We start from the raw sequence: 288,358 nt of genomic DNA, 5'->3' as shown, positions 1-288,358 counted from the left end.
CTCATAGCACCGCTACTGCTTCAAAAATGGCTCTGTGCACTATGGGACTTAACTGCAGTGGTCATCAGTCCCCTAGAACTCAGAACTACTTAAACCTAACTAACCTAACGACATCACACACATCCATGCCCGAGGCAGGATTTTCACCTGCGACCGTAGCGGTCGCGCGCTTCCAGACTCTAGCGCCTAGAACCGCTCGGCCACTCCGGCCGGCGCTACTGCTTCAATTAAAGACGTACACCAATTTCCTTTCCTCATGGTTTACTACTGCTCTGTTTGAGTCTTACACGCCCTGTTAGATAGCAAATCACGAGCATTCTCGCATCTGTTCTGGGATGCTGGAAAGTGAACTAAAGCCTTGGTCCCAGCAACACCTTATGAAAAGCACTACAAGGAACACGTCGTGTTCAGACTTTTCGTTAATTCTTCTGTGTAAAATCTCCCTACGATTTCTTCATCGTCACTGTCCTTTAAGATTTAAGTTCCCTGGTTTGTCCTCTGTACTTTGGACACTTTAAATACCTCCATTGACCAGTTAGGAACGTAAGAGTTCTCAAGCGCCGTATTTCCAAATATACCTACATTGAACCATTTTAATAAAACTGTATGCAGTAGTTAGAAGGCCATTGTCAAGTGTATCGATAGGTCTACTTCTACATACATACTCCACAGACCACTACTAGTCACGCCCTTTCTTATTCGACTCAAAAAGAGAGTGAGGAAAAAATAGCTATCTACACTCCTGGAAATTGAAATAAGAACACCGTGAATTCATTGTCCCAGGAAGGGGAAACTTTATTGACACATTCCTGGGGTCAGATACATCACATGATCACACTGACAGAACCACAGGCACATAGACACAGGCAACAGAGCATGCACAATGTCGGCACTAGTACAGTGTATATCCACCTTTCGCAGCAATGCAGGCTGCTATTCTCCCATGGAGACGATCGTAGAGATGCTGGATGTAGTCCTGTGGAACGGCTTGCCATGCCATTTCCACCTGGCGCCTCAGTTGGACCAGCGTTCGTGCTGGACGTGCAGACCGCGTGAGACGACGCTTCATTCAGTCCCAAACATGCTCAATGGGGGACAGATCCGGAGATCTTGCTGGCCAGGGTAGTTGACTTACACCTTCTAGAGCACGTTGGGTGGCACGGGATACATGCGGACGTGCATTGTCCTGTTGGAACAGCAAGTTCCCTTGCCGGTCTAGGAATGGTAGAACGATGGGTTCGATGACGGTTTGGATGTACCATGCACTATTCAGTGTCCCCTCGACGATCACCAGTGGTGTACGGCCAGTGTAGGAGATCGCTCCCCACACCATGATGCCGGGTGTCGGCCCTGTGTGCTTCGGTCGTATGCAGTCCTGATTGTGGCGCTCACCTGCACGGCGCCAAACACGCATACGACCATCATTGGCACCAAGGCAGAAGCGACTCTCATCGCTAAAGACGACATGTCTCCATTCGTCCCTCCATTCACGCCTGTCGCGACACCACTGGAGGCGGGCTGCACGATGTTGGGGCGTGAGCGGAAGACGGCCTAACGGTGTGCGGGACCGTAGCCCAGCTTCATGGAGACGGTTGCGAATGGTCCTCGCCGATACCCCAGGAGCAACAGTGTCCCTAATTTGCTGGGAAGTGGCGGTGCGGTCCCCTACGGCACTGCGTAGGATCCTACGGTCTTGGCGTGCATCCGTGCGTCGCTGCGGTCCGGTCCCAGGTCGACGGGCACGTGCACCTTCCGCCGACCACTGGCGACAACATCGATGTACTGTAGAGACCTCACGCCCCACGTGTTGAGCAATTCGGCGGTACGTCCACCCGGCCTCCCGCATGCCCACTATACGCCCTCGCTCAAAGTCCGTCAACTGCACATACGGTTCACGTCCACGCTGTCGCGGCATGCTACCAGTGTTAAAGACTGCGATGGAGCTCCGTATGCCACGGCAAACTGGCTGACACTGACGGCGGCGGTGCACAAATGCTGCGCAGCTAGCGCCATTCGACGGCCAACACCGCGGTTCCTGGTGTGTCCGCTGTGCCGTGCGTGTGATCATTGCTTGTACAGCCCTCTCGCAGTGTCCGGAGCAAGTATGGTGGGTCTGACACACCGGTGTCAATGTGTTCTTTTTTCCATTTCCAGGAGTGTATATTCCTCTGTATGAGCCCTAATTTCTCGTATCTTACCTTCGTGGTCCTTACGCAATATGTATGTTGACGGCAGTAGAATATTTCTGCAGTCAACTTCAAATGCTTGTTCTCTAAATTTTCTCAGTAGTGTTCCTGGAAAAGAATGTCGTGTTCTCACCAGGGATTACCTTTTGGGTTCTTGAAGCTCCTCCGTAATTCTTGCATTCTAACCCATTGGTAATAAATCTACCAGCCCGCACAAAAATTTCTTCGATATCTTCCTACAGTCCGATCTGGTACGGATCGCAAACAGTCGAGCAGTACTCAAGAATAAGTCGCACTAGCGTCCTATACGCGGTATCATTTGTAGGTGAACCACACTTTCCCAAAATTCTCCAAATAACGCGAAGTGGACTGAAATGCTTGGGCTAGCAGGACTGAGTGGATTAGGTTGTGAGGTTGTTGAAAGGGGTCAAAATGAGTTCCTGTCAGTTGCACTCAACATGCAAACTTTATTTATCAACACACAATATTACAACAAGGATGCAAAACACTCAGAACTTTAATCGACCTCCTTTGATTAACTTTAGATCGGCTGAAGGCCACATTCAAAATGCAAAACACAAGGCTTAAGCAAAATTTAGAAAATATGCCTGGGTGAAACCTCCAGAAGAAACTTGTACTTCAATCTTCAATCTAATCGGCTGAAGGCTTTAGCAGTTCAATTTTAATGGAACTACGCTGGAGGTTGCATATTAAGCAATAAGAGGAGTTTGAATCAAAAGGTAGAAGGCCTTATCTTAAAACCTTTCATGCAAATTGGGCTGAAGGTCCCATTCAAAAGCGTAACAATCTTATGCCTTAAGAGCAAGAGAAGAAGATTAATGTAAGATATATTAAAACTCGGCTGAAGGCCGCTCACCAACAAATAATTTAACGGCTTAAGCCCTAGAAAGAGAAGTTTCAGTTTTAAAGGGCAGAAGGCCGTATCTTAAAACATTTCATATAAAATAAAGAATAACAACCTCACGCGTTAAGGGAAAGACAAGGAAATTAATTTAAGAGATATAAATACTCGGCTGAAGGTCACATACCAAAAAAATATGTTTAACGGCTTAAGGCCTAGAAAGAGTTTCAATCTAAAAGGCAGAAGGCCTTATCTTGAAATCTCTCCAGTAAAATTCGGCTGAAGGCCCCATATAAAAATATAACAATCTCATGCCTTAAGGGCAAGACAAAAACATTAATTTAAGAGATACTGATACTCGGCTGATAGCCACACATCAACCAAATAACTAAAATCCAAACAGAGAAATTACTACATAACACACAAGGAACGGCACTCAGAAGTTTCCAAGGGTTGGCCTGCGATTGTAACACTAACGCCCATTTAGGTGAGACAGCCTGTCCAACGACTTCTTAATCTGGAGACAACCCAACCGACAGACAGGCGTCCGACAAATCAACGAAATTAGGTCCGCTCCACGCAACCAGCAAAACGACCACAAGATTTCAATACACGGCACACAGAGTATTGGCGCCCACAACGACCAACACCTCAGCTGTCGAATAACACGCTGCACTGGACAGCAACAACACGACGAGGAAAATACACTACCTAAAATTACCTCAACGACCAGGGCAGGTAACTGGAACGTCAATGGCCAGAAGGCAGAAAATAACGCTGGTGAACTTCTATAACAGGGAATAATTTAAGTTAAATTTCATAGGAAGACGACTGAAATCTTAGCCGACTTAAATACACACACGTTGTTGCTCGCAAGAATGTCCCAAAGGCGACAACCAGGATCAAACAAGGAAATGTAAACAGTTGAGACTCGATTGTAAGTTAAGTGAGGACTCAACTTTCATGTCCAAGATCTGTGGACGACGAACTTCATAGCACTCGCAAACACCACCTCACATTCCAACCGTGTGTGCACGCCGCCGGCGGCTCCAGCCCGACTCTGAGGTCGGGGCCTGTTTGCTGCTTCACGCCAACCGACCGACTGGACTGCTGGTCCGTCCGCTACTGATGCTCCGTCGAGACTGCACTGCTGGTGCGTCTCCCACTCACTCGCTACCCGACACACGACGACCCGGAAATACTATCAGTCGCTCCAGAGATGGTACGACAGTGAATTTATCGATATGCTCTGCTGCTGCCACTCACGAGCAAGTAAAGAAGGAAGTTAGTGACGCCAGTTCAAATGGTTCAAATGGCTCTGAGCACTATGGGACTTAACATCTATGGTCATCAGTCCCCTAGAACTTAGAACAACTTAAACATAACTAAACTAAGAACACCACACAACACCCAGTCATCACGAGGCAGAGAAAATCCCTGACCCCGCCGGGAATCGAACCCGGGAACCCGGTCGTGGGAAGCGAGAATGCTACCGCACCACCACGAGATGCGGGCAGTGACGCCAGTAAATGGAATAAGAAAACGAGGCGGCACTACCATAGTAATGGCTCTGAGCACTATGGGACTTAACATCTATGGTCATCAGTCCCCTAGAACTTAGAACTACTTAAACCAAACTAACCTAAGGACATCACACAACACCCAGGCCACTACCATAGCAGAAGATGATAAACAATTAATGGGATGAACACGAGCCGTACATGGCTCATCGACATTTCGCCTTCCCTTCCACAATCCTCAAATACTCATTTCATTTCGTATCATTCTGCAACGTTACATGCAGATTTTTAAACGACATGCCTGTGTCAAGTTGTTGTTGTTGTGGTCTTCAGTCCTGAGACTGGTTTGATGCAGCTCTCCATGCTACTCTATCCTGTGCAAGCTTCTTCATCTCCCAGTACCTACTGCAGCCTACATCCTTCTGAATCTGCTTAGTGTATTCATCTCTTGGTCTCCCTCTTCGATTTTTGCCCTCCACGCTGCCCTCCAATACTAAATTGGTGATCCCTCGATGTCTCAGAACATGTCCTACCAACCGATCCCGTCTTCTAGTCAAGTTGTGCCACAAGCTCCTCTTCTCCCCAATTCTATTCAATACCTCCTCATTAGTTATGTGATCTACGCATCTAATCTTCAGCATTCTTCTGTAGCACCACAATTGGAAAGCTTCTATTCTCTTCTTGTCTAAACTATTTACCGTCCACGTTTCACTTCCATACATGGCTACACTCCATACAAATACTTTCAGAAACGACTTCCTGACATTTAAATCTATACTCTATGTTAACAAATTTTTCTTCTTCAGAAACGCTTTCCTTGCCATTGACAGTCTACCTTTTATATCCTCTCTACTTCGACCATCATCAGTTTTTTGCTCCCCAAATAGCAAAACTCCTTTACTACTTTAAGTGTCTCATTTCCTAATCTAATTCCCTCAGCATCACCCGACTTAATTCGACTACATTCCATTATCCTCGTTTTGCTTTTGTTGATGTTCATCTTATACCCTCCTTTCAAGACACTGTCCATTCCGTTCAACTGCTCTGCCAAGACCTTTGCTGTCTCTGACAGAATTACAATGTCATCGGCGAACCTCAAATTTTTTATTTCTTTTCCATGGATTTTAATACTACTCCGAACTTTTCTTTTGTTTCCTTTATTGCTTGTTCAATATACACATTGAATAACATTGGGGATAGGCTACAACCTTCTCTCACTCCCTTCCCAACCACTGCTTCCCTTTCATGTTCCTCGACTCTTATAACTGCCATCTGCTTTCTGTACAAATTGTAAACAGCCTTTCGCTGCCTGTATTTTACCCCTGCCACCTTCAGAATTTGAAAGTTCGTTAATCTTTCTTCTAAGATAAGACGTAGGGTCAGTATTGCCTCACGTGTTCCAACATTTCTACGGAATCCAAACTGATCATCCCCGAGGTCGGCTTCTATCAGTTCTTCCATTCGTCTGTAAAGAATTCGCGTTAGTATCTTGCAGCTGCGACTTATTAAACTGATAGTTCGGCAATTTTCACATCTGTCGACACCTGCCTTCTTTGGGATTGGAATTATTATATTCTTCTTGAAGTCTGAGGGAATTTCGCCTGTCTCATACATCTTGCTCACCAGATGATAGAGTTTTGTCAGGACTGGCTCTCCCAAGGCTGTCAGTAGTTCTAATGGAATGTTGTCTACTCCGGGGGCCTTGTTTCGACTCAGGTCTTTCAGTGCTCTGTCAAACTCTTCACGCAGTATCATATCTCCCATTTCATCTTCATCTACATCCTCTTCCGTTTCTATAATAGTGTCCTCAAGTACATCGCCCTTGTATAGACCCTCTATATACTCCTTCCACCTTTCTGCTTTCCCTTCTTTGCTTAGAACTGGGTTTCTATCAAAGCTCTTGATATTCATGCAAGTGGTTCTGCTTTCTCTAAAGGTCTCTTTAATTTTCCTGTAGGCAGTATCTATCTTACCCCTAGTGAGATAAGCCTCTACATCCTTACATTTGACCTCTAGCCATCCCTGCTTAGCCATTTTGCACTTCCTGTCAATATCATTTTTGAGACGTTTGTATACCTTTTTGCCTGCTTCATTTACTGCATTTTTATGTTTCCTCCTTTCATCAATTGAATTCAATATTTCTTCTGTTACCCAAGTGTTTCTACTAGCCCTCGTTTTTTTACCTATTTGATCCTCTGCTGCCTTCACTATTTCATCCCTCTAAGCTACCCATTCTTCTTCTACTGTATTTCTTTCCCCCATTCCTGTCAATTGTTCCCTTATGTCAAGTAGGCACTACTAATGCTGCATCCGCATATTGTGAGTTTGTTTGTCCTTCTCATTTGAATTAAGTCACTTTTTCTACATTTAGAGCCAGCTGCCATTAATCATACGAACTAGAAATTTTGTCTTAGTCATCTTACATCCTCCTCAACTTCGATACTTTCCCGTAAACCAAAGCATAATCATCAAACAACGTTAGACTACTGCACACCCCATCTGCCGGATCATTTATGTATGTAGAAAGTAATGGCCGTCCTATTACACTTCCCTGGAGCACCCCTGACCATACCCTATCGATAAGAACGTACAGGGTTCTATTACTTAATAAGTCTTCGAGCCACTCACATAACTGGGAAGCTAAGGTCGACCTTCATCAACAGTCCGATGCTTTTCGGAAATCTATAAATTTAGAATCTGCCTGTTGCCCTTCATCCATAGTTTGCAGGTCTCATCTTGGTCATACGACGTTCAGTTCTATTATGCTTGCCAATAATATGCGGCGCAATGTAATTGTGCATACTTAATGCTATTGAATGTCAGATAAAAATAGAATTCTACCTTCCTGCTTCTTTTCTCCACAGTTATACCACAGTGCACTCACAAACACCTTTCGTATTTATAGCACCATTAGAAAAGTGCTGTACACACGCTCATTCGGCCTGAAGATTTCAAATCGTAACCTAAATCGTCAACATTGTTGAACACTCAGTGAAACTGTACCCACTTTCCTGTCTCTGAACGAAAACTGTCAGCAATATTTGGTGCAGGTGTAGACTATCGGCCTATGAGTAAAGGATGTAGATGATTAAAGGATGGGCATATGAAGTGGAATTTGTCTCTGCGATCAGTAAAGTTCTGAAAAACTGTTAGGTGTCTCTTCTCAGCTGGAATACTTGATTTCGGAAACAAGCATAAAGTTTTGGGCCAGAGGTAATACTTTTTACTAGTGGAATTACCGATTGAGGTACGTAAGTGTTATACTTAAGAATCATTCCGTACTTTCAAGACACCAGTACACCTCACAGACTGAACTCCATTGAAATGCTCCGAAGAACAACAAACAAGTGATCAGATATCTTTTACCTGGGCTTGACGCCATCGTATTGAGAGTAGTACTCTGCACAACGTAAGTAAATGATCGCCTCCCATTGCGACATAGAAGTTTGAAATTTGGCTCCAAGGTGCCTACAACCTTCGTCTGTAATGGTGCAAATGCGTGGCTCCCTGCGAAGTCACATGTGTGTTCGGCGACGCTTCAAACAACAAGTTGTCGATCATCCAAAAACCCCGAGGCTGAAAAGTTCGTGTGAGGTGCGAGGGTTTCTCATTGGCACCAGACTTCAAGACCATTCTCCGCAACGCCACTGTGGACGTGTCAGGCGATGGGATGTTCGGCACAGCATCACCTCTGCTTTCGACGCCTCTGCGCTGGAGGTTAGAACTTCGATGACCAGCTTTGAAATCACGCGGTTTTCTTATTGGTGGCAGAAGAAAATATTTCAGACATACAGCCGCTCAGAATCGACTTGAAAATGTCTTAAGGGGTGGCATAAAGTCCTTCAATGAAACAATCCCTTCCCTTGTGGCGTTGATTCCCACATATTTTGCTGTCGAAAAGGACAGTTGGCAGTGTGATGAGCAACAAGACGACTGTCTTTGACACTACTGACACCCCCTGGACGATTCAACCCTTCTCCAAGTACATCGTGGGCCAACAATCCCAATGAACTTGATCGCACTCCTTTGGAGTCATGTGCGATTGCAGTTTTTCTCTCTATACTGGGTGGTACTATTAGGGACCTTTCAAAACTATTCTACGAAATTGAGGCAGAAAATGGTGCTTATACTTTTTCAGCACTCCTGCCTCACAACCTCCTGTGACGGGATCAGAGGGGAGTATGACATTGACATGTGCATGACAGTCTCTCTCAGACTCCCCCCCCCCCCCCCCCCCAGTTTGGCAACACGTTCTGTGCCAACCGCCCACCTAAGCTGAGCACTTCGAAAATGTTGTAAGTAGGCTGTTTAGGTTTTTTATTGGTAACGCCACCTCTGTATGACAATCACTGGCTGTGCTGTGGGCAGTCTGTGTCTGCTTTGCATTGTTGTAATACTCGCCATTGTAGTGTTAGGCAGCTGGCTGTGAACAGCGCGTAGCGTTGCGCAGTTGGAGGTGAGCCGCCAGCAGTGGTGGATGTGGGGAGAGAGATGGCGGAGTTTTGTAATTTTTCATGAACTGCTATATTTATATATGATGATATCAAGGTAAATACATTGTTTGTTCTCTATTAATATCTTTCATTTGCTAACTATCCCTATCAGTAGTTAGTGCCTTCCATAGTTTGAATCTTTTATTTAGCTGGCAGTAGTGGCGCTCGCTGTATTGCAGTAGCTTGAGCAGCGAAGATTTTTGTGAGGTAAGTGATTTGTGAAAGGTATAGTTTAATGTTAGTCAGGGCCATTCTTTTGTAGGGAATTTTGAAAGTCAGATTGCGTTGCGCTAACAAAATATTGTGTGTCAGGTTAAGGACAGTCGTGTATAATTGTTAAAAAGGGGACGTTGCAATGTGCCTATACAGAGACAAACTGTGGTGAGAGTCCTAGGCGCCTGAAGGCAGGCAACCTCTTGACGCACATCGGAATATGCACACCTATTAGCAGGTGCAAGAGCAGTTGCGTAGCCTGCCTGCAAGCGCCTAGGACACTTGTCACAGTTTATACGGCTACATTTTTAACGTACTCGACGAAGGTGGACGGGTGGGTACCAAAGGTGTTGTCGAGTGTGGGGAGGAGGGGGGGGGGGGTTGTCTCAGAGGGATCATTTGCCATTTTATTGACATATGTGACAATGTCCCACCCCTCTGTGATTGGGTCACAGGAGAGGCGAAATAGTAGGGCTTGAAAATCATAAGCAAACTACGGCCACAGAGACCCAAATGCAGTCCTGGCTGTCGTTTTCGACCGCGAAATTTATGTGAAACAACAATCCACGGAAACGTGTGCTTCCAGTGACACCCTTTATGTCACCCATTAAGGTCATTTCATATCGAATCCGAGTGGCGGTGTGTGTGAAATGTTTTCCTTGACCACTGATAAAAAACCGCATAATTTCAATATTGAGCGTCACAGTTCTGACTTCCATCGCAGATGAGTCAAAGGACGGGGTGAAATGTGGGTAAAAGGCGGTGTGACGACCTTCCTATCGAGTGACACGTTCACGGTGTCGTTGGGCAGAATTGTGGTGAAATTTGGTGCCAATGTGCCATCATTACACCAATTGACACCTCACATGAACTACTCAGCTTTGGCCTTCTTTCGTATTTTTCGACACCTCCCTGTATGAAACATCGCCGACTCCGAGAGTGATGTCGCAGGCTTCCAAGCTCTTGCACCATTGCGAAGGTAGGGTGTAGGTACCTTTGCGCACAACGTAAGACTTCCGCGTCGCAGTGGGAGGCAATTAAGGCGTATCGAAGAAGAGATCCTTTATTTGTGATACACTGTTTATAAATAATCGCCTGCGGTGACATTCCTGATTCGGAGCCACTGCTTTGAAGTGCGGAGATAACTGATTCAAGTCCGTTGGTTCGAGCCTCGCCTGTCTGGTTCAGATGGTTTAAATGGCTCTAAGCACTATGGGACTTACCGTCTGAGGTCATCATTCCCCTAGACTTAGAACTACTTAAACTTAACTAACCTAAGGACATCACACACATCCATGCCCAAGGCAGGATTCGAACCTCCGACCGTAGCAGCAGCACGGTTCCGGACTGAAGTGCCTAGAACCGCTCGGCCACAGCGGCCGGCGCCTGTCTGGTATGTGCTGTTTCTGTGTGTCCCTTCAGAGACCGTGCACACTGTGTGTGTATGTCTCAAAGCTAGAGAGAGAGAGGGAGGGGGGGGGGGGGAGGGAGGTCTGTCTATCTCTCTCTATAATGAACTGATTCCCCGCTTAAAAGTCACATTAACGTTGGTCATATTCTCAAATTCTAAAAAATCCTGCAAATCCACGCAGTTGGACACCGCATAGTTGCAGGTGGTATAAGCAAGTATTCATTTAGTATTCATTTAGATTATAAATGTCAGTGTCTAGGTCTAATGCTCCTTTATTGAAAATGATACCAATTTCAGCTCTGGAGCTACCATTAGATCTCGAATTTAAAGCAGCGACATCATTAACTAGCTATGCGCCTGCGTGTCACTTCTGTAATTTTTCGACTTGTCGATGTCTACAAAGACAAACTAAGTGTTATCTATTTTAATGAAATAGGATGTGACCAAACCACTGAGTTTGATAATGTAATCCGATACAAAGGGTCACCTGTCTCTTCAGCAGGTCGAAACTGTCTCATTTCGCTAAGTAACCATACTCCATCATTCCTCATATTACACAGGAAGAATGTGTAGCTGAGTGGCAGTAGTTTCGTAGCCACAAACAGAGGTCGGCATGTGTGAAGGCAAATACACGGATTGAAATGTTGTGTCCGGCATGTAAGGACAATATTTGGCCAGCCATTGGCGCTGCGCCTGGGAAAACACACCTGCTACCAGACGCAGGTGCAACTAACAGCTGCGCATTTCCAACTTCGGTATTCGCAGAGAACGAGACACTGTTAACATCTTGTACCTGGGTATTAACATTAAACTGCGTAACTAAAGGAAAATTATAAAACAATCATAGCTCAGAAAAGAGTCAAGATGATTCTTCGGCCGAGTGTAGAGGATAAAACTTGACATTAATAAAACCTAGAAATTTTTGCAAAGTAAAAACATAATATGCAAGTTTAGCATACCACCTTGATGGTGCTATGCTAAACTTGCATATTAGGTTTTTACTTTCATTGCGATTAACAGCACTGCGACACCTGCTCCTACTTAAATTACGTCTAGGAGCTCTATGGGATAAGAATCCAGTCCTTTTTGGAATCCACTTTATGCGTGAGACGATATGAACTGAGAATCCCAAACAGCAACACACATCTTGAGAACATAAATGACATTGGTTGTCCTCTCGCGGAACGACATCCTTGTCTCATTCACCGGCTTATGGACGTACATACACCCCAGGTACCTCCACTCTGTAACAATGTTCACTCAGAGTCACACGAGGAAAGACATTTTGAATCTGTTTGTTAACCTAAATGTACACCACAAAACAATTACATACCGTTCCATTTGAAGGCGTTGCCTGGGTCTTTGGTGCCAAGAAACGAGTTAGAGCTAATCTCCTCTCTACTGCAAGCGAAGCCAGTATTCACTGACAAAGGGAACTACGTTCCAATGATCACTAAGGAAAGATGCTCCGCTGCTTCACCTTCTAGTTCACCTTCATAAGTACCCTCTGTAAACGCTCCCTCCTGTAACGAAAAAAATCATTGGACTCAGATTCTTACCACTTCCGTGGTGCCTCTTGTGCTCAGTACTCAGTGATATCACCCCTCCGGTTATCCCAGCTAGGCCAGACCGTAGTTGGCACAGAATCCTAGTCCCATACTGAGAGTTTAGCAGCAAATAACGGCCCACGATAAGTGTCACACTTATTGACATCCTTGGCTGACACTTCTACTTACCGAGTTTGTAGATATTAACTACAGGAGGACGAATGCTTAACCACCTGGCCACATCTGATTCGCACGATAAATGTCGCCTTGACGTTATTCTGCTCGGTTGGCTTTATCATCTATCCGACAGAGTTAAATGCTGTCCAGACTCCATCATGCAGGTGTCTGTTGTGTACACCTGATGGAAAGGGATAGTTCACTTGTTTCTTCGTGTTTACCGACCGATATGATGCAGTGCTTAAGACAATAGACTCGCATTATGGGAGAGTGGATTCAAACGCCTTCCAGTCATACATACTTAGGTTTTCCGTGGTTTTCATAAGTCAGTTAATTAAATTACTGGACTGGTTGTTTCGAAAAGAACACTGCCGAATTCCTTCCCAGTCTTTGTCCTGTCCGAACTTGTGCTCTGTTCCTACCGACGTCGACAGCATAATGCTAATCTCTATCGTTCCTTCGCTTCTTATAAGTATGAGCTATGTTTGTGCAACACTGCGGTGTTTAGCAAACATCCACTGTGCTATCAGTTGCCTTAAGTTTTCTGGATATTTGCTGTTTCCTATGAATTAAATCTAAGTTAAAGAAACAAACAACAAGAAACATTCAACACAACAACTAACATTACAACAGAGTTTTATTGTAGTACAGTGTCATATTACAAGAGTAAAGAAGAATATGTCAGACGAAGGAAGAAGACGCTTGTAATTAACCAACACTGAAGAAAGTAAGAGTTCAACTATATGTACCAAAGGCGATGCTCATACTCTACTGAGAATGAGAAGGAACTTTCGCAGTTCTTGGAAAATTCAACAATACACGAGTCATGTGTAGCTAGCCAATAGCCTCGATATAGTGAGAAAATGTGTCCGTTTTTACATCTTGCATTTTCGGTCAGGACTTCTGTCCAAATGTCATATTTGTTGAGCATTTGCTTCCCAAACTATGAGAAGTTGATCTTAGAGGTCACATCGTGGTTAGTGTAGGCGAAGATGTTTATTGGTACAAGTAGAGTTTAGACGTACCTGTAGGGAAAAAAGTATCAGCGCATAAATCATTGGCTCTCAGTGCTTGGAAAGACCTACAAGAATGTGATTTTTACCTTGATATTCAGCTACACGACAGGCACCTAAGTCCACGGATTTTAAGAGTGGGATAGGCTTACATTTAGACGAAAGGAAAGATGTGTGATTTTGCGATTTACTGAATGTTTCCATAGCACTTGGTAAAAGCGTTCGTGGTTACATGTCGTATAGCATTATTAATAATAACACATCAAACTATAAATAATTAAATTACAGCGAGAGACATAAGAGATTATTGACAGTAACTTACGTAAATCCGAATTGGCCATGGTTCATACCCAACACACAGTTATCTTGCGGTTCACGATCTAAGCTACTTCTGTGGTTGGTCATAAACGTGCCATACCAACCAGTAGCTTGTACCACAGTCACTTGCATCAGAGGTCGTCTCTAGACACATCTTCGTTGGTCATCAGGACTGAGTTCCAAGCGTAATTCACCACTGAAGACAATTCCCCTCCAGTCAATGAGTTTCCACGCCGAAGACGTGTCTGGAGACTTCCCAGACAGCGATGGGGTGCAAAGCCGACTGTCGCCCGCCATACGGCCTAAAAACTAGAGCTGATAGTCCGGGTGCTATTTCATTTCAAAGCTGTCATCTGTGCCTCCCTCTCGTCATAACGGTATGTAGATGATATCCTATGCTCTATTTTGCTGCCCTTCGTGGCAAGCCATCCTTGGCTTACATTTCAGCCCAACAATACCCGCCCACACACGGTGAGAGTGACTACTGCTTGTCTTCATGCTTGTCAAACCGTACCTTGGCTAGCAGGTTCGTCTGATCTGCCCCAGCTGAGAACGTATGGAGTATTACAGACAAGGCCCTCCAACCAGCTCGGGATTTTGAAGCTCCAACGCTCCATTTCGACAGAATTCTGCACGATATTCCTCGCGAGGTCATCTAAAAACTGTATCAATCAATGTCAAGCCGAATAAGTGTTTGCATAAGGATCAGAGGTGGACAAACATGTTATTGACTTGGTCAATTTGCGATGCTCTTACTCTTGAGCAAATCATCCAATTTTTTCTGAAATTTTACCAATTTGTTTGTCTGTACATGTAAATCACATCTACCGATTTCCGTCCTGAAACTTCCTGGCAGATTAAAACTGTGTGCCGGACCGAGACTCGAACTCGGGAACTTTGCCTTTCGCGGGCAAGTGCTCTGGCACAGTTTTAATCTGCCAGGAAGTTTCATATCAGCGCACACTCCGCTGCAGAGTGAAAATCTCATTCTGGAAACATCCCCCAGGCTGTGGCTAAGCCATGTCTCCGCAGTATCCTTCTTCCAGGAGTGCTAGTTCTGCAAGGTTCGCAGGAGAGCTTCCGAAAAGTTTGGAAGGTAGGAGATGAGGTACTGGCAGAAGTAAAGCTGTGAGGATGGGCCGTGAGACGTGTTTGGGTAACTCAGTTGGTAGAGCACTAGCCCGCGAAAGGCAAAGGTCTGAGTTCGAGTCTCGGTACAGCACACATTTTTAATCTGCCAGGAAGTTTCATATCAGCGCACACTCCTTTGCAGAGTGAAAATCTCATTCTGGATTTCCGTCTTATTCGGAAAATTCATCCATAGAGCGTCGTTTTCTTTGCCCTAGAGAGTATATTGTGTACGATGGCAACTGCTGATTCCGGTATCTGTGAATGATCATATTTCGTCCTGCTTATTTTGGCTTTGGTGTCCTCAAGAAAGTTTGTTGCCTAAGTGCTACAGATATTGTTGGTGTTGATATTATTTAGTGAACATAGATATTATTTAGTGAACAATGTGATGTTACATATTGTTTGACAGTAACTCATCAAACTTGGTGTAACATCCACACTATCTTGTAGTGAAACTACCTCAAAAATCATTTTGAGGTTAAAGTATGTAATGCATGCAACAGGGAAAAGAAAACAACCTGCTAAAACTTTTTACGATTTCATGGACCTTCCTCCAGCTGCCAGAAAACTAACCAAGTACATAAAAATACTTTCAGGTGCCTCAGTGGCTGTGCTGCAACTGATGGGACATGACAGTGTCGAGGTCGTCGTTCCTTAAATGGTGTATAGGGGTCTCGTCCCAGACTCCTATAACCGTCAGGAGAGAAATAGGTGGGATGCAGCGCTGAGGCCCAAATTACAGTCGAGAGCGCCAAGAAAACATAATTGGCAATTACACATTTATTAGGCAGAAATACAGAATTGTCTTCCGAAGCGCCACGCCTCAGAGGAACCGGCGTGCGATCGACTCGCAGTATCGCCGGTGCAGCGAAGCGTCGGGAGGCAGCTGTGACGTTACGGGTGGCAGCCGACTCGCCGAGTCCAGCGGCTTCCAGCCCTGCATATCGGTCTCAAAAGTGCTCTCATGGACGTCGATGATTTGCACTCAGAAATTTCGACCCAGGTCCACCTGAATTATTCACTGGTTCGCAGGGTTCAGCACTCAGCGCCCATTTAGGGAACAGGAACGGAATGAGCAGCAGCTGCATTCAAACACTTGAAGGCGGATAACCGACAGTGTCCAGGTCACGCAGATCAAGCCTCCAACAGGTCTTCCGAGAGATGGCGGCCTCTGCGCCCCATCAGTGTTGTTTCGGAAGTTGGTAGCCCAGCTGGCAGCAGCAGCGTGCCGGCCGCTGTGCCCGAGCGGTTCTAGGCGCTTCAGTCCGGAAACGCGCTGCTGCTACAATCGAAGGTTCGAATCCTGCCTCTGGCATAGATGTGCGTGATGTCCTTAGGTTAGTTAGGTTTAAGTAGTTCTAAGTCTAAGTGAATGATGACCTCAGATATTAGGTCCCATAGTGCTCAGAGCCATTTGATTTGAGCAGCAGCGTGGCTCCATATACGATCGAAGACACCTAGGTGTGCCAAGGGTTGACCTCTATAGCCTCCCCTCATACAAGATAGCTGCAACTGACACGAGGGCTGAGACTACGGACTGGGCATTCGGCGATCAGCACTCAGGAATCAGACATTTGTTAAGAAGGGTGGAGTATTTATGTTGGCGCTTCCCGTGCTTTCTGTGGCGTTGGGGATGGTTATGACATCATGTGTCCTGGTTTTCTTTGCTGTCAGCTCTCCTAGTGACTTCAGACTTTGGCAACTTCGCGTTTCAGAGTCCGTTTGTTGCTGGCTCAACACCTGAGTACTTACCCAGTCTTTCTTACAAAACTCTACTTTGTCACTAGTGTGGTAGTATCTCTCGGCTTCCATGATATCATTATGCTTCGCTCGCAGACTGGGTGTTTGTTCGTTCCCCCATGTTGCGATTGCCTCTGTGTTTGCAGCAACTCGCTCAGCATTTCCACCTGGCAGTCTACTGGTCACTGACGCAGGCGGTTCGCCTTCCGTGAGCTGCCAAGGTAGAACTTGGACACATTTTTAGTACCCGCTAGGGATACTATCTCTGGGCGTAACATCTACCCCTTCCTTCAGAAAATTCGTTTCGAAATTGTGTTTTCCAAGGACTTGGATGAGCGTGTACAACGGTTGGAGAAGTTATTCAATGAAAACTACAAGACAGCAGAATACAGCCAAATGCTTAAGCACATTGTCTTGTATCAACAGATACAGATCCATACTTCAAAGTACTTGGACTCAATCAGCAAAGAGGAGTGTGAAAATTAGAATGTTTATGAACAGCTTTAACAAAGATACAGGATATACACTTATCAGTGCAAGGAAGTGATCACTTGTTGCAGAGGAACTTCTTGGGACTATGCCGTGTATTATATATCGTGATTGAAACACAGGCTCTGCAGATGAGGTTTAATCGTTGGCGCCATTGTTATCTTGGTCGGAATAAGCAGTCATGGAGGTGTAATAAGGGGAGGTGGTGCTACAGACTTATGCTATACGTTGCTAGTTGCTTTTAGGCTGGCGTCGCCATGATAGGTGCCCTAAAAATACCGAATTACTGTTTACGATTGCTTCGAGTGTTCGTAGTTCCTGTCTGTGCACGTAACAGTTGTTTAAAATAGTAAACGTTGTAGAGCTTTGGGGATTACACAGTGTCAGGAAGGCATTTGCAGTTTTTCCGCCTAGCACATACGTTGGATTCAGCACTTGGCCTCGTTAACGTAACTTTCTTTTCGCTGTACTTTTAGAATAAACAGGACGAGAAGTACGTGATATGAAAAGGCTACTTTAGTAATACTTTTCCTTAACACGGACTTACTGAAGTGATCGGTCTACCTCCTCTTCCCGAAGATTCTGGGAACACATTTTGCTATGTTTTGTCAGTTTCCAATCTTTCCTTCTCACAGAGTTCATCCAGAGAGTTTAAATGATAGGAAATTTAAAGTAAAATGGCAGAATAAAACCACTACAGGAAAAATAAACAGTGCAACCAAAATTCATGTGTGTAAAAGAAAATCCATTTACGAATGAAAAATAGTTCCTTTACACTTGAGACTACAATTGGAACGATTAGTACATCTGTAAATGACGCAAGCTGTTGTTGTTGCTCAAAAAAGTCCCACGAGAAGCTAATGTTGGGGGGCAACTAATGTGGCGGGCAAAGGCTTCAAGTTTGTGACGTCATGACAACTCCTCTTATTTTACCTCGTTGGCACTAGTAGAATAATTACGTTTTTGACAGTCAATTGCTTTCCTGACGACGAAACTGCTGGATATTGTCGGCATCTCAGATTTCTATGGAGAATTAACGCGGCAACTCCACCGAGAACATTTAATATAATAATTTCGTCGCAAAATACTTCGTGATCATTCTTGCCAAGAGGTATCGTTATGTTAAGTTTTGTACTCTAGCTGCTACCTGAGAAAAAACAGTGGTACGACTCTGACTGAACAGTGGGGTACCAGCTGCCTCATTCTACCTTCCTCAGCATATTTAAAAATATTTCCAAAACTTTTGGCACGCGAACAGATTCGCGCTCTTTTTAACGAGCAACTTACATCTGACCACCAGGAGCTTCACTAAATATAACTCGCCCCCTACGGATCCATTGCTGTAAGTCGCTCACACCCATCCATTCCCACTTGCCCTTTCTCACTGACACAGTCAGCCCAACTCATTGTCATTTCTTTGTGTCTCTCTGTCAGTGTCTCTTATCTCACAGCTGTAGCCTTCTTCGTTCTGTCGTACTACTAGTCTTACTGCTACTATCTCATTTAAGCCTTCCCACTGCTGGTGTCCTTGTTGTCAGTATCTTTCTCGTCCTCGTTGTCATTGTCTTTGACCCTATCTCTCATTATCGCTCGCTCTCATCCACTTTCACTTCTCCTTCCCTTTGTTCCTGCTCCACTGTTACTGTCTCCTTCACTCTTTTCCAAGCGCTGTTCTGTCACTGTCAACTATGTTCCACTGCCACTGGGTCGCTCTCTTTCTCTGACACTTCCATTGTCTCTTTCGCACTTTTTATACCACATTGTCCACCATCTTTCAGAGTTTATTGCTTTTCCAGCTCTTCCCCACTGCCATTGTCCCCTCCTTTCTCAGCGTAAAAAGCACGATTATGTTCGCATGGCAACATTTCTGGGAAAATGTTTAAAGGTGCTGAGGAATGTAGAACGAGGCAACTAGTACCACAGTTTTCAGTCAGTCTTTTAAATACGATCATATTCGCTTTTTTTGTGCTCCGATAGGAACATTTTTGCGTTGATTCCATTCTTTCTCCTCTTACAACGGCGCATGTCACTCATAGGAAAAGAACTTTATGGATCATACAATTTTGATAGTTTAGTTATGTGAAACTGAAATAATGCACTCCGTCATCAGGCCACAAGTGGCCCACCGGGACCATCCGACCGCCGTGTCATCCTCAGATGAAGATGCGGATAGGAGGGGCGTGCGGTCAGTACACCGCTCTCCCGGTCGTTGCGATGGTTTTCTGTGACCGGAGCCGCTACTATTCGGTCGAGTAGCTCCTCAGTTGGCATCACGAGGCTGAGTGCACCCCGAAAAATGGCAACAGCGCATGGCGGCCCGGATGGTCGCCCATCGAAGTGCCGGCCACGCCCAACAGCGCTTAACTTCGGTAATCTGACGGGAACCGGTGTATCCACTGCGGCTAGGCCGTTGCCGAAACTGAAATAAAGCAAAAATAATTTTACACCTGAGAATGGTTTTTAGGTGAAACAAAAATTACATGTGCTTCAGTACTACAACATGGAGTTCCTAGAACGTTATGGTGGTAATGAAGACACTTTACAGAATATTTATCCGTGCTACGTCGCTTTATAAAATACTTTTTCTTCTCATACCGGATTTTACGTGTAAAAGTGGGGTAACATTGAACCTCTATATTCAGAAATAAAGATATCGAGAAAACTTTCGAGGTTGTTCTAGATCGGGATTTTAGGAATATACTGTAAAAATTTCAGCCATCTGCTGTGGAGAGCCGTCTCGGGATCCGCGGTTCCGGTTTGCTACCCAAAAATCGTGTTTTTCGGGTTCTCTCGGGAACCGCCTGTGAATTAAATGGTGTCCTCATAAGTTTCTTAAGGCGCACTGTAGACTACATGAAATGCTAAAAAAGCATTTGTTCCGCTTGACTAAACTGGGGGAAGCGTGTAATATTCAAACAGGAACCTGTTGTGTAGGATAGTCACAGTAAAACGATCCTTCTGTTGGGTATATAAATGGTCCTTAGCCCAAGGGATATCCAAAACACTTGACTCGTCACCAATAGAACCCGAGGTGCGAGGCTCGGAAACATTTTTTTTTTTTTTTATGTACGGAGTTTCGGAACATATTAGGTAGCGCATGGTGTCGCATGCGTACCGGCTCAGTCATTTTTTTCCCCTCTGTAAGAGTTTAATGAGGATTTGTCTGACACTAACATGCTGTTCATCCGAGGTTCAGGCTCCACGTCTTTTTTTCTAGTAGAAGGCGTTTCCCGCTAAAAACTTTGACGCCACTCACTTCATAGTCCATCTACAAGCCTCTTTCTTGTTGTATCTGTTGCAGGTAACCGCATTGGTTAGGATTACTTTTAGCGTTGCGTGACGGGACTAATGGCATGAGATTCGGAATAGGGCAGCGGCCCCATTATTCAGCGGCAGCCACAGAACAAGCCCCAATTTGTAGCGGTTGGCGGCTCGGATTCCCGTTCATACATTAATTCATCGGCTGGCCATTGAGGCGGCGCCCGCGCAGTCGGCAATAAGACGAGCGGCGCCGCGAATGGCCAGCCGGCGGCAGCCGGCGTGGCGATCGTCCCCGTGCCAGCCGCGGACGGAACTCCTTATCTTGTTACCCACGATGCGAGCAACGCACGACTCGCTCGTGATTACCGCTGCACACTGTACGGTCTCATTACCGAGAACGAGGCCCCACTTTTCGCGTCGGCACGGCAGAATCCAGCTAGCAGGAGGAGCACATAAACGTTTTAGGACCCACTACAGGCACATAGGGGGCGTTCGAGTAATGCTGTGTAGTTAAGGAAAAAATATAGCTACCTACTTAATCTTCTATCTATAACTCCACGAACCTTGCATGTCTCCGAGGTGGAGTTGCTTCCATGCTTCAGTGATACAGAAAGCCCCGTACCGTGGTTGAAACAACAATGGAGGTGTGTCTGTGGAGAGAGCAGATTACGCCACGGTTCCCGTAGATGGACAGCAGCCTTTTCAGTAGTTGCAGCGGCAACAGTCTGGGTGACTGACTGATCTGGCCTCGTAATGTTAGCCAACATGCCATGGCTGTACTGGTAATGTGTACAGCTGGAAGCAAGGGGAATTACAGCCGTGACATTTCTTTCACGATGGCGCTGTTGTGTGGCAGGCCACGCGGGATTAGCCGAGCGGTCTGGGGCGCTGCAGTCATGGACTGTGCGGCTGGTCCCGGCGGAGGTTCTAGTCCTCCCTCGGGCGTGGGTGTGAGTGTTTGTTCTTAGGTTAATTTAGGTTAAGTAGTGTGTAAGCTTAGGGACTGATGACCTTAGCAGTTAAGTCCCATAAGATTTCACACACATTTGAACATTTGTTACGTGGCAGCTTTTCCCCAAAACTATCGCGCGACATATTTCGTGATATTATATACTCAACCGCTTTAGTCAATGTAGTCGATGTCTTGCGCTGCCTCATAACTGCAGACGATATTCAGTACTACCGATGAGTGCTAAATACTTCTTCTCTACCCTTCTTTTATTACTGCGATGGCCTAGTTATGTTTCTGGAGATAGGAAAGCTTCCAAGCAGGATGGGGTGACTTAGAAGTTTACTTAAAGGTGCCAGGAAAGGCCATAACGTGTTCAGTGCTGAGGGCTGACTTTCAGAACAAGTAGTCGAAATTGGAATTTGCTTTACCCACCGCCCCCACTCCGGGCAATTCAGAGTGCCGCCTGTATGCCTAAAAACAGTATATTTCAAGACAATGGGACGTATCCTTTTAGGAAAGATAAAAATATAAGCCATGTGCATCATTTCAGAGATGGTGTGGCGTGAGGATGGCAGTTTGTCTCGGCACATTTCCATGGAGACAAGTTCGTTTTAAATCTTTGTAAGAGGCTTTCCAATTGGATCACAGTATTTATTTCTGTAGAGCAAGAACGTTCTCATGTGTATCTACAAGCCTTTCAATTTATCAGCCTGAGAATCACGCCATGGAGTGGGAGATATTCCTGGCTTCCTCCTCACAGGGCAGCAGTGTGGAGGAAGTAGGAATTTGTTTGACATATTTGCAAACTTACTCCTGGACGGAACTTTCAAGTCTGCTGCTACTGGTCGGTGAGATTCCTACTCTGGCAGAAATAACCAAGTTTCAGAGTGTTAAGACAGAGAATACTTGCTACTGGGGGATAGAAGAGGAAATATACTTGCGAGCTGGCAATCAAACAGTAAAGACATACTGTGAGACGAGACTTGGCATCGTATGGAAGGGTGTCTTCAGCTTAGTACTGAGTACATAGGGCGAGCTGCACTGAGAATTCACAGCCATTACTGCCGCCGCATTCCACTTTCAGTGTGGTAAGGTTTGGCTGGCATTGCAATTATCAGTTTAGTAGTGGTGTGATATTGTAATTAATTTCTATCAGGGGCTAACTGCACAGTTTTAAAAGCTAGTTGCTTCCATCATGTACTTTCACTATCTTTTTGGCGCTTCTACGTGTTTTTCCGGGTTCCTTCTTTAATCCACAAACCATTCTTGCAGTCATTGGCCGTATCAGCTATTTATTCTCGTAATTATGGATTTATCGTCCTCAAACATGCGTATGAGGATTAGATTTCACATTCATAATTCCTTGTCCACTTATTAAATGTTCAATTTCTTATCTCAGTGTGCAACTGGAATGTTGATAGTTTATGATAATGAACCTGATTGTTATAAAGACCATTTGTTTCTGCTGTAGATATATGTACATCTACACTACAAACATACTCCGTAAGCCACCATACGCTGAGTTGCGGGGGGTTCCATGTACCACTAATAGCTATTTCCTTTCCTGTTCCACTCCAAATGGAGCGAGGGAAAAACGACTGTCTGTATGCCTCTGTATAAGCTCTTTCTCGTATCTTATCTTCGTGGTCCTTACGCGGAACGTAAGTTGGCAGTAGTAGAATTATTCTGCAGTCAGCTTCAACATTTAAAATTTCTCGATAGTGTTCCTCGAAATGAGCGTCACCTTCCCTCCTGGGGCTTTTGCGTTCCCGAAGCATTTCCACAACACACGCATTTTGTTCAAACCTACCGGTGACGAATCTAGCAACCCGCCTCTGAATTGCTACAATGTCGTCCTTCAATCCGACCTGGTGCAGATCCCAAACACTAGAGCAGTATTACAGAACTGGTCATACTACCGTCCCATATACAGTCTCCTTTACAGAGGATCCCTCCTCTCATTTTCTCTGCCTCGTGATGGCTGGGTGTTGTGTGCTGTCCTTAGGTTAGTTAGGTTTAAGTAGTTCTAAGTTCTAGGGGACTGATGACCATAGATGTTAAGTCCCATAGTGCTCGGAGCCATTCCTCTCATTACTATACCTTTTTATGGTGTGGTACCCATATTTTCATGCTTGATTGCGCCACCCACATTAATTATCATTCAATGGGGTGTTTCAGTTTGTGTGATATTGTGATTTCTTAAAAATTTTAACGATCTGATGGTGAGCTTTTCCTCTGTGCAGGTCACCAGAGATTGGGCTACAGCGTCTTCGGGCTATGCTAAACAGCTCAACCAGCAGCCCATAGCATGCAGCACTGCTATATGGCATAATGATGATACTACCCTCTAGGGTGAAATATTCCAGAGATAGTGTCCGCTTCTGATCTCCAGGCAGGGCTACTCGGTGGGACATCATCATAAAAAAAGGTCTGGAATTCCATAGTCGGCGCATGGATTGTTAGGTCCCTTATTGAGGGAAAATAGGTTGGAGAATTCAGAAATGGAGATAGATATTTTGATGTTAAATGTAGTCGGAAATAGTGAAGTGTGGTAGTCGAAAGAACAAGCCTTGTGTTCAGGACAGTACAAGATTGTGAACCCAAGGTCAAATAAGGAGAATGTAGGAGTACTCCTAATTATAAATAAGAAAACAGGAATGTGGGTAAGCTATTACGAAGAGCATAGTGGAGGCATTATTGCAGACAAGAGAAACTAAGTCAACACTCATCACAGTATTACAAGTTTATATCTGGATTAGATCCACAGGGGACGGAGAAGTGACGAGAGAAAGCGTATTATACACTTAGTTAAGGGTGACGATAATTTAATTTTGAACGCTGGGTGGGCGAAAGTAGCAAAAGGAAGAGAATGAAAAATATTAGGATAATGTGAACAGGTGACAAGAAATTAGAGAGAAATCTGACTGGTCGAATTTTGCACATAGCGTAATTTAATCAAGGCTGACACTTCGTTGAAGATTGATGAAATGCGCGAAAGAGAACTGGAAACACTGGAAGGTTTCAGACTGATTATATACACTCCTGGAAATGGAAAAAAGAACACATTGACACCGGTGTGTCAGACCCACCGTACTTGCTCCGGACACTGCGAGAGGGCTGTACAAGCAATGATCACACGCACGGCACAGCGGACACACCAGGAACCGCGGTGTTGGGCGTCGAATGGCGCTAGCTGCGCAGCATTTGTGCACCGCCGCCGTCAGTGTCAGCCAGTTTGCCGTGGCATACGGAGCTCCATCGCAGTCTTTAACACTGGTAGCATGCCGCAACAGCGTGGACGTGAACCGTATGTGCAGTTGACGGACTTTGAGCGAGGGCGTATAGTGGGCATGCGGGAGGCCGGGTGGACGTACCGCCGAATTGCTCAACACGTGGGGCGTGAGGTCTCCACAGTACATCGATGTTGTCGCCAGTGGTCGGCGGAAGGTGCACGTGCCCGTCGACCTGGGACCGGACCGCAGCGACGCACGGATGCACGCCAAGACCGTAGGATCCTACGCAGTGCCGTAGGGGACCGCACCGCCACTTCCCAGCAAATTAGGGACACTGTTGCTCCTGGGGTAACGCCGAGGACCATTCGCAACCGTCTCCATGAAGCTGGGCTACGGTCCCGCACACCGTTAGGCCGTCTTCCGCTCACGCCCCAACATCGTGCAGCCCGCCTCCAGTGGTGTCGCGACAGGCGTGAATGGAGGGACGAATGGAGACGTGTCGTCTTCAGCGATGAGAGTCGCTTCTGCCTTGGTGCCAATGATGGTCGTATGCGTGTTTGGCGCCGTGCAGGTGAGCGCCACAATCAGGACTGCATACGACCGAGGCACACAGGGCCAACACCCGGCATCATGGTGTGGAGGACGATCTCCTACACTGACCGTACACCACTGGTGATCGTCGAGGGGACACTGAATAGTGCACGGTACATCCAAACCGTCATCGAACCCATCGTTCTACCATTCCTAGACCGGCAAGGGAACTTGCTGTTCCAACAGGACAATGCACGTCCGCATGTATCCCGTGCCACCCAACGTGCTCTAGAAGGTGTAAGTCAACTATCCTGGCCAGCAAGATCTCCGGATCTGTCCCCCATTGAGCATGTTTGGGACTGGATGAAGCGTCGTCTCACGCGGTCTGCACGTCCAGCACAAACGCTGGTCCAACTGAGGCGTCAGGTGGAAATGGCATGGCAAGCCGTTCCACAGGACTACATCCAGCATCTCTACGATCGTCTCCATGGGAGAATAGCAGCCTGCATTGCTGCGAAAGGTGGATATACACTGTACTAGTGTCGACATTGTGCATGCTCTGTTGCCTGTGTCTATGTGCCTGTGGTTCTGTCAGTGTGATCATGTGATGTATCTGACCCCAGGAATGTGCCAATAAAGTTTCCCCTTCCTGGAACAATGAATTCACGGTGTTCTTATTTCAATTTCCAGGAGTGTAAAACTAAGACAGAAATTAAGAAACGAAGTTTTATACTGTATCAAGGGGCAAATGTGGACTCTGACCATACTTTATTGATTAAGACATTGCCAAAAGGTAGGAAATTAAGCAGATGGGATCTAGGTACTGAAGGAATCAGAGGTTCTTGAGGGTTTCAGACTGAGCATTATGAAAAATTGAAATGAAACACGTGAAAAGAATACAGCAGAAGATGAATGGGTAGCTTTGAGAGATGAAATATGGAAAGCAGCAGACGGATACACGTGAAAAGACAAAATCCAGTAGAAGCCTTTGGATAACAGGAGAGAAAATTAATTTAATTGATGATGGCAGAAAGTGTCAAGTGACTTAGCAGTAATGGCTAGAGAACAAATGCAAGGCTGTAAAGGCATGTATAACTTGGAGAGACAAAGAAGCCACTCACAGGAAAATTAAAGAGATCTTTGTAGAAAAGAGAAACAATGGTAATGAATACGAAAAACTTAGATAGCAAGCTAAAACTAAGCAAAGAAGGGAAAGGTGAAAGATTGGATTTATACAGGGTGACGACAGTTTGTGTCTTGAAGAACAAATAGAAGATAGGAAACCACACCTGCCACTAGTCCACCACTAGGCAGCAAACGTGATTTTGTACGCGGAACGTCTCGCAATGTTGGTCGTTATTCAACGATCGCGACTGATTGTCACGGCCACCTGTGGAAAAGATGGAGCTAGCTGCTGCTATGAATGCGATGCTCTGTTGCCTAGGTGGATGACAGTTTCGAACAGGGGTAGCCATCCTCAGTTTATTTTTTCTCCTGGAACCATCTAAAATGTTCAATGTTTTTCGGTGTATAGATGAAAAATAAACTGCAGATGGAAATCCGTGTCTAAAACTGTCAACCACCAGCCAACTTAACGTAGCATTCATAGGAGACAAGGCATTTATACGCAGCAGCGAAGTCCATCTTTCCCAGTGGCGATAATGGCAATCAGTCGTGATCTCTGGATAACAAACAACATTGCGAGACCTTCCGCTTACGGACCGTCAGCGCACGAAATCAAGTTTTCTGCCAAAGGGAGTGGTCCAGTGGCAGGCGCCAACTCCTCTAACTTCATCGCTCTGTGGAGTCTTTGGATGACGTTTCTCGACTCAGGTTTCTATCCTCCATTTATTCCTCAATGCACCGTCTACAAACCCCTAGAATTTTTTCGCAGTATTTCTAGGACACTTGTGTAAGGGAAACACACTTGAGGACAGTACTATAGAAAGACAACAGGAAGTACGTAAAGCTGAAATGAGAGAACTGATATTATGAGACGAATTTGATTTTTTTTCGACTCATTAGCCTTCTGACTGGTTTGATGTGGTCTGCCACGAATTCCTCTCCTGCCAACCTTTTCATCTCAGAGTAGCATTTGAAACCTACGTCTTCAATTATTTGCTGGATTGATTCCTGTCTCTGTATTCCTCTACAGTTTTTACTATCTACAGCTCCTTCTAACAACACGTAAGTTCTTCGCTTAAATGAATGATGAGTGGTGAGTCATGAAAAAGAGTTAGTTCATTCCAGTGAGTGAACGGTTTTGTTACGATCCCTGAAAAGAACGGTTTTGCCAATCTCTACTGTAGGTGTCCTGAACACATTGTGCGATACTGACGATAAAAAATGCAACTATCACGCCACCAGACGTCAACCATCATGAAAGTTATAATCAATCCAGTCAAGTGTAGACAATTACAGTCGAGCTATGGGACAAAGCCCATCGTTGTACATTGGACGAGGTCGTTCCCCAACACGCCGCAACCAGTCTACGTCGCCGTACAGAGATACCAGCTGCTACTGTGAGTGTGATAAGTCTAAGCCGTCCTCTCATCGGACGTGAAAACACACGTGGACGAGCAGCTGGTGGCGTTAACAGTGTGGCATTCCACGTTCCACTGTACTGTGAAGAGTGAAATGAAGAATCTAGCATAGCAGATCTTTGCCTTGTGCAGAGGAACATGGCCAGTGAGATGCGACATCTTTTTTACATTACAAGCAGACCTTATGAGCCGTCATGTTGTATGGAATTAAACTTCGTGTTTAGTAGGTAATTTTCATAGAGTATGTGGTAAGAATATAAGCTGTAGCAAAGTATCAAAAAATTGAGACTCTCTCGAAAACACGGTGTTTTAGGTACAGCAAACTACATGTTGGTAGTTAAAGGCCTCATGTATTTAATGTTTTTAGTGTCATAACTTGAGTGCTTTGAAAGCATACCGTTACAATGCTTCTGCACAATGATGATATATCCAAAGCGCGTGATCTTGGAACGATTTGTCATAGTTAAATACCAAATTATGACATTTGTAAATACAATCTTTAAACAGTGTGTACCATATATGGAGGCCCGACTTTTATATTGAAGCAGTAGTGTTGTTATTGGCATCGTAAGCCGTGAAGAGAGAGGTACCACGTTTGCGTCCACCTCCTGCGAATTTATTTTTTTGAATTATAGGTTTTTTAAAAGATTTTGGGTCTTTCTTATTAATTTAATACAAGCATTATCTGCATAGTCGAATTTATCTCTTATAAATAATGTAATTGCTGCAATTCCTGTTTTACAGGCGACTTCAATATTCCGCCAGTGGCAAGAAGTCTTAAAACACAAGTTACACACTGGAAGTTTTTGCTGTTAGGAACATTTGTGTAAAATATGGACTGTTTCGTGTTTTCATTTAGCGGGTAAATATGTTTTTCAGTGATGGTGGGCAACCTCGGAAGAGACCTCTTCTTCCATTCAAATGAAAATACGAAACAAAACTCGATCTTGAAATCTATGTGATGAAGTACGTGACTTCACAGTGTGGTAGTCAATGTAACATAACCGTAGATGGGATGAAGATTCAATTGAGTTCCTGAATAACTTCCAATAACAGGCTATGTATCTTAGACCATCGTAGAACATTATGTAGTGTTTATCTACCAGCAACTCGCTGTTCAAGAAGTCGACGACTCCAGAATCTTTTTCGCGATTTTCAGCGTTCTTTTTCGTCAATCAGCGCAGCCATTTTACGCATGTCTATTTTGGTAAGGAAACTGTGTGATTTACGCGCCAGGGCACTGCCGCTGAAGAGCGCTGAGGACGTAAAATCACGATGAGGAGCACGTTTCGCGAGGTGTAGCAGGTCGCTGCTGAGCGTGCAGCAACCATCACAGACACCACATCTGGCGTGCTCCGCTAAGAGAAACATGTCCCATTTGAGGACGGTTAGTGAGCGCTGGAGAAATTTCCACGTAGGTGTGAATTCGCCATTCGCACAAAAGATTACAATAAACCAGAAGACACCTATCGATAATTTCAATACTGACTGTGTGTACTTTCAAAGTGAGTACAGAATATAGGGTTAAGGCACAACCCATCCAAAACCCAAACAGTACTGGTCGGTCATTCTAGGCTAATTAGCCCGAAATCTCTGTAATCCTAAATGGAACAAATATCAACTTCTTACCCTCAGCATGGAGTCAAAGAGTAATAATCGAAAATTCAAACTGGACTGAGCACATAACTGTAATGTGCATGAAAGCATCAGCATTTCCTCATGTCCTACAAAAATATAAAAAGCTGTTCCCTCTTGTCCTGAAAAAGAAACTTGTACAAACACTTTTTGATTACAGCAAGACCTTTCTCAGGAAAGCTCGAGGCGCCTGGAACTGGTTATGAATGCCTGTGTTCGTTACGTCTGTGATATTCGAGCGTTTGATCATGTTTCACCATCATATGCACAGCTACCCTGGTTGCGTGCAGGGAAGCGCAGAGAAGGGCAGAGACCACCAGGCGTAAAGGCGGCCATGTACACAACCATCGCTCAACTTCCATACCCCAATGGGGTTTCGCTTCACCTCCTTCTACAGCTGGTAGGGTGTGAGGGAGGACTGTATTACGCCAGTTGCAAAAGATCCTGTCGATGATCAGGTCCATGCATTTGACTGAGGTTCATTTGGAGTGCTGCTACGTACGTGAGAGGTTTAGATGTTAGGGTGGTGGATGGCACCAGTTCTGTAGGTCGAAGATGGGCAGTCCGTTACTGCTGACGCTCTGAGTGAATATGGTCCTCTTTTTCGCAGTCTGAGCAGGTCTTCGGCTGGCCGTCCTATATGATGGCCACTCTCCATCTGCCGATGTAGAGGTAGGATGGAACATGCTTCTGAGTTCAATGCATACCTGCTGCACTCCTGGTTAATTGTGCCCATTTCTCCACAATGTGGCTGTGAATCGTTCCATAGGGCCTCAGTGCAACCACCACATCTTCTGCTGGCACCTCTCGAATGGGAGTTCGAATATGTGGGTCGTCCTGAGTCCGAGACATGCACGATTCATAATCACTGGAGCTATGTTGCTGTCCAAAAATCGGAAGTTGAGCTTATCCCTCGTCTTCTCTAAAATCGTGACTCATGTAGCATTTTCAAATTTAACGTACATCGTGCTATTTAAAGTTCAGAGATGGATTCCAACATCAGTACAGGGGATCTTCACATCATCAGAAAGAAATCGTTCTACTTTCAGCGCTTTGGGATGTGCATATTCATTTGAGAAGCTGAATTTCAGCTTCCATTTTCGATTTGAACTGGCTATTTACTTCCAAAGACATGCACTTGCATGAAAGCCGCTGTAGCACGTAAACACCTCAGAAGCATGCACCACGCTAGGAAGTAAATAGCCCCGTCAGCACCACTCTGTCGACGAAGGCAGACTCACTTTAACCGCTCCACTACCCAAGACTACTTCAAAATTAGAATTATATATTAATACCTTCAGCTGCTGACGGGGGTTGATGTGTATCAACTGGGACAGGTGAAAATGTGTGCCCCGACTGGGACTCGAACCTGGGATCTCCTACTTACATGGAAGACACTATCCATCTGAGCCACCAAGGGCACAGAGGATATTGCGACTGCAGGGACTATCTCGCGCACACCTCCCGCGAGACCCCACATTCTCACCTTACATGTCCATACACTACATTCGTAGTGACCATACTCAACACGCTCATTACTCGTGGAAGACATTCTTACCAAGTTCGGGTAATGTGTGTACATCCGCACAGAAGAAGAAGGTAATGGTCGGTATTGCCAGAACTAGACACTTATATGGATAGGGTGTCTCTTCTTTCGGACATGTCCGAAAGAACAGACACGATTGATGACATGCAGCCGTCTAGAATGAAATTAGAATTATATATTAATACCTTCAGCTGCTGACAGGAATTTATATATACCAATGGGGACAGGTGAAAATGTGTGCCCCGACCGGGACTCGAACCCGGGATCTCCTGCTTACATGGCAGACGCTCTATCCATCTAGTTCTGGCAATACCTGCCACGTCCTTCTTCTTCTGTGCGGATGCACACGTATTACCCGAACTCTTTCGGGACTTCGTAAGAATGTCTTTCACGAGTAATGTCCGAAAGATCAGACACCATATCCATATAAGTATCAAGACTACTTCATGCGCAACCCAAACTCCCAACTTTAACCATACTGCTGACATAGTGCCACCTGTCCACCATGCTCACTGTATCACACTGATTGACTTCAAGAGTTCAGGAAAGAGAGTGCATCCACAATGAAATGATTGTGATGGCCATCAAGTAGTATATATTTACATATGTGTGTTGTCTGTTCTTTCAGACATGTCTGTATCAAAGCAATGTTGTAGTTGTCGATACCAGTATTATTTTTCGAATTTTGGACAGGTCAGTATTACCTCTGTTGCTTTTCTGAAAACTTTCATATAACTTTATACACAGTACGTTATATTTCAAACTAAAATTAATGGAAAGGAATTACTTTTGTAACCTCCCCACAGAACAATTGTTAATTTATTAATATGAATAATGAATGTTATTCTAACTTAGTGTAACCACAGAACAAATCTGGTTCCCATTTAATTTTTACCCACAAAATTCTTTTCTCATTTAATGTAAGCACGAAACAGAAAAATTCCTAAACCTCATAATAAAAAAAAATAAATTCAGTAACCTGGTAAATTTTAGGACAACAGCAGTGCTGCGTCATGGCCATGTAAGATCATTCTGAATAAAAAAGCAAAAATTCTTACCTCAATAAAAACTGCAAATATATCTGCTCTTACCTAAAAATTTTTTTTGGCACAGCTCCGTACAATGCTGGCCTATACATTTGTGATTTGTGAAAGGAAGCAACTGATTTTTTTGAAATGAATGCTTTTTTTAAAAAAAAATTACTTTATATAACCAAAATTATTATTAGGACATTTTTTTTTAAACATTTGGATGACAGTTCAGATACATTACTAGATATGCGCGACGCTGCATCTTTACCTTATACAATAATACTCCATCTCCAGATTCCCGACCAGAGCAGACTGCAGACAAATGCAGACTACCTCAGACAAGCGACTAGCCACAACTAACTGCTACAGTTACACAGTTCATACTGCAGTCAACACTGCTCTCTGGTCAGCGATTCTATATTGCAGGCAGCGCGTACCTCTTACATAACCCTCCACTGGCGGGCAAAAATTTGGCAGCGATGGTGAGTCAATTGGACTCGCCATGAGCAACAAATTTTTCTTAATTAACTAAGTTTACAGTCACAGAATATATACATATACACTCCTGGAAATGGAAAAAAGAACACATTGACACCGGTGTGTCAGACCCACCATACTTGCTCCGGACACTGCGAGAGGGCTGTACAAGCAATGATCACACGCACGGCACAGCGGACACACCAGGAACCGCGGTGTTGGCCGTCGAATGGCGCTAGCTGCGTAGTATTTGTGCACCGCCGCCGTCAGTGTCAGCCAGTTTGCCGTGGCATACGGAGCTCCATCGCAGTCTTTAACACTGGTAGCAAGCCGCGACAGCGTGGACGTGAACCGTATGTGCAGTTGACGGACTTTGAGCGAGGGCGTATAGTGGGCATGCGGGAGGCCGGGTGGACGTACCGCCGAATTGCTCAACACGTGGGGCGTGAGGTCTCCACAGTACATCGATGTTGTCGCCAGTGGTCGGCGGAAGGTGCACGTGCCCGTCGACCTGGGACCGGACCGCAGCGACGCACGGATGCACGCCAAGACCGTAGGATCCTACGCAGTGCCGTAGGGGACCGCACCGCCACTTCCCAGCAAATTAGGGACACTGTTGCTCCTGGGGTATCGCCGAGGACCATTCGCAACCGTCTCCATGAAGCTGGGCTACGGTCCCGCACACCGTTAGGCCGTCTTCCGCTCACGCCCCAAGATCGTGCACCCCGCCTCCAGTGGTGTCGCGACAGGCGTGAATGGAGGGACAAATGGAGACGTGTCGTCTTCAGCGATGAGAGTCGCTTCTGCCTTGGTGCCAATGATGGTGTTTGGCGCCGTGCAGGTGAGCGCCACAATCAGGACTGCATACGACCGAGGCACACAGGGCCAACACCCGGCATCATGGTGTGGGGAGCGATCTCCTACACTGGCCGTACACCACTGGTGATCGTCGAGGGGGCACTGAATAGTGCACGGTACATCCAAACCGTCATCGAACCCATCGTTCTACCATTCCTAGACCGGCAAGGGAACTTGCTGTTCCAACAGGACAATGCACGTCCGCATGTATCCCGTGCCACCCAACGTGCTCTAGAAGGTGTAAGTCAACCACCCTGGCCAGCAAGATCTCCGGATCTATCCCCCATTAGCATGTTTGGGACTGGATGAAGCGTCGTCTCACGCGGTCTGCACGTCCAGCACGAACGCTGGTCCAACTGAGGCGCCAGGTGGAAATGGCATGGCAAGCCGTTCCACAGGACCACATCCAGCATCTCTACGATCGTCTCCATGGGAGAATAGCAGCCTGCATTGCTGCGAAAGGTGGATATACACTGTACTAGTGCCGACATTGTGCATGCTCTGTTGCCTGTGTCTATGTGCCTGTGGTTCTGTCAGTGTGATCATGTGATGTATCTGACCCCAGGAATGTGTCAATAAAGTTTCCCCTTCCTGGGACAATGAATTCACGGTGTTCTTATTTCAATTTCCAGGAGTGTATATATAAGTGCAGAACATGAAATAAAATATAGTGCACATGCACTGAGTACAGAACACATCAAGCAATGACAAAATGTATGCGCAATGAGTACAAGACATATTAACAAATGACATAAAGTACACACGCACTGTAGTGCAGAACATATCAAGAAATCATAAAATGTATACGCAATGAGTACAAATCATATTAGCAAATGACCTAAAGTGCACACGCACTGTAGTACAGAACATATCAGGCAGTGACAAAATGTACACGCAATGAGTACAAAACAGATTAACAAATGACATAAAGTACACACGCACTGTAGTACAGAACATAGCAAGAAATCATAAAATTTATACGCAATGAGTACAAATCATATTAGCAAATGACCTAAAGTGCACACACACTGTAGTACAGAACATATCAGGTAATGACAAAATGTATATGCAATGAGTACAAATCGTATTAGCAAATGACATAAAGTGCATACGCACTGTAGTATTTTTTTTACCATTTTACAAGAACTAGGATAGGAAAGGGAAGGATTGCATCATGGTTGTAGCACAGTAGGTTGCACGTAGCTCCATATCTTTTTACAGAAGCACAACACCAAGTGAGACAATCTGAAGTTCTCTTCCCTGAAGTATTAATCAGTGTAGCCAAGACACTGAAATGTCGTATTAATATTCAATGTTATCAATTTGGTAGTACATTAGGTACACCAAACAGTGGGACCATAATAACATCTCCATCGCTCAAGGTGGTGGACAGCATGTCGTGTCAACACCACGTTCTTGTAAGGTACACCAACGTAGAATTAGTGCAAAAACCAAATATAGTGCTCCATGATTATGAGGATAGACAGGACAAACGGATATTGCAGTAATTCCTGGTAATTATGTCAGAAGGTGAAGGACATTAAGTCTTATGCCAGTCATCATTGAGAATTACACTAGTCTATCAACTGATTTGAGTAAATGGTGGCATTCATCGCCTAGTTACTGAACATTTCTGTACTATGTATGAAGTATTACAGAATAATGTTCATAAGTCATCTGATTATAGTGAACATTGGCACTCATTGCCCAGTTACAAACCATTTTATGCATTATTCAAAAGTGACATTCAACAATAGTTAATTAATGGCATACTATTTACATAATTCAGCTAGTTATAGTAATCATTGGCACTCATTGGCCAGTTACAAGCCATCAGAAGTCATCCTTCAAAACAGGAGCTAATGGGTGTAGCATCAAGCTACTAGTATTCATATATATAGCATGTAAGTGACATAATACAAATATAAGAAACAGTGGCATTCATTGGCCAGTTACTAAACATATAGCAAGTATTGAATATTACAAAACATTTTTCATCATTCAAGTGACATATGACATATTTAAAATAATTATTGGCACTCGTTGGCCAGTTACAAAACATCAGAAGTCATCATACAAACGGGAGCTAATGAGTGTAGAGCATGTATGCATTATTACAAAATGTCATTCACTATTACACAGAACTCATCATTCAAGTGACATATGACATATTTAAAATGTAACACACTGTAACTATTACTCAAGGTCTGCGATTAGAAAAACATCATTCACTATTACTCAGAACTCTCTTAAACTGGTAGCATTATTTGGGACTGTTTATACTTTTTTTTATTATACTAGCAATGCATTGCATTGGGATCGATAATTAATTGCTGGGGCATAACAATATTTACTCTTGACTTATTGCTGCAAATGAGGATAGGTAACGTCATTCGTCATGAGTCAGCTGTAGCAAGGTTATGAAACAAATAGAGTATATGTGATCACATTCATGAATAACACACACAAATGGGTAAAAAAAATGCAAGTACTAGAACAGGTTTAATGACCAACTGCTTATAGCACATTAATTTCATGAATAGCTTCTCCTGGAAAAAAAAATACAAAATGGACTATTAAGCTGAAAGAAGAAACGCATATTATGCTGAAAAGTAGTGAACTTCGAATTAACAGGTAATGAAATGTGTATTAAATATATATGTTCTCTAGCTGTCCTTTCCAAAACCTTCAGTCATCATACCATGCGACATAAGACATACTGTCAAAACGAACTGCAACAAATACTTAAATAACTACATAGCATTTCTTAACTAACAGTAAGTATATAAACTTCATCATTATCCTCATCTGCAAAGAAAAACTTAAAAGTGGTGCGTTTAGTGGCCATACAAAGTTTATCACTATCAACACCTGTAAACAAAAACTTCATTATTTATATCACCATAACTTCATTATTATCATCACCTGTAAAGAAAAACTTCATTATTCATATTACCATATTCTTCATCACTATTCATCACCATTCATTATCATCTGCAAAAAGACACTTCATTATTCATTATTCATATTACCATTTACTTCATACAACTATTCATAGTATAGAGTTCCTTATTTCTAGCATATTTCATCACTAAAACTAAGATGTGTAGTTCTGTTTGACAGCCTGCATCAATCGCCTCGTATTCTGAAAGAAAAAATTAGTTAAGACCGCTACCATACGATGTGTATAGTATATTCTTGTTAATGCTTATTAATTCTGATCCATTTACTCTTCGTGATGAGGTATTGCATCTTCTTTCATTCATTCCGAAGGTGAAATTCCCATTTCATAGTAATCCACTGTGGTTTGTTTAATTTATTTCTTTTACACGTTATTGCTTTCTGAAAATGATATAATTGAGCATACAGCATAGCATGACAGAAAACGTAATATGTCAAAAACATAGACAGTGTGCAGGTGCAAAAAAATGTACACAGAGTATCACAATGTAGCAGCAAAAAAAATGTAAAATAGTCACGAATGGAAAATGTGCACGGTCTGATGTGTAACGACAAGAAATGCCTTTCTGCTAACCTTACCTTGCCGGGCACTTGCCAAGAAGAAATACGATAATCATCAGTAAGTGTTCATATAAATATAATTGCACAAGTAGTCATAAAATATGTAAGTTTATCTAGAAAAATGTGCACTGTCTGATGTGTAACGACAAGAAAAGCGACCTGCTAACCTTACCTTGCCGGGCACTTCCCAAGAAAAAATATGATAATCATCAGTAAGTAGTCACCTAAATGTAATTGCACCATTGGTCATATAAAAATCAGGAAATGGCATTACAGTGTGATAAATCATACAGTATATTCATTTAATAAAGGGTTTAATATTGGAGACATGGTGATTGCCTTTACTTTTTCTGGTTCTCAAAGTTTCGACGTGTACTACATTGGGGTGAGGAATGCTGCGAATTCGATATGGACCTGCGTATAGAAGCTCAAATTTACTACACCTATTCTTTCCTCAGTTGGATAAATAATGTGTGCGTACCAATATCTTCTGTCCAATGTGAAAGTTACGGCGTGTACAAACCTGTATTTGCTGTCTTCTCCAGCGCTCTGCGGCACGTTTGATGTTGTTCAGCGTAATGTCAATTACTTCATGGTGTCGTAGTCGACGAGATGTAGGAAAGGTTACTAATTCTTTAATTTTGTTAGGTGGTTCAACATTTTTCAGTATAACAGTCGGAGATAGCATAGTAGATTCATTTGGTATGGAATTAATTACATCCTGGAATGAGAGTATGTATGTGTCCCAATCAATATGTTTTTTATGGCAGTACATTCTACATAGTTTACCAATTTCTTTCATTAGTCGTTCACAAGGGTTCGAAGAAGCATGGTACCTGGATACATAGATCGGAGAAATGTTTCTAGCTCGTAACATACGTGTCCATATAGCAGATCGAAACTATGATCCATTATCGGAAATTACTTTCAATACATGCCCTACATGGAATAGAAAATGTTTTACAAATGCTTTCGAAACAGTTTTAGCAGTAGCTTTGCGTAACGGAGTGAAGGTAACAAATTTCGAAGTGAGTTCAACAGCGACAAAGATGTAGCAAAAACCCCTATTAGTTCTGGGAATCAGACCAAAAATATCTACAGCGGCCATGTGTCTTAATTTAACAGGTACAATGGGATGAAATGGAGGAATATGTGAAGTCGTGTCTGATTTTGCTTTCTGGCAGATTTTACATGACGCTAAAACTCGTCGAATACGTTTCTCCATGTTGGTAAAATAACAGTTCTGTCTCAGTATAAAAAAAACATTTTCTGGCTCCGTAATGTGCGTAACTTAAATGAGTATACCAAATTAATTTGTTAACAAGCTCGTCAGGAATACATAATAACCAGTTGTTGCTGTCAGGGTGAGAGCGGCGAAACATAATATTATTCCGTACAATGTAATGGTTTCTAATGGTAACATTATTCCTATCTTGCCAAAGGTGTTTAATTTCTTTCCGTACGTTGTCTTTACTCTGCTCTTGTGCTATGTCTTCTAATGACGACGAAATGAAATTTTCAAATGCAACTTGTTGAATGTACATGACGCTGAAATTTGCTTTGCAGAAGTTGGTTGCGATGTCTTGCTGATTTTTGCTGAGAGAACGGGATAGTCCGTCTGCTACAATATTTTGTGTGCCGGGAATGTGAACAATTGTAAAATTAAATTCCTGTAAATAAAGTTTCCATCAGCTTAATCTGTCGTGTGTAAATTTAGCGGAAAGTAAAAACTGTATAGCTCTATGATCTGTGTAATCGGTAGTGTGTCTTCCACAAAGAAAATGCCGAAATCTCGTAAATGCCCATACAACACATAATGTTTCAAGTTCTGTAACAGAATAATTACGTTCAGCAGGTGACAGAATGCGACTCGCAAAGACGATGTTTTTAATTACTGTAGTACCATCTTCTTCAATTTCCTGAAAAATGTGTGCGCCTAAAGCGGTGATAGAACTGTCTGTGGCAATGGAAAAATTTCTAGTAAGATCTGGGTGTGATAAAAGTGGTGCGTTCAAAAATGGTTCATATGGCTCTGAGCACTATGGGACTCAACTGCTGTGGTCATAAGTCCCCTAGAACTTAGAAGTACTTAAACCTAACTAACCTAAGGACATCACACACATCCATGCCCGAGGCAGGATTCGAACCTGCGACCGTAGCGGTCGTGCGGATCCAGACTGTAGCGCCTTTAACCGCTCGACCACTCCGGCAGGCGGTGCGTTCAACAAAGCTTCTTTCAGGTTCACAAATTCAGAATGTGCTTGGCTATCCCAAGACCAAATAGTGTTTTGTCAATTGACATAATCTAGGGGTGTCTAAAGCAGAGTAATGAATAAATTTACGAAAAAAGTTGATTAAACCCAAAAAGCTGCGTAGTTGTTTCTTCGTCGTAGGAACAGTAATGTCACGTAAAGCTTGAAGTTTTTCCGGGTCAGGTGCAATGCCTTCTGCTGAAATTACATGTCCAAGAAATTTTATAGAAGTTTTGCCAAAGTGCGATTTACTGAGATTAACTGTGAGTCCTTGTGCATGAAAAGTTTGCAACAGTTGGTCAAGAATCAGATTGTGTTCAGACCAGTTAGCTTCTGCAATAAGAATGTCGTCTACGTACGTTGTGATTCTGTCTTTAAGTTCTGTCGGAAGTATAGTATTCAAACCGCGAATAAATGCTGCTGAAGAAATAGTTAAACCGAACGGTAATTTACAAAATTGATAACAGTCACCAAAACAGAGAAGAGCCGTGTACTTTCTGCAGTTCGGATGGAGTTGAATTTGCCAAAATCCCGATTTCAGATCTAATGTAGAATAAACAGCAGTACCATGAAATTTCTGTAGAAGGTCTTCTAGTGTCTGTGGGCGATCTGTTTCATTAATAATAATGTCGTTGATGTGACGCGAATCAAGTACGAGGCGAAGTGAACCATCCTTTTTCTTAACAATATGGAGCGGGTTTATGTACGGACTAAATGCCGGTTCAATAATTCCTTGGTCAAGCATAGCTTGCAATTCTTTCTTAACTTGTTCTCTGTGAATATACAGACTGGGATAATGTTTGGCTTTAAGTGTGTCGTGCTGTTTAACTTGAAATTCATACATAAAACCGGACATAGTACCAGGAACGTTGCCAAAAACTGGAGCTTGCTGTAAGAGAATTTTGCGTAGTTGCGTGCGTTCATCGTCTGTATATGCACTGCTCTGTTTAACTTTATCAGAAATCATTTGCATAACGTCATAGTCAGCTTCGTCTGGAGTATTATAGTTGTGTACTTACGTATCTGTGAACAATGTGGAATGACAGTCTATGTCACGTGAACTGGAAATGACCTCTGTACAATTAATTGTTTGTTATTCTGCAGATAAAGAGTGCTCAAATTCTAAAGCCAGTTGAACATTTTCATCCTTTAACATTAAATAGGAGTTTTGAAAGTCAATAATTGCGTCGTGTTGTACCAGAAAATTCGTACCTAAAATAACGTCTGTCGTCAATAAGGGAACAATCCAAAAATTTGAGTCAAATGTATGACCTGCAATACAAAATGATAAATGTGTCTGTAATTTTACATCTACTCCTTTACCAGATACTGCTCCTTTTACTTTAGTTTTGCCTAATGGTAACGTAGGATAGGTATTCTCTTTGTTACATTCGTTGAAAGTTTCCTCATTTATAACTGACATAGGTGATCCAGAATCGATTACTGCTGAAAATTTGGATGATCCAATCTTTACTTCAATGACAGGGTGTGAAATGGTTTTTTGAATAATTGGTCTTTCCTGCAAAAGAGTGTCTCGGATGTCGTCAAAAGTAATAACATTTTCGTGAACAAGATTCTGCGTGTCAAAAGCATTGCTTGCGTTACTGTAAGATGCAACCTGTACTGTATCTAGTCAAATTCTATCTGACGTCCTATTATTTTCGGGAGGATGCTGTGGCATTTCCACTATTTGTACTGTTTTGTTATTTCTTCCTGACGTATTACGTTCGGGATGATATCTACTGTCTGGTTCATTCATGATAATTTGTTGTTGCGGATGATTCTGCTGCTGGTAAAACCGACTGTTATTAAACGTACGCTGAAAATTGTGCTCATTACTTTTACATCTGTCATGATAGTCATTTCTATACGGTGCATTGCGATAGGAATTGAAATGGTGTGTTTTCTGTACGTACTGATTTCCTTGTTGCTGTGCGTTACTATTTGTTGGAGCTGACGCTATACGTGTAGGCGGCGAAACATTAAAGCTTGGTTGACCTTGTACATTACATTGTTGGTTAGGTATGCTAACCGGCTGGTTTTGTTGCTGTTGTTGGGAAAAACCTCTATTGTTACCAAAATGCGGTTGCTGATAATTTTGACGATTGCTGAAAATGTTGTACATACTGATGATTACAATTTTATCTGTTATTAAAATTACGGCGGTAGTTGTCATTTCGGGAGTGTCTATAGAGAACTGTCAGTTTCGGTAAAATTTTGCCGGCCGAAGTGGCCGTGCGGTTAAAGGCGCTGCAGTCTGGAACCGCTAGACCGCTACGGTCGCAGGTTCGAATCCTGCCTCGGGCATGGATGTTTGTGATGTCCTTAGGTTAGTTAGGTTTAACTAGTTCTAAGTTCTAGGGGACTAATGACCTCAGCAGTTGAGTCCCATAGTGCTCAGAGCCATTTGAACCATTTTTTTCGGTAAAATTTGTCATATCAGGTTTTCTTTACTCATTTCTAAATCCTAGATATATCGATAGTTGAAGAGTTGTTTTGATAGATATAAAGGATAGTAGAAGAGAAGGCAGCAGTGCAGAAAACTAAAGATGAAATAGCACTACTACGGCTCGGGGCCCTGTGCATGCTACGGCACATATTCATCGAAGTGTAATGAATCCCCTGAGGTCTATCACGCGCTGCAAATAAATTTTAGTTTCTGCGTTACAGGCAATGCTGATGAAAATAGAAAAGCAAATTGTCGTATCCAGTCCAAAACGTGTATCTGTGTTCTGTCATTATTCCAAAACGTGTATCTGTGTTCTGTCATTATTTAGCACTTCAAATTTTCTCACTGATAGAAAATGCTTGTAATCAAAATTATCGTCTCTGTATGTCTGAACAGGTTCAGGATTGTATGAGAATCTATTTGCCTGTGACTGTTCGGAATCTAACTCACGTACTGTCTGTAAATTACCTAAATTATACTGGCTGTGTGAGTCTGACAAATGTTCGCAAAGTGGCGTATGCTGTGATGTGTTAAAGGCTGAAAAATTTTTCATTTCTTTCATTTCTTGCTGTAAAATTGACAATTTTCTACGCAATGTATTATTGGACGAACCTATCTCACTGATTGTCTGCTGTAAATTTTGGAATTCGGGTGTTTGATTAAACGAAACTGGTGAAGTATCGTCCGATTTGGTGTCATTATTATTCTCGATAACATCAATATGACTGGCCAATTCATCATATTTTTCAGTCAGTATTTTTACCTGATCATCGATTTTAGTCTCGCAAGCATTAATTTGTTCTTGTATTTTACGTGTGGTTTTGTTCAACTTTTTAACGTCTGCTTTGATGGCATCGGGACCCTGAATTAGTTCTAATTATTCAAGTCTGTCGGTCACTGTCTGAAAGTCTATTGTGTGTGTGTCTGTTTTTGCTTAAAGATCGGAGATTTCATAATGCAATTCGGTGTTCAACTGTCTGATAGTATCAATTTCGTCTGATACTGTAGCAATATTGTTGTCTACGTATGTTTTTGCTTCCGTAAACAATTTACGCTTATCTTCCTGTCTCTGTGCAGTAATTGTTTCCATAACTTGTCGCTTTACTTTATTCTGTTCCTGTATAAATTTTCGGTAACGCGTTTCACTATTTTGTAGGTGGTGATTAAAACGTTCGTCAATTTGGCTGTTCTGTTGGTCAAACTTCGCGTCTACTTTTGCATCCAGCGTGCGTGAAAGTTCTGCTGACATTAATTTAAACTCGTCGCGTAACTGTGTTGCGTTTTCAGAACATTGTTTAGCGACTGCACTAATTTCCTCTCTAAGTAATTTAGTAGTGGCTGCATGTGTATTATTTAATTCTTGTGCCACAGATCTAATTTCTTCACTACTGTTCCTAGCACAAGCCTTAATTTCGTCACGTAATTGTTCTTTAGTATCATGACATTGCGCGGCAACCGCTGTAATCTGTTCACTAAGTTGTTTGGAATTGTTGTCTAGTTTTTCATTAATTTCATTAATTTGTTGTTTGAGATTTTCACTAAGTTGTTTGTGATTGTTGTCTTGCTTATCATTCGACTGTTTAAGACTTTCATGAATTTGTTTGTTCGATTCATTGAGTCTTTTGTAATTGTCGTCCTGTTTTTTATTGTTTTCATTAATTTGTAGCAATAATGTCATAATTTGATCCAAGCCAAAATTAGCGACTCTTTTCTCTGAGCTATGTGGTGGTGTATCTGAATTTGTCACGTTTTGTGTAACCATTTGGTCATTTTCTGATTCTTGAAAAGGTTCGCCAATTGGATGTGCACTGTTGGTCACTACCTCGGAATCAAATAAATCTGACGTATTTTGAATACATTGTTCATCTTCGTGAGAAAAATTTATCTGTTCACTATGCAAATTTTGCAAACTGGGTGTGTCAAACTGAGCAGCATTCATTGTATCGGAACATGCCGCGTCATCAGTTGTTACATTTACTCTGGACATAATTGGATTTGTTTGCTCATCATTAGGATCAAAATCAATGTTAGTGATCGGTACACACTGATTGTCTATAACTGGAGGATTATCATTATTACACTGAGTGTCGCAAGTATTATCGGTGAAATTATTCGAGTCGGCTATCTCACTCATTGCACATCGCGATGTACTGTTAACAGTTTTTCGTAGCATTTTTCACAAATCAAAATTAAGCACAAAATGAAACAAAGACAAAGCAAAAAAAATGGAACAAACACAATTACAACAAAGAGCGATAAATTGCCGATGATCTGTGAAAGAAAGAGTGACAAATTAGTAAATGCGTTGCGCCAGATGCAAACTACATTTAAGTAAATAAGAGCAGATATATGACTACTTCTCAGAGATACACAAAGAAATACGATCCTGGCAAGGTCGCCAAGTGTAACCTCCCCACAGAACAATTTTTAATTTATTAATATGAATAATGAATGTTATTCTAACTTAATGTAACCTCAGAACAAAACTGGTTCCCATTTAATGTACCCACAAAATTCTTTTCTCATTTAATTTAAGCACGAAACAGAAAAATTCTTAAACCTCATAATAAAAAATAAATAAATTCGGTAACCTGGTAAATTTTAGGACAACAGCAGTGCTGCGTCATGGCCCTGTAAGATCATTCTGAATAAAAAAGCGAAAAATTCTTACCTCAATAAAAACTGCGAATATATCTGCTCTTACCTAAAAATTTTTTTTGGTACAGCTTCGTGCAATGCTGGCCTATACATTTGTGATTTATGAAAGGAAGCAACTGATTTTTTTGAAATGAATGCTTTTTTTTAAATTACTTTATATTACCAAAATTATTATTAGGACATTTTTTAAAAAGGTTTCGATGACAGTTCAGATTCATTACTAGATATGCGCGACGCTGCTTCTTTACCTTATACAATAATACTCCATCTCCAGATTACCGACCAGAGCAGACTGCAGACAAACGCAGACTACCTCAGACAAGCGACTAGCCACAACTAACTGCTACAGTTACACAGTTCATACTGCAGTCAACACTGCCCTCTGGTCAGTGATTCTATATCGCAGGCAGCGCATACCTCTTACACTTTATAAAATATTTTAGTTGCGATATTATGATCTATTAGTACCAATTCTGAATATACTAATGAAATTATTTTTTTCGAAACGTTTCAAATTACGAATTACTGGCACACTTAAAATTTCTATTTTTATTTGCGGAATCCTGGCTGTTTACTGTGTTTACTTCTGGATTTATTTATTAAATAATAATCGAAATTGATAATGTAACCGAAACTAGGATAAATTCATCTGTTAAGAAAAATTGTAAACTCTTTGGAATATTGTTATTCGCGCAAAGTGTGGGAGTCGTAAGATTGTCTCTGATGTGATCGGACATATTTTTGTACGAACAACGTAATTTCGACTTTGTTAATGTGGAAAATCAAAATACTGTATAATATACCAAAACATGAGAAAATACATTTCCGTAAAAAAAATGCTGCAATAACGATCTTCAGATTTACTTAGTTCAAACCAACCGTGAGGACCTAATGCAAAATTTTCAGCTTCGAGAGTCAGGCCCTTAGACAAGAAGAACTGAAGCCACCTCAATGTGACAGCTGAGTAAACAAGGAAGTTAATTGTAATCTTCGCTCTTCTCAAATCTTCATAACAGACTTTGCTCATTGATTGCTTTGATTAGACATTGTTTAATGTGGACAATAGATGGAAGTAGGAAGGAGAGGGGGATATTACAATTTCTACAAAACTTTCGATTATTTATTTTGTGTTTGTAAGAAGTTTTACTCTTTGTCTAGCGGCTCGTAGCGTCCCTTATTTAGAATGGCTGGTAGTGTAACAGAGGAGAGCATTAGTCCAAGTTCGTCATTAAGCATTTCTAATTAAATCTGCGGATCAGTACGTCGTGTAATTGGCCGTGGCAGTAAGTCGCGACCATCGAGTAACAAACAAAATTGCGAGACGTTCCGCCTGCAGTTCTACACTTCGACGCACCGTAGGGTCGCTGGATAATGTTTGTGGACGCGGCTTCCTGTCCTCAACTCGTTCCTCAAGACTTCCTCTACAAACTCTTGAAGTTTGTCGCAACATTTCTGGGATACCTTGTAGATGTGATTGGTTTAGCAGATATATCTGATGATGGAGTATGTACTGCGGAGTCGACCATTTATGTTGTAGGAATAATCAACATCAACACTGTGCAACCTGAGGAAGTCTGTATAATGTTTCACATAACATTTTATAATTCATTGACGTCACCGATTTCGAAATGGTAGTTCAAATTTAGGTGCCTGCAGCACATGTATTAGCGTGGAAGACCGAGAGCTCATCTCAGCAGCCCCCTCCCCTCCACTCCCGGGCAGCAGCGGTCCATCCCACTGCCACGCCGATTTAGGCGGCGCAGGTGGTGGAAGAGGCGAGACGCGCCGATGGCCCATTGTGAGCGGCTCGGCGCCGCGAATCGATTTCACAGCCACTTAGGAAACTACAGCGCCTCTGGTCTGAAATCAGTCTGCGCTCTCCCTGACATTTACTGCTGTTTGACGACTCTATCCTCTCAAACACGACTGACTCGCCAGCTAAAATTGCTTGTGGACACTTACTCAGTTCGCGAAGATTTTATTTTGAATAAGAAAATATGAATTTACCGTCCCGTTGACGACGATCTGAGGACCTCCTCAAACTGGGGAAGACAGGGAGTTTTTGAAACAAGTGTCCCGGCATTCGCCTTAACTTATTTAAGGACACGACGAAAATTCTACATCTGAATCGCAGAACAGGAACTTGAAGCTCATTTGGAGATTTACAGAGAGTCACTCTTCCCACAGTCCATTCGTATATGTAACAGGAAAGGAGATAATAGTATTGGAGACCGTGAATTACCCTAAGCCACACTTCATATGTGGGCCTGCTGAATATACATGTAGATGAACCACGTTTCGGTAGAGTAAACGTCCCAATCTTGTATGGGGTTCATTACCGACGGGGTTGTCAAAGTACACCGCCATTAGCCTCTGTGTAATTAATTCATTTCACCTGATTTTGCCACATCGTCTGGCAGGAAAGCATGAAGTTTTTCATAAGATCATTCCGATATACGCAGCACGAAATGTCGTCCGAGTACATCAGATTTTTTATAGGTACGCTGCTGTGGTGTCAAAATTCACATTGTGCGTGCCACGCGATAAGTTAAAAGATAGTTCCTCATCTTCGAGTGGAAAGCATTGTTAAACTTTTGAAGTATCGGTGGTATTTTTACAACGTATCTACGATATGTTGCCTGGTCCGCAGGCCGGTGTGGCCGAGCGGTTCTAGGCGCTTCAGTCTGGAACCGCGTGACCGCTACAGTCGCAGGTTCGAATCCTGCCTCGGGCATGGATGTGTGTGATGTCCTTAGGTTAGTTAGGTTCAAGTAGTTCTAAGTTATAGGGGACTGATGACCTCAGATGTTAAGTCCCATAATGCTCAGAGCCATTTGAATCATTTTTGCCTGGTCCTTGAACTATTTATCTTCTCCCAACGAGGCAGACTAAAAGAACCATAGAAAAATCAGAGTAAATCATGGTTATCATTGTTGGATAACGCTGCTCGATTTCTGAAATGTTGCGTTGGAGCCATTATCAGTGCACATATGTGACTTTAAGAACTATCGAGAAACGTGTTAACCATTAGAGGATACTGACTGCCTTCATATTAATTCGCCATTGATCTTGAGTAATTCATAAAATAAGTGGAACGCCATTTCATGTAGTTTTCCGCAGAAATGGAGAAGATCTATTCAAATTAGGTCCAAAGAAGAATGATCACCTCAGAAAGAGTAGTTTAAAATACTGTACATTTCTGAAGATAGAACTGGTTACGAAATATTTGATAACATTTTAATTCACTCGATCAGTTTTGGTGCACACATTGCTTTATATGACACAAAATTTTGTCTGTCCTAGGTTCCTAAACATAGATTATAATTCACATAATTCAAATTTGGTGAGTTTATAAAGCTGGAGGTTATGGTTTAACAATATTTGTTTAAAACTAAATTTCTTCCAACTTGTAGATAATCCAACCTAATGTTCGTACAGCATATGCCCAACCTATGCGCCTTGAGTCTTTTGCAGCTCGTGGTCAGTATGTAACAAGACTGCTCTGTCTCAGTTAGACAGATTTAACTGCACATAAATGCTCCTCTGGTCGATGTCCTAAAATCGTTTTGATGTGACGAACAATTGACGAAAGAATTACACATAATAAATCCCTTTACAAACTTGGGAATAAATACATGAAAATTCATTATCTAGCAAAGAGTAATTTCATTTTCAATGCTCAATGCAATTTCATTCCCCTTTTCCCCTTCTCTCAATTTCCGTAGCCACGGCCACTGACGGACGCCTATGTGGTGGCGCCTGACTCGGAGGCAAGCTGGTTCGAATCCTGTTTGTTGAAAGATCTCACTGCCAGTATCTGACCGGCAAGGAGAGTAGAGGTGTTGGCGTAAAGTTCTTGATCATTAAATTAAATTTCAATTCTCGCTAGAGTCTCGTAAAGTGAAGGCCTGCGACACTGTTGATGGTGATCCGTCTGTCGGATGAGGGCGTTATGCTCGGCGGCCCCCTGGTGCTATTCGAAAAGATAGGCTATTTGCCGTCGCCGAGGTTTACACTCTCCCTTAGATTCATCCGTAAAAACACAGAGCCAGCCCTGTCCTGTGCAGCCACTCACCACAGTCTTCCACGCGACACAGACGCACGCTTGACACTTCTCAACAGGTCAGAGGAAGGCAACGCCAAACCGCCTCCACTAAGACCTCTTCTGGAACGGCGATGCAAAACCCCTGAGTATGGGACTTGACTTTTTTCCCATCCACTTTTTTCTTTACAGTTTTTCGGAACAAGTAAGATCATATCCTACCTTTAAAATTTCTGTCTCAGAAAACGGTTTGCAGCAAACGCAAGGGTGGTAAATTTATAAGGAACATGGCCAGCTATGTTCCGCACCTTACGCCAAACCGAGGTTGTGCTGCGTTCATTAATTTGCACCTAACATACACAGCCAAGTCTAAACCTTGTGCACACTGTTCACCGCGAGATTGAATAACATTATAGCGAAGATACAGGCCGCAAATACGGAAATCAACTCATGCAAGCGACTTCGACAAATGGCAGATTGTTCTGGCCGGAGCGTGGGTAGTAGCCTGTTGGAAGCTGGTCAGCTGGTCGCGTGCCACGAAAATGGCTTGAAGGGCAGCATAGGCAGCTATCTGTGGTAGATCTGACGACAGATTTCAATGCCGGTGCAGGCACAAGTGTTTCGGAGCACCCTGATCAACTTATAGGGGGCTCCGCAGCACATGGCCCTTACACGTTCCATTACTGACACAACGACGTCGTGAATCACAATTGCAATCGGCAGAGTGTAATTGGAGAGTGGATCAATGAAAGTTGCGTGGGATGAATCAAGCGTTTTTCTTGCAAAAGGTCATTCGTCGAGGCTGGATACGTCGTCATCCAGGAAAAGGGTTGCTCGAAATTAGAATTGTACCAGGGATACTGGTTGCTGGGAGTATTATTATGTTATGGAGGACATTCACCTGGGCTTTGATGTGCCTTGCAGTAGTGACCGAAGGCACCAAAAAAGCTGTGGACTACGTGAGCATTATTGCTTCATGCTTGATATCTTCCCCGATGGAAATTTCATCTTCCAACGCGGTAATTGTTCGTGTCACGAGGTCAGAATCGAGAAAAACAGTGACGTCATCCCGATGGTGACCACCAAATTCGTCTGATCTGAACCCGACAGAATACATCTGGGGCGATCTGTACATAGACTTCTATTTGCAACGTTACCCGTGCTTAGACGAGCTAATCGGCCACCCAGTGCTGGTACGAGACAAGGCTAATTTGTTGTGCCGCTGGACGCTGGCGGGCCCAGGTCTCAGGACGTGTCGCAGTGGTTCTGGCTTCCGGTTAGGTGACCGATACGAGAGAGTCCAGGTACAACGATTAGTGGCGTCGCCGGAAAAAGCGAACGTTCCAGTATGGAGAATTTTGACGACTGTCGGTCGCTCGTATGGCCTTTGTGCAGAAAAAAATGCTCCAATACATGGCAATCCTAAAAATGTGATAAAATGGAACACCTATAGTCGACTTTACGATTTTATTTATTATATAACTACCAGTTTCGGTGCTTCAGTACACCATCTTCAGGTCTTAACTGACACTGAGGGGGTTAACTCCAATTGTACACACGACTCATCAATGGCTAATGTCTGTGAACTGATTTTGTAAGTAGGCTGTTTATGTTTTCTTATTGGCAACGTTACGTAGCGCTCAATATAAAAAATCACTGGCTGTGCTGTGTGCAGTCTGTGGCTAGTTTGCATTGTTGTCTGCCATTGTAGTGTTGGGCAGCGGCAGCTGGATGTGAACAGCGCGTAGCGTTGCGCAGTTGGAGGTGAGCCGCCAGCAGTGGTGGATGTGGGGAGAGAGATGGCGGAGTTTTGTAATTTTTCATGAACTGATATATTTATATATGATGATATCAAGGTAAATACATTGTTTGTTCTCTATTAATATCTTTCATTTGCTAACTATCCCTATCAGTAGTTAGTGCCTTCAGTAGTTTGAATCTTCTATTTAGCTGGCAGTAGTGGCGCTCGCTGTATTGCAGTAGCTTGAGCAGCGAAGATTTTTGTGAGGTAAGTGATTTGTGAAAGGTATAGTTTAATGTTTGTCAGGGCCATTCTTTAGTAGGAAATTTTGAAAGTCAGATTGCGTTGCGCTAACAAAATTTTATGTCAGTTTAAGCACAGTCATGTAAAAATTGTTCTAAGGGAACGTTTCATATGTCGACCCTTAGCCTAGGATACCTCACTGGAATCTTCTGATTTTTCTTGTAGTTTGTGTAATTAGTGTAGCTATTGTTTATTGCTAGCGCGTACTTATAGAGAGAATTTCCTTTGTAGTTGTAGTTTTCATTGTTGTACAGTAAAACAGTTGTGGCATGCATGTAGATTTGCACCAAGTATTTCGCAGCTGCGCTGGCAATTAAGTAGACATTATTTCCATTGCTATGTTATTTTATTTTTGCTCTTCAAATTGTGCTTTTCTGTGTTGTCGTGTGAAATATTGTGACAATAATGGCGTGTGAAAAACGTAATACTAGGCTCCAAAGTAAACTGAGAAATGACAGTGAAGACGAAAGCAGTGTGTTAGCGCCGCAGAGTAATGAATTAACAGACATTCAAAGTAGTAATTTGGTAACTGTGCATAGGGAAATGGAGCGGGCTGCAAACAATGGTGCAGACAGTGAAACAGGTAGTGAACAGGGAAGCATTATCGATCGATCGGTCGGCAACAGCTCGCCTCAGGAATCCGAAATGACAGGACACAATTTCGCAAATACTGTAGATTCAGGTTTTGGGTCATCACCGTTTTCTCAAATAAGTCAAGACACATTTTCTGCTTGTCAAAATGTGAATGTTGCCGGTGCAAATGCACTGCCGAAAAGCGTAGAGAAACAGATTCCAGACACTAATACATTATTATTGCAATTAATGCAACAAATGGAACAAAATCAGAGACAAACACAGCAAAAGCTTGAAAAGTTAGACACAATGGAACAACACCAGAGACAAACACAGCAACAGTTAGACACAATGGAACAAAATCAGATACAAACACAGCAACAGCTTCAAAAGTTAGACTCATTGGAACAAACTCTTGAACAAACGCGTGAAGATTTAACTACTGAGTTACATAACATTGAATCGAAATGTCAAAAAGTCTGTAATGACGTAAAAACACAAATTTGTGAGCATTTTCAACCTATTTTTTCGCGGCATGAAAATGCATTACAGAATCACGAAGCAGCCATAAAAGAACTGCAAGCCATTGTTCATGAAAATCATGAGACCTTGTGGGCTAAAATTGACTCAGTTGCATCTACCGATTCGGTTACGCAACTTGCAATAACTCAGGAAAACTTAAAGGACACAGTAGATACGATTTCAACACAAATGGACACTCTGAAACTTGGTTCAGAAAAACACACTGAGGAAATGTGTTCACTATCGGAGAAAGTAGCCGAACTTTCGGATCAGGTCACTAACTTATCTACAAAGGTAGATGATGATCTGAATGACACAAGACCTGTAGCCTTCACTGACACTGAAGAGTGCGAACAAATTAGGAAATTCAAACAAAATCAGAATCAAATTAATACACAACACCAAAGAGAAATCCGGGACGTACAAGATCAGCTGACACAGGTAATACAACAATTACGTATTTCAGAGGACACTGGCGCTCCAACACGGGAAGAGGGACTTAGAAATACGGAACAGCCGCAAAATAATAACACAGGGCATTTCGGAAGTTATGAAAGAAATTGGCAATGTGCACCGAATTTTGAGATGGAACGGCAGACACGACCTAACAATGACCGATATGCGACTCGCCGACATGATGATTTTGACTATAAGCTGTTCATTACTACACGTAAATTCAAAACATTTAAGAATTCTGGCAACGACATTCATCCACAAGCATGGCTCCATCAATTCTCTCATTGTTTTCCTCCCAACTGGTCGTTAGAACACAGATTAGAATTTATGTGTGGCTACTTGGAGAATGAACCAGCTGTAAGAATGCGATCGGTAATTCACGATTGCCACAGTGAAGGAGAGTTTTACCATGCCTTCCTCTCAGCATATTGGTCTCAAGCCACACAAGACCGTGTAAAACATAGCATCATAATGATGAAACGTTTCGAACAATCTGAATTTTCCAGTCTTATGAAATATTTTGAAGACATGTTGCATAAGAATCAGTATCTTTCAAACCCATACAGCCCCTCAGAACTCATCCGCATTTGCTTACTCAAATTGCCTGAACATTTACGACATATTATTTTAGCAGGACGTTGCAAAGACGACATTGAAGCTTTTCAGGGACTTCTACAAGAATTAGAAATTGACACAGACAGTCGCCGGATGCGAAAACAGGAAAACAATCACTTCAGGTCACATACGTCACAATTCCGTGATGACAGAAACAATAACTGGACACGAAAAGGCTATTCTTACAACGCAAATCGTGACCAAAACAGACACCACCCATGTGACAACCGTTGGCAGAGTAATAATAGTTACAGAGAAAGATCGCATTTCCGTAGTAATGACTATCACAGAGACAATCAGAGAAACAGACAATATGGGAACCAAAATAATTATTATCAAGGGAGACAGAATAACTTCAGACGCAACGGTCCAGCGCGCAGTTACGATTCAGGGAGAAATTCTCCACCACGTGACCGACAAGAAAGATACTATCAAATCTACCGACATGACGACAGACGATATGATCGTAACGACAGACCTGAATTGCATCAGAACTGGCGGGATTCAAACAGAGCAGGGCCCTCTCGTCACGGTGAATTTGTAGAATTTAGGCCTCCTAATCCCAATAACGACGCGCGCCAACAAAGAGACAGACAATGACTCGCACAGCAGGCAGCTGCGTGCGGCCGCTGGCTCAGGGAAAAATAACAAAGACGCTAGCCTTGAGAAAAGATTTAGCATTCTTTACCGGTGTAAACAACATGATAATTGCTTTGAAGTTGAAAGTCTGCGTACTAGGAAGAGTAAAGGATTGCACCACACTTCACATGTAAAACCGCTTACTGAAAGATAATCTGCTTTTTAACTTAGTCTTTGTCACAAAATTTTTCGCTTCACATTACTGGTACTCTTTGTCAGACTTAGAATCTGTTAACATACAACAATGTTTGAAGTTAAATATCCAATCAAGAACCAAGAGAACTTATTTAAACAGAAATGATGAATGCATTGTTATAGTGAACAGACGTCACAGTGTTATTGTGTGTGTACATTCTTGCTTGTTTGTTGCACGATTACGTAACGACTATAAGGCTCACATACTTAGAACATTTACCAGTACTGCTAATGAGATTTTAATGCAACATTTTGGTTTACTTGAAAATACATTCCGAATTTAATGTGCTTTCTGAGAGATACCAGATGACACAGAGGTTAGTTTATGTGACAGCTACACGATTTTTATCACGACACTACTAATGAGTGACAATTTACAATGTTGCTCTTGCAGTGTATCTGTTTTATATCTGCACAGTTTTCTGAATTCTTCTAGGAAGAAAAACATGTTTTAGTAGTAACTTTTGTGGTATAGCAACAATGAGACAGCCTTTTTCGTGGCACAACATTACGTTACTGTACAGTACTTTCTTCATCACGCCAATAAGCATTATAACTACGATATCTATACGCAAAGCATTTCACTTTTGTTTATCATGAGGTAAGCACATTGGCTTCTGCAGAACTTAGCTTTCGGAGGAAAATAATTACGACACTTCCACAGAGATTATCTTACAACAAGATGCACATTTAGCGCTACAGGACACGCATTTGAGTGATTAATCTTATACTTAAAACATTTATTTTTAAAGATTTTTGAATTACAAGGAAAGTTTTCCGTGATATATTTCATTTCATTGGTGTAATCTGTAACACCTGAGGGTATAATTACATTAATCCTCAGGGGGGTACACGTTTACTTTGTGTACCATGTGTGTGGCAACCACAAGGAACCCTAGCTAATATGGTATTTGCTTATACAACTTTACACATCGGTACCATATTTCTCTAACACACAAATTACACAGCTATCCGATCATTTAACTGAGAGAGACAAACATTTATTTTTACTATATCAGTGACAGAGGTTTACGCAATTACACAGTTGGGTAACTTCAAACTTATGAAATTGTATTTTGTCTGTACTGTGTGAACTCTTCATATTTTTTTGGAACCATTGTGATACTATGAGAGCTTTGAATGATGTATTTGGTATGGATTCATGATTTTTAAAGTACGTTTGAGGCAGATGACACTTTTGACATGAGCAGAGAATTTTTTAGGGTTTGAAATTATTGCAGAAAGCTACGACGTTTTTGAGATTTGACTGAGGTGTAATGATGTTATTTTTACGACGACGATGTGCACTATGCTGTTGAGGTATGTTTATGGTCACTAAGCTGATGTTATATGAGGAATCTGATTATGCTATGTAGTTATTATGTGTTGATGAATACGAATATGTATATGTGTAATAAGGTAAGGAATAATGAGTAGTGATTAGGGACTCTGATTTGTGGAAAAGGTTGTTGGAAACCAAGAATCGTACTTTAAGAGTTATGAAATGTGTGACTGTATCACAATGCTGACGAATATTTTTTTTGGACACTTATATTTATAGGATTTTGTTTCTACAGATTTGCAGCGCTAATTCTTGACCTGTGAATTATGTGAGACTGTTACCGTAGCGGAAGCTGGTGTCGTAAATATTTCCGTAAGAAAGTTAAGTGACCACCTGCACATAATGCGTCGCGGGCACCCACCTGGGCGACAGCCGCCCGAAAAAAAAAAGCCATTAGCCTTTCCGGAAGCACAGGTAGAAAAAAAAAAAAAAAAGGGAAGGCCATTATCCTCGGTATTGACATTTCCTTGTTGAAAGTATAATGTGGAGCTCGTAATTTATGATATTTACTGAAATGCCTCATGAAATGACGAGAAATATTCGTACATCTGCACACCTGATTACGACAAGCGTCTTTCTACGAGAGTTGAGAGAATTTCTACTAACTTATGAAATGTCACATGACTATTGAATGATATTTTTATGCTTTGGTTTGCGTAATTGCTTATTTCATTTGATACCTGTTTTTCAGCTGTGTTGCAGCATTGCTTTTATAAAATGAAATGCATTTGCTAATGTGAACACTTTCTGTCAACAGATCTATTAAATAATTATTTTATGATCCACATTCTTTAAAAAAAGGAGCACTTGGAAAGGAAAGAACAATAAGAAGGAACTAGTAACTGCATTCATAATTTTCTTTTCAAGTAATTGGTAACTTTTTGGTAGAATAACTTCTTGTGGTGCACCACTTTAATTACTTAGACATTAAGATGTGATTATACATTTCCCTTATCTGCATTGTTGTTTTTACTGTAATATCTTTTTTGCTTGAGCTATGTCATGTTTTGATATAAGTTATTACATTTGCTGCTGCTAGCTTTGCCAATCTGTATTTCTTGTCATTGCTGCTTATATTAATTGTTTTATGTGCTGCTGCATTGCCTCGTCCCTTAGTTTAGCATCTGAGCTCAGTAGATTTAAGTTAGCTTAAGAGGGGGTAGACTATATAAGAAACTGACTATGGAGAATAGGTAAAGAAATGCATTGAGAAAACAGGTTTAGGTAGGATTTTCTTGGAAATAAATGTTGAGGTAAGAAATGTATGAACATATAAATACAGAAAGCATGCTTAGATAGAATTTTTTGGGTGGAAACAAAGGATGAAATAAGAGGAAAGATATATGAAGTTTTGGGTTGGACTGCAGTACCACATGTTACACTGAAAACGAACCCTATCCTTTCCCTTTTGTGTTATCCCACTATGTGTTTGTGTACCCTTGAGTATTTGTTTTCTTCCTGTCTCTGTGTACTGTTTCATAGAATTTTTTTCTCTTCTAATACTAAGCTATATTCACTATGAGGAGGAATACTGTTATCCTCAAATATAAGTTGCATTCATAATATGTTATTTTCTTTGTAAAGTTGTTTACAATTCTGTTCTGTTTCAATGTTCATGTGTGAAATTAATGTTTCGAAAACTATTCTCATTATTTTATGTATGTACTTATGTCACTATTTTTGTAACACTGATGTATATGTTTATTTCTATTCTTTTGTAAAGCCTGTACTACAAATGTTATCTGTATTATTATGTTTTTAATGATGTATTTTGTACCTTTGTAATTGTATTCTTATGTTATAAAATTGTAATTGTCACCAGTTCATGACATTATTAACTTGTTAGTTACATTTCACTGCACACGTTTCTGTTGGTCATAGTATGTGGACAATATGTGAGAAGTAGGGACTGATAGTGTTTGCATGTGTATTAATGATTCAGCAAGGGACTGGATAACAGCATTGCTCGTTCTAAGGACAATTCCAAAAACTTTGTGAGTGCACAAGTGGTGGTTTATGGACTTGCTATATTCTCCGCAAGACTCTTCGATGGTGAATGTGCACCTGCACAGTCACAACAGATGGCTGCTGGCCATCTCTTCAAGGACTACAGTGGGTCTACATCTTTGATGATCCATCAATACCATTATTTCTACAAGGACTGCAGTGGGTCTGCACCTCTGGTGGCCCACCAATACCACAATCTCTACCAGGACTACAGTGGGTCTGCTCTGTGATGACCTACCTACCAATATTCATCAAAACTTCGACTGACTCTGCTGTGGGTTTGCTCCATTGTGGCCCATTACCCGTCAGCATGTCGAGAGTCAGCACTGTCTTTCCACTGGAAGGACAACACTACTTCTTCAAGACTGCATGGAAATCCACTACTTCCGTGTGCATTTTCTTTTACTGCTTGGACTTTGAGAAAAACTCTGCATTTTTACTGTGATGAACAATGTGGACTATCTTTATGGACTGTGAGAAATTTTGATCTTTTGACCAACATAATATTAATAAGTGTGTGCATTTTATATCTTTGTTACTGTAATTGTGAAAAATTTTTGTCAAATCTGTATTGGCCAGTGCCCAACACCATTTGTAAAAAATTTTTGTGGGGAGCATGGGGGCTATGTAAGTAGGCTGTTTATGTTTTCTTATTGGCAACGTTACGTAGCGCTCAATATAAAAAATCACTGGCTGTGCTGTGTGCAGTCTGTGGCTAGTTTGCATTGTTGTCTGCCATTGTAGTGTTGGGCAGCGGCAGCTGGATGTGAACAGCGCGTAGCGTTGCGCAGTTGGAGGTGAGCCGCCAGCAGTGGTGGATGTGGGGAGAGAGATGGCGGAGTTTTGTAATTTTTCATGAACTGATATATTTATATATGATGATATCAAGGTAAATACATTGTTTGTTCTCTATTAATATCTTTCATTTGCTAACTATCCCTATCAGTAGTTAGTGCCTTCAGTAGTTTGAATCTTCTATTTAGCTGGCAGTAGTGGCGCTCGCTGTATTGCAGTAGCTTGAGCAGCGAAGATTTTTGTGAGGTAAGTGATTTGTGAAAGGTATAGTTTAATGTTTGTCAGGGCCATTCTTTAGTAGGAAATTTTGAAAGTCAGATTGCGTTGCGCTAACAAAATTTTATGTCAGTTTAAGCACAGTCATGTAGAATTGTTCAAAGGGGAAGTTTCAATTTTCGCAGACTACATGCAACAACGACGCTCTGTCTCCAACCATCAACTAGGTTTGAATTGGTAGTTGGTGATTGGAGACACAATATCGTTGTTACAAGTAGTCTGAGAAAACAAGTTTATAGATGTGGGGCAACTGATGAACCGTGTTTACGATTAGGGTTAGCCCCCTCAGCGTCAGTTAAAGCTTGAACATGGTGTACTTAAACACCGGAACTGGTAGCCATATAATAAATAACATAGTAACGTTGGCTGTAAGTGTTCCATTTTATTACATACGTGAACGGCCGAAGTCCCTCAAACCTCCAATCAGAAGGATTGACGTACAAATTCTTGAAGATGGCTAAGTTACAGTTCTTTAAGATTCGACAATGGCTCACAGTCAAATAGTAATGCAAATCTGAATACATCGGCGACCTCAAATAAATGAGGCGCATCCAATGGCACAAACAGCGAATAAACATTTTCACAATGAACCTCTGAATTACCTACTTCTAAACGCTTCATACGATTTCAATATGGGGTGTCTCATAGGAGAAACTTCCCATCGCATCCCTCTCAGTTTTAGTGGTAAGGTTGTTCAGTGTCTAGCACGTCGAACTGAACAGATCAAGCAATAAAACAGGAAGAAGGGGTACTGAACTGGGAGAAAAGTAGCAGATTAGAAACAGTGAACGGTCCAACCTAAATATGTGCCGTAGCGAGCGAATTTGACTAGACAGGGCGTCGTGGTTGCATGGTCACGGTGTTGGAGCGTTGGAGTCTGCCTAGTCTCTCATTTGTTTTTCTTTTATTACAGAATTATGAACTTCCATTCCGGTCATTGACGTTCTGTTTGCTGTATTCAAATTTGTGTCTGCGTCGTGGTGTTAAGTCCATCAACAACAGCGAGGTATAACAAAGGGAGCTCGACACGTATATACTTCCTATTTGTTCTATGTACGTAAGTACCACATGTTATGACCCTTGCATTCCGCTTTGAAAGTTTGCCTCTAGAATTCATTTGTTGCATCATAGTTCACATGTTTATTTGTTGTGTTCATTACTATGAGAGTCCGCAGCTCGTGGTCGTGCGGTAGCGTTCTCGCTTCCAACGCCCGGGTTCCCGGGTTCGATTCCCGGCGGGGCAGGGTTTTCTCTGCCTCGTGATGGCTGGGTGTTGTGTACTGTCCTTAGGTTAGTTAGGTTTAAGTAGTTCTAGGGGACTGATGACCATAGCTGTTAAGTCCCATAGTGCTCAGAGCCATTTGAACCATTTGAGCCATTACTATGAGAGGCCCACGGGACAACTCGTCTGCTCTCACTGTTCATCACATTTACTTGCGACGATAATATATTCTTACCACATGACTCGTACTTTGGTACCAATGTATAGTATGACAGTTGCTAAGACAACAGAAGGAGAACAGACACGTCAATTGCTGGACGGACAGTTCATGAATCTGTCGGAAGAAAAGGGACACGACGGAGATTTAACGTGGATTTCCCGCTTTGCAGTCCAACACCGTGACCACAAAACCACGACGCCATGGTTATTCAAATTCTCTCGATGTGGGACATCTTTAGCTTGGACCATTCACTGTTTCTACTCTGCTTGTATTTTTCTGCTTCATTTTTCACAGTTCGGTACTCCTCTTTCCTGTTGTCATGTTTGTTCTATGTTCATTTTTTGACAGGCTGTCCACTGGGTCATCTTCATAATAAATCTGAGGGGTGAGAGACGGGGAGTTTCGCTTGTCAGATGATAGCATTGCACTGTAGCTATCATTGATGAAAACCACGTATCTGTACCTATTTATTTATTGATTTCTTACGTTTTTATATCTTTTCATTATACAAATGTTTGTCAGAACATCATATCCTGCAGAATTTCACAGCAAATGAACACAGTACCAGCACATCAAATTTGTCACGCTTGTGTATTTATTTAATGAACAGCTTACTACTTTGCCAGCAACTTTATTTAAGGTGCTATTTAAGTCAAGTACTATTAAAAAAACTGTGCTAATTTAAAAGTGGTCAATCATATATACTAGCGGACACCAGAACTGAACAGAGAACCAAGTGAAGGTTCTGTCAAACAGGCGTAAATAATTGTTTGAACAAATTATAAGGACAATCTGGTGTCATCCTTCGTAAGCGTACGTGTGCAATAGTATTTCCTTATTTATTTATAGACAATCCTTTATTTACAATTACTGTAAATCATCTGAACATAACAGAATGTTTATAAATGTCTTTACGTAGATATTGTTGTAATATATTAGTTTAATCCAGAAAGTGGTTAAGTGAGTCAAATCGTGTCCGTAGAACGTAAGGACGATGTGTTTTGGCGGGGATAGTCTTCACCCAATGAGAACACAGAAAGTAGCGGAACACTATGGTAGTCAAGTGGAGACTGGGACTTTTCGAGGGCAGAACTCAAGGAAGCGATTCCCAACGCTTGGTGTCGAGTGCTGGAAGAAGTCAGACCTGCCTATGGTAACGTGTGTGATTCAATCGTCCAGTTGACTGATTCTGGGCGGTGAGCGGCCTCTACAATAATACTTCAACTTTCGAGGGGAGTATAACTCAGGAGAGATCTAAATGTGCCTCAGAGCAGGACTCTTAACTTTATCTGCTTGTATTACGGCACTGGGAATAGACAGCGTATGAGTTACTATTCTTTGTATCGCGTCTGATAATTTGAAATCATCAGGTCGAACTCTGAAGTGTTTTGAGCTGGTGAATATTTCGTGTATTATGATTGCGAAATGGACTTAGATGTCACATAGAGTTATTGTGCGAAATTGTTTGGAGACTTCCACCACTGTTGGGTCTAGGATATTAACGGCAAATTATTGTTGTCTATGTATCGACGTGGTGCAACGCTTCAGACATAGCCTGGCAAATAACACGTATAACGGAAAAATGTTCTTATCGGAAATCAAAAAAAGGTGAATACTCTCCTGCTTAAAAGACTCTGAAAAGTGTGCTACCTGCTACCTCAGTGTACCTTACTCAACACCTCAAAAATTAAATTTGGCATGCAAACATATTCGCGTTCTTTTTAACGTGCATTTCACCCTTCACTCCCATATGTTCCTCTAACTGTAACTCGCTCACACCCACTAATCCATTACTGTAAGTCCTCATACCCAGTCACCCCCCTCTTGTACGCTCTCACTCATTCATTCAGCGCAGCTCATTGCCATTTTCTCTTTGTGTCTCTCTGTCATTGTCTCCTGTCTCACACCAACAGTATCCTTCGTTCTGTCTAATTACTGCGGTATTCTCTCATTGTCATTGTCTTCTTTTTGCTCTCTCTTACTACTACTATCTCAGTCATTCCTTCCCACTGCTTCTATCTCTTCTCACTGTCGCTATCTCTGTCTTCCTCGTTGTCATTGATACAGACCGTCTCCCATTATCATTGGCTCTCGCCCACTTCCACTTCATCCTTCTCTTTCGTCCTCTTCCACTGACAGTATATTCTTCACTGTTTTCCCGTCACTGTTCCGTCACTGTCAACTATGTTCCACTGCCATTACGTCCGTCTATTCTCGCGCACTACCAATGTCTCCTTCGCTCTTTCTATCCATTATTTCAGAGAATCTATCACTTATCCTTCTCTTTCCCTCTGCTACTGTCTCCTTCTCTCTCAGCATAAAAAAAACCGAGTATGTTCGCATGCCAAAATTTGAGAGCATATATTTTAAGGTGTAGAGGAATGTGGACTGAGGCAGCTGATACCCCATTTTTCTGTCAGCGCCTTTTAAAAAGGAGGGTATTCGTCTTCCTTTTGTGCTCCAATAGGAGCGTCTTTCCGATGGTTCTCTTCTCTTCCCTGATGCAGCGGGGCACGTCAATCATATGAAAAGAACTTTATAGGTCAGTAAAATTTTGATAGATTACTTATATGAAACTGAAATAACGCAAAACTAATTTCAAATTAAAATTTTAAGCTCGCAAATACTTTTCATTTTCTTCAGTACTACAACATGGGGTTCCCAGAACCCTATGATGATAACGGAAACAATTCACAGCATATTTTTCCATGCTATGCCACATAATAAATTCCGGTTTCGCCTTACACACGATTTTACTTGTGTATTTTATGTGTACAAGCAAGGTAATTTTGAAGCTATGTACCTCGGAAACGGATAAGGATAGCAAAATAATTTTCAACATTGTTCGATATCGGAATCTTAGAAATATACTGCAAAAAATTCAGCTATTTCCTGCTGCAAAGCCCGCTTGGAAAAGATATTTCTGCTTAACAACTGCGGTAGCAAAACGATTAGAAAATAGAATGTGGAGTATGTCTATATGCCTATATCAAATTCTGAAGTACTGTAAGACATGTTCTAGATATGTTGGTACCATGGAAGGAGTTGGTGGACAGGAAACTCTCAGCGTAAATGCCGGATTGATTTCTTAAATAAGGTTTGGCAGCTTTCTTCCGTCGTCCCTTACAAGTTGTTTAATAACGTCTCTACAAACCAGATGTTGAGTTACACCCTTTCATAGGACCGGCTCATGCAGTTGTTATCCAATCTTAAAAAAGAGAGGAAATCCGAATTATTCGTAGTTATAACTGTAAAATACATCATAAGCCTGTCACAGTTTGCTGAATTAAAGCGCTGCAATATGTCCCTTTCCTCCACCATCACACCATCCCCCTTCCCATCAGCCGGCCGCTGTGGCCGAGCTGTTCTAGGCGCTTCAGTCCGGAACCGCGCTGCTGCTGCTGTCGCAGGTTCGAATCCTGCCTCGGGCATGGATGTGTGTGATGTCCTTGGGTTAGTTAGGTTTAAGTAGTTCTAAGTCTAGGAGACTGATGACCTCAGATGTTAAGTCCCATAGTGCTTGGAGCCATTTTGAATAAACAGAGATTTCTCCGCTGCCTTGCTAGCTGGATGGGCAAATGGAAAACTCTTCTAAACACATCTAAAATCCAAACAAGACTATGCCGCCACAGAAATTTCTATATATCAAGATTTGTACATAGGGTTGCAACTAAATAAATTTATTTCAAATAACTTCCGGGAATTCAGCCCGGTAACACTTTCAGCGACCGCCGATATTTCGGCGGGAGAACACCCCGCCATTTTCAAGGCAAACTGCAACGGACAGGCGGCGTACATGCAAATTTAATACCCCGGTTCTCGGAGAGAAGCAGGAAAGATAACACACACACACACACTGAACACTAGTGCCACCAAAGATGACCAAAGTCAGAGCTATCGATAGTGAGACTATGAATTCGCAGGTGAGGCAGCATTTACTCTGTTCCTCTGTTTTTTGACAAGGGAGAGAGCCGGATTCCAAACAGAGTTTAAACAGAAACCTCCATCCCCGTTAACGATGTTGCTCGCTGATTTAATCTCAACTGCCTCCCTAATAACACTGTCCCAATAGCTGGACGTGCATGCCAATATCTCGGTGTTATTATATAACATGGGGTGACCAGTATCCAAGCAATGTTCGGCAATAGCAGATCTATTTGGCTGCTGTAATCATGTGTGCCGTTTATGCTCAGTACATCTGTCCTCCACGGTCCTGATAGTTTGACCAATATATGCCATGCCGCAGCTACAAGGAATACGATATACACCCGCCTTACGCAGTCCAAGATCATCCTTAACGGAACTCAAAAGTGCTCTAATTTTAGATGGAGGTCGGAAAACACATTTCACATCGTATTTCCGTAAAATAAGACCGATCTTATTGGACGTGTTTCCTACGTAAGGCAAAAAGGCAGTAGACTTAGGTGTTGACTCAGAATTATCATCAATCACCCGATATACAGTTGGTCGATAGCGCAACGCACGTTCAATCTGTCTATCACTATAACCATTTTGACGAAATGTAACTTCAAGATGGGACAGCTCAGCTGGCAAAGTCTCAGCGTCAGAAACGACATGTGCCCTGTGTACCAAGGTGTGAAGTACCCCTTCACGCTGAGCCGAGTGGTGACAACTATTAGCTTGTAAGTACAAGTCGGTGTGAGTACGTTTCGTGTAGACTGCATGTCCCAATGATCCATCATCCTTCCTCCTAACCAACACGTCGAGAAACATGTACGCCGCCTGTCCGTTGCAGTTTGCCTTGAAAATGGCGGGGTGTTCTCCCGCCGAAATATCGGCGGTCGCTGAAAGTGTTACCTCGCTGAATTCCCGGAAGTTATTTGAAAGTTGTATACGCCAGAAGAAACTCAGGTCTCAAATAAATTTATTACTTGGTGCGCCTGTTTCTATCAAAACCTCATCAGAGAGATGTAGGATGCCACATAACATTCATTCGACCTTTTTAGAATACGTCAACGCCGAACTGTGCGCTGTGCCGAAATCACACAGGGACTGTTCTCAACAGAACGCCGAATACTCGATTTGAACCACACGCGACGACATGTAGCAAGTAGTAAATAAGCAACAAGATCTGAAGCCCCACAATCGCTAAGGGTAAAATATAGAGGAAGATGCGGTCACCATCTGGTGAAAAACAGGACGGACATAAAAAAAACATCTTCACGGTCAAACCATTACAGCACGGGAACCTCAACAGGTACTGTTCGGCAAAGAGAATCAAAGACCTGGGTACGGTGGCAGCACCACCATTTTTATCCCAGATCAACAGGGAGCGGAGGGGCCGGATGTAGTAACCCTGTACACTCCTGTGTTCTTGCAAGTGGCCACTGTCACATGGTACACGCCTCTAATTGCGACGATACCCCCCAATAGCACAAAGCTATACACATCAGTTTGACAACTCTACTCGCACGCTATGAGAACAGATATTCTCGTTACGTCTGAATAAACAACTGGCCTCTTTAATTCTGATTCCTCACTTTTTCCCAACAATTCGACGTGGAGTGAATTTTTTGAAACTACGTCGCCTCGTCGTTGCACATGAGACTAGTTAATTCTGTCATCTTGTAAACCAAACACCGTACAACAATCAGAGTATTTTTGTGCTAGCCTCCAAGTCCACTTCTGTGGGACAAAGTTTCCGGAAAGCTAGTACATTATATGTTCATTATAAGGTAGAAAATGCGGTCTAATAAAATATGTTATCTATATTTTAAATGTAATAGTACGCTGGAACACTTTCCTCCTTCTTCTTCTTCTTCTTCTTCTTCTAAAGGGTATGTACTGAATCCAACTCAGGTTAGCATCGTGTGCCTCCCTAAATTAACAGTTTGCTCGCACGTTTCATTACCTTTTCCGTTCGTTACTGCCACCCCTTTCTTCTTTTCCTAGTCAATAAATTTAATGACGTTAAGCAACCCGTCGCGGCCGCCCATGCATTTTCCGCGTTCACTTTTTGCGCTAGCATTGCGAGGTAACAACGCGAACTACTTTGAAGTGAAACCAGCCTGTACCAGGTCATGTTACTGCTGGGTCTACGGTCGTAGTATAGAGGGTTCATTCAAGAACAATCCATTCTTATGAGCGATAGGATAGGGGGGTGCCATGTTACACATGTTTCAGGTTACCCAGTTGGGCTTCTTGGTGCCTCGACTCCCTCTCCCTCTCCACTCAATCGCCTTTTATAACTGGGACATTTGTATGGGACTGGTTACTGTGGAGCTGGACGGCAGGGAAGAGAATCTGTAAATTTGTTAATAACAAATTGTGGCACCATCAGAGACCACGCCCACACAGAAATGTACGTACACATATTTCTACTAAGTTCCCACATTTTCTCCAATTTTACGTATTTTTGGTGGACTTCCCACAATTTTGCCCAACAATTACACACTCGAACCCAGGATCTCCTGCTTACATGGCAGACGCTCTATCCGACTGAGCCATCGAGGACACAGAGGATAGTGCGACTGCAGGAACTTATCTGTGGCACGCTCCCCGTGAGACCCACATTTCCAATTTACTGTCCAAACACTACATTTGCAGTGCCCCTGCCCACTATACTCATTACTCGCGGCAGTCTGTCTGTTCTTTCGGACATTTCCGAAAGAACAGATACCATCTTCATATAATCATACGCATAGGTTGTAGGTTGCTTTTTAATAACAAATTACATCACTCGAGATCTACATCAATAACAAATTAATGTTTCGAAGCACCAGCAGACGCCATACCAAGACAGATACGTTATTAAGCGAGTTATCTGTCAACAGAATTCTAAAAGCAGTACCGATTTCTAACCAGAGTTTGTTGTATAGGAAACACCACATAGACTACATTACCAGATTGTGTGACGTTATCGCAAAAATCTGATGCTTCCAACTACAGATACAATATTTGTAGTATAGCGCTACGAAATAAACTTCTAGAGAGGATTGTCCAGTATCTGCAACAACCCCATTAAAATTCATGTCGCCTGCAGCATAGCCCTCCCTCAGACTCCGGCGTGGTGGAGAGTAGCCAAAAACGCCGAAGCTTGCGGACACAGAGTAGAGCAACAGTCGATAAAGTTACTGTATAATGCTCTCCAGCCTCTTGGTTGTAATTCCTGCTGTATCTGTTTCTGCATGAGGGATCTTCCGCTCACAGTAGTAACGGCACACAGAACCCAAGACTTAGGTGGAAATATCACAGAATGCTACACACTTGGATAAACGAGGAAGCCTCCCCAGAATTCGAATGTCGAATGAGTCAAGTGAGATGCTAGTAGGATATGTAACTCCTCGTGCAATTGTGATCACTATGTTGCGAACTGGAGAGCTCCCATGTCTTCCTAACACTACTCCTGCCCATCCCATCAGGGATGGTAGAGAAATTTGCACAATGTATGTGTAATGGTCTCCAATCTGGTGGCTGGCGCAAATGCCGCTCAGTCGTTCAGGGAGAAGATATCTCGCCAAATCAAAACCAGTAGTAACTCGCCGATGCCTTTCCAGATAAACGTTGGTGACAGTTTAAGCGCCAAGCGTATCCCTCCCCACCTCACTATCTTTCTGGACCAATCACAAAATATGCTCCACCTTCTCCTTCCAACTGTTATGGCTTTAAGGCTAGAGTGGATGTATCCATTTTCAAGCAGGTAGCACTCCCAGGTGCAACGAAGGCTCGTAACCAAATAAAGCCTCCACGTATCAACGACATTATTATAATTCTCGTTTACCAATCACGAGAATATTTAAGCATGATCATCGCTTTTAACATAATCTGGACTGATTCTTAAAATTCCAAAGATATGCGCTGGATAGTTAGCACAGTACTGTATTTGGCACGAAAACTTATCAATGCATTAATAATGAGTATCCATCAAATGTGTGCAGGAATGTGCAGTAGACATATCACTCACTGCACTTGACAAATACCGGCTGCACGGGAAAAAAATTCGCTACAACATGCGATCCTAATACCACATCCAGGCAGCTAGATTTGCCAGATACTTAACTATCGCAATATTACAGCGCGACATCACTATACGACTCGTAACAAATAGATGCGGAAATAATCCGAATAATGCACGAACCCACCCTCCCCCCCACCCTTCCTCTCTACACACACACGGTCAAACAAACGAGACTGAGCACCTGTCACAGTGCAGCAAAATTAAACTCTTCCGAAGTATAAAGCCATAGACTCACAGAAGTTACGATACCATAAAATGGGACCTTAGAGATCGAGCACCTATGCCGATAAAACGATTCACCAAATGCCGATTAACCTAACACAATGTGGATTAAAAAATGCGAAATGCGAACAACCCACGCATAATGACAGGTGAAAAAAAACTGGTTGCAAATACCCGATAATAGAGCTGGCTAGACCCAGGGCCGCGACTCATGTGGGAGCCGGGTCTGGAATACTAACTAGACCTCGGTCGTGCAACGGTTCTCTCACTAGTCCCGAGATCCACAATTTCAAAGTGCGCGCTTTGGGTGATGGAAGACGTGCGACGCTTACGAATGGAAGGGATAACCGATTTGTGTGCGGCTAAGAGTGACGGTCCAGAATTCTTTTCCAACGGCTTTCGTCTGATAACTGGAGCCGTCTCGGTCGCAGTGCACCAGTTGAGAAACAGTGGGCGAGAAGAACCCACATACTACCAGTACCAGAGAAAGGCGGTTTGATAAAGCTATCAGCCTATCACCAGTCGAACGCGAAGCAGACAGCAGAGACTGTAGGAATAAAACCGTTCTAAGATTATTTCTATTAACAGAATGAGATTTTCACTCTGCAGCGGAGTGTGCGCTGATATGAAACTTCCTGCAGATTGAAACTGTATGCCTGACCGAGACTCGAACTCGGGACCTTTGCCTTTTGCGGGCAAATGCTCTACCATCTTTTTTTCATTTTGTTTGTTGTCGATCGTTGTGTTTGGTCGTTGCGGACGTCACATGACATCCGTTCAAGTTCGTTTGTTGATCCTTCAACTCAGTTTTTTATTACAGAGGCCAACCGGCTCTCTGACCGAACACGCTGAGGTACCGCGCCGGCGGCCATTTGAGCTACCCGAGCATTACTCACGCCCCGTCCTCACAGCTTTACTTTCGCCAGTACCTCGTCTCCTACCTTCCAAACTTTACAGAAGCTCTCCTGCGAACCTTGCAGAACTAGCACTCCTGAAAGAAAGGATACTGCGGAGACATGGCTTAGCCATAACCTGGGGGATGTTTCATGAAAGATATTTTCACTCTGCAGCGGAGTGTGCGCTGATATGAAACCTCCTAGCAGATTAAAACTGTGTGCCGGACCGAGACTCGAACTCGGGACCTTTGCCTTTCGCGGGCAAGTGGTAGAGCATTTGTCAATGATGAGCCACAAATTAGGTAATGTTGGAGCCTAATACTTTTGGGACAAACGGTAGCAGAGTATTCCTGCTTAGTGAGACTTTATTGAGTTGATTGTACTAGGAAAAAACGTACTGAAACAATACGGAGTGACTTTCGATCATATTTGACACTGTGAGGCGAATCATTAAAAAAATGCGTTCTGACAACTCATGTAGTGTTAAATTAAGATTGATGTATCACAAGACAGACTCACTCAGCGGTTCTATGAAAAAAAAAAGAAAACAGAAAGCCTTTGATTGCTTACAGAAATAAGGTAACACACTCTTGATAAACGAAAGACTTCTCCAAAAAACCAGTAATGTAATGGTGGACTGATTATTCGTAGGATCAGTCAATACGCTTGAAAACCATATTGTGAACAAGCAACATAAGAGAAATTAGAACGCTCCTCTCGCTAGCATCTTCTTTTTTTTTTGTGAGAGGCACATAGTACTATACGGTGGCTGTGTGTATGTGTGTGTGTGTGTGTGTGTGTGTGTATGTGTGAGTGTGTATGTGTGTGCGTGTGTCTTGGGAAGAGAGACGTTATGTTCGAGCTATCAGCTTATTAGCAACAAGTGCCTAGTGCGCAAATAAGCATTTAAAACATAATGAAACTGTGTCTAATGTTTGTTCGAAATTATACATATGTAATCACTGGAAGGTCAGTAAAACTGGCTCCGTCAGAAGTAGATATCACGATAGTCATTGCCTGCATATGTTAAACCAATGTGGTAAGTATCTCAGACTGTCAATCAAATCTCGTAGTTTGTCGTAACACACCGCAGAAATTCTAAGCATGTTATGTATGCGATAAATTGATCAACCTAGGTAACACAATATTGATATTAGCACGTTGTAGTGGAACCATGTAACATCTGGAAAGATGATGTTTCCACCAGCCATAGCTGCGAGGAAATAAGAAAGCTAGTTTCTAGGTCTTGGTTCTATAAGAAAACAATGAGTCAGGCAGAAATTCCACTATTTCAAAACAGATGCAAGTGTAGCCCTTTTGTGTAAACAATTTCCAAGTTAAAACTGTAGTCATAAAGTCCCTAGTTTTACAAGCCTGTATAGCCCACAACTGTCATTTTAAAGTGCAATATCGAGACATGGTATTGGATCCTATGATTACCAAGTTATCCACTAAAAGTAAAGTCACCCACAACAGGTAGACAACCAGCTAATAAGGCTGTCTGTGGGTTGTTACTGCACGTTGACGTCGAACAAAGGAGGTTGTCACATATTGTGATTTGATCATGTATTAACCACTCAGTGGAAATGAATGAAGCTGCAATGGTTCAAATGGCTCTGAGCACTATGGGACTTAACTGCTGAGGTCATCAGTCCCCTAGAACTTAGAACAACTTAAACCTAAATAATCAGAGGACATCACACACATCCATGCCCGAGGCAGGATTCAAACCTGCGACCGTAGCGGTCGCGCGGTTCCAGACTGTAGCGCCTAGAACCGCTCGGCCACACCGGCCGGCAATGAAGCTGTAGCAGCATATCGCCAGTGGTCTGCCAGTCGTGCACAGAAAGTTGGACGTCATACAGAGTGAGGACAGCGTGTCTACAGCACCAAATGGAGCTGGTCCCATAACATGACGCAGTTGAAGGAACGGGAAAAGACAGTATGTGTCCATCACTGATCGCTTTAGTTGCACTCTGGTGGTATTTTCCTATACAACGTGACCCAAGACAGCATCTGGAAGACACGGGGAAGTATCATACGGTAACTGTAAGGAGGACGAAGTGTGTCGAGTGTAGCTCAGGAGTTTGCTGCTGCTCACAGCATTGTTTCACGTGCATGGGGAATGTTCCGTATCACAGGCACTGCTGTCCGAAGGATATGAGGTGATGGATCATGGAGAGCCACAGCAGTAGACGACCTATACAGACGAGAAGAGACCTACGTCAAACAGCAGGCAGAACTGGTAGGACTGCAAGGGGCGTAATGTCACGTTCCACAGTGGCAGGCCGACTGCATAGTTGGGATGGTCTCTTTGCCCGATTACTAGTATGTGTTCCGCTGACATCCGCACATCGGAGGCGCCATTTGCGATGCAGCATAGCGACTGGACCAACGTGAAGTGGGGACGCTCTTCTCGGATGAGAACAGATTCATTGTGATTAGTGATTCTGGACGTATCCTCATATGGCGAGAGATGGTAACACTTAATGCACCCAGCAATATTACCGAACATGACCATTTTGGTGGTCCATGTATTATGCTGTGGCGAGGCGTAACGTTGCATGAGCTATCTACCATCCAAATCTTTGGACAAGGAACACTCACTGGGCAACATTATTGCGACACACCACGCCTTCCCCACGCGTGTCTTTTCAGGGATACATTCATTCTCTTGGAATACAATGCACGACCGCATCGAACAGCACAGGTGGGGGAGCTCTAGAAATGAGATGATATTCTGGGAAAGGTCTGCGTTGCCCGTTCTCCCCACTTAAATCCCGGCGAGCACGTGTATGAAGCTTGGGGAGACGAACTGCAGCACGTCCAGATGAACTAATCATCATCCATCAGCTACCAACCGCGCTGATGTAGGAATCGAATGCTTTAGCACAAGAATTTCAAACGTCCAAATGTGTGTGAACTCCTAAGGGACCAGACGGCAGAGATCATCGGTCCCTAGACTTACACACTACTTAAACTAACTTATCTTAAGAACAACACACAAAACCATGCCCGGGGGTGGACTCGAATCTCCGGCGGGAGAGGCTGCGCAATCCGTGACATGGCGCCTCGAACCGCGCGGCTACTCGACGCGGCACAAGAACACGATTGACACCATTCACTGCCCTCACAGTCTGCGTCGGTATTCGTAAAAGTGTAGGACAAACACTAGATTGTGTCATAGCATGACGATATGACCACCATCAGCAAATGCTTTTTACTGACGATGATTGTTCACTGTAGTTCCAACAAACCATCGGGGATAGGTCATGATGTCGACAGTCACGTGATCTTGTAAATGTGATTGAGTCACACTATATTGTGTACGCCGTGACTTGGATACCCCAAAGTCATCGGGTAGGGCCCTGTCACTTGAAGCAACGTGCCTAGCGCTACTCAGCACACAAGAGACGCGTAATTAATGGTGTATATTCGTTAAAGTATTGGCTCAGATGTCTGTAAAAATTGAGATACAGCCCTCAAGCCCGGCAACCATATGGGAGAAAGAGAGAATGCTATCCTAGGATCGTCAAACTATATGGATGAGTTTGGTGTCTTTTTAAGTAGAATATAGAAACGTATTTTGATAAAACAATACGCATTATCTAGACTTAAGTTCTTACTCTAATGATTATGCAACCTCTGTATTAGTAGTAAATGGCTCAGAATAGGCCTATATACATATTTTTTATATTTACGTAAAGGCTCATGATGCCAATACATTTGAGTCACTACCTTCTGAAACGTTGTCGTAATTACAGTGTTGTACGTGCGTGCTGCAACGTGAATGCTCCACAGCCATCAGGGGTAAAGTGGATGCTACAGATATAGTAGCTATCTGGAGGACCCTAACGATTAAGTTCAGAATATCCTGCCGAACAGCGCTTTCGCTCTCCATCAGAACATTGCATTCTATGTGTCTCAAGTTGTAAAGCTGCCACAATTGATACAACAGTTGAGAACAATTGAAGAAAATGTTAAATATTAGACAAACGCTAAGCAGTGGTATTAGGAGCTAATTTATATCATGTAGATAAAAAACGTGCTATCCATGTTGTTCACTGTCCCCCTTTTTCTGTCCATTATCAGCAAACTTCCCATGAGTCCATCTACAGGAACGTCACATGCAAGTTTCATTTCTGAAGTGATGCCCCTTTGCCCTGCATCAAAATACTTTTTTACGATTCCAAATAAATATGACCTTTATCACAGATCTCCGTCAATTCAGAGGCAGTTGGTACTCTGATTCTAGGAATGTGTCCAATAGTTCGCCCCAGCCACTTCGATATATTGCTTATGTCACATTCCGAATATATTCTAAGTACAAATGTAGATATCCGGTGTGACCATATCGTATAAGCTTTTTTACTGAATTTTTGATGTTTTCTACATTTTGTTTTCATTATTTAATCACCTTTTCCAAATGCGAAATACACAACTGTATATATCGTTTTATCGATATCTGTAAGGTGGTATTTTATAGTATAGTGACTTCTGTGAGTCCATGACTTTGTATATAGGAAGAGTTTATCTTTGCTGCAATGTGACCACTGATCAGTCTAGTTTGTGGGTGTGTGTGGCGAGGTCGTATATACCTCGGATTATTACCCCATCTATTTACGAGTCTTATAGTGAAGTCGCAATGTAATATTGCGATAGTTACATGTTTGACAGGCTTAGACCGCAGTCGATGTGGTCCTAAGATTGTATTTTGTTGCTAAATTTTTGCTGGTACACCCCGTATGGGTAACGTATATTGAGTGATATGTCTGTTGCACAAGTACTGCTCACGTTTGAAGAATATGCTGTATTAATGCACAGATAAGTTTTCGTGCCAAATACAGCAGTGTGATAACCGTCTAGCGTACAGCGTATATCTTTGGAATTCTAAGGATCAGTCCGAATTATATTAAAAGCGATGATCACACTCAGATTTTCCCGTAGTTAATAAACGAGAATTATAATAATGTCACTTATACTTGCAGGGCTTATTTGGTAACGAGCCTTCGTTCCACCTGGGAGTGCTACCTGCTTGAAAATGGATTCGCCCAAGCTACCGAAAGGCATAATGGTTGCGAGGAGCAAGAGGAGTATGTTTCTGTTGGTCCAGAGAGAAAGGGTGATAGGGAGGAATGTCATTAACGCTTAAACCGTCACCAAATTTTATCTGCAAAAGCGTCGGCGAGTTACGACAGGTTTCGATTTGGCGAGATACCTTCTCCCTGAACGACTGAGCGCCATTTGTGACAGCAACCAGATTGCAGACTTTTACACGTACATTGTGCAGATTTCCCTGTGGGATGGGCAGGTATAGTGTTAGGACGACATGTGGAGCTCTCCGGTTCGCGACATGGTGGTCACGATAGCACGAGGAGCTACATATCGTACCAGCATCTCACTTACCTGATTTGACATGAGAGAGAGAGTTCCTCTTTATCTAGCAGTCCTTGATGTTTGCAGCAACGTCTTAGATTCTGTTTGCCGAGAGCAGGAGGTGCCTCGTCCAGAAACTGATATAGCAGCAATTTCACCAAACAGGCCGGAGAGCATTTTGCCGTAAGTTTATCGACCACTGCTCAGCTGTCCTCAAGCGTTGGCGTTCTCGGAAGCACCCCATCACGTCGGATTCTGAGGGGTGGCACATCCCGCAGGCGACATGATTTTCGGTGGAGTTGTTGCAAATACTGAACAACTCTTTCTAGAAGCGTATTTTGTAGTGCTGTACTACAAGTACAGTGTCTGTGGTTGGCAGCATCAGGTTTTTATTATGACGTCACACAGTGCAGTGATGGTGAGGCATTTCTTACACAATAGACTGTGATTAGAAATCGATAGTGCTTATATAATTCCTTTTGATTTTTCTACCAATGTTTTCATATCTAACACAACCTTTGACGTCACACACTCGTAAGGCTCAAATGTTCAAATGGCTCTGAGCACTATGGAACTTAACATCTGTGGTCATCAGTTCCCTAGAACTTAGAACTACTTAAACCTAACTAACCTAAGGACATCACACACATCCATGCCCGAGGCAGGATTCGAACCTGCGACCGTAGCAGTCTCGCGGTTCCGGACTGCGCGCCTAGAACCGCTAGACCACCGCGGCCGGCCACTCGTAAGGAGACGGTAGCTTAGCAATGATACATAAATTGGGTCAAAACTGACAGAATCATGACGTCGATGCTACACGATGCGACGTCGTGACGTGACACGACGCGATGTTGGTGCGATGCTAACACATAATTCGCGTGATTAAATATCTGTTTTGGGTGCTGTCGGCTGATGCCTCGAAATATTAATTTCTTATTAACAAATAGATCTCGATGGATGTAATTTCTTATTAACAAAGAGCCTATGCTTCCCACTCAGTTGCCCTCAGCATCAGTGATATCTAATTGAGGCACTTACAGCATTGTGATTACCTGACAGAATCATGCAGTTGACGCGACATCGGAAACAGTCTTGCGTAGTTGGACAAAACACGTAAAATTGTGGAAAGTTCGATGATCATTGGCGAAAATGTGGGAAAGTACATAAAAATTCTTCTGGTGATACTGAACACTTAAATGTTATTAACAAATAGACCTCAAGTGACCCAATTTGTTGTAAGCAAATACAAACCCTCGTCCAGTACTACCATGCCCCAGAGCACCTGCAATATAAAATAGGAAAATGGTAGAAAAATATGTAAATTGGAGGAATAGGAAAGATAAGGAAAACTACTTTATGTGAGTGTACTTAGAGATCTGTCTGCGTTGTAGCCCCTCCCACACAAATGTTATAGTTATAAAAAAAAATGAAGGTGTGGAGAGGGTGCACGATCCTCATAGGTCCAGAGGGGTGGGGTGGGAGGAGGAGAGGGGAAGGAGGGGAGGGGCTGGTGATTCCGCTGGATGACGTTGATCAATTCCCGGTGATTCCCCGGGAGAGAAGAAGTGGGGGTGCCAAGGAGCCCAAGTGGGTGACCTGACATCGGATGTGTAGCGTGATAACCCCATATCATTCATAGCAATTGAATGTGCTTGAAAAATCCCTGATTTATTATTCATAATTGGGTTTCTCGAGTAACGTATGTGCCCCGCACTCACAGTCTCCCGAAACGTTGCAGCACGTGCATCTCTCACAGAAACAGCACTATCACCATCGACGAAAAGGAAAATGACGGCATCACAATTACTCATAATACAATAACAAAAACAAACTAGATATGTAACCACAGCCATAACTGTTACGAGAAAGATATAACGGAGGACGGATTAAAGATAAGTCCCATACTGTAGCCCAAGACAGTAATCTGAAGTAGAAAACCAAAAGAACACACCAAACGTACGCAGAGGATGAAGCTGTGGTGTCAGAATCAGTGTGGTAATCTTCCACAAATAATCCCTAGGCAGTAAGACAGTCTCTATATAAACAGAAACACGTACATTTAGAACCATGTTGTTGCATCACTGAGTAGCAGTTGCTGGCTAGCACAGCTAACATTGTACAACCTGTAACAAGCCACTTAACACTGTTCTACCCTCCTAACTTTCCTGAAGCCGCCCCCTCCTCCCTTCTTTTAAGAGGTCACATTTTAATCATCCACTATTGCTTTAACTTCCTTTTTTGTCATCCACTTTATAATTCTCATATTTTACATTATCTTTGTGTGTTTAACATGAGCGAATATCTTTTCTCTAACCACTCTAATTTTTAATTTTTACCTCGCCAACTAGCGTATTTTGTAAACCTCAATCAAGTGATAATAAAAGCAAAGCAATAATTCTCTCGCAGTCAAACAAATTAAGAATAAAATCCAAAAGAAATGTAAAAAAGAAACATTCCCAATTGTTGATGTCTACCTTCCAACCACCGCTGTCACCGATTTCTAAAGGCGCATACACACTTGGCTAACGAACGACAGACACTGGATTCTGATGGACGTTGGCCGCCAATGCATAGGGGCTCGGCTTTCCATCCTCACCATACGAAGGGCTTTGGGACAAGGGATTCGGCGATGTGAAAAAAAAAAGGTTCAAATGGCTCTGAGCACTAAGGGACTTCACTGCTGTGGTCATCAGTCCCCTAGAACTTAGACCTACTTAAACCTAACTAACCTAAGGACATCACACACATCCATGTCCGAGGCAGCATTCGAACCTGCGACCGTAGGGGTACGCGGCTCCAGACTGCAGCCCCTAGAACCGCTCGGCCACAACGGCCGGCTGGAATTGCAGTTAGCTCTGATAACTTGCCGACGTTGCTTCCGTTTTGTTGTGTTATAAAATAGCGTTTTAGTTACAACTTTACCGGCCGACTTTATGAGGGAAGAAGAGGGTTTATCAGTCATAATATGTGCAGCATTCTGTCTACTGCAAGAACCAGAAAAATAAGAACAAGAAACGGCGTTGTCGGACAACTTTTCTTGCATAAAGTAGGTTACATTGTGATGGAATATATTTAATCTCTACTTAAAGATGAATTGGAATTAGAGCTAATGCATAATTTTTTCCGAGTGAAAGCTACAGATTTGGAATTGTTGTTAAATTGTGTAGGCTCTAAAATTTTCAAAGATAACGCCTGTTTTACGAGAGCTGTACCTGCCGCGGAAATAGTAATGGTCACTCCCAGTTTTGTTTGTTTCTCTTTGTCGTTCACGGCGAAAAGCTGTCAATGAAGACTTCATTTTCTTTTTCACATCGTGCACATTTCTTTCTAACGTCTCACTTATTTACCCCAAAGTGTCTAATCTTTTCATTTCGTTTTTATAATCACAGTTCGAAGGAGCCCATAAATTTTCCTGTTCAGAGCACTGAAAGACCTGAGTCGAAACAAGGCCCCCGGAGTAGACAATATTCCATTGGAACTACTGACGGCTGTGGGAGAGCCAGTCCTGACAAAACTCTACCATCTGGTGAGCAAGATGTATGAAACAGGCGAAATACCCTCAGACTTCAAGAAGAATATAATAATTCCAATCCCAAAGAAAGCAGGTGTTGACAGATGTGAAAATTACCGAACTATCAGCTTAATAAGTCACAGCTGCAAAATACTAACACGAATTCTTTACAGACGAATGGAAAAACTAGTAGAAGCCAACCTCGGGGAAGATCAGTTTGGATTCCGTAGAAACACTGGAACACGTGAGGCAATACTGACCTTACGACTTATCTTAGAAGAAAGATTAAGGAAAGGCAAACCTACGTTTCTAGCATTTGTAGACTTAGAGAAAGCTTTTGACAATGTTGACTGGAATACTCTCTTTCAAATTCTAAAGGTGGCAGGGGTAAAATACAGGGAGCGAAAGGCTATTTACAATTTGTACAGAAACCAGATGGCAGTTATAAGAGTCGAGGAACATGAAAGGGAAGCAGTGGTTGGGAAGGGAGTAAGACAGGGTTGTAGCCTCTCCCCAATGTTGTTCAATCTGTATATTGAGCAAGCAGTAAAGGAAACAAAAGAAAAATTCGGAGTAGGTATTAAAATTCATGGAGAAGAAATAAAAACTTTGAGGTTCGCCGATGACATTGTAATTCTGTCAGAGACAGCAAAGGACTTGGAAGAGCAGTTGAATGGAATGGACAGTGTCTTGAAAGGAGGATATAAGATGAACATCAACAAAAGCAAAACAAGGATAATGGAATGTAGTCTAATTAAGTCGGGTGATGCTGAGGGAATTAGATTAGGAAATGAGACACTTAAAGTAGTAAAGGAGTTTTGCTATTTGGGGAGCAAAATAACTGATGATGGTCGAAGTAGAGAGGATATAAAATGTAGGCTGGCAATGGCAAGGAAAGCGTTTCTGAAGAAGAGAAATTTGTTAACATCCTGTATAGATTTAAGTGTCAGGATGTCATTTCTGAAAGTATTCGTATGGAGTGTAGCCATGTATGGAAGTGAAACATGGACGATAAATAGTTTGGACAAGAAGAGAATAGAAGCTTTCGAAATGTGGTGCTACAGAAGAATGCTGAATATTATATGGGTAGATCACATAACTAATGAGGAAGTATTGAATAGGATTGGGGAGAAGAGAAGTTTGTGGCACAACTTGACCAGAAGAAGGGATCGGTTGGTAGGACATGTTCTGAGGCATCAAGGGATCACCAATTTAGTATTGGAGGGCAGCGTGGAGGGTAAAAATCGTAGAGGGAGACCAAGAGATGAATACACTAAGCAGATTCAGAAGGATGTAGGTTGCAGTAGGTACTGGGAGATGAAAAAGCTTGCACAGGATAGAGTAGCATGGAGAGCTGCATCAAACCAGTCTCAGGACTGAAGACCACAACAACAACAATGAAACTCTTTCAGGTTTAACGCTCTCTCCCTATACCAGACCATATGCCTCTATTTTTCAACACAATAAATACACACCGTCAGCGAGAGCAGGCATTGCCTGCAGGAGAAGCAGCGACTACTGAATTTAAGTTTTTCAGGACAGCCACAAGTCGCAATCAGTGTGTTTATTGAAAGGTTTCGCTCTTTAATTTAACAGTCAACTACTGTACTATTAACTGTAAATTCCAGAGTTCCTGATGACTCTGTTTTTAAAGAGCAAAGCCAGTCAATAAAACATACTAATTGCGGCTTGTGGCTGTCCTGGAGTGGTTAAATAAACACTCGTTCTAGAGACACAGCTCTTGTTAAAGAACAAAACCGGTCCATAAAACATACTAATTGTGGCTTGTGCCTGTCCTGAAACATTAAATAAACACTCTTTCTAGAGACACAGTGTTGTATCTCGGGTGGTCACAACTGTAATTCGTGGACTAGGAAGTAGGAGACAGACCAGGGCAGCCGGGCGCACAACAAGATATCAATAGACAATGCTATAATTAAATAATCAAACAAATTTACTTAACGTTTTTAGATGCAGTCATGTAGACCAAAACAAGCATTTCCAATCTCTGAATAAAGTCTTTTGTCAACTCAACAGCAAATTGTCTTTCTCCTCGAGGGTCGACATCGGCGCCCCTTATGCCAGGCCGAAGAGGGCGCTGGTGTCATGAAGTCGTCCTGGATAAGGGCGGTGCGCCGCTGCGCCCGATTTGAGTACACTGACACGCTGGCGCCATCCCTCGGTGGCCGCAGATACTGACGTCTGCACTGACGGGCTTTTGGCCGCCAGCGCACCAGTGGTGTCTTAGCTGACACCAGAAACAGCAACTCGCTACTGAACCAACCAATATTTGACCCTGCGTCTGCACTATTAAAGAGGTCCCAAGGCCAACAAACCGCAAACGGTCTGATGTTACCGCCACAGACCGAACCACAATCAATACCAAACGACCGTTGGCTCCGAATTTCCTCCCTGTACGCACTAAGAAATCATCGACGAATGAAGCAGTTGCCCTTCGTTGGTCCTGTGTTCGCGCCCAGATGAATGTCTACTATGCCGACCTGTTCCCAGTAAGGAACTGTCTGGCGAAACACTTTGCTTTGTGTCACTACTGTCCACTGCTTTTTTGTGTACTGTTACAGCCGGCCGCTGGTGGCCGAGCGGTTCTAGGCGCTTCAGTCTAGAACCGCGCGACCGCTACGGTCGCAGGTTCGAATCCTGCCTAGGGCATGGATGTGTGTGATGTCCTTGGGTTAGTTAGGTTTGAGTAGTTCCAAGTTATAGGGGACTGATGACCTGAGATGTTAAGCCCCATAGTGCTCAGAGCCATTTGAACCATTTTTTTGTATTGTTACAGACTTCAATAACCTTCCGCCGAGATAACAAAAGAGGTTTCTGCTTAAGCTTGCTAGAGGTGTTACGTTTCCGTTTTCCTCTAGCGTATTAGTGAAGTTCCTTACTAATGAAGATCGCTTAATGTAGAAGGCTGTACATGTAAAACAATACCCGGCAACAAAAGGAGGAAAACGAGTGTCCTGTTTAAGGGAACGAAGCTCTAAATGGCGCGGTGCGGCGGCAGTGTTTGCCCAGACTGCGTGCCGGAATTCCGGAAGGCGGCCGCGCCGGGCCAGGGCAGAGGGGCCGGGTGCACGTGTGAGCTGCAGCCGCAGCCGCAGGCGCGCTCAAAGCCTGCGCCTGTCTTGTCTCGCTGCGCCGAGTCAACAACAGCTGCAGGCAAACACCGCAGCACGCCGCGGCGCTCGGTCAACAGCCTCCGGCCGCAGCAGCCAGCAGCCACAGCCGGGCCGCAGCAGCGCTCGGACACCTGACGCCCAACCTCGCCGCCTTAACAATGGCACTCCAGTGATGACTAGCAGTTTGCTCCTGCACACACCACAGCTTCCAGAACTGCGAGGGGCTCGCACGACAAATGTTGGTGGTTGTGACTACCGGGATACTTGTTATCCATACATACGCGACCCACTCACATTAATGTGACCACCGCCTACGTTCGACGTCAACGTGCAGTAATCATTCACAGACGGCAGGTGGCGGCACTAGCAGTGGAGGGTATACAAAGTGCGTAATGCGTATTGGGCGGACGCTGAAAACAGTGTAGTCGTTGCCATAACGAGGGAACACAGCGATTTATCTGACTTCCAGACGGGCATGATCATTGGCTTTCAGCCATGGAAGCATTCCCAAACTGCTAAGTTCGTAAACTGTTCGCATGTCGCCATGGTGACAAAAGTCATGGGATACCTCCTAACATCGTGTCGGACCTTGTCTTGCCTGGCATAGTGCTGCAATTCGACGTGCCATGCACTCAATAAGTCTTTGGAAGCCCCCTATAGAAATATCGAGCCATATACCCGTCCACAGTTGTCAAAGTGTTGCCACTCCAAGATTTTTTGCAGGAACTGACCTCTCGATTGTGCCACGTAAATGGTCGATAGGATTCATGCAGGGCGATGCTGGTGGCTAAATCATTCGCTGGAACTGTCCAGAATGTTCTCCACACCAATGGCCCAATGACAAGGCGCATTGTTATCGAGGTAGCACAAGATAATCATTCCCAGTCAATGATAGGGATCTATTGGGCCTGAGGCCTCCGTTCCATTTAAACACAGCCCACACGACAATCGACGCTCCGCCAGCCTGCCCAGTGCCTTGTTGACCGCTTTGGTCAATGGCCTCGTGTGCTCTGTGCCATATACAAACCCTACCATCAGCTCATACCAACTGAAATCGGGACGCTTCTGATCATATCACGGTTTTCCAGCCGTCTAGGATCCAACCGATAAGGTCTTGAGCAAGGAGAGTCACTGTACACGACATAGTGCTCTTTAGCGTGGGCACTCGCGTCGGACGTCTGCTGCCATAGTCCGTTAACGTCAAATTTCGCCACACTGTCCTAAAGGATACGTTCGCATTTCGTCCCACATTGATTTCTGCGATTACTTCACACAGTGTTGGTTGTCGGTTAGCACTGACAACTCTACGCAAACGCCGCTGCTTTCGGTCGTTAAGTGAAGGCCATCGGCCACTGCGTTTCCGTCGTGAGTGGCAATGCCTGAAATTTGGTATTCTCGGTACACCGATGACACTGTGGATGTCGAAATATTCAATTCCCTAACGATATCCGAAATGGAAAGTTCCATATGTCTAGCTACAACTACCGCTCCGCGTTCAAAGTCTATTAATTCCCGTCGAATGGCCATAATCACATCGGAGACCTTTTTACATGAATCACCTGAGTACAAATGACAGCTCTGCCAACACGCTGTCCTTTTATAAATTGTGTATGCGATACGACTGCCATCTATGTACAGGTTGTTTTACTAAATGTGTTGGCCGGCCGTGGTGGCCGTGCGGTTCTAGGCGCTGCAGTCCGGAACCGCGGGACTGCTACGGTCGCAGGTTCGAATCCTGCCTCGGGCATGGATGTGTGTGATGTCCTTAGGTTAGTTAGGTTTAAGTAGTTCTAAGTTCGGGGACTGATGACCTAAGATGTTAAGTCCCATAGTGCTCAGAGCCATTTGAACCATTTGAACTAAATGTGTTTGCCTCTGTAAGTTACGAAGTAATAGGCGATAGAAATATTTATTGCGGTAGGTCACCATAAACGTTACGCCGTCTGCGGAGCTATGAACGTAGTTTATTGTGTTATTTTCCAAAGAGTTACAGCAAAAAGATACAATTTTTAGATGGAACAATAGTTGTTTCTATCATGCACTGGAATCACTAACACCAGCTGTGTATACATCAATTTAAATTACATTCCTATCACTTTTAGTTTGGGAGCTACAAGCCTTCACTGAACGAGATGCTTTCTCGATGCGCTCTTAGACTGCCGACTGTCGCCGCACACGGCCTTATACCAGACAGTTCGAGCCACACAAACAAACGGGGCTCAATATACCATAGTTACTGACATCGGATGAAGATGGCATACACGAACAACGAGTAGGCTGACATGCTGCTGATGCTCGACGAGTGCCGACACGGTGCCACTGAAACAGCCGTGGCGTACGCCGTGAGATATCCTGGGCGAAGAGCTCCGGCAGCCATTACGTTCTTACGTGCTGCAGAATGACTTCGGGAAACAGGCAGCTTGGTAATGCGCTGATAAAGAACTGCAAGAAGTGAGGAGACAGAAGTGTTTGTTTTAGCTGTAGTACATCACGATCCTCATGTCAGCTTACGAGCCGTTGCTGCAGTCGCTGGAGTCAGTCTCACATCTGTGTGGCGTATAGTACACGGCCACAGGTTTCACCCGTACTGCCTGTCACTGACCCAGGAGCTGCATGGGAACGACTTCCGTGCGAGAGTCACATTCTGTGAATGGGCCATGCATAATTTCACGCTGGAGTCTTTACAAACATGGTGCAGTGAATAGCCATAACGTGCACTACTGGGCCGCAGACAATCCTCGGTGGGTACGACCTTCGACCTTCAACGTAGGTGGCCTGTTAATGTACGGTGTGGAATCCTTGGGGATGAAATCATCGGTCCACACTACTTCCCAGGTACACTCACAGGTGAGTTATATCGCGCGTTCGTAGTCGACAGTTTGGGTAGTCTCCTCGAACATGTGTGTCTACACACGAGAGTTCATATGTGGATGCAGCACGATGGTCACCCAGCCCATTCTGCTCGTGCTGTTGTGGAAGAACTAAACGACAGGTTTGCAGGAAGGTGGTTGGGGCGCCATGGTCCTCATTCATGGCCCACAAGGCAGCCCGATTTAACACCATGAGATTTCTTTTTGTGGGGATATCTAAAGGATCGTGTTTATGTCACTGAGGCCACATCCCCAGATGATCTGAAACGACGCATCGAGGACGCATGTTGTTCCGTGACAACAGCGATGTTACATCTCGTCCACAAATCCTTTAGAAGGCGCACTGCATTGTGCATTCAGGAACGCGGACACACATTGGAACATCTCATTTAAAGCAACTTGCCACTGCCAGAACATCCATCACCCACCACACAGGCATGTATTATGTACAGCGTGTGGTATCTGCCTGTGGAACTTTGAAGGGTCGTAGCTCCCAAACTAAAAGTGATAGGAATGTAATTTAAATTGATGCATACACAGCTGGTGTACTGATTCCAGTGCATGATAGAAACAACTATTGTTCCATTTAACAAATTGTACCTTTTAGGTGTAACTTTTTGGATAATGACAATAAACTATGTTCATAGCTCCGCAGACAGTGTAACGTTACTTATGGTGACCTACCGCGCCGGCCGGAGTGGCCGTGCGGTTCTAGGCGCTACAGTATGGAACCGAGCGACCGCTACGGTCGCAGGTTCGAATCCTGCCTCGGGCATGGATGTGTGTGCTGTCCGTAAGTTAGTTAGGTTTAATTAGTTCTAAGTTCTAGGCAGCTGATGACCTCAGAAGTTAAGTCGCATAGTGCTCAGAGCCATTTTTTGAACCTTCCGCAATAAATATTTCCGCCTCCTATTACTTCGTAACTTACAGAGGAAAACACATTTAGAAAAACAACCTGTATGTGCATATCGCTCTGATGATTTTTGTCATCTCTGTGTATACCATACTTGGCAAAAATCAAATGTCTCTGAGCACTATGGGACTTAACTTCTGAGGCCATCAGTTCCCTATAACTTAGAACTACTTAAACCTAACTAACCTAAGGACACCACACACACCCATACCCGAAGCAGGATTCGAACCTGCAACCGTAGCGGCCTCGCGGTTCCAGACTGTAGCGCCTAGAACCGCTCGGCCACCCGGCCGGCGTACGTGGCAAAGTGACGCTACCCAAAACCGGTGTTGAAGCAAATGCGGTTCACCATGGGCCATAGATGACAGAGGTGATCGATGGCTATGGAGACGTGTATGGACGATGTGTACCGTTGAGCAACTGACTGCCCAGATGAAACTGCTTACGTATGGATATACCGCAACTTAACATTCACTGAGTGGCAACTGGTGGCCTTCCCAGAAGAACCACATTTTATGCTCCGTCATACAGACGACCATCGTCGTTTATGGCACTTCAACAATCGTCGGAATGGTTAGGTCGAAGAAGAGAGCATTGTAGTCAGCGGTATGTATTTGTGGCATTCCCAAAGTGATCTCGTCATTTTGGATAGCACATTGGATCGACACAAGCGTGCATCTATCCCTAGTGACCACGCCCACCCCAATGCACAGTTTTCTTCTTTCCAGCAGTACAATGCAACGTGTCACACATCTCGCAGTGTACATGTTTCGTTCGAAGAGCACCGTGATGACTTAAACCGTACTCCTTTGGCCATCAAACTCTCAGGATTAAAACACAATCGAGAATCTGTGTGAACACCTCGATCGGGCTGTTAGTGCCATGGATCCTCAACCGAGAAACCTAGCGCAACTGGCCACGGCGCTGTTGTCGGCATGGCTCCGCATCCCTGTCGGTACCTTCCACAACCTCACTGACCTGGCACGGATCCCGAAAACTCGATCAGTCCTCAAGAACACGTCGCACTAGTGTCTCATACGCTCTGAAGTTCTCAGATGAACCTTACTTTCCTAAATTTCTCCCTGTAAACCGAAGTCTACAATTCGCCTTCCGTACTTCAATCCTTACACGCTGGTTCCATTTCATATCGCTCTGCAGCGTTACGTCTACATATTTAATCCATTTGACTGTGTCAAGCAGCAGATTACTAATTCTGTATTCGAACATTATGGGTTTGTTTCTCCTATTCGTCTGCATTCACTTTTCTACATTTAAAGCTAGCTGCCATTCATCACACCAACTAGAAATTTTGTCTTAGTCATCTCGTGTCCTCCTACAGTCACTCAAACGACAACGCCTCCCCGTACATCAGAGCATCACTAGGAAACAGCCGCAGGCTGCTGCGCACCACATCCATCAAATCATTTATTTTCCATCAGATTGCCACGGGGATTCGTGAGTCCACATAGTCCAACCATCTACTGTCCAGTGGCATCGCTCTTTGCACTGGCTCATTTGTCGCTTAGCACTGACTGCAGAAATACGTGGCTTATAAGGAACTACAGAAATGCGTGGCTTGTAAGGAGTTCCTTATAAGCCACGTATTTCTGCAGTCAGTGCTAAGCGACAAATGAGCCAGTGCAAAGAGCGATGTCACTGGACAGTAGATGGTTGGAAATGTGAAACTTCCCCTTAAAAAAATTTATAAATGGCAGTGCTGGTAAACCGGTAAACCCCTTACGTTATTTGATTTTCAAACAGCTGAGCAAAACTGGCCATTGTGCCCCATTCTTTTCCACTGTTTCCGCGTAGCGATTGTGCTGGTGGGACTGCCAGTAGCTCTTTGGTACTAATGAGTGATTCCTTCCGCTGACTGCGTGCGATTTTTTACAGCCACCCTTCACAATGCTCAACGATCGTTGTCCGTGAGTACACGAGGCCTACCTGTATGAAACTTCCCCTTTGTATGTAAAGTATGACAGTGCTGGAAAAACTGTTACGTTATTTGATTTTCAAACAGCTGAGCAAAACTGAACGTACTCAGACAGTTCTCTCTTTACTTGTTCTGGCCATCACTAACGTGACACTCAATATTTTTAGCGCAACGCAATCTGACTTTCAATAATCCCTACAAAAGAATCGCCCAGACTAACAATAACCTATACCTTACACGAATCACTTACCTCACAAAAATCTTCGTTACTCGAACTACTGCAATACAGCGAGCTCCAGTACTGCCAGCTAAATAAAAGATTCTAACTACTGAAGGCACTAACTACTGATAGACATAGTTAGCAAATGAAAGATTTTGATAGAGAACAAACAATGTATTTACCTTAACAGTGTTCAAAAGTTATAATATATATATCAGTTCATGACATCCAGTCCTACAAATTTCCTTTTTCTGACGGACACACATCCAGATCGTCCGCTCATAGTAACCTCTCAAAACTCTGGCATCTCTCTCTCCACATCCACCACTGCTGGCGGCTCACCTCCAACTGCCCAACGCTGCGCGCTGTTCACATCCAACTGCCCAACGCTACACTACCGAATATTCCAACAATGAGTCTAACCAGCCACAGACTGCACACAGCACAGTCATTGCTTTTCATACAGAGCACTACGTGGCGTTACCAACATAAAAACCTAAACAGCCTACTTACACCTTGTCTTGGCTTACCTGTGGTTGATCCTTCGCATTTCTACTTCACGTTCACATCGCCAACAGTCGACGAGGACAGCAGTAAAAGGGCTGAAATGTCCCTGACGTATTTATTGCCCAGGAAACATGGGTATTCGAAATTACTCGCTCTCTTGACCAATCCAGTCTGTTGTTATTGTTCTCTGCTGACAACATAATATCTGCCTCACTCCTCCTCTTTATTGGCGTGGGCCGGCCGCGGTGGTCTCGTGGTTAAGGCGCTCAGTCCGGAACCGCGCGACTGCTACGGTCGCAGGTTCGAATCCTGCCTCGGGCATGGATGTGTGTGATGTCCTTAGGTTAGTTAAGTTTAAGTAGTTCTAAGTTCTAGGGGACTGATGACCACAGAAGTTAAGTCCCATAGTGCTCAGAGCCATTTTATTGGCGTGCCCGCTTCTTGTGTTACATAGTGGGCTTGTTTGAGGGCAGACAAGTATCCATACCGATAACGCGGTAACATGTCAAGCACTATGATTTTTATTATGGCGGCCATTGTTGATGTTTTTCTAGGCATGGCAACAGTGAGCCACATCCGACAGTCCAACAGTGGTGTGCCCAAAGACAATTCTAGACACTGGAGTGGGACGACACGGCATTTTCAGAAGACTCCCGTTTCTGTGTACAGGTGTGTGTAAGGTTCAGTGTCACGGTAGACGTAATCGTGCACCGAGCCTCCGAGGAGAACGAATGTTGCCGAACTGCATTCATCGTCGTTATACGTTCCCAGTAGCTAATGTTATGGTACATGGCGTGACCGAGTACACAATACAACCACCTCTAGTCCTCGCAGCCAGTAATTTGGACAGCAGGAGCTACATTTTTGGTGTCATAGGGTCAGTGGCTGTGTCCTGTCTGCGAGGTCTGCAACTGTCTTAAACTAGAGAACGCAAGATCGCGCACTGTCCGAGCTGTCCTGACCTACGTCGACGCAGAGAGTGTTCGACAGTTGCCCTGGCCAGCAGTTTCTCCAGATCTCTCACCCATCCAAAACATTTGGTCACGGTTTGCCGAGTGACTGGCATGTCACCACACGCTAGCGACGAGGATTGATGCACTCTGCCACAAAACTGAAGCACCACTAAATGATGTACCTGATGTCTGTCAAACAGGACTCTTTGTCGTTTTACGTTAGGGGCATTACTGTTGCTCTCTGTACTATTTTTTGCAACTCGCATGCCGCCAAATCACCTACAAATTTAATCATGTAATCCTTCTACTATGCTGTGTATGCACAATACATAAAATTTAGTTATTTGCTAATCCTGGTTTGTGGTTTTAACGACAGCAAAATGAATCCACCTCCTTAAGAATTTCTTCCACTTGTTCAACATTCAGCCATGTGCATTGCTCAGTCCTATTAATGTGACCACCTGTCAAGAACCTGAATATGATCCCCAAGGATAGATGCATGCTTGTGTTGATCCAGTGTGTCGTCCAGAACGACAAGATCACCCAGGGAATGCCACGAAAGCGTTCCCTAGACCATAACACTCCCTCCTCCGGCCTGGACCCTTCCAGTTCTTGTGAGGTGTTTGCTTTCAGACGTTTCACACAGATGGAGCGTAAGAAGTGATTCATCCGAAAAAGCCACCTGTCGCCACTCACTGCACGTCCAGTCTCGGTATTTGCGTGCACATTGTAGCTTTTGGCGTCGATGAACGGCAGTCGGCGTGGCTGCACGAACGAGGTGCCTGCTGCAGAGGCCCTTTCGCAGCAACGTTCGCTGAACGGTAGAGGAGGACAAACTTATCCGTTTCGGAAATGCTTCCACGCTTGGTCCAAAAGGCAATGATCATACCCATTTGGACGTAAGATCAATCGCAACCTTTCCTCATTACAACAATGACTATATTGTTTCCCGCGTCCCCTGCCGCCCCCCCCCCCCCCCTCCACATTGCGCTTTATATACCCTCCAGAGTTAATGTTGCCCGCCGTCGGCGACTGGTTATTGCAGGTGGTCACAGTAATGTCACTGGACGGGTAGCATATGAGCCAGTTGCACACACCATTACCTCATTTTCCTTCTGTTCGCACACTGGACTCGCATTCGGGAGGACGACGGTTCAATCCCGCGTCCGGCCATCCTGATTTACGTTTTCTGTGATTTCCCTGAATCGCTCCAGGCAAATGCCGGGATCGTTTCTTAGAAAGGGCACGGCCGACTTCCTTCCCCGTCCTTCCCTAATCCGATGAGACCGATGACCTCGCTGTTTGGTCTCTTTCCCCAAACAACCCAACCCCCAACCCTTCTGTTCGCATCAGCTTGTGTGTATCAGTTATTGCAAGATCAGTTTCATTAAGCATCCGACTCCGCACAGTATTATTGAATAATACACACGCTGCAATATCGTATTTATCCGCAGACATCGGGCGAGCGACTTTCAATTACAATGTCACCCCGGTACGGGAATATACATATGAATGTACGAGTGTAAGTTGTAGACACATGGTTGACATATGGAAGTTTGGATCCGGCCGTTAGTCGTGCTCGGATAGCATGCACGGTAGCTCAGCTTGTTTTGTCAGAAGGTTAGCTAGCTTCTGGAAAAAAAAACAACTGAGTAAATGGATCAAAAAATGGTAGAAAAATGGTAAGAAGAGGGGTTGCGATAAGCGGGAAATCCGGGTTAGAGTCCTCGTCCGCCATAAATTTTCATTGTTGTCATTCCATTATACAGCTAATGGTTGTCCATTTCCACAACTGCGAATAAAATTTCATGTTTCCCTAATTTTGGTCTTTTGTATCATTCTATCAGCGCTCACTACTCTAGTCTGCTTCGTATGAAGACAACTGATTAACTTTCCATCCACTTGGTTAATACCACATTGCTAAATGGCGGAAAATATTTTGCGAAAATCGGACAACGAATGATGGATGGTGAGAGCGTAATAAAACACTCTCCGACACGGGACCTGGCAAGGAGTTTTTCGAAAGCTTTATACAACCGCGAAAAGGTTCGATGAGTAGCGACGTCGGCTAGGCGCTAACACGGTGCGGCTGGAGGCAGAACCGCGATGTTTGTTCTCAAGGGCTGGAGGAGCGCCCGCTGCGGCTTGTTTATGGCCTTGCGGCGCGACAGGTGGACTTTCAATTGCGACTGTTTTGCCAGGTGCTGCCTCCTCAATAAAACACGTACACACGCGCTGTGTCTTGTTGCTCCTGCAGCATTCCGCGCCCATAAACAAGAGCCGGCACAATGAGCCCGCAACAGGTGGAGAGGCAGGGGGAGGAGGGACTGCTGTCTCTCTCCCTCCCGCCCCTCAGCCGGGCCCTCCAGAGTGGCTGCGTCACCTGTCACTGGGAGCAGCGGCGGCTCACTCCGCAGCATCGCCGTACCGCTGCCGAGAACACGTTGACGTTTGTTCCGGCCATAAAAATCTTGACCAAATGTGGTTAATTATCTCTTCAATGGAAACCACACTTCGGGGGAAAATGCAACACGCTCAAGGACAAGGAAATTTTGTACATAAATGAGGTGAGCGGTAGTTCATCATTGTAGGAGTATATGATTATAAACTCAGAACAAATTAAGCCCACGTCATGGTAAGGGGTGCCTAAACACATCAATAGACAGCCCGCCCCCCCCCCCCCTCCCGATTCTGGAGGCAACGCAGGCGTGTACCCTACATAAAGGTGCCGAACGGCACCTTACAATAGATGAACCGAAGCATCTTGCACCTTTCCTTGCACTTCGGCAACGATTCTTGCAGGCCCTGGAGAACGAATAAGGTCCTTATGATGTCCCGTACGTATTCAGTTGGCGAGAGAATTGGTGACCTTGCTGGACCGGGCGTTGTTGCACACCACTAAATTTACGTTCCTTTCGAAGTAACCGTGTAATTATGTCCATTGCTCTGCTGAAAAAGGACATCACCTTCCCGTTTATGAAATGGCAGTAGCAGGGGAATAACAGCCTGAGGAATTAAAAGTCACTGATTGGTTACTTACCCTGCAGAAACACCAAATGTGACGGCGAGTCATAACTAATGCCCCCCCCCCCCCCCCCCCCCCCACACACACACACACACATACGATGCAGGCTGGAATGGGACGTTTGTGTCGTAGGCGAATGCGCTCTGGAATAGGCAGCTCACCAGGTCTACGTCTCACATGTTTATGTCCATCACTCGCATACAGACGAAACTACACGGATCACTGAAGCCAATAGAGCGCCATTCCATTCTTCACTGAGCTCTTTCACGATACCAGAGTGACCATGCGTGGCGGGGTAAGAGCCTGACACAAGTGTGACCTTAATTCTGCGTTTCGCAGTGGTTCCTAATAACACAGTAGGTGCAACATGTGCCTGGATCTCGTCCCTGCGTGAAGTTCGGTCGGGCATCGCTGCTCGCAAAATACGTCGATCTTCTCGTTGCACAACCTGGTCCACAGGTTTGGAGCCGGCCGGTGTGGCCGTGCGGTTCTAAGCGCGTCAATTTGGAACCGCGTGACCGCTACGGTCGCAGGTTCGAATCCTGCCTCGGGCATGGACGTGTGTGATGTCCTTAGGTTACTTAGGTTTAAGTAGTTCTAAGTTCTAGGGGACTGATGACCTCAGTAGTTAAGTCCCATAGTGCTCAGAGCCATTTTGAACCACAGGTTTGGAAATGTTGTGTTGAAAGCAGCGACCATCTCCGGTACACTGTGCCCACATGTGCAGCAGTCCGTCGATACATCCGTCCAGCTACCCACTAGTCCACTATGTGATCCCATTCAAATGGTTGAAGCTGTTCAGTAGGAGTATGTACTCGTCTGCGGGACATGGTTGTATACAAGAACGAATGTTGCAAACAGTGTTCACCTCTAAACTCATTACACTTACTGCTTGCAGAGTCAACACAGAGGGTGCACAAAATGGCTCGGAGCACTATGGGACTCAACTTCTGAGGTCATCAGTCCCCTAGAACTTAGAACTACTTAAACCTAACTAACCTAAGGACATCACACACATCCATGCTCGAGGCAGGATTGGAACCTGCGACCGTAGCGGTCGCGCGGTTCCAGACTGTAGCGCCTAGAACCGCTCGGCTACTCTTGCTCGGGGAGGGTGCACAAGTAGGCCTCCTGAGCGCTCTCTGATCGATGATGACCGTGACAAATGAATGACTAGCACTACAGCATCTCAGTATGCACTTGTTACACCCTGGTGCCACTGAACATAGTCCTTGAATGAGCTGCATTTTTCCGACAGTGTACGTTTTTATGGCGTAAACAGACTGACAGCTTCCGCAAAACAGTATACGCAACTTTGTGTATAATTATCATGGTATTGGGCTTTGGTGAGACGATAACATGACACTACAATGTATAACGATCATGTTGGCTATCGCTGTTGTCGGGCGAAAAGAAAGGCCGATTAGGGTCGAGGCGTAGTCATTAGAGACGGCGCACAGGCACAAATCGATGAAGTATGGGGAAGGAAAACAGACCTCGTACATTTTCAAAGGAACCATCTTGGCGATTGCCTTAAACTGTCAAGGAAGCCACGGACACCAGTCGCCGAGCTCTGCACTGCGAGTACAGTGCCTCGCCACCCTTGCCATTGTTCCACCAGTTATGGTCTGATGCCGAGGGAGGTGGTACAAGGTTCGATGCAATAAACTCGCCTTCAGGAGGAGCAGGGTTCAAATTTGTGTCCAGGCATCCATACTAGTGTTTCCCGTCACTGTCAAAGCCATTTCAGGCTAAGGTCGGCCTGGTTCCCTTAAAAGAGCAATGCTGAATGCCCTTCCCGTATTTATCCACCCACAGCTTGGGCTCAGTATTTAAAGACTTTTCCATCAGTGGAATGCATTGGTGCCCGTATTTTTACTCTTGGAGAAGGAGCGGGCTAAGAAAAATCCGCAATATAGTCACGTGTGTAATGTACAAAGTTCTGAAATTTACTGAAACAAAAACGGATACTGATTATAATTAACAATTAAGCAACTTATATCATATCTTACATTGTGCGCGGTACATCAAGAAAGATTTCTATTCTATTCATTATATGATTTCAGATAAAAAGAGAAAAAGGAATGAGACGTGGCTGGCTCATGCTATGTGTTGGATTAAACCTTGGTTGCTATTCTGTGTTCAGACTCTCGCGGTTATCGCGATTATGCTGTTATTCTATCTTTTCACGGGTGGCAGCAGTGGTGTGTATCGATATTCGCACCTTGGACTATATTTGGCCTGGAGCTTCTAGTTTCCAGCTGGGCTGCGTGCGGGCAGTTGGTCGGTTGGCGTGGAGCAGCGAGGAAATCTCCACGGCTCGTTGTTTGGCCGGGCCCGTTGGCGGCCTCTATGCGGTGTCGGAGTGTGTGGTGCTGTTCCCATTGTTATGAGGTTCGTGGCTCTCCGATCCTGGACATGAAAGTTGACTTTTGACTTAATGTACCAGGAAGTCACGACTGTTCACATTGTGTCGTTTGGAGTTCGTTGTCGGCTGTTGGGATATTCCCACGAGCAACACCTCCAGTGGAGTTTAACTGCACTTGATTATTTGAATTGAAGTGCACCAGCGGAATCTTCTGCCTTGTGGCCGCTAACGTTCCGGTTACTTGCCCTGGACATTGACGTAAATTGAGACAGTGTATTTTCCTCATTGTGTTGTCGCTGTCCAGCACAGTGAGTAGTTTGGCAGCTCTATGTATAACTGGTTGTGGGCGCCAATACCTTCTACGTTGTTCCATTGAACTCCCTGTTGTGTGCTGGTCGGGTGTAGCGGAGGTTATCTTGTCGGTGGGTCCATCGACTGTCTGTCAGTTGGGTTGTCATCAGATCGACAATGGTTGGGCCGACTGTCTCTCTCACCTAAGCGAGCTTTAGCGTTTAAATTCCAGGCTGACCCTCGGAACTTCTGAGGGCCCTTGGGTATACTGCCTTTTCTTGCTTGTTCTTCTTGTTTGTGCGTGTATGGCTTCTAGCCGATTTTTAGATTAAGGTTATTTTGCCCTTAAGGCGTCAGATGGTTTGGACCTTCAGCCTAATTTAAGAACTATTTTATGTAAAGCCTTTGGCATTTTTAAAATTAATGTTATTGAGTCTTCAGCCGATTTTGAATTTAAGTTGTTTTGCTCTTAAAGTGTCAAATTCTTTGGGCCTTCAGCCTAATTAAGGAACTGTTTTAAGATAAGGCTTTGCCTTTTAAATTTCTGATTTTGGCGGAGCTTTAAGTTATTGCCTTCCAGCCGTGTTAAAATTAAAGTGGTCTTGACCTTAAGGCATGAGATTGTACGGCGCATTCAGCCGCTAATCAAGTTCCAAAACTAAATCTGTGTTTTTTTATATTTTTTTTCTTGGCTCTTGTAATTTTTGATCAAATAAAAGGTTGTATGTTCGAGTGTAATTAACAGCCGCTTAGTTTGGCCCCTTTCCACAACTTAAACTACCTGTCCTGTCCTGCGGGTTTAGCAGGGTGTCTCAAGTAGAAATGCCGTGGCTGACAATTGCATTGAAATTTAGAATGAACTTTCAGACTGCGATTATGGTTCCGCATCAACTGTAGAATATTTCAGGACAAATGAAAATTTCAGCTGCACCAGGACTAGAACCCACATTTCCTGCTTGTTGCGAGCGGTCGCCTTAAACACTTCGGCTATCCGAGCAAGCCCCCAAGAGTTGTCCAAATCTCCATTTGTTCCCATATTTTCACTCCCTTGTTCTTGCACATTATCCCCGTGATGCCTGCACAGGATAAGACGCTGTTTTCTCTCGTCATCATCTTGTTATTACATTAAATTAAGTAATTAGAATGCATTACATTAAATTGAAATTTACTATTAGATGTTACATGACGTATCAAAACTGCATTTGCAGTCAAGATTAGTTTTGTACCAATTTTCTTTGGTGAAGAAGCTACAACTGTACTATGAAATTAAAAATGTAATCTGGCTTAGGAGAACATGCTCTTGAGAAATAGCAGTTACACTTTTATAAAAAGCAAACTGAAGGTCCCCCTTGATTTTGGAAAACTCGTCTATGACTAAGTATTCCAAACTCATCTCTTTTATTCTGTTCTGTTTCTTTCTGATCATTGCATAATGTCACGGGGGTCATAACTCTGCCCAAAAAACATTTTTCTAAAATCGTTTATAACATTAGGGGAATAAAGTGGCAGGAAAATAAAGTGTATGGAAAATGGAAAATATCAATGCAACGGAAGTTGATCAAATGTGATACAGCATTCCTTCCCCTTTACTTTAGAGAATAAATCTTGAAGATGCGAAATCTGGGATCTATGTACAATAAGGAGAGAACTTAATGTTCTTATGTCCGCACAAAGTCTGAGGAACACGTTACATTTCTGTATGGCCAGCGTTGGTGAAGTTAAATGAAGTAGAGGTAGTGACTACACTTGTTCATGGTGATACTCCTCTTTGAGTCCATCATGGATGACGTATGGTGTGGGTCGAAAATGGGCAAGGAAAACCGCAACTGCCGATCGCTTGAGACGGACATGTGTCTCAACTTTCATTTGCATAACGTTACCTAAGGGGAAAACCGTGTAGAGAATTTGGAACATAATTCATGTACTGCTTGAGAAGTAATCATTGCAGCAACTTGTTGAATGATAACAATTGTCTGAACGCATCAACACTAAACGCATTCTCGATGTTGAACATCCTATGTTTAAAGAAGGTATTTTTCTCGTACTTTTGTGGCACATAAATTTGAAACTCCATTTTAAGTGTAATGGATGTGCATGATAAATTATTACTTTTGTATTATGTGGTTGAAATACTAGAAATCCAATAGAGAAGTATGTAAACCGTTTCATAAGGGATGCATATGCCCTTGTATACATTGGAAATATTGTTCTACTCAAGCTTTATAGGGCTATTAATACACTGAAGCGCCGAATAAACTGGTACAGGAACGCGTATTCCAATACAGAGATATGCAAACAGGGAGAGTACGGCGCTGCGGTCGGCAGTGCCTATATAAGACAACAAGCGTCTGGCGCGTAGGTCGATTACTGCTGCTACAATGGCAGTGACTCTGAATGTGGTGTTATAGTCGACGCACGAACGGTGGGACACAGCATCTGCGAGGTAGCGATGAAGGGGGGGGGGATTTTCCCTTACGACCATTTCACGAGTGTACTGTGAATATCGGGAATCCGGTAAAACATCAAATCTCCGACGTTGCTGATGTCGGAAAAAGATCCTACAAGAACTGGACCAATGACAACTGAAGAGAATCGTCCAACGTGACAGAAGTGCAACCCTTCCGTAAATTGCTGCAGATTTCAGTGCTAGGGCATCAACAAGTATCGGCGTGCGAACTATTCAGCGAAACATCACCGATGTGGGCTTTCGGAGCCGAAGGCCCATTCGTGTCCCATTGATGACTGCACGACACAAAGCTTTACGTCTCGCCTCTGCCCGTCAACACCGACATTAGGCTGTTGATGACCGGAAACGTGTTGACTGGTCGGACGAATCTCGTTTCAAATTGTATCGAGCGGGTGTATGTGTACGGGTATGGAGACAAGTTCATAAATCCATGGCCCCTGTCAGCAGGGGACTGTTCAAGCTGATGGAGGCTGTGTAATGGTGTGGGGCGTGTCTAGTTGGAGTGATACGGGACCCCTGATACGTCTAGATACCACTCTGACACGTGACACGTACGTAAGCATTCTGTCTGATCACCTGCATCCATTCATGTCCATTGTGCATTCCGGCGGACTTGGACAATTCTAGCAGGACAATGCGACACCCCACACTTCCAGAACTGCCACAGAACGGCTTCAGGAACACTCTTCTGCATTTAAACACTTTTGCTGGCCACCGAACTCCACAGACATGAACGTTATTGAGCATATCTGAGATACCTTGCAACGTGCTGTTCAGGAGAGATCTTCACCCCCTCGTACTCTTACGGATTTATGGAGAGCCATGCAGGATTCATGGTGTCAGTTCCCTCCAGTACTACTTCAGACGTTAGTCGAGTCCATGCCACGTCGTGTTGCGTCAGATCTGCGTGCTCGCGGGGGACATACACGATATTAGGCAGGTGTGCCAGTTTCTTTTTCCTTTCAGTGTGGTTTCTGAAGCTTACACCTTTTTAGAATTCGTCAGTGTGTCACTGCAATTGGGCTTTTCTGCCTTGTGTGATGCACAAGAATATCAGATACTGGTGATGTGAGCATGTTTCTCACACTGGAAATATACAGGGTGTTTCAAAAATGACCGGTATATTTGAAACGGCAATAAAAACTAAACGAGCAGCGATAGAAATACACCGTTTGTTGCAATATGCTTGGGACAACAGTACATTTTCAGGCAGAAAAACTTTCGAAATTACAGTAGTTACAATTTTCAACAACAGATGGCGCTGCAAGTGATGTGAAGGATATAGAAGACAACGCAGTCTGTGGGTGCGCCATTCTGTACGTCGTCTTTCTGCTGTAAGCGTGTGCTGTTCACAACGTGCAAGTGTGCTGTAGACAACATGGTTTATTCCTTAGAACAGAGGATTTTTCTGGTGTTGGAATTCTACCGCCTAGAACACAGTGTTGTTGCAACAAGACGAAGTTTTCAACGGAGCTTTAATGTAACCAAAGGACCGAAAAGCGATACAATAAAGGATCTGTTTGAAAAATTTCAACAGACTGGGAACGTGACGGATTAACGTGCTGGAAAGGTAGGGCGACCGCGTACGGCAACCACAGAGGGCAACACGCAGCTAGTGCAGCAGGTGATCCAACAGCGGCCTCGGGTTTCCGTTCGCCGTGTTGCAGCTGCGGTCCAAATGACGCCAACGTCCACGTATCGTCTCATGCGCCAGAGTTTACACCTCTATCCATACAAAATTCAAACGCGGCAACCCCTCAGCGCCGCTACCATTGCTGCACGAGAGACATTCGCTAACGATATAGTGCACAGGATTGATGACGGCGATATGCATGTGGGCAGCATTTGGTTTACTGACGAAGCTTATTTTTACCTGGACAGCTTCGTCAATAAACAGAACTGGCGCATATGGGGAACCGAAAAGCCCCATGTTGCAGTCCCATCGTCCCTGCATCCTCAAAAAGTACTGGTCTGGGCCGCCATTTCTTCGAAAGGAATCATCGGCCCATTTTTCAGATCCGAAACGATTACTGCATCACGCTATCTGGACATTCTTCGTGAATTTGTGGCGGTACAAACTGCCTTAGACGACACTGCGAACACCTCGTGGTTTATGCAAGATGGTGCCCGGCCACATCGCACGGCCGACGTCTTTAATTTCCTGAATGAATATTTCGATGATCGTGTGATTGCTTTGGGCTATTCGAAACATACAGGAGGCGGCGTGGATTGGCCTCCCTATTCGCCAGACATGAACCCCTGTGACTTCTTTCTGTGGGGACACTTGAAAGACCAGGTGTACCGCCAGAATCCAGAAACAATTGAACCGCTGAAGCAGTACATCTCATCTGCATGTGAAGCCTTTCCGCCAGACACGTTGTCAAAGGTTTCGGGTAATTTCATTCAGAGACTACGCCATATTATTGCTACGCATGGTGGATATGTGGAAAATATCGTACTATAGAGTTTCCCAGACCGCAGCGCCATCTGTTGTTGAAAATTGTAACTACTGTAATTTCGAAAATTTGTCCGCCTGAAAATGTACTGTTGTCCCAAGCATATTGCAACAAACGGTGTATTTCTATCGCTGCTCGTTTAGTTTTTATTGCCGTTTCAAATATACCGGTCATTTTTGAAACACCCTGTATTTGCTTCTTCTTAAGACAAAGGTGACGTTGATGACGTATAGAACCCTCAGGGCTCAAAGAATGCTTTCTCGCCCATTAAAAACATTTGGTCATCTGTTGTCCAAAGCTGGCACGTTATCACTTTCCAACCACTATGATTGTTGACCTCTGGCACTGGTCTAAAGCTGCGCGGAATGACGTGCCCGTATCTCTCATCTAAGGTCAACTAACCCCGATGCCCATCACGCTTAGAGCCATTATAGCTGCCAGACGTCGCAGCTCTGTCTCATAAATCTAGAACTCTTTACATTTCCAAAGCACCTGCAAGTTTAATCATGTATTCCTCCTATGACACTGCATGCATACAATAACAAATATTCCGTTATGTATTATTCTCCCTGGCGTCGTATTTGCAATGTTCACTGCCTGGCAAAAAAATGAAACACGCAGAAGGGGAGGAGGAAACGAAATAAAGATTCACGAGCTGAGGGGTGCGTGATGTAATTTCTGTGACTATTTACATGGAGCCTGGCAATAAGAACCCACTTGTCAGCATGACGTTGCACCAACTCTGACCTGAATGCATACACTGATTCAGTCCGGAAGTATGTCACAATCCCGTGGTATCCTTTCCTAAGGAAAGGAGGGCTTCAACTGTTGGAAGCGGTTTTTGATATCCTCGATACTGACACGACGACGGAACTGATGTCAGAATTGACCCTCCACCTGATCCATTAGGGACAGATCTGGGGATCTTACTCGTCGTGAGAGTACCTCAACATTACGCAGACAGTTCATAGAGACACGTGCTATGTTTGGACGAGCATTGTCCCGTTGTATAGTGGCGCCACGATACTGTCTCATCAGAGGATGTACGTGGCGCAAGACTGTGCCGTCAGAGTTCGCTCAGTCACTACCAGCCATGAGCTGAAGTCATACCCGGTGGCTTTCCGCAACTGCGTCTCTCTAAAACAATGAATGCATAAGACCTCGCCCGAGGTCGCCGTTATATTTGCCAGCGAAGGTCAGACGCAGATGTGGATTGGTACGATGTGCTTGGTGCACAGTACGATTATCCCTCCTCGTAGCCAGATGTCATCGACCAGAATCTTGACGACAAATACACAATGTGTCCCTGTTCCGTTAGAATAGCTTGTGTGAAGTTCCAAACTGCAATACTATCTTGTGGCGAGTTGCAGCGTTAGGATCCTTGGAGTGTCAACAACAGCTACGTAGAAAGCCAAACCACAAGCATCACTGCAGCAGGCGTCCAGGCTGCGAACGTAACAGTATGTGTCTGACACTCCTCGGAAAATGACTGTGGAGCAATGAGGCAACATGAGGTTTTGTGTTAGGTTAGGCACACCAGCCAGTGAATTTGTCCGATTTTACTCGAATACCGAGGGGTAGAGTCCTGGTTAGTCCTCCACAACAACGTGCCGGCCCACAAGATGAATGTCGTTTGTGAGTGTATGGACAGCAGACGGATCAGAGTCCTGGATCACCCGCTCTATTCGCCGGATTTGACCCCAGTCAGTTTCTGCTCGTTCCTCATATTGAAGTTCTCAATGAAAGGACACTGTTAAGATACATTTAAGAACAGCCAAGAAAACTGTACTGTAGTACTAAATGCAACTCCAGAAAAGGACTAGAGTGACATTTTAAAATATGTTTAAAACGATTTCAGCTATGTATTGATTTAGGGGAGGACTATTTTGAATAAATACAGTCGTGTTGTGGACATAATCCATGACTTTTACCTTTCATAGAGACAGTCCTACACAACATTTCACATCTGGCCACTGTCACATCAAATTCGTATTTTGTACGATTCTCCCAGCTGGCCAAATGGAGACCGACGACATGGTCCGTTTCAAACTCTGTCAGGTGTTGCTAACGCTGTCTCACAGGAGTTGGTGGCATCACAGAGATGACTCAACATCTGACGATGTTCGTGCCACTTACCCACGACACCAGTCCCGGTGATACCACTGAACAACACTAATGCACCTCGGTGGGCATTCCATCAGTTACAGAGAATTCCAACTAAACTGTAATCATTTATATACGCATCAAAGATATGTACGCGTAGAGAGCTACGTTGACATCAAGCCATGTCTTCTGGCGCTTAACGTTTTTTTTCTATTTTTTTCTTTTTTTTAAAGGCAGTGTATACATTACAAGTTCCAAACAAGTTACTCTCTCCGAATACTGACATCCAGATGCAATCTGGAGTATGACGAGTCAACACAAACTCTGTCTGGCCCTAATCAGACCTTGGATTCGCTGCTTCCCGTTCAAGTTGTTCTTCAGATAGCATCACGAAGCTGTGTCCACCACGTGACAGTTCTCTCACATTGAAAAATAAATAAATAAATCCTGGCAGTACCGAAAATGGCATACCGGTAATACTGTCGCTGGAACGTTCCACGAACCGGGCGGTAACTTCCTACTCCATCATCGAAGGAGCAAGGAGCAAGTGGAAATGAAATTTTGGGTGGGCCAAATTTAAGCTTCGGACACAAGTAATCCTAAGTTTCGCAGTGCAGTGTCTGAGACACTGCGTTTCACGGTCAGCAGCCGCATTCAATTAAAAATGAACTCGTAAGCTGCGATGATGTTTCCACATAAGCTATACTATACTTCGAAACACATGAAAATTTGTGCCGGATCTGGGCTCGAATCCGGATTTCCCGCTTGGCATGAGTGGACGCCTTAACTATTTCTGCTATCCGGGAGAGTAGACTCCATGACCAATGGAGGTTTGGGGCGTTCCTGGGAGCGTGCTCGGGTAGCCGAAGTGGTTAAAGTGAACGGTCACCACAAGTGGGAAATCCGGGTTCGAGCTCCGGTCCGGCACAAATTTTCGTTTGTTTTGAAATATTTTACAGCTGATGCTAAACTATAACTGCAGTTTGCGAGTTCGTTGTTAAACCAGAATTGTTCTTTGTGTGAACTCGAACTTTGTCCGACAGACTCCTGGCTACGCGAGTAGCAGGCAGCTGCAGCGCTACGAGGTGCATACTCTCCGGGTCCGTTTAATTACGTGGCAGCCGGCTGAACGGAGCCGGGGAACGCGGCGCCGCCGCTGCTGCCGAGTCACCGGCAGAAATGACCCGCCGGCTCTTCATTACGGCTGCCTCCCCCCACATGCCGCCCAGGCCATCCCAAGGACGCGACACCGACCACTGCCGACGGTCAGGGGGCTCACTGTCCACAAACTCTCCACCGTTCTGCCAGCAGGAGCTGTTGCGTCCCGAGTTCAATACATAGCAGAATGGGAAAGAAAATTGAGGGTCTGTAGATGAGCTTCAGGAGACGTAAAGCCGCAGGGCGGCAGTTTTGTCGTTACGATTGATAGTGGAAGCAAGACATTTCAAAAGAATCAAGACTCTTTCTTAGGAGGGGTCCACTAGAGAAGGCTTTCGACAAACGGAAAACGCTGCCAAGATGTTTGAAATCATAAGAAAAACAGTTGTACGCTACAGGGAAAGAGGAATCAATAAGAATGGACTAATAACGGCGTGCGGGATGAAATCTTTCTCCCATACTGTTTAACTTACAGGATGGTTGTAGTTACACTTTTACCACTTTTACCTGTATAGGCGGAAAACTATTTATCGCATGAACTTCATAGGAATGATGTACAGACTGTGTGCTGCAGGATTTGCGTTGTTTGTAGTGCTGGTGTCATGATGTGCCGTTAGGAGCCGGTGCTGGTACGGCGACGTAGAGTTGTAACACAGTAGCAGACAGTCAATACGAGTCGGGACACGGTGGGCGAGGCTTAATAAAGCTCTTTTACCAAAACAACAGCAATAGTACTGCTATTCTCCGCGAGTATCGATGCATTAAACGCTCTCCCTCCGCAGCCAGCTTCAAGAACATGAGTCCGAAGTTCCAATTAACTGGCGATTTGGGAAGATCTTCTGGGAGAGGTCGACGACCAATTGCGCCACAAATTATTGAAGAAGTTACTGTTTCATGGATGAAAATGTTGGACGAGGTGTCCGACCTTCAAGCAGTGCACGAACTGTGTCACTACAGCTGAACTTTCCTCCTCCCACCGTTCGAAAAGTGCTGCGAAAAATTGTGTTTTAGTCCTCAAGCGCGACTCCACGCAGCCATGGAGACAGATGGTCGTCGCATTGAGCAATGTTTGTAACCTGTAACGTAAATGTGGTACACAATTAACAAATACTACCATCTAATGTGGAAATTAATACGCGTTTCTTTCAGTGTGAGGCGTGGCGGGTCTAGTAAAGGCTGTACGGCATTCCACTGGCGCCACTAACTGCTTCGGTTGCTAGTATCATTTCGATCCTGTGTCGAGATGTGTGTGTTGTCGGTTTGGGGGAGGTTGGAAGTGGTGAGTTGGCTGAGGGGCACACGGCTGGAAAGTTGTGGCCTTTGTGGGACTCGAGCTGTCCGGCGCTGATCTCGAGGACGTCGTCTCGTTGAATCTGCCGGCGGCAAGCCTGCCCGGCTCTCTTAATAATTGGTAGCGGCGGGCAGCGCGAAGACAGTCGGACGTCACCTGCAACCTGATCAAGCTCCCATCTTGCTCTGCAAACATACGGTTACACGCCACCTCGACGTTCGCCTGCGTGGGTTCGAGGCAATATCTCTGTGGCTGAAATCCTGCAGGTAGCGGCTCCTTCACACCTGAGTGGAGTTAAGGGTTCTTTCCTTACTTTGAGTACTTCATATTGTGCTATGAGAAATGAAGCCTGTTATATTAATGCCCGTACCAGTGTCTGAGCGCAAGGACATCGGTCAGTGTAAGTGACTCCCATTTGTGTTCTAGGCCATATCTCGTGCAGTAAAAGTCGTGAAGGGAATAAATTATGGCTCGATCTGTCTGCTATCCCTACCAGTCGCGTCATGGTGGCTCAAGTTAAGTAAAGTTGATCGTTTCTGTGTGGCACGGCAGAGTGTCGCCGTTTATGCAGGAACAAGTAGTTAGATCTGCTTGGTGAATTTAAAGAGCTCAGGAGGTTAAGGCCTGTTTGCCAAGCCTGAGGTTTTTCCTCTGCAACTGTTATTTTAAAGCTGGCACCCTTATTACTACTTCCCAGCGTGTTAAGTTTAAGACCAGTTACTTATCAATATAAACTGCCTAATCTTACCTTGAGCCACAGTCATTAGCTACTACAGTTGCTGTGAAATTTGGCCGCTCGTTCCTTGTTGGCTGTCACAGCCGTCTGCTGTGGCTCTCAGCTTACTTTGAATTTTGAGTAATTTTATATCTATTAAGGATTGTGTCAAAGTTTCTGCTGAGGTGTACCAATTGTGTGTGTGTGTTGGGGCTTACAGGAACTCAACGTCGAGATCATCAGCACCTCCAAAAAACTTCCTCATTTCTTGTAAGTCCACTTAATTTTCAACATCGCAGAGCATGCGATTTTTTTTCTGGTTTTCTCACAGCATGTGATTCACTTCCGTACAGTACTGTGTTCCAAACGTACCCTCTAAGAAATTTCTTCCTCAAATGAAGGCGTACGTTTTTATACTAATAGATTTCGTTTTGCGAAGAATGACCTCTTAGGTTGTGCTAGTGTACTTTCTAAATCATCCTTACCTGGTCCGTCAAGCGTGATTTTGCTTCCATGGTAGCAGAGTTCATACTTCGTTTATTCCGTCTTCCTCGAGTTTGACGATAATTCATCGCCAATCTCATTTCTGCTACTACTCATTACTTCCGTTATTCTTTGATTTACTCTTAACCATGTTCTGCTCTCACTAGACTCTTCATTATATGCAACAGATTCTGTAAATCTTCCTCACTTTCACTGTGGACAGCAACTATATACAGTGATTCTACCACTGACATTCTTTCACTCTGAGTTTAATCCCACTCCTAAATCTTCTTTTTGGTTCTGTTATTGCTTCTCAAAAGTACAGGTCCAACAGTAGGGGAGAAAGACTGCATCCCTGACTTGCACACTTTTTAATCCGAGAACCTTTTTCATGCCATTCAATTTTAATTGTTTCCTCTTGGTTCTCGTACATGTGGTATAGGCTATTACCCGTCTTTTCTTATAGTTTATAGAAATTGTCCTGAGAATTTCCATCATCTCGTGCTCTTTCACGTAGTCGAATGCTTTTTACAGATCGACAAATCATATGAAAGTGCCTTGACTTCTCTTTCGTCTTGTGTACTTTATCAGAACACAGTCAGGACTTTTTGGCTTTCCTGAAGCCAAACTGATCATCGTGCAACACATTCTCAGTTTTCTTTTCCATTCTTCCGTATTTTATTTATGTCAGGAACTTGGATATATGAGCAGTTACGTTCGTTGTTGGATAGTTCTGGGATTCATCTGCTCTCGCCGTCTTTGGAATTGTGTGGACGATATTCTACACAAAGTTCGATATCATGTCTCTCACAGATTGTAAACACCATAACAGATAGCCGTTTGGTTGTAAAAATAATATTCCAACGGCAGTTATTTTTATAGATTTTTATTTTGGCTACTAGTTTCGAATTCTCAATAGAGCCATTTTCAGACCCTGTAGCGCAGCAACATGTTAGATGTATGAAGAGCACACACTGGTCGTTAAGTCTTGTATGGAAACCAGGGGCAAATGTTGGCTCCTTGTTATGTATAAGTACGACCGAATGCTTGTTGTCGTTCATGGCACAAAGCCTGAAATGACACTATTGAGGGGTCGAAACTGGTAGAATAAATAAAAGGCCATAATAATAACGGCTGTTGGAATATTATTTTTAAAATTCTTCGGCCAGCCGGAGTTCCACACACCATCGTTGCAAAATAGGGTAACGTTTATTAGCTAGCTGGTTGACTGCTGATAGCCTCAGTGATTTTTACCTTACTCAAATTTAAATTCCTCTCTTCGTTGATTATTCAGACACTGACATTTCCCAGCTTGACTTGAGTTATTAATTAAACTTGACATTCAAATGGTCCTCACACTTCACCCGATAGCCCTGGGTTCAGATCTAGAGGTCCTGCATTCAGGACACAGTTACAAAATTTTTGCCAATATTTCCAGGTTGCCTAGATACGGGGGTAATGATGTCATAAAACAGTATAACGCTGGTAAGAAAATTAAAATTGCAACACGGCAGAGGCGGAGAGCTGAAAAAAATGGTTGTGCTGGTGGGGAAATTAAAAAATTTTAACATCCATCAAAATGAAACAGCCAATCACAATTCAATATGTTACCGTCCATTAAAATGAAACAACCAATCAGTAATTATCTGCTATGTTCAAAAGTGTCCTAACAGCATAAATTTTTCGTACGACTTTCAAAAGCTTCCGAATGACATGAATTATTTATGAAATATATTTCATTAAAACTGTACTAATGTTTACTACTGTACTGCCATTATTTATTATTTAATTATCTATCCAATTGTTTATTATTTATCCAAAAATGCAAGCAACCACCCACCCCTCCCCTCCACTCACCTACACACACACACTCACACACACACACACACACACACACACACACACACACACACATACATACACACACACGCTCACACACACACACACACTGGATCGATGCGACAGAGAGAGAGAAGGCTGTGGCTAGCCTAGCATTACATCATACACGTTTGCAAAGACGGTTCACAAGCATAGCCATTATGGCTGAAAATAACAAAGTATAGAATTAAAAAAATTTGGTGCTTGGTTGGGTTGGTTGATTCGCCAGTAACAGATCATGTCCCTCTGTGAATCGATGCGATGGCGTTTAGTGTCGTCAACTGCAGCACGTGAAAGCTTAACATCATACTGAATTTTTCTATCGTGTATACTATCTAATCAAAAATATTTGTACATCTGTTACTGGATATTAGTATGGGGTGTATACACCCTTGACCCTTATGACATGTCGAACTCTGCTAGTGTCACTCCAATGAACCGTTTGCATATCTGTGGAGGAATGTCAGCGAATTATTTGTCAAAAGCCGAAACCGGTGGCGGCAGTGATGCCTGGACGCTGGGGTTTGGAACGAACATGAAATTATGTTCATCATTAGGCTGAGGTCGGTAGCCTGGACAGGATACAGTGCTGTTAAATTATTCAGATCTCTCCATGCTTTTTCTTAAGGCAATAAGGGGCCACATTCTAAACAATAAATGTATCAAATACCAGCATACCGTAACAGCATCGCCTCCGTACTTCACAGTTGGCACTACGCCCTCAAAGCTTTCACCAAACCGAAACCCTTCCGGCTATTGCCACTGAGTATAGCGTGATTCATCTCTCCAGGTCACTCGTTTCCAGTCATCCAGTATCCAGTGGCATCGCTCCTTAAACCAGTTTGAGTGTCAGTTAGCGTAGATTGCAGAAATGTGTGGCTTGTGAGGTGCTGCTTGATCGTTGTGCCCATTCTTAATTCCCTACGCACAATCAAAAACCCGTTTGGGACTCAAGAATAACTGCTTCCACGGGTTCCATGCGATATTTCACAACTATCCTCCGTAATGCTCGACGGTCCCCGTTCCTTAACCATAGTAAACCAAGACCAGACAGACTTCATGTATTGTTCCCTCGGGTTTCAACTTCACATTCACGCCATCGACAGTCGACTTGGACAGCTTTAGAAGGTTTCAAATGTCGCTGACGGATTTGTTACTCATGTGACATCGAATGAATGAGCTGTCCTGACTGACTCATTCTGCTGTCACTGCTTCTATATTGACAACATGGTACTCCCCAACTCCATTTATACTGGCGTGTCCGCCTCAAGCGCCTGTTAATGTCAAATTCCGCGTTACGTAGTGGTTTCCGGATACTTGTGACTGTTGAATGCACCGTGTTCAAAGATATGGAGGTCACTACGTCGATACAACGTTAGTGCCTCTCCAAACGGACGATCAAAATGTTCATTTTCGATTATGTTCCTGAGCCAATTAAGTGTTGTCACATGCCGCCATATGGAGAGACATAATGTTGCATGGGCGTACTAGTCGTCCCTGACTCATTTTTATGCATGACAGTGGGCGACCACAGCTAACAGCACAGCTTGAGAAGCTCTTGGAAAGAGAGCATATTCGGCGAATGGATTGGCTTGCCCTTTCGCGCCCCCCCCCCCCCCCCTCTGCCCCCTTCGACTGAAAGCCTGTCGAGCACGTGTGACATGCGTATGGGAAACGTATTGCAGCACGTCCACACGCACCAAAGACCGTTCACCAGTTGTCAAATGCTCTGGTAGAGGGCCGGCCTGAGTGGCCGGGCGGTTCTAGGCACTACAGTCTGGAACCGCACGACCGCAGGTTCGAATCCTGCCTCGGGCATGGATGTGTGTGATGTCCTTAGGTTAGTTAGGTTTAAGTAGTTCTAAGTTCTAGGGGACTGATGACCTCAGATGTTAAGTCCCATAGTGCTCAGAGGCATTTGAACCATTTTCTGGTAGAGGAGTGGAACACACTACCACAAGAATTCCTTCCTGACCTGGTGGAGAGCACGGACGCACGTAGTAGAGCATGCACTGTCATCCGTGGTGATCACACACCCTATTTAGTACCATGTACCGTGTTTTGCAGTGTTCAAGGACCACCACGAATCAGTGTGATTGTCGTCTTTGACTAAATGTATTATTTCTGCTCGTGTCATTGCGGATTTCTTTCAGTTACCTTAAGTACTACACTGTAGTAGTTGTTTCCAAGTGTGGTCCAAGTTTCATCGGGCTGTCAATGACGCATCATTAGGAAGTTACTTTCTTCCTGAAGTTTTGCACACCGGTGTGTTGAGGCTCTCGTCCACACAACGTGACACAAGGCCGGGGACACGTAAGGGTCTGTCTGAGTCACCAGATTCCGAGTGGCACCAGCAGGCGAGAAGGAGCACACGGAGAGTGCAGCAAAGACAAAGGCCGGCGTGGCTGGGGGCGGTAACGGTGCCGTTATCTGCCGCAGATAGCCCCTACCTGCCGGCCCTGGGTGGCCGCCCACGCGGGGGGCGCATTCCTCGCCTAGCCCTGCGCGGCCCAGCTCTCACGGCCCTCTCACAAATTTCCGCTCATCCCTCTGCTCCGGCTGTCCGCGATAGCGCACCGGCGTGCGCCGTGCCGCTTTCGAGGGAGAGCGAGGGAACCGGCGCTGGCCCGTGCGTCCTGTCCCTCCCACTGGCAAGAGACAGCGTGCCTCGTCTGGCGACACTGAATGGCCGCCGGAACTCAGGTTCTTCTGGTTCCACTGAGTCCGATTAAAAACAGATATCAAAAGATCCAAATAGGCAAGAAAACAAACACAGGGCAATGGAAATGTCGCGTGGGTCCCATCTGCTGCGAACCGGTGTCGGTACTAATTTGCTGAACAGTCGACTTCCATGTTCTTCACTACTGCTACTACAGATATGCACGGACAAGAAAAATACTACCCGCATCGCACCAGGAAGTTCCTTATCAGCATCCTTATCGGGATCTGCACGTCTATCCGCATCCATGACTACTGAAATTTTTAAATCGTTTCGGCTCGTTCTTAGTGGGCCGCTGCTCTGGTGCTAAGAAAGCGCCTGACATGAATCTTCGCCTACTGAAGTTCGAAAAATGGTTCAAATGGCTCTGAGCACTAAGGGACTTAACATCTGAGGTCATCACTCCCTAGAACTTAGAACTACTTAAACCTAACTAACCTAAGGATATCACACACATCCATTCCCGAGGCAGGATTCGAACTTGCGGTTCCAGACTGAAGCGCCCAGAACCGCTCGGCCACACAGGCCGGCAATGAAGTTCGACTTCTTTAATTTAGAACTCATAGCTAACAAGGAGAACGCGGTTATTCGTCGTCACCAATTTGCAGTATATGCAGGGCTTTGCCAGAAATGAAAGTGACATAAGTGGGAGCTCCAGATAGTGGAGCGAAAACAAAAAAAGTCAAAACAAAAAAAAAAAAAATTGCCAGTTGCTAATAGGACTGGTCCATTACAAATTTAATTAGGTATATAAACAGTTCATTGATCCCAGAAATCGAGAATCTCGACGATTTTTGCCCGTTTCTACACTGATACTGGCAGGATAACCGTCCCAGGTATTAAATAAAAACTTTCGAGAACGTTTTAAGTTTGAAATCGGATAACAAATGATAGAAGAAATATTTTTGAGCTATATAACCCCCCAATCAACAATTTTCGAATCTTTTTCCTTCACTTGTACTGTGAAATTTTGTTTCCTACCAAATTTCATGATTCTAGATCAAAGGCAAGTACCCTATTGGTTTCGACGAATGAGTTTGCGGGTATCAAGACAACTGACATAAATGGCCGTATCTTTCGTTTTCATTGACTTAGAAATTTACGTTTTTTGCATCGTCAAGGGGCTATAGACCTTAGCACGTGACATAAATATCAATGTGGTACGTCTGTCCTTAACTGAGAAAAATGGGCCGTAAGACACGGGCAGACAGACAGTCGGTCAACAATTGACAAAAATATTTTTTTCTTGTGTTCTAAGTAAAAATTAACAATTTTCCGGTTGTGTGCTTTACTTTTGGGATGAAAGCTTGCTGCTTGTCACATTTAATGAAGGCAAATTAAGGCGCAAATCTGCAAGGTCATGGAACGCATCAGTACATGAAATTACAACATAAAAGTAATAACAGGTAAAATAAAGTGTTTACGAACCCAAAAAAAAGCAAGCCATAAGTTTGTGTAAACGAAGTCGATAATATAACACAGGAATCAGCTTAATTTCTCAAGCATCTCCTCGACAGAATATAAGGAGTGTCCCATGACGAAACACTTCAGTTTAGATTTGAAACCTTGTGGATTACTGGTAAGATTTTTGAATTCTTTTGGTAGTTTACTGAAAATGAATACAACAGCATACTGCACACCTTTTTGCACAAGAGTCAATGAAGTGCGATCCAAACGCAGATTGGATTTCTACCTCGTATTAACTGAGGGAATGCTGCTAATTCTTGGGAATAAGGTGATTTTGTTAACAAGATACGACATTAAAGAATATATACATTGAGGGGCCAATGTCAGAATACCCAGACTGATAAACAGGGGTCGACAAGAAATCCGGGAACTTACACCACTTATTGCCCGAACCACCCGTTTCTGAGCCAAAATTATCCTTTGAGAATGGGAAGAGTTACCCCAAAATATAATATCATACGTCATAAACGAATGAAGATACGCAAAGTACACGACTTTTCGTGCCGCACTACCACTTACTTCAGATACTGTTCGAATAGTAAAAATGGTACCATTAAGTCTTTAAACTAGATCCTGAAGCTGGGCTTTCCATGACAGTTTACTATCTATCTGAACACCTAGAAATTTGAACTGTTCGGTTTCACTAATCATATGACCATTCTGTGAAGTTAAAACGTCGGATTATGTTGAACTGTGTGTTAGAAACTTTAAAAACTGAGGCTTGCTGTGATTTAGCGTTAGTTTATTTTCTAGAAGCTGTGAACTTGCACTGCACTGTTTGAAACAGTGCCAATGTTGCACACAACATCCCTTACTACCAACCTAGTGTCATCAGCAAATAGAAACATTTTATAATCACCTGTAATACTGGAGGGCAAACCGTTTACATAAATAAGGAAGAGCAGTGGCCACAGCACTGATCCCAGGAGCATCCCCACCCCCCATCCCCCATTTGATCGTGCCCCACTCAGACCCCACATCATAGCCATTCTCAGCACTTTGGATAATGACCCCATTGCTGCCTGTTGTTAAAGTAAGAGGCGAACAAATTGTGAACTACTCCCCGTATTTCGTAGTGGTTCAGTTGTTGAACCACTTCTAAAACAAAAGTGAACATTTGATAGCAAATTGTTGTTGTTGTTGTGGTCTTCAGTCCTGAGACTGGTTTGATGCAGCTCTCCATGCTACTCTATCCTGTGCAAGCTTTTTCATCTCCCAGTACCTACTGCAACCTACATCCTTCTGAATCTGCTTAGTATATTCATCTCTTGGTCTCCCTCTACGATTTTTACCCTCCACGCTGCCCTCCAATACTAAATTGGTGATCCCTTGATGCCTCAGAACATGTCCTACCAACCGATCCCTTCTTCTGGTCAAGTTGCGCCACAAACTTCTCTTCTCCGCAATCCTATTCAATACTTCCTCATTAGTTATGTGATCTACCCATCTAATCTTCAGCATTCTTCTGTAGCACCACATTTCGAAAGCTTCTATTCTCTTCTTGTCCAAACTATTTATCGTCCATGTTTCACTTCCATACATGGCTACACTCCATACAAATACTTTCAGAAATGACTTCCTGACACTTAAATCTATACTCGATGTTAACAAATTTCTCTTCTTCAGAAACGCTTTCCTTGCCATTGCCAGCCTACAATTTATATCCTCTCTACTTCGACCATCATCAGTTATTTTGCTCCCCAAATAGCAAAACTCCTTTACTACTTTAAGTGCCTCATTTCCTAATCTAATTCCCTCAGCATCACCCGATTTAATTAGACTACATTCCATTATCCTTGTTTTGCTTTTGTTGATGTTCATCTTATATCCTCCTTTCAAGACACTGTCCATTCCATTCAACTGCTCTTCCAAGTCCTTTGCTGTCTCTGACAGAATTACAATGTCATCGGCGAACCTCAAAGTTTTTATTTCTTCTCCATGAATTTTAATACCTACCCCGAATTTTTCTTTTGTTTCCTTTACTGCTTGCTCAATATACAGATTGAACAACATCGGGGAGAGGCTACAACCCTGTCTTACTCCCTTTCCAACCACTGCTTCCCTTTCATGTCCCTCGACTCTTATAACTGCCATCTGGTTTCTGTACAAATTGTAAATAGCCTTTCGCTCCCTGTATTTTACCCCTGCCACCTTTAGAATTTGAAAGAGAGTATTCCAGTCAACATTGTCAAAAGCTTTCTCTAAGTCTACAAATGCTAGAAACGTAGGTTTGCCTTTCCTTAATCTTTCTTCTAAGATAAGTCGTAAGGTCAGTATTGCCTCACGTGTTCCAGTGTTTCTACGGAATCCAAACTGATCTTCCCCGAGGTTGGCTTCTACTAATTTTTCCATTCGTCTGTAAAGAATTCGTGTTAGTATTTTGCAGCTGTGACTTATTAAGCTGATAGTTCGGTAATTTTCACATCTGTCAACACCTGCTTTCTTTGGGATTGGAATTATTATATTCTTCTTGAAGTCTGAGGGTATTTCGCCTGTCTCATACATCTTCCTCACCAGATGGTAGAGTTTTGTCAGGACTGGCTCTCCCACGGCCATCAGTAGTTCCAATGGAATATTGTCTACTTCGGGGGCCTTGTTTCGACTCAGGTCTTTCAGTGCTCTGTCAAACTCTTCACGCAGTATCATATCTCCCATTTCATCTTCATCCACATCCTCTTCCATTTCCATAATATTGTCCTCAAGTACATCGCCCTTGTATAAACCCTCTATATACTCCTTCCACCTTTCTGCTTTCCCTTCTTTGCTTAGAACTGGGTTTCCATCTGAGCTCTTGATATTCATACAAGTCGTTCTCTTATCTCCAAAGGTCTCTTTAATTTTCCTGTAGGCGGTATCTATCTTACCCCTAGTGAGATAGGCCTCTAAATCCTTACATTTGTCCTCTAGCCATCCCTGCTTAGCCATTTTGCACTTCCTGTCGATCTCATTTTTGAGACGTTTGTATTCCTTTTTGCCTGTTTCACTTACTGCATTTTTATATTTTCTCCTTTCAACAATTAAATTCAATATTTCTTCTGTTACCCAAGGATTTCTACTAGCCCTCGTCTTTTTACCTACTTGATCCTCTGCTTCCTTCACTACTTCATCCCTCAAAGCTACCCATTCTTCTTCTACTGTATTTATTTCCCCCATTCCTGTCAATTGCTCCCTTATGCTCTCTCTGAATCTCTGTACAACCTCTGGTTCTTTTAGTTTATCCAGGTCCCATCTCCTTAAATTCCCACCTTTTTGCAGTTTCTTCAGTTTTAATCTACAGGTCATAACCAATAGATTGTGGTCAGAGTCCACATCTGCCCCTGGAAATGTCTTACAATTTAAAACCTGGTTCCTAAATCTCTGTCTTACCATTATATAATCTATCTGATACCTTTTAGTATCTCCAGGGTTCTTCCATGTATACAACCTTCTTTCATGATTCTTAAACCAAGTGTTAGTTATGATTATGTTGTGCTCTGTGCAAAATTCTACCAGGCGGCTTCCTCTTTCATTTCTGTCCCCCAATCCATATTCACCTACTATGTTTCCTTCTCTCCCTTTTCCTACACTCGAATTCCAGTCACCCATGACTATTAAATTTTCGTCTCCCTTCACAATCTGAATAATTTCTTTTATCTCATCATACATTTCTTCAATTTCTTCGTCATCTGCAGAGCTAGTTGGCATATAAACTTGTACTACTGTAGTAGGTGTGGGCTTCGTATCTATCTTGGCCACAATAATGCGTTCACTATGCTGTTTGTAGTAGCTTACCCGCATTCCTATTTTCCTATTCATTATTAAACCTACTCCTGCATTACCCCTATTTGATTTTGTGTTTATAACCCTGTAGTCACCTGACCAGAAGTCTTGTTCCTCCTGCCACCGAACTTCACTAATTTCCACTATATCTAACTTCAACCTATCCATTTCCCTTTTTAAATTTTCTAACCTAGCTGCCCGATTAAGGGATCTGACATTCCACGCTCCGATCCGTAGAACGCCAGTTTTCTTTCTCCTGATAACGACATCCTCTTGAGTAGTCCCCGCCCGGAGATCCGAATGGGGGACTATTTTACCTCCGGAATATTTTACCCAAGAGGACGCCATCATCATGTATTCATACAGTAAAGCTGCATGCCCTCGGGAAAAATTACGGCTGTAGTTTCCCCTTGCTTTCAGCCGTTCGCAGTACCGGCACGGCAATGCCGTTTTGGTTATTGTTACAAGGCCAGATCAGTCAATCATCCAGACTGTTGTCCTTGCAACTACTGAAAAGGCTGCTGCCCCTCTTCAGGAACCACACGTTTGTCTGGCCTCTCAACAGATACCCCTCCGTTGTGGTTGCACCTACGGTACGGCTATATGTATCGCTGAGGCACGCAAGCCTCCCCACCAACGGCAAGGTCCATGGTTCATGGGGGGGATAGCAAATTATATGAAAGAAAATGATCAATTACATATACTACCTTTTCAATAACTTTAGCAGACACTAATCGCATATAAATAGATCTAAAATTGTCTATATTACGCCTTTCTCCCTTTTTATAAAGCGGCTATACTACTGAGTACTTTAATCGTTCAGGATACTGGTCATTCTTGACGGAAAAAATTACAAATTTGGACAAGCACAGGGATAACATGTGCAGCATATACTTTGATGTTCTGCTAGGCATTCTAAAGTTGGGTAAGTAGTTTTACGTCTACACTGACTGAACTAGCGAAAGTTTAATTATAACCATCATATATATTAAAATTAGTTTCTGGTAACACGTGTCGATGATTACAGTACGCTGTGCTACACTGCTAGACAGGAAATAAATTCTCACTGGGCTTGTACGCTACATGCGGAAAGCCGTTTACCCCAGCAAGAGCCCCAGGCTCCACAGAAATGTCCCTCCACAGAAGTGGCACTTGCTAGGAGCAGTAGCTACAAGGTATGGACTTACTGAGAGCTTGGGCCTTGCAAATATTCCAAGACTATCTTTGAATGCCATTTTCAACTACTCCTAGATTCGACGTATGGTTTCGCTTCATGCAATCGCGTTCGTACATCTCTTGTTACGCAGATAGAGGAAACCTGTAACTGGGACTGACACTGTTCTTTCACTGTTAACAACAAACTGATTGTTATCGCGGATACCGGCAAATACAGCTACGGATAGCCGCAAAGCAGTTACTGTTGCGGACATCTGCGCGTATCCTCATCCGCTCAGACCTCTCACTGCTACCCATAACCAGTAATGGGCTAGAATGCGACCCGGATATCTTAGCGTTCGATGTCAATGATTTGCGTTGCGCTGCAGTAGATAACTCTAGTTTCTTTACCCAGATAATGCAAGTATAATTTTTATATATACCGCTCTTGAACAGAAGAAAATACAAGATTATGTTCTGAAGAGACGCAACTCTTGGTTCACAGCCGGTAGGCTAGCTTTCACTTGCACATGCTGTATACAGGTAACTACACGCAATTCAGTTTACGCTGGCATTAAACGTTTATGTGATTCTTTCACTGATATGCATATACGTGAATGTGGGACTTGTGCCTGTTGGGAACAAAAGATAGAGGAGCAATCTTTGTTCTGTGCCGTGAGCGCTCGCTATATGCATTTTAAGGAGCGTCCTCAAGATGTGGGTATTGCTAATAACAATTTCCAGGTTTCTAAACCAATGGTGAAAGGCTTTTTGTCCTTTTTTTTCCTTCTAACTTCTTTTACGAGATGTACTCACACAGTTTTAATTTTCGCACGAAAACTTAAAGTTACAAAATTTCATTTTGTGTCATATTTTCAGATAAATATTTGCAGCCATAAAAGATACTGAAATCCCCAGGCCAGGCTTTTAGAGGAGCCAAAACAAAATTTTGCAATCAACTGATTCCACAGGTTTTCCGAAACATTTCAGAGGAATGCTGATACGATTGCTAATTTTGTGATGCAATAACCTACATTTTTCCCCTTCCTTTGTCCATTAGTAAGTTTCACTAAACGAAGTGAATTATCTTGATGTATATAATTATTGTTATTGTTTTAGTTAATACTTTTAGTTTTGCGTTCTTATTGCAGAATGTTTTATAACTGCAATTTTTTCCGTTAAAAACTGTTTATACTTTCTGATGTGTTCCGTAACTCTTTGTGTTTGACAAATTCGATCTTTGTAACAAAGAAATAAGTGAAAGTGAAGCTGACCTCCAACCAAATGTTAGTTTGAATGCTAGGCATGCTGCTATTGGAGGTGACATGTTGTTGACTTTCCCCGAACTAGAGATTAACGTGGAATGCGAACCACGGTGGAGATTGGAATTTTTCTAATTGGTCTGCCATATGTGCTCCAAGCAACAAACATTTTGAGAACCACTGACAATAGGAACCAAGACATTTGTTTGAGTAATCTAACACTGACTCACTTAGCCACAGACGATTGTAGATGAAACATAAACGAATAAACAACTGGTATCCCAATCGTGTCATAAAATGTTCACGTTCCTTCAGGTTCGTTAGTGACTCACGGTACCCTGAAAGTGTTAGGTTAGGTTAGTGTTGTTTAAAGTCCCGTCGACAACGAGGTCATTAGAGACAGAGCGCAAGCTCGGGTTAGGGAAGGATGGGGAAGGAAATCGGCCGTGCTCTTTCAAAGGAACCATCCCGGCATTTGCCTGAAACGATTTAGGGAAATCACGGAAAACCTAAATCAGGTTGGCTGGAGACGGGATTGAACCGTAGTCCTCCCGAATGCGAGTCCAGCGTGCTAACCACTGCGCCACCTCGCTCGGTATCCCTGAAAGTGTCTTCCAATGTCTACGTTCTGTAACACCCCACCCGTCACTTAGCTGGTTTTGGCGTGTGTTCCCCCCAACTAATTGACTAACAGATCAACAGAGAGTGCAAAACTGCCGCAATATCGGATAACACAAAAAAGTAATATGGCCCTGTGACTCCTGATTGAACTGCGGTGGCAGTGTTGACATTAATTTATTCAGAATTGATCACTTTTAATTAAAAAGGGGTGCACATTGATATTATATTCAGCTATTGAACACCAGATGCAAATGTTGAACATAAAATTAATTAAGAAAGTGACTTGGGATTTCAACAACTTGATTGAAAACAGGTGCAGTCGATTAGCACAAATTTATTTTAACTCCCGACCTTCAATCATCACATTACAAGACTCCCCTATCAGGCAGTGGTAATAAATTGCGATTGTGTGGAGTAAAGCGCGATAACTCAAAAATAATTCCTATCGACTGACCCAGGCATAATGCGAATTGCGAGAAGAATTCTACAATACATGGCCCATGAAACCCTCGTGGAAACTTTGCCGACGTGATCCAACAAATTAATCAGTGGCCGGAGAGGGCGCAATATCACCGAATACAGCGTGGTGGAGCAGCGTCGTTGTGCAGACGTCGGCCGACCTCGTGGTGCTGCAAGGCTGCGCTCGTTTATTCACTCCTAGCTATCTTGCTCACTATATAGCTGAACCAAAACTTCCTATCTCTAAGCTCAATCGTTCCATTTGCTAGGTCCTAAACTGCAGAGGCGCTCACTCTTTCCCAGGCAAGCTGAGTAAAGAATGCCACATCCACACTCTAGGCAAGCTGGGAACGGAAGACCTCTACGGAGACTTCTCACAGTCCACTCTGCGCCTCGGTTTCCCCTCCAGCAAAATCACTTACGCCAATTGCAGCGCAAATCGCGTTAATAGGTTCGTTTGAGCAGTCACCAGAAGCTGTACTGCGCATGCGCAGCTACGATGACGTAGGCAGCCCGTGCTTGGTGCTTACTCTTCTCATACACTTTTCGTCGTATTTCTGGTGGGGCATCACGTGACCATGTGTAGCCGTGCCGCCCGTGTGGCATGTTGTTGAGAGGACAACTGAGTTGTACTTAGAGCAATTGTTTTATCATATCCCACAGAGATAAAGGATACAAATAAGGAAGCAGTTATTGGCAAAATATCATTTCAAAATTAGACTCCACAGCTCGAAGCACCATAAAATTTTGCTAAGGGGTGACTGACACGAATTTTTTTTTTTTTTTAATTCGTACTCTCCAATATTGTTATGCAGCATTTCCAACAGGTTTACATCTACACAGCACTGCAAAAAGCTACTAGTATGAAATACAAGTTACTTGCAACAAAAAAAGAGTTTCTTGTGTAGCTTATACCGGAATAAAGGACAATAAATTTCATGACTATTTCAAAATGTGAAAAAATTAACATGGTTGTCTGTGAGGCAAAGAAACTGTACAACTGACAGTTTATATTCTACCCTAGGAATAAATATGAAGCCATGTGGGGAGTTAGAACGATAAAACATGGTATGCTGCCAGTCTAAAATTTAGCATAGAATGGCATTCTATAAATTTAAGACGTAAACACAAATTAAGAAATAACTTCAGGCCCAGAGGAAGTACTAGACAAGTGCCTTGTGATCGAAAAACACTTTCACAGAAGGCACATCTATAAAATTCTGCTACAGCTGTCGTTATATTTGAAACAAAATATTTAGTTCAAAAATACTGACCAAATTTGCCTACTTAGCTTCAAGTCAATGTTTACGTATGTTCGTACGTATATAGCATTATGAGACCTTACAGTGTCATAAAAGGAACAGGACATCAGAGACTACTCCAGCAGCATCGGAATTTCATAAACCATTCTAAAATGCTTCATTCCGCTCTAATTGCACGTTTCTATGTCCAGATGGACTCTGAAGTACCTGATATTCAGCTTTTCATGTGGTTCTCGTGATACCAATTTTCTTGGAGGTCCCGTACTGTATTCTCATGTTTGGTTCTTTATTATGGTATAACGTCATTCGTCCCAGAAAATGAAAATTTGCACTTTAAACTGAACGAGGTTGAAAGTAGCCAATAGCGCGGAATGAAACACTTCGTTTCAAATAAACTAACTGCCTCAGCGCAAAAAAAATTAACTGAAGCAAATTTCTCTATAAAACAGACAGAAATAGCTTCATTAAGACATTAATGGTTGATTGCTAATAACGTGGAAATAATATAAAATCAGAAAATTGAAACTTCTAACTTATTTTGGTCTTTCATGGTTATGAGAATGTATATTAATTCACTTGATGGCTACCGGCCACAGAAATCTGTTTTGTTTTCATTTGACGTGGGAGCTGTAAACGACGACACGAAACATATACACGGGTACGGGTCACGTGGGGAAGGACCCCCCCACTATAACTCAGCTTGCTCTGCGCATGCGCGAATCTGGCAGCTTGGGCGCGCCAGGAAAATTTTTCCGGGTAGCTTCTGGCTACTTGCTGCTACTGCTCATACACCAAACAGCCACGCTCCAAGTAGCCAGAAGCGGGAGGAAGGCACTGCTCATACACGAATTCGGCTCTGCGCATGCGCACGAGCCCGCTGGCAACTGCTCATACGAAGCTAATTATAGCTGTCTGTTTTATAGAGAAATTTGCTTCAGTTAATTTTTTTTGCGCTGAGGCAGTTAGTTTATTTGAAACGAAGTGTTTCATTCCGCGCTATTGGCTACATTCAACCTCGTTCAGTTTAAAGTGCAAATTTTCATTTTCTGGGACGAATGACGTTATACCATAATAAAGAACCAAACATGAGAATACAGTACGGGACCTCCAAGAAAATTGGTATCACGAGAACCACATGAAAAGCTGAATATCAGGTACTTCAGAGTCCATCTGGACATAGAAACGTGCAATTAGAGCGGAATGAAGCATTTTAGAATGGTTTATGAAATTCCGATGCTGCTGGAGTAGTCTCTGATGTCCTGTTCCTTTTATGACACTGTAAGGTCTCTTAATGCTATATACGTACGAACATACGTAAACATTGACTTGAAGCTAAGTAGGCAAATTTGGTCAGTATTTTTGAACTAAATATTTTGTTTCAAATATAACGACAGCTGTAGCAGAATTTTATAGATCTGCCTTCTGTGAAAGTGTTTTTCGATCACAAGGCACTTGTCTAGTACTTCCTCTGGGCCTGAAGTTATTTCTTAATTTGTGTTTACGTCTTAAATTTATAGAATGCCATTCTATGCTAAATTTTAGACTGGCAGCATACCATGTTTTATCGTTCTAACTCCCCACATGGCTTCATATTTATTCCTAGGGTAGAATATAAACTGTCAGTTGTACAGTTTCTTTGCCTCACAGACAACCATGTTAATTTTTTCACATTTTGAAATAGTCATGAAATTTATTGTCCTTTATTCCGGTATAAGCTACACAAGAAACTCTTTTTTTGTTGCAAGCAACTTGTATTTCATACTAGTAGCTTTTTGCAGTGCTGTGTAGATGTAAACCTGTTGGAAATGCTGCATAACAATATTGGAGAGTACGAATTAAAAAAAAAAAAAAAATTCGTGTCAGTCACCCCTTAGCAAAATTTTATGGTGCTTCGAGCTGTGGAGTCTAATTTTGAAATGATATTTTGCCAATAACTGCTTCCTTATTTGCATCCTTTATCTCTGTGAGATATGATAAAACAATTGCTCTAAGTACAACTCAGTTGTCCTCTCAACAACATGCCACACGGGCGGCACGGCTACACATGGTCACGTGATGCCCCACCAGAAATACGACGAAAAGTGTATGAGCAGAGTAAGCACCAAGCACGGGCTGCCTACGTCATCGTAGCTGCGCATGCGCAGTACAGCCTGTTGTCTGGCGCTTTCTGGTAACTGCTCAAACGAACCTTATGCGTCGCTTCCCAGCGCCAACCAATACCTGCTCTGGTAAGTGAACAAATTCCCACAAAATTTCCCTTCCTCTCAACTTCTTCTATTTAGCTCCTCCCAGTCCACCCATCAAGGTTAGCATCTGCACAAACACCAATTTTTTCGGAATTCTCACTCCCAAGAGAGTACTTCAAATTACTCGGTCCTACGTTCCCATTGGAGGCCGGCGTATTTCATTCTGTCGCTCTTCACCTGACTTACTTCAGACTCTGCGGACCGTGAATTCAGCGTGAAGTTGCTATAGTCACGAACACGCATATTTTGACCTCTGTTGACTGCTCCACTGTAGCTTTGCGCGGCTTTCTCGCATGTTTCCCTGAAAACGGGACGACAGACATTTATCAACAGGTGTACGAGTTCTCCGTCTGCTTCCCGGTACACCAGAATGGGGTAGGGGTCAACCACCCATGCTGTCACTCATCTTAAGGCGGCTGGAGGCCGTGCCGTGTTACCACTTTCTCAGAGCTTGAGCCGCCCTAAGCTGCCTATTGTCGCTTCCCTTCGCTGTTCCCCAGCCGGCCACGGTCAACTCTAAATACTTCCCTGGGGAAAACTAGCGTCCAGTAAATCGACTCGTTTCCACAAAGTTTTCATGTCATGTGAATTACTTTAAAACCATCATCCGACATTAATTATTCCAATATGTCCATACTATACCCTCTACAAGATGCATTGTGCCTTGTCAGTCATTTTGTGCAGCCCTACTGTTCACTCAACGTGAGTTAGGTGATCTTTAATGACTTCATGTAAGGGCCATAGTTCTTGCCATCTTATAGTTCCTTTAGCTTCGTTAGTGAATCAACCACTTAGGAGATATACAGGGTGGTCAGAAACAGATCGAAAAGCTTCTTAGGGTGTTCAGGGTAGGTTGTGCTGAGAAATAACTGTTAACAAAAAAAATTCGATAAGTTGCTTTCATTATTATTGAAGTTCGCCAATCACGCCGTTGCGCGCACATATTCAAGCGGCCCGCCAGAGATGGTGTCATCAAACATGTTCTACGTTTGCTTTCAGAAAGCCGGACAAGATACCGTTACAAAAATTGGTCGTGAGACGGTAATAAAGGCCGAGCAGTCTCATGGGCTATCATCTATGCTATGAGAACAGCTTAAATTCAAAGTAATTAATTGAGCAACCTATCAATGCTGTCTTTCAGGTAATCTTGTCTCAAATAAGTTCTTCGGAAACCCCAATGGGGCTACCTGGCAAATCTGAACACACTGCGTTTAATCTCGTATACATTTGCACCACAGAATTCACAGCACCGTGTGTGAAGGAGGTGGCTTGTACACCTATATGATTTGCCTTATTCCTGTCCTTGTAGAGGGTTGTGTCTGACAATAAAAAGTGTAGGTACATTTCGACGTAAGTGCAAACCTCTCCTATACTGCCATCATGGTCCTTACGTGAGGAAGTAACATATTTCTTGACTCCTCTTACAAAGCTAACTCGAGGAATTTTAAGTTTTCCGCAGTGCCCACACTGGAAATAAGAGTCCAGAATGAGATTTTCACTTTGCAGCGGAGTGTGCGCTGATATGAAACTTCCTGGCAGCTTAAAACTGTGTGCTGGACCGAGACTCGAACTCGGGACCTTTGCCTTTCGCGGGGAAGTGCTCTACCATCTGAGCAACCCAAGCATGACTCACGTTCCGTCCTCACAGCGGACTGAGACTCCGGGACACAGTTTCAATCTGCCAGGAAGTTTCATATCAGCGCACACTCTGGTGCATAGTGAAAATCTCATTCTGGGGACATCACCCAGGCTGTGGCTAAGCCATGTCTCCGCAATATCCTTTCTTCCAGGACTGCTAGTTCTGCCATGTTCGCAGGAGAGCTTCTGTGAAGTTTGGAAAGTAGGAGACGAGCTACTGGCGGAAGTAAAACTGTGAGGACAGGGCGTGAGTCATGATTGGGTAGCTCAGATGGTAGACTACTCGCCCGCGAAAGGCAAAAGTCCCGAGTTCGAGTCTCGGTCCGGTACTCAGTTTTAAGCTGCCAGGAAGTTCCTAAATAGGAGTATTCACATTCTCACATTGATTCGGGAAACGGTCCTCCGAATCTTCTTCTTCTACTTTGTCAATAAACTTTGGAAAGTATTTCAGACTGTGGAGCAGTGAGCGAGAATCCGTCGGTCGAGTGGCTTTTAAAATTATTTTCTTGGGAAATGGATTACGCTCTCTTAGGATTCTTCCAATGCATATTCGTCCGACATCTGTCTTCGTCACAGCTCGATTTTATAGACGTCCAATCTTAAATCCCTGCGACTTGATGTTCTTGGATATTTGACGGATGTTACTGACACCAAAGATTGCTCGGCGTTGGTCTTGGTAATTTTCGTATGTAGAACTTCTCACATATATACAAACACGATGTTCCTTTGCTTATGTTCAGAGTGAAGTGCAAATCGCACCAAGGCGTTCTTCACTTCAGGCGGTCTCAAACAGTTCGTAAAAGTGCGATTTTTTTTCATCTGCAAACGACTGTAGCTTTTTCTCATTTTAACACGAAGCAGAAGTGCGCTCATCAGTACATCGCTGCAGGCAACAGTTCTGATGACGTAAAAGTGAAAGTGTTATCAGAGTGCGTGAAAAAGGATTTCTCAGACAAAGCGGAAATGTCGCAATACGCCCCGGATCGACACATTTAACCGGTGTGTCTCTGACAGTCTCGGTAGTTTTAAGCAATATAAGAATTGGGAATAAATACAGTGAATCTTATCACAAATTCAAAATTTTCAGCTCTTTCATAACAGAACGCTACACTTATCCCAATCATTGACACAGACAGTATTTCTGTCATATTTTTAACTCTATACGATACTAGAGGCCACTAGACAACTTTGATCTTTCATCCAGATCTAAGAGATCTAGGATACGGGAAATGGGGATCCCAATTCTGAATATCTGGAACGGGAGACCTCCCAAAATCTTGGCTAAACCCGAGGATTGGAGGATACAGTTATCATTTACGAAGAAGTTGGCGTTATTCTCTCAAACTATGTAACGAGGGTGGAAGGAACAAGTGAAATACCAGCCAAAAATTAACAGACGAAATTACTATCTAATAGCAAATAACATAGCGAGAACTGCAGTCTGAGAAAAGTACAAGAGAGGATACGGTTGCAAAACCGAACTTCCCACCAGGACTGTGATGGAAGATGGAGTCCACTCACTAGGGGAAAAAAAGGTTGCATGAAAAGTAAAGTTATGAAGGATGAAATGTTAATTTTCTTTCTTACATATGTCCTGAAAATAACTAAGAGCGATAACCACTACTGAATCACTTATTTACGTGACGTAGAACCACAAACTCACATCATCGAAAAAGGGTCAATTCCCTGTAGGATCATAACGTTTGAAACTAGTTTAGTTACAAAATTCGTGTAGCGGAATTACGGAATGCTTCAATGCAGAATAGGAAGAACATTACGTAGTGATGGTTTAATTAGAGTAATTAAACAAAAGGAAAAGCTGAAGAAAATTTTAAAGCTAGCGAGTTGACTGCAACTTTCTAGCATTGCCTCACTTCCTTCTTTACAGTCTCCTAAAAAAACGCAGGACATTTTCGGAGTTTGCTACTCGAAAGACGCGTGGAACTTTAATAGGTATCTAGATAGAGAAATCGAGAGCGGACTTAAGAGCAGCGTGTAATTACCGTTACAAATGACGATAACCTTGTAGCAACATGAAAATGTTTTCCAAGCAGGATACATGAATAGTAACAAAACTGACGACACAAACCGTTAACACAGTCTATTGTTTACGTGGTTATTACAGCAGTAAGAAGAGTCAGAGTTGTCGTGTCGATACAACTACATTTTTGAGCTTGTGTTTGTTTGCGTTGATTCCTTACCCGCAGCGATCAGCGGAGTGCTCGTGTGCTCGTCACATTCCAGAACATGCCTTCAACGTTGAGTTAAGACGGTTAGACGTATTGAGTCAAGCAATTGGCACGGTTCTGTGAACGTTTGTTGCGAAGACTGTTGGTAGTATCACCTAATGATGTCCGTAGAACGAAACACCTAATGATGTCCGTAGAGCGAAACTGGACGAGACATAATAATAAACGTAGAGCTGTAGTGGTTCTTATTAATATTAACATGATTCACCTACGAAGCATAAAATGGTCCGGGCTATGTTTATACGAATTATAAAGAAATCAAAATAATGAAAACGAGTCTTCGTTCTGCGTGATTACTCAGAGTGAGCTAATTCCGTTCGCAAGAATATCATTCCATGTGACATCGCCAACTACGCAGCGATCGAAGAGAGTTCTTGGCACCTCCTAGCAGTGTATCTTAGTCTTGGATTTCGTCGGATACAAACACCTCAACGGGATGACATCCTCCACGACACCCAGAAAAGACTCGGCAAACATCGGTTATGTGAAAAGTAACTCGCAGTTTCCTCAGATGACATCCTGAAAGCAATGGGTCGAGACAGTCAATTAGACACAGCATTTCCCTATTTCCTACAAGCATTTGACTCATTACTACATTTGCGCTTCTTATCAAAATTACGATCGTAAGGGATATCAAGCCAAAGTTGTGACTGGACTGTGGAATTCGTGATAGGGAGGACGCAGTAGGTTAACTTGGATAAAAGATCGTCGACAGATGTAGTAAGTGCAGGTGTGCCCACGGAAGTGTGTTGGTGTTGGGATCATTGGTGTTCGTGTAATACCTTAATGCCCTTGCAGCAACATTATTAGCAACATCAGAGTTTTCAAAGATGTTGCGGTTATAAGTAATGAAGTACTGTCCGAAAAAAAAGCTGCACAAATACACAGATCTTGATAAGTGATGCAGATATGAAAAATTGCTTATAACGTTCAAAAATGCAAAATTATACACATCACAAACCGAAAACGAAAAAGTTACTACTGTACCAACGAATCACAGCCTGAATCGGTCAACTCATACAAATACTTGGCTGGATGCTTTGTGGGGATATGAAATGGAACGATGACATAGACTCAGTCGTAGGGAAAACAGCTGTTAGACTTCGGTTTATTGGTAGAATACTATGAAAATGTCATCAGTATTCAAAGGAGCAATCACTCGTGTGACCCACTCTAGAATACTGTTTAAGTGATTCGTATCGACATTAATTAGGACAAATGGGGGATATTGAACTAGTACAGAGAAGAGCAGCACGAATGCTCACAGGTTTGTTTGATACGTGTGACGATGTGGAAGAGATACTGAAAGAACTGAACTGACCGATTCTTGAAGATAGGTGTAACTATTCCGAGAATGCCTATTTACAAAGTTTCGAGAAGTAGTTTTAAATGATGCACTATTCTACCACGATCCGCATGAATTAATAAACAAATTTTATTCGTAGATGACCCAAGCTGCTCCCATACTTTTAAATTTTTGGCACCCATGTCGCAAGCAATAGCTACGGTACGTACATTAGCTATATCTGGTTCTTTTCTTATTTTTATTCTGTTTAGGAACTCTCTAGTCGTTATGACTTCAGAGTCAGAATATAGTGAATGCTGCATTGCCGCAAATAACTGCGTGACACCATCAACTGAAGCAGACGAAACTTATTCGACTATCAATGTTCACTTTAGCAGCACATGTGCTATCTCTTTGCAGATTGGATTTGCAGCTCTTGTATTTTTTCGTGTTTGCAGTTAAAATTATTGGATATACATACAGATAGGGATAGGAGTAAAAAAAATTCAAATTCGGCGCAAAAGTCACTCAGGAACGAATGAACGTCGTCAGGGTTAGGACACGCAACAACATCGTACACACCGCGTTTTTCGAAGTAAAAAGACGACTGTAAAACCGAAACTACACAAAATACGTTTAATATGTGTGTGCAGTGCTCACAGTATGCGATAGAAGAAAGATGAATCAGAACAAAACGTGAGTAACGACAGCTATATACGCGAAACCTTCTGCCACATCAAAATCACGTTTAAAAAAAAATCAAGGGATGTGTTAACTCGCTGATAAAATTCGCATTTACATCGTTTGGCTTGCAGACGACTAGCCATCAGCGCATTACACCATACAAATGGTCCTGCAAAACCATATAATGCAAAACCAGGGTGAGAATGAAAACTGTCTCTGGGTCTCATTTTGTTAGGTCACCTACAACCTAAACTATGTTCACTTTTTACAGTTCTTCAATAAACGAAACCCACTGACGATGGCACAGAGATAGTGAAACATGTTTGGGTAACAAGAAAAAATAAAGTTTTGGATGAAAGGCGGAACCTATATCCAATAATTTTAAGCTGTTCCCTCCAGCTCTAATTAAGCTGCCTCGACCATCTTTACAGCTATGAAAGGCAGATTAAAGGATAATGTTGTCCCCTCAAATAATTAAATAATGTGAGCGAAAACAATGCATATTACGAAAAATTTCTTTGCACTCAGTTGTCTGTAAAATTAGAAGCCAATTTAACCGGTGATTCATGTTATAATAATGCCAAGGACAGAAGGGAAGACAACTTGTTTCTAAACATTGTGCTCAATTGTTCAGTATGTCCCAGTGCAGATGTGGTACTCATTACACTTACATGCCTCACTAGGAGATGGGACAAAAAAATATCAGCTTTGCTACCAAAGAAATAGTGGATCGTGACTGGAATGCTGTGATATTCAAAGTTCTCTGGTCTCCATCATCTAAATGACTGAGTACGTTGATATGGTTCGAGTATATTAATACAAATATTGTTTAACGCATGACTTGTCAAAACTTTATTACTTAATTTTTTCAACATTGTTTGACATTCACGTGATACTCTGATAAATGAAAGAAAAAGTTGTTTCAAAAAAATTCAGTATATTAGTATAAAAACTACAGACCGTCCATTTTTGGGACAATGGCAAAATTAGCTATCAAAATGCACAGTGTTAATATCTATGCAGAAAACTGTAAGAAACATTATGAACAAAATAAAAACACCATTTGTAATATTACTGATTTTTTTTCACACACATCTCATTTGTGCTTTACATGACGTAATAATCTTTAAACTTTGCTCACCCTTCCTCCCATCACTTTTCTTTCTTATGGTCATCCTGTGCTTCAAAGGTATATTACTATTCTCCTTGGTACATTAAAAAGAGAGAGCTTCTCCTTTGGATCTCCGTCGTACACCTAAAAGTGGAGGCTTCTCATTTCAGTTAGCAATCTGATACGTGCACCATGTACTTACTACGCAGATATCAACCAACTGAATGAATAATGGCCTCCGCCACATCTGTGATCTTGCCCTCGTCCTATACAGTGATATTTACTTGTCCAGTACTTCAACATCTGTTCCCAGTACCTGCTCTCATGGGGAAGCATATGATAACCATTCATAGTATGGCTATAAAGGATTTTAGCTCTTCTCTGGCTGCTGGTGCTTTATTCTGAAATAGTATTCACTAGTTCCGTAGGAAAAAAATCCTCAAATACTTGACGCACTGTCTTATTTGCTAGACATTCTGCAACATAATTTTCTTTGGTCTCACATTGTTCATTAGTATTTGTGTTTTGTGTTTTTCAGTCCACCTCCAAATTTTTTTCTTCGCTTAGCTTCTGGTTGTACATCGGTAACATTACCTTTATCCCTTGTCGTTATAAGTTCTAAAGCACCTCCTACATCTTTTATGATATAATCACCGTTCAGTGCATTTTCTTCAATGTGTTCTTCATCTGTTTTTTAATCTACGTTGTGTGGGACAGTGACCAATTTTAAGTCATCAGCATTGTCTTCGCTCACTTCATATCTCTCCAGTTTTGCTAGAACTTCTTCAGTTGTCAAGGACGCGCAGCGTGTTTTCATCCAATTGGAATCTTAATATGTGAAATTAAACATTTCATTCTACTACCTAATGATGGAGAAAATCACATACAATGTAAGGAAAGCATATTTCATTAATGTAAATATTAATTTTTGTATGTAAGATGTGTACAAATAGGCACATCTACAAAGGAGCGATAATGTGACATGCTATTATCCCATAATCGAGACACACAAAATAAACTGACATTACTCTTATTTTACGAAATCTGAAGTCTATTGAATGTTACATGGGTATCCGTATTTTCATAATGAACACCTGTGACAACTAAATCACAATTCACTGCTGTACAGAAACTACCATCAGGCCAAATGCGAAGATAGAAACAGGCAAATAAATTCCTTTTCAAAAATAAGCTACGTAGAGAATAATTATTTCTTTTCAATTCACAGGGATTACAGCAGTCAGTTCAACCTATAGGTACAGCAATCCAAGCTAAAAGTTTCATTGTTTATGCAAAAATAAATAAAGTATTTGCGTCCCAAAAAAGGGACAACGGTAAATAATGAGTTAAAATAACATCACTCTTATTTATTAACTAGCGTAGCATATCTGATGTCAAACTTAACTACGTTTAAATTGGTATTCACGTTCACGTGAGATTTAGTATGAAACATTGAACACAGGCAAATGCAGAAGACAGTATAGTTGGCTGACAACATTGTGCTGCTTTGAGCAGTTTCGTTCTGTTTTTAATCCAATTATATAAATGTTTCTGACGGTCCGTCTATATCGGCGGTTTCCCCTGTTACTAAAATGAGTAATAAGGCTCAGGCAATGTGAAAAAAAAATTGAAATAATTTTCCGAGCGAAAGAGTTATGCTACATATGCGATATAAATCTTGTATTAAGGATTTTGAAATGTGTTTTAGGAAAGCAACGCGCCTCTACGTACTAATTTAGGAGGTGACACGCAAAGGTGAACATTTTTGAACAAATGAGATATCAAACGGAAAGGTACATATAGGATAAGCAGAATCTAAATACAGTTCAGGTGAATTAGAACACGTCCCACGATACAAGACTGTGAAAATACATGTTTCAGAGCAATGACGAACCAGTCGACAGATATATTTCTTACAAAGAAGAACTAGTCCATTAAGTCCAATAGGAGACGTTGATTCAAGTCACGTGATTTCCATTGCAGTCACGACCAGAGGTTCCCGCGCAGAGCAGCTGTTAGTGCCAGTTTGTGCTTCTGTGCTCGCTCGTAATAATATTGCATAGAACTAAGCAGCCTGCTTTGCCTGTGTTGATTTTAACTATAAGGATCTGATGAAACATTTCCGCGATGGGTGTGGGGCGCAAAACAAGAACAATAGCGTGTTTCATACCCCCACGTACCTTCTTGGAAATTTTGATTGTTCTCTGAAGTTACTTACCTGTTGACCGCGATTTCCACATAGAAACTTCTGCGACAAAGACCAACAACTGCAACAAAAGAGGGATATAATGAGAGCTACTAATCAGTGGGTGAAGTAAGAAACCTTGGTGAAGACTGGAGAGGGTCAGACGTGAAATACCGATCTCAATGTCTACGAAATTTATATTACATAATTAAAATGAAACGGATTTTCATATACAATGTGTGAGCTATGAGAAACACTCATTCTGAAGTGGAGACAACTGCATTCTACAGGTTCCAGCAAGATGTACACGACCGGAATTCTCTTATGAAACACGGACGGACCATTACTAATCTCTTTTTCTCAATCGTGAGCTGAAGTACTTCTCAGCCATGCAGTCTCAGATGACAGGAAGAATGATGTTGGTGATTTACCGAAAATTATTTTCGAAGAAGACTGGTGGAATCAAGAACACTTACACTGGTTTACGTCCTTCATTAACGATATACCCATGTTGTTGAACAAAGAAGTGGAGAAAATAGATCGTGATTATTTGAAAGATGGTTCTCGTTTGTATGTTGAAATGTAATAATTACCTAAAAGAATCTTCCTAATAATAGATAATGCCACTGTACATCATTATTTTCTGTCATGGTGATTTGAATACCGTCAATAATTGTGAAGCAACGATGGAATCAGAATTTTTGCTAAACCACTGAAAAGGAGTATCTCTGTGGTCAAACTATTTTTTCTGTGATACTGAATTATTAAAAATTCGTAATATGATACAGTATAGCAAAAATTATACAACAAGATCTAAGTTATTTTGAAAAAATAAAATAGCAGCTTTTGAAAATGTCCAAATGGTTGATGCAAATGAGAACATTTCCATATTTAAATCTACTTTCTAGAGGAATATTTTCATTGTAGAGGAATATTTTCATTGTAGACTTGATTTGTAGATATTAACTGGCTTTTGGCACAAAAGTACAAATGTCTGCATTGCAATACGTTACCTTCATTCATATTTATACCTGAAATAAGTTCAATGTCGATTGTGAAACACTGCATTTGGTGGACATGTTCATATTTACATGTCACCTCCATGATTAGGTTCGTTGGGGAACGCGTGCGTAGCCGCAGTGACATGGGCAGTGAAGGTAGTGTGACACTAAAAATGTTAATGTCGTGTGACTAGGGCCTCCCGTCGGGTTGACCGTTCGCCGGGAGCAAGTCTTTCCATTTGACGCCACTTCGGCGACTTGCGCGTCGATGGGGATGAAATGATGATGATGACAGCAGAACACCCAGTCACTGAGCGGAGAAAATCTCCGACCCAGCCGGTAATCGAAACCGGGCCCTTACGACTGACTTTCCGTCGCGTTGACCACTCAGTTGCCGGGTACCATGACGCTGAGTCAACGGGAAAAGAGCGTCCGGAGTGCTGAGAGACGTTCGGCTTTCTGCGTCCGTGTCCGCTCAAATATATTAATCACTTATATTAAGATTCCTCTTGTCCGGCTTTCCTTAGTCTTTTTAGCGACGATGTGGAGAACGTGCAAAGGCCAGTTCTAAGCGAGGCCAAGGAGAAAGACTCGTGAGCCGTGGTTTCAAACTAAGGACGTAAGTGCGAGGAATAAGAAGGAATGACGAGACGTACCATAAAGATATGCAGGTTTACCCACTTCTGACTGTGTCATGTGTTTTCCTTTGTAAGACGAAGGAACGTAACACAGAACGTCACCAGGGCGCTACGCGCAGAGCGAGAGAGGCAAACCAGTCCCGCCCTGCCCTGCTCGCGCAACTCTGCTACCTGTTTCCAGATACACAAGTGCGTAATGAAGAATTTTATTGTGAATATTTAAACTGGCACAGTATCACTTTGCAATTCCAGCCAATAATGCTAATGTCTTATAAATATGATGCTGTTGTCGCGTAATCTAAAATTACCCTGTCAAGAGTTGAACGAAGGACAAATAACGTTCTTGATGAATCCGGTTCAAATTATGAATATTAATACTATTCAGCAGTAAATTATTTTCATTTCGTTATAAGTCTAATTGAAATAAACAAACTTACTAATTATCTTTTAGTTTTTCGTCACAGCAGAACTGATAATTGCCTATTTCGTTAAATGAAGGACTTTTAGTTTCTTTTGACATAAAACTGTTTTAGGAAGAAGATAGACACTAAGAAGACCGAGCTATTAGTTACTATCATAATTGCCAACTTAAAAAGCTGTTTACTGATTTTTCTGTTTTTAAGCACTCTTAAGATTTTTTCGCAAAAAACTGACTGCAGCTTATTATTAATAAAAGACTAAAAATACTCAACTGACTCAACTTCTTTTTAAAACAGGCATTTCGGCTTTTATGGCAAAACGTCTGGCCAAATATAGCGCTGAGTCCGGTTTTTCTATTTCTGGGCTCACAAACTCTGGTCCGGAGGCCGACATCATTTTGTCTATTATCCAGTCGTTAGATTGTGTAATTACCGGCCAACCGTAATGATAGTAGTTGTACCAGGCCAATTTGTATGAATGAACTTATTGTTAATATTGACTGAAATATTTAAGAGTTTGCCAGGGGTTACAAGGTACAGTGCTTTAATGCTTGCTCTCAAGAATATGCGTTGAAGTGTGTAATCCTGGTATTTTGACGTTTTCTTTGGTATTTTGGAGAAGTGTCTGTGAGGTATTCGAATTTATTACATACAATGCAACGATTTTTGTTTAGTTCAAGAACATTACTTGACCTGTAGATCTGTAGAAATAATACAGATTTTTTGGGATTTAATAAGCAATTAAATGCACATTTAGGGTCACAAATAAGTTTAATCAGTTATCCACTGTCAAAGACATTATTTATGCAGTAGGATTCATGTATATGTCCTTTATTCCTTGTGCGATTAGCCAGTTTCAACTCTATCATTTTCAAGCACTTACTTGTAAACATTACACAATACGGCTTACGCGTTGTGGCATACAATCACAAAAACCATTACATATGTTCACTGAATATCAATAGCTCAGATGAGAACCCCACTGCTAAGCAAAAAAGAAAAGGCTGAAAGGTGGGGTGTGTGTATAGAGGATCCACACAAGGGAGATGAAGGCAGTATTATGTAAGTAGATGAAGATGAGATATCATAGTGCGAGAAGAATTTGACATTACGTCAAAACTCCTGATAACGTACGGAGAGCCAGCCGTGATAAAACTCTTCCATCTGGTGTGCAACATGCATGAGATAGGAGAAATAGCCTTAGACTTCAACAAGAATGCAGCAATTCCAGTTGGAAAGAAAACAGTTGCTGACGGGTGTGAAAATTACCGAACTATTAGTTTAAAAAGTCTTGGTTGTAGAATATTTACACGAATTCTTTGCAAGAGAATAGGAAAACTGGTAGAAGGCGACCTGCGGGAAAGATCAGTTTTGATTCCGGAGAAATGTAGGAAAACACGAGGCAATACTTACCCTACGACTTATCGTAGAAGATAGATAAAGAAATACAAACCTACGTTTATAGCATTTCCAGACTTACAGAAAGCTTTTGACAGTATTGATTATAATACTCTCTTTGAAATTCTGAAGACAGCAGGGTCAAATAAAGTTAGCGAAAGGTTATTTACAACTTGTACAGAAACCAGACGTCAGCTACAAGAGTCGAGAGCATGAAAGGCAAGCAATGGTTCAGGAGGGAGTGAGATAGGGTTGTAGCCTATCCTCCATATTATTCAATCTGTGAAATAAAAACTTTGAGGTTTACCGATGACGTTGTAATTCTGTCAGAGACAACAAACAGAACGGAAAGTGTCTTGAAAAGGAGATATAAGATCACCATCAACCATAGCAAAACAAGCATAATGAAATGAAGTATAATTAAATCAGGTGATGCTGTGGGGATTAGATTAGGAAACGAAACGCTTACAGTAGCAGACGAATTTTGCTATTTAGCAGTAAAATAACAGATGATGGCCGAAACACAGAGGATATAAAATGTAGACTGGCAATGGCAAGAAAAGAGTTTCTGATGAAGAAAAACTGTTAACATCGAATGTAGACTTATGTGTTAGGAAGCCTTTTCCGAAAGTATTTGTCTGGATGATGATGATGATGATACTTGGTTTGTGGGGCATTCAACTGCACGGTTATCAGCACCAATACAAATTCCCGATATTTACACTGTCCAGTCTCGCAAATTTTCGCGAATGATGATTAACTGATGAGGACAACACAAACATCCCGTACCCGGGTGGACGAAATCCCCGACCCAACCGGGAATCGAACCTGGGCCCCGCGACCTAGAGCAGCAACGCTAGCCACTAGGCCACGAACTGCGGACTATTTGTCTGGAGTGCAGCCATGTATGGAAGTGAAACATGGACGATAAACAGATTAGATAAGAGGAGAGCAGTAGCTTTTGGAATGTGGTGGTACAGAAGAATGCTGAAGATTAATTGGGTAAACAACTAGAGAGGAGATACTGAACAGAATTGAGGAGACAAGAAATTTGTGGTACAGCGTGACTAAAAGAAGTGCTCAGCTGATAGAACACATTCTGATAAGTCATTGAATCACCGATTTAGTATTAGAAGGAAGGGTGTCCGCATCTCGTGGTCTAGTGGTTACCGTTGCTGCCTCTGGATCACGGGGTCCCGGGTTCGATTCCTGGCCGGGTCGGTAGAGTCCTAAAGAGAGACCAACAGATGAATACAGCAAGAAGATTCAAAAGGTTGCAGCAGTTATTCAGAGATGAAGAGGCTTGAGCAGGACAGAGTAACATGGAGAGCTGCATCAAGCCATTCTTTGGACTGAAGACCACAACAACAAGAACAACAATAACATGCTCATCCATGGTTTTTTCGATTTTATGCCACAATACATACGACATGTTGCGTAATGTTAACGTGTAAGTGCTTGAAAGTGACTCAGGGGAAATCGACAACCTCCTGTTTTCTGTCATAAAATCTTGGAGGCTGTGGACCCACATATGAACAAAATATTTCATTATCTGTTGCGCATTTTCGGGAATTTTGTGTATTATGCACCCGTTGACGGACGTTTCACCTGAGCCAGGACCGTATTATTACTTAATCACTCAGGAAAGGGAGGTTGGGACGATCAGCAGTCACGCCATGTTTACAGCCACAACCCCATTAACTACGAGAACCGCCACAAGTTATTTTAAAATGTACCAGAGCTAAAAGGCACTAATTGTTTACGATCAGTACCCTGAGGAACAACGTTAACAGTCACAGCTTAGTGCAACAGAGATCTCAAGTACGCAGAACAGCTCTGTCCCTGGAGATGTCAGAGGGCGTTGGCCAATGGCAGCGTATTAGTCTGGAGCGGCCAGCCTGTTAAATCTCTACCTACCTTGAGTACAGCTATTTGCGTCTTCTGGCAGCCAAAGGTGTTATGTTCGTGTAGTGGCAAAATGAATTATAACTCTGCATTCTGAGCAACAAGGAGGAAGGGCCAAGTTCGTGGTATGGAGACAAGAGTGCAAGGAGCATGGGAAGGCGAAAGTGTGCAGCAGGGAGGGCCGTCAACTGGCTTCAAAGGTCTCTTGTACGTCTTCATCGAGTTCAATAGTAAACACCGCCAGACACCACACTTGCTAGGTGGTAGCCTTTAAATCGGCTGCGGTCCGTTAGTATACGTCGGACCCGCGTGTCGCCACTGTCAGTGATTGCAGACCGAGCGCCGCCACACGGCAGGTCTAGTCTAGAGAGACTCCCAGCACTCGCCCCAGTTGTACAGCCGACTTTGCTAGCGATGGTTCACTGTCTACATAGGCTCTCATTTGCAGAGACGAGAGTTTAGTATAGCCTTCAGCTATGCCATTTGCTACGACCTAGCAAGGCGCCATATTCAGTTACTATAATTACTTCAAGAATGTATTCTGAACAGATAATATTGTGAATCATGTACCGTCAAGAGCGACGTTCATCATTAATGGATTAAAGTTAAGTATGAAACCAATTACGTCCGCTTTCTGAATTCTCATTCCTCGTCATGTTCCAGACCTCACGTCAGTATAGTTCTTCCCTCCTCACGCCAGCCTGCATGAGCTAAAACGCGTGCATTTCGGCCTCCACCCGTAACACGGTGTTGGCTCTTCTGCTAACACAAAAACATAGTTTCACTATCTTCGCATAGACAGTTGATCCTTGACAGTTTCCTCCAAACCTGTGAGAATTGTGAATTCAAAAGCGTTCTCGTATGCCAGCATTTCATATTTACACGGTTCTGATTTTCTGCCTTTTGAAAGTTATTGCCTCCGACAAAAAACATGCAATACACTGTAATAATAATTTTCTGAGCTTCTTGTTAATAGTGATAAAAGTTATGTGGTATGTTCTTGTACTGAATGGCATTTCCTATCATCTCGTTCCACGTCGGCATCCATTTTGAGTATCAGATGTTAGAGGGCATGTGTCAGCATACATTTGGAGTATCAGGTGTTTGAGGGCATGTGAATGGAGGAAGATTTCATGTTTTATTGCAATAAAGCAGGGATTAGTTACTTCATAAAAATCTATAGCCATGCTGCGTATCGGAGACTTATCCCTTTATTTCAGTTTAGAAAATTTAAGCGAAATTTCATGTTTCCAGAAACGAGAAAACAAGTAGTGGAGTAAGAGCTGGAATGAAGGCAAACGACAGAATTATAGAATTGAAAGAAAATCATTAAAGTGGTATGGGCGTTTGTTGAGAATGCCAGGTCATCGATGGCCAAAAAGAAGTTTTCAGTGGAAACCACCAGGCGGACGTAAACGCGGCAGACCACGATGTTCTTGGAAAGACCACTTCAGCACAATACTAGAGCTTCGCAGCGTACACAAGGAGGATGCGCTGAATATAGAGACTTGGCAGAAGATGAAAGAAAAACTACTGTTTTATTAATTGATCTTTGTATTAATTAATCCTGAGACAGTAATAGTAATGGCTTTCATGTGTGTAGTAGATTTTCTGTGAATAGAACGGCGGAATTTCAATTAGTTTTCCACAAATGTAATCTTTAAATAGCTCACTTCGGACCCATAATACATGATGTCCACCGTTTGTTATGGAAATCTGACACTTTTTCTCCAGAATACGAATATATTCTATAATAATAATTAGAAAAATGAAGTAGAGACAGATGGAAAAAAGTAAACTGTTTATTTCAAAAGTTACCTACTGAATTGCTAATACAAAGATATAACCGTCAATGCCTTCACGCAAAAATATTTGCCGTTGCTTACGGAACCATGAATCTAGCCATGCGTGCACCTCTTCGTACGCAGCGTATCGACGGTCATGAATGTCTTTATTCACGGTTCCAGAAATATGAAAATTGCGTGGGATAGATCGGGACTGTATGGAGAATATGCAAGGACTTACCAGCTAAACTTCTCCAGCGTAGTTGAAACAACCTTGGCAACATGTAGGCGAGCACAATCCTGCAAGAGGATGCTGCCACCCGTCAGAGTTCGTGGGAGTTTGGATTTGATGTTGGGCTTCAGTTTTTGCCGTGTACCTTGTGTGTTCCAGAAAGTCAATGAGCAGAGCGCCCTTACAGTGAAGCAGAAGGGCGATCATGACTTTCCCGGAGCTGGAGTGCCTGTTGTTTCGACTACGCTGAACAAGTTTCGCTGGGAAGCCCTTAGACATCCTCCATACAGTCCCTAGTGCTCCCCATACGATTTCTATATTGTTGGAGTCCCCAAGAGAGACATTTGTGGCCGTAGATTTTTTCTGGACGACGTGGTTGCAATCATGGTTCCAGAGGCAGCCGCAAAGTCATTGACCGTCTTGTCTTACACTGAGTTAACAGTTATGTCGATTACTTTTGAAACAATAAGTAGTTAACTTCGACTAAAAATATAATTTGGAAAAACACACTTCGTGACAAATATCAACGATGCCCCTCAAAATCTTAAAATTGTTTTAAATACCCAGGTTAATGGGTAACAGGAAATGCAGAAGAAAACCTATAGAAAACTGAGTACATAAAATGGGAAGAACACTCCAAACGACAGAAATCACATATAACAAAGAAACTTTGTCCTGGAACGCAAAACTAAGACACTATCAAACACTGGTAACTCGTGCAACACTGTATACAGCAGGAAAACTTAAACTAACAGGTTTTCGAGATACTGAAGAACTGGAAAAATTTGAAAGAAGAATTCTAAGGAAAATACTGAAGGTCATAAATAACAGTAATGGTGAACATAAATTAAGATCAAACAGCGAGCTCTATTTGAAAACGGAAACCCTAACTGGCGTAATGGTCACATATACCGAATGGATAATAACCGACTAACCAAGCAGAACTTTAACTTACTGAATAGCTATAAATCCAAACCCACACTGTTAATCTAAATTGACGGAGATATGAAAACACTGGAATTAGATTAGACATAACACATAACAGAATACTTTTTAGAGAGGCAATACAAGAGACAGAATTTGGGAAAGAAAGAAGTCTGCTAAAGGAAGAAAGTGGACCCAGGAAGAAAGGGGACGACATTCTCAAAGGATGAGTGGCTAGGAACAATAAAAATTAAACACAAAGAAGCGAAAACATAATTGATTTATCATACTCTCCTAAATGTTTATTCGAATAAATAAATAAAAAAATTAAAAAATAGTTTACTTATTTTTTTCCATTTGTCTCTATTTCATTTGACTTCCCCTTTTACAGGTCACATGGAAGACATTTTTACGCTTTATTTTACTGACTTTAACAAGAAGCCACTTAAAGAAATTTGCGGACAGAAATATCTTATTCAAACGTACATAAACTAACAGAAAAGTGTAGGCTAATCTGTCGCTGCACGTGCATTATGGGTGAGCCTATCAAGTGGACGACAAACATGTCCATGTTCCTCAGACCACCGGCACCAGAATCGACAGAAAGCTAACGCCAGCGTGATGGTCAGTTCTACACAAACATCAACCAGCCTTCCACAGGCCCAAAATACGACTTCGCTGAAATCTAGTTAACTTCACAAGCTGTGCTCGTTGACATCGTCCTGACACGTATACAATGTTTACTAACCCAATGCAGTCATTGGAAGAAAGTAGAACACGATTTCAGGAAGGCGAATAAAGTCTCTATGTAATCAGGTTTCTCGCGGTCAATACAGGGGTCTTACTCCGACTTCCCTTTACTTCCCTGTATTGTAACCGTGAGGTATCGTCCGAAGATTGTGGTGCCACACCACAGTTGACAGTGCGCATCAATACCATAGACATCAGCGATGTCACGCTGCAATCCACAAGAGAAGAGTTTGATAATTATCTGCAGTACAGCAAGTGATGCTTTATAGTCGACTAGCTGACCCGGCCAACTATGTTCCGCCTTAAAGCCAATAAATAATCAGATTTTGGATGTTAAGTTCAATTTTTTATTAGGAAATACAAATAAAAATTAAGTATTTTAATGATTCTTTATCCTTTATGTTTTTTGGCGCATAGCTTCCACTCTTCAATTAAGTACCTTGTGATACACGACATTTTTTGTTTTATTATCAGGCGCAAAAAGAAACAACGCAGATGGTCTTCCGACCCATGAACATGCCACATATAATTGACGATGTGACAAACATGGATATTCCAGATTTAAACCACAAACTTTCAAGGACTGGTCTTGTTATTTGTTAATGGTCATGGCGAATGCAAGACGGATCGGAAATTGAAGTCTTTTTAAACTCAAACGGCATATCGGTTGGGATCATCGGGATCCTCGGAATGAGAACTTCCTCACCTTCGGATTTTCCTTTGAGTATCGTCGCGTAAATAACATTGTTCGTCAATTTACTTACCACCAAACGCGTACCGTTACACAGTTTTGGTTAGTTTATGTTTCGAAGCATGATTACAACGGAGCCAACTTTTAGGCATAAACTGTGCGGTAGTAAGCCAGGCACATCCAAGAAGTTTAAAAATTCAATTGGATAGTTGATGGCTTCATCTTCATTTGTTACACAGTTAATAGATTTGAATGAATGCGTTTTACCAATGATCTGATTCTAAATTATGTAGTTTAGACCATCTACATCTTTCCGCTAAATTGCTCGCTCACTCAACTATTCATTACTTTTGTAGTTATTAATGATATTTGGGGATACTTTGTTGATAAGTGTGCTGCAATCGTATCTAAACGCTGCTCGATTCAAATCATCAGGTGATAAATCTCTTCTTGTGCGCCTAAAATTATCTAAATGTTGATCTCTGTTGTTCGCTCGACGATTTCGCATTGCCAACCGAGCCGTTTCACGGGCTGCCTCACTTTGCTCTTGTGATTGAGAAGCATACTAACGCGGCGCTCTTCACGAGCAGTTTGTTGTTCTTCTTCAGTCCTTTCATTCGCAATGTTTTGTAACCTTCTTGCATTACGGCTCTGTCGAGAAACATTCGATCGTCTTGGTCGCGGCATTATTAATGATGATTCAAAGAAAATGCAAATTATTTCTTTAAATTTTTAATTAGTGATAGATACTGATACTTAACCATAGACGTTTAGCTGTCATTTGCATTTTGTTATTCCATGTCAGATGCGTTTTTGTTATATCACGTTTTATAGTGACGTTTAGCAGACATCTGCGTTTTGTTATTCTATGCCACGTTTTATAGCGGTCGAACTGGATAAAAAACATCCAGTGTCCGGCTCCTTGTTCTGAGCTACCTGTCCACCAATTTTGAGCCAAATCGCTCCAGCCGTTCTTGAGTTATAAATAGTGTAACTAACACGACTTTCTTTTATATATATATATAGATTACAGTTGTAAATTATTGAGCAGTCCTGTGACAAATGATTGTATCAAGTTAAGTAAATCGTTTTATTATTCGTGTAGTAAAATGAACCGACATTTCGTATGTTGTAGACAACACAGGCCATCAGCCAAAGCAGTCAAAGAACCCACAGTTATGGCACGGCGAGTACAGTTTCGAAGCAGATTTGACGTTTGTATCTTGAGCTGTGTTTTACCTTATGACGGACCCAGATGTGTCGTGACAAGCGGAGCGGCAGAGGAGACGGGCGGAAGTTGTACTGCGCTGGCGCACAGCTGCGAATACCTGCGCGGCCGCGAGTGCCAGCCGTAACCCGAGCGCACTGAGCACGCAAGCCGGATCAAAGGCTGCCGCCGGAGTATGACCGCTTGCTGCTGCGGCGGCGTCTGCGGCTGCTGCATTCACTCGCTGCGTACGTGCGGCCGCTGTTTAATGGCGCGTCAGTCCCATTGAGCCCCGACCGCTGAAAGTCGCTAATTCAGCAGGCCACTCCGCTGCCATTGAGCAGGGCGCTTCCCTTATAAGGGCGCAGCATCGCGTGCCGCCGCTCCGGAGGGAAGGACTCAATGTGGAGGCGCTGCTGCTCTTGCACCGCCAGGTGTCTCGGCATGCCAGATTCTGCTACCTTAGTAGCGAAGGCCGTAGGTAGCACAAAATGGTAAAGGTGTGTACGGTCCGGGACAAACATTTAATTCAGAACATAAGGGATATCGTAAATGATGAAAAATTGTAATACGACACGGTATAATGTTTTATTAAATGCGCCGACTGCAGAAACGAAGTAGCTTGGAACAAAGCCGACCATCTTTAGGTTTCCGTACCTCAGCCGGTGAAAACGGAACCTTTACAACATCTCATTTTTGTCCATCTGTCTGTCCATCTGTCAACCTGTTCAGAACTCTTTTTCTCTAGAACGGGTAGAGGTAAATAGTTCAAATGTATGTCACATACTATGGCCTACGGGCCCTTGGCGGCGCAAAACATTTAAGATTCTGAGTTAGTGTTGTCAAAAGATACGGCTATTTATGTCACACATTTTGATACAAACAAAAGAGTTTCCGCGTCAGTTATTTGTTAATTTTGCCACTAGGCGCTTCTGTGGCTCACACCATCATCTCTAGGTGTAGAACTGTACACTTGCGTGGCTGGTGTTGGTGAAGTGTAGAGACGACTTTTATTAATGATAAAAGTTTGTTTATTTAGAAACGGCAGTTTGGAGGCTAAAACAACATGAATTTCTGCCAGTGAACCGTACTCACAGGGACGGTAGTGTCGTAAAAGATCCGTATACTGTTGCTTGATGTATGTCCTCTCCACTGCACATTCCATTTACACTGTCACTTCAGAGATATTGTACATATCGAAATGCGTAGTCGCAGAATAAACAAGTGACTGCCAGAGTTAACGTTTTATTTGTATTTATCAGCAGCCCTTATAATGCCGTCGCTTATGGACGAAATAGTCATTTCACATTTTCGTACTCACTAACTCACACATCAAAACCTAAAATCATGAAATTTGGTTAAGAAGCTAGATTTCACACTACAGGTAAAAGAAAAATATCCAAAAGTTTTAAATTTATTAATGTATATCATAAAAAAATGTCCTTTTTTATCCCTCTGTCTGTCTGTGTGTCTGTCTGTTAACACACTTTTTTCCCAGGAATGGGTATCTAGTTCAATAGTTCTAAGCATAAATTGTCGAAATTCTCAAGTCCTGATAAGGATCAACTATCTATATACACACATCAGCCAGCACATTATGACCACCTACCTAACAGCCGGTATGTCCACCTTTGGCACGGATAACAGTGACGACTCATCATGGCCTGGATGCAGCGAGGTCTTGGTAGGTCGCTGTAGGGAGTTGGCGCCACATATACACACATGCGCCACCTAATTCCCGTAAATTCCGGCGAAAGGGGCGATGAACTATGACGCCACGTTCAGTCACATTCCAGATGAGTTCGATCGGGGTCAGATTTGGCGATGGTGGTGGTGGTTAGTGTTTAACGTCCCGTCGACAACGAAGTCATTAGAGACGGAGCGCAAGCTCGGGTTAGGGAAGGATTGGGAAGGAAATCAGCCGTGCCCTTTCAAAGGAACCATCCCGGCATTTGCCTGAAACGATTTAGGGAAATCACGGAAAACCTAAATCAGGATGGCCGGAGACGGGATTGAACCGTCGTCCTCCCGAATGCGAGTCCAGTGTGCTAACCACTGCGCCACCTCGCTCGGTATATTTGGCGAGATTGAGGGCCAGTACATCAATTGGAACTCACCAATAAGTCTTTGAACCAATTCATCACTCTCCTGGCCTTGCGGCATGGCGCATTATCTTGTTGAAAAATGTCACTGCCGTCGCGGAACATGATCGTCATGAAGGAGTGTGCATGGTGTGCAACTATTGTACTATTCTCCTCGGCCGTCATGGTGCCTTGCACGAGCTGCACTTGACCCATGGATGCCCACGTGAATGTTTCTGAGAGCATAATCGAGCCGCCGCCAGCTTGTCTCGGTTCCGTAGTACAGGGGTCAAGGAGCTGTTCCCCTGGAAGATGACCGATTAGCACCGTTCCGTCGGCATGAGAAGAAGGTATCGGGATTCCTCAGACCATGCAACGATCTGCCACTGCGCCAACGCCCACTGCCGATGGTGACGTGCTCATTTCAGTCGTAGTTGCCGATGTCGTGGTGTTAACAATGGTGCATGAACGGGTCGTTAGCTGTGGAAGCCCTTCGTTAGTAGTGTTCGGTGTGCTGTTTGTTCAACAAACTTGCATTCTGATCAGCATTAAATTCTGATATTAGTTACGCCATAGTTCGCTGCCTGTCCAGTTTTACCAGTCCGCCCAGCCTACGACATCGGTAATGAAGGGTGTTCGCCCAACCCCAGGACGTCTGGACGTGGTTTCATCTTGGTTTTACCACGTGGTGAAGACAATCGCCACAGACCTTCTGAGACATCCGAGAAGTCGTGCATTTTCCGAAATGGGCCATCACAATCTGCCCTTGGTCAAACTCAGATAGACGGCGCGGCTTCCGTATTCTACACACAGACAGCACATTCGCTGATACTACATGCATTGTGCATGAGTCTGAATAGCAGTCATTCCTCGCCAGGCGGCGCTGCTGGCGCATGGACGAGTTGTATCGATAGAAGGTCGGTGGCCATAATGTTACGGCTGACTGGTGTACGTAATTAAGTTTTTACGCAACCCCCGGTGCGTGAGTCCTACTCACACTTATCTGGATTTTTCTTGATTGTATACACGATTTGGAATTCATGGCGTTGTGGAGATCGACACCTACTGGCAGCCCTTATAGACGCTACCGTGGAGTGCCGGTAGCTGCATGTGATTCGAGATGACTGGTTGTGCCAAAGAAACAGTCTGCTAATACTCAGTGCTCTTTGTTATTTATTTTTTCTACAGCCCAGCAAAGAATGGAGGCGGCTTTGCCGAGAAATTCCACTGTTTCAGGTATCGTTGACACCCAGGATTGCTGACGGTATGGAGCATCGGCCGGCCGTGGTCTCCGTGACACACTCTGCCAGCGGCACTTATTCAGGTTTTTTTTTTTTTAATCTCATTTTGTTCGCTTCATCTGCTCGGGGGTGCTTAGTGGTTGCTGTAAGGCCCTCGTGTCGTGGCGGCGTACTTCTCGCCCTGGCTCTCCGTCTTGCTAGAAGGCGGTGAACCGATGACGTAGTGTGCACTGACCCATTGCCCCCGTGCTGGTGGTCGGTGAACCGCTATCCTAGGCTGGCGCTGGTCCACTGGAGCGGTGACTCCGGGACTGAACAGCTGCAGAGTGGACTGCAACAGCGTAGATGCAAACTGCTGTCCTCAGTCAGCTTCCCATACAGTGGCCAGGCGATACAGCCACTGTGATGTTAGAGCTGTGGTTCTGACAGGAACAAATGATTTGTGTACGTATACTCTTTCGCATCATGCCTTCTGGCATGTGTATTAAGCACTTCGGCAGCCACTGGCGTGCAAAAGCTTGTGACTCCTCCCTTGCTGCTTGAGTACTGCTGTGTTAACTATTTCCACAAAGTATCACACTGGTCTGCCTCGTAACGCTGTGTTGGCTATGGTGCATGTTGCTACTGTAATCCCGTTTTAACTTCGTGCATTTATATTGTTGGTACTTGACATCGTCAATGTCCTTCCATCTTAATTTGGGCTTGTAGCTCTTGTTATAGTGGTTAGCATCAATGTCATATTTTATTCTCTTGGGAATTGGGTGTTTCTGTTGTTCTGATCATTTCATCTCATCTTCTTTTTTGTACGAGTTGCCAAAGTGGCCTCAAACAGATACACTTGCGCCAGGTTGCCGAACACACCCCAAGCAGAGTCTCCAAGCCAATAATGCCATACGATCACTTTGCTTCATCTTGACTAGGAACTGAGTTTCGTCAAGAGTGTACATCCACTGAGTAGAAGGTTTAAGCTGACAGTTCGAAAGTAGCTTGCTACATGATGACGCTCTGACATCACAGCACGGAGAATGCACATTGTGGAGTCTTTCCGAACTTGCAGGGAGACACGTACCTGGGACATTCTGTAAGCACGTTCAAATGTGGACCTATGAAACAAAAGAGCGCTACCTTCGTCTCGTGCAGGTCGCTTCTCGTACCAGTACAGAGACAGCATAATGGCTGTAGCAACTATACAATGGCAAAAGTTCAGATTTTACAGTAAACACTGTCATGTGGTAGCTCTAAGTAGTGCCTTGACACAGGTAAGAGATTTTGGGATGTAGTTCAAGCATCAGCATCAGCTGGAGCATGCTTAGGTCACATAATTATCACCATGTCGTGGTACACGAATACATCAAAATAACTTTCTTATTGATATTTAGTCGTTTTGGGTAGCAGCAGCCAGCCACCAGCCAATTATAGTTCTTCCTAGAGCACCATGTTCACTCTGTATTGTCTCTTTTGTAGGTACAAGCAGAGCCTTGTCAAGTGTAACTGAATGAAAGTCCTCCAAATCCCACCAGACAATTGAAGTATGGATCGTGAATCAACACAACTAACTTAGAGACACAATAAGAGAAACACTGTGATGTCAAATTTCAATTTTCCACAGAGTGTGACCACTAAGGCTGATATGTAATGAAAAGCAAAGATGGTAGCTGATTACAGGGTTGTCATCCCAGAATGCAGAGCAGCAGCCAATACATGAGTAAGTGTGCTTTGCACACCCGGCGTATAGGCATCACAGGTGGTTCTCCATATATGGATGTCTTCTGTGATAGTTACTTAATTATGTACCAGAAACGCAAAACAAAAACTGAAATGTGACAAGAATTTTGCATGCCGGTCTCCTGAAAAATTTTAGACTGACAATAGGGAAAATCGATATGGAAATGTTATTAATATTAGAAACCACGGTGACTGGCAGTAGGCCGCCTTGTGTAACTTGCATGTCTCTCCTTATTAAATTGAAGATGGGTTTCAATGAACTATGAATGTTTCTCGGGCGCGTGGGAGTGTATAGCACTTTGGAGTTGGGACAGAGCAACAGGAAACTCTTCGGTCAAGCAGGTCGGTGACCGATGGATGGGACCGCGGCCTGGGTTGTGTAAGATTCTTGGAAGTGAGGTCGGCCCAGAACCAACAGGTGGTGGCAAGCATTGTCCTCCCACATGATTGCTTGTGACTAATGTCCAGCTGGAGGGCAGAGTGTCGCCGGGTGTAGGAGCTGGCGGTGCCTTTCCATGTTTTCTAATTTCTTTTGAAGGTATACATCTCCCGCTTGTAGAATGCAAGGGCCACAGGAAACAGACTCTAACCTCGTAGCACTCCTTTCTGAATTTCTCGAACCCAGCTGCAAGGATATGATATGTACATTGGTGGGGAAACGTGTCGTTGGTATAAAGATGCGTGATGTCAGATAGCAGAACTGAAATGAATGCTTTTTGTTAGTATGGGAAAGTTTCAAGTTATCATTAAGGGCTGAAAAAGATATGCCACGTTTGGCTGGATTCTCTGTTGGAGGGAATCCTCCTGATTAGACCGCAGTGGATAGTAATTTTGCTATTGGCGACTCGCACTTTTCGGTGGCAAGGACTAGGGGGAACGTAAATGAGCGCCGTGAGGGAATCAGATCGCTGTAGGATGTGAGAGTGTCCGAATCGAATTCGGACTAGGACACCTTGGTGTGCTGATCGATATGGTAAAGGAGCATGGGAGAGGCTGTCACATTTTGGAGTTCCGCAAAGGTTCTGACGACTCCGTCTTCGGTCATACTTGCAGTGAGCACAGCTCACAGAACTATAGGGGTAGTTCAATTTGATTTCACGCTTATGGAGTCCAGAAATATTGTCTGTCTTATCTTCTCTTGCACTGGTAATTAATGAGTAGACTTATGGATTTTACTCATCAACTTCCAACCATTGTTCCGATTGAGAATTACAGGATTAAATAGTTTGGGAAGCAGTAAATGCTTACGATTACAAGGAGTAATTTCAGTGACAGTGGGTTACACTGCTTTGCATTTATCATCATGCAAATTTGGATAGATATAATCGTCAGAAATTTCTGATTATTCGTTTTGTGTGTTGATCCCGTAAATGTGTTTATAAATAAATGTGAGTGTTGAATTTATTCATTGTTTCTGTTCGATATCTTCACATACTTTATGTTGTAGGCTTTTAATCTGTGTTTGAGAAGATATCGGCCAATCAGGTCAGAAGAAAGTGCTCCCTCAGACAATGATGGAGATGGTGTATTCCTGGAAAGCTGGTAAAGAAGTGGGTGTGAGTGACCCACCTACCGTATGTTGCTGGCATATTCATTAATGAGAATGCACAATTGAGGATTTAATGTAAAGACTGTACAAGCATTATGATTCAACAGGAAATGGACGTTCCAAATTTTGAGCGAGCAGCTAAGCCAAGTACTGTGCAGGAATGCATTTAACATGGATCACTTCTTAGCAAATATGTGTTTATTTTAGCGCGGGAAAAGAAGGCCTTACGCTACAGCAAGATGAAAATCTGAACTAGTCAATCAGATGAAAGAGTGCATCTAGAGAGAACATTGCAGAATGCTTTGGAGTGTCAAACTGTTACTGAGACTCACTGTATTGCGAAATTTGACGGAAGGATATTCAAGACTTGTTCTGAACTTGAGAAATGAGCATCAGTGAAAGTGAACGCGATCTATTTCAGCTTAACCAGGAGACGGTGGGCGTCTTATGAGTCACACATCATCCACACATTGCAAAACCTAGTAATGAAATACACTACAGCACCCTTCTGAAGGTTTATTTGCTTCAAAGTGATAACTAACATATACGAAAATGATTGCAAGGTATTTATTAATGCAATGCAGATATTATTGGTTTCTTTTCGATCCTGCGTGTCTGATGGAAATGCCAGCGGTCTTGCCGCAGTGGTAACGCTGGTTCCCGTCACATTACCGAAGTGCTTGGCTAACACTTGGATGGCTGATCGTCCAGTCTGCCGGGTGCTGTTTGCAGGAGGGATGCAGTCAGCCCTTGTGAGGCCAACTGAGAAGTTACCTGACTTAGGAATTGCGGCTCCGGTCTCTTGAGCTGACAACGGCCGAGAGTGCGACGTGCTGACCACATGGCCCTCCATATCCGCATCCAGTGACGCCTGTGAGGTACCATTGGGCGTTCCGAATCCTGTTCAGACAGACTTTAGAGTCTGATGGAAATAACTGCTTCATAATAACTTGTGTCAGTGTGGCTCAAATCAATTTTGCGATGGCCCAGAATAACATAAATTTTGTGGAAATAAAATCAATTATAACATTATTCCTGTCACGTTGCCTGAGGCTTGGTTTCAGAAACACAGCCCCATTCATCCTTTGAGAACGCAACTATAAAGTCATTTATTACTATCAAACCTCCTGAATACCTACCGAATCCTATGGCTTTCTAGACCTAAAGAGACTTGCAAACGTTCGCTATGGCGAGAGCTGACAGTTTGTGCCGGACCAGGAATCTAACGTGGATAATCCGCTACCCTAGAACGGTTGCCTTAACCGCCTTGTTTTCAGGGTGGGGAGCATGGCGGCAGAGAGGGCAGGGCTCGGCAACGAGGCCTTGCCACTGTGTCGCCCTGCTCACGAGCGTGGAACAGGGATCGAATGGGGAGGTTCCAGCGGTTCTTCTTTTTTCTTGTTATTTTATGTTTATTTATTTCTTTTTGTTTTAATTACTAAGTAAATGTCATACTAACTAGGTATAGAAACTTCTACAACAACTGAGTATGGAGATTGTCCAGGTCATCTTCTCATACGATGAGGAGTACTGTTCTCTGTGTACACTGGTTGAAATCGATCTTGAATCGTGGATGATCGTCATGTTTCTCGCACTTGGAACGCCCCAGCTATCCGATGGTTCCATGAACAAAGAGCCCAGACACTTGGCAAAACAGGACTGTTATTTCGTTCCCCATTGTAAGTCTGTGTGTTTGTCCAGCAGAAAGGACCAATAATGCAACACCTCGATGTCACTGTCGCCGAAGAAACAGTAGAGAGCCAGTCCTTGAATCGAACTGACTGCATTTGTCCTGACGGCTGGGAAGTAGACGACATCCGGGTAGAATAGAGCTTCAGTATCAACCAACGTGGGCGGCCGTTGTAAGAGTAGGGCTAAAATTCGTTGTGTGAGTAGTCAACTTACAGTTGCCATTCCACATGCCAATCAATGTGCGTCAGAATCAGTTACTGTGGAAAGTGGACACAAAGGCGCGTCGACCAGATGAATGAAGTGCAATTGTTGGCTATTAGAGAATTTGACATTCACTGTCACATATCCAGTTCATCCCACGTAATGTCTGCTAGAAGAATGAGATCGTCCTGCATAGCCTTGGTTGCTTGCATGTCGTGCAGCACGTCCGCCAGTCCCACGTCATTTTTTGTGCCCTCACCATAGAAGCTGCGATAGTATTGGGTGAACGCTCTGGCAGTACCTGTTTGTGTCACAGCTTGCCTACCTTTAGTCATTTCAATTGCCGTAATGAGCGTGAGTTTGTGCTAATGTTTGCCGGCCGCGGTGGCCGTGCGGTTCTAGGCGCTTCAGTCCGGAATCGCGAGACTGCTACGGTCGCAGGTTCGAATCCTGCCTCGGGCATGGATGTGTGTGATGTCCTTAGGTTAGTTAGGTTTAAGTAGTTCTAAGTTCTAGGGGACTGATGACCTCAGATGTTAAGTCCCATAGTGCTCAGAGCCATTTGTGCTAACGTTTTTCACGTACGAAGTGACGCAGAGATGCCCATTCGTCATGAAGACTGTCTTGCATCCTCGCACGATCTCTGACAGCTTCCAATTGCACTGCTGTGAGTTGGAGCGAGTGGGCTTTGATGCGTTGGACGGCCCGTTGACGGTCTGGTGACGGCAGTTGCATTGCCTGGTCCCCTAATGCCGTGTAATAAAATTTTTGAGTCGTCCATTGACAGACAGACTTACCTCATCCACAGCCAATAAATGCCCAGCATACGACGGGTTTACACAACTAATCCAGCACAGTAATGTGGAATTGTAAGCTCGTTGGCGCCCTTGGCGTCGGCGCCAAGTATCCTCAATCTCACGGCTTATCGCACAGGTGGGAAACGTTCAGTTTCCATGGTGCCCTACTATGTCTGTCTCCTGGAGAGGTAAGGCAACGTCGCAGATATATGATTGGTAGTCAGTTGTTGACTATATCTCAGTTCCAGTTGTCTGTCATTGCATAGAGCCTTCGTCATATGTACACCCTAAGTGGCTGGCTGAGTGACTGCGCTATGCTGTAGGATCCAGGTGTCTTGCAGCGCGAGGTCCTGGACCAGCATATGCAACCCTTTATTGGGGATCAAATGTGGGTGTTGGCCCTCGTGTCATAGAACACAGTTGAAACCACCACCCTATGTTTACTGGTGACTGGTGCATTTTTCTTCTGAGAGTGATCACTGAAATCTCCTCTGTCTGTTTTAGATAGTCCTGAAACAGTACTGTGCTTTATTCAAGTTGTCCCAGGCAGAAGCTCTATGTAAGGTTAGACGTTAAAACTCATCTGGAAGTTTCTCAGTTTGCAAATACTAAATATTTTGCTTGTTTTCTTATGTTTCTTTGAGACTTAAATTTCATGGGCTTAAAACGAAAAGAATAATATTTTTTAAATCTTGTTAAATAAAGCCTTTTCTGGATGACAGATTTTGTTTTTATGCCATGGAACCTCACGAGCGCCTACTCCTCACTTGCAAAAGCGTTTAAAATCCTGTGAAACTGATGCAAATTGTCGTCTTATGTGATACACAAGAGGATATCTGAACAATCGAAATGTGATGCATGTACAATACGGCCTATGATGATCCGTCTTGGATTCAGAATGTTCTGTTGCCTAGTTGTTTAAGATGTCATCTTTTCTTTTCCATACTGATGGTCATTTGCTCGTAGATATGCACTGCACAGAGATGAATAGGTGATGACGAACCAAACATAATATGTTAACCACTTCATGAAGACGGACGATGAAGCTTACCACATACGCGAGCAGCTGACATGGGCCTCAGACTGTTCCTTGGCACTGCACCTCACTCAACTGATTGGTAAACATGTGAAGGTTACTGTATTACGGGCCCACACGGAACAGTCAAATACAACAACTGTCCATCCAGTTCAAACGGCTCTAGTAATTAACAGGTAATTTTATAATCGCCTTGTGTTGTAGAAAATACAAATTAGTCACGTATTAGTGTGACTCTTTTGCTTCATGCAATCTGTTCCCAACTTCTTAAACTTGATCATTGTTCGTTGGCGTTCATCAATCTAGCGCTTATGAATAATTCCACTCAGTGGCCAAAAGTGATGGGAAGGCATCGTATCTGATGTCTGTCTTTAGCTGTTGAAGTCTGCGTCGTATATTTGTCTGCAACAGTTGTCTGATGCCCTCCACTGAAACAGACGGCGGTCGAGCCCACAGTAGACAATCGATTGCCTGTACCGCTCTGAGGATATTGATGATCCATTCTAGACGGGAAACCGAATTATCTTGCAGCCTAAGATATGCCATAAAAGATTCGTTTTGCGACGATTACCATCTCACCTTAAAGGTTGGTTAACTCGCGACTTGCTGCCATGTATCCCTAAACCGACTGTTCAGGTGTCAGGTCTACACTCATGTCATAAGCCGCATTAGACGAAATATTCGGGTATCATACATGACATATCAGCAAATGGGGCATCTCTTGCTGTAACATACCGTTACTCAGTTTAAAAGCTTCTGATAGCATAGGAGTCGCACTACATAATTCGTTTCCTAATTTAGGGCTGCTAATGAAACACAATACGGCACCCAACTGCAAAAGCAACCAAACAATAATACATTCAGTTACATTCCAACAGCTGATGCACCTAATCCTTTTATTTGATACTAACTGCAAATGTCTCGCTGTGGAGTAAGTTTTGTAGTTAATAAATGTAATTAATACAAATTATTTTCTCTGTTTTCACAAAGTGGGGCGTTAAAAGAATCATTCCACCTTAAGCGAAACTTTATATCTGTGATTACATGTAAGCTGTGATAGAGTGTAAAAATTCATCCTTGTTACGTCTATGAAGCCTTTTTTAATATTGTCTTAACTGTAAAATATCAGTAGATTTATAAGAATAAAAAATGTCTTATCACTAACCTAGCTGTGGAAAATAACAGTATCTGTATCAGTAGTTTTCTTAAACTAGGCTGCAGTAAAAGCTTGTCTTCTAACACCCAAGTGGCACGCCGGCCTGCTTCCATACTTCATTGTCTTCAAGCAGCTCTTGTGTTTGTTTAAACATTGAGGCCCTTCATCTAGTCAGACCTGCGGTGGCGAATGGCCGGTTTAGGATGCAAAAGTGGGCTTTCTTGTTACTCCTCAAACTTCCCCCACTAATAGCACTTGTGCGAAGTCCTGTCTCCCAGCAAGACTTCTCACAGTAATATGTACAATGAATTCTCTCTTCCTTAAGTGAGCCTTGCAGATGCACATCATAACGTTCAACGTGCTTTATGAATCTTGTCTGCTGTCTTCTTTACACAGGGTTATGGAAGACCAAGTCGTCAGATCCAGGCTGGCACCTAAAACGAAACCTTTAAGCCTGGGGACTCATGGAAATTCTACCAGATGCATGCGTATGCATCGCTACAGCCTATATAACAAACTCATTGAACATCTCTCTTTCGTGTCAGATCAAAAAGAAATGTTAAATGCCTGCCCCAGTTGAAATCTGATTGGTTGGTTGGTTGGTTTGGGGAAGGAGACCAGACAGCGTGGTCATCGGTCTCATCGGATTAGGGAAGGATTGGGAAGGAAGTCGGCCGTGCCCTTTCAGAGGAACCATCCCGGCATTTGCCTGGAGTGATTTAGGGAAATCACGGAAAACCTAAATCAGGATGGCCGGACGCGGGATTGAACCGTCGTCCTCCCGAATGCGAGTCCAGTGTCTAACCACTGCGCCACCCCGCTCGGTTGAAATCTGAATCAAATAACTGCTCCTCTGAATTTTCGTCTCAACAGCCTTAGAAATTATGTGCTACACAGCCCTCTACTTTCCTGCAGCACACAATTTGTTCTTAATTGGGGATTGGGGTGTGAAAATTTGGAATGAAAAAATATTATGAAACACGTTCGTGCATTGACTAGCTAATCATTGGTACAGAAACCATATGTACACTTCTTAAAAACCACAGTTTGGAAATGGAAGCTGGATATAGATCTCAAAAATACATGTAGCATCGTGTCAGTCATAAAATTATAAAAACAGTCATGATAATGAGACAGGGCAGTTGAATTGTATGATGTGCACGAATTCCTAAGAAACAACAACACAGAAAAACATTACCCAGAAATCAGTACAGTATCATTGAACTCTAATGCACTGTCCTTTTTAATAGCAAAATCTTAGTAATGAATTGACAAAAATGAGTAAATATTGAAACAATACACATAAAGCAAAAAGGAACATTAAATCCCTACATTCTACATGAAATAACATTTCGACCACAAAACAAAGGAAACTAGCCACGCATATACCATTGAAAAAGTATCTGTTTCATTTTTGAATGGCTCATGACTTTTGTTTCTGATCATGAAAGCTGCACGAGCGACTCGTATCTGGTCTCTTTTTTTGATATCAGTATTAAGATCAAAAAAGTAGGCCACACAAAATCACGTTATAGTGTGCACATCTACGTAGTGGTAACGTTTCTTTACTGTCATTTATACCTTGTTCTATTTAGCTACACGTTATTTTCAGGAAGAGTTTGAACTAAATTTTTCGAGAGGAGTACGAAATCACTTCATAATTTTTACGAGTACTGCTTGAGTGCACATAATAAAGACTTCCCCTTTCACTGATATTACGTCTGCGAGTTTGCGTGTACGACTTGCACTGTACGTTTTATCATATCACGTCTCGTCCCGGCAGGGAGCGTCAGGCCAAAGGCTCCGCAATCCACACCAATTGCGTCAAAATTACAAATTTCCTTCCTCCGCGACATTCTGATTGCGTTGCTTCCCTTTTGAATTTCTGGGTGGTGATACGCAAAACACCTGTGCCCACTTGCGCTCTCGTTTGAACTTGCTGCACCGGAATGTTCCTTCCCGCAGTGGACTTACCTTACATGAACATTAAAACGTTATGTAAAATCTCCCGAGACTATTCAGTTTCCTGCCTTTCAGTTTTGCATTACTAACAGGCGTAATAATTTCCATGTGAAGTCACTATGCACTAGCAATAAAAACACGGAAAAATACAAAGGACGATCGAGCTTACAGTGTACTCGCAACGGACACTCCTGGCAAAAGGAATGCAGCCAAATGTATTCGCGCCGAACAGTACCTCTCTGCGCATGCGCAATGGACACCGGGCAATTCCGTTGTAACGGTTGTGATGATTTCCGATTCCTCGCGCGGAGTGTACTTCCAATGGTGGCACTCATACCAACCGTCGACGGAATGGAATGTTGATGTCATGTCGGGTAAATGATACTCTAGGAGAATATTTTAAAGTTGACGCAACACTAGCGTCAGGCAACATTCTGATCTATACCATCACAACTGGTTGTTCATATCTAATATTACCCTGCGGCCGCCGCGCGTACTTGTACCTCAATGGTGAATTGTGTGTTATTGTTGTCTCTTTGCAATGATTGATTTTTCCCGTTACTTGTTGTGATGCTTGCGTAAGAACTTAATACACTTTCTTTTCGAGTCATTCCGCGAAACGACCACATTAAAAGTTATTTCTTATGTCGACATTCTATAATAAGAACAACCAAAAATTTTACTGCGCGGTAATTTGAACGTAAACTGCGGCTTACGAAAGCCTTCTAAAGAAGTTTGTTTCAACAGAGGAACAGTGCCAATGATGGGAAAATACAGTTTCTTCCCATTATTTTGTGATTAGGGAAAAAACAGGAGACGAGGGGTAAAGATTTCTAAAAACTTGTGTTGAAAAACAGCGTGCACAACTGCAGTCCACAAAGCCTACCTAAGTATGCACGATATCACAAAGAAATATAAGTAGAGAAGATTCTGCTAATACTGCTCCATAAAAGTATACACGAACAATTACTTTTGGACAAAGAAACAGTTTTCCGACTACTTTGCCAACTTTCGCAGTCGAACTTTAAATTAATGTGTCACAAAGTTAGTAATCAGAACAAAATAAGTGTACATGTTTTAGTTTTTGGCATTAAACAGAAAGTTAACAAAAATTTGTATGACATTTTACACAAAAAAATAATGAAGCCCGGATAAGATGACACATGGGCTTTGGAACATTTTTGGACAAAACACACGAGAAAAAAGAATATGTTTTCTGGAAGTTGAGTTTTTCTAGACACCTAATTTAGTTCCAGAATGAAATTTTCACCCTGCAGCGGAATCTGCGCTGATATGCTTGGGTAGCTCATATGGTAGAGCACTTGCCCGCAAAATGCTAAGGTCCTGATTCGAGCCTCGGTTCCCCACACAGTTTTAATCTCCCAGGAAATTTTACCTAATTTATTGACAGACAGGAAGGAAAAATGAATAAATAAACAAATGTAACAGTAGATTATAACTTCATATAGACAGAAAGAGGATTGTTCGAATACTTATATTTTCTGCTGTTTTCACGCTGTTAAGTCTTAGAATGCCTGTATGATAATTTTCCTATTATTTTCCTATCTGTCAAGAAAATCCATAACGAATTTTACTTTTCTCCTTCATAAATAAACCACAAAAGTTATTCATTACGGCTATTATTAAATTTCACCTGCTTCTAAACTGGACTATACGTCATAATCCGAAATTCAGTAACGTAACTGCCGTCATGAGACGCTTATTCTATGCTGCGACGCCAGTTGCCGAGGTGAACCGTAACGACTTCTGCAGGTTGACCCCACGCCTTGTTCGATTCCCAGGGTTGGCGACATTGTCGTGAGAAATGTCGTCTGCGGATTTCGCACGACGGCGGCTTTCCCGCCAGTCCTGTCCCCTCCCTGCATGCCGGGCTTGGCTTATTTACGGCGGCGGCGACTCTACTCCACTGGCGAGCAATTTCAATAATCGGCCGTCGTCCTGAGGCAGGTAATCGGGCCAGTCCCCAGAGGCAATTACGGGGAGGGCCCTTCTTGTGCGGCCGGCGGGGGTTCCCACGCGGCCAGGTGCGTCATTAGCCGCTGAGAAATGGCAGTCGCCCGGCCAGCGAGCGGAGCCGAGCATAGCCGAGTGGCCCCGAGCAGAGGTGGTCGGCGAGGGACGGCCAGCCTGCGCGGCGCTGCGCTACAGCCTGATGAATAAGACATCGGCTTCGTGTGGCGGAGGGGCGGCGGAGGCAGCGACGGCGGCGGCCGTGAGGCGGCACGCAGTCTGCTCGCGCCGAGGCGGCAGCCCGTTGCTGGCGGGGCATCTACCATCATCCGATTCTGGCCAGCCGCTTACTGCCTTCTTACATCAGGCTACTGTAGGGTCGCGAACTGTTTGTACACACAGTGTACACCATGTCAGCATTCAACAGCTTTGTATTTTCCTTCGGAAAAATACGTATTTATCCCTTCCGGCACAACGAGCTTAATCGCTCACCGTATCTCAATGCGTGTCTTTTTTCTCTCGGTACATGCTGAAGATATCGTAAAACTGAATTAGCACGTTTCTGTTAGGTCGCTTTCATGTGTGCCTGCCAGAAATGGATGACAATGCACTATTAACTCGCTTTCTTGTCTTATGTTTGGCGAGATTCTTTGTATATCACTGGCATGTCAAGAAGAACTAGAGACCTGAAACTCATAACATAGCTCAGAAATGGATGGCAATGTATTAACTCGCTTTTTTTGTTTGACTCATAGGGGTGGATGTGGGGTTGAAAATAGTTGGTAATGCCCGAAATCTCGGCGAGCCTGCAGGACCCGCAAATTGTGCAGGTAGAATCTGTTACATGCAGGCAGTATGAGAGCGAACGGACACGGCTAAGTAGAGAGAGGGGGGTGATGATAGGGAAGAGGGGATGGATATCGCTTTCATATTTTTCATTCTGTTTGGTACAAATGTCGCAATTGATTTTGACCTAAATTACTGTCGGCTACAAATTTTAAATTTTAAACATTCCACAGAACTGGATGACAGTGCAATTTTAGCTCGCTTCCTTATCTGGTGTATGGCAGAGTGTACTTTACTTACCATTGCTATTTCCTGACGAACTAGAGAACTGAAACTTTCAACACAGAAACAGGAGGCCAATGTGATATTAACTCACTTCCTTGTCTGGTACGTGTCAGGGAGTAGTTTGCATGCGACTGCCATTTTCTCCTTTCCCTGTCATAATCACAAGTGGTTCGCGGAAATACTCCATCTGAGCTCAAGTCTAATTTTTGCCTTCTCGGTCTTTTTATAAGATATATAAGCTATATATACGAGAAAGAAATGTATTAGATGAGTCAGTTGAGGAGAAACTGAAATAATCCCAAAATCTACCACGTGTCTCTGTTGTAATATCATGAAAATGTTTGAAATCGATTGAAAAATTTCGCACACACGAGGCTAAAAAAAATAAATATGTTAATAAAAACGAATTTTTAATACACCCCACTTTCAAATCGGACAAAAAAGTATAAAATTTTTCGTAGCCCCATACAGATATCTAACCCGATAAGATAGTCCTGAAAATTTGTGAGTGTAATTTTATGGTAGCTATGAAAGCACTTTCAAGATTCAAACAAAAAATGTGGGGTGCCTGTGATAAATAATTCATATGCGAATAGTTCATCTGTTTACTATTACTCTATGTACTAACTTATACATTAGGAGATCACCTCCTTATTACTATATATTGGATTCATCAAACGTTTCTCGTTTTAAATTTTACAAGTATTTTTGTAGATGTTACAGAAAACCCTTCACAGATTTTCTGAAGTATCTGTACGGAATATTGACAAGCCTCGAAGTAGCAGTAGACATGAAGCACAGTTTCCAGTTGCAGGCTGAGGAAAGTATGATGACTTTTCATGTGCCTAGACAATGTACAAAAGTGTTCTGTCAAAGTAAACCTCTAAATATGTCAAAATAGGTTCTGTGGCACACTTTGTTTTATTCGCTTACAGAGTTTAAATGGTTAATTCCTCAGTTGGTACAAATTTAAATTTCTTCCAATATACTGTGCAGTGCACGTTTTTCTTCTTGATGTGTGAACATTAAAAAAGCTGACAAACTGCAGGGACGGATTCCTGACTGGAAATAGAGGAAAAAGGTTCTGTGAATATGTGTCCAGAAGTGAAGACTGTGCGTGCAATGACGAAAAATCGTCCTGCAACAGTACAAAGCTGCATCGCATCCACATCACAACAGATGTTTGAAGTGGTCTCTATGGGATGTAACGCACATGTTTACCCATAGCATCATGGACTGCCACACCCTTTCGCACGTTCCAGTGCAGAAATAGAGGGATATCCACTGGTGATAACCCTTGCACTTGTTGTAGGTGATAGGGGTAGTAGCAGTTATCATGTAGGATAACATGACCATACATTGGCTTACGCCATGCTGGCGAGCCACTTGTCTGGAGCTTGTACTAGGGTTCATCTCAACATCCTGTTGAACCTAGTCCTCCAAATCTGGTGTATGCACAGTCTGCTGCCTCCTTGTACATTTGTCTGTCTGAAAGAACCCATGATCACACAAACACCCACAGAGGGCTTGAAACGTTGTGTGATGCAGTTGGTGTCTGTGAGTGTACTTGTTTTGGTATAACCATATTGCCTCCCGTTTGTTTTCATCTGCTTAGCTGTACACAAACACCATCCCAGTTTGTTCTTGATACGAATATGCAACCATTCTGCTGCTTACAGTATGATGTGACAATCACACAGCCCACAGCACATAAGGAACCCATGGGATGTGATCAGAGGAAGTTTCATTCACCAGCACCATTTCCATGAAGATGAATTTTCAGACACATGTTCATAGGACATTTCTTTTCCTCCGTTTTCAGTCAGGAATCTGTCCCTGCAGTTAGTCAGTTTTATTAATACTCACTCTGTATACAGGTTTGAATCCCATTTATAGTGTGTACCGTGGTCTTTATATGCACACCATATATTGTTGTGTTATTTTCTTTAAAACCGTGTTCTTTATACCTGCTAAAGAAATTCCTGTCTTTTTGGCCAATGTATTCCTTATTGTTGCCCAAATGTACAATGTGAGGTTCACAACAGCACCTATTTTAACATATTTACAGACTTGCAATGATAGATCTCTTCTGGATGATGTCTAGTCACATGATACCTCAATGTAATTACCTCCACCTTCATTATGAAAGATGTGCATCACATCTGTAGAAAATTTGTGGCCCATTGATGCCAACGGAATATGATGGACTGCCTGCATTGCCACCTGATCTACCTCTAGTCTAAACAATAGTCAGCCTGAGCTCATTTAGCTGCTGAAGTCATCTGTAGCGCTTTGTCTCCTCCCACATTAAGAGCTGCATTTTCTTAATTCTGTCTTTATATAACTATTCATTTACTTAAAATATTTATTCAATTCACATTCCATTTATATCTCATAATTTCAAGCATTTTGTATTCTATATTTTTGATATAATGTCCAAACATTATATGAAATCACATATAATGTCATGCAGCAGCTACAATTTGGTGTACATTTTTTTCTGTGATTGGACTGTATAGATACAAAATTCATGTATTTGTTACGACTCCTGCACCACTTGTTAGCAGCAGACACAGTGGCTGCGCCAAAGACTGAGACGGCGTGGAGTTTTACAATTATTTATTGAACTTTCTTTGCAATTTCTCCCTCGTCGTCGCTGCCCAGCCCTGCGGATCCCTCTACCTGGCTGCTGCTGTGTAGATTCACCGACAATGCGCGCAACGCCTGCCGCTGATCGGACTCGGGAGCCTCAGGCCACCAGTGCTCTGCTGAAACCAGGATGCCCTGTAGTTGAGATGAACTCTTCGCCGCTCGGTGCCCCAGTACGTGAGGTCAGCTGCCGACGCCTGCTGCACCGGCGGATGGGAAGCAGTCAGTCGCGATGTCCACGAGGTCCCGTCATGGACAGACCACGCGCCGTGGGGCGGGGTTGGCGTGAAGTCCGGGCGTCAATCCCCGGCGGCGCCTGTGACCTAGACTGTGCTGTGGCTGGTCCTGCTGGAAGTTCTCACTGTAGTTAGCCATGGTGCCGACCGAACTCGGCCCGACCTTCAGAGCTGAAGTTGACATCTGGCAGCCAACAGATGACTCCCGCGAGCTGGAACAGACTTCCGGAATCGTCACCTACGAAGATTGAACATTCGGATGTGGACCATGTCCATCCTCAGATCCGAACTGCTTCCTAATGGCTTCTGCCTGTTGTGCCTGCGGTCCACTATTTATATCCGGCAGGAGGACGTTTTCTACCCTCGGTGGTAGCTTTTTGTTATTACTCCCGCAGTATATCACAGTGTAACCTAGTGTGCTGGCCTCACTTCCCCTTACTCAGCACTCTCCAGGCTTCACTCGGCGCTCGGTCTGTGTGTGTCCTTGTGGCAGTCTGCTGGTAGACTGCTGCTGTCAGCAAGGCTATCTGTGCCTGCTTACTTCGCAATGCCTCAGTCACCGGCGTGTCTCTGTTTTGCCATTCTCCACTGCGTGAAGCAACGCTTACTACATGTAACCGCAACACATTTTTAAAATTGTTTTTGTACCTCTATATGTTACTTTATATAATATGTTATGGTACTGAGAATGTTACGTTACTAGTTCCCAAAAGTGCAATGTTTTTAGCACATCATGTTTCAGGACTAAGTTATCCCAGTGCCAAACCCTTAAAGGTTCAATACCCAAAGTTTATACCAAATTTTAAATTTTTTAAAAAGTATTGCTTTCTACATCTTATAATATACACTACATCTTTATTTACATAAATTTTCTTTTTTACGTAACTGATGTCTTACTAGTGTTACTAGTGCCAATCAATGTACATTTTATTCAATCCATCAATATAATCCCACTTATACCGCTCATTTTTGGATTTAATGATGGTTGAAAGCCAAACTGGTAATCAGCTTTAATCAAATATTATGGGAACAAGACATTGACTTCTGTAATCTAATGGGTGTAGAATCAAGTGACCAGAATTAATCATTGGATCAGAATCAACTGCCCAATTATTTACTGAAATGTCGTGTGGCTAAGGCCTCCCGTCGGGTAGACCGTTCGCCTGGTGCAGGTCTTTCGATTTGACGCCACTTCGGCGACCTGCGGGTCGATGGGGATGAAATGATGATGATTAGGACAACACAACACCCAGTCCCTGAGCGGAGAAAATCTCCGACCCAGCCGGGAATAGAACCCGGGACCTTAGGATTGACATTCCATCACGCTGACCACTCAGCTACCGGTGCCGGACATTACTTACTGATCTTATAGGCATGCAAATGGAAGATGAAGGACTTAAATATTTAATTCTCTTCTTCAAAATTGTTTCATTGAAAATCATTCTACAGTTTGTCCTGCTGATGCAAAAGAAATTTGGGAATATTAGATTTTTGTGCAACTGTAAATAAGTAAACAGAAAGTCAGCTGATATCTATGTGACTCAGTGTAGATTATGTTAAAGACTTGTTCCCCTTTCTAACACCACTTTATTGTAGCTTGCTGGACATTTCCAATAATCCCAGACCAGAGTCATAGGTTTCAGTGAAGATGGCCAGTAGAGGTACATAGGTGCAGGCCTATTTCACTGACCTCCGTCTGTTTCAGAATTGTTGTTATTGTTGTAGTTATCCTTAGTCCAGAGACTGGTTTAATACAGCTCTCCAAACTACTATATCCTGTGCAAGCTTCTTCATCTCCGAATAATTACTGCAACCTACATCATTCTGAATCTGTTTAGTGAATTCTTGTCTTGGTCTCCCTCTACAATATTTACCCTTCCTAAACAGCTGATGCCTCAGAAAGTGTCCTACCAACCGATCCCTTCTTCTAGTCAAGTTGTGCCACAAATTCCTCTTCTCCCAAATTCTATTCAGTACCTCCTTATTAGTTACATCATCGACCCATCTAATCTTCAGCATTCTTCTGTAGCACCACATCTCGAAAACTTCTATTCTCTTCTTGTCTTATCGCCCACGTTTCACTTCTAGACATGGCTACACTCCACACAAATACTTTCATAAAAGGCTTCCTAAAACGTAAGTCGATACTCGACGTTAACAAATTCCTCTTCTTCAGAAACGCTTTCCTTGCCATAGCCCTTCTACATTTTATACCCTCTCTACTTCGGCCATCATCAGTTATTTTGCTCCCCAAATAGTAGAACAACTTTAGTCTTCTCATTTCCGAATCTAATTCCCTCAGCATCAACTGATTTAATTTGACTACATTCCACTATCCTCGTTCCGCTTTTGTTGATGTTCATCTTATATCCTCCTGTCAAGACTCTGTCCATTCTGTTCAGCTGTTCTTCCAGGTCCTTTGCTGTCTTGACAGAATTATAATGTCGATGGCAAGTCCCAAAGATTTTATTTCTTCTCCATGGATTTTAATTCGTACTCCAAATTTTTCTTTTGTTCCCTTTACTGCTCGCTCAGTATATAGATTGATTAACATCAGGGATAGGCTACAGGCCTGTCTCACTCCCTTCTCAATCACTGCTTCCCTTTCATGCCCCTCGACTCTTAATAACTGCATCTGGTTTCTGTACAAATTGTAAATAGCCTTCGCTCCCTGAATTATACACCTGCCACCTCCAGAATTTGAAAGAGCGTATTCCAATCCTGCCTCAAAATCCAACTTGTTTCTATGCACTGGTGTGAATTTGTTTCACTACAACCCAACATCTAATCACACCACACCTAACAAGAGGCTTTCCATGGTGTGGTGACTTCACCCCACTTTTTACTCGGCTATCACTGTGTGGTGCAGTTTAATGTTGCAGCCAGCTATCCTTGCCTCACAATCCTCGGCATATCTGTTATTATGACCCACATATCACCACGCTGGCAGCTACCTGTTCAGAGCTACTAACGCAATGCTCTGCTTCAGTTTCTCGCTACTTCTAATTACTTTTACTAATGATTTTTTGCTAAAAGCCTGGTTAGTGGCACTATATTGCTGCCCTATAGCGAAAAGGCTTTGTCCCTCAGCTCTTGCATTGACTTGGTTCTCTTCTGTGATTATATTTGCCCTTAATCTGTAAAACAAGTACATAATATTATATTGTCTACTCTTAACTATTATGCGGTTACAATATTAATCTGCTCCTTCGTAAATCTATCTTTCATTCCCCATACTGCTTAATCTCACAAATCTGTCAATTGTTCTTTGGTGTGCTCATTAACTCAAATACCACAATGTTTTATTGCCAGGCTTCTTGCCTTGCTTATACAAAAACAACTTTTAAATCTGCAGTCCACACCTGAAAATTAAAATGACTTTCTTTCTTCCTAAATTATCCGTAACATGTCGAATTACAACAAAACTTGGTCTGGCTTCATTAAACTCTTCTTCTTGGCATTTCATATGTCTCACTGGTAGTTTCTTAACTCTTTGTTTCGAAACAACTTTTGGACCTTTGTCCTTGCGACAGCAGTTCCCCTCATCCATTCCAAGACAACATACTCGAAAAACGCCCTTAAAAAACGCCATTCAAATGACTTTGAAAGGTAGTCCCACTTACCTCTCTCACAGTAGCGCTTGTTACAGACTGAATTGCCCTCAGATTGCTTGGTTTTCTGATACTCTTGCTCAACATAAACGATTGCCTTGTGCCTGGTAACGCTACACCATGGAAATTAGTCCATGCCTCTACACACCGTTTAATTGGTTTATTATGTACAGTATACACACCTCATGCCAGCTTCACACACACCTTTCCGTCGCCAAAGGGTAACATTGACGTGGTGTTCAGTCTGAATGTTTGCTTTCACGTGCGAATTCCACCCTTCTTCCATTTCATATTCATCACTCACATCAGGCTTCAGCTATCCTATAAACAGCTTACTGCACACTTCACCTGCTTGCCCTGCAGGTCTGTGACCCAGTACTTGTGCTCACACCACGTTCTGAACCTCTGGTGTACTCTCTACAACAGATTTAGCCCTGTATTCTTGATAACCCACTCTACAAACTCGTCTCCTCCTTCTTTTCCTCACTTCACGCTGCATCTGAGTAAATATATGTTTTTGTACCATTTCCGCCACAACATCTGGAACATAACTATCAACAACTTCTTGTGCAACACACTTAATGTCTAAAACGACAAAATCATCTGCGGTTCCACTCTGCATGGTGCAAAGATCACTGACACATGCAGTTTCCTGTGCATCTGGCCCAGCCTCTCTGCCCTCAACACAACGCCCATCATTACCCAATGGGGCAGATACTACTGCACTTAAATCACTCATGTTGCTGTACCCACACTTAGTCACTCCAGTACAGCTCACTCTCATTCCCACAACTTCAAACTCCACTGTCTCCCTAGATATCAGAACTGGAACCTATACATTAATGTTCTTAACTTTAGCAACTTTATTACTCTATGCAACACATGAGTCCTTAGGAACTTATATTGTGATAGCAACTACAACTAGTTTAATCTTTCCAATAAGAAAATCATCTAATCAACCAGGACATTCTGTCCTACTCTTCATAGGATCAACAGGTTTACCTACATCAACAGGATATTGATATTCTGCAAGAACAGGTAAACTATTCACAAGTCTGTTCCTCTTCCTCTCAGCTTCCTCCTTTTCCCTCCTCCCTGTTTCTTCTCTTTTCTTTCTTTCCGTCCTTTCCATAATCAACACATTCCTCACACCTGGAGGCCTGCTTTCCATTATCCATTCCTTGTACTATCTCTGCAACTGTCCCTATGTTCCAGCCTTTTGAGATAAGTCATTTCCTTGATCTCAGCATCAAGTGCTTCTAATTCCTTATCCTGCTTCATCTTTTCCACTTGCAACTTACCTACTTCACCTCATAAGTTTCCCAATACCTTCTCCACGGTAGCTACTTGCAGTAGCTTGCTGACCACAAGATGATTACCTCCTATCAGCTACAGAATGATAAAGGAGAGAAAAAAGAAAACACTTAAATATACCACATTCCTAACACTTCTTACTATCTTACAAGCTTAAATACCGAGCCATACTCCTTGCTGCTCACAAAACAAAGCCAAATTATTAAAAATCTTAACCATAATACTGCCATATTACTCCCTACTACAAATTAATTACTCTTGCCTGAGTGGCTACTCATACTTATTATTATAAATCAAAACAATGACTAAACTAAGTTTCATGTCCCAAATTACTACTCATGATTAACAGCGTGTGTACCATTAGACACAGAGCTACACTTCCTACTCTTGACACCCATGCAGCCCATATCAACCAGGTGAAAACTAAAATGTATTTATGTCTTCTCAAAAAATACTATCTGGATGCCCCTATCACACATTGAATGTACAAGTACGACTCGACTCCTGACAAAACTTACTGACTTGCCATGACCTCACAGTCAAACAAAAATACTGCACTAACTCCACTATAAAGATACTGCAGGCATTGTTGCTCCTTCTGTTGTCACCAGTGTGCTGCCATACTGAAAATCCACTGTTGACACCACTCTGAAGGATGCTTAGGCTTATGAAAGGGACAAGGAAGGTGCTGTGAGAACACTGTTGATAGTTAAGAACTACTTTGTTGACTTCCATAAACGTGAAGTGAGGCAAACACAGCTCTTTCGGTTGTCAGTGGCCAGTCCTATCACACAGGTGGCAGCTTCCATCTTGCCTGCTGAGCTGGCACCCTGCATTGCTGATGGCAGACCCATGAAGGTCACAACCTTTAGAGGCCCCAACCTTTGATGTCAGTGGTGTGCTACTCTGTCTGGCACCATAGATTCTGCACGGCCCCTCGCTATACTTGTGTCACTGCAGCAGCATGTGAAGGCATCTGTGTGCAGACTATGACTCACTGCCCTCTGCCAGCAATCAGATGACAGCTGGTGCGGTGGCTCAAAGCCCCACTGCAATCTCAGTATTATTGGCAGCAGGCACAGAAGGCAGGTTGGCAGGGCTGTGAGACCAACTCCCATAAAGGACTTAGTGGTGCTGCTGGTGATACCCAGTTGTCTCGCTGTCTGGTTTACCTCGGCCATTGTGCTGGTGACACTGGTGTCTGGCGATGAGAAGTGATCCCCTGCCTCAACACCCAGGCTTATTTATATGCCTCTGATGTGCATTTGTTTCACTAAAACCTGGCACATAGCCACATCACTCATAACAAGAGACTTGCTGTGGTGTGGTGACATCTCCGCACTTGCTACATGGTCACCACTGTGGGATACAATTAACCGCTGCACTCTGCTGTCCTTGCCTCGCAGTTCTCTGTGTGTATGTTGTTATGACCAATGTGGCATCACACTGGCAGCTATCTGGTCGGAGCTGCTAATGCAATGCTTTGTAGCACCTTTCTCAATACTTTTTCCGTTTTAAATCTCACAAGTATTTTCAAAGTTATCAAAAAACCAAAATCACTGATTTTCAGGGCTATCTGTATGGGGTTAGGAATCTCAATGGGGCTAGAAGAAATTTTTTATACTTTCTAGTCGGATTTAAAAGTGGGATTGTTAGGAATTAATTTTATTTCAATAGAGAGTGGTATAACATGTTTTTTTTTGTGCAACGCTTTCTACTACGTTTTTCTTGCAACTTCCTTCTTCACTTATACCACTTATAAGCAAAATTGAAAAATTTCTTGTTCAATACACAAATTAAATATTGCTGGTGACAGAGACCAACCTTGCCTTACAAATGTCTTGACTTTTTTTGTATTGTGTCATCAATGGTGACTGCTACAGTCTACCTTGCATAAGGAGAATGGATTGACTTTTCTTTCACTATAGTTGTTATGACAGAGCCATTCCATTCAAATTCAACATCGCCAAATTGATTTTCAAAATCTGACAACTCTTGCCCATTTGCATAAATTTTAGTCACTAGCTTGTATAGGTCTTGCTCCACCCTTTGATCAGCTTTGTATAATTTTAGCCATGCAATTCTTGATTCAAAATTGGACATCATTCAGGTGAAGAAACCAGATGAAGTAGTTGATTACTTTTGTGGATAAGTAGTCACGGAGGGTTAGTGTGTCGAGACAATATGCCTTTTATAAGCCATGTAACAATGTCTAACCCTAAATTTCCCATTATCTGCTAAGTTTCATTTTATTTACCTCAACACCAAGTCCATATCCTGTTCCCTAACAGTCTCCTACAGAACATAGTGTCTAATTTTCGCGAACATAACGCTTGTTTACAGATACAACATGCCAGTTATAATCTTTGAAGTTCGCAGCTCGTGGTCTAGTGGCTTGTGTGGATGCCTCTGTATCACAGGGTCCCGGGTTCGATTCGCGGCCGGGTTGGGGATTTTCTCTGCCTGGGGACTGGGTGTTTGTGTTCTCCTCATCATTTCATCATCATCATCATCATCATCATCATCATTCGTGATAGTGGCTACAATGGACTGCGAAAGAAACTCGGACTGTAAAAATTGTGAATCTGTACGAGCGCAGATGACCGCGCAGCTGAGCGCCCCCTCCCCCTCCAAATCAAACATCATACCCTTTGAAACACATGATTCCATTGGTAGACTGACTCGCACCACGTTTTATTATGTTTAATTCAGTTTATCCCAATATGAGTTCACATTTTAACTAATAAATGAAAATTTAATCCTAATTATTTCTAACATCAGTGATTGCAAGAGTCGAGTCATCAGTTTCCGTCTTAAAAATTTTCTCTATCTTGTGTAATAGCTTGAATGTCCCGTATCTTCGTATGTGCATGTTAGCTGGCTCTTTATGAGCCACGCTAGGAGGAAGATGAGCTCCAATCCATCTATGACACCCTGAAGACTATAATCCAGCTTTCTAAACCATAGCCTGGCAGAACCTGAAGTCGAAGTGTGTAGCTCAATGGATGGCCAGATAGGCCGTTACAGCCCATGTCATTGTCAAGGACAGGCGCCGACTGGATGGAAGAAGCATGTTTTTGCTGTCTATGGACGACACGAAATGGGGATCCTGATTCTGAACTGAGGAGAAAGCCTGACGCTGTAGAGTATAAAGTGCCTTTTCATAATCAGAGGATTTTGGGCAAAGTGCGGTTTTCCAGTGTTTGTTTTCTGTGCCTGGCAGCTTTCTGGAAGGCGAGGGAGTGAGGATCTAGTTGCAAGATAGCGATTTCTGTTTCCTTCTCGCCGGAAAGTATGGCGTTGTGTTTGACAATAAATTTTTCCTCACTTTGTTGTTGGATAACATGCTAACTACTGAAGTCCAAAGCACGTGAGATGAACGACTTCTCTCTGTACAAACAGTGGGAAGTGCACTCATTGGCTGATTTTATAAACATCATATAGACTGGGAGTTAGCAGGCCAGCTTCTGAGAACTTAAGGCGTTGGTTACAGCGGACTGGCTGAAGGAGAAACAATCTGCGGGATTGGGGATTTGGCACTGAATCTCTTGGGAAATTATTTATGCAGCAGGAGAGAAATTGGGCAGTTTGTGAAAAATAATATCATTGGACAACTTTTGGCAAAGTAATGTGATAGGCGGAGCTGATTTTTCATGGACTTGTGGAGAGCAAAGGGAGAACATTTTTGTCGACAAAACACTCAGGCTTCTCCTGTAAGAGAGAATAATTTGTCCAAAAGCACTTAGCCTTTGGTTTTGGAAGAGAACATTTTGCTTACAGCTTCTGAGGAGAGCAGGCTTAATATACTGCTTTTGATCATGGTATTTCGTCTTCAGCTTCTGGAGAGAGAACACTGGGCTTCAGATCTGAGAGAGAGTACTCTTCGTCCGCAGCCAGCTTCTGAAGACAGGGACTTGCATTTCAGCTTCCACGACATCTAACAGTTAATGTGTGGCCGTGGGCACGTTGGGCAACTGACCATGCCACTGGCCTCCCTTCATTCTTCAGCTCATAAACTATGGTGAGAATTCGCAGCATCGTCAATCAGAAAACGAGAGTTGTTAGCTGCACATAGGCACATTGTGTCGGCAGGATAAGGTTCCGCGATTCCTTGATATAACTTAACATGCCATGTGCTCATAATGACCACGTAGTTTATGTTGTTTGAGTATGGTTATCATATGGCGTCTGGCAAAAGCTGTGCAATCAACGTGTGTTCATCACGCACATTTCTTTTTATGAATGACATGAGAGATGTAGACACTTCAGTTCCATCAACCTCTTGTCGACTTTGCCGAATCAGTCATCTGTTTTATACTGTAAATGCCTGTAAATATTAGTTTTCGCTTTCTCTGTGTCTTGTTGATCACCACAACATTTTATCATTGGTTCTTGTTCATGCATATATATGAAGAGAATACTGAAAACGGGAAGCTATTTTGCCTGTCTTTCTCATTCTATATGAAGCCGATTACGTCAGGAGATAAAGATAACGTTTCCGATTACCTGAACAATGGTTGTTAGCGTACAGCAAATCCTAGGAACTGGACACACTGCACTCTTTATATCCTCATTTCTTTTCATTTTAACCAGGTGCTGGAATGGCCTGTTTTTCTTGTTGACTTGTGTGTATGTGTGTGTGTGTGTGTGGGGGGGGGGGGATGCCCGGCAGCTTCGATTAGGGACAGAACGAAAAGGTTTCTAAGAAAAAGAGAGCGACTCTTATTCGTGAGCGGAGCCGGCGGCCTCATGTTCCTGTGTCCACAGAAGATGGGTCGCTAGCGAACAGTCGGGGGGCCAGGGGATTTTGTGTATTTTACAACCTGCTCCTGCCTAGCAGCAAAACTGTGGCTGAATCACCACACAAACAGCGGGAGAGCGCCGCTTTACTATGTGTCGAAAAAAGCTTTTGCAGATAACCATCGCTCACTTTTACAAAGAAACACAGAGTGCTGAAATAATGGGCCTAGCCTCGTGTACAACTCTCTAATTTCAGAGTAGTTGTGAAGTAAGGCTGGTGCGGCATGCAAAATGTGCCATTGTTAACTTAGTCAGGTATGTTACAGAGACGGAGCAGAGGCAACTGTTTTTTTGGAAGTGGGAAGGCGATTTGCGATAAGATTGGATTGGTATCGTGATTCTTTGTCTTAGCGGAATTATGTGTGCTGGAGGGAATCCTCACTATTGGGCCACCATGTATGACCTTTCCGCTATTGGCAGGAATGTGCCACTTGGTGGGAAAATATTGACACTAGAAAATTAAGAAGATGTTGGTTAGAGTTTTTGTGGCTAGAGTTCAGGGCATGAGGTCAGGACGCTGATGTCATGGTCCGGAGAGCGCATCTTAGCAGGTGACTGGGGTTCAGAGTTGCAGCAGCAGTACGATGCCCATGCCCTCTACAGTAGTGCCATCTGCATATCAGTGACGTCTAGCACAGCTTTCTGAGAATGATTACGGTGAGTATAATTTGCAGCACTGGCATGAGAGGACACTCTTGGTCCACACTTGCTCATTTCTGTACGATGAACTGCTTCAGATTCATAGTTATTGTACTTATTGTATTGTATTGTACTTCATAGTTATTGTAGTTATTTACGAATTTTCAGGTGAAATTCCTGTTTGATATTTTGTTTTAAAATGGTTTATTTACCTCGTTGGGGAAAGTAAATCCGCAAGCCATTGAAAATCCAGTTTAAAGTAATATGCGTTGGGTTTATAAATAATTGAACAATCTGTTCATTTTACTACGTTTTATTGAATAAGTTATGAAGCTTGCTGACAAATTGTTTCTGTTCGACAACTGCCATTCATATTAAAACAAAGTTCGTGTAAGTATCTTCCTTAAGTTCTATAGTTATGACCTTAGAAACAGCGTTACCCATCAAAATAGCGAACATTAACTTTGTTAACGTAAATCTTAAAGGCATATCTGGCTCACAATTAGTTCTCTGGAACCAGATACCCAGATAGCTTTTCGTGTTGAGGGGCCTCGCAGATTTGGTGAACCTGTTCTCAGGATTTAATGTCCTTTTGGAGCTGCTGATATGCATTCAGAAACATTGATGTCAGCTTTTTCTTTTGTCACACATTTTGCATTGTTAATGCGATTGGACAAGAGATAAACAGTGTATTGTGACAATTTTTAGTATATGCTGGTATGACCTAACAATTCATACATTCCTCTAGGTCCATGTTCATAGTTTTGTGGGTTGTGCTTCACATCTCTAGATATATCTGCGCTGAAACCAGCGTTGAAGAATTTTGGATGGGACTCTATGTTAGTTTACAATGAGTAGAAAAGTCAGTGGGTTCATAGCGCACCAGTTTGTATTTCACGCACTGGTACGTTGTTGAGTTTGAATGTTAACATAAAGTAAAACGCATCACGTATTAAGTCAGGATAATTACAAAACAAATAGAATAACGGAGAAAGAAAGAGTCATAGGTTTTTGTGATTCAATGAAGTTCGGTAGGTGGTAATCACAAAGATGGTGAAACAGATAGCACTCTGTTATAAAACGAAGACAGTCCTTTGAACGACAGTACACATAAACACATAAAGAAAAACGGGATGACACGCCACACCATGTGAAAGCTGAGGTAATGATTCACAGCCAGCAAGAAGAGGAGATCGAACAGGGATGTGATTGATAGTACTCCAGTAGGATCATGTGCAGTTTCATCTCACAGAGAACTAGCATTGTGGAAGATGATGAGTTCAGTATCATAACACGTTTGAAAAAAATGAAGGAGAAAAATAAAGGCATGAGCAAGAAGCTACAAGGTGAACTTCATGAAATAAAGGAAGATACAAGAAAATGGCAAACGAAACGAAGAAAAGTACTGAGAAGGAAAAGGGCAAACCCCAGGAAGCGAAAAAGTTAGCAAGAGGAGCGAAAGAAGAGAGTAAGAATACGTACAAAAATAGTCGGGAGACAGTGTTGAAAACAAGAAAGAGGACTGAGATCATGGTGATGCGACAAGAAAACACAGAGAAGTGAATCGACTAAAAGTTGCAAGAGATTACGAATCACATGGATAATGAAACTCGCAATAGCACTGAAATGAACTTCAGAAATTTGGCACAGGATCTGAGTTGGTGAACCCAACATTGCTGACCGAAACTGAAGAAGTTCAGGTGGTACTCAATTTCAAAAATCAGGAAGAGATTATCAGCTCACAGATGGAGAAGACAACTGAAGAGGCGTTTAAGAAAGAGAGCACTGGATCATATATCATTATGCCACTAGGTACATGTAACTGTCATGGAGACTGTGAATTAGCTTCAACACTAGTAATGGTGGGTGGTCGCATGAGTTACCAAGCCACAAAAATGTGAGAAAAGTTGAAACTAGCATCAGAATAAGCATGGTACGCGAGTTACTATTCGATTGCGAGCACATCATGCAAGCTAAGAAATTTCAAGACCACAAAGACGGTGAAACACGCAAAATCCAAAATCTTGGATTTTGCAGTCTGATTTGCCATTACCACCTTCTTAGCCATTGCCATACAAGCTCGAATTTATTTGCACTTGGAGGGAATAGTAATGGATAAAATGATATGGATGTCAAATACGTGCTCGTTCTACAAAGAATTTAGAAATGCGTTCCTGGAAAGCAAACTCGGAGAATCAAACACATGCTGATTCTCACCAAGGATTGCGAGGGATTAGGGTACGAAAGCAAGGAGAAATTCCTTAATGCTATGATTAAAAATAAATAAGAAAATAAAAATAAACTGTAAAAACAGTTTCTAGATAAACCGTTCACAACGGGAGAGGTCATCAGACACTGTTAGGCGAAACTTCCATTTCATTACCAGCAGATGTTTGTACGAAGATGTAACATGGATCCAAACATATTCTGGAACCTGCTGCTTGTGTCAGAGTTCGTGTTTAAGACACAGCAATGCTGATAAGATAGACGAAGTAATGAAAACCACCATGGGGGACTGTAATGCCACTAAAACCAGAGCAACTATAATAAAAGGAATGGACACCCTGACAAAAGGTACTACTCCCCAAGCCCATCAACAGGCAGTGATTTTGATTGTGGCGTCATGAAGTACAGAACGGAAGTTGGAATGAGAGGAGGAATAATTACAAGTCACAAAATGGAATGTGGAACAAGCAGAAAAGTAATGGCAGATGGAATAATCATGGGAACAACTACAAAGCAAAACGATTTGGGCAGAATAACGGAGGAGGAGATACAGAGATGATGTAAAACTTGTTGAAATTAGAGGACCTAAGGCATGCATCGAGCAGCGTGGAAACAGGACAGTGAGGAACTGATTGCAGGACGGAATAGGAGAGGCTAATTCCACAACCACAACACCAGACTCATAAATAAAATCGATATTTCTGAAGCCTTATTAGATGGAAAAGAAACGACAACAAAGAGGATGTCCATCCAGTAATAAAGTAAAGTAGGAAATACTGAATTACATGGGATTCCAGGTAGCGGTAGCCAATTTTCGGTGACAGTGGAGACCACATTTGATAGATGTAGAATTAACTGTAATTGACCAGAAATTTCATTGAAGAAAATTGTAATTAAAGGTGCCATCATGGAGAAGATCACTGAAGTAAGCAGGCAGATGTGACTTGAACTAGAATGCCAAGGACACATACTTATAGGAAATTTTCTTGTGGGCCCTAAACTGAGAATAGACTTAATAATCGGGATGGACATGATCAGCAAATACAACACAGGATTAGAACTGTGGCACTCAGAACACATTTTGAAGAAAGGGAAAAAGATTTGGCTTCAGTTCAGTGATAAACCCATTCATGCACAGACACCTCCAAGTTGTTTGAAACTGTGTATGGACATAGAAGATGGCAAGGACAGGAATGCAGACTGCACAGATGAAGGTGAAGAGGATTCAGCAGAAGATGAACAAATGATGATAAAGGAAATTATTCACACAGTTAGTGAACGAATGGATGAAATCTTGAATGTCAATGCAGATGACAGAGAGGAGTTGAGGCAAATATTAACTGACAGTTGTGAGGCATTACTGCCAAAGGAGCAATCAGCAGTTTTCAGTACAAGTTGAGAGTGAGGAAGCACAAGTTCTTCATACTGCCTTATGCAGTAACACTTCAATACAGAGGAAAAGTAGGGCAAGAAAGAGGACGCATGTTATGCGAAGATGTGATTGAACGTGCAGTTTCCACATACAATGGCCTGCTAAAAGACAATGAGAAGAAGGTCGGATCTGTAGGTCTTGTACTAGATTCCAGACAGATCGACACAATCATCATGCGAAACATGGACAGGCTGAAGAAACTAGAAGAACTATTACAGAGATTCCACATGGGGAAAGTCTTCTCATCAGTCGATCTCAGAGGGAGCTTCTGGTAATCTTGAATATGGCAGTGCCTTCCGGGCAGTGCACTGCCGTGGTAGGACCAGTCAAGCAACTCCCCTTTCTTTTTGTTTCGGTGATTATCACACAATTTCGTTCGCCTTTGGTGTATAGAAATTTTCCCTGATAGATATTAATCTGATGGACTATCAGGGTTATTGTAAACCATTCATTGGTCTCACAGTACTTGCATGACTTCATTAGCAGTAGTAGATTTAAAATCGGCTATAGAGACAGATTTTTGGACACTGAAGGTGACAATTGCATTAGGGGCAGCTTTAGAACTTTCCCCGAACAGCAAGCCAGTTCACAGATTCCTTTGGAATCACCGAAACCGGCCGTGGGCCTGGCAGTGCACTGGTTTATGGGCTACCATTCTGAGGGCCAGCCATGTACCACCACCGGCCAAGCAAGGGTGAAAGGGTACAGTACCACCCGACATTGAAAATAGGTACAACATACTTCATTATTTTTGTCAGAACAACACATTTTTTTTGTAAAATAACTCAATTTCAATTAATACAGCGAAGCCGGATACCAGTGTGGGAAAGAATGACAATTTATTTATTTAATTGATCACATGTGCACTCCCACAAAGTAAATCCCTACATCCAGTTTGGTGAGATCTGTGAAATGAATGAATGTATGGTCGTCTGCTAACCGCAGATACTGAATGTGAATATATGATCATCTTTGAGTCGATCCTTTGGCCACCTTTGGTGGGACCAAAGAGATGAAATTTACCAGAGCTTTGAGCGTCTGAAATGTGGCTGACCAATACGATAGCAAGGTGCTTCCCCCACCTCGACACAGGTGCGAGAGGACCTAGAGAACGGCCATGTTTCGGCACTCTGCCGCTGGATCTTGTGCTGTGATGACCTGTTTTAATTGTGCTCCGTAATGAGGAAAGAGTGGAGGCATGGTATGCATGTGGAATATTTAAGAGTAGTTTGAAATAATAATTTCTCTATTTCAGGAACTTTTGTGGGGAGAATTAAATGTCAGGCAGGTAATATTAATGGGATTGTAGGAATCTTCGGAAGTGACCAACGGTCACAATGAAACCACGTGTAGCAATAAGTTGAAATACTTCCGTGTGCTTAAGTTAAGCTGAATTACTAGCGTGTGTACAATAAGTTGAAATATTTAAGAAATAGCGTGTGTACCATAAGTTGAAATATTTAAGAAATGGCGTGTGCAGGACTTGAAATTAGAGACGAGTACTTCCACGTGGTGAGTACTGTGTGAGTCTCAATCGGTGTATGAGACAAAGGATAAAGAGAAGTACTCGTCCATGGTATCAGTTGAGGGCTCGCGTGTGTGCTTAATATTAAACTGCATGATATGATTCCGTGTGACGCTAGATTTAAACTCTGAGAGAGAATCAAGGTGAGTCGGCCGTCTATCCAGCAACGCCACTTGGCTTGCATTGCACAGGAAGACGTGCATTTATCTCCAGAGTTCACGGTAGGAAAGTAGAATTATAAAGTGGGGCAGTGTCGTGTGAAACTGGGATAAATATTGATTGAAGTGGGAAAGCTGAAAGTGATAATGTTGTAACCATTCTTTGTGTAGTATTTCATATTGTTGTGTGGTGTATGTCATGTAATTTGGGTATGTGTGGTTTGCATGGGGGAGTAGCAAGGTAGTTTCAAAAGATTTGTGGGTTATGCTTGTTCCTTCTGTATCGCTCGATCTGGAGGAAAGTTTCGTGATGATGATTGTGAGAGTCGAAGTGTGAGGTATAATAAAAGATCCACCATCCTATCCAGAAAGTGCACTGTAGCCTTAAATAAATTACGAGACCATAATATAGAGATTCACCATTGTAGAGCCATGCCCACTGGGCGGAATTTCTCATGTGATATTGTTGTAGGTTGTAGAATTTGTGTGTTTAGGAATAAATCAGAAGAGTAATTTGTAACTAAATAGTAAGATACGAGAATTCATGTTACTCGATAAATTAAGGAAGAATCCACTCGCTTGGCAAACCACTCATCTTGCAGGCCTGACTGCTTGATGCCACAGTATGAGAAAGGCATGTGGGTGCCTCTCAAGGGGAAGGGAACACCGTGGCTGAAAGCGAAATGACACTTTTTTAGAACCTGCTTTATTAGTGACTGGACGCAGTGTGGGAGCCTGGTCTCCTTATCCTGTGTGCGGGTCCAGGTAAAGCAGCGTTGGGCTGGTGCCTGGCTAAAGTGTTAATGACAAGAACAGTATATCCTGTGAGACGAGAAGATGAATTTCTCCGGGTGTCCTGTTTCTTAGATGCCGCCACGCCCCTCCAAAACGGCGTCAACTAAATCGTTTTATGGACGAGACAGAGCTTGTTTTCACTAGGAACCTTCCCTCATCTTGTGAAATACGCCGGGGATTTGGCTGCAGGAGCTCCAGGCATTGTGTATTGTTTTTTTCAGAGCACAGAATGTGTACTGCACTGCAGTGATTGGTTGAGGAAGATCGGGTCTCCTTGCTAGAAAACATGACACGGTAACCGCTGCTGGTCCATGATAGGTTTATTTGAGAACATAGGAGGGAATGAGCTTTTCGGAAGATTTTGAGCAAAAAGAAGAGATGTGAACTTGCTTCTCACTGTCGTGGTGTACAGTCACTAGATCTCTTCCGTTTCTACGGAGAGACCAGTAAGTTGTAAAGACGTCTGGCCACCCAGGGAAACTTACATTTTCGCGGACATGGGACAATCACCAGCGGACGTGGAGTCATCTCTCACAGTACGATGCTTCAGCAGCGCCCGCACGTGGATGACACCATCTCACCTTTCACCGGCTATATCGGTAATGTTGCTCAGCTTTGGCAATTTCAGAAGGCAATGAATCGTTTGTATGACCATCTTTTTTCATAGAAGCCTTGTATTTGGAGTAGTCACTCCCAGAGTCCATTGCATGCTTAATTATATTTTGACACAAGAGACCATTGAGTGGAAAGAGATAATAGAGTGTGCTTGCCTAGATTGGCATCCCTCCACTCAGACTATCCAGTCTCATTTACACGTAAATTGCAGTTACGGTCCCCAAATCTATTGCCAACCAACCGGCTGTTTATACGTTTGTTCTCACTTGACCTTGACATCAGTTGCTAAATATCTTTGTGATACTGTAGGCCCTTGTTATAAATTTTTCAACGACACCCATTATCATTCCCTACGATGTCATTTATTTTGTTCTGGGTTTGGAGGAATTAATTAATTTTATGTCAAGTTAGCAACTCAGGGGTGATCCACACTGGGGCCACTGGTCACATTTCCTTGCGCTATTGATAAATGTGGCACGTCTTGGCTGTGGTGGTTACGACTTTTTAATCGTTTGGCAGACGGCGAGCTGTCGCTACTACAGGCTAGCTTGCAACCTTGCCGCAAATACATGGCTTTTCTAGCTTTTGATCGATGTTAACAGTTCCCATGACTTCCTTTTGGCCTATACAAATCTTTTGCTGCGTTTATTTGTGGGCTTAATGGTATTGTGGATGAATCAGTGAGGAAGGACATTATCACACATGGATGACCTGTTAATTGCAAAACAAACTTGAAAGGATCACAACAGAACCCTAAAGAGGTTGATTGGTGCTCTAAGAAACCACAGAGCAACCGTGAATTTAGAGAAATCTTGTTTTGGCACACAAAAGGTGGAATTTTAGGACACATTGTTTCAGTGGAATTAATTACACCAAACACAGAAAAGCTAGAGGCAATCACCTAGCTCCCGATAACTCGCAACAGAAAGGACTTAACAGAATTTCTTAGGCTTACCGGTTTTCATAAAAAAATTATAAGAATGGACACGTTAGTATTGAATTAATGAAGAGATACGCTTCAAGTACTCTGGTGTTACAGATACTGCGACAAGGAAAAGCTCAGCAGGCACTTCAGTTGAACAGAAATGGCCATCTCTAAAAAGGGCAATCACGGAAGTTGGAAAGAAAAACGTAGGTACAGAGAAGATAACAAAGAATCCAAGAAATATTTCAGTTGATCGATGAAAAAAGGAAATAAAAAAATAAAAAAAGATCAGGGAAATTCAGGAATACAGCAATAAAAGTTGCTTATGAATTAAGTAAATAGAAAATGCAGTAACGCTAAGGTGAAATAGCTGCAAGAAAAATTTGAAGAAATTGAAAAGAAATGATTGGAAGGACTGACTCAGAACATAAAAAAGTCAAAACAGTCTTCGGTGAAATTAAAAGCACAATAAGGTTGCAATAGGAATTCCACCGTTAAATGCAGTGGAGAGAATAGACAGGTGGCAAGAGCACATTAGAAGCCTGTATGAGGGCGAAGACTTGTGTGATGACTTGATAGAAGGAAAAAGAGGATTCGATGTAGAAGAGATAGGGGACCTTATATTAGAAAAAGGATTTAAAAGAGCTTTGGAAGACTTGATATTGAATATGGCAGAAGAGAATTCCATCAGAATTTCTAAAATCATTGGGAGAAATGGCAACAAGACGACTTTTCAACTTGGCGTGTAGAATGTATGCGCCTGGCGATACACCATCTAACTTCCACGAAAACGTCACCCAAACAATTCCGAAGACTGCAAGAACCGACAAGGTCGAGAATTATCACACAATCAGCTTAACAGCTTAGGCACGAAGTTGCTGACATGACTAAAACGCAGAAGAATGAAAAAGAAAATTGATGATATGTTGGATGACGATAAATTTGGCTTTACGAAGGGTAAAGGCACCACAGAGGTCAGTATGACATTGCGGTTTATAATAGAAGCAAAAAAAGAAAAATCAAGACATGTTCCTGGGATTTTTCGACCTGGAAAAAGCGGGTGACAGTGTCAAATGGTGCAAGATGTTAGAAATTCTGAGAAAAATCGGGGTAGGCTATATGGAAAGATGGGTAATATACAATATGTACAAGAGTCCAGGGGGAACAATAAGAGTGTAAGACCAACAACGAACTTCTCAGATTAAAAAGAGTAAGATGGGGAAGTAGCCTTTCACCCCTACTGTTCAGTCTATACACCAAGGAAGCAATGACGGAAATAAAAGTTCAAGAGTGGCATTAAAAATAAAGGTGAAAGGATATTAATGATAGGGGTCAATGATGACGTTGCTATCTTCAGTGAAAGCAAGGAAAAATTACAGGATCTGCTGAATGAAATGAGCAATCTAATGAATATATAATATGCATTGAGAGTAAATCGAAGAAAGACGAAAGTAAAGAGAAGTAGCAGAAATGAGAACAGCAAGAAACTTAACATCAGGATTAGTGATGATGAGGAAGTAGATGAAGTTAAGGAATTCTAGGCTGCAGTATAACCAATGGTGGAAGGAGCAAGAGGACATCAAAAGCAGACTAGCACTAGCGAAAAGGGCATTCCTGGCCAAGAGAAATCTTATAGTATCAGGCATAGGCCTTAATTTCAGGGAGACGTTTCTGAGAATTTACGTTTGGAGCACAGCAATGTGTGTTCGTGAAACATGGACTGTGGGAAAACTAGAAATGAAGAGAATCGAAGCATTTGAGGCGTGATGCTATAGAAGAATGTTGAAAAGTAGGTGAACTGATAAATTAAGGAATGAGGAGGTTCTCCAGAGAATCGGCGAGGAAAGGAATGTATGGAAAACACTGGCAATAAGAAGGGACTGGATGATAGGACCAGTTAAGACATCAGGGGATAGCTTCCATGGTACTAAAGGAAGCTGCAGAGGACAAAAACTGTAGAGGAAAACAGACATTGGGATACATCCACCAAATAATTGAGGACTTAGGTTGAAGCGCTACTCTGAGATGAAGACGTTGGCAGTGGATAGGAATTCGTGGTGGGTTACATCGAACCAGTCAGAAGACCGATTACTAAAATAAGTAAATAAAAAAGCAGCTCCAAGAATCTATGCATCAAAGGTGAAAAAGACACAGTGGGTGTGGGATGCAAATACAAACAGAGAATTTCAGCCATTGGAACTTGCACTGAGAATGACAAAAAATACTGTCACATCCTGATATATATTCCCAGAGAATCAGGAAAATGGAGAGAGAATGAAGAAGACAATAGCATTTGGCAATCATGTACTATCAGAGTGCATATGGAATTACATAGTGACTGAATTCAAGGCTTTAGCCATGGTTTGGGGATTTAAGAAGTTCTGCTATTTCCTTTATGGACACAAGTCGAGAGTGTACATGGATCACTGAGCACTAGAATTTCTTCTGGCAGCCAAGTTAACGCCTGATAGAATGACTCAATGGATGCCTTTTCTGCAAGAATTCGACTTGGAGCAGAGGATACAGAGGGTGCTCTCCATTTGAAGAGCATGCCAAAAGGCGAAACCTTACACGCAGATGATTCAGAAGGTGCTATATCCTACTGTACCCAATAATTACGTCACATCATGGCAGCAGACTTAATAAGATCACTGCCCATGAGAAGGTGCAGCATTCACTACATGCTGGTAGTTGCTGAAATCATATCTGAATTTGTGATGCTCACACCATTACGTGGGGCTACCACACCCACTATATCAAGGGCCCTGCAGAGGGACTTTTTGATGCAAGTAGGATGCGTAAGGAGAATAATCTCAGATAATGGACCTCAGTTTAAAGCAGAGTATTGGAAGGTGACTCTGAGGTAGCACAGGAAGCAGCCTACATGTATCTCAGCATCCCATCCAAGTTCAAATCCCGCAGCACATACCGTACAAGGCATTCAAAAACAAAAATGTCGAGTTCTTTGAGAGGAAGTAGCACTCACTGTAACAAGAAAACTAAGTCCAATGAACATGGGTCCAGAAATGCATACTTTCCAAGATAAACACTTGTTTATAGGAAGAGCTGTGCGAGGCTTGGCTGTGGATAGTAGCACAGTCGTGCATTGGCGCTCCATCACATGTGTAGGCAGGATATAGTATCTCACTCACAGTACTCTACCTGCCATGAAGTGGCCTGTGGTCAGTTGTGTGATTTGAGTCATGCTGCAGGCTACATTAGTTTTCATTGTGTTTGTGTGGCTTATTGTGCAGCCTGCGTATGTATCATATTGCCTTACCTTCATCCAAACGCAGATTCACTTACGTGTTTGCTGTTGTGTGGTTTGTATGTACAAATGGTGTAGTAAATTTACATGTTCTCTCTTCCACTACTTGTTAGCAATGGAGGCCTACTACTCGACAAGTGAAGTGGCTGATATGATATTCTGTTATTGCTTAGTAAATGGACATAGTCTGCAAGCCTGTGCCCTTTAAGCTGAAAAATATCCACAATGCAGATTTCCCTCTGGTAAGCTGTTTGGCGGACTTTTCCAGCGTCTGAGGGACACAGGTACCCTTTCACCTAGGAATACTGACAGCGGAAGGCCCCAAACAGTCCGCACACCTGACTTGCAGGAGTATGTGCCATGTTCAGTGGAAGAAACTGAAGGGATCAATGTGTGACGATTAGCAGCAGCAGAAGCCGTGTCTCACTCTCTTATCTGGGGGCGGGGGTACTTCATTGACAATTGTGGTGCCAAAATAATCTACAGTGCTTTCAGGCCCTGAGGTCACAGGATCATCATTGCAGATGGCGGTTCTGTGAATAGCTGTTGCCGAAGTGTGCTGCAGATCCACTGTTCACATCCCAGATCCACTATTCACATCCAAGATTCTATTTCACGATGAGGCAGGTTTCAGAAGATATGGTGTTTTTAATTTCCATAACCACCATGTATGGGCAGAAGTAAAACCCCAAGAATTCAAGAAAAAGAGCTTCAACGCCGATTCTCAATTAATGTATGGGCAGGTGTATTTGGTGATAGATTAATAGGGCCATATGTGCTACCACATAGGTTAACTGGGGTGCGTTATCTGGACTTTCTCATTAATGTATTGCCTACCTTTCTGGAGTTGGAGCCGTTGCAGCAACGAATAAAAATGTGGTTCATGCATGATGGTGTGCCAACACGCTTTCATCACAATGTGTACAAACATCTGACACAGACATTTCAGGAACACTGGATTGGTTAGGAAGGCCCCCACATCTTGGCCTGCTCGCTGCCCGCACTTCGATCTCCTAGACTTTTGGTTATGGGTACACTTGAAGGAATTGATCAACGCCATGATGTGCAGACACTATAGGGTCGCATCTTCAGTGCATGCCAGCAGGTACAACAACAGGGTGTACTTCAAAGGGTGGATCATTCCTTAAGCCAGAGGACAGAGGGGTGCATTCTCATACATGCACGCCACATTGAACACCTCCTGTAAACACATGGTTATTACAGAAAGTACGCATATCCAGACTCATGTTTATTGGACTTATTGTTCTCGTTTCGATGAGTATTACAACATCTCAAAGTATTAGACAATATTTTTGAACAACCTGTATAATGCGAGAGCTTGGAAAATTGTGTAGAATCTACGGCCACAAACAGCGCAGGACGTGGGACATACTGTACAGAGAATTTCAGAACAAGGTGCACCACACCTCAACTCTGTTACCACCAGTGACCCTTCTCAAGAATTGAACGCCGTCAAAGAAATAGCGAGAAATAGTTGGTCACTCATCAAGTACGAGGGCACAACGTATGATAATTAATCAGGCACTGCACATAATCTATGAGGTAGGAAGAATGGGGAAGGAGAGAGCAGGAAAGTAGGCAAGAATAAGGAAGTATCAGGTAGTACAGAAAGTCCTTAAGAGTAAGAGAGACATGCAGGTGTGGTCCCCTGTATATTTGGCCGCCACACATCACCATATGCTTCGTAGGCCAGGTAGGTCTCTTACCTCACCTGGGAGGCTGTTTGTACATAGACGTCGATGTACTGTGTACAGTCAAGCCTCCTGCTGCCACAACAGCAATTAGTGCAATCAACAAATTGCTGTATGCAACACTGTGATCAAAGGAGCCTACATACATCTGCATGGCCATGTATCCTGATAGCACGGCAGATGTGGCCTTCCAGCAGCGTTACTTAGGTCAGCACACCACCTGTGGAGGTAGTCTTGTTCCAGCCTCTGATGGACCAAGAGCTGCTTCAAATCTCAGCAACAGACCACACCTGACACAGCCATTTCCACTGCCCACCGAAATTATCATGTCGCCCTCGCTATGAGCCACATCAGCTGCTGTACTTCAGCCACTCCCAAGGGCACTGCTTGCTGTGGTTGTCATTGGCTCTGACTAGCTCCTCACCTTGTAGGACTTCGTAGTACTCTTATCTGCTTCTCGATGCATTGTCCAGGATAGGCAATTTTCTGTTATCAGGTTGTCAAGCTATTCATGCTCCAAAGGTGTAACTTATTTAGTTCCTTTAATAAACAATTGTCACTTCAAAGGACGCATCCAGCCACACCACTGTGCTGTAAAAAGCTACCACATTTGGCGATGAAATTAAAGGTTTCCTGTGGTTTTGTAGTACTTTTGTTTCGTTCACCATATTCTGTTGGTGACGAGTCCTCTTTTCCCGTGTGTTACAGGACTGTTTTTGTATACTCTTTCTCTCGTCTGCCATAGTACATTGCAATGAGATGATAGGTTTCCTTGTTTCTTGCTGCGTCTCCGTTCGTTTCATTGGAGCAAGCTTTTCGTTATACAAGTTTTTCGTGTGGTTTTCAATCGTCAGGTTCTTTGCTTGTGTGCACATTTGTGAACCATGTTTCAGGTCGTTGTCTTATTCCTCTTCGCGTTTGAGGTGGTCCATTCATGTGTTGCACCATTGTGAATTCTCTTACTTGATGCTGCTGGTCTGAGCTGTTTTCGGTCCATTATACACTCCTGGAAATGGAAAAAAGAACACATTGACACCGGTGTGTCAGACCCACCATACTTGCTCCGGACACTGCGAGAGGGCTGTACAAGCAATGATCACACGCACGGCACAGCGGACACACCAGGAACCGCGGCGTTGGCCGTCGAATGGCGCTAGCTGCGCAGCATTTGTGCACCGCCGCCGTCAGTGTCAGCCAGTTTGCCGTGGCATACGGAGCTCCATCGCAGTCTTTAACACTGGTAGCATGCCGCGACAGCGTGGACGTGAACCGTATGTGCAGTTGACGGACTTTGAGCGAGGGCGTATAGTGGGCATGCGGGAGGCCGGGTGGACGTACCGCCGAATTGCTCAACACGTGGGGCGTGAGGTCTCCACAGTACATCTATGTTGTCGCCAGTGGTCGGCGGAAGGTGCACGTGCCCGTCGACCTGGGACCGGACCGCAGCGACGCACGGATGCACGCCAAGACCGTAGGATCCTACGCAGTGCCGTAGGGGACCGCACCGCCACTTCCCAGCAAATTAGGGACACTGTTGCTCCTGGGGTATCGGCGAGGACCATTCGCAACCGTCTCCATGAAGCTGGGCTACAGTCCCGCACACCGTTAGGCCGTCTTCCGCTCACGCCCCAACATCGTGCAGCCCGCTTCCAGTGGTGCCGCGACAGGCGTGATTGGAGGGACGAATGGAGACGTGTCGTCTTCAGCGATGAGAGTCGCTTCTGCCTTGGTGCCAATGATGGTCGTATGCGTGTTTGGCGCCGTGCAGGTGAGCGCCACAATCAGGACTGCATACGACCGAGGCACACAGGGCCAACACCCGGCATCATGGTGTGGGGGAGCGATCTCCTACACTGGCCGTACACCACTGGTGATCGTCGAGGGGACACTGAATAGTGCACGGTTCATCCAAACCGTCATCGAACCCATCGTTCTACCATTCCTAGACCGGCAAGGGAACTTGCTGTTCCAACAGGACAATGCACGTCCGCATGTATCCCGTGCCACCCAACGTGCTCTAGAAGGTGTAAGTCAACTACCCTGGCCAGCAAGATCTCCGGATCTGTCCCCCATTGAGCATGTTTGGGACTGGATGAAGCGTCATCTCACGCGGTCTGCACGTCCAGCACGAACGCTGGTCCAACTGAGGCACCAGGTGGAAATGGCATGGCAAGCCGTTCCACAGGACTACATCCAGCATCTCTACGATCGTCTCCATGGGAGAATAGCAGCCTGCATTGCTGCGAAAGGTAGATATACACTGTACTAGTGCCGACATTGTGCATGCTCTGTTGCCTGTGTCTATGTGCCTGTGGTTCTGTCAGTGTGATCATGTGATGTATCTGACCCCAGGAATGTGTCAATAAAGTTTCCCCTTCCTGGGACAATGAATTCACGGTGTTCTTATTTCAATTTCCAGGAGTGTAGTTCCAGTTTCAGTTCATCGGCGGTGTAATTCTTGTTATCGTGTCTGTCTAACTGTCGGAACTCTCTATGACAAATCATTTAGTTATGGGGATACCAGTTTCAAATTTCTATCTGTATTTTGAGGTGTTTGATGACCGGATCAAGGACTGAGTCATATTGCGTCAGCAGTTGCAGGTGCACCTTTTTCAAAACGGCATGTAAGTTACGCAATACTGTGTTGACTACCTTCCAAGTGCAGGTCTGGAAACATTTAGTTTGTGTTGACAGTTGTTCCGTGGCTCTCGCCAGATGCTATAAATTCAGACTTGTTACTGGAACGATTAGACGCGCATTTTTGTGCTGTTAGTCATCTCCGGTTGCGCCACGCATGTTCTGATTTCTTCATTCAGGAATGTGAGATCTCTGCTCAGTGTTCAAGTCCTCTTGATAATTGTTCTTCAGTCACATTCCTGCCGTTCTTGGCGCAGCCCTTTCTTGTGGTGACATTGGATGCCAGCTCTCTCGTCATCAGCATTGCCCTCATACTGACTCCATAAGTGTCATGGTCAGCCCTCCAGACAATGCTGACTCTCTCAAAGTCAGTCCTCTTGATGACTCCAGCCTTGTTCTGGCCTACTCTCCTTTTCACGACGCCATTAGCCTTCTCACCAGTCCTGTTGTCCAAGGTTCTATTTTGGCTGGCCTCTTGCTGTCACCAGCCCAGTCGCTACTGCGACTGCCAGCTCTCCTGTTTGTGCATCCATTGTTGGCCCTGCCACAGCCAGCCCTCTCACCACCTTGTCCGCTGCATTAGTAGTAGAGAGATGGCAGCATGAGTACTGTGGTGTCACCGCCAGACACCACACTTGCTAGGTGGTAGCCTTTAAATCGGCCGAGGTCCGTTAGTATACGTCGGACCCACGTGTCGCCACTATCAGAGATTGCAGACCGAGCGCCGCCACACGGCGCCACACTTCCGAGCACTCGCCCCAGTTGTACAACCGACTTTGCTAGCGATAGTTCACTGACAAAATACGCTCTCATTTGCCGAGACGATAGTTAGCATAGCCTTCAGCTACGTCATTTGCTACGACCTAGCAAGGCGCCATTATCAGTTACTATTGATATTGTAAATAATGTACAGACAAGAGCTACGTTCAACATTAATGGATTAAAGTTAAGTATTCCACCATCTGCGTCCGTTTTTCTAAGTTCTAATTTCCTTGTCCTGTTCCAGACCTCACGCCAGCCTGCGTGAGCTAGACGCGTGCCTTTCGGCTTCCTCTAAACTTCGTGGTTCGTGGGTTGGTCTCCTGCCAATCCACAACAAGTACAATTTTGATATCAAATTCTTATACAGAGTAATAGCTCAATTGATTGATCAATTAATTACCCCCACTCCAATCCCCAGACGACATCATATATTTTCCTCAGCCTGCACATGGGTCCTTACCCCTCCCCCCGCCTCTTCCTCTTCCATGCCTACATTATTGGCGGGAATTTTGAATTTTGGTGATAATTTCGAATTTTGATGGGAATTGCTTTGTCCCAGAGCTGTAATGACATGCCACCCCCAACCCCTCCCACAGGAATTGGCAGGAAAATCGTATTTGGATAGGATATTTTTTTCTCTGCTCACATGACCAGAACTGGTGGCAGAGATTCAGCCTATGCTGAGCTATCATTGTGGAAGTGTTGCAATGTGTTCAATCATGGATTTGAAGGATAGAGTGGCTTTCAGTAGCTGTATTACATGTATGCATTCAAAGGAGGGCTATAGCCACCGTTCATTATGTGGGGATGGAAGACAATGATAGTGGAAGAGTATAGGAGAAAGAAGCTGAAGAATTCGGTTTAGCAGATTGCTACAATGCAGAGGGATGGAGCCAAGATGCATGTCGTAACCAATACATGTTCATGTGCATGTTCAAACTACTGAGATATCCCACATGAGGCATTCACTCTTCCAAAATGGAAGAGGTAGGTAGTTTATGCTAATTCGCTTCAGAGTAAGCATATTCATATACCTGATATATACCATTGAAGAGCTTCAACTGCTCATCCCCTTACAGTTCCCCCTCCACCAACCTACCCTCGCTGCTGGGCAAAATGCGTTCTATCAAAGAGCTGTTGGTGTCTGACTGGGGGGGAGTTTAACAGCCATGTTGCCTAAACGCATAAAGCTGAGGACTGCACCGATAGCCTCCTGCATGCAGAATGGAAAGGACTTATATTGGATGAGTGCCAGAACAAGAAGAGGAATATTGTCCAGGGAATACTGGCTATGCAGAAGAATGGTATCAAGATGCATTCTGCAAGTCAGGGAGACCAATCCTGTTGTAATAACTGCCTGCCATTTTTGAAATTAACAGTCAGTTTTCCACCTCACGAGAGACATCTGTCTCCAGTCTAGAGGACCATGCAACTGGTGTAGCTCACAATTACACCACCAGAGGAGCTTGAAATTGGCAGTAGCCAATAGGAACACAGCATCCGATCACACTGGGGATATAAAGTGGCCCCAGCACTCTGTAGGCTCAGCTGCAATATCCATAAACCACCAGCTCATATTCCCCAGTGCTACCCAGCAGCAGCAGCAGACTAGGAAGAAGCCATGGAAGAGTAAGTACCTCTTTCGTAATGTCTGTGTTTACTGCCGTGTAAGGAAGTCTTTGTGCTGCTATTATCACTTGTAAGGGTTTTCCTTCTCTGCTCGTCAGTAAATGCGGCGTCCTCCAGCCTGTCGGGGTTTGCAGCAGCGATGCGTCCCAGTGTGTCTGGACCTGTGGCAGTGGCAGTTCCCTGGGATCCTGTTGCGCACTTGGTCAGCTTGATGGAGCAGGGCAATGGGCTGTTATTGCTGATTGCAGACACCCAGACAGCCCCTGTCTTGCTGAAGTGCACTGGAGGGTCCAATCAGCAAGATGCCAGTCGGTATCGGACTTCATCACAAGTTCCATTGCAGAATATTCTAGTGGTACTGCATGGACAAAACGAGAATGTAATGAATGAGAAGATACCGATTAAGCCCTGTGTACCACTGCTGGTCACTTCAGAATATTGTCACAGAAGAAGCTGAGTAGTACTGTGGTGTGGTGGTTATGATACTAAACTGTTGTACGGAGGGTCGTGAGTTCAAAACACACGTGGACTGTACAATATTAATTTCTCTGTTCGATTCGAGTACATTCTAGAAGTATCCACAAATGCCAAGAATCATTCTACTGGAATGTTCTGTAGCTGTGTATATACTGTATGTGCTCTGGCCAGAGGCATTTCGCTCTGCACTCTTGTATGTGCAAGTGCTGAATAAACCTTCGTTAAGTGAAGTTAGTGTTCGTCATTCACCTAATTAAACATTCTTCTAAATGACAGTAAAATTCATCCGCTAATGGTGTAATGTTGTTGCATTAATTTGTTCTGAAAGCGGTGCTGATATTCAAGACCATAAAAGTGGGTTAAAAGCTGTGAGCTATCTGAGGAAGTTAACCTTGCATTACTGCGCAACTGTTTCACCAGGTATCCAGTCTATCTTACCAAATTCCCAACCAGACTAACATTAATTATAATCTTTTGTTACTCATCTTACGATAACCGGTGATATATATATAAAAAGACAATTTAAATAAAAAGAAATAAATCAGTTTATATTTGGACATTTATTTTAACATTGATCATTGTTCCGTTAAAATTTCAGCATATCAAACTTGATTCATATCTAAACTGGTGCCTTATTTAGGATTGTGAAAATGTAGGTTTGTAATCTTACGGAACACATCAAATAGGGAGCCAAGATTGGGAGACTACATACAACACTGCATTCATAAAATAACACACGAAGAACGTTGAAACATATCCAAGAGGAAATTAACCACAACCAACCGATTCAGTTTTCACCCAAGAAGTTACGTTCGTAGCGCAATCCTGTCCGTCATGAAATTACCACACACTGGTATACTAAATTCATACTAACTCTCTGTGAAATCTTCCCGAAAAGAATAGCTGAGGGCTACGTTGATGCTTACACCATATGCTTCACGTGGTAAACTTGGTTTACACAAAGAGTGTAACTGCACAATAATTTTGATAATTAAAATAAATTACATCGAAACGCAATTTACAAAAGAAAAATGTCGAACTGGTTACAATCGTCTTACTATTAACCTGATGGGTCAAACAACTGTATAAGCACGTGGTACTGGTCTCACAAAGTACACCCCACATGGGTTGAACATAAAGAAAAGTTGCTATATGGAAAAATATTGCCAAGACGAGACGTTATAATATCACGCACATTCGCATTTAAGACTGATGATCTTAGTTAGAGTTGCTGATCAACACGTGGTTCCACTTTACTCACAAAGTAATGACAAAGCAACTGCTGGAAGATATTCTGAACTTCACACTCGAATTACACTGCGTTGCAATTTAATATAACATTAGATATTTTAGAGCTAAACCTGAAATAAAGATGATTAAATTTTCAGTTAGGCTGAACTTAAGAAATCCATTACCCTACGGACTTAGCAGATACGCACTTAGCCGGAGATCTTACCACTTCAGACGCTCGCCGCGGACAGACTGACCTGGGCCCCTACCGAGCGTGCTTAACAGATACAAACGGAAGTGACCAGAGAGGCAGCTTCCTATACCAACATGACAAGGGACGGACAGGACCATACAGGGCTATTACAAATGATTGAAGCGATTTCATAAATTCACTGTAGCTCCATTCATTGACATATGGTCACGACTCACTACAGATACGTAGAAAAACTCATAAAGTTTTTTTCGGCTGAAGCGGCACTTCAGGTTTCTGCAGCCAGAGCGCTCGAGAGCGCAGTGAGACAAAATGGCGACAGGAGCCGAGAAAGTGTATGTCGTGCTTGAAATGCATTCATATCAGTCAGTCATAACAGTGCAACGACACTTCAGGACGAAGTTCAACAAAGATCCACCAACTGCTAACTCCATTCGGCAATGGTATGAGCAGTGTAAAGCTTCTGGATGCCTCTGTAAGGGGAAATCAACGGGTCGGCCTGCTGTGAGGGAAGAAACGGTTGAACGCGTGCGGGCAAGTTTCACGCTTAGCCCGCGGAAGTCGACGAATAAAGCAAGCAGGGTTTGGAAAATCTTACGGAAAAGGCTAAAGCAGAAGCCTTACCGTTTACAATTGCTACAAGCCCTGACACCCGTTGACAAAGTCAAACGCTTTGAATTTTCGGCGCGGTTGCAACAGCTCATGGAAGAGGATGCGTTCAGTGCGAAACTTGTTTTCAGTGATGAAGCAACATTTTTTCTTAATGGTGAAGTGAACAGACACAATGTGCGAATCTGGGCGGTAGAGAATCCTCACGCATTCGTGCAGCAAATTCGCAATTCATCAAAAGTTAACGTGTTTTGTACAATCTCACGGTTTAAAGTTTACGGCCCCTTTTTCTTCTGCGAAAAAAACGTTACAGGACACGTGTATCTGGACATGCTGGAAAATTGGCTCATGCCACAACTGGAGACCGACAGCGCCGACTTCATCTTTCAACAGGATGCTGCTCCACCGCACTTCCATCATCAGCATTTCTTAAACAGGAGATTGGAAAACCGATGGATCGGTCGTGGTGGAGATCATGCTCAGCAATTCATGTCATGGCCTCCACGCTCTCCCGACTTAACCCCATGCGATTTCTTTCTGTGGGGTTATGTGAAAGATTCAGTGTTTAAACCTCCTCTACCACGAAACGTGCCAGAGCTGCGAGCTCGCATCAACGATGCTTTCGAACTCATTGATGGGGACATGCTGCGCCGAGTGTGGGGGGAACTTGATTAACGGCTTGATGTCTGCCGAATCACTAAAGGGGCACATATCGAACATTTGTGAATGCCTAAAAAAACTTTTTGAGTTTTTGTATGTGTGTGCAAAGCATTGTGAAAATATCTCAAATAATAAAGTTATTGTAGAGCTGTGAAATCGCTTTAATCATTTGTAATAACCCTGTACTTAGAATAGAAACCTCTCTGCTTTTAGAAAGTGTAGCTACCTGTTCCGACGTTGGTCCTACTGTTCTCTAGCAGACAGGCTTGTCTGCTACCATCAAGCATGCAACTAGAAATACATTTGCTCATTCATCCTCTCACACAAAAGGGAAGGGGGATGACAGTATCTTATCATATACAGTATATAAAAGAAAGAGGATGTAGGTTCCGTATGAGACTGTGTGACATGAATTACATATAAACTGTGTTTTAAAGCGTAGTAGTGTGACAGATCGTTCTTGTTTATGTGTAAAAGTAACACGTTTCACTGCTCGGTCTTCTCCCAGATATTCAGAAACACGACAGTAAATTTAGAAGAGGAATTTATGCCGTAAATGACAACAGATTTAACATGAAAGGAATCCAACAGAGACCTTTCAATGGTTTGAAGCGTTGACATATTGGTATAGAAGCAACTATAGACAGAGAGTAGGTTGTTGTGACAGAGATAGAAAATGCAGCTAAAAGTGTTAAAATGCAGTTTAGGGAGGTGGAATGGGATCGACTATATCGTGCAGAAGCCTACATCAAGCAGCAGTTGACTGCTATCATCCGAGCCGTCCTCCTCCGGCCATTTCCTGTGCTGCTCTAATTCTACCCACTACAACAGCGTACAATGACTCCGTACTCCATGTGAAATCGGGTGACACTATGGTGCCAATGGAAACTAATGTGTTGCCAATAAGTTTGAGAGAATTACACGTGCTAAATTCTGTGCTTACAAGAAGGCTTCACTTTCTATATTCTGTACTGGTGTTAAGACAAATAAAGAACCTGTTGATGAAGTAAATCCCATGTACAATCACTAAATAAAAATGTCGATAACCATGTACGTGTTTTATTTCTTAGCTCTCATTATATTGCCAGCACTAAAGCTGTTGTTACGAGTATTTTCACTGCAAACATGCAACAGCAAAAAATTATGTCATTTAAACTAAATTCTCCGTAAAAGCCCATTGCGTGCCAGTACCTGACTTAGTCGGTATCACGGCAGGGCACAGTGTTCATTATTTTCTATAAAAACCCTTTGCGCACCTGTTCCTGATGTAGTAGGTTTCATGGCAGGGTGGGTGAAGCATCAAGACTTTGTTGTAAGTGAGTGGAGCTGTGACAGTGTGCAAGAAGACCAGATGAAGAATGACGTACTCCTTCCGGACTACATGCAGTAATTGTAGGTTCATCCAACTGCGGTAAGACGACTTCTCATGTCGCTGCTACACATCCAGCTGGAGTCCACTTTGAGCATGTATCTGTATTTTCCAAAACATTGTTTCAGATAAAATACCAACTATTACAGGAGATAATGCAGGCTGTAGATAATGTGAAATACACGACATTCAGTAAGAGCAGTGATATCCCTCCACCCGAAAAATTAAAGCCAAAGTGTTCTTATTTGACGATATTGCTGTGGAAAACCAAGATTAAATTGGACGATATTTCTGTTTCGCTCACCATACAGCTGTTGATGTATTTTATCAGAGTCAGACATATTCCAGGATCCCAAAACCGCTAATTATAGCAATCAAACAGGACAAACTGAATTTAAAACACGTGTACCAGGCTCATGTGGGAACCGATATGTCATTCAGTTATTTTGTAAAGATATGTGCAGATTGCTGAAGTCACTCACAGAATGGGTTCCTCGTTATTCATAAAACAAGAAAACTGTATCACTGCAGGTACAGACGGAACTTCTAGATGTAGCCATGGAAAGAGGTGAATACATCAACATACGCATCAACATGGATAAATGTGCATGGGTCAGGGAGCTCCATCTGATTGGTTGGCTGTGCATAGACAAACCATCCGCTTGTACATGGACGCGAAGTGCACAATAGCAAATGGGAATAGTTAAAAACACAGTCATATAGAACTAGAGCATATGCTGTAGAGTGTTCTGGGAAATTTGATGAGGATTCAAATTCTATTGGTCGTGATTTAACTATCTGATTCTGCTTAGAACAGCCTGTAATGATGATCGGTGCCAGCTCCTTGAAGGAGATAAATATGCGAGCAGACAAACGTGGGATATTAAAACCCCTGTACAGCTAGAAACATCTAGACTTATCATACTTGCATTTCAGACCGATAGAAGATTCAATTTAGCAAATGATTCCACCGTATTTGACAATTGTAATTTAACTAATTCCAGGGTCTTCTTGAATTCAGAATTCTGCCCGTACGGCAATTTACTGCTATAGTGAGACCAGAAGGTATACAGTCTAACATTTGACATGTATTAAGCTGATAAAGAGGAAGAATGCCTATTAAGTCCACAGAAATTCAAAGAACTGGCACCGATCATCATTACAGGCTGTTTGTTCTAAGCAGAATCAGATAGTTAAATCAGGATCGATAGAATTTGAATCCTCGTTAAATTTCCCAGAACACTCTGCAGCATATGCTCCAGTTCTATATGACTGTGTGGTTAACTATTCCCGTTTACTATTGTGCGCTGCTGTATAAATGACAAAGTGCCCTGGCATAACCAGAGCGTTTCACAATGACAACTTGTCACTTGTACACTTTAAGATATTTTATGTTATTCTGAAAGCAACCAGTTTCGGCAATTCATTTTGCCATCCTTAGGCTCCATACGCTTTTATCCAAATAAGATAACTCATCGTATAGCGCCGTAAAATACTGGATATCGTGAATCCCAATCGTTATATAAGTGCTTCATTTGAAGACGTGACAGAAAAAAAGCATTTGTATATTTCAGAATAAAATAGAATATCTTAAAGCATACGGCTGTTGGTGAAGTTTATTGACATTGAAAAAAAATTAAATGAAACAAGTTTACTGTTACCGGTCACTGTTTATTTATCTAGATGATGCGTTTAAAAGGTACAAACCTCCATCATCAGGTGGGCTTACATTTGCTACTACGACATGTGTGTGTGTGTTGTGCTACGATTTTTGATGGAACTTATGGCACTGTCTAATGGAGAAACAAAAAACTATTTCATAACATGGTTTTGGATTTCTTTTGAGGAAAAAATTAAACATATATCTAACGGTAAAAATAAAACAAGTAAAATAGAGTACATCCAGTGCTCACCGGTTCTTTCACTGTCGTAACACATCACAAATATACTGTCATATTTTGTAAACAAATCTAGCATCTAGCTAGATAATGTAGCAGAAGAGAAACATTATCACTAAGTACAAACAGTATGTATCATAACAATATTGTTACAGCATAAGTTTTAAAGGATTTTGGAGATCTTTATTTTGAGTTGTTGAAGACAAGTGTTGGAATATCTATTTCAGGTAGTATATATTTCCAGATTTGTCAAGTTAATATAGCTTAAACATCATATTCGTTTACATAAGCCGGTGACATGTTATAAACATGTTATAAACATTTGACTACAGTGGTAAAATTATACATAAATAAAAATTTTGGTTGGGATTCACAGATAGGAATAAAAGGCTAGAGGCAGAGGAGGGAGTGGAAGAGAAAGAGAAAGTGGGAAGGACAGAGAGGGTGGAAAGAGTGAGTGGATGGGAGCAAACTTCCCTAAGCAGGGTGTTCTTAAGATTGTATCTATTGCATGTAATAACTGCCTAAAGATTGGGGTGATACACTGGTTAATGCTTTAAAATACGCAGATAGATGAGAATTTGTGCCATTAGTTGATGTACATATAGTTTCAAGATGACAGGGGGCACAAGCTGTTGATGTGATGCTATATTTGTAAATGAGGTCAACTCCTTTTCCATTTGGGGAATGTCATGGGAATATAACTAAATATTTATTGTCATTTAAGATGGATGCAGTTATTTGATCGTTGTCTGTATATCTGGAGTGTTTCAAGGATGGCTAGTTTTTTGCTTTTAGGTTGTATGTGGAGGATGCTGATACTTGCATTGTTAACATGGAGTTTTGTTTAATGCAGTTGGGTTGCTATTGCTGATGTGTGGTATTTTTTTCGTTTTGTAGTGCTGTCATGTGTTCTTTGAATCTAATCTCAAATGATCTGCATCTCTGGCCTATGTAGAACCAGTCACAGTAAAAATATTCAATTTTGTACATACTTGTGTGACGAAGTGGGTTTTGTGTGTTGATGTTGTGGGCTAGTTGCTGTCCAGACTTGTTGTCTGTGGTAAATTATTTTTTTTCTTTTTTGTTTTATGTGATGTGATTGATTTGCCACTATTGATTGTTTTAGGGTATTTACAAGGAGTTGTTATAACCATTTGCAATTTTTATTTCAATTTCTAGTTCACATTTGTCTTTGGAGAGTGGTAGTTGGATAGCTGTACTGATTGTGTACCAGAATGTGGGCTGTGGGATGACAAGAGGAGCTGTAGGTTGTAGAAATTGTTGTGGTGATGTTCTGATAAATTTCAAACTGTTCTGTTATTCTTTATTCGAATGGTAAGATCTAACCAATTATACTGTCACCTGCTTGGTTATGTTTTCATAGGAGTTGTCGAATAACTGATTCAACTCACTCACGTCATCTTTTGTGCCATTGATTAAAATGATGGTATCATCTACGTACCCATAGTAGTAGATGATATTTTTGAGGAGATGGTGAGTGGAATTCAGGATTTTGTCTTCTAAATTACTATATATATTTCAGCTAACCATCCAGAGAGGTTTGAGCCCATTGCCAAGCCATCTGTTTATTTGCAGGTTTTATCATTAAATTTAAAATAGTTGCGTGAAAGTCTGAATTCGAGCAGGTCCAGTAGCTCAGTAATGTGAGCTGAAGTTATTTTTTTTTTGTGCTTTTGTAGACTGGCATTAATTACCTGTAGGGTGGAATCTATTGGCATGGAGGAATAAAGGTTTGGCTTTTCAAATGAGGCAAGTGTGGTTCCATCAGGAACTTTATTATTTTTGAGATGTTGTGTACATAATAAAATTGAGAGCTTTTGCGAATGGGTGTAACAGCTCCATAGTACACAATCTAAAATACTCAATAGTGCCAACGCATCGCATCACAAAAGGCAAAAAAATTACCTTTCTTGGTAATATTTCGTGTCAGATTGTCAATGTCTTCAATCGAAAAGGCATAAACATATCCTTTACCGTAGACATCAAGATTGGACAGAAGTTACCTCACAACACAACACACAAAACTGACTTCATCACATATGTACGCACAAAATTGAATGTTTGGACTGTGACTGCTTCTAAATATGCAAGAAAGCAAGATCATTTGAGATTAGATTCAAAGAACACATGGCAGCACCAAAAAACAAAAATACCACACATCAGCAATAGCCATCCTCCTGCATGAAACAAAACACCGTGTTAACGACACAAGTATCAGCATCCTACACTTTCTGCCTAAAGGCAGGAAATTAGACATCCTTGAAGTACTCCAAAATATGCAAACACCAAACAAAACAACCTCAATCCATCTTAAATGACAATATTTACAATGGTATCAACTCTATTTTCAGCAACTACCTACGTTATTAAATTTACAATGCTGACACACACACACAAACACAAACACACACACACACACACACACACACACACACACACACACACACACACACACACACACACACACACACACACACGCAGGCACATCAGCTAACACCAGTGGGCTCTGCACCGCAACAAGGTCTATTCTGTCACAAGCACCAGCATTAGGCAAATACAGTCTGCGCACTGTTTTCTTGGTCCACTCACACCCAGTAGTACACAGTGGAGCGTCTTAATGATTTTGCGATCACAGTGTATGATGCAATGGAAAGTTAAGGAAGAGAATCCATGTGCTACGAAATGCAAATTACGTCCTCTGCAGTGCATAATTCACCGATTTCCCGTACTCTGGATTTTTTTCGATTTCTACCACCTAATTCCGTTCTATAAACAATTTTCCATCAACAATTTCCGTTAATATTACGTCCTCTGAATTGACAATTGAATTTTACAGCGAAAATCCGAAATTCCCTCCAAAGTTCGAAATTCCTGCGAATAGAGTGGGTGGGGGAGGGAGTGTGGAGCGGGGAGGGGGCTGGCGCGGGGACCTACGTGCCGGCTGAGGAAAACACATGACTTCCTCCAGGTGTGTTGGTGGGCTTAATTAAGTGGTCAATTCAATTAATTTGCATATCAATTTGATATAAAAATTACGCTCATGTTACTATCTTCCTGGTGCTGCCACAGTCCTTTGCACTGCCAACCCCCGCAGTTGCTGCAGCCCTGCTGCCATCTTCCCATTACCACTGGCACTGCGGATCTGATCAGGTCATCTTCTAGGCCTGTGCCAAGGACTGCGCTTTCCTGAAAGTTTCACCGCAGGCCTCACTGATGCCCAGAGTCTCCAGTCGTCACCTGCTATGGACAGCCGCTATTCGCCTCTGTGCACAGGTCACTTGTGCTGAGCTTGGGAGTTATTGTGCATTGTTACTGTGATGTTTCTGTTCTTTCCAATGGTCCTGCACGACTTTCTCGGCATACTGCTTCTAATTTGATGTTTCTGCTATTTTAGGGTTCTTTCTCTGTATATGTCTTCATTCCTCTAGAAGCTTATGTCTATCCAAAGACTGTTCGTTCGTACAGTTTTGTTTCCAGTTTCTGTAGCCGGCCGCTGTGACCGAGCGGTTCTAGGCGCTTCAGTCTGGAACCGCGCGACCGCTACGGTCGCAGGTTCGAATCCTGCGTCGGGCATGGATGTGTGTGATGTCCTTACGTTAGTTAGGTTTAAGCAGTTCTAAGTTCAAAATGGTTCAAATGGCTCTGAGCACCATGGGACTTAACTTCTGAGGTCATCAGTCCCCTAGAACTTAGAACTACTTAAACATAACTAACCTAAGGACATCACACACATCCATGCCCGAGGCAGGATTCGAACCTGCGACCGTAGCGGTCGCGCGGTTCCGGACTGAAGCGCCTAGAACCGCTCGGCCACTCCGGCTGGCAGTTCTAAGTTCTGGGGTTGATGACCTCAGGGTTAAGTCCCATAGGGCTCAAAACCATTTGAACCATTTTGAACCAGTTTCTGGGGCAGTCCCCACTGCTAGCTATGTCTTTCCTCCTTCCTTTCTTCCTTGCGCCATCTCCTGCTAAGGGTCTAAGATGTGGTACATACAGGGCTTGGTCCTGCATATTAGGCCACCACACAACATTGTGCGCTTTGCAGACCAGAGTGGCCTTGACATCACCTGAGAAGTTGTTTGCAAAAAAACGTTGAGGCACTATGTACAGTCAATCCTCCTGCTGCTGCCACAGAATCTGGGAGTGCCAGCCGTGCCACTAGATGGCGTGCAAGTCGCTGTATGCAGGACTGCGATTGTGGGAGCCTACTTACACCTATGCACTGCATGACACAGATGTAGTCACCCGCTAGCGTCACTTAGGTCATGTACCAGGTTCTGACGAATGAAGTACTGCTCCAAGTCTCAGTAACAGACGCCACTTGGCGTGGCTGCTGCCATTCCTGCTGCCCAGCAAAGCTGTCGTGTCGGCTGTCCCGTGAGCCACATCAGCTACTATGCTCCCAAATGCCACTCTGAAAGCACTTCTTCACAATGACTAGCAGTTCCTCACCTTGTAGGACCGTGTAGCATCCTCTTTCCTGCTCGTCAATGCATTGTCCAGGATAGGAAATTTTCTGTTATCTAGCTGTACAGATACTAATTCTTATAAGATGTACAAGCGCATACGAGTTAGAAACATTGAAGCATAAGAATTCAATGGGTGTACATGATATCTCCCACATCAAAACATTCATATAAGAAGCGAGAAAGGAGACATATAGGAACTCGTGCAACAGCAAAGTAAGGAGGGACACTAGGAAACGTTATTGTCGGACTGTACAACCAACTCGTAAAGTGCGAACATGACAGGATTTCCTAGAGAGGAGCTGCGTTTAGTGACAATTAGAGAAAATTAATATGAACACATTTATCATACCCAGTCATTCTATATTTTTAGATGTCATTGCGATGCAATGGATTCGAAAGAAATTTGTGTGGTGAGATAGATTGCCGATGAGTACATACAGGTGGTCTGTATTAGATGTGCAGGAGGGGAGTGACCATCTGGAAGAGATGTCTCATAACTGGTGTTTGCCTCTTGTCAGATGGCTTTTGTGGGGGATAAGTTCGGATACTGATCCTCTACTGACGTTTTGTGTTTCCTAGTTGATACGGTTGTTCTAGCCATCAAGTGGTAATGTATGCTTATGTGCTCTTTTATTTCGTCGATGGGGAACAGCGTTATAGACTATGAACGTACAGGATGGTCAGAAACAATCTGAAAAGCTTGCAAGGTTGTTGCTGAGTAGCTCGTGCTGAGAAATAATTATAAGAAAAAGTCAATGTCTTACGCAGCTTCAAAGTTAATTACCATTGAAGTTATCCAGTCAGGCCACTCTGCAATAAAATTTAAATGGCCCTACAGATGCAATTACTGTCAGTTGTTCTCTTATTGTATCAGCCTCTTGTTCAGTTTTATGAAGCAAAACGAAAAAACTTTTGGCGATTACGTCTTTGATTGGGTGTGTGAATCTTCTCTGCATCGTCTTGATTAGCTAACTTCAATGCTAATTAACTCAGAAAGGGCACAGAGTATCGAATATTTTTTTCTTCACATTTATTTCTCAGTACAACCTATATGCAATACACTTACGAGATCGTCAGACTATTTCTGATCACCCTGTACGTATTGGATAGTGGTGATTTGTGACGCCGACCATCGTTACAGACGATGAAAATGAAATGATTGTAAGGCACTGATGGCTGAGAATCCTCGTCTGGGAAAGTTCAACTGGCAGAAATCATAGACGTTAATTTATTAGAATTGAAGTTCTCACCAGTGATGTGGGTGGATGTGATTTGCTGTTTTTTTTTTGGGTGTATTGTCGTTTTGACGTCAGAGAACGTCCGAAAGAGTTGTATGTTCTTTGTGTTTTGTTTTGTAGGAGCATAAGCGGTACGTGTTTGGGGCCGACAAATAGAGTAGTTTATGGAGTGAAGGATGGCATGCTCAAGAAATAACTACGGTGAAAGAGAACAAGTCACTCTCTCCCTTATTTCATATTCAAGGCTATTCTTCAATGTTGTTATTACATCTCAGACATATTTTTTGTGAGACGACAGGGAGTTATCAAGATGAGCAGGCGCTGATGGGAGTACGTACATTGTTAATGCATGTGGGATGTTTATGGTAGTTATCCTTTGAATAGTTGAGAACACGCAGGCGGTGTGGTTATTTAATAATAAATCTTGCACTGTACGTTTGGGGCTTGGAAGCCTCGTGCAACAACTGTTAGGAAGAGGAACGTCTCATAATACTTACCAGGGACAGAATGCTGGTCACAATAATTTCTCTCGTCGCTGTGCAGACTACTTTTTCGGCTGAAGTCGCGAATTAATGCCTTCGTGGATCTACCTGTTAGGCATTTCTGGCCGTGGCTGGGAAAGGGGTGCAGTAGAGAAAGTGGGTCGCTCCGCCAAAGCGTTTTGACAGTGTCGTAAACGCCCACTGCATAAAGAGCTGGCATCCATAAAAATCCACAAGTTTCCATGTTTGCCTTGGACCAGATGCTGAAAATGGAGCCATCAGATAGTGTCATTCTTCTGCATGCTGAGTTTTTTGGGAAAGCTCGCGCCCATCAGAAGAATTTAAGGGTGGGATGCAACATTTATGGTGGCTCTGAAATGGTATGTGTTCAGAAACACAGGCACTTCTCTTAGGTTAGCCAAGGCCCCTTGTCAGACACGCTGCAACGTTCACCTCATCAAGATAATGGTTCAAATGGCTCTGAGCACTATGGGACTTAACTTCTAAGGTCATCAGTGCCCTAGAACTTTCAACTAGTTAAACCTAACTAACCTAAGGACATCACACACATCCATCCCCGAGGTAGGATTCGAAACTGCGACCGTAGCGGTCGCGCGGTTCCGGACTGAAGCGCCTAGAACCGCTCGGCCACTCCAGCCGGCTCATCAAGATAATGACCTCTGTGATAAATTTGCTGTTCATTTTAGGCCTAAACGAAAACTCCCAAAACACACTGCCTAAAGTGGCCGTGAGAAACACAATTCAGGAGTTTAGCATCTTCTCCTCCCTGCGCAGAAATTTAAAAGTCAGAGATTGGCTGCTTCTCCAGCAGGGAAGGGAATATTATTAACTTTGGTTAGGACTGGCCGAGAGGTAGATCACACGAGCTTGAGGGGAGACGTCTTTTGATTGGCACGAAACCCATGTGTGCGAGTTGCATTGGTGCACTTTTGATAGAACGGACAAGATGAAAATGGTTATTTTTTAAAATTATGATTCCAGTCTAGAGAAGAGATACTGGTCTTCACTCTTGTTATGCGTGGGTTGCACTTGAGACGCTTGTCCTCATCGTGACTTCGTACTGGAAATGATTTTGACTGTGGAGTCTGTGGTGAAGTCTTAGCTGTACCGACAGTTTAGACCTCAGTCATCTTGGACAACTCGCTGTGCCCAGAGCAGTCTTATTCGTATGAGATGTGATACCTTGACATTCGATCTGCTTGTGCACACTGCCATATAAGTGAGTCAAATTGATCCATGGTATGACCGGTGAATGGGAAAGTCACACGCTGGAATCTGCCGAGATGCTTGCACCACAACCGTCACCTGTGACAGCATTACACATCGAGAAAAGGCTATAGTATTGCGCTCTGGCTTGTTAGGACAAAGAGAATCACAATCTCGTCACTTGTTCTCAGCTGCACCAATGTAGTGTAACTTCTGTGTAGAATAAATCCGTCAAAGTCTATTTAGCATTAGATAGTTTCAGATTGTGTTATGCATGTTTTGAGCCAGGGTAAATAGATTAAACAGATAAACCTTAGTCTTTACCAACAAAACATTACCCATGCCATCGAGTGGAGTGCTAATTATTTGTTGCTTCTATTTGTGTAGCCAACAGCTCATGATTTATTTGTCATCTCGCTTAACTCGTTTGTCCTATTTTATAATTAATATACTCTTGCCAATTTTTTATAAAAGATTAATCACGTGTTGATATATTAATCACCCATCAATAATTGATTAAAATAATGACAGGGACACCATTTCATTAATTTTTCTCGGCGTTCAAGTTCATTTAAGGTTCTGATAAAAGTGTTAACCTCTGCAACAACAACCAATGCCAGAGGGCAGAATCAGTTTGGCATATGCATGGCCAGGTAGACAGATGGAAGGCTTACAAGTCTAAATGTTTGCTGTCAGGGTGTAAACTTACAGCTGCCTGTAGTCTTTCATATCAATCTGCAAGACCAGAGTAGTTTTGCAACTGGAATATGTGCTCTGCTACAGAACACCCAGATGTTCACCATTCTCCACGTTCTGCAACAACATGATGAGCAACAACAGCATATAATAATGATATGGCATGTACCCTTTAATAAATTTGTTATTTTTTTTTTATAGTGGACAGCAGATATGAAGCACAATGAATTAAAGTCGGTCAAAGGGAAAGATGAACAATACTGAGATCACTCAAGGTATTACAATAATGAAAGAATGGCAAGAGATCTAAATTATGAGAAATCAGGTACAGTATTCTTCTGTATTGTTCTGAAATTAAAAAAGGGAATATGTCAGCCTCACTTTGTGTACTACTTGCTTATTGAGAAATAACTGTTGTGTAGAGAGTTTATGATACGATGTAGTTTGTGTGGGAAATTTCTGTCCACAGGAGAGCAGAGCACTAGATAAAGATGATGGAAGAGATGGTTAGATTGGAATGTATTAAAAAAAACTAGGTAAAGATGGTACCATCCAACGAGGGAAAGACAGTTTGAAGCCAAGATCTTGGTAGAGTAAGTAATCATTATACATATTTTCTTATCTGCATGATGAATAAAATGAAGCAGGTTTACTACACATGCTCGTTAACTCAGCCCATTATACCCTTCCAGAAAAAAAAAAATTAGTACGACCTTCTAGAGGTTTCCATTTCACTCAAGAGTCATTGTTACATCAGTGGGTAAGGAGTATACGATATGAAATAATTACATTTACAGATCAGTAGCATAAGCGGGTCTGAGTTACCAGGTATCAACCCAATGCTGAAAGACTCCATGGGTGGCAATGCAGGTGCTGACTCTGGCGTCCCATTGATCATACAGATGGCAAATACTGTCCCATTATATATTATTCCATACTTGCCCAACCAGTTCACATAGTTCTGTGAGAGTTGTTGGCTGAAGTGTCACATGAGTCACTTCTCGTTCCGTCACATCCCACACGTGCTCGACTGGAGACAGGTCTGGGGATTGTGCTGGCTAGGGAAGTTGCTTCATGTCTTGTAGAGCATGTTGAGTTTCACGGGCAATGTGTGGGCGAGCATTATGCTGTTGGAATAAAACTTCGTCTTCCTGTTGCAAGAACAGCATAAGAATTAGTCTAACAACATTATGAACGTTCCGAGCACTGGTTAGTGTCTCCTCCAGAAACACTAAAGGTGAACGAGAGTTGTGGCTTATCATGCCCCAGACCATAAGGCCTGGCTTGGGGCAGTGTGTCTTGAATGAATTCACTGTATAAGACCTCACTCACCAAGTCTTCGCGTACATGCAAACAACCATCACTTGCATGCATGCACAATTTTCTGTCATCGCTGAAGACCAGGGCAAGCCGTTCCGTCTTCCAAGTGAATGTGGCGTGAGTGGGAGATGGACTATAAATGAGCATGCTAATAATCTGTTCGCAACAGTTCTCGTTGACACATCTGGGCTCACAAGCACTTTTATCTGTATTGTGGTAGCTGTACAATCTGCCGCTGATGCCCTTACGATACGACGATCCTGGTGAGCATCTGTGCTGCGTGGACGTCCAAAACCTTGTCTACAGGTGTGAGAATGTCCACGTGACCACTGATACCAGCACTGTTGCACGCCTGATGCAGCACATCCAGCTTGTATGGCAATTCCTCGAAAGGACCATCCCACCGCTCAGAAGGCCGCGATTTGACCCTTTCAAGCTCGTTCATTTGGCTGTAGGACTCACAAGAGCCTTTCCGTGGAGTAGCTACATGCTTGCTTCTCAAGTTTGCGCTACATTGAACCTTCTGAATGTGAGCATTTTCTGTTAAAGAGTAGATGGCGCTCTGCTAACTATGCCACTACGTATCTGTTGGCAGATGACGCTGAAACTATTATCATTATATTTACTAACCCCCAAGGTGGCATATGCCATCATTTGATCAAAATCGACGTCGTTTTTCCAGGTACATTAATATTTTTCTGGGGGTGCATATAAGGCATGGCACCAATAATTTGGGGAACATACTAATAAACTAACAATTTATTAAGTTGATATTAACCCATTGTTCCCCACAATAGCTTCATATGACAAGGAAGACAGAGCACTGAGTTATCAGTGGCATAGTTAAGAAAACCTACTAAAACTTTACACCAACCATGATTTCATATTGTCGTTTACATCAGAGCAGAAAGTGTCAGTAGAGGATTCCTGAGTCCTTTGGGAACCTCCAGGACTGGTATAGCTGGCGTTAGGCCACAACTAATGAATTGCATACTTCAGAGTATTCTTGACATAATGAGCCAACAACACCTTAACGTAAATTGACCTTTCCTCCTGTTGGTGGCCAATATCCAATAGTCAGTCTGTACCACAATGCAGTGCTGTGCTACTCAACCCTTATCAGCTACACTTTCTGTTCTCATAGTGGGGACCTTCAATGCTATTTACCGACATGCTCTGTGCAGATGGAATGACTGTCCAAGCTACTCCATAACCACTTCCTGTTCAGTTGTAGGGGGCAAAGTAGCAACATGCTATCTGGGTACCGTCGAGCTGAACATTACGACCAACATCAGTCACATTAACATGAGCAGTAAAGTCAGACTCCTCATTCATTCACACCTGAAACCAAGAGACTGTGAAGATGGGTGAATTGTACCTACATTATCTTCAAGCAAGGTGACGTCACACATTACTGCCAAGCCCCTACAGTCGCCACCTAGAGAGATGAATTAGAAGTCTACCTGTTGGCCACTGATTTCTCTGCATCCACCAGATGGGATACACACACGCTGCAAGCAATGACGGGAGAGCTGTACTGATCTAATCTACTTGCCCTCCACTTGTACTTTGTTCTTCTGTAAACCCCAGGACCCACTTGTCGTGAGTGAACACCCGTGCCCGTGTGACCTCGTGAAGGATAGTGAAAGTTAAAAGTCCAGGAGCATTTCAGTTTACGTATTATTTTTGTGTTTGTGCTACTATATTACATCACATATTGTTTGTTTACTGTTATTTTGACAAATTACACTTGTTTTTGTTTAAGAATTCCACTATCACAACCAAGATTTATTTCTTTTTTTTATTTTCATTGTCGGTCTAAACTTATACACGCCATGTTTTCACAGATAACAGAATTTAGTTAATCCTAACAACTGTTGATTTTAGATGAAATGCTTCATTCAGCTTTCATTTAGCTTCTTAGTAATTCTGAAAATATGCAAAGACATAAGCTCAGTTGGAGTATTGTAATATCTTATGTTTTATCATAGGGTCCACTAGTTCTTTTGATCATACCACACAACGGACCACAGTACAGCTATTTTTGTAATCCTATATGAATGACACCTGTTGGTGATGATATCTGCAACACATAATCAATTATTCACATGTAGTTCACAATTTTATGAACACACTTTTGAACACTATAACATTTCCTAGGTATAGAGCATGAGAGGACATTTAGTTGCAATTGTATTTCTTGCAGTAGAATCAGTGAAGCACGAGCCACATTAAATACTAGACAGAATGAGAGATTTAAAATGATTGATGTAGTGTTGACTCTCACCTGCAAGGAGCGTTTCTCTTTTATTTTAGCAGCTGGTACTCTAGTCCCTGTTGTTACTGTATTTTCTCTAATTCTGAAGGACCAATTTTCAGCACTCAGTTCAGTGACAAAGTAAAGTTAGGTTGGTTCTTTGGGAGTGAATGAGATTGTATATATATTATTTAATTAGCAGTGCTTAGCAGAAATGCTGGAGAAGACTTTGTTAGTCATAAGAAGGCTTGTAATTTGGGCAGTCTTCGATTCTTAGTGGGTACTAATATTTTCCTTGTAGCTGTGCCCCTACCAACTCAAGGTTACCTATGATAAAAAATTTACACAAATGGGAAACGTAATAAAGTGCGGCCAACTGTTTCCCCTGCGTTTTTATCCTGTATGAAGACGATTAAGGGAGGAGAGAGAGATAACAGATCGTATTACATGGGAAATGTTTATTAAAGTGCATCGAATAATTATGGTGATATTAAATTGCAACATCAACATGATACGGCATTCTTGATCTGCATTTGCAGATTTCTGTATGGTAACGTGTCTTAGATTCATAGTCGCTATATTGAATGCTTGAGCCTCTTGTTGATTAAGTAGTAGGTGTCCAGTCACTGTTCTCCTTTGGGATTAAGGAATTTTCAGACCATATTATTGTTTGATAGTTTGCATTAGTAGGGCTTAGTTATCTCTGTATACCATCCAAAACGCAGTAGTTGAAAGTACGAATATATGCATTGAGTTTATAAATCATTCAGTAATATTGAATGGGCTGTTCACTTTTTCCTTCGTTTTATTAAATAAATGACTGGGTTTACTGAACGACAGTTTCTGTTACACACCTTCCGTTCCTATTAAAATAAAATCTGTAGGTAACTTCACTTTAGGGTCTATAGTCAGGGCCCCACACACAAACACACACAAACACGAACTTATGCATTCATTATACACACTGACAGAAAAATGGCAACAACAGCAGTTTTGCGACATACAGGAATGCTGCTAGGTGCGTTTCTACATCTGAAAGGTAATGTCTATTCAAATTTCGCGAAATTCACGTAACAGAGGCGGCAGGAACGCCACTATGAAAATGCGAATGAAGTTTGCTTTCAGTACACGTTGTAACATTCGTGAGCGTTAGTTTAGCTTTCAGACTGGACGCGGTGAGCTGATGTTAGTCAAGAATGTCCATAAATGCGACAAAGAAGGCTTTACCGATAGCTCACTGAGTTCGAACGAGATCGTGTAATAGGGTCACGAGAAGTTGGATGTTCCTTCATTGACATCGCATAGAGGCTTCGCAGGAATGTAGCCACTATACATAATTGCTGGCAACGGTGTTCGCGGGAGTGTATGGTCTTAAGAAGACTGGGCTCTGGACGGTCACATGGCACTACCGATGGGGAAGAACATCGTGTTCGACGTGTGTCTCTCGTACATCGTACTACATCTGCAGCAGTAATCTGAGCAACAGTTGGCACCACAGTGAACTGTTACATATCGATTACAGGAGAGCGACCCAGGCGCCCTGTAGCGTGCATTGCACTGACCCCAAACCACCGCCATTTGCGACTTCGGTGGTGTCAAGTGAGCGCTCATTGGAGGAGAGGGTTGAGGTCTGTTATATTTTCTGATGAAAGTGGGTTCTGCCCCGGTGCCAGCGATAGCCGAGCGTTGCCAGAAGGAGGCCATTTGAGGGACTGAAACCAAGCTGTCTCCGTGCTAGAGACACGCGACCTACACCTCGATTTATCGTCTGGGATGCCATTTCGTATGACAGCAAGAACACTCAAGTGGTTATTCCCCGCACACTGACTGCCAATTTATGCGTCAACTCTGGTGATTTTACTTGTCCTGCCATTCATGAACAGCGTTTCCAGGGCATGTTTTCCAACAGGGCAGTGGTCGTGCACATATCGATGTTGTAATCCAACATACTCTACACAGTGTCGAAATGTTGCCTCGGTCTCTCCGGTCACCAGATCTGTTCCTAATCGAGCACGTAAGAGACATCATCGGATGACAACTCCAGCGTCATCCACAACCAACATTAACCGACTCTGTATTGAGCGACCAAGCGCAAAGGCATGGAACTCCATCCCACAAACTGACACCCGGCACCTGTAAAACACAGTGCATGCACGATGGCACGCTTACATTCAACATTCAGGCGGTGACACCGGCCATTAACGTAGCAACATTTCACAATTGCAGTGGCTTATCTCGCACTTGCATTAACGTGTGATCTTAGAATGTTAATCACTTAAATACGTAAGCTATTAATTATTCTTCGGTTTTGCAACTTTTTCCCCTGAGTGTATGTAAGATTCCAGTAACCAGTTTGGACGCTAATGGCGCACGTCTTCCAGGAGGAAAATGTGACTATCAGGTGTCACGTGTCAAAGCAAATAAACGAGCTAAGGAGCGGCGGTGGTGCGTCGCGCGGCGCAGAAGAAGCGCCTGGCGAAGCATTCCGCGGCCGGCCGCCCTTGGCCCCTGACCCGCGGCCCGGCGCGCCTTGCAGTCTGGCGTCGCCAGACGAGGTCAGCGGGTGCCATCTGGGCCCGCGTCCAGCGCCTGCCTGCTGCCTGCTGCCTGCTGGCCGCGCAACTGCGTCGCCGCGCGTAACGCGGGTGGTCTCCGCCTGCACTCGCAGGAGACCTTGCCACCGACCTGGCCGGACGCGGCTCCAGGGCCCCCGCGGCTGCGCAGTACCCACTTGTTGTGTTCTCCACTCGTGTTTGGCCGAGCTGCAGCACACGAGCACTGCGCATCGTACGTCTGACTTGGCTCTCGCTAGGGTCACCAACTCTCCCGTGTTCCCCGGGTTCTTCCGTATTATTGCAATATTTTTTAGTCCTCCCGTCTCTCTTAATGACCACTTGTTTCTTCAGTATATTTCGTCAGTGATCACTGTTATAAGTGTTAATCCCGCGAAATACTATAGACGACGGAATACCTCGAAAAGCTTTCGTATAATAATCGATACTAATTTCGACATATAGTCTGTTTTCGGTTCGTGTTTCTATGAAAAGAATACGGTTTGATTCGAGGAAATGCCAGGAGCGGAGAAAGAATGAGGTAGTCTAGATATATAGAGCGCTCATAAATTGGGGAATTTTACTTCGTTCTTGGCCGGTATTGGCAAGCCTCGACTACGCTCGCCTGGTACCGATCAGCAGCTGTGTACAAGTAACATGTGCAAGTAACTCCGATTCGTGATAGAAGATTATAGACACGTTCTTGTTAAAACACGCTCGTTAGATTATTTATTTCTCAGTCGACTCACATAACACAGCAACATTTTGCAATGCTTCGAAAGAGTTTTTTCTCTTGTGAACATTAAGACGACTCGTCAGAGAAACAGGAGCAACTTACAAATGATTAAGACAGAGCTTGCGACTGAAATCAGTTTTCATTATAACTGCAGAGAATTTTTAAAATTTGCACAAGAAGATAAAAGGCTCGAGAGTTCTGCAGCTTCTATAAATAAGTAATTGTAGAGTACACATAATATATATGTGCAAATTTGTTGGCCAGCCGGAGTGGCCGAGCGGTTCTAGGCGCTACAGTCTGGAACCGCGTGACCGCTACGGTCGCAGGTTCCAATCCTGCCTCGGGCATGGATGTGTGTGATGTCCTTAGGTTAGTTAGGTTTTAGTAGTTCTTAGTTCTAGGGGACTGATGACCTCAGAAGTTAAATCCCATAGTGCTCAGAGCCATTTTTTTGCAAATTTGTTAAATTTTATTATGATTATATATGTATTATACGCGACGAAGAAATTAATTGCTTGGTTTAGATTAGACAAGATTCATTTTTCATTCTAGAGACCCAAAAGTGAAGGACCCTTTGTAGGTTAGAAACACATTTAAAACACTTGATTGGAATACTCATTTCTGAAATTACACCAAAGCTGAGTCGTTTTAGACGCTTTTGCACTCTAAAAACTTTCTCTCTGTTTGAGGATTATCCCAAAATACAATATCGTACGCCATAATAGAACAGAAGTAAACATAATATGCCAGATATTTTATATTTGTATTTCCACTGTAATCTGTTTCAAGAAAATGTTACGTAGTTGTGCACCTTAAATTTATTGCAACTAAATCTGATTTCAACCTCCTTTAAAATCGTGGTCAAATGTTGCTCATCTGCCTTAAAACCATGATCAAATGTTGGTCGCCCTAGCTGTTTGTTGTCCTCATACGTAGACACCCAAAATGCGTCATGAAAATTCTACTGTTGTTACTATAATTAGTGTAATTGCTGATTTAACTGCCAGAAGGCTTCTAAACAACATTTTAACCCAGAAATTAATGTGCTGTGCAGTACTAAAATAAGTGAATTATCTTTTAGATGCAAGATGTCCCTTGCGATGCTTGTCTACCCAGTTCAATTTCAATTGGCTACCGAACCGTAACCGTAGAGTATATGGCAAAGATAGACTAAAACAGAGGTAACAAATACGATAAAAGACGAATGAGTAGATCTGAAAGATGAAACAGTGGAGACATAGCACCAGATATCTTGAATTAATTGATTAAAATTTCAGCAAATGATGCAGGCAAAAGGGGATACCAACGTCTAGAAAGTGATAGAAACTCAAAAATGGCTAAGCAGGAATGGATACAGGACAAATGCAATGCTGTTGACTCGTACATGACTGCGTGAAAGATAGCTCCCGCCTAGAGACGCCGTTGGAGAAAAGGAAAACGAATGTATGAACACTGAAAGCTCAGGTGTCAAGCCAGTACTAAGCAAAGTAGGGAAAGCTGAAAGGTGGGGGGAGTATATAGAAGGGCTCCACAAGGAAAATGAATTTCAAGACAAATATTACAGAAAAAGAATAGGAAGCTGATGAAAATGTGGGAAATACGTTACTGCGAGAAGAGTCTGACAGAGCACTGAAAAGCCTAAGTCGAAACAAAGCCTCACGATTTTTCTCTGAAAATCCAACTGCTGTGCAAAATTTATTTTTATTTTTATTTTGCGTTGCTTGGTATCTGGTGAAGCATGCTTCACCAGATACAATTATTGTACATAATGATACAAGCAGAACATTTCTCTGATTTCATTACAAAATATAAAACGTAGTAAAGCGAGATAAGGAGTCGAAGTACGCTAGTCTGACTGCACTATTACAATAAAAGCTACAAAATTTTATCAAGAAATACGATTTTATGTAAGCGTAATGAAACAAAGATATCCTCAAATTTTAAAATTTCCTTTTACAAAGACAAATGAAGGAGCAAATACATAAGGCAACCGACATATTCGTGGATCTAAGAGCTACCCGTAGAGAAAAATAGTCCTTAGTTTTTAAAATACTGTTCTGTGTGATAGTCATTGGATGATGGTATTTATCACACCCTACGAATACATGTTCAATGTCCTCGTCAATCAGGCAGGAATCTCAGTTTGACAAAGAAATGAATTTTGGCGGTGGAAGGTTTATAAGGCGGGCGAAATACCGTCAGACTTTAAGAAGAATGTAACAAGTCCTATTCCAAAGAAGACAGGCGCTGGCAGGTGTGAATATTACCGAACTATCAGTTTAATAACACATACTTATAAATTACTGGTACTATTTATTTGCAAAAGGACCAGGAAACCGGTAGAAGAAAACATAGGGGGGAGGTCAGTTTGAGTTCCATAGAACTGTAGGCGTTGAGAATTGTAAATAAATACTCGGTCTGTTATTCATCTCGATAATGTGATATCTTTGACTGCAGATGTAATAATAAAGCTGTAAAAACACAAACGTGGTGTCTTGTTCGTTAATATGCGATATATAATATGATTCTGAAATCGAGTCCTCAAATCGAGGTTAGAGGGGAGACAGCATGTAGCAGTGCAGTCTGCTGTCACATAGTCTCGGCGCATCAATTAAGTAGTATGCTTTTCTGTTATGGTAAATGCATAATAAATAAACTCTGTACGAATTGTGAAGCTCACACATGGGCAAAGCACACCACTGCTGCTATTGTAAAATATCAATAATAGAAGTAGTAACGGTTTAAGGTTGTAAAATATTGAACCACAAACAATGCCATCTATTATTTGTTTACACTACTACAATCTCGGACTGTTCGCACGTAACGGTAATCTAAGACAGCACCCTCTAATGGCAGTTCATAACACTACATTTATATCTGCGTGCGACAGCAGCTCAAGGGGCAGTTACTGAGGCGGATACAGAAACACGACTGTTTTAACTCTTCGTACAAATGAAAAAAAACTTATATTTTTAGAGGATGATGTGGACGATTATGGCCACCCAAAATTCTGCGTGCGTTTCCTGAAGATATAGTTCGAGGCTATATTATTTACGCTAGAATAACAAATGCAGCTGAAATCCACGTCCCGAAGCTAACAGTATTTTGGAATGGTGAAGTAGAGGGAGCCTTCGTCACTCACACAGTTGGCGGAAATAATACTTCAAAAACCTTTACATCCACAGCTGCCACACTACAAGTAAATATAAAAGGGGAGAAGCCCGGCAGAAAGACGAAACGGAAGCAATCAAAGTACTGCAAGTTTTGCGACTATCGTCTTCATTGGGCAGATTGTTGAAGGTATCGAACATCGAAGACACGAACGAGAAATTGAAAACATCGTATCGATGTTTTAAATGTCAAGGAATGAAGCAATAAAAATAAAGTAGCCCGTTATAGATGCAAGCAGTACCATCACGCATCTACCTGCAATGAACAGCAACGACTACCAGTGAGAAAGATTTATCTCAGCTGTCTGTCTTCACGTATCCACAAGCGACCTCTGTTTGGATCGCAGGTCTGATGGCACTGATGAAACACATGTGCTATTTCTACATCTACATCTACATCTACATTTATACTCCGCAAGCCACCCAACGGTGTGTGGCGGAGGGCACTTTACGTGCCACTGTCATTACCTCCCTTTCCTGTTCCAGTCGCGTATGGTTCGCGGGAAGAACGACTGTCTGAAAGCCTCCGTGCGCCCTCTAATCTCTCTAATTTTACATTCGTGATCTCCTCGGGAGGTATAAGTAGGGGGAAGCAATATATTCGATACCTCATCCAGAAACGCACCCTCTCGAAACCTTGCGAGCAAGCTACACCGCGATGCAGAGCGCCTCTCTTGCAGAGTCTGCCACTTGAGTTTGTTAAACATCTCCGTAACGCTATCACGGTTACCAAATAACCCTGTGACGAAACGCGCCGCTCTTCTTTGGATCTTCTCTATCTCCTCCGTCAACCCGATCTGGTACGGATCCCACACTGATGAGCAATACTCAAGTATAGGTCGAACGAGTGTTTTGTAAGCCACCTCCTTTGTTGATGGACTACAATTTCTAAGGACTCTCCCAATGAATCTCAACCTGGTACCCGCCTTACCAACAATCGTTCCGCACGCATACTCCCAGATATTTTACAGAAGCAACTGCTATCAGTGTTTGTTCCGCTATCATATAATCATACAATAAAGGATCCTTCTTTCTATGCATTCGCAATAAATTACATTTGTCTATGTTAAGGGTCAGTTGCCACTCCCTGCACCAAGTGCCTATCCGTTGCAGATCTTCCTGCATTTCGCTACAATTTTCTAATGCTGCAACTTCTCTGTATACTACAGCATCATCCGCGAAAAGCCGCATGGAACTTCCGACACTATCTACTAGGTCATTTATATATATTGTGAAAAGCAATGGTCTCATAACACTCCCCTGTGGCACGCCAGAGGTTACTTTAACGTCTGTAGACGTCTCTCCATTGATAACAACATGCTGTGTTCTGTTTGCTAAAAACTCTTCAATCCAGCCACACAGCTGGTCTGATATTCCTTAGGCTCTTACTTTGTTTATCAGGCGACAGTGCGGAACTGTATCGAACGCCTTCCGGAAGTCAAGAAAAATAGCATCTACCTGGGAGCCTGTATCTAATATTTTCTGGGTCTCATGAACAAATAAAGCGAGTTGGGTCTCACACAATCGCTGTTTCCGGAATCCATGTTGATTCCTACATAGTAGATTCTGGGTTTCCAAAAACTACAGGATACTCGAGCAAAAAACATGTTCTAAAATTCTACAACAGATCGACGTCAGAGATATAGGTCTATAGTTTTGCACATCTGCTCGACGACCCTTCTTGAAGACTGGGACTACCTGTGCTCCTTTCCAATCATTTGGAACCTTCCGTTCCTCTAGAGACTTGCGATACACGGCTGTTAGAAGGGGGGCAAGTTCTTTCGCGTACTCTGTGTAGAATCGAATTGGTATCCCGTCAGGTCCAGTGGACTTCCTCTGTTGAGTGATTCCAGTTGCTTTTCTATTACTTGGACACTTATTTCGATGTCAGCCATTTTTTCGTTTGTGCGAGGATTTAGAGAAGGAACTGCAGTGCGGACTTCCTCTGTGAAACAGCTTTGGAAAAAGGTGTTTAGTATTTCAGCTTTACGCGTGTCATCCTCTGTTTCAATGCCATCATCATCCCGGAGTATCTGGATATGCTGTTTCGAGCCACTTACTGATTTAACGTAAGACCAGAACTTCCTAGGATTTTCTGTCAAGTCGGTACATAGAATTTTACTTTCGAATTCACTGAACGCTTCACGCATAGCCCTCCTTACGCTAACTTTGACATCGTTTAGCTTCTGTTTGTCTGAGAGGTTTTGGCTGCGTTTAAACTTGGAGTGAAGCTCTCTTTGCTTTCGCAGTAGTTTCCTAACTTTGTTGTTGTACCACGGTGAGTTTTTATCGTCCCTCACAGTTTTATTCGGCACGTACCTGTCTAAAACGCATTTTACGATTGCCTTGAACTTTTTCCATAAACACTCAACATTGTCAGTGTTGGAACAGAAATTTTCGTTTTGATCTGTTAGGTTGTCTGAAATCTGCCTTCTATTACTCTTGCTAAACAGATAAACCTTCCTCCCTTTTTTTTATATTCCTATTAACTTCCATATTCAGGGATGCTGCAACGGCCTTATGATCACTGATTCCCTGTTCTGCACATACAGAGTCGAAAAGTTCGGGTCTGTTTGTTATCAGTAGGTCCAAGATGTTATCTCCACGAGTCGGTTCTCTGTTTAATTGCTCGAGGTAATTTTCGGATAGTGCACTCAGTATAATGTCACTCGATGCTCTGTCCCTACCACCCGTCCTAAACATCTGAGTGTCCCAGTCTATATATGGTGAATTGAAATCTCCACCTAAGACTATAACATGCTGAGAAAATTTATGTGAAATGTATTCCAAATTTTCTCTCAGTTGTTTTGCCACTAAAGCTGCTGAGTCGGGAGGTCGGTAAAAGGAGCCAATTATTAACCTAGCTCGGTTGTTGAGTGTAACCTCCACCCATAATAATTCACAGGCACTATCCACTTCTACTTCACTACAGGATAAACTACTACTAACAGCGACGAACACTCCACCACCGGTTGCATGCAATCTATCCTTTCTAAACACCGTCTGTACCTTTGTAAAAATTTCGACAGAACTTATCTCTGGCTTCAGCCAGCTTTCTGTACCTATAACGATTTCAGCTTCGGTGCATTCTATCAGCGCTTGAAGATTCGGTACTTTACCAACGCAGCTTCGACAGTTTACAATTACAATACCGATTGCTGCTTGGCCCCCGCATGTCCTGACTTTGCCCCGCACCCTTTGAGGCTGCTGCCCTTTCTGTACTTGCCCGATGCCATCTAACCTAAAAAAAACCGCCCAGTCCACGCCACACAACCCCTGCTACCCGTGTAGCCGCTTGCTGCGTGTAGTGGACTCCTGACCTATCCAGCGGAACCCGAAACCCCACCACCCTATGGCGCAAGTCGAGGAATCTGCAGCCCACACGGTCGCAGAACCGTCTCAGCCTCTGATTCAGACCCTCCACTCGGCTCTGTACCAAAGGTCCGCAGTCAGTCCTGTCGACGATGCTGCAGATGGTGAGCTCTGCTTTCATCCCGCTAGCGAGACTGGCAGTCTTCACCAAATCAGATAGCCGCCGGAAGCCAGAGAGGATTTCCTCCGATCCATAGCGACACACATCATTGGTGCCGACATGAGCGACCACATGCAGATGGGTGCACCCTGTACGCTTCATGGCATCCGGAAGGACCCTTTCCACATCTGGAATGACTCCCCCCGGTATGCACACGGAGTGCACATTGGTTTTCTTCCCCTCTCTTGCTGCCATATCCCTAAGGGGCCCCATTACGCGCCTGACGTTGGAGCTCCCAACTATCAGTAAGCCCACCCTCTGTGACCGCCCGGATCTTGCAGACTGAGGGGCAACCTCTGGAACAGGACAAGCAGCCATGTCAGGCCGAAGATCAGTATCAGCCTGAGACACAGCCTGAAACCGGTTCGTGAGACAAACTGGAGAGGCCTTCCGTTCAGCCCTCCGGAATGTCTTTCGCCCCCTGCCACACCTTGAGACGATCTCCCACTCTACCACAGGTGAGGGATCAGCCTCAATGCCGGCAGTATCCCGGGCAACCACAGTCGTAGTCCGATCGGGGGATGCGTGGGACGAGCTGGCCGTCCCCGACAAACCCCCATCCGCACCGCCACAGTGATGCCCATTGGCAACAGCCTCAAGCTGTGTGACCGAAGCCAACACTGCCTGAAGCTGGGCGCGAAGGGATGCCAACTCAGCCTGCATCCGAACACAGCAGTTGCAGTCCCTATCCATGCTAAAAACTGTTGTGCAAAGAACACAAGACGCTGGAAGACAATGAAGCTTCAGCAGCACGGAACAAGTTAATAGCTTGCAATTACAAATCATCACCAACTATTGTAAGGTTTCTGTCAGAAGACTTCACGTCTACAAATCGCAGATACCTTCACTTCAAGCTGACACGAGTCCGGACAAATAACACTCTGTCCTTTTCCGCCTTTGAAAATGAGAACACGTACTCGTCACGTGCACCTAACTCGTTAGATATTACCATCCGGAAGCTTCTGCTTTGTGATCCCAAGGATGACGAGTGTCGTAACATACAGAGATCCTAACTTGCAAGTGGATAATGAAGGACGACACACCAACATGCCTCGCTGATTCTGCAGTTCTCCTTCCTTCGAAATGTGACTGGACTTTGATCTGGTACTATTGTACATGCTGCTGTGAACAACATACACCTCAACGCAGAGTGCATCGCCTTTGCGACTTTGAACTGATCGGAATAAGACAGAAAAGAGCGATTGCTTTCACCAAACTATGTCGCCATTTTGCAATAATTCCATCATATGTTCCAAAAGTAGGATGAACGAAAAGTAGTTTCATTACTAAGGAAGGGAGTTGGGATCCTTTCTTTGAATTATTGCAACTCAGAAAAACGATTTATATCGCTACAACGAACATTTTTTTAACAACCCTCAATATCGCGAGCTGCTCCATTCTCAAATGTTGCTTTGCATTCAGAATGAACAAGTGTGCTGAACACAACAAATGATGTCACTTAATGACATTTTGGACCTAGGACCAAACCTGTTGCCTGAAATACTTTCAACATTAGCTCTAGCAATACAGACGAATTTTTCCATAACGCTCATTACGAGGGGAGGTTATGCCCATCCTTAAAAAATGAAAAAATTCTTTAATTATTATTGAATTATAATAAAACCATGATTTTTGAAGAAGTACTGACAAGTAAATAGGGTCAAAAGCCTGAAAATATTTGTACCACACTCTCAGAAATATCAATGCATTCTGAATAACGTGTAGGCCTACCACCAAGCTGGGGGTGCTTCATGATCACCAAAAAAATTTAAAGGTGAATTTCGTTCAGTTCGTTGACCGATACTCACAAATTACATTTTAAAGAGATTTTGATGTGTAAGTAATACCCTGAACCTAAAAATATTGAATAACATTAACTGTGGAATGTGACATTTAGTAATAGTGGTAGTAATAGCTTTATTCATCCATAGATCTCTTTGTACAGACACATAGGACATGTCAAAGTATTTACAAGTTTAGACCAATTTAAAATAAGCTAATTCTTATACACATACTTTTACAGACTTCTAGTTAGAGACAATCATTAGATTTACTCCTGGTATACAATACTTTTTTAGAAATAATTTATTTAATAATGTGAGGCCAGACTGTTCACTCATATTTCACTACCAGTCACTGCACATACTATACACACATTGTTTCATAACACTTAATCACTACGCACACAAACACACACACACACACACACTGGTGATCTCTGGGCCATTTTCTGTACCACAACTTCCCATTTGCTATCCTGGGAAACTGAGTCAGCATCCCTCTATAATGAGTGAGATGTTGAGCTCAGAAAGAGGAAGAGGTGTTAGTATTGTGCAATGCATAGCTTGGGAGTAAGTTTTTCTAGAAAGAGAAAAAAGAAGAAAAAAACATAGTGTGATGGTGTTATGTGGAATTTTGGATGTTTTATAATCATTATTATTACTTATTTGTACAACCTTTTTTCTAACCGAACCCCTACTCTGTTTTATCAAAGTAGTCCTTCAATGTATAAAATGTATTGCATAACAGGTACTTTTTAGCTGCCTTTTTAAATAAGTGTATTTTTTGCTATTTCTTTTATCTCTTTTGGTAATTTATTATACGATTTTATTCTGTGGTAAAAAATGCTGTTTTGAGTTTTGTGTTTATTTTTTCTTGGCAAATGTATGTTGAGTCGAGCTCTGTTCATGCAGTAATTACCAATGTTATTTTTGATGTGTACAACTGACCGGTAAATGTATTCACACGAAGCAGTTAAAATCCCCAGTGTTTTGAACAGATCCTTACAATGAGCTCGACAACCATTTTTGGTTATGATTCTTATGGCTCTTTTCTGGAGTGTGAAAATTGTGTTCATATATTATGCTTTTGTTCCCCAAAAAGAATGCCATAGTTAAGAATTGAGTGTACATATGAATAAAATGTAACTAAAAGACACTGCATGTAGCACACTGATGATAGGATTCTAAGGGCATAGCATTCTGTTTGCAAGGACCTTTGTGTGTTCACACCACTTCAGCTGAGAATCAATATTCATTCCTAGAAATTTTGCATTTGTTACACAGTCTATAGAGGTGCCATCTACATTTAATTTAACATTGTCATTTTCCCTCTTCAACCTGAAATTCATGGCATTAGTTTTCTTTATGTTCAAGGTCACTTTCTTCCTTATTGACCAATTGTAAACTTCCTTGAGAGCTTCATTTGCTTTCTGTGCAAGGAGTTCTCAGTGACTATTATATTGCTCTCATCAGCGAAGAGAACTCTTTCACCATGAGTAACACTACTGGGAAAGTCATTGATGTATATCAGGAATAGTATTGGCACCAATATGCTACTTTGTGGAATCGCTATATTAATGTATTTTGGTTCTGATAAGTGTTTTACTAAATGTTTGAATCTTTTTGAAGTATGTGTCTCTACTCTTTGTGCCCTATCTACTAGGTATGATCGAAACCAATCGGTAGCTACCCCTCATATTCCCAACACTTGTAATTTATTTAATAGAAAGACTTAGAAAGGTCCAAAAATATGCCTGTGACACACTCAAATTTGTCAAGAGCATCAAGTACAACCTTTTGTAAATTCTACTGTGGCTGACTCCATATTTTTGCCACTTCGGAAGCCAAACTGTTTATCCAGAATGGATAAAAGTTTTAAACTGTGTTTCGCTTAAAAGATTGTATTTATCCAGGTAATTCATTAATTTGTCTTTCATAATTGCTTTTATTATTTTTGAGAATGAAGACACCAGGGAAATGGGCCGGTAATTTCTATGTCTTCTGCCTTATCTTTCTTAAGCAATGGTACAACTCTTGCCTGTTTTTAACTGCGCTGGAAATGTCCCTCATGTGAAGGTTTCATTTATTATATTTGTTAAGGGCCCTTGTACAATTTCTATTTATTGTTTCAGTACACACACTGGTACTTCATCTAAGGCTACTGACTTTTTATTTTTTAGTTTTTGAACAGTTTTATCGACTTCATTCTCTGTAGTTGGAAGTATCATCATAGTATTTAGTGCAACATTATTTACAAGTGTTATATTTGTTTTGGGGAATTTTTGGTGTAACTTCTCTGCAATTCTTGAAAATGCTTGTTTACATAGTTTGTTAAGTGTTGTGGATCAATTATTACCTTATATCCCTCCCTTAGCAGTATATTATTTTGCATTTCTTTTCCTCTCCCCATTTTCTTTTTATAACATCTCAGAATGCTTTGCTTTTATTCTCTGTATTATATATTATCGTCATTAAATGACTGTTTTGCAGCAATCAGCATCTTCCTACAGATCTTTTTGTATCTATGATAGAAATTTAACAATTCTGGATCATTGTGACTCTTTTTTATGGAACTGAGGTATGTAAGTGTTTGGGAGGACTTCTTAATACCTGCTGTTATTCATATGATTTTGTGAGATATTGATATGTACATGCATACCTTTGGAAATGCCTTTTCAAAGTTCAATTTAAATAATGTGGAGAATTTAGAGAATTTCGTATTCACATTGGTTTCCTTATACACTTCATCCCAGCTTTATTTTGCTAGTTTTTTGAAATATCTTCTATTTTGATTTCTGATAGATGTCATTTGTAGGCTTGTAGTTTAGGGAATGATTCTATGTCTGATTGTACTGTCGTTGTTTGACAGAAATGGTCTGATAGTCCGAGATCTTTTACAGCTACATCACATTTTTCGCTGTCCATATTTGTGGCCATTTGGTCAGTTACTGTTGCAGTCATTATAGTAACCCTTGTTGCACTACTGACCAATAGGGATATGCCAAAACTTTGAAGAATATTTATGAGGGTGCTGCTGGATTCATTTATTTTATTAGTGTTGATGTTAATGTCCCCACACAGATTTATGTTGACCTTTGTACTTGAGACTTATCTAGAGCTTCTGTTAATTTATGGAAAAAAGTGTCCACTCTACCATTGGGAGATCTATACACACATAAAATGATTAATTTCTTTGTGGTATCAAGCCCTGTTACTTCAACAGCTGATATTTAAAAGTGTTTGTCTTCACTTGCTGTACTGAGGTCATGTCTTGATCTGAATTGTATTTCTTTTCTGATACAAATGCATGATCCTCCACCCCTTGAAGCAGTTCTGCAGTAAGAGTTTGCCCTTTCATATGGTGATAACACCACATGTTGGATTTCTGTCTCTCTACACCAGTGCTCAGCAACACAAACTACTGTGCAGTTCACTTAGACTTTAATTTGTGGATTCAGTTTAGTTAAAAAATTTAAAACATTTATGGGATCTTGTACAAGAATTCATTAAAAACAATAAATACATTTTTCAAAATTTTGAAATATAAAGTAACTAACTAGATTACAGTACATTCAAAAGGTTGATGTAAAATACCCCCATCTTCACCCTTGTTGTTGCTAGAGCTAATTCGTTCCTGAAATCAATCGTTGGAGATAGCATTCAAGCATTTTTATAGCTCTCTTTGAAAGGAAAGGATAGAAATTTAACGAGGTTCTCCTAGTTCCGCGTCGGGATGAAAGAAGATGTAGTTCAGCGAAATGCGAATGACGTCGTCATTTATGGGTTTACATGTTTACCATTTCGCCTCACATGCTGCCTCTTTCTTCCTTTTTGCAACGTTGCGGCGTGAACTGACTACAAGACTTAGAGAAACGTAACCTATTGCAGCAGAACTTCTGCATAAAAATACTTTCCTGGGCGACTTTGCCACCAGATTCAAGGACTAGAATGAAGTAATACCAGTTGGTAGAACTGTTGCTACAGATGAAATTTCCAGTGGTAAAACGGGCTACGAATTCTAATATACTAATGGGCATATGGAAAATGGGTGAGTGGTGAGTTAAATAAACGTAAGGTACATGAAATCGGTTTCAATCCTTTACCACCGTTTCATTATCGATAAACTACATGATGAACCTGGTTCAAAACGCCAGTAATTTCAGATGACAGCGATATTCTACGATTCTCATGGCATCTTACCATTGACATCCACAGTAGAATTTTTTTTCAGCACATGTGTTATAGAGGCTTGCAATGGGACGAAATTCTACCTCCGTATGTCCAGATGTAAAATTTGGGCTTTGCGATACATTCATTTGCAAACCTTCGCAATCCACAGACAGATAGGACTGCACACTCTAACGGCACAAGTTTCACAAGTTCACATATGTTGTGAGGCCTCGGAAAGAGCGTACGGAGCTGTGCTGTACATCAGAACCGCTACGTCTAAAAACACATTTGTTCGTTTGCTCGAAAAGTAAAAGCAGAATTTCCCCTAACAATAAGGTGACACTTCCGCGGCTAGAATTATTAGTTGCCTTACTGACTCCGCAAGTTCTGAGATATTACTTCCTATTACGTGGATTTAACGTTGCTAACGAAATAGTGTGGAGGAACTATATAGTGACACTGAATTGGATACGAAAGCAATCCAAATCGCTGGAATACGTTCGGCTTTAACCATGTAACATAAATTCAGGAGAATTTGACGCCGTCCCAATGGCGACATTGTCACTTCATAACTAACACAATAAACTTGGCAGATGATAAGACGGTTCTTGCAGCCATACGGAAGGATGTCTCCACTTTAGACTGAGTACAGAGAAGAGGCTACTCTTAGAATTCCCAGCCGTTAATGCCGCCACTTTGCAGCTTTACACTGCATGAGTGTGGTAACAATGAACTGGGATTAAAATCATTAGTTTTAACGTTTTCCAGCCAGCTGGTTGCTTCCTTCGTGCACTTTGACGATCTTACTAGTGTTCGTACTTATTTTATGGGTTCCTCCTTTAATCTACTAACCAACCTTGCAGTCATTGGGCATGTCTGTGATTTATTCTCATAACTGTACTTTTATCATGCTCACCAACCTGTTCCAAGTATAGATTCCACCATTATAGCCTCTTGTCCACTTATTAAATGTTTATTTGTTTACCTGACTGGGTAATACGTATGCTGATGGTTGTTATAGGGCCGCTTGTTTCTGTTATAGACGGGCAACCACTCCTGTCATTAATATATCCAATTGTGGTGTGATATACATATTTTCATACTTTATTGATCGATCTCTTTTAATTATCGTCCAATAACGTATTTCAGTTTGCATGGTATTGTCATTTACTTAGAATTTGCATGGTCTTATGGGGAGCTTCCCTCCTCTCTAGGTCGCCAGAGATCAGACTATAGCATCTTAGAGGTATGCTAAGTAGCTCAAGCGACTTACCACAAATTGAAATGAGAATGTTAGGAATACGGATTCTATGTTACCAGAAGATCTAATTTGGTGAATTTCGAGAACTGAATCTCGACATCTGCAGAGAGATTGAGCAATATTTATGTTATCTTTATGGCACATGGCCCTAGGAATAATATAAGACAGAGTATGGTATGTATAGTTGCGTATATACCGTAATTTCCGCTCATTTCATTTGAAAAAGGATAGAAGAAAATGCCACTAATTTTCATGTGGTGTATCATTTACAGGAAACACACAGTGACTTGTTAGGTGTTAGTATCCACAATGATGAGGAAAGGAATTGTACTTTTATCAAAAACAGAACATCTTCACATCAAAAGACGGGTCTAAAACCACATCAGATAACTTCAAGCGAACGAAATAGGAATTACAGTACTTGTGCTGCTGGAAGAACAGAACTGACCATGTTAGTGTCGAGCTGTGCGTGTGATCCTTGAATGACATAATGTCGTATCTCAGTGCCAAAGCGGCGGAGATTGTAGCTGAAGACCCCTGATGCAGTAGCTTATGATCGTGCCTGACACTGGGATTTGCGAGTTATCTGCGCGTGCCACGTAGCGTACATTCTAGCAACACAGTTATGCACAAGTTCGATGGCAATATAAAAACAATCCTCCGTGTCATACACATAGTTATTGACGTACTGAGTAAAAGCTGCTGCTCACAAACAGAGAACTGATAGCAAGAATGCAACGAGTTACGTGTACTATACCGTTATGCAGGAAACAAATCCTGTGATGTTGTTTCACTTTTAAGTCATAACAGTATCTGCGCAGCATCAACTGAAAAAATTTCGACCAAGGACAGAGCTAATTCGAGTGAACTGACCTACCGTATTTCTGCCTTCTTTGAGTGCCACATTGCAAAGAAATAATCATGAAATAATACAATAACACAGCTTATGCTTGTCTCACATTATCTACTATTTTATTTCGAGATAAATGAAATTCGAATTAATGACATTTTCTCTTGCAAAATTTGTTATTTTCGTTTTGGATTCTTTCTTCCACATCTGTATTGCAAACCAATAATCTTTCATCAGATGCGACATGACAGTGCTGTGTAATATTTGTTTTTTTTCTACTTATTTCTTGGCTATTTTTAGGGCAGGACATGACTTGCTCACTCAGGAAGAAGGATTCACATTTTCTTGTTAGAAACGTGGGTCCAGGTGTTCGCACTGTGGTCTGCATTTACCACAGGAGGTCAATCACCGAGGCTCTAGAGACGGGACGTGGGTCCCCAGGGCACTACAAGCTGTGGGAATCGGCTGCGGTAAACCTCTGTTCCACGCTTTGTCGGCAGATATTGTCTTTTCTGTAGAAGGCAGTCTGTCGTTAAGCCTCTGTAAGTTCCTAGGGTATTATTGAACGTGACGAATTCATCTCTTTGAGCGCAGATCTATGAATGGTGCACTGCGGTTCTGCTCTGACATCTTGAAAAAATTCGATGGCTTTCCCTCTAGATTTTGTGAACAAATCAAACAAGACTTGCCCATCACTGTTTTTCAGCGAAGGGGTCGACCAATGGATGTAACATGCTTAGCAACCAGTATCAAACTGTGGCGGTTTAAGATACGTTCCTAAAGCCAACAATAGGGAATTTATGCAGGGTTCACTAGCTTTCATGTATAAATAAAGCGAAATTCTCGCTGGTCACTCTGGTAATGGCTGAGAATCGTCCCCTCCGAGTAGACTAGAGACTTAGCTTTAGGGGAGGATAATTTTGAGCACTTGCTACCTTGCTGTGGAGGGAGACAGGCTTCTGGTCCTGAGGCCGAGTGAGGTGCATTTTATATTAGCGCTATCCACTTTCTGAGCAGCTCATAATTATTGGGATTTGCTACGCAGCTTTTGCTGCCTGATAAATTGTTTATTTTAGTGGATCTTGAACTCGTTTTCTTTGCATCTGCCAGCTGGTAACAGTAGGAAATTTTGTACCGTTCCTCAACGTCTTCCACGCAAATAAGGTACTTTCCCACTATGTAAGCGGGACGTGAACTTCTTGAGAGATTTGGGTTTCAGTTTTTCAAGTCACATTATGCTTACTGTGTGGGAGCAATTTCCCAGCCAGTTTCAAGAAACTTTGTGCTCATTTTGTTGGAAACTTATTCTCTCGAATTTTAATGTGGTATGTATCAAGATCTTAGAGTAAAAAAATTACTTGCTGAACTCAGACCTGTTTTAATTTCAGAACCAAATTATTGTCCTACAACTGGTCCTGGTTATGCGTCACTCTGAATATAAATACACACCAAAACGAAAGTGCTCCATCACTGAAGAATTATTCCAGTGGGAGGATTTGTTAAAGATAAAGAGCTTCCAAATTGAGCAAGCCAATAACGCGTTGGTCCAGCTCTGGCCCTTATGCAAAAAGTTATTCGGGTTGGCCCCGATTGACAGAGTTGCTGGATGTCCTCCTGAGGGATAACGTGTCAAATTCTGTCCAATTTGTGCGTTGGATAGTCAAACTCCGATATCGTACCAGAGCCCTGTCCATACTGCTCCAAAAGTTCTCATTTGAGGACCGATTCGGAGGCCTTGCTGTCCAACATAGTGTATGTCAAAAACGAAGACAAGCAGTAGAAACTCTCGCCATGTGGGGGCAGGCATTATCTTACTCAAATGTAAGACCAAGACGGCTTGTCATGAAGGGCAACAAAACAGGGCGTAGAATACCATCGACGTACTGCTGTGTTGTAAGGCTGCCGCGTATGACAACCAAGCGCGTCCTGCTAGGAAAAGGACTGGCAACTCTGACCAACACTCATGCTTATCGGGTCGCATGGCAGGCGGCAGCCAGGTTGCTGTGTCACAGCTGTCAGGGGCGTCTCCAGAGGTGTCTTCGGCATGGACTAGAGTAGAATTATCTTCACTGATGAGTCCCACTTTGAACTAAGCTACAATCAGTGAACAATTGTCTGGAGGAGCCCCTTATAGTGGTGCAAACCAGTGTGACTATCGCCCGCCATACGGCCCAACAATCATGAGTGATGGTCTGGGGTGCCATTTCTTTTCATAGCAGGACCCCCTCTGGCTGTCATTCGCGGCACAAAAATTGTTGCTGTTCATGGAAAGCCGTCCTGGTATTATATTTCAGCAAGATATGGCCGGTCTGCACACAGCGAGTGTTTCTACTGGTTGTGTTCGAGATTGTCAAACACTATCTTGTTCAGCGAGGTCGCCGGATCTCTCCCCAGTTGAGAATGTTTGGAGCGTTATCGGTAGGGCTCTGCAACCATCTCGGCATTTTGACGATTCAGTGCCCCAATTGGACAGAACTTGGCACGGCATCCCTCAGGCGGAAATCTAACATTTTTATCACTCATTTCGAAGACGAATAACTGCTTTCATAAGGGCCAGAAGCGGACCGTTCAGTTATTGACTTGCTCAATTTCTGAAGCTCTTTGTCTTGTATAAATCATCCAGCTGTTTTGAAATTTTAATCATTTGTATGTCTGTATATGTACATAACACCTACCCATTTCCGTCCCATTTCGATAATTCTTTCTTTCGTGGTCCGTCGTTGTCTTTTTTTTTTTTTTTTGGCGTGTATAACCACTTTATTTTCGTATGTAATTTGTTGGTCTCATTGTGACGGTGTTGCAACACAGAGGCTAAATCTTCTGATCAGTCAAGCATATACGCAGGTATAAAGGTCAGTCTTTTAATTTATGCATGGCGAGCACTGCACTCACTCATCTACCAATCGTCGTAGTCGAATTGCATACCATATGCAGCAGACAGAAAAAAAACGGTGCTAACATTTCAATGTGTTTGTTTTATGACATTTCAATCTCATTTGATATACTGCCAACATTATGAGCATTCAATACTTCTCCTTCTCTGGATTAATACTGATTTAAAAACATTTTTCATAAGAATCTAATGTGTTAAAAGTTACTTATGACATTTAATATTGCTTTTTACCTGTTCTAACCGTAGCGTCTATTCTTGTGTTGTCTACAGAGCGGGTTTTACTTCCACGCTGGTTTTCAGCTATAATCTGACAATCTGCTATAGATCGAATGCTTCACTGTAGAGCTGTGGCTAAACCATTCCTCAACCACACCAGCTATTGCAGGAGTAGTAGTCCAAAACAAAAGCTGTAGTCTGGAAAACAGGAGAAAGGTATTGGCAGAATTTAAGATGTGATTTAAGATAGAGAATAGGTGGTTGTGGATCGTGTCTTCGTAGTTCGGCTGGTTAGGGCACTACCCTTGGAAATCTGCGTTTCGGGTCAAGTGTCGGTTCGATACACAGGAAGGTTTTTAACCAATAACTTATTGACTCAGCTTGGGCGTACCGCGCCTCCTACATCAGACACGTCGCTAAATTAGCTTGTGCGACAGAACCTTTTGCTGGATATAAGCTCCTGCTATTCCTTGCGTAAGTTGGACAGACGACGGATATGAGTTTCGAATGGAGAGTACACATCTATTCAGCAAACTGGGTTCTTTACTTGTGGGCAATATTTTCACCGAGAGAATGCGGGTGTTAGTGCTGCATCACTGTCTCCTTGCGGACGCCATTGGGTGCAATGGTTAGGCAAAGAACTGTTTACAAAAATTGCATTTTGGAACGAGTAGTTTGTGTATGGAGACACTGGTAGTCGTAGAAGACACTGAACAATGTGAAAAACGCCCTCAGATACGACGCGACACAAAAATTAAGTTATCCACTGCAAAAAAAGATTTGTTCGGGAAATCAAAGAGATAGACAAGTTACAAAGGCAATAGAACTTAGTACTGTTTCGCATTATCACAATGGATGTCTAAGCATTTATTCCATCGGTAAACCAACCTGTGAAACTGGCACAAAAGAAATCAGACCTCAGTCTAGGAGCCTCTGAACAACAGCCTATTGAACGCCGGCAAAAATTCAGAAGTGCTGACCGACCAGGTGCATTTTAAATGGACTCAAGAGATTTAAATCGGTCGGCGCGAGGTCCGGGTTGTATACAGGGTGTTATAATACAGTCAATCAGAAACACCTGCCCAAATCACACGTAACCGAGGCTGCATCCGGTCGGGCGTTGTCATATAACAGCATGACACCTTTCGAAAGCAAACCAGGTCGTTTGCTTCAAATCGCCTTCTGCAACCGTTCCAGCATGGCACAATAATTGACAGCATTCACTGTCTCTCCATGGGTGAGGAAATCAAGCAGTCGCCAAACACTGTGGCTTCCTTCTCCGATACTGTTGTGTCGAACTTGAGGGAGGGGGAGTCTTACTGATACTGACGTTCTCTTGGTCTCATGTGTTACGTGGTTCTACATCGGCATCTACAACTACATCTACACTGATACTCCGCAATCCATCTTACGGTTCGTGGCGGAGGATATCCCATACCACTCGCAAACAGAATGAGGGTAAAACGATTATCTGCATGTCTCCGTATGAGCCCTAATTTTTCGTGTCTTATATTCGTAGTCCTTACGCGCAATGTACGTATGTTGGAGACAACAGAATCTTTCTGTACTCAGCTTCAAATGCCGGTTCTCTAAATGTTCTCGATAGTGCTCCTCGAAAAGACTGTGCCTTCCCTCCAGGAATTCCCATTTGAGTTCCAGAAGCATCTCCTTAACACATGCGTGTTGTTCGAACATACCGGTAACAAATCTAGCAGCCTGCCTCTGAATTGCTTCGAAGAATTCCTTTAACACGACCTGGTAGGGATCCCAAACACTCGAGTAGTACTCACGGATAGGTCGGACCAACGTCCTACTTGCGGTCTTCTTAACAGGTGAACTACACTTTCCTAGAATTCTCTCAATAAATCCTAGTTGGCCATTCGACTCTCCTACTACAATCCTCACATGCTCCTTCAATTTCATACAGCTTTGCTCTATTACACCCAGATATTTAAACGACATGACTGTGAAGCACACACTAATAATGCTATATCCGAACATTATGGGTTTCTTTTTCCTACTCATCCACATTAACTTACATTTTTCTACATTTAGAGCTAGCTCCCATTCATCACACCAATTAGAAATTTTGTCTAGTCATCTTGTGCACTCCTATATAGTTACTCAACGACGACACCCTATCGTACACCGCAGCATCATCAGCAGACAACCGCAGACTGCTGCCCACCGTGTACTCCAAATAATATACATATATATACAGAATAACAGCGGTCCTATCTGATTCCCCTGGGACACTCCTATCTGATGAACACTCGTCGTCGGAGACAGTACACTGGGTTTTATAACTTAAGAAGTCTTCGAGGCACTCGCACATCTGTGAATATGTCGTACCTTCTTTAACAGCCTGCAATGGGGCACCGTGCTAAATGCTTTCCGGGAATCTATCAATATGGAATCCGCCTGTTGCGCTTCATCCATGGGTCGCAGGATAACACATGAGAAAAGGGCAATCTCAGTGTCGCACGAGCGATGCTTTCTAAAACCATGCAAGAAAACTTTTTATATTCGAACTGAGAATATGTTCAAGTATTTTGCAGCAAACACGATGTTAGGGATATTGGTCTGTAATTTTGCGGGTCAGTTTCTTCCCTCCTTTCACAGGAGTCACCTGCACTTCTTTCCAGTCGCTTGGGACTCTGTGCTGGGAGAGAGATTCGCGGTAAATGCAAGATAAGTTCGGGGCCAATTCCGCAGAGCACTCTTTGAAATACCGAACTGGAGTTCCATGCGGACCTGGTGACGAATTTGTTTTGAACACCTCCAGATGTTCCTCTAGACCGGGGATGCTTACTGTTATGTCGTCCATATGGGAGTCTGTTCGATTGTCAAACGAAGGCAGCTTGTACGATTATACTGCTTGAACGATTTCTTGAACGTGAACTTCAAAACTCCAACTTTCATTTTGCTTCCTTCAACTGCCACATCAGACTGGTCAACAAGTGACTGGATGGAAGCCTTCGACCCACTTAACGATTTTACATGGGACCAGAATGTGGTTCACCCATGTTTCGTCCCCGGTGACGATAAGATGCAGGAATGGAACACACTCCGAATGATACTACATAAAGCGCTTCAGACACGCCATTCGCCTACGTTTATTCTCGTCAGAGAGTTTTCGTGCTACCAAGCGAGAACAGATCTTCCACTAGACCAAAGTGTTGTGCACAATATCAAGTACACTGAGAACTGAAACGTCGAACTCGTGTGGAATCTATCTCACATGAATGGGACGATCGACGTGAATCAACATTCTGACATAGCACCTTATGAGGATGTGATTGGTATCTGTACTCTTTGCTCCTTTGGCGTATCCATTCTGCCTTTATCGAATCCCTGGACCAAAAATATACCTGTTCTTGTGACATTACACTCGCTACGTAAATTTCCGTTAGCTGCCGCTGAATTGCAGCTGGGGATGTGTTCTTTAAATACAAAAATTTTATTAGATTTCACACTTCACTCATTGACCGTGTATCCATGAACATATCCATCTTTTAACTGTATTCCGAAGCACAACAGCACAGATATTTCCATCTACCGGAGGCATCTGAAAGTAAGTATCCTTTACAACAGATTTCAATTTGTACGGTGCACGAGTATTTATACATCCATGAGAACTCTTGTTATCTTGATTATTGAATCATCCTCGCAGTTCAGCAGAAGGAATTCCAGTCTCAACTTGTTATTGTAAGAACTGCCAATGCACTGTAACTCGTACTAAGGCGCTATCTTGCGAGTGTGAGTGTTTAGCTGCAGCCTAATCCAACATCTGCGATGGAGTACTGACAGCTGGTATACCGCACTGGCGGTGTTGGACGTGATTTTTAGTGGCCTTACAAAACACCAGCACCTGAACGGGAAAATATACAGAGCGGAGTTCCTACTGTTCACAGACTATTTGTCTACTCTATATTCCCCAAGTAGGTTAAAGCAAATAGTGAACGTTAGGAACAATGTCCGGGCACAGAACCAAGTGCTAATTCCACCGTGATCTCCTATACAGAATAAAAACGGGAAGGGGAACAAAATACGGAAATAGGAAAAGTTATTCGGTTAAGTATTGTTTAGGACAATATGTTTCGTTTCGACTTGCAGTAGCTAGTGTTTGCGATCTCTGCTCGGTATACCTTTTCATCAAAACGGATGTACCGTCTAATACTTTTTGTTTGTTTTTTATGCAGTCATGTTGACACGATACTGTTATTCGTTGATTTTCTACTACAGTCAAAATCTTTAAATAGGTTTTTTATGATATATTATTTCTTTACATGTTGTGTTTCTAGCGAATTCGGCCTACTTGGCCTACTAATCACCACCAGTTTCGACGAAATTTATTCTATATTCACGGCTTCACCAGAAATGGAAGTAACAGAAGTGGGAGCTCCAGATGGTCAAGCGTTTAGGAAAAACAAAAATAGTATTGTCGTTGTGCGTCGGGCGAGATACGAGCTATTTATGGTAGCGTAAGTAGCTAGCAGTGGAAAGAGTTTTTATTTCCAATATTTACATTACTTAGACTACAAATAAATGACCAGTATGTTGTATTTATTAATATAAGCATAAAAGGCGTGAAAAGGAAAGCCAAAGAAAATATGGGATCGCAAATAAATTTCGAAGAAAGGATTATATGTACAGCGTCCACGAGAAGACTGCAAATAATTTTCCTAAAGAATTGGGACTATAAGAAGGTGTTAGTATCATTTCGACCCTCGAGCAGGCTTCGGCAGTGGTAGGCGAACAATAGGCTGCAGGTAGAATCGTCCCATCGAGAGAGAGAGAAATGTATCACATCCGGAGAAGACTGCACCAGAATACATTCCATTGTACATCACCAGTTATTCTCGTCATTATTTAGCGAAATGATGCGTCACGCGTAGTTCGCTGCCAAACTGTGCGATTAGAAGGAACCTTCTATGAATGTAAACTATGTTTGTCTTTCTATAGGAATTGTAAAAATGTAGCGTATATAACAGGTGGAAGATGACAAGACGATTATTGCTTCCCATGTTTTTAAAATGAAGAATCACCCCAGAACGTGTAAATCAACTGTAAAATAATAAAAGTATCCGATTATACGTACAAAGTTCTTGTGTACGCCTTACAATCCCGTCCCGGATATTTTTTAACAATCCCAAATTTTCCTCTGCCTTTCCTTTTCAAGTCTTCGATGAAAATATCGATAAACACAGTGTGTGAGCCGGCTGTGGTGGCCGAGCGGTTCTAGGCGCTACAGTCTGGAACCGTGCTACCGCTACGGTCGCAGGTTTGAATCCTGCCTCGGGCATGGATGTGTGTGATGTCCTTAGGTTAGTTAGGTTTAAGTAGTTCTGAGTTCTAGGGGACTGATGACTTCAGAAGTTAAGTCTCATAGTGCTCAGAGCCATTTGAACCATTTGAACAGTGTGTGAGTTAATTCCAAAGTGACCAAACTGCTGAGGTCATTGGCCCCTAGACTTACACACTACTTAAACTAACTTATGCTAAGAACAACACACACACCCATGTCCAAGGGAGGACTCAAACTTCCGGCGGGAGGGGTCATGCAGTCCGTGACATGGCGCCGCAAACCACTCGGTCACTCTGCGTGGCGATAAATACAGTGTACAGGGTCTTTATAAAGTAGTTGTTTCAAAGTAACCTTTAATAATGAAAACGGTAAATAACTTACAGAAATAATAATGTATTAAGAATGGGTCCGCCTTTTGGCAAGTAACAAATTATAGTTTTGTTTCATTACACAAACATAACAATACGCAATATTAACAAACGATCAGGAGAAAACATGGGAAAACACTGCCAACGTACGAAACGTAACCCATGAATAAGAAACTACAACAAACTGTTCGCCGTACCTAAGCTTCAAAAATCTTTTATTGATGTCGAGCTCAACTACACGAAAACAATTTCGATATATAAAAACAAATCTGTCACCGTTAACGACTGGCAATATACTATTAAGGTAAGGCCAAAAACGGGCATTTGTCACGAATTTTACCAGAACATACGTTTTAAAGATAGTATAATAAATTTAAAAAAATTAAAAGCAAACGACTTTCTATCGTCCCTCACGTTTGTAGACGACATGGTGTACTAATTGAGACCTGCGGCTGATTTTGCTTGGCAGCCAGAGGAGGTACACAATGTAAAATAAAAGATAAAGCTCACATATAATTTAAATGGCTACAAAATCTGATGTGCCATATTTCTTAGCCTAAAAATAACCTGTATACATGTACTTCAGGAAAATAATAAATAATCCACTGAGGATATCACAACTGTGGTGAAATACGTTTGGGTGATAGAAGAAAACAATAATTTATCTGAAACTTCCTGGCAGATTAAAACTGTGTGCCGGACCGAGACTCGAACTCGGGACCTTTGCCTTTCGCGGGCAAGGCAAAGGCAAAGGTCCCGAGTTCGAGTCTCGGTCCGGCACACAGTTTTAATCTGCCAGGAAGTTTCATATCAGCGCACACTCCGCTGCAGAGTGAAAATCTCATTCTGGAATAATTTGCTTGCAAAAAGGCGGACTCATCCCTAATTCATTACATTTTTTTTTTTTTTTTTTTTTTTTGCAAGCACGGGAATTGAGCTCAGAACTCGAGCTTAATGATTCACAGAAATGTCTGATACAACATCACATGCAGTACTCCCGCCTAACAATGTTAGTTGTCAAAGTTCCCGCTAGGTGGCCTGCGAGAATGAACTATTCCAACAATTATCATGGAGTCGTACAACGGGCAGAGCGTGCATTCAAGACTAAATATCACAAGCCACCACCTCACGTAATCAAAGGTGTACACGACGCACGTATGGTAATTGTTTCTTGTTTTTCTTTGGATTGTGGACTGTAACAGGATTTACGGTCCTTTCTTTTTTGCCAAGTCATCTGTAGCTCGCATATCGTAAGTGGACACGCTTGGTCATTATCTGATGCCTCCATTACAACAGGATAAGGACACAGAATTTATTTTCTAGAATTATCACCGTGAAGTTTCGCGTGTCTCTACAAGAATGATTCGATTCGGAATGGACTTGGTGAAACAGTGTCCTGGTCACAAAGATCACCTGACGACGTTTGTTTGTCACTCCGCTTCCGGAAAAGTCGACGTGCTGCGACAAAGGATAACACAAGCAGTTATCTCCATACATCAAGACTCGGCTCATAGGCTTTTGAGGAAAACTGATTATAGATAGGACATTTACTGAGTTACAAAAGGTAGTCATATTGAACACTTGTAGTAAAACGAGAAGATATGTTGCAATGAATGCTGCATCAAACATTTCTGTAAGTTATTTGCCTTCTTCACAACGACAGGTTACTCTTGTATAACTAATTTATAAACACCCTATATTGAACATCACTCCGGTTGGAGTATAAATAACTCGAAAATTGAAAATATAAAAAAAAATGCTTTCCCCAGTGGATCTTGACTCCACGAGCTCCGGATTACGTTTTGTACTCTTTCTGCTCCGCCAGCCGCTTGCGGCGGGGTGGGGTCGGTCGTCTTCGTCCTCTCTCTGAATGATTGAAAGTCTACCTACCTCGATATTCCTTCCTTCTGACTTCCCTTCACTCTGTAGTAGCAGATACGTGCTAGGCAGTGTAAAGCAGCGCTGATGAAACCAGTACCTAATACCTACCACACAGAGGCCACGTAGCTCGACTTGAAAGTCAGTTCCTGACAGTTCGTATTTAAAAAATCGGGCGTTCGGAGGATGCATTCTACTTGCAGAAAGCATTTAAAATTATATTGAATCTGCTTTTTAATCATATGGAAACACATGAAATTGCTATCAAGTCCGTATTTAGTTTGGTAAACTGTATCATTCAAAGTTCACTGTCTGTACAACATAGTTTCACTCGAAAAACAGACAGAATTTTTGCAAGTCGGACCCCGCTAATTTTCACGATCTAACAGTCACAGACCCACCACTCTTCACGAGTGAAACATTCGGTCGTTTCAGGGGTCTTCTTGGAAAGAAGTGCTCGCCAAAGCACTCCGTACAGAGCACGAAATATGTCACGCGGAATTGTTAATACGAGCAGAAAGTTCACACGCTCATAAAACTACAACTATTTAATTTAGAAAAACCAAACTTTCATAAAATATTCTTAACTCCAGTCGCTTCATTCACGCCACGTTCTAACTGAAATGAACTCGCTAGTTCTTTATCTTACAGATTAATTTTATGGAGCTGTCTAACATGGTATCCGTAGGCTGGTTAGCAAGCGACTATCTCGAACTATTCTATTCACTGCCCAGTCCACTGTATTCGAGGGGGAACAGCTTAGTTCTGATTGGTTGTTGATCTAAACGACCAATCACAATGTTCCTTCCAGTTCATTCTCGCGACAAAACTTGCCTTATCCAATCACTAATCTGATAGTCATTAATGTCATTAAACTTCAATTTCTAGTATATTGTTTAACCAAAATAAGCGTAGTGCAAAATATTCTCCAAATTGATAAATAAACTTATTCCACCTCTAACTTTCATTCTGGCTGTTTTTATACAAAAGCATGCTCACACCGACATACGTCATCTGAATCGTGGTTGCAGAATAACTTTCCCACGGTTCATTTGTACAAGGTTTTACATAAAATGACATACGAGGGCTATCCACAAAGTACATTACGTTTTGGAATTAAAAATAAATAAAGTAATGGAAATTTTTTTAATTATGTACAGATCACAGCCACACTTAAATACTACTTTTCTACATAGTTGCCATTTAAATTAAGGCACTTACTGTAGCGATGGACGAGCTTGGAAATTCCTTCGTTGTAAAATTCGGCCGTAACCACGTGGTTACCTCTTCTTGAAGCTGTGCGTCGTCATCAAAACGCTGCATAGCCAACCACTTCTTCATTGCTGGGAATAAGTGGAAGTCGCTCGGTGCCAGGTCGGGACTGTACGGCGGATGAGGAAACAACTCCCACTTAAAAATGGTTCAAATGGCTCTGAGCACTATGCGACTTAACTTCTGAGGTCATCAGTCACCTAGAACTAATTAAACCTAACTAACCTAAGGACATCACACACATCCATGCCAGAGGCAGGATTCGAACCTGCGACCGTAGCGGTCGCTCGGCTCCAGACTGTAGCGCCTAGAACCGCACTCCCACTTCAAAGATTCGAGAACTTCACGAGTGGCATTTGCCGTGTGGGCCCGGGCGTTGTCGTGAATCAGCAAGGTCTTTGAGCCCAACTTTCCCCTGCGCTTGTTTTGTATTGCTCTTCTGAGGTTGTGCAGAGTTTGGCAATACCTTTGAGAGTTTATTGTAGTGCCTCTTTCCAGGAAATCCACAAAAATCACTCCTTTTCTGTCCCAAAAGAGGTAACCACGTGGTTGAAGGCGCAGGCGGACGAATTTTACAACGAAGGAATTTCCAAGCTCGTCCATCGCTACGATAAGTGCCTTAATTTAAATGGCAACTATGTAGAAAAGTAGTATTTAAGTGTGGCTTTCATCTGTATATAATAAAAAAAAATTCCAATACTTTATTTATTTTTAATTCCAAAACGTAATGCACTTTGTGGATAGCCCTCGTATTAAGTTTTAACGTATGTTCCACACACATTCTCTCAATCATTCTCGTGCAGTCACGCAGAAAAATAATAAGCCAATAATAATTTTGGGCGATTTTTGTATTACATAAGGTGAAGCAACTAAAGTTTTGAAAAGAAAATTGTAATTAATTGATTTTATGCACTGGTAACTTTGGTATGACTTCGGATCATAATGAAAGTCAATTTGTTATTGTTCCTAACTGGGTTTTAAAACATAAACGTCGGTTTTAGGACTTTTAGGTAATTATCATTATCTCCGGAACTGTAATAAATAAAAATCTGAAATTTTGACAGCATCATTCCATTAATAACAAAAGGCTGTCTACCAAATTTGAACAAAATCGAATAATAACTAATATGGATTATTTAGATTCGTAGAGATTATGAAATTTCGTATGGACTGAATTTTACTCTATGCAGTTCTCACGACAGGCAGCGTCAGCTGCGCTGTAAGCAAAGTGGAAAGAAAAGAAAAGAAAAAAAAAACGTAGCCATTCTGCAGCGTACCAAACGGCCTTACTGCAACGAATGTCATCTCGTCATCTCGTAATAACCTGCTGCGTTACATGTTGCCCGGTAACTAGGCTAACATACTGTAAATGGCTCATGACCCGCCCAATCCACGCCAAGGATGCTATTTTTTTCTAAACGCTTGCCCATCTGGAGTCCCATTTCCGCCACTTTCATTTCTGGCCGTGTCCTGCATATACCGTCAATGTAGAAGAAATCGGATGCGACGAGTGGGTGCTGCCCCCTTGTAAGTGCGGGAATCTATACTTTTGCTCTTAAAGTACATATAACAAAGGTAAAGAAAGACATAGAAAATGTGAACGATGGCAATAGAGCCAACAAATTACATCATACATTAAACAAATGGTTCGCGTGTGTTTCTCTTTCGTAACAGGTTTTCAGAAGTGTAAATTTGAATCACGTTGTACCACACTTAGCAAAGGACCAATGAAGATTTGTGGCCAGTAAATGCCGAAAGCGCCAAGCCTGAGTGAAGAACGACACAAACACCGCTGTGCAGAACTCATAAACGCCCGTAGCCATAAAAGAGGGCTTCTGGCTAGCGACTCATTCCGTGAAATGTCGAACGCTGCGCTGCCTTGCAGCACGGCTAGAAAAGCGGTGCTGGCAACAACAGTTATCAAAAAAATTGTCGTTTTATTATGGGCTAACACCACTGCAACGGCCTAAAAAAAGCGTTTTCTTTACAGTTTTCTTGAGCGGAAGGAAAGATGATAGAGAAATAATACTTGAGGCAGATACTGAGCACATATTTAAGTACAACATCAAAAAAAGTTTTGCATCACCCAGATTCCCAGAGCTCCTGAAGATAGACGTTGACTGTGGATATTGTATCACAGACACAGTCCCTTTGACTGTTCAGAGATGTCACTAAACCCGCCCAAAGATGTAAACAAGAATACATGAGCAACGCCTATTAGACGGAGGGGGTTCGACAGCCGATCATTTCGTCATTCCACCAGGAGGGAGGTACACGGCTCGTGTTGTCTGTAGTTCAGCCATGCCTAGACGATCAATACCGCGGTTAGATCGCGCTCGCATTGTTACTTTGTGCCAGGAAGGGATCACAACAGGGGAAGTGTCCAGGCGTCTCAGAGTGATCCAAAGCGGTGTTGTTCGGACATAGAGGAGATACAGAGTGACAGAAACTGTCCATGACATTCCTCACTCAGGCCGCTCAAGGGCTAATACTGCAGTGAATGACCTACGGATTATGGCTCGGAGGAACCGTGACAGCAACCCCACCATGTTGAATAATGGTTTAGTGCATTCACAGGTCGTCGTGTTACGACTCAAGCTGTGCACAATAGGCTGCATGATGCGCAACTTTACTCCCGACATCCATGGCGAGGTCCATCTTTGCAACCACGACACCATGAAGCGCGGTACATGATGGGCCCAACAACATGCCAAACGGACCGCTCAGGATTGGCATCACGTTCTCTTCACCGATGAGTTCCGCATATGCCTTCAACCAGACAATCGTCGGAGACGTGTTTGGAGGCAAAGCAGTCAGGCTGAACGCCTTAGACACACTGTCCAGCAAGTGCAGCAAGGTGGAGGTTTCCTGATGTTTTGGGGTGGCATTATGTGGGGCCGACGTACGCCGCTGGTGGTCATGGAAGGCGCCGTAACTGCTGTACGATACGTGAATGCCATCCTCCGACAGATAGTGCAACCATATCGGCAGCATATTGCTGAGGTATTCGTCTTCATGGACGACAATTCTCGCCCGAATCGTGCACATATTGCGAATGACTTCCTTCAGGATAACGACATTCCGGCTGGTGTGGCCGTGCGGTTCTAGGCGCTTCAGTCTGGAACCGCGTGACCGCTACTGTCGCAGGTTCGAATCCTGTCTCGGGCATGGGTGTGTGTGATGTCCTTAGGTTAGTTAGGTTTAAGTAGTTCTAAGTTCTAGGGGACTGATGACCACAGATGTTAAGTCCCATAGTGCTCAGAGCCATTTGAACCATTTGATAACGACATGGTGCGCCTAGAGTGACCATCATGTTCTCCAGACATGAACCTATCGAACATGCCTGGGACAGATGGAAAAGGGCTATTTATGGACGGCGTGATCCACCAACCACTATGAGGGATCTACGTCGACTCGCTGTTGAGGAGTGGGACAATCTAGACCAACAGTGCCTTGATGAACTTGTGAATAGTATGCCACTACGAATACAGGCATGTATTAATGCAAGAGAACATGCTACTGGGTATTAGAGGTACCGATGTGTACAGCAATGTGGACCACCACCTCTGAAGGTCTCGCTGTATGGTGGTACAACATGCAATGTGTGGTTTTCGTGAGCAATAGAAAGTGTGGAAATGATGTTTATGTTGATCTCTATTCCAGTTTTCTTTACAGGTTCCGGAACTCTCAGAACCGAGGTGATGCAAAACATTTTTTGATGAGCGTTACAAATCATTTTAGTCGGAAAATATTACAAACTGGCGACACAGCTGCAATTTTCACGAGGCATGTTGAATTTGAGGCCATCTGCGGCACTCACTATAATTGGTGTTAGTTTGAATCCGGAGGAAAAAACGAATCTCCGTCATCTACACTCCTGGAAATTGAAATAAGAACACCGTGAGTTCATTGTCCCAGGAAGGGGAAACTTTATTGACACATTCCTGGGGTCAGATACATCACATGATCACACTGACAGAACCACAGGCACATAGACACAGGCAACAGAGCATGCACAATGTCGGCACTAGTACAGTGTATATCCACCTTTCGCAGCAATGCAGGCTGCTATTCTCCCATGGAGACGATCGTAGAGATGCTGGATGTAGTCCTGTGGAACGGCTTGCCATGCCATTTCCACCTGGCGCCTCAGTTGGACCAGCGTTCGTGCTGGACGTGCAGACCGCGTGAGACGACGCATCATCCAGTCCCAAACATGCTCAATGGGGGACAGATCCGGAGATCTTGCTGGCCAGGGTAGTTGACTTACACCTTCTAGAGCACGTTGGGTGGTACGGGGTACATGCGGACGTGCATTGTCCTGTTGGAACAGCAAGTTCCCTTGCCGGTCTAGGAATGGTAGAACGATGGGTTCGATGACGGTTTGGATGTACCGTGCACTATTCAGTGTCCCCTCGACGATCACCAGTGGTGTACGGCCAGTGTAGGAGATCGCTCCCCACACCATGATGCCGGGTGTTGGCCCTGTGCGCCTCCGTCGTATGCAGTCCTGATTATGGCGCTCACCTGCACGGCGCCAAACACGCATACGACCATCATAGGCACCAGGCAGAAGCGACTCTCATTGCTGAAGACGACACGTCTCCATTCGTCCTTCCATTCACGCCTGACGCGACACCACTGGAGGCGGGCTGCACGATGTTGGGGCGTGAGCATAAGACGGCCTAACGGTGTGCGGGACCGTAGCCCAGCTTCATGGAGACGGTTGCGAATGGTCCTCGCCGATACCCCAGGAGCAACAGTGTCCCTAATTTGCTGGGAAGTGGCGGTGCGGTCCCCTACGGCACTGCGTAGGATCCTACGGTCTTGGCGTGCATCCGTGCGTCGCTGCGGTCCGGTCCCAGGTCGACGGGCAAGTGCACCTTCCGCCGACCACTGGCGACAACATCGATGTACTGTGGAGACCTCACGCCCCACGTGTTGAGCAATTCGGCGGTACGTCCACCCGGCCTCCCGCATGCCCACTATACGCCCTCGCTTAAAGTCCGTCAACTGCACATACGGTTCACGTCCACGCTGTCGCGGCATGCTACCAGTGTTAAAGACTGCGATAGAGCTCCGTATGCCACGGCAAACTGGCTGACACTGACGGCGGCGGTGCACAAATGCTGCGCAGCTAGCGCCATTCGACGGCCAACACCGCGGTTCCTGGTGTGTCCGCTGTGCCGTGCGTGTGATCATTGCTTGTACAGCCCTCTCGCAGTGTCCAGAGCAAGTATGGTGGGTCTGACACACCGGTGTCAATGTGTTCTTTTTTCCATTTCCAGGAGTGTATATGAGTGTACGCAGTGAACCAGGTAGCGGAATTTAGAAACGCTGATTTCTGTGTAACTGTCAAGTATTTGAATAAAGTCGTTGGATTTCCACGAAACGACGATAGTCACTCGTTAATAAATTTTGATTAAATTAACTAACCGAAAATCGCCGACGTGGTTCACTTTGAACTGTTAAAGTTTCAAATAAAAAGATGGAAAATTATTGGGGTTACACGGCGAGTCGTTTTCAAAAATCATTTACCGAGAAATATGCATTTGAAATGTGTTATAAACAAATGAGAAAATTCTACGTTTAGAAAACTCTTGACATTAATCTGCTATCCCAGGACTGTCCTGTCGTACTGCTGTCGTCACGATCGAAATCATATCCACTAGTTTATCGTACAAGGATTGAAATGTCGGTTGTGGCAATTCCACGATCGCACAAAACTTTGCAATTCCGTTAAGACCTACTCCAAGTAGAAGCATTGTTAGGACGACTCGACAGTCGATTTTATATCCGTTCCGTATAAACTTCCTACTTGGTACAAGAACTTTTGGACATTTTGGACAAGCAATAATGACTGTGAAGCCAAAGCCTCGAGGACTCCGTTCTTGTAACGTGATGTCTGCATTGAAAGCTTTACATTTCACGTGTTAAGAAATAACGGAGAAAATGGTAAGAAAATTTATAATGCTATAACTTAATCCATAATTCACATCAAAATGCTCATCACTGTCTTCCAATTTCTTAGCAGACGCACTGACTTCTTCCGAACTGCTCTCGGCGTCAGACCTATACTTCGAACGGTTTGATGTCATACTGCTTCGATGATTCATTGGATGCAATATTTACGTATCTATTCTGACCGAGTACATTTTCTTATGACTCATTATTACTTGAAAAACAAAACTGTATACTGTAAGATCACAAATAATTAATCTATTAGCGGGCAATACTGCCTATAACAGTCTAGACTCGAAGTGAAAGAATTGTCTTTTTCGTACACGTACTGACGCTTACTGCAGCCAAGTTAACGTATTATTGTTCTGAAATCTTCTACTTCCATTAGCACTACATCTCAGTATGGAACTTGGCCTCCTCGATAATTTTCCCCCATTCTTCTCTGGACTTTGCTGTAGACCTACAGCTGTAGCAGCCAACTCAGGCAGCGTCTTCTCCATCCTCGTAATTCCATTGTTTTGAAATGCTTCTAACTATACGCAGACACTAGAGGGTGTATCGAGTTGGTGCAGGTGGGCCGTTTCGGGTTGTTCGAGGGGCTAGAGGAGCTAGAAATTGCAAAGGATAAATTTTTTCCGGCCTTAGAGTTTTTGCTCATATTATAGAATAAGGTTCAAAACATCTTTTAAGCCAATTAAATTTTTTTTTTAAATTCTACAATGGTGCTACGCCTTAAAATGAGAAGGGCGGCACTCTACATGACAGCCGGCCGGCACGGCCAGTGGGCAGCGGCTGGTTGGCAACTAACTACTCAGCCGGCGTGGCGTTCGCAGCGGGCAGACGGCTTGACGCCCTCCAAGGCTACTCCACGCGTCTCTTCTCTTCTCTCCTCTCCTCTCCTCCTCCTCCTCCTGCTCCTCCTCCTCCTCCTCCTCCTGTAGCGGCCCTCGCTCGCCGTCTTCTTGTAGCTCTCCTCGACCGACCAGTCTTGTTTCTCCTACATGCTCATCTACAGCAACCGTGACTTTCTATTTTGTTCGCCTTGAGCCTACTTTTTTTATTCTTTTCCTTGCCTCTCAATGTCCAGTGCAAGAGACTCCCCCCTCATATTCAACAAAATGCGCTTTATCCTTGTTTTTCCCATGACGCGCCTTCCCTAGCGCGTTAAAATGCTTGTACATTCCGCAGCCGTCTGTCGTGTCGAGTAAAGCTGCCAATGGTTTCTACTGTGGGGTGCTTAGAATGACAGCCTCCATTACCATTCGCAAATGAAAGGAAAATTTTGTTACCGAATAACTTATAGCGGTGCTCCCACCATTACACGTTTATATAAACCAAAGAAATAAGGCTCAAATCAAACAATGGAAAATCCAGGATGGAATGTAACAAGAAATAAGGCTATTCAACAAATATTTATTTGTACGGGACAAGTCCCCTTATCGACATGTGGCCAATAAAGGGCCCTATTATTCCGTTCAATGGTGAATTTTAGAACTACATCTTGACACTATATACTGCATAAAATCTTCATTCCTTTAAACTGACGTGAAATGTGAAACACTGTGTTCTTTATAATTCTCTTCCACAGGCACATTTATCTGATATGATTATCAACAGTATTTTTCAGTAATTAAAACTTCCGGGCTAAGAGGCCGTGGTCCAATACTAGAAATACTTCTCCCTGACGTTTCGTTGCCAGCTGCGGGCAACATCATCTGAGGTGAGTCTACGACTGACTGCTAGGCCGTGGAGGTCCTGTTTATATAGAGCACGTAGAGGGCGCCACCACTCGTCACGTGTTGTCAACAGTAAAACTATCTCTGGCTGGCGTCATTACTCTCGATCGAAGGTAATCGATTGTCACATCTTTGGTACAGAGTCGATCGCCATATCTTATCTAGCTTCAAGCCTTCTTCTTTCCTGTTAAAATTATTGTGGTGTTTAAAAATCTCTACAGCCTCTCTATACATACGTGCATAATAATGCGATGTCTTAGCTAGCACGCTCGTCTCACTAAATTTAATTTCATGGTCACCTGTTTCAAAAACGTGTTCCGCTACAGCCGATTTGTCCGTGTGTCCCAGTCGACAGTTCCTTTTATGTTCAGTTAGGCGAGTGTTGATACTTCTTTTCGTGGTTCCAATGTAAACCTTCCCACAAGTACAGGGAATCTTATAGACACCAGGAGTAGCTAAAGGGTGTCGTGCATCTTTCGCCGATCTTAAGCATTCACTAATTTTCTTGGTGGGTCTGAAGATTGTATCAACTCTGAACTTGGCCAGCACTTTCCCGATACGGTCCGTAATATTGTGGATGAATGGAAGAAAAACTTTCCCCACCGATGGTTGTTGTTGTTGCACGTTTTCGGACATTTTTCTTCTGGGATGGAGTGCTCTATCTATCTCCTTGTCAGCGTACCCATTTTTCTGGAAGGCGGTTCGCAAGTGGTTTAGTTCCTCTTGCAAATAAGCTGGCTCACAGATTTTATTAGCCCTGTCCACCAATGTCTTGATGATGCCTCTCTTCTGCCTGGGATGATGGTTTGAATGCTTATGAAGATAACGATCGGTATGCGTATCTTTTCTGTAGACTTTGTGACCCAGAGTCCCATCTGCTCGTTTAATTACTGAGACGTCCAAAAAATTTATCTGTCCATTACTTTCTGTCTCCATAGTAAATTGTATTTTTGAATTGATGCTATTCAAATGCTTCAAAAAACGGTTCAGTTCTTCTTCACCATGATTCCATACGACAAAAGTGTCGTCCACATACCGATACCACTTCAAAGGCCTTTTTCTGGCTGACTGCAGTGCTTGCTGTTCAAAAAATTCCATAAAAATATTAGCAACGGCTGGACTTAGAGGGCTACCCATTGCCACTCCATTAATTTGTTCATAGAACTCATTATTATACTGAAAATAAGTCGTGGAAAGGCAATGTCTAAACAAAGCTACTATATCAGTCGGAAATATGTCAGATATGCAAGCAAGAGCTTCGTTGACAGGAACCATGGTGAACAGAGACACCACATCAAAGCTGACAAGAATATCACTGGGGCTGACGGTAATCTCCTTCAATTTTTCGATGAAGTGCATAGAGTTTTTAATATGATGATCAGTTTTTCCAATGAATGGTTGTAACAAGGTGGCAAGATGTCTAGCCAGCTCTTGAGTAGGGGATCCAATAGCACTTACTATCGGTCTAAGTGGGACATTAGGTTTATGCACCTTAGGTAGCCCATATAATCTAGGAGGATAAGCTTCCGTTTTACAAAGATCTTTTTTATCCTCTGAAGGAATAGAAGACTTTTTTATTAATTGATTGGTAACTGTCAGCACTTTCGTTGTAGGATCCTTTTTCAACTTTTTATAAGTGGTAAGATCCAAAAGGTCACTGATCTTCTTGTGGTAGTCTTCACTCTTCATCACCACGGTAGCATTTCCCTTGTCAGCAGAAAGTACAATAATACTCTTGTCCGCATTAATCTCCCGTAATGCTTTCTTTTCTCCTTGAGACAGATTACTGCTAGGTGGCTTAGCTTTACGCAGTATCCTGGCTGTTTCCATCCTAACTTCATCAGCAGTGTGTGATGGTAACAGCCGAATCCCCGCCTCTATATTAGGTACAATATCCTCCGTTGGAATCTTCAGTGGAGTAATTGCAAAATTACCTCCTTTCGAGAGAACAGAAGTTTCTTCCCTGGATAACTCTTTTCCGGACAAATTTATAACCGTTCGAGAATTGTCTATAACCGGTGTTTCCTGTCGGCTCTTATGTAGATAGTCAAACTTCTTCTTCTGTCTATTTGTTTAGACATTGCCTTTCCACGACTTATTTTCAGTATAATAATGAGTTCTATGAACAAATTAATGGAGTGGCAATGGGTAGCCCTCTAAGTCCAGCCGTTGCTAATATTTTTATGGAATTTTTTGAACAGCAAGCACTGCAGTCAGCCAGAAAAAGGCCTTTGAAGTGGTATCGGTATGTGGACGACACTTTTGTCGTATGGAATCATGGTGAAGAAGAACTGAACCGTTTTTTGAAGCATTTGAATAGCATCAATTCAAAAATACAATTTACTATGGAGACAGAAAGTAATGGACAGATAAATTTTTTGGACGTCTCAGTAATTAAACGAGCAGATGGGACTCTGGGTCACAAAGTCTACAGAAAAGATACGCATACCGATCGTTATCTTCATAAGCATTCAAACCATCATCCCAGGCAGAAGAGAGGCATCATCAAGACATTGGTGGACAGGGCTAATAAAATCTGTGAGCCAGCTTATTTGCAAGAGGAACTAAACCACTTGCGAACCGCCTTCCAGAAAAATGGGTACGCTGACAAGGAGATAGATAGAGCACTCCATCCCAGAAGAAAAATGTCCGAAAACGTGCAACAACAACAACCATCGGTGGGGAAAGTTTTTCTTCCATTCATCCACAATATTACGGACCGTATCGGGAAAGTGCTGGCCAAGTTCAGAGTTGATACAATCTTCAGACCCACCAAGAAAATTAGTGAATGCTTAAGATCGGCGAAAGATGCACGACACCCTTTAGCTACTCCTGGTGTCTATAAGATTCCCTGTACTTGTGGGAAGGTTTACATTGGAACCACGAAAAGAAGTATCAACACTCGCCTAACTGAACATAAAAGGAACTGTCGACTGGGACACACGGACAAATCGGCTGTAGCGGAACACGTTTTTGAAACAGGTGACCATGAAATTAAATTTAGTGAGACGAGCGTGCTAGCTAAGACATCGCATTATTATGCACGTATGTATAGAGAGGCTGTAGAGATTTTTAAACACCACAATAATTTTAACAGGAAAGAAGAAGGCTTGAAGCTAGATAAGATATGGCGATCGACTCTGTACCAAAGATGTGACAATCGATTACCTTCGATCGAGAGTAATGACGCCAGCCAGAGATAGTTTTACTGTTGACAACACGTGACGAGTGGTGGCGCCCTCTACGTGCTCTATATAAACAGGACCTCCACGGCCTAGCAGTCAGTCGTAGACTCACCTCAGATGATGTTGCCCGCAGCTGGCAACGAAACGTCAGGGAGAAGTATTTCTACTATTGGACCACGGCCTCTTAGCCCGGAAGTTTTAATTACTGAAGACGCCGGCCGTGAAAGCCTACACGCTATGAACAGTATTTTTGTTTCTTTTTCCTTCTTCTCGGCTGCTCTGTAGTACAATCGATGTGGTTACATCCCACTATTAACCAAATATTTTGTTGATCGCACCTGTGAGATAGTGATTACCTTCGTAGACTTTTTGTACCGTGGGGTGGGGCTTGGGGGTGGGGGAGAGTAAAGAGTCATCAGTTTGATGCAGCCTGGTACGACTCCACTCCTTTCCCAACCTCTCCATCTCAGAATAGCGCTTGCAGCAGACGTCCTCAGTTATTTGCTGCATGCATTCCACTCTCTTCCTTTCCCTACACAGTAGTTGCCATCCACAGCTCCTTCTAATTTCCCGGAAATTATTCTCTGATGCCTTAACACTCATAAATGATTCAAATGGCTCTGAGCACTATGGGACTTAACTTCTGAGGTCATCAGTCCCCTAGAACTTAGAACTACTTAAACCTAACTAATCTAAAGACATCACACACATCCATGCCCGAGGCAGGATTCGAACCTGCGACCGTAGCGGTCTCGCGGTTCCAGACTGTAGTGCCTAGAACCGCTCGGCCACTCTGGCCGGCCTAACACTCATACCTGTCCCTTCTTCTTGTCAGTGTCTTGCACATATTCTTTTCCTCGCAATTCTTCACAGAATCTTCTCATTTCTCACATTATTAGTCCATCTAATTTTGAACATCCTTGAGTAGCACCACATCCCAAACGCTTCGACTCTCTTCTGTTCCGGTTTTCCCACAACTCATGATTCACTTTCACACAACGTTGTGCCCCAAACGCACATTCTCAGCGTCTCTTTCCTTCAACGTCAGTGTCTGAGATAGTAGACATCTTCTGGCAAAGAATACCTCTTTGCCTGTGTCAGTCTGTTTCTTATGTCCTCCTTGCATTCTCCGTCATGCGTAATTTTGCTTCCAAGATAGCAGAATTGCTTTACTTTTACTCTGCAGTCCCAAATTATGATTATTAAGTTAATCGCTAAGCGGAGGTTGGCATAGGAGAGGAATTCTTCACGGTCGGCCTCAGAAGACTGATGATTAAAGAAAATAGATATTGGGGGAAATTATATTTCCCTTCAATCTCCAGAACTGCGAAGAGTGTGTTGCGCTGAACATTGTCAAAAGTTTTCTCTAAAATCATAAATATTTAAAGCGTAAGTCTGCCTTTCTTTAAACTATCTTCTGAGATAAATCGTAAGTATGCCCACGTGTTCCTACATGTTCACGGAGGTCAGCTTCTATTCTCCTGTAAATACATTCTAAGATAAAAAACGACGCACCATGAAAGAATTATCGGAATGGGACGGAAATCCTCTTGTGCATGCAGTTATTCGGCTTGGCACTTAGCCGCGCGGCATTAGCCGAGCGGTGTTAGGCGCTGCAGTCATGGACTGTGCGGCTGGTCCCGGCGGAGGTTCGAGTCCTCCCTCGGGCATGGGTGTGTGTGTTTGTGCTCAGGATAATTTAGGTTAAGTAAGTGTAAGCTTAGGGACTGATGACCTTAGCAGTTAAGTCCCATAAGATTTCACACGCATTTGAACATTTTTTTTAATCGCTATGCTTGTTCCTTCTTCTCCCGATACCTTTTGTCTTTTGGTTTACTCTTAGTCCACTGACGTCAAGTTCGCTTCCCGAACAACAGCTTATATTTTATTATGGTGGGGAAGCCTGCAACTAGGTGCTTCAGTCTGGTGCTGCCTGCAGAGACGCTGCTTCGGTGAATACGCTGAAATGAGGGCTTGCATATAAATCGAAAACCTTGAAACAGACTTAAAGCCACGTGGCATTTACTCCTTATCACTTTTGACGAATGCTGTATTTCGTATGCTAAACAACTATAATTCATATTGAGATAAGTTTACATCGCAGGAAACGTACATCAATTGTTTGAAAAAAAAAAAAGATGTAAAAAAGGTATGGAATAAATAGTGGAGGTCTCAAAAATGAATTCACATAATTTCAAAATGCACACCAAATTCGAGAATGACTAATAACTATTTACAGTGATGAATAGCTTTGATGTGTACGTGATGAAAACATATTAACAGAATCTTCCGTCGGTTCTTGGTAGAACAACATTATAATAAATGAAAAGCACCAGTTTGCTTTTCTTCTACAATATTACTTTTATTGCTAATCGGTCTTCGGCTTACAAGGCCATCTTCAGACAAAACCGGTTAGCAATAAAAGTAATATTGTAGAACAAAGGCAAACTGGTGCTTTTCATTTATTATTTCTGACTCACTTAGTTGTCAGCTACGACCAGTTGTATACTCAGTCATCATTTCTCAAGGCATCGAAGAACAGTTAAAAACAACCTTGGTATAAAACATAGAAGATTCGGAGAGCTCCTCAAAACGATATTCTTGAACCCAGGCAAGGTATCGGGCATGGTATTGACACTACGTAGACTCCATTATTGTTTACTGTCATAGGATTGTCATAGGATTGTTTATTGTCATAGGATGTCTCCTCATATCTGAGTAACAGGATCTTGAGTCTGAAGCTGGAGTAAACTTGGATTTGTTAGCTGATCAGCAGCGTGACAGAGTTCAAATACAGCACTATCACTTGACCACAGCAAAATAAAAACGACACCATTTCACAAAGAGTTGCGAGGGACGGATATAAAGATTGATTATGACATCTGAAGGCAAACTGATTCTGCACTTTGTTTAAGTTTTATTTTTCTGTTCTTCGTTCACACTACGATGTGTAGGTGCTGCGAAGTCAGTTTGTATTCAGGTCCCACAAATTAATCTTTAAATTCATCCTTCACGTCCTTTTGTGAAACGTTCGCTTTTTTTCTTTTTCTGCAATGAACATGCTGACACCTTCAAGCTATGAAATTCATTGAGCTGAAATACGAACCATTATTTATCTATTTTTCATGTCCCGTTTCCACTTATTCGACTGTTGTTTTTTCAGTGTATGAGACAACATACAAATGTTTACGCCTAGCATTAAGTACCGTAGTCACAGGTGTTATCTGCCAAATGATGATAAAAGCGTTGTTAGATTATTGTTTTCATTTGAGTTTCCTGTGATGATATCCAACATTTTCCTCCGATAACCTTTATCATTCCACTTTCCTCCATGCTTTCGCGGTAATCGACATATTTTTCGTCCCGTAAATTTTCATGTATTTCAGATATTCGATACACTGCTACGCTTCAACCAGAGACCAAGGTTGAGAAGTAATTTGCTGAATGTAGCGCTATTCGCAAGAACTGTAACAGAACTAGGCAACATTCTCTCCAAGCCTGGAGTTAACGACACGTCCCCTTCAGAGGAAGACAGGGTACGACTTTCTGCAGGTAGTAGAGGGTCGTATTCCAGAACTGGACCGTGTGCACTTGGTACTTTGTGCGAATAATGCCTTCTAGACCGAGTCAGCGATATTTAGTCTCAAGTGGACACGCAGCGTCGCGTTAGTGTGAAATAATTACACAAGCATCAAGAGTTTGTATACTTTGAGGTCATAGTGCTCCATACAAAGTTGAATTTTAAAATAACATCGTGACACGACATACAATAAAAAACTCAATGACAAAGCTCTTGTCGACACATATCTTTATCAATTCACGAGTTTTAAAAACAGTGTCATAAGACCGTCCTCCTTCAGTAATCCTGCTCACCAAGCTACATCCATATGACTTTTACTTGTTTCCAGAATCACAGTAAGTACCATCGTTGTGCACTGAGTAGAGCTATTGCAGTTAAACTTCAACAAAGAATGGAGAAACTTAGTTGAACTACTTTGAACATGATTGTTGTCCGTAGCACCAAAGAAATGCTGTCTGATAACACATCTATCTCGAAGATGACTGAGCACTTTGCTTCCTCTAGTTTGGGGTAGATACCCCATACCATTCTCACTGAAGCAGCTGTTGCTGAGCTGAACGACGTCCCTGTAGTTTCAGTAATAAACAGTAATTTAGTTTAGTTTCTGTTTTTTTAACGCACTTCCGCGAATAATTGAATTGTACATGTGTGCTTTACAGTGTGGACAGTTGTTTACTTACTCTAAGTTTTTTAAGTAAATTTTAGTTCATTATTCTTGTGTACGGCTGGTCCCGGCGAAGATTCGAGTCCTCCCTCGGGCATGGGTGTGTGTGTTTGCCCTTAGGATAATTTAGGTTAAGTAGTGTGTCCCATAAGATTAAAAAAATTAAAAATCTTGTGTAACCTGACTTTCTCGGGTAGTGTAGACTAGAAGTAGTTCAAATGGCTCTGAGCACTATGGGACTCAACTGCTGAGGTCATTAGTCCCATAGAACTTAGAACTAGTTAAACCTAACTAACCTAAGGACATCACAAACATCCATGCCCGAGGCAGGATTCGAACCTGCGACCGTAGCTGTCTTGCGGTTCCAGACTGCAGCGCCTTTAACCGCACGGCCACTTCGGTCGGCACTAGAAGTAGCATAGCAGCAGAACTTAGATCTTACTTAGAGTCTTTGGGGTTAGTGTAACATTATTTGTGATACAAAATAAAACTGATTAAAAATGAATAGAGGCTGTGGTGTGCGGATGCAGGAGGACTGGCTACTGTCCGTAAACAGGGGGAAGCTGCGTTGGCCGCTGTCGACAGGCTTCGAGCTTCGGCCATGGGCTGCGGTGGCACTGGAGCACCTGAGACGAATGTTTCGGATCCTCTGGAGCCTGGGCTCCGTGATGCTTCAGCGCTTTCCGAAGCGCTCGCCTCTGCTGGTCGACATTTGCCCAGTGGTGATTGGTAATCAGCGGAAGCGTCGCATGTCTCTAGGCTTGAGGTGAAAGTTGGTACTGGCCACACGACTGACCATTACGCCTCAAAAACAAGTCTGAGGCCGTGCCCTCTGCTGGAAATCTATCAGAGCCAGCAAATGATGCCTCGCTTGTTGGGACTATACGAGTATCCGATCTTCCTCACAGGTCCGTACAAGTGCAAGGGATGGTATTGCATGTCGTTGGGAGCGGGTGATGGAGCCCCTCATGGCAATAGCGGGCACGTCCGGAAAGAAGCTTAGTGTCCACTTTGTTTGCCTGCCAGTGAATGTCTCGGCCGAGACGTGGAGGAGGCTCTACCGACAGCGATTGAGCTCACTGGGTGCAACTGCCTGAATGTCGATACGAATGACGCCTGCCCTCTGGATTCAGAGATCATCCTCAGTTCCTACAGGCGGCTGGCAGACTTGGTGAAGAAAGTTATCCTCGTCCGCAGGGTGAAAGGAGAAAGCAAACCTATCGTTCTGCAGCACTGTTCCCGGAACCTATTGCGTTCCTCTGGTTTGAAGCAGAGCGGAAGGTCTAAAACAGTAGCTCAGACGACTCTGCAATGGTAGTGGACGCACATTTCTCAACGTCCGCTATCGGGCGGAGATATCTAAGACCCTCCTTAATACGTGAAGCGTGCACAACACACAGGCAGTGGCTACCACGTTAGCGGAGTACGTGCGGCATGCACATGTGGTTTTTCTTAGGAGTGAGAAATCTCTCCATAAGCCCTATAAGATGCGTTATGAGCCCAAACATGATAGCTATTGTCATAGCAGATCGGAGAAATAAAATATTAAAAAAGTATTAGTTACCTGTAGGAGCGTCTATACAAAGGTACCGGAATTAGTCAAATGGTCAAATGTGTATGAAATCTTACGGGACTTAACTGCTAAGGTCATCAGTACCTAAGCTTACACACTACTTAACCTAAATTATCCTAAGGACAAACACACACACCCATGCCCGAGGGAGGACTCGAACCTCCGCCGGGACCAGCCACACAGTCCATGACTCCAGCGCCTTAGACCCTTTTTTTTTCATTTTGTTCGTTATGGTTCGTTGTATTTCGTCGTAGCGGACGTCACATAACATCCGCCGAAGCTCGTTATTGATCTTTTCACTCAGTTTTTTTTATTACAGAGGGCAGTCAGCTCTCTGACCGAACTCGATGACCTACTGTGCCCGCACCGCTCGGCTAATCACGCACGGTGGGAATTAGTCCCGCATACAAATAGTGACAATGCTGACACAGTACTAGGAATAGGAAGATGGCTGAAACGAGACGTCAGTAGAAATGAAATTCTGAACTCCGGCCGGAAGGTATGTCGAAAAGAAAGGTCTTATGCAATAAAAAATATGATAATGTGTAGTGAGATTAATACAAACTCAGAATGCGAAATAATGTGGGTGATGGTAAGTGATAAAGGTGGGTCGCAAATGATCATCGAATGCTTCTGTAGGTCCTCTGCCTGAGCAGCAGCAGTAGCGGAACATCTAAGAGGAATTTGGAGATTTTTTTGTGTAAATCTCCTGGTCATATTACAGTTTTAGTTAGAAATATTAACTTATCAGCTATAGACTGGGAGACTCAAGTGAGTAGGACGAGTAGTAGGGACAGACAATCGTGTGGAATTGCACTAAGTGCCTTATCCGAAAATAACTTTGAGCCGTCAGTCAGAGAACCGATCGTGAAGATAACGGCTTAGGCCTGTTGCTGTCAAACAGTACCGAACTTCTAAAATCCGAGTAGAACAGGAAATGAGTGCTCATAAGGCCGTTATTGCTTCAATGAATATAGTTTTGAATAGGGATACAAAGAAAGGAAGGAAGATGTTTCTGTTCAGGAAGAGTGATGCGAATCAGATTTCAGCTTATCTGACAGGCCAACACAAAGTTTCACCTCCATAACTGACAACGTTTAGCATCAATGGACAAAGTTCAAAAGCACCGTACAGTATGCTTTAGACAAGTATACACCGAACGAAATTCTGAGTGATAGAAAAGACGTACCGTGGTTCTACAACCCTGTTAGAAAGCTGCTGCGAAAACATATAGAACTTCACAGCAAATTTAAACGTAATCAAAGCATCACAAATAAACGAAAACCAAACGAAACCAAAATTAGCGTAACGAGGGCCCAAGCGCGAAGCGTTCAACGAACGACTTGACAGAAAATCCCGAAAAGTTTTGGTCTTACGTAGGATCAGTAAGCGGATCGAAGCGATTGGTCCAGACACGCTGTGACCATAATGACACTGAAACAGACGATGACATAAAAAAGGCCGAAATACTAAACGTCTTTTCCAAAACTGTTTCTCAGATGAAAATCACACTGCAGTTCTTACCCTAAATCGTCGCAAGAATGACAAAATGACATATATCGAAACAAGTGGTCAAGGAACAGAAAGGCAACTGAAATCGATCATCAGAGGAAAGGCTACTGAACCTGACGGGATACCAATTCGATTCCACATATAGTAAGCGGAAGAACTACCCCTCTTCTAGCAGCAGTGTACCCTAAGCGTTCATAGTATCTGAAAAGAAAGCACAGGTCATTCCCGTTTTCAAGAAGGGCCGTTTAACAGACGCCCAAAACTATAGGCCCTTGTGTCTGATGTCGGTCTGTTGTAGAATTTCGGAAATTGTTTTATATCCGCGAATCATGACATTTCTGGAGACTGAAAAATCTCCTCTGTAGCAATCAAAATGGGTTCCGAAAACAACGATCATGTAGAACCCAGCTCGCTCTGTTCGACGATGGGGCCTAGAAAGCGGTAGATATCTGCACCCGGGTAGGTGCTGTGATCTTTGACTTCTGGAAGGTGTTCAGTACAGTTCCGCACTGCCACCTAATGAATAAAATACGAGCATACGGAATATCAGACTTGCTGTGTGACTACATCGAAGAGTTTCTGGCAAACCGAACACAGTATGTCATTCTCTGCTCAGAGAAGTCTTCCGAATTAAAGTAACATAGGGCGTGCCCTAAGGGAGCGTTATAGGACAGATCCTTTTCACAGTATATGTTAATGGCCTAGGAGATAACGTCGGACGGTGCTTCGCGCGGATGACGCGCTGTTGTATACAGAGAAGTCTCAACCCTGAAAAATTGTACCAAAATGCAGGAAGACCTGTAAGGGATCGATGTCTGGTGCAGAGAATGGCAATTGACCCTCAACACAAGCAACTGTATCGTATTACCAATATATAGACAGAAAGATCCTTTACTATACGATTACGTAATTGCAGAACAATCTGAAAGCAGTTACTTCCATAAAATATCTAGGAGTATATTTATGAATCTACTTAAAGTCGAACAACTACATAAAGTTAATCGCGTGTAAGACACATGCCAGACGGAGAAACATTGGAAAAATCGTCAGGAAATATAGTCCATCAACACAGGCGATAGCTTATAAAACACTCGTTGGAGCAATATTTAAATATCGCTGGTCAGACTGGTATCCGTAGCAGATAGGATTGATAGAGGAAATAGAGAAGATAGATGCTCAGCCAACTCCAGCGGCAGACGCTGCAAAAGAGGCGTTCTGCATCACGGTGTGGTCTACCGTTAAAGTTCCGAGAGCATACTGTCCTGGAGGGGCCACCCTTTTTACTGCTTCCTTCTACGTATACCTCGCGAAAAGACAATGGAGGTAAACTTAGAGGTATTGCAGTGCACACGGTGGCTTACCAGTAATCGTTCTTCGCGCGAACCACACTCGATTGGAATAGGAAAAGGGGGAAGTTACACTGGTACTCAAAATGCCGTCCGCCACACATCGAAACGTGGCTTGAAGGCTATAGACGTAAACGTAAGCGCATATCATTTCTCTCACATCATAGAATTCCTCGACTTACACATTTTGTAAGTATATTCTCTTGCCTTCTTCGTCGACACGGTCACTCCTTTCTCGTCCTCTACGACAATAAATTAAATGATTTTAAAAATAAGTCGATTGTTGATGATTGCGAAGACATTTTCCGCAGTCAGCTAGCGTTTTCGCACAGCAGAGGGACAAGCGGAGCACTGCGGTACTTAGCCATATAATCAGGTTAGTTAGCCTTGGGGTCGAGACCTCAGTTGGCTTTGCCGATTAGTATGAACACGACGTAGTATATTTTTTTCCAGTTTATACGTGGAGTTCCGGCACTGGTGTGAATAGAGCCTGCAGACGGAATCCCTTTCCAGATTTATCGCCCGTTCGACGTCAGAACAACGAGTGCCCCCCCTGATGCTAACGAACAAGCACACACACACACACACACACACACACACACACACACATATGCACGCGCACAGGCGCACAAACACACACATACTCACAGGTACATGGAATGAGGTGGGGGGGGGGGGGGAGGTTGCGGGGTGATGGTTTAGAGGAAGAGCGCTATTTACTGTGTGTGTCGGCCGTGAGATAAGCGGCGCTGGGACGTGCGCCGAATCGGCGATGCGATTTGCGTAGCGGCGCGCGGTGCTTTCTTTTTGGGGCCCAGCTAGGCGGCAGCGGCAGCGGCTGAGCCGGCCCCAGGCCCCACCTGCAGCGCCGCGGCTGCGGCTGCGGCTGCACTGGGGTCAACGCCTGGCGACCCCGGGATCCGCTAGTGGCCGCGTCGACACCTGCGCCGCCCAAGGCGTCCGCACACACGCCGACGTAATTGGAGTCTCCCACCGTACGACGCGCCTTCAAATATGACCTCATCTTCCTCGCTATGTGATCCTTCGAGGCTAACTACCTAACCGGCCTAACTACCGAATGTGTTTTCGTGGGGTTTCCATTGCCCATGCCCCATAGCGAGCTTTGTCGCCATATTAGACTTGCGGGCATGTATGCCCATACATGTTGTAAACATGTAGTACTTGTTATATATTGAGCGCCAAAGAAACTGCTATACACATGCGTGTTCAAATACAGAGATATGTAAACAGGCAGAATATGGCGCTGCGGTCGGCAACACCTCTATAAGGCAACAAGTGTCTGGCGCATTGTTAGACCGGTTACTGCTGCTTGTACTAATAATCACAAGAATTTAGAATTTTGTAACTTCATTTACACTTTACCAAAAACTCTACGCCCTCTGTGGCATCTGAATGTATCACTTCGTTACGTACCATCAGCCTCCTTTCCAGGAGTCACTGAATCGTAACGACAATGGAATTTGAATGGTATGCGAACGCACAATACTCATCGTTACATTGCCTTTAAACACTCTAGATTAACAATCTTTCTGTCGTGTCTTTCAAATGCAAGAGAGGCGACGTATCCTTCATCGGAACCGAGCGAGATGGCGCAGTGGTTAGCACACTGGACTCGCATTCGGGAGGACGACGGTTCAATCCCGTCTCCGACCATCCTGATTTAGGTTTTCCGTGATTTCCCTAAATCGTTTCAGGCGAATGCCGAAATGGTTCCTTTGAAATGGCACGGCCGATTTCCTTCCCAATCCTTCCCTAACCCGAGCTTGCGCTCCGTCTCTAATGACCTCGTTGTCGACGGGACGTTAAACACTAACCACCGCCACTCCTTCATCGGACCTCACTTTTCGAGGCCACATTAATGATCCTTCAGAGCAAAAAGCATTTCACCATGTCCATTCCTTTTGTTTCAAAAATTATTCATTAAGAGAAAGCATAACATGTCAACATCTTTCAGCGATAAATCGCAAAATTACATTTGCCTCGTCAAACTTCCTTCTTGTCTCTACCTGTTTCTCGAACATTTTTTGAGTATTCTGCCGGTATTTTAGTATTTTCATTAGTCTTCTATCCTCGTCTTTGTAAACGAGATTGTACAGCCCCTCTGGCTTCTGACGGCTTACATAACATAAAACCATGTTGAATGTATTTGACGTTGGAACTTCCTTTTGTATGTTGTACGTTGTTATCTAAAGGAATTTAATAGATTTGATACTTACGGCACTGCACACTTCATTGTTGTCACTGTCGTCTGAAGCATCATAACCGTGTGTTTTCTCGATCTGTACCTTAATTCGCGTCAGTTACAAATTTCATTTTTTTCCTTTTGAATTACTTACTAAAATTACTTTGCTATTATTTGTTATTGTTGTTGTGGTCTTCAGTCCAGAGACTGGTTTGATGCAGCTCTCCATGCTACTCTATCTTGTGCAAGCTTCTTCATCTCCCAGTACCTCCTGCAACCTACATCCTTCTGAATCTGTTTAGTGCACTCAACCCTTGGTCTCCTTCTACGATGTTTAGCCTCCACGCTGCCCTTCAATACTAAATTGGTGATCCCTTGATGCCTCAGAACATGCCCTACCAACCGATCCCTTCTTCTGGTCAAGTTATGCCACAAATGTCTCTTCTCTCCAATTCTATTGAATACCTCCTCATTAGTTATGTGATCTACCCATTTAATCTTCAGCATTCTTCTGTAGCACCAGATTTCGAAAGCTTCTATTCTCTTCTTGTCTGAACTATTTATCGTCCACGTTTCACTTCCATACATGGCTACACTCCATACAAATACTTTCAGAAACGACTTCCTGACATTTAAATCAAAACTCGATGTTAACAAATTTCTCTACTTCAGAAACGCTTTCCTTGCCATTGCCAGTCTACATTTTATATCCTCTCTACTTCGACCATCATCTGTTATTTTTCTCCTCAAATAGCAAAACTCCTTTACTACTTTAAGTGTTTCATTTCCTAATCTAATTCCGGCAGCGTCACCCGATTTAATTCGGCTACATTCCATTATCCTCGTTTTGCTTTTGTTGATGTTCATCTTATATCCTCCTTTCAAGACATTGTCAACTTTTTGCTTTTGGTTTTATTTTATTTAGTTGTAGAACATTTGGAGAGTTAGTTAAATTTAAAAAGATAGTGTTTCCCATTGAATCAGATCAGTATATACTACAGTGTCTGTGCCGATGCTGTATCTTATAATGGTACTGGGGGAGGGATATGCTCTGCAAGCCGATTTCCATGTTTCTTACTGGCTTAGGTAAGCGGAGCTCCTACTTCTCTTTCAAGTCATTGCCCACCTTCTCACAAACTGAATGGTGTACGTTTAACTACTCCCGCTAATGCGCCTTAATGGGCGACTCTGGGGATAGAAATTAGTTCAGATACGTGACTCTCCTACTAACGCACCACAACAGAAGGCATCAAACATAGAAATCGGATGTTATACGTACCAGTTTCCTTTGACTCTAACGAGAAGGCCTTGACAATTTAGACTATTACATGATCGTATAATATCTTCCAGTGTTTTGTAAACATTATCTGAACTGTTCACGCCAATACAATATGATTCAACCGATTTCAACTATGAATTCGTTTAAATGCTTCATTTGAAATGGATATATACAAAAGTATGTCATATTCTGTGGAAGACCTATAATATTACCTCTGTTGACTACATCTAAAAACGTTTTTGTAACTGTTTGTTTATGTAAGTTTGTTATTCTGGATGTATGTTGTGGACAGAAAATTGGTCTGTTGTTCAATATGTGTGAGAGACTGCACAAAAGGACCACAAGAAAACTGTAAGTACAATTCTTTCAAAATTCGCCACTAACTATACATAAAGATTGAAAATCAACTAAAAATTGCGCTGTTTTATATATTGCATTAAAGACAGCAGAATAATGGAAAACATCACACAGAAAAAACTTCTAAAAATGGCATAATACAAAGAGAAAAACGCACTAGAAAATGAAAATAATTTCCCGAAATGCATCACGTAAAATAAAAGTAAAATAAAATCGTGACTGGTAGCAGGTCTTTACAAATCATTTCTATTGATCAAATCGATTCGGCTAGTTTGGCTACAAAAACCACTGCTGAAGCACTGCAGACATTTTGCACTCCTTGATAAATAGCCCAATCCTATAAATGAGAATTCTTTATTTCAAAGCTAATGGTTGTAAGAGCGGCTTCAAGTAAGAAAGGACCAGTTGCATTAGCAACATCACTACGGGATTTATTCTGTCGCAGAAGTCCCCACATTTAGAACGGCTTGTAGAGACTAATTTCCAATCATGTAGAAAGTCTTTAATGACACACCGGGAAATGAGATGAGTTTGTTAACAAGGGACAGTCTCTTCGTGGTATAGCAGAAACAGTCATTAACGTGTGACCGTTAGGTGGAACTGACGGTGTACAATTTCGTCTTCCGTGGATGTTACACACACAATCGAACTTTCATGGAATAATGGGAAGGCTCTTCGCTGACAAGTTACGCCATTAGATTGTACCAATATTTTGTCAGTTGGGTTCTGCATGCTACGGTACGCGCCACCATCAGCCATTTAGGATATAGAGACATTATTGCGTCATGTGGTACAGTGAGTAAGATACTGGACCAGCATAAATGAGTAGTTGGATTTAAATCTTCATTCAGATATAGGTTTTCGTGGATTCCCCAAATCACATGAGTCATGTGAAGTTGGGATCCGACATTCGAGAAACATACATTTTTTCAGAGTTCTTGATAGGTATGCCATAGTTCTAGATTTCTCTGTGTAAAATCTGAATAGTTCTGCAGAATTTCCCGAATAAAACAATAAGACTTGTGAAAATTTTAATCTAGTACAAAAAATGAATTGCCAGATTTGCCAGAAAATTAACAATCACCATTCTGAATAGCTCCCAATGAGTTCTACAGAAAACGCTAATTACTTTTTTTTGTACAAATAATCGGTTATGAGATAACTGGAAGAATGAGAGGCCCTCTTCCACAGTCATGTGAAGATGGCACCTGACTTAAAAGAAATATTCATTTTTTTCAGTCTTTGATACGTGCGCTGTGTACAAATTTTGAACAGTTCTGTAGAATTTGCGACAGAAATATGATCACATCTCTGAATAACTGACTAGCTGTGAAATTGGCACCAGACTTACGAAAAATATACATTTTTTCCAGAGTTATTGGTATATATGCTATACTTCTAGAGTTCTCTGTATTAAATTTGAATATTTCTGCAGAATTTCGCGAAGAAACAACTAATTATCGGGAAAATTTTAATGTTGAAAAGTAATTAATCACCGATTTGCGAAGATAAAATTTGATCACAATTCTGAAGAGCTCCCCAGTTCTACAGAAAGCGTTAATGAGATTTTTCCGCAGGTTATAGTTTATGAGATAATTGCAATAATGATGGACCCATTTTCACTATAAAAAATATGTGAAATGGCACAAGAATTCTGATGAAAGTTCCAATCACAGTTATGGATAGCACCCCATGAGTTTTATCGAACAACCTAGTGTAATTTCTTGTGAAGATATTTATAATTGCAGTATTGTGGGACGCACTTCACTAACATTTAGCTTTTCGATCGGAAGCTGAGCGTCGCTGCCCTAGTTGAGATCGGTGCATGTAAGTACAAGTGGTCACTCACAGAGTCGATTGTCATTATGCATCCGACTGCTGACAACCCCAGCAGTCTAACGGAATTTGTCGTTTTTCATCTGCTTATTTCATTACATAACAACAACTGCAGTTCAATTTGATACTCTCTGCCACAATTAAGTACCGGATGTGAAAATCGCTATCTCTATAACATACTTTCACGAACTCCTATTACTTCAGCGTTCGATACATACTGGGATTTTCCAATATTTAGCTATTTTTTCACAGAGAAATTCAGACGGGCCATACAGTACAAGCACGTCTTGAACCTTCACGGTCAGGGTGGGAAAACAGGAGTAGTATCTTGTTCGATTAGAGGAGGTAAAAGAACAACTGACTCACATAATTAAATCAACTAACCAGTCATCAATAGTCGGAAATCATCTGCTCGATGAGAGAGTTCTTCCCGCTTATGGTGCTACAGCTCTCAGAGAGTGTCGTTTGATGAAGATAATTGTGGGCCAGATTTCTGGATGCTAAGAGTATGCGTGCATGTGTGTGTGTGTGTGTGTGTGTGTGTGTGTGTGTTTGTGTGTGTGTGTGTGTGTGTGTGTATGTGTGTGAGAGAGAGAGAGAGAGAGAGAGAGAGAGAGAGAGAGAGAGAAAGAGAGAGACAGACAGACAGAGAGAGATGGAGCTTTGGAGTTGTTTGTTCTCTCTCTCTTCTCTCTGCTCACTAGAAGGAGCCTCTCCTACTTCCGTTCAGTTCCGACCTAAGGTGCTTTGATCACCTGGAAGAAGCTGTGGGGGGGGGGGGGGGGGTAAAGGCTGAGGAGCAGTGACAAGATGCAGAGGGACTGTCTGAAAAACCGCGCTGGAGTTATTGTCATATGTGATCCTTAGCAGACAGATAAAAGGTGAGTCGTTTCGAGATGTGAGAGTGGCACAAATATGATTCACCAGTGGCTGTAATCATTAAAAGACGTCTCTGCAGGATCCAATGCAAGTATGTGGTTGAATGACTAGACTTGATTCCAAATCGCAGACAGCATTTCTACCAGAAAGTGTAGCGCTATCAGCGACTCTTGTGTGTGCTTTCAGAACCAAGACCGCTTTTTGTGCAGGGTTGTCGTTGTGGTCATGTTTTTTAATAGCGCGGTCCTTACGTGAAATGTATGTTGCCGGCGGTAGAATCCTTCTGTGGTCAGATTCAAATGTCGGTTCTCAATAGTGTTCTTCAAAACGAACATCGTCTTCCCTCCAGTGATTCCCATTTCAACTACCTGGTGAGTGTAATCCGAATGCTGGATTACACTACTAATTACCCAATCAATTTGATTAATTACCCTATCAATTTAATATCAATGATGTACTGTCTGGCGAGCGGAGCCGATGGCTAGGGCACCGCGAATACGATTCTCGATTTGGAGCTGTAATTTGGCGTTTTTTCGTTGCCGTAATATCTTTTAAGGAAATTTCAGTCTCCCACGTACACAGAGAGAGACAACCATCGTATTACCGAATTTACACGTAGTATAAACGTGATATTTACCCCTTTCTCTATGCTGTTACCTTCAGAAACTTCGTATGTGGCAAAGCATTTGGTTACCTTAAGGAGTTTGAAAGTGAGGAGATGTCCTGTGACGTAGAAGATCTTAGCACTCCATCACGAGCCAAAAATGAGTTCAATATTCTAGTCCTGTGATGCACAGTGTAACAGATATTAAGTTCATAAGAAAAGATTTTTTTTTCTACTTGATGAAAGAAGACGTACGGGAAATGTAGCCTACGCCATACTATTACAGGATTTTCACGACAAATAACGATACTTTAGCGATGTGAAAAAGCGTGTATGCCTCGATTTCTTCTGTTCTCGAAACTAACTTGTATAAGAGGGAGAAAGCTACATTTTGTGTGAGAAATTCGAGGTATATGGTCAACAAACTCACTGTTTTGCATTGGGTAAAGAAGTGTGTGTTTTTTCTTTTTTTTTCTGGATGGTTTATATCTGGATGGAATTGGTTAGAACTACTGTGTACATTCAAGACACAGCTGCTTGTTTCGCAGTGCACTGCAGCTGGTTGCAGTGGCGATCACGAGGAGCCAGAAACCGGAAGTAACGGATTAGCTCAACCTGAGATGGGGAGTTAGGTTCAAAGAATGCAATGATCTTGTCCATGGTAGCGAGAGCTGGTGAACTGACCAGTGTGCTGGGTAAGCGGCAACGGAAGTGAATGTGTGTGTTGGAGGGAGAGAAGATTCACAAGGATGGGTCTTTGCGCTGGACGTATTGATGACTTCGGAATTCATACCGCTCCAATCATTCCCAAATGGGGATGGTGGAATCTGGCATCCGCTCGAGGCTGCGCCACGGCGGTAGTTTTCATCGTCCTCTGAACATTGGCGCCAGCGGCGTATGAGAGGATTGGCAAGCTGTGTGTGGACCTCGGGACATAAGCGTGCGGGATGTGCGAGTGTTTCAGTGATCTCTGACATCTAGCCATGACAATAACTATAACGGACTGGATCTTAGTTTAAGTGTGTCGTGTTTAGTTCTTCCCAATACAACTCTGTTTGCTGCTGCATTTGCTATGGTCTCTATCCTATCATACAGTAGCTCCTTTCTCGTTCTCCTCCTTCCGAATGTAGCGGAGAGAAGCAATTTAGAAAGTCTATAGTACTTTTAAAAACCCAATCGCGACGTCAGAATCCCGACCGACAGCGATCTCTGACAACTAGCCATGACAAATTATTACTATGGATTGGACTGCGTGTGTCGTGTTTTGTGTGTTTCAATACATCGCAGTGGACTCTGTCTTGCAGAGATATTTGTTGTTGTTGCTGTTACTATTCCAGCACGTGATAGACCCTTTCCATCCTCCTTTTTCGTAGAGCTTTAAAAAGGAAAATACACTTAGCAGACCTCTAGTGATGGTATAAATTCACGTCGAAATTTGAAATTGCAACAATCATTTTACACATGACCGCTTCCAATCGTGACATCAAATAATACTAAGTTTGTATTATTTAATGAAATTTCTCGTCAAAAACATAACACTGTTGTTTATGCATACAAACTGCTGTGCAGTGTTGATCTTTTTTTAATTCGAGTAGTTTTAAACTGTGTCATGCGAATTGTTTACACGCTTCTATTTGTTGTTGCTGTCGTGGTTTTCAGTCCAGAGACTGGTTTGATGCAGCTCTCCATGCTGCTCTATCCTGTGAAAGCCTCTTCATCTCCCAGTACCTACTGCAACCTACATCCTTCTGAATCTGTTTAGTGTATTCATCTCTTGATCTGCCTCTTCGATTTTTACCCTCCACGCTGCCCTCCAGTACTAAATTGGTGATCTATTGATGCCTCAGAATATGTCCTACCAACCGATCTCTTCTTCTAGTCAAGTTTTTCCACAAATTTCTCTTCTCCCCAATTCTGCTCAATACCTCCTCATTAGTTATGTGATCTACTTATCTAATCTTCAGTATTCTTCTGTAGCACCACATTTCGAAAGCTTCTACTCTCTTTTTGTCCAAACTATTTATCGTCCATGTTTCAGTTCCATACATGGCTACACTCCATACAAATACTTTCAGAAACGACTTCCTGACACTTAAATCTATACTCGATGATAACAAATTTCTCTACTTCAGAAACGCTTTCCTTGCCATTGCTAGTCTACATTTTAAATCCTCTCTACTTCGACCATCATCAGTTATTTTCCTCCCCAAATAGCAAAACTCCTTTACTACTTTAAGCGTCTCATTTCCTAATTTAATTCCCGCAGCATCACCCGATTTAATTTGACTACATTCCATTATTCTCGTTTTGCTTTTATTGATGTTCATCCGTTGTCCTCCTTTCAAGACACTGTCCATTCCGTTCAGCTGCTCTTCCAGGTCCTTTGCTGTCTCTGACAGAATTACGATGTCATCGGCGAACCTCAACGTTTTTATTTCTTCTCCATGGATTTTAATACCTACTCCGAATTTTTCTTCTGTTTCCTTTACTGCTTGCTCAATATACAGATTGAATAACATCGGGGAGAGGCTACAACCCTGTCTCACTCCCTCCCAACCACTGCTTCCCTTTCATGCCCCTCGACTCTTACAACTGCCATCTGGTTTCTGTACAAATGGTAAATAGCCTTTCCCTCCCTGTATTTTACCCCTGCCACCTTCCGAATTTGAAAGAGAGTATTTCAGTCAACATTGTCAAAAGATTTCTCTAAGTCTACAAATGCTAGAAACCTCGGTTTGCCTTTCCTTAACCTATTTTCTAAGAGAAGTCGTATGGTCACTTTTGCCTCACGTTTTCCAACATTTCTACGGAATCCAAACTGATCTTCCCCGAGGTTGCCTTCTACCAGTTTTTCCATTCGTCTGTAAAGAATTCGTGTTAGTATTTTGCAGCCGTGGCTTATTAAACTGATAGTTCGGTAATTTTCAAATCTGTCAACCCTTGCTTTCTCTGGAATTGGAATTATTATATTCTTCTTGAAGACTGAGTGTATTTCGCCTGTCTCATACATCTTGCTCACCAAATGGTAGAGTTTTGTCAGGGATGGCTCTCCCAAGGCTGTCAGTAGTTCTAATGGAATGTTGTCTAATCCTGGTGCCTTGTTTCGACTTAGGTCTTTCAGCGCTCTGTCAAACTCTTCACACAGTATCATATCTCCCATTTCATCTTCATCTACAACCTCTTCCATTTCCATAATATTGTCCTCACGAACGTCACCCTTGTGTTGACCCTCTATACACTCCTTCTACCTTTCTGCTTTCCCTTCACTGCTTAGAACTGGGTTTCCATCTGAGCTCTTGATATTGATGCAAGTGGTTCTTTTTTCTCCAATGGTCTCTGTAGGCAGTATCTATCTTACTCCTAGAGATATACGCCTCTACATCCTTACATTTGTCCTCTAGCCATCCCTTTTTAGCCATTTTGCACTTCCTGTCAATCTCATTTTTGAGACGTTTGTATTCCTTTTTGCCTCTTTCACCTACTTCATTTTTGTATTTTCTCCATTCATCAATTAAATCCAGTATCTCTTCTGTTACCCAAGGACTTCTATTAGCACTCGTCTTTTTACCTACTTGATCCTCTGCTGCCTTCAGTATTTCATCTCTCAAAGCTACCCATCCCTCTTCTACTGTAATTCTTTCGCCCATTCTTGTCAATCGTGCCCTAACGCTCTCCCTGAAACTCTGTAAAACCTCTGGTTCTGTCGGTTTATCCAGGCCCCATCTCTTTAAATTCCCACCTTTTTGCAGTTTCTTTGGTTTTATTCGACAATTCATAACCAATAGATTGTGGTCAGAGTCCACATATGCCCCTGGAAATGTCTTACAATTTAAAACCTGGTTCCTAAATCGCTCTCTTACCATTATGTAACCTATCTGAAACCCGTCAGTATCTCCAGGCTTCTTCCATGTATACAACCTTCTTTTATGATTCTTGAACCAAGTGTTAGCTATGATTAAGTTACGCTCTGTGCAAAATTCTACCAGCTGGCTTCCTCTTTCATTCCTTACCCTCATTCCATATTCACCTACTACGTTTCCTTCTCTTCCTTTTCCTACTATCGAATTCCAGTCACCCATGACTATTAAATTTTCGTCTCTCTTCACTATCTGAATAATTTCTTGTCAAGTCGTGTGTGTATATGTATGTGAAATAGCTACTGTGTCTGCCTTATATTCTCTACATCACGATCATGGATCATGTGGCCAGAAATTAGTCATTTATTAACTTCAGCACCATTTAAGCATTGATTCTCAGTCAGGTATTTGCTTTGTTAGGAAGTCGTCTCTCGTATTCACTGGTATCTGACAGGTCAGCTCACACATGCAGAATTAGCATGTGACCATTTGAGGTGACAGCTGACAGCCAACAGCACTGTGGCGAGCCCATTGGTGCTTCCAAGTCCCTCCGGTGCACCCTGAATCCAGGCAGAGTGCGTGGTGGTGATACGCAAAAAAGTTTTCCAGATATGTTTAAGCGATCTGTGACAGTGTAATTGCGTGTTTTCTTACGTGATCGGAATGAAAAAGCACTGCAATTGTTTAAATATTCCATGCATGGTGCATGGAATATTTAACAAATTGCGGTGCTGTATCCCATAAATTGTTTAAATAAACAATATTCCACACTTTGTCTAAATTGGTTCAACAATATTCCATACACTGTAATCGATTTCGCACCAAATGGCCACTCAATGGCATTTTTTTCCTGCAGTTTCCAGGTGGGGGACAGGAGGGGAGGGCTGGGAGGTTTCCCAGAGAGGGAGGGGTTAATTAATTTATCGATTTAATTAATTACTCAGTCAAATTGACATCAAAAGTGTGCTAGTATGGGCGAAGGGAGTACCCACAGGAGTGGCAGAGGAGCAGGAGGAGGATGGGGAGAAGGATGGGGTGGAAGAGGGGGAGGGGTGGGGGTTACTTGGAAAGCCACTTAACTGTGCAATAGGCTAAGGACCTGTCAATCAAAAGGATGGATGATCCACAGGGGGTCATAATCCTCTTAGCAATAGAGTAGTTTAAGAACCTTTCCATCGAAAGAGAGCAATAGGTTTGCCCCTGAATGTATGCTTGCACCTGAATGTAGGCAGCCCGCACTAACAAATTGTCCTGATACCATTGTTGGCCTCCTACTGGCATGTAGCATAAGATGCAGAACTCAACTGACAAAATATTGGTACCAGCTAATGGCTCAGTTTGTCAGCAAAGGATCTTCACTAACAGACTATCGTTATTCCACGAAAGTTAATAACATCAATATAAGAAGAAATCTACACCGCCAGTTACCACAGGTTGATGGTTTCTGGTGTACCTTCACGTGCCATAAGATGCTTATTTAGCAGAGATACGCAGCTCTGGCAAGATGCTTGATATCATTTTATGGTCGCCAGGTAGTGGGTGCCTGATGCAAGTGATACTCTTTCTCTGAGACTATGTAGGAACTGGGTTTCATGCGCCAAGTTGTTAACTGAGAACCAAGGAACTCAAGGAAAAATTTCTGCTAGCATAGTTGAGAGGTGGCATGAGCCCCCTCTCATATTTCTATCTTACGATTTTCCTCTCTAATTGCATGCAGTGAAAAGTCGCTATTCCTTCACACACGGACTTCCCATGCAGCGTCTCTCGTCACCCGGGTGGTCCGGTGTCAGGCAGGCCCTGCTGATCTGGAAAGGGTTAAGCCGACGGGTGTGAGGAAGTCGAGTGAATGCTTTGCAGACGCCGACATTGTCAAAAGACACGCCCGGAGGGGTCTGAAGTAGCGGCTGGGCTAGAGGTTCCGTTACTTCACAGAAACTTAGCGAAAACACTTTCTGGCAGGCTACCAGCGAGGCGTGGGAATGACTTGTGTACCCAGGCAGTTGTGGTGGGAAAATTCCCGCGCTTTCTGCAAAATAGTAACTGTGATTGGCTTGCTCAGGGCATAGCTCTGTGACGTAGCAAAATCAGCGTAGAAATTGGCGCCAAGAATCTCCATTGGTGGAATGGTAGTGCTCCGGCAATAGAGTGGAATTTTCCGCCGGTTTTCGAGTTGCTGATTGGAACGTTTAACCACGGCCACTGTCGTGGGGGCGGGAATGTTGTGTGTTCGGCCTGTATGGGTGCTCTAGGTAGTCGGCTCTCGCCTTTCGGTCGAGGACGTCGAAGCAACCAGCCATCGCCTCCGGTACGCCAAATCGTGTTCTTGCAGTTAAGAAGACAGATTGGTAAGGTATGTCCGCAGCACCGGCAGACAGGGAATTTCCTAGGTGATAATCAGAACTCAGCAGAGCGCGCCTGTTCGTCTTTTTCTAACTTTGTTCTGTCTTGGGTAGCAGCAATTAATGTTGGGTTGGCTATGTGTTTTCTCTTAAGATTTGAGTTGCAAGGAATTGGCTCCATATACCACTTCGTCATAATCCTCACAATCTAGTTTAGGGACAACTTCACATTCACAGCGTTTGTTTGAGTATCCAATTTGAGCCAATTTGATGTATTGTAAATGTTTCATGTGTTTTTGTTTATTATTTTGTGTTTAGTCTTAATAAATCATATTGTTATTTTGGACAGAACTTTCATTCTGTTAATCAGTAGAGCAACCCTATCATTCCTCACTATGTTAATGAAACCTTCGTTTATTTAACTTATTTATCAAATTAAATTATTGCAGGTGCCAAATTCTCTTCTAGTCCACTGGCAGGGTTGATTAGAGTCAGTTCGCGTATTTTTTTTAAATCCTTGTGCAACAGCAAAAGTCGGAGTTAGTATAGGGGGGGCTTAGAGCATCATTTACATATGTAGATTCTAGAAGAATTTAGTGTTAAATACACTGCTAGCCCCGGCACCTCGCATAGTCACATGCCATGGGTGACTAAATATTGACAACGGTCACCGTCAATAATAGTGAATAAAACAGTAGATGGACCACAGTTTAGCAATCATTCGTCAGTGGAATACTTGATAACAACAATCGGCGGGCAGCTGTACCACCCAAACCAACTTCTCGTTGTGAGGCATAGAAGCCAACATTCCAAATGTGTACCTCTGATCACCCCAGGTCACAGAACACAAAGATTCCAAGAAAACAACGTTTGTGCAAGTAGTGTAAATATTCTAATGTGCAGGATGTGGCCACTGGAACAGCAGCTATAGTCTATTAGAAAGACACTCTATCACACCACAATAGTGTCAAAATGATGTGAGGAACACATCTTGAAGCTGAATTTGTGTCCCTCTGGTCATTTGTTTACTATACTGTTGAGCATATCAGGCGAGATGTCTGCACTTTGCATCCAATATCAACATTATCTCTGTGAGTTTTGGCAAGTGATTCAGTCATCTCTGATCCAGATTGCTCTAAAATGCATTAGGTATCTCGTGGAGCCTATGCCATGACATGTCACCGCCCTTAAAAATCACAGAATAGGGGTACCACACTCAATTAGGTCGGTGGGAAAGGGTTGATGCTCTAACACTGTGACAGCACATGACTTTATAAGATGACTCTTTATGTGAACAGGTGTGATTAATTCATTATTTATTGATATGCAACGTATATGGTCTGAACAGGAACTGAGCAGAATTACTAAGTTCCTGAAAGCAAAGTTAGACTGACTGGAGAAAATGGAGACAGTACAGTGTAATAACACTGTACCAGTGGAGGACCAGGGCAGTGGTATATAGTTAATGTCTTTGCAGATGTGCTGGATGATGTGGGAGGAGGGGGGGAGGCGAGAACTAAACAAAGAGAATGATAGATTAATTGCACACGGTAAAGAGTGATTTGATCAGGCACGTAGGAGATAGGCATTTACTGCTAACCGATGACTGTAAATGTTTAAGGTTCGGGGATGTCCCGAGTGCTAGGCGGACGTAGGTGAATGAACTCTGGTTCGAATGAGAAAAATATTTGGAAGTAAATTCCAACAATTTGAGAGACGTAACAACGTTTATTTGCCGTTGGTACTGGAAGTCGTCTGATGCTATGATAATTAGTGAGAAATGTTTGGCTTCGAAGAGCTCTGTTCACTCTCCGACAATCAGAAAGTGATACAGGCCAGGAAATGATGTACTGGAAATTAGTGGAAATCAAAGGAGATCAATGCGATTGCAGTCTTTCTCGGCGTTTTCCACTTCGCCAGAAGATGATGGGTACGAAACTCATTGAAATGTTGCGACAAGACGACGCCACCACTCGGCTGACAACCTGAGAAGAATTCATCAAAGGAGATCTGTTAAGGACATCGAGAGGATAACTTTTGTGGTTTGCTACAGATGTTGACAAGGCACTTTGTTTGGGACACTTATTAGATATTCGTTTTAAGCTGTCATGTGACGACCTGTTCCTGCTACCACTGCCGTAGCGTGCCATACAGTTACTGTGTCAGCAGATACGAGGAAATTAGTCAGGAATGTTCCAAAAACATATTTCAGAGTGGAAGATAATTTATGTACCTAAGTGTTTAATGGTGATTTTGATGCTTTGTTATGTACTATCATGCTGAAAGGTGTTCGAACGACCTAAAATAGCGTTCAGCCTGATTTGTATACTACCCACATAACATAACTCACTTGCAGATCCTCTAATCAGTTTTCGGTACAATCGTTAGACTACAGAAAATGGTTACTACATGGGATCACTAAGGAACATTGCTCCGTATGGCTAGCAATCCAGAAACAAATTAATACAATGATAATTCAGATATCGAGGACAGAGTTCTTTACACTCGTAAACTCAAATTTGTTGCAATAAAAACACTTTAAAAAGAACGTTTCAACTTGAAATCACATGACGCAAATTACCGTTGGGGAATGGGATACGGAATTCCTGTCCGTCAACCAATTTCCCTGTTAACTAACCATGAATGAACTAAAATATGGCTTGAATCACAAGCAACAAATTGTGCTCGTACTTAAACTTAAAGTGTTGTGACTTAACGTTTGTATTGACCGGGATACAAACCCAACACATCACTGATTGCTAACAAACCACAGTCAAATGCTAGAAATCGAAATTTTTCACCAGTAATGAGATAACTAAAACTGAAATGAGGAGACGAAAGAGTTTGCCTGTCCAGGACTGGAACTCAGCATCCATAGCCGTTGGTTCCTAACCACAGACAGCTCCAGTATTCTGAGCAAAACAGTAGCGATTGTCACAGGACTCCACGGGAGTCTTACATCAGAGGCAATAGCACCAGCGGTCAATTTCCACATGCCTGGCCGAGCTGGGAGCCGACAACGCAGTCACATCGATAAAGCAAAAAAATTAGAGGATTCCGAGATAGGCATGGCAGTTACTACACCTTCGAGCTATGAGCTTGTTTTGGTGTACATGGTTGGAAGCGGTGCTTGTGCAAAACAGGCAGATGCTGAAACCTGTATAAGTATCCATCATTTTTAGCGAAAGGCATCACAGATTGGAAGCACCATCTGCAAGGGGAGGTGCTGAAGCGACATGATTATGCAAACAGCCACAACGAGGCTTGGACAGCACCAAAGACAGGCCTACTACTGGTTCTAAGTCCAACATCGTGAAGTTAGCACCTTTTAGCTGGTGAGCCGCCTCCTGGTTCACAGTAGCAATACCACCCTTCTGTCCTGGAGAGCAGCTGTCCCAATCTAGGGCAACGCAGCCACTTTATGGCCTTGCCTGTGTGGGCATACTAATGCTATAAGCAACCAGCCACAAGGAGGCACACCACTGCTGAGAGCTAATATCCGCAAGAATAATCCAAGAATTACAGTGGGTCTCCGCACCCACCAGCATGTCCTGGCCTGAGTCGCAGACTTGTGCCGAGACGTTACACGTGCGTCAGTCCACATGTCAGGATTTGTGTCCTGCTGCTGACATCAAACCAGTCACTGGCCCCCTGTTGCATCACCAGGACTGTGTTTGCTGCTATCATCTCACGCAACGGGGTAGCGACGAGGAGGGGGGGGGGGGGGTTGGGGGGCATTGCCGCCACAGAGAGTTGTTAGTTGTTATGAACGCCTGTTAATAATGTTCCCTCTAGCAATTACCAGTTATCACCTTATGTGACTCCACCGTCTCAGCTCAACTCTGACACCATGGAAGTCATTCACGTCCAGCCATTACGGAGCTGCCCCATAAGATGTGGGCACCAATTGGGCACCCCTTGCCTCGCTGTCAGACGTGGCGCAGCTAGTATGGGTTACCCATCAAGTGGTACGATTGCACACATTCTGTTTATCCACCCCTGCTTACGCGTGCTTGACCCGCGCAATAGAGAATGTAGTACCGTCAGGCAAGCTACACCCGGTCTGCCTAACTGCCCATGCATCTCGAATTTGCTCAACCCCGCCCTCCCCTGTCCACTTGTTCCTGCGGTCGCTCGGCCAGCCTCTGGCAAGCACTCTAGCTGGAACAGCTTGGCATAGAGGGTACGTAACTGTGTGCATTGCCTTTAAACATAGATAAACAACGATGAGAGAACTTCTGCCTGCTTTCAGTCACTTGCTTATGCCTACAGTTTTGTATCGAGATGAGGTTATGCCCTCTTATGCAAACTAGAATAAACGCTAATGTGGGCGAGAGTTATAGGTGACTGTCTGGTAGCTTCACAGTCCTCCCACCACATCTTACAGGTATCCCAAAGACTTAATTCAGACTACTATACCAAGCATGCAATGAGATGAAATGCTGCAAATTAAGGGAAGCATGTGTTTCATGGATTATGAGACTCGAGCATATTTAGTCACTTTGAATGCATTGGGTGATATCTGTAAAGATATATGGATAGATAATGGACGACGATTTCCACGATCTATAGTTTTCCACAATTTCATTTGTTTGAACTTTTATCTATTGGACCAGCTAAAACGATTTATGGAACAGAAATTCTCATTATAAGAACACTTTGTCGAGCTGACGTATAATCACGTCAAACCGTTTGTCACTGTCTGGGGGTATATGAGAGTGGAGCAGCCCATGATCCAACAATTGCATGGGCACATGGAAGAAAACGGAGAACTCTTTTTAAAATATATTATGCATTTCCTACGTGAGTGATTCAAGAAACTAAATATGAAGGACTTTCAGACATACGTTTGTACGGGATTTTCCCCTGGATTTGGTGCGATAATTCACGCTCACAGTTTGTGAAAAGTCTTCTGATATATCCTATATTCTAGCGGTGTATACTGTGTGATTACATTACGCAGTTTTTACATTACACATAAATGTGTAGGTCTCCCGAACTTTAATCGCTATATCTTGGTGACATGAATCACATGCACTGCGATTCACTGAAAACGATGATGTTTTTGTTTTTATTGTTTTGCAGTGCTATCTTACTTTGGTGTGTATGTGAATACATGTCGAATATTACTGAAAGCTGTCAAATATGATGATCTAACACTTGTGTAGTAGAGTTGAAGGAAGCTGATATGAACATTGTACTGTGATGAAATAGTCAAACCCAGGCTATATTCGAAAACTACCAAAGCTTTCTGGTGATGAAATAGTCAAGCCCAGTCTATAAAACTACCAAAACTTTCTCGTTACAATTGGGAGAAGACAGTAAAATCCAAAATTAAGAATTTTTTTTATCAAATAACTGTTTCGTAAAATCGTCTGTATGCTTTAATACAGTTGTGCATTGTATTTCTTTGTGTTTGGTACTTCATCGCGATTGCTATGCTGCAGAGAACGTTTATTCCTCTTAACAACAAAGTGGAAGGAAAAAAGGAAATGATACAGTATTATTAAAAAAACAAAGACTTGTTTGGAAAGCAAGATGATCACATCACTAATTCTCCTATTTTTTAAGGAAAAAAGAGCCACTGTGACACTGGGAGAACCGAGTCATAGACAAAAACATGAGTTTGTTGAGATGTGTAGAATTATCACAGTAAAAGATTCGAAAAAGCAGAAAACAGTGCCAAAGACAAAAGTAAATGACATGTTCGAAAGCAAGACGATTAAACGCAGTGGAGTCACATTAATGTTACCACCTGTCAGAAGCCTGAATTACCACCTTTTTGCAACGCGGACGTACAGGAAGAGTGTCAGTGAGGTTCTGGAAGGCACCGACAGGAATGTGAGCCACGCCAACTCCAGTGCTATGGCCAGCTGCGCTTGGTGACACGGTTGAGGCCCCATAGCGAGAGGAGCCCGATCGTGGTGGTCCCACAGATTCTCAACTGACTTAAAACCCGGGTGATTTTGTGGCTAGGGGAGTACAAAGAATACATCGTGGTGTTCTTCGAACTGCGCAAGTGCCCTGCGAACTGTGTGATACGTTGCATTGTACTGCTGGTAGATGCCATCATGCGAAGGAAAGAGTAACTGCTATAGGGGTGGACATGGACCTCAAGGACTGCCGCACACTTGTTCAAAAATGGTTCAAATGGCTCTGAGCCTATGGGACTTAACTGCTGAGGTCATCAGTCCCCTACAACTTAGAACTACTTAAACCTAATTAACCTAAGGACATCACACAGATCCATGCCCGAGGCAGGATTCGAAACTGCGACCGTAGCGGTCGCGCGGTTCCAGACTGTAGCGCCTAGAACCCGCTCGGCCACTCTGGCCGGACGCATACTTGTGTTGATCCACTGTTCCTTTCAGAACGACGAGAACACTCAGGGAATGACACGAAAACCTTGACCAGTACATAACACTTCCTCCTCCAGCCTGGACCCTTCCGACGTAGGTTGCAGGGCGACACACGCCAATGGACATCTCTCCGAAGGAGCATAAAACGTGATTCGTCATTTCCACCTGTCGACACACCGTAAACGTTCATTTACGGTATTTACGTGTAAATACCAGCCTACAAAGCCGACGAGCAGCAGTCAGCATCGGTGCATGAACCAGGTGCATGAACCAGATGAATGAACCAGGCGCCTGTTGTGGAGGCCCACACGAATCAACGTTCTCTGAACGGTTGTTGAAGAGACCCTGTTGATAGCCTCTCGGTTTATCACTCCGGTGAGTTGCTCAATAGCTGCACGTTTATTCGCCATACACATCTCCGCAACCGACGTTCACCACTCTCATCTATGGCCCACGGTGCAATATGGAGCCTCGGCACTGGTTTTGGATGTCACCATTTTATCGTACTTTAATAACGGCGGCCCACGGACAATTTATGAAGTTAGCTGTTTCGGAAATGCTTCCACACTTGGCGCGATAGCCAGTGACGATGACCTTTTGGTCGTCGAATAAAATCTCACCGTTTCCACTTTACGACAAGGACTGCAATGTTTTCCGCGTCCCCTCGACGCGCTTTGTATACTCTCCACTGCTAGTGTTACCACCTTCAAATGGCTCTGAGCACTATGCGACTTAACTTCTGAGGTCATCAGTCGCCTAGAACTTAGAACTAATTAAACCTAACTAACCTAAGGACATCACACACATCTATGCCCGAGGCAGGATTCGAACCTGCGACCGTAGCGGGCGCTCGGCTCCAGACTGTAGCGCCTAGAACCGCACGGCCACTCCGGCCGGCTGTTGCCACCTTCCTTTTTGTGAGTTGTTATAGCTAGTCGAATTCAATCATAGGCGGTGGTCACAATAATTTGACTGAGCCTTGTATACGTAGTACTACTTTTCTTGGAAGTATGTTCCGCCTAAGCAACTAATTGAAGGCGGTTTGCTTATTGCCATACGCGTTTCACTTCTTTTATTTGTGAAGCATCTTCAGTGGCCTATACTTCATGTTTCTTTTTATACATATAATAAATGTGTTTTGTGGTACTTACAGCGTGTTACTATGTTACATTTTCTTTTTTTCCCTAATGTTTTTTTAGGTTAGAGTCAACTTTTGCAGCACAAGTTTTGTGATGTGAAACTCACGTTCGGTGCTACAATTTCCAGCGCTGTTAGCCCATGTGTGTTATCCTGGAGGTGTGTTCATTAGTTCCATGCTCAAGTTTGCCGATTCAGGCGCTCTTTCACCCATCACATACATCCCTTGCACTTTACATTTTGTGTTCAACATGTGTGTGTAGTATTAACAACTGCCGCTGTGTGTTTATCTCTCAACTCTTGTTTGCATTGTGTGTGTGGTATGACGTTTTCATTTGTTTTATGTGTCTATATAAGTGTGTGTGTATTTTATTGTGTGTAAATGTGTAGTTCCTTGTGAGAGTTTGATATTTTTAAACTGTGTGTGTGTGTGTGTGTGTGTGTGTGAGAGAGAGAGAGAGAGAGAGAGAGATAGAGAGAGAGAGAGAGAGAGAGAGAGAGAGAGAGAGAGAGAGAGAGAAGAGAAGGAGGGAGAGGAAGATTCATTAAATATTATTCCGACTGTGTTTCGGAACTGTCTGTCATTGTCTTAGTGGGTAACATGATCAGAGAGTTATTGCTTATATGGGTTTGGTCATTGAGTACCTGGTTTCTCATTGCAATGGCTCTTTGTACATGAAACTTCCCTTGCAATGTCAGGAGCCTTTTGTTGTGATTGCTCACTGTAATAACTGTCAAGTTATGATGTATGTTGGATGATTCATGTCCATGTTTTAAGAGAAGCTTGGCGAAGGTAGAATGGCTACTTTCATATTTCCAAATTATTTTATGTTCTTTGTATCTAGTTTTCAAGTTTCTACCTGTCATCCCTAGGTATACTGATTTGTATTCTTGGCACTCTAACCTATATATCTGCTTCTTGGTAGTTATGTGGTTTGTCTATTGTTTCTAAGTGAATAAAGGAATTAAAAATAAATTTGTGAATGGTTGCTGTCTCAACACCATCAACATTTGTCTTCAAATAACTGCCACGGTCTCCAACCATGTCTTCATATGACAAAATCGCATGTGTTTCTTGTTCTGTAAGCAATATGTAACCCTGTTTGTTTTATTTATTTGCTGTATGGTGTGTTGCTTTGTGTTTGTATGTTGAAGTGTACCATTTTTTTCTGATAGTGATATCATGAGTGTTACTGTTTTGTCACCGTGTGCGCTGTAGTGTCTGTGGGGTTCTTTGGTGATTGCGTTCTCTGTTTGTTTTCACTTTTCTTTAGTTGTTTATTATTCTTTTGGTTGAGCTTTTTACTATTTGGGTGCTGTGACCATTGTTTACGGCTATGAGTTTTATTGTTTGTAATTCTTTTCATAGTTTCATTTGCTGAGTGGGATACTATTTAGTCCATGTAACATGTGTCTTAGGGCTGATAATCTTTGATTTTGTGAGTGGTTGTATGAAGAATTTGTGATTGTGTCTGTGGCTGTTGGTTTTCTGAAAATGTCAAATGTGTGTTTATTTTTGTCTCTCTTTATTGTTATATCGAAGAATTGTATTTACGTTTGTTTTTCTCTTTCCATGAAGAGTTGAATATTTTTATGTATATTGTTTATGTCTTTATGAAGTTTATCAATTTTTTCTGTTGGTTCATCTATCATACAGATTATGCCATCCGCTTATCTGTACCAGTAAACAATTTTGCATCCTTTCTTTGTGATGACTGTATCAGAGACTGCGCTTCCTACGTGGCTGATGAATATGCTTGCCATTGTTTCTGATATTGGGGATCCCATTGGAAGCCTATCTTCTTGTAAGTAAAATTCCTTTTCAAATTGGAAGTAATTTTGAGATGTGTTTGCTTTGAGAATTAGTTATTTCGTTAATATTTTCTGCAGATTGTTTGTTCTATATTAGTAAGTTTTCTTCAATTAGTCTTATTGTGTTTGCAGTGGGTATTGAGGTGTATATGTTCTCTATGTCGAAAGAGATGAGTGACGCAGTTTGTGGGATGTGTAACTGTTTTATTTGTGTTACGTGTTCATTTGTGTTTTTCACTGTGATGCTGTTTTTCATTTCATAATGTTGCACTATGATTTTGTTCTTATGTTTTGCCACATGGTATGATGGTGCGCTCATGACGTTAGTAACAGGCCTCAACAGAATAAGGGATATGTGGACTTTGGGTTGGCCTCTCAGTGTTGGTGCTTTCGCATTCATCTGTGTGAGGTGTTGTTTTCGTTTTTATGTGAGTATGTGTTTGATGTCTTGAGCAAGTAACACCGAACGATAGTTTCACATCACGAAACTTGTGATACGGAAGTTGATTCTAACTTTAAAAAACGAGGAAAACATGACGAAATGTAACATAGTAACATATTGTAAGTACCACATAATACATTTATCTTATGGATAAAAAGAAACAGGTATTGCAGGCCACTGAAGATGCTTCACAAATAAAAAATGCGAATGGCGTATGGGAATAAACAAACTGCTTTCAATTAGTTGCTTAGGCGGAGCATCTAAGGGACGACGGAAGACAGAAAAAAATGACGAGAGTCCTACTTTTTCTTGGTTTTTTAGGGGGTACAATCAACAGGTTAAAGTGCAGAGTCGGCCAGTTTCGTGGACAGTCGGTGCGAGGCAGTGAGCAGACGTCGCGCGACGCGCCCCCCGGGCCAGTACCGCACCGAGCGCGGCGCAGCCGACGGCGGCACGCGACATCCGTCTCGGCGCCTATCTGGAGCTGCATCTGCGGCGCAGCGCACGCCGGCCTTAATCAGGCTGCCGTAGGTGCAGCAGCGGCCGCAGCCAAGCCGGTGTTAAGTTTGTCTCGTTAGGCCCCCAGCCGCATACCTAAGCGGGCGCGCCGTGTTCCCCACACCATTAGACCCTTCATCATCCTCTACTGCCGAGCGCGCCGCACCGCGCCGAGCTCCACAAAAGGACGACTCGGCACGCCGGCGCGTATTTGTTCTAGTGGCCGGGATACTCTCCCCGGAGAGGGCACCCACGGGGACTCGGAGGCGCGCGTCCCTCTCGGTTTATAAGCAAAGCCTCCTGATGGGTCTGCCGCCACCAAAAAGTTTCTCGCTGACGAGGAAAACACTTCACGGGGATAAATATTAACACTCGTTTCTTTTCTCTTTTCTTTCCCTTCGTGGGCCGTCTCCTATTTAAATCATCTCGTGCGGTGTGTAGTCATGTCCTATCCGCTTTCTCTAAAGAGAAAAACAAACTTCAGTGTGAGATAAGCAGCCTACACCGCTTCCTGGCCGTCTTTATTTATGCTGTGGGAACTGTATGAGTAGTTCCGAAAAGAAATTCTGAGATAGTGCGACATTAAGATACCTCATTTCTGGGCAGGGGAACAAGGAATCTTTTTCCATGCCACTTCCTACAGCTACATTTACATATTGTCCAACGAATGGGTTTGCAGTGTTTGAACTTTAATAATAATCTGTAACAATACAGCGTCTTAGACGCTGCGTAACACGTCGACACACTTGCTGCCATTCGATTGGATTCACAGGCAGTCACAATCGCCTTTCTCATGTCATCCACACTACGTGGCCTTGAGGCGTATGGCCGTGCGGTTCTCGGCGCTACAATCTGGAACCGTGCGACCGCTACGGTCGCAGGTTCGAATCCTGCCTCGGGCATGGATGTGTGTGAGGTCCTTAGGTTAGTTAGGTTTAATTAGTTCTAAGTTCTAGGCGACTGATGACCTCAGAAGTTAAGTCGCATAGTGCTCAGAGCCATTTGAACCTTGAGGCGTAGACGGTATAACGTAAATCTAAGATGGAGGGGAAGAAAGGAAAGGAAAGGAACTATTGACGTCAGCTGTATTGGGTCTTCATGTGGACTCAGCGGCGACGAGTGAAAATGTGTGCAGGATAGGGATTCGATCCTGGGATCTCCTGCTTACTAGGCAGGTGCTTAACCAATGCGACATCCGGAAACAGTGTTTATCGCAAGTGTGCGGACTATTTCGGCACGTCTCAAGGGCGACCCAAATTCCCACCTATCTGCAGTCCCCGTCCACGCCCCTCACTATCGCTACTTTGAGATTCTCGCAGGAAGTCGAACATAATAGTGCATCTGAGCTAAAGGTGGTGGGTTCATTGCCCATCAAGGCGAGCCAATTATATGAATGCATTGCCTGTTCTTTCTGACACGTCCTCATTCATACAGTAGACAGTGTCCCTCAGAGTTCCCCACGGTAACACCGTTAGACAGGAAGACCTGGTTGGAAACTCAACATTTCCTTGTCGGGCTATCCACCTATCAATAAATGTTTCATCCAGGAAATTGCGCAACTCACGAGGTACAACGCCCTTTTGAAAAAAAAAGAAGAAAAGAAAACAGACATACCAAATCACCCATATAGCCAAGGAATATTGGTTAACAGCTCCTTCTTGCGTAACATCGGGATTATCTCTTGTCCAGTACACACAGTTTTGGCGATTGGTGGTTGGATTCAGTTTAAACGCTGTCTCATCAGACCAAACAGTGACATCAGTCAGCCGTTCACTATCGCAAATCCATTCACAAAATTCGAGGTGCCTACAGGTATCTGGATCGTCCTTACTCAAAGCGTGAATCAACCTGGGAAGGTAGTGATTCCACTTTGCTTGCTTTAAAGTGCAAAGCGTGAATCAGCCTGGGAAGGTAGTGATTCCACTTTGCTTGCTTTAAAGTGCGGTGCGTACTTGATTTGTTTACATCTGAATCATGTGCAGCTTTTGTGAGGATCTTGTGAAAGTTGGCACACTGTCTCTTCCTCTGATCATACACACTACTTTCCCTCTCACATTTGTCACGTAATTTTGCTATTGTTTCACGTGAAGGTGGTGCAGTATAAAACTTTGGCCGGCATGATCTCGGCGCATCTTTCAAATTTTTAGGTTCTAATAAAGCTTTAACATCCACTTTCTTTGCTCCAACGACAAGTTACAAGCCATTTGGTTATTTACGCGCAGATGCTGGCCACTGAAGAAAAAAAAATGAATGGCTGCACACACTGGTCATGAGAACATTATACGTATAATCAAAAATGAACTAGATTCTCATGAATGCCTCCTGAGTAGTTAAAGTTCAAACAGTGTAAACCACTTTGTGGGAAACTCCTTATGATTATATTCTGTACCAGTACTATCGATTTTCTTTCCTATTCCATTCGCGGATTGAGTGAGGGAAACATATCTGTTTGTATGCCTCTTTGCATGCCCTGCTCTCTCTCTCATTATCATGACCTCTATGCCACATGCACGACGCTCGCAGCATAATGTTCGCACAATCTTTTTCGAATGCAGAGTCTCTAATTTTACACAACAGCGTCTCGCGAGAACTACATTTTTCTTCCAAAGAATCCCATTTAAGATCCCCGATCATTTCTTTGACGCTTGTATATGGGATAAACGCCATTTGTCCGCCTCCATAGCACAGTGGACAATGCGGCTGAGTCTCATGCGAAGTACCGGGTTAGATTCCCGGAACTGATAGGGACTTTCCCTTTGGTGGAAGGACTGGAAGGGTATCAACTCAGACTCGTGACTCCAACTGAGGAGCTACTTGATCGAGTAGTAGCGGCTGCAGGTCCTGACAACAGCCGGGACAGCGGCGTGCTGACCCCGCACACCTTCATGCCGCATCCAGTGACGCCATCGGCAGGGGATTGACACGGTGGTCAGTCGGTACCGATGGACCCGCTAAGTTATATAGAGTTACTATACGTTTATGTGTACTGAATTCGTTTCATGTCTGTTGTTATGCCTACTTGAGAATGACAGCAAACTCTGGAAAAAATCTCTAGAATTGGTTGCACTAGCTTTTTGAATGTTATTTCCTCTAATGATGCATTGTATTTTTTATAACCCTTCAAACGAGTCTCCACCTAAGACTAATTTACGTAATCGTCCCATTTCATATCGCTTCTTAATATTCACGAAGCTCTTATCCGAATGGGACGGAAATTGGTAAATGTGATGGACATGTATATAAAAATTAATGATTATAATTTCAGAAAAGTTGGATGCTTTATTCAAGAGAAAGAGTTTCACAAATTGAGAAAGTCAGTAAAGCGTTGGTCCGCCTCTGGTCCTTGGTTCAAATGGCTCTGAGCACTATGATACTTAACATCTGTGGTCATCAGTCCCCTATAACTTAGAACTACTTAAACCTAACTAACCTCAGGGCATCAAACACATCCATTTCCGAGGCAGGATTCGAACCTGCGACCGTAGCGGTTTCGCGGTTCCAGACTGAAGCGCCTAGAACCTCTCGGCCACAAGGGCCGGACTCTGGCCCTTATTCAAGCAGTTGTCGGATCTCCTCATCAGGGATATCGAGCCAATTTCTGTCCATGGTTGACCATGAGGGGAAACAAAAGGTGGCGTAGATTATCGTCTGCATACCTCTGTGCTGTAAGGGTGCCGCGGGTGACAACCAAACGCATCCTGCTATGAAAATTCTACTCTAGTCATGAGACTGCAGAACCGGACAGAAGTGGGTAACCAACCTGATGGCCCACACTGTACGGCGAGACAACGAGGAGTGATGGTCTGGGGTGTTTTCTTTTTTTTTTTTTTTTTTTCGTAACAGGATCCCTTTGGTTGTCATCCACAGCGCCGTTCCAGCACAGCGGCGCGTCACAATATTCAAAGCCCTGTCTTATTGCTGTTCATGGCAAGCCACCCTGGGCTTACATTTCAGCAAAGTAACGCTCTCCCGCACACGACGAGAGTTTCTACTGCTTGTCTTCGTGCTTGCCAAACCATGCCTTGGCCAGCAAAGTTGTGAGAACTCTCTCCAATTGATCCAATTAAGAAATTTCGGGTTACGGAGACGGCCTTCCAACCATTTCGGATTTTGATGATCTAACGCGCCACGATAGAGTTTGGCAGGACATCCCTCAAGAGGAGATCCAACTTTCTAAATCAATGCCAAGCCCAATAATTGCTTTATCGGGTCCTCTTTTTCTGTTATGGGGTCTATCTTACATTTACCATCATCTGAAGAAAGCGCCTCTCCATTACACCAAATGAAAAATTCGTCCTAGTCTTTCTGCGGTTTCCTACCACGTCTAATGGCAATACTTTCCTGTGAATAATAGCATCATAAGCGAACAATGCGATCCTGCTGCTGACCCTGTCTGATAAATCGTCTGTGGATACTGACAACATATCACATATCAAACAAATAATGCCGACTATGGAGCCCATAGCTTCTTTAACCACTTACTGCTTTGACGAATAAAAACTCATAGATGTATATATTCCACCTGGTGTGCAAGATATACGAGACAAAACGAAATACCCTCACACATCCAGAAGAATATAAGATTCCCCATTCCAAGGTAGGAAGATAATAATGGATGTGGATTTTATCAAACCATCAGTTTATTAATACACGGTTGCAAAATACTGACACGAATTATTCACGGAAGAATGGGAAAAAACAGTAAAACCGACCTCTGGGAAAAACATTTTTGGTTGCGGAGAAATGTAAGAAGTACTAAGCAATACAACTTATTTTAGTAGATAGGTTGAAGCATTTGTAGTTTTAGAGGAAGTTGTTGATAATATTGACACACTCATTAGAGTGGGTCAAAAAGAAAAAAAGATCTTCTCTATGTATTGTTTCGAAACTAGAGAACTTTCTTTTTAGCGTTACGGTTTTTATGTCTTATAGATTTTATTGGTGTTCTTTTGGTGATGGTCTTCAGTCCGAAGACTGGTGTGACGGAGCTCTCCACATTAGTCGATTCTGTGCAAGCGCCTTAATCTCTGCTTAACTGTTGCAACTTAATTCCGTTTGAAGCTGCTTACTGCACTCAAGCCTCGCTCTCCCTCCATAAGTTTTACCCGTCAGACTTCCTCCCATTATCAATCTGACGATGCCTTAAGACGTGCCGTATCAAGTGATCCCTTCTTTTGGTTAAGCTGTGTCACAAATTTCTCTTTTCTGCAGTTCCCTTCTGTAACTCCTGATTAGTTATTCGGTCTGCCTATCTAATCTTATGCACTCGTTTGTAACACCGCTTTTCAAAGATTTCTCTTCCCTTGCCTGTTTGCTGTTTATCGTCCACGTTTCACTTCCATGTAAGGCTACACTCTGTACAAACACATTCAGAAAACTTACCAGCTTTGGAAACTACGAGGTTTCAGTCAGTAATCGTACTGCAGTTGTAGTATCGCTGAAAACCGCCATTAGAATACTGACGGTTAACCGCTTGTGCAACTGACACTCTACTAAGAAGACCAACTGGACAAGGATTTCAACGATTAAAATTTTACATTTTTAATGACAAGTATATGTTCTCAAAATTAGGCGGTATGGATACACTTGTAAGTACAGGGTGTACATAAAGTCCGGGGACAATTTCAATTGCCGGCCGAAGTGGCCGTGCGGTTAAAGGCGCTGCAGTCTGGAACCGCAAGACCGCTACGGTCGCAGGTTCGAATCCTGCCTCGGGCATGGATGTTTGTGATGTCCTTAGGTTAGTTAGGTTTAACTAGTTCTAAGTTCTAGGGGACTAATGACCTCAGCAGTTGAGTCCCATAGTGCTCAGAGCCATTTGACCCATTTTTGACACTTTCAATTATTTATTGCATAACATCCAAACATCGTACAAATATCATACATATGTCATTTTGAAGAGAAACCCTGAAAGCTTTTTTTTTTTTTCATGTACACCGCCGCAGCGTAATTTGGTAATTTGCCGATAGTCAACGCTAGTCGCAAACATGGTGAGTTCAGGTACGGAGCGAGCTTTCTGTGTGTTGGAGTTCGACCAAAACAAATGTGCTACAGCTGTTCTACGGATGTTTAGAACCAAGTACGGTAAGAAATCACCAACAAGGAAGGCCATTTACCACTGGCACAAGAAATTCATTACGGCAGATTGCTTGTGCTCGGCAAAGAGAAGCGCACGTCCCAGTGCGAGTGAAGTAAATATGGAGCGCGTACGAGAGACATTCGTAAGGAGTCGAAAGAAATCGGTGCGTCGTCCATCCCGTGAACTCGAAATGGTTCCAATGACAGTGTGGAAAGTCCTACGACGGAAGATGCCTAAGAAACCATTCAAATTGGAGCTAGTGCAGAAGCTCAATGACGACGAAGACTAGTGTTTTGAGTTCTGTTCGCTGTTGCAACATTTGAATGAGGATGGGGATAGCATTGTTGATCGCCTGATTTTTAGCGACGAAGCCACTTTGACTCTAATGAGAAAGTGAACAGGCGATGGCGTAAGCCAGTTCTAGTACGGAGTTCCAGGGTTGTTGTTCGTAGCTACTGTTTGTAGGGGAGATCAGCCTGAGAGACAAGAGGAATCGCCTATAGCTTTCTAATAGGAACAAGCGTTTACTCCTGTGGTATCGATAGTTCCGATGCCACAGCGTAGGTTGGCACTCCGAGAGCGGAAGATCTTCACCGACCACAGCGCCCTCCAGCCGACGCTGTGCACTCTACGAGCGCCGATCCACTTTCGTCCAGTTCATGAAGAGCAGACGGCCGAGAACCATCGCTTTAACTTAGCTTGCTATTGAGACTTTCTTACCTGGACTTTGGCTTCGCACCTACGTGCTCATTTTTACAAAGTTATGTATTCATTTATATATGTTCATACACCAGTAAAAACCTCTTTTACTTTACTTGCAGTACTGACGTGCTTTACCTAGCCTGCTCTTACTCGCTTCCTTCATTCGGTCTCTTTGTCAGATTTCAGGAGCAGATCCACGCGCCGCCTTCCAGGCGGGATCCAAAAACTCCAGTGATTGACAGTTTGGCACCCAGGACGGACGTAGTCTTGTTGGCGTACACCTTGACAACTGCTTAATTGTATCAGTCCACAAGCACATCCAAGGAGTTACTGCATACCTTTAGTTAAGTTTCACATCACAATAAAGTGTATATTTGTCTGTCACTAATACGTTCGCACTGTCACAGTTCCTCTATCCACCTCAGCACACCTAAACCTAATACGATATGTGTGAGCTGTCCTACCCGACGACCCATGCACATTAATTAACATTATAAATTTTTGTTTTTCATGTGAATATATTTATTTTTCAGCATAGCCACTCTGGCGACGAATTCATTTTTCCTAACGTGACAGTAGCATGTCTGACGTTATAGATGGAACTCTGCTTGCAAGGCTTCACCTATCGAAGGTGTTCTTTAAGTATTTGTTAGACCGCCAGTGAGCGAGCACTTCGATTTCCTGCTGCTAATAAGGCGAGTACACCGTTCGCTTGTTACACATTTTTGCGAGCTTCAAACAGGTACAACTTATTTTTTCAGTTATCTGGGTAGTTACTATTTTATTTTTGTAATTTCTTGCGTGTTTGAGTGCCTACTAGACACAACCGTTTATTTTAATAACAGTGTAGTGTACAGTATCGCCGTTGCTATCGACCCTCGTATCGTACAGGCTTTTGTTTGTTTGGTTAGAACAGCTCAGTGTCGGTTAGACCGCCAGTGAGCGAGCACTTCTATTTCCTGCTGCTAATAAGGCGAGTACACCGTTCGCTTGTAGGGTAAACATAGCCATGTGTAGGGACTGTGGTTGTTGTGAGCGGACGCAAGGAGAATTGGCCACTCTTCGGGGGCAGGTGGAGGCTTTGTCTGTTAGGCTCATCGAGCTCGAGGCGCAGGCGTCGGCTCGTAGTGGCGTTGGGGCAACTGTGGTGAGACCTATGCCTACTTCGGTGGCCTTGGAATCACATGGAACCCCTGATGTCGCTGCGTCTTCCGGCAGTGAGCATCTTACCGGTCAGCCATCACTCCAGGGTGAATGGCGGACAGTGGTGGGCTCGCGCGTGCCTGGCCGAAAGGCGAAGGTGGGATCTGGCCGCGTGGCAGCTGCCTTACCCCTTTCCAACAGGTACGGGGTGCTTCCTAGTGGTGATGACATCGTTTCCGAGCCACCACAGGATGCCTCGCCTGTTGGGCCAGTGGCCGATTCTCCGGCAAGGTCCCGACAGTCACAGAGGGCGGGCCTATTAGTTATAGGGAGCTCCAACGTTAGGCGGGTTATGGAGCCCCTTAGGAAAATAGCGGGTAGGTCGGGGAAGAATGCCAGTGTGCACTCGGTGTGCTTGCCGGGGGGTCTCGTCCGTCATGTGGAGGAGGCCCTTCCGGCAGCTATTGAACGCACTGGGTGTGACCGGCTGCAGATAGTAGCACATGTCGGAACGAATGACGCCTGCCGCTTGGGTTCTGAGGCCATCCTTGGTTCCTTCCGGCGGCTGGCTGATTTGGTGAAGACAACCAGCATCGCACGCGGAGTGCAAGCTGAGCTTAATATCTGCAGCATAGTGCCCAGAGTCGATCGCGGTCCTCTGGTTTGGAGCCGTGTGGAGGGTCTAAACCAGAGGCTCAGACGACTCTGCGACTATAATGGTTGCAAATTCATCGACCTCCGTTATTGGGTGGAGAACTGTAGGGCCCCCCTAGACAGGTCAGGCGTGCACTACACACCGGAAGCAGCTACTAGGGTAGCAGAGTACGTGTGGCGTGCACACGGGGGTTTTTTAGGTTAGAGGGACCCCCCCTTGGGCGAAACGATAAAATACCTGACGGCTTACCAGAGAG

The 288,358-nt window shown here is 42.9% G+C and overlaps 1 pseudogene; it reads right to left on the bottom strand.

Moving 5' to 3' along the window:
• Window positions 1-19,397: 19,397 nt before the first annotated feature.
• On the bottom strand, window positions 19,398-19,515 carry LOC126417325 (5S ribosomal RNA; annotated as a pseudogene).
• Window positions 19,516-288,358: the final 268,843 nt, after the last annotated feature.

Source organism: Schistocerca serialis, chromosome 8 (assembly GCF_023864345.2).
Source record: "Schistocerca serialis cubense isolate TAMUIC-IGC-003099 chromosome 8, iqSchSeri2.2, whole genome shotgun sequence".
Classification (NCBI taxonomy): Eukaryota; Metazoa; Arthropoda; class Insecta; order Orthoptera; family Acrididae; genus Schistocerca; species Schistocerca serialis.
This window is presented reverse-complemented; position numbering and strand designations above follow the sequence as displayed.